The sequence below is a fragment of the Ctenocephalides felis genome, unplaced genomic scaffold (genome assembly GCF_003426905.1).
Source record: "Ctenocephalides felis isolate EL2017-DRISC unplaced genomic scaffold, ASM342690v1 CF-g0.4_SCAFFOLD_01886, whole genome shotgun sequence".
Classification (NCBI taxonomy): Eukaryota; Metazoa; Arthropoda; class Insecta; order Siphonaptera; family Pulicidae; genus Ctenocephalides; species Ctenocephalides felis.
In genome coordinates, this window is record NW_020538040.1 from 67338527 (window position 1) to 67626884 (window position 288358).

A 288358-nucleotide genomic window follows, 5' to 3' on the forward strand; every position below is an offset into this window, starting at 1 on the left:
CTAAAGCAATTATAAAGAAAACTAACATACGTGCAGATGATACTGTTATCATATTAAATGACACAAGACGGTACTTCTTATTGTTTAATTTCTAAGACATATATCTAAATATGTTAATAATAAGCTATTAAAACATAACGATAATACGTGTATATAAAAAACAAACTATATTTAACGTTATTTTTGTGGACTATAATTTACTTGCGGACAACTTCTTAATTTTGTAAGAAAAGCCAACAAATTTATTTGATGTCCAATAGACAATTATAAACATATGTCATAAAATAAAAACAAATGTAGACTATAGAACGATGTAATGTACTAACAAAAAATTTATGAACAATTTTAAATGTAATTGAATAATAATATTACAAATTTCAAGAAATATCTGGTTTTATTACTTTTTATTATTTTAGTTAAATGCAATTTTATTTATTTACGTATATTTAATAATACTCTAACTTATCTAACGGAACTAGAATAATTCCGAAACTCAACTATTTAAACTAAAAAACAATTCTGAAAATTATTGTACAGGGTAGGGCGGGGCACAAAAATCCAATTTGACTTACAATTAGAGCAATTATGTTATAAAATCCAAACTATTTATATCACAACAAATAACACATATCATACAAACAACTATCTGACTATGTTCAGTAAAGCTCCCAGCTAATTCATCATTGTGAAATTGTGTTTTTTTGCTGTTTTTTTTTAAATTAGACACCTGGTCCTTTCTACCCCATAGGCGGTGTAGAAAGGACCAGGTGTCTTTGAATTTTAAAGCGATTTTAATGAATAATAAATCGGAAATAATAATATAAATATAAATTTCATGTGTACATTTTTTACAGAGATTACACTGTATATTTTTGATCGGATATTTCGTAAGAAATATATTCATCATCAGACTTAGAATAAATATTTATTTAATTTAGCTCAGATAAAATTGCCTTTTTACCATAACATTTTTATTTACTATTTTTTATTGTTTTCACCTTTGCTAGGGTAAAAGGATACATTTGGTCCTTTTCAAATTAAGGAGTGGGTTTTTATAAAAATATATAAAAAACTGTTGAATCTAGCTTAAAATTAAAGTAGATCCTATAAACCAATTAAATAACGTATACTTATATATAATAAATTATATTAAGGTTTCGTGAACAAAACAACAGTGCTCACAACCAAAAAAATCTAACAACGAAATTACTCTCCTGATAGCAATGTCGTAAGAATCAAGGAGATGGCTGGTTACAAATAGGAGATAGTTAACTTTACTTGTTTTTGAGATATCTAAAGTGGACCTTTTTACCCGCATAACTTCAAGGCCCGCTCTACAATACTATTAAGAAAAAATATATACGTTCAATTAGCAATTTGAAGTTAACATATATTAACTAAAGCCTGTTTTACTCAATAAATTTTATTCTCTATAATTTGGCAATATTTAAAAAATAGCAAAAATTAACTAAAGCTTGTTTTACTCAATAAATTTTATTCTCTATAATTTGGCAATATTTAAAAAATAGCAATAGTGGTTCATGAATGAAAATATATGGTTTTGCTGTTTGATTACGGCACAGTTTTAGTCTTATTTAAAATAATAATAAATAATAAAAATTTATTTATGTTCACCTTCTGGTAAATTACATTTATTTTATATTACATATTTGTAAATACACATGTATGCAAATGATCTATTTTAGCATAATTTTAAATTATCGACAAGCTATTATGAGTTGTAGCAATAATCTTATTCATAATTATTTTCAGCAGGTATACTAGTCGCGATTACGTAAAATAATAATTTATATATGCACATGAATTAGTAAACATATTTATCATTTAATAAACATGTACCGGTAAATCTTTTATGATTTCGTCACCCTTAATGAACATTATTAAAAGCGCACTTGTTTCATATGTTTTACGTAAATATTTTGGATAACGAATGAATAATAATAATATCTATCGGTTATGTAAAATCGTGTTGTTTTGCGAATCGTGTTTACATAACGCGTATTTAATTACATGTTGAGAGATTAATTTAATATTTAAAACAACAATGGTATTAATCACAACAAAACAGAGTTTTGTGCAAATAATATTTTTAAAAGCAAATTAATTGCAACGATGCGAAAAGAAAAATAGATTTAAAATCATTCCCGAATTTCGCATATTCGTATTTTCGTATTTTCGCATTTTCGTATTTTTCTCGACGTCGTGTGTGTGACACCTGAACACACATGACGGTAAACGAACACAAACACGCCGTAATTGCTTTATGCGCTTCGTCGTGTGGGCTTGCTTTATTTACATCGCGTGTGCATCAACTGAATATATAAAACCAATAAATATTCAAATTCTAATGATCTTTTCATATATATATCAGCCCATTTTATCGTGTTTGGTATTTTTATTAAAATAGCGTCGGGCACAAATAAACAAAATGCAAAAATGCATATTGAAAAATATAAAACGATCGCGATTCTGTTACTGGTAGGTGCTGCATGTACGCATTCCTATGAAAGAGGGTAAAATGGGAATTTTTTATATGAAATCGTGATAGCGGAAATCAATAAGCTATTATGGCTTTGTAGTTTATAATTATTAAATATATTGAATGCGATGACGAATTTTTATTATGGAAACGGCAACCGAAATGCCGGCAAATTTTTCAGTTTATTAAAACAAAAATATGAATTCATATAATAGGATCAAACGGCTAATAACAGAAAGATGAATATCAAAAATATTTGGATATTAAAATAATCAGTGATATTTTATATATAAATGTATATAGGGAAGACTGAGTACGGTTGTGCTACTTTTTTGTTCAGCCATTATTTTGTTAGATTGCTAATTTGGTTAATGGTAATTAAACATTTGTCTACGTATAATTACTAGAATACTAAACCATACAAGAAAAGGGCGAGTGTCGCTACCGTCCACACCCAAGGACGGTTGTGACATGCAAAAAATTGGTTAAAAATCAAAAACATCAAAATAGTTTCTAACGACTTTTATTATCAGAAATATGTAATACAACACAACGTAATCATTTGAACAAAGCTTATGAATGTAATATAACAATATGTGACAAAACATAATTTTTTAAACAAAGTTGACAAGAAATCCTTGTGAAATCTTTATTTTCTTGTATTGAATTTTCCTTTCCGTTTCTCTCTCGTATTTTCTTATAATTAGTTAAGTTAGATTTTTCTCTCTATGTTGAATCTTCACCCGAAAAGGACAAGACCCACAACCACATGTCACAACCGTACCCAACGCACACTTTTGAAGCAAAACATCGTTATAACTAATTGCTGGTAATTAACTACTTATGTTCAACTCACAGCAAAAGAACAAACGATGTGATCGATCTGTATACAATTAATAGTTATTATTAAAAAAATCGAACAAAGAAACTTATTTGATTCTTTAAAAGCAATGCGGTCCACAGATCATGCTAATGTCGGTAGCTGACTCAATGCAATACTGGAAACCTGTTCGAACAAACATACTTCATTTTTCACCCTTTGGGCTCTATGTCCAAATCAGCATAGTTTAGCTTTTATGGCAACTGTCACTACTGTACCCTGGCACAAACGTACCCAGTTTCCCCTATATATACTACTATACATTATTATTTTTATTGCTATACATATATTTATATAGAATTGTTTTTAATATTATAATGCAAGATAAGTTTCTGCTTTTTTAATTTTATTGCCATTTATTTTTAGTTTTCTGTATTAGCTTTATTGAAAAATTTCTTCATACACAATATTTGATGTACGATTTTCCTCTGCTAAATCTACTATAAATTAAAAAGTAAATAATTTATCAATTTTAACGTAAATTTTGAGTATTGAACTCATATGTACTTAACTCATAATTATTTGTGATAATTACCAAAAGGAACGGAAAGTAGTAAAGATGTATCAATATATTTTGAATTAAAATAAGACAAATAAGATATACAAAAATAAAAAAAAAATCAAATTTTGAGTTAAGATATGGTGAAATACAAAAATAAAAAAAACGTTGTAACTTAAAATTAACTTTTTTTGCTAATTTTTACGCGGACTTTATAAAAATTACGGGTAACTAGATGAGATAAATTAAGTTTCGTCGGTCCAACTGTTCATTTTAATTTCTATAAAGTATTTAATAATTTGATGTGCATATGTCTAATGATCATTTTTGGTCCATGGCATCTTTTTTAAAAAAAATTCTTGAATTTCCAAAACTGCAGGACCTGCCGTCCAAAAATTTAATATATTCTTCATTCCGTCAAAACAAGTGAAATGTTTTTTGAATCATTCAAATCGGACGCTACGGTTTCCCAAAAACTGATTTTCCATTTATTTTACTTTTTGTCCTGTATCATTAAACCGATTGGATCTACCTTTGCTAACAACTTATCAGCTCTTCTCCCAAATCAAATGAAATGTTTTTTTTTAAATAAATGTTTTTTTCAATGTTAAAAATAATAGATCAGTACTATCTAAATCGTGGACAAAAATTGTATCCGCACATACATAAGCACACACACACACATACATCATTTTTGTTCAAAGGTATGCAAAAATATTCAATATCCACTGAAACCTAAAGATATGCAAAAATTTTCAGTTTCGATTTTTCGCGATTAGTACTATAAACTAGCTGTAAGTGGAATTCTGTCTTAAGGCAATTAAGGCATCGTGCCTTAAGGCAAATTGCTGGAACTTCCCGTACCAAAAATTATTATTTTTTTAAAAACGATTAACATTTTTGAAAAAAAAAATACTTTGAAAAAATAAGATTTTTGAGAAACTATAAATTGGACAAAAAATTACTTTTTGAAAAAAAAATTTTTTTAAAAAATTTTTTTTTAATTTTTTTTTTTTGAAAAAAAATTTTTTCTTTATTTTGACATATTGTGAAAGATCTGAACTTTTTTTTCAAAGCAATCGTACTGCTTTAACTGCATAGGGACAAAATATAAAGCGCGTAAGCGCCGCGTCGCTGTCTAACGCATAAGCATTGGTACGGAACCCATAGGAATGTCAACAATATGTATACTTATTGTTAAAATCTCTATAAAATATCGGATAATTTAATGTGCATATGTCTAATGATCATTTTTGACCGCCAAATGGCTCATTTTTTTACTTTTTCCTCCATATCTCCGAAACCGCTAGACCTACCTTCATGAAAATTTTATCGATTCTTCATCTTGTCAATACAAGTGAAATGTTTTTTGAATTATGCAAATCGGACGCTCCGTTCTCTTAAAAACTGAGTTACCGTTTTCGGCACTTTTTGCCCCGTATCTTCGGAACGGCTAGACCTGCCTTCGCCAAAAACTAATCAGCACGTCTCCTTATCAATACGAATCGAATGTTTTTTGAATTATTCAAATCGGTTGATCAGTGTTCCCGAAATCGTCGACGAAAATTTGTATCCGCACATACATACACACACGTACATACATACACACACACATACACACACACATACACACACATACACACACACACACACACACACACATACATCCATTTTTTCTAAGGTATGCCAAAATATTCAGAAACCTCTGAAACGTAAAGATATATAAAAATTTTCATTTTCAATTTTTTTGCGATTACTATAACTTGCCCTACGGGAAGTTAATTACCAAACGGGAAGTTAATAAAAACCAAAGTAAGTTTAAAAGTAAAATTTAAAAATTTGTTTTACCCATATTTAGTATTATATATTCAAAAAACACTAATAAGCAGCAATAAGTGATTATTGATAAAGGATTGAAGACCGAAAAAACTAGATAGAAATACTTGTATGAACCATCAATCATCGCACCTCTATAATGGATACAGTGATCAATTTTACAAATTACAATTTTGTGAACACAAAATTAATTCGAATTGAGACATTTTTTCAAGATAAATTTACTATCAAATATTCTAATTCCAACAAATTAAAACAACGTTCAAAATTCTATTCTGCTCTCTCAGTGATTCAATTCGATCCGCTTGGACGTTCGCAGAACAATTTTATTTCAATATTCTCATTTATTTTCCTTGACGAACGCCAATACAATGTCTGACAGCGTCGGATGATACAGAGAGCATTGCAGATTACGTATGTCCTCTGATTTATCATATTTTGCATTGAAACGAATCAAAACTTCAGAAACTGGGCCAAGCAAAATAAATAAATGAGTTAATTTTTTTCGTCGATTGCGCGCAGTTCGGAGTTCCGCCGCGAAGCCGTCGATTTGAGATTGTGCAAGTGCAATCATGGCCATTGAAAAATTGAGCAATCCAGAGTACATCAATAATGACACATTCAAATATTGTCTGATAATTATAAATAATGAACTAGTGTTTTACGTCATTAGGCCTTACAGCTAATTTTCAGAATTTTGCGGTTATACAGAAGTTATTAAATGAATTAAATCCTTATCAAAAACATTACTTATTATTTTCATTTTTTTAACTACTTAATTATAAAAATATCGATTAAGTTTATTACATCACTGCACAAGGCTAAAGATTTTTAATTTATTTCTATAGGTACATATTGGAGTGTCCTGTTTGTAATATCGAAATAGGCATATAAATGGGGTACACATATCGAATTAAGGTTTTTTCATTTTATTGACTCTCTGTCTGCTTTTTTGGGTTAATTTCGAAAACTGCTGGACCAATTTTGACTTGACTTTTACTGGGCTGATGTAATTAGGAGTAATATAAGCTACTTTTATTTCAAACCAAAATATCTTATCTTATCAACTTCCCGAAGGGTAAGTCACGGTAATCGCAAAAAAATCGAAAATGAAAATTTTTATATAACTTTACGTATCAGAGTTTTCTGAATGTTTTGGCGTACCTTGGAAAAATGGATATATGTGTGTGTTTTTTTTAGTTTTTGATACGGGAACTTCTAGCAACTTGCCTTAAGGCACGATGCCATGCACCACTAGTTTTATCTTATCTTAGCACATTTAGCGGTACCCAAGATTTCGTCCAAGTTAAATTTACGAAAAAAACTTAATTAATAAGTTTTTTTTGTTTTTGAATTTCATCTTATCTTAATTCAAAATACTTAATTAATGTTATATATTTTATATCTCAAATCTCATATCTCTTACATTATTTTACTTTAAGCTATTTCGTTGCATTTTTATTACTACATTTTACCTTTAAGTAATTATAAATTAATATTTATCTTTGATTTTTAAATTTACATGAAATTGATCAATTATTTATAGATTATTTTACAGTTGAAGTAACATTGATAGTTGTTTTTTTCTTGATGGATTTTTCTTTTTTATATGTACATTGGTTATCATTAGAAGAAAGTCAAATTTCTGTAAAAATTAAGGTCAAAAGTGGAGTTGCTTTAGCTCAAGAAAATCGTTGACTAAATATTGTATATAAAGAATTTTTTTAATAAAGCCAATATTAATTAATCAGTTAATTTTTTTTTTGTTTCTGCAGTTTATCATCTAAATTCAAAATATTTAAATAATATATTTCATATCTTCTATTATTTTAATTTAAACTACTTTTTACCTTTAAGTAATAATTTTAAATTAGGTACAAAATTTGAATAAGATATGTTTGTCTATGTACTATAAGTTTAAGTAAATAAGAATTGACGCATGAAAATTACAAATGAAAGAAATTTTATATTTATTTAATTTTATTACATAAATTCAATTTACGTATGTTCTAAGAAATAATTTTGCTATTGCATTAGACACGCTTCATAATAGGAAAAAATCTAAAAATAAGTTTTCACCAATTCCCAATAAAAATAAATAAAAAAAACTTACAAAATCAATAAAAGATAGTGAGATGATTATTTTAACATTTCTGTATGAATGTTTTGTAATGGGGCACATTTCATGAAAATTAAAATAATAATTAAAATGTTTATTAATTAATAAAAATAAAAAAACTTGATTGAAAGAAATTGGAGTAGAAAATTTTATATTGCAATTATTCATTGGCCACAAGCTCTTTTGGCCATAAGCTTGAAAAATGATGTTTGAAATTGCATCATATTACTGTTATTAGTAATGATTAGTGATAAGGTTAACATAATTATGTATGGGTCATTATACTCAGTAAAAGTGGAATAATGAGAGGTTAATAAAATTTTAAGCAACACTTTATATGGATCACAAACAAAAACTAATCAAACCAACAAACCTTTTTTTTTTTTTTTTTTTTATTTTTATTAAAATGGCCTCGTTTTATCCAAACATTTTAGCCAATATCCATTGAATACATATTATAAAATACAATACTATACATTACAAAATATTTCTTCTGTATGAATATATAAAAAACGAGAAAAATTATTAATAACATATCTTCATTAACTTGATTTCTATAAGTCACTACAATTTTATATTGCACTCATTCATGAAATCCAGCAACACTCTATATATTCCTATATTACTCTCACTAATAATGTGTCTTGCATTTATTGGAAATTGTACTTTTAGCTGTTGTAGTCTTTTATATAATTTCTTCCGTTCATTTTTATATAATTTGCAATTCCAAAATATGTGGTCCAATGTGTCTAATATGATACTACAAGCACAAAATGGGTCTTCTTTGATACCGATTCTGAATAGATGACTGTTATTCCTTGTGTGTGATAGCCTTAGTCTACAGATTGTTGTTATTTCTCTCCTATTCCATTTAATATTTTGAAACCATGTCCTTCTCGATACCTTCGGGTTACACGGTTGGTAAAGTCTTCCTTTCAAACGTGAGTCTTGATCGAATACCTTTTGCCATTGAGACATTCCATTTTTTGTAACAATTCCTTTAAGGTCTACTGCAGGAATTTTATTTACAATCGAGGGTGTGCTATGTGCATCTTTGGCCAGCCCATCCGCGATCTCATTTCCGATGATATTCGCATGTCCTCTTATCCATATTAATTCGATATTATGCTTCTGTTTAATTAAATCTTCTATCTTTCTAATACTGTCGAAAATTAGTGGATTGCCAAAATATTTAGGTATATTTAAAGCATGTAAAGCAGATTTACTATCTGACAAAATTATAACTTTTTTCAATTTATGTTTCCTGATTAGGTCTAATGCTCCATTAATGGCCATCACTTCCGCCGTGAATATTGTAGCCCAATCGGGCATTTTAATTTGAAGTTGTTTGTTTTGACTTGGGATCCAAACTGCGCATCCAACCCCATTATCTGTCTTTGAACCGTCGGTATATATTTGAATAAAATTTTTCCATCTTGAATGCATTAAGTTGTTCAGTTTCAGATTTATTAATTTCTTGTCTATCTTCTTTTCATTATCAAAATCATCTGATAAATGTATGTACTTTTTAGGTAACGTGCCTTTCCAAGACATAGTGAAGTATGTTAATCTGTTATTTACCATCATTTCTTCTTCTAGTGGTTTAAGTGTATGGAACCCAGCAATTAAAGGTGGTATTGGTTTTTTGTGCCAGAATCTATTTTCAAAATGCAGAACTGCAAGTGGCTCTAAACAGTTGTGTATCCATGCATGATCATAATTAAATTTTTTAATCAAAAACCTATTAGTTATAACCTGTCTTCTTATCTCTAAAGGAGCTTCTGCAGCTTCAGCCAACAACGAATTTGTAGGTGTCGACTTCAGTGCTCCCAAGCATATTCTTAACGCTGCATATTGTATTCTATTTAGTCTATCCATTATCCCTTTAGAACTTCCTCCATAAATTTGACATCCGTAATCGAAATGGGGTCTAATAACGGCTTTGTAAAACGAGAGACAGATATTGGGATGTGCACCCCAAGTGGTGCCAGTTACTCGTTTTAGGATATTAATTCCTTTTTCACATTTAGCCAACATTTCATTAACGTGTTTGTTAAAGGATAATTTTGTATCCAATATCATTCCTAAAATTTTGATGTTCTCCAATATTTTAATTTGAATCGAGTCTATATTTATACTGATGTAATTTCTTGGGAGCCTATGCCTAGTGAATAGAATGCATTTAGATTTTTGAGGTTCAAGTGTGAGTTTATTGTCCCGCATCCATTCTAAATCTTTTCTTAAAGAGCTGTTCATTTCATCACTACATTCCTGTAATGATCGCGAAGAAATATACATGACTAAATCATCTGCATATTGTAATTTTTTCACTTTTGTCCCTTCTGTCTCTATGAAATCCGACGTATAGATGTTAAATAATATTGGACTTAAAATCGAGCCTTGAGGGATACCATTAAAAGTTATTCTTGGACCTATGAGTCGATTCTGGTTTCTAACATAAATCTTTCTATCGGATAGAAGTGACATAATAGTGTTAGTAATTTTGTTTGGAATATTTATTTTTGTTAATTTATTTTTGAGTATTTGGTGATCTACATGATCATAGGCTTTTTCAACATCTGTCGTAACTAATAGAACATATTTGTTTTCTGTCAACGCGCCATATAGATCCACAAGGAGTTCGCTGAGTAAATCAATCGTGCCTTTTCCTCTCCTGAAACCGAATTGATATTTATTTAATATTGTATTCTTTTCTATATACCATTCTAATCTCTTTTTTAGAATACTTTCAAATATTTTTGAAAGGCAAGGTAGTAACATTATTGGTCTATAAGACTTATAATCACCAGGATCTTTTTGTGGCTTTAGTATGGGAACTAATACCGCTCTTTTCCACTCTTCTGGAATCCAGTTTGAAAGCAATATATAATTGAATATCTCAATTATTAGGTTTTTTAATGCTTTAGGGCTTCTGTTAATCATGATATATGTTATGTTGTCGAATCCCGGAGAGCTGTCTTTTTTCTCCTTTAGCGCCAGTTCAAGTTCCTCATATTTGATGCGTCCATTAATTTCTTCGTGTTCATTGTCATCAATCCAGTCTTCCGGCCGTTCTTGATTAAATAGGGCAGGTCCAGGAACAAAATCGGGAGTATGGGTCTTAAGAATTGCCTCGTAAAAGTCATCGTTCATTTGATGATGTTGGTTCTGTCTATTATTTTTATTATTCAATTTTTTGATAGTGTTCCAAATTTTGTTAATATTTGTATTCATATTGAACGAATTTATTAACTCACGCCATTTTTCTCTTTTCTTTGTTTTAAACAGTCGTTTAGTTTGTGCTATTACTTTTTGTAGACTCAGGTAATTTTCGTAGTTAAATTCATTTCTTAGTTTCTTAAAGGCTTCGTTTCTTCTTCTTGTTTGGATCTCACAGTCATTGTCCCACCATATGGCCGGTTTAAAGGTATCCGATACTTTATATTGTTTAATGTGTTTTGCTGCCGCCTTATTTATGGTATCTTGGATAAACTTATACTTTTCTTCGCAGTTCGAAGGAATTGTTGAGGTCTCCAGAATATCTTCAATCTCTGATCCATATTTTTCCCAATTTGCTTGTTTAGTGTTCCATTTTCTACCGGGATACCAACGCATCCTTGTATTAAATTTGAAATGCAACTTTATTATAATTGGTAAATGGTCAGAACCAACATTTTCAGGAATTACACTCCAATGAATCCTGTCATGAATAGATGTCGAGCAAAAGGATAGATCAATGGCGGAAGATTTTTTCTTAATAGTCTGTATAGTCGTATGAGTTCCATCATTCAAGACAACTAAGTTAAGACTATCTACAATATCGTACATTATAGCACCTCCACTGTCTATTATTTCGTTTCCCCATGCTATGTGTTTACTATTGAAATCTCCGGTGACGATTAGTCTAACTGGAATTTGTTCAATAAGATTTCGGATTAAATATAAATCCTTTGTGGCTTGAGGTGAGCAATATATGGATACCACGCAAAAGGGGGTAGTCGATTTAATTATAACAGCAGTCATTTGGATATCCCGGTTGTTCTGAGAATGTTTGAATTCCTCACAGATAATACTGTTTCTGATCAGTATGGCTGAGCCACCATAACCATCCTGTCTGTCACTTCGAAATATTTTATAATCTTTGAAGTTAAATTTTTGTCCTTGTTTCAGCCAAGTTTCTGTTAGAGCAGCAATATGAATTTTCTTATGGTACATCAGGCTTTCTATGCTTTCTTTGTTTGCTAGTAATGACCTACAATTTAGTTGAAGTATATTAAAATTGTCCATGTTTGTTTATTGGTTTTTAATTTGCAGATGCTATCTAAAGGGAGTCTTCTATATCTTCTACCTTCCGTTAGAATTATCCTCACATCCTTTGTTATTTACTTGACTTACATTACTTATGCCTTTATCTGTTTTATTAGCCTGGTTTAAATATTTACCAATGGTGTGGATATCGTATTTCAGATTATATATAATTTCCTCTAATTCTTTGCAATCTTTGTTTCTCTCAGATTCTATTTTTTCCCTTAACTTCATTGCCAGTTCTATGAAGTGATTTAGTTGTCTTTTATTTTCTTCAATCTTATTCGTTTTATTACTGTCCATGACATCGAATTCCTGGGTTTTCTTTTGAGATACTTGTTCTTTATTACTTCGGCCGATATGTCTCAAGTATTCTGATCGGCGTTTTTCTATAATATTTCTTGGTTTTTTAATTACCATTAATCTGTCTTTTTCGATATTTAATTCTTGTTCTTCTAATGTATTTAATATCTCATATTTATTATTATAGTTGTTCATAATTATATTACTCCTTAGTTTTGGGAATGATGAGTTATATTCCAGATTGTATGGGTTGCTTTTAACTGCATCCACATATCGATTCTTCTGAATCATCCTTTTTGCTTCTAAATATGATATATTGTGAAGAGCCATTATTTCTTTTATTTCCTTATTTAGTTTAAAGAATTTACATTCTTTGTTATTTGCCTGGTGCTTTTCTCGACATAAAGTACACTCAAACTCTGTGGCGATATGACATTGTTCGTGGGAATGTTCAGCTGCACAATTTTTACATCTTATTTTGCTCTTACAATTCATTTTTATATGTCCAAACCGCCAGCAATTATGACATTGTATCACTGATTGAATATATGGACTAACAGGACATCTAACAGAATACATTGATATAACTTCTGGCAAGTAGTTTCCTCTGAATACCAGTTTAACCGCTTGACTTTTTAGATTTTGCTTATCTACATTTCTTTTTTTAATACATTTGATGTCTACTACTTCAATATCTGATCTGATCACTTCCTTAATTTCCTGCTCATCCATGTCCGGATCAACATTGAAAATAATTCCGCTTCTATATAATTTGTGTTTCGGAATATACGTTCTTATTTTGAATTTTTCAAGAATTTTTTCTTTTATTAGTTTATTTGCATACGTGTAATTTTTAAATAATAATTTGATTTTATTTTTTCCAATTTTTGTTATATTTATGATATTTTTACTTATGTTTGGTTCTTGTTTGAATAACATTCTTCCCAATGCTAGATTGTGAAATCTTCCAATGTTATTGTCAATTGCTTCGGCAAATATTGTATATGGTCCTTCATCATTCGAATTATAAAAGTTATTTTCTTCATTATTTGCAATGGTTTCTTCTTCTATCATTTCGCTCCAACTTTTGTTATTTACACTCGCATCACAACTTGGGGTTTCTTTATTTTTATTATTATTTAACACTAACACTTCACCATCCTTTGTTTCGATTTTTACAATTTTTTTAATTAATTCTTCCGATATATTGAACTTCTTTTTATTCGAATTACGTTTGAATTTTTTATCTGATTTATATTTAATATCTTTATTCTTATCCAAATTTGTGATATTTATCTTAACTATATTTTTCGAACTGCTCGGATTATTAGCTGAATTTTGCACTTCATTACCTCCGTTATTAGGTTGCTCGTAATCACATTCGTAAAACTCTGACTTATCACTATTCATTTCATCATCAATATAAATTTCCTCATCGTTAATAATATTCATCGACCTGACTATTTGACTACCTGTCTCGATTTCCGAGCTGTTAATCCTCTTATCTATACCTGTCGAAACCGGTAATCCACCCGGTTCGAATGGTTTATAATCCATAGAACTGCCTTCAATATTTCTATTACTCAGGTATATAACACTAGTTTTATTTATCTTTAAACGATCCGCACTCCTCGGTGTCCTAGTCGGAACTGAACCAACAAACCTTATTTCGATTTTATTTTTTTAACTCAAATTATTTTATTGTTCATACACATTTCAGCTTTCTAACTAATTTCAGAGAATATAACTTATCTTAATTATTAGTTCATAATTTTCACTAAAATGTAATAATATAATATTTCATTGTAATTGAAAAAAAATTGGTGACAACAAAATATTTTTTATTAGCATATAATGCAATTTTAGGCTGTAATTACAGGAATATAGCCACTAAATATAATAAATTACTATTATCTTTAAACATTATTTGAACTCCCCAAAATCTCAAAGTATTTGTTTCGCCAGCTTCAACAATTCTTTTAAACAGCATGTTTTCGGAGACGAGTTTTTCAATTGGACCCCTTCTTTATTTTGGCACTTGCCCTTACAGGGTACTCAAGGCTTCTGAATTCACATACAAGTTAGTACGTCAACGACAAAAAAACAACAAAGAACAAAAAAACACAACAGACTGTCTGGTGTGCAATAATGCATTGAATATCATCAACGGAGGATTTCCGTGGCCCACAGCCGAAATTTATAATTCGTTTGCATTACGAATGAAAGCAAAAACCGGATGAGTTAACCGCGAGCCGACATTCAAATTCGTCAGCACTCATTTTGAAATTAAGTTTACGCTAATTTGTATGAAATTCAAACGATGGATGGGTAATGAAAAAATATATAACTTGTACGAAATTCGCAAAACACTCGCACGAGTGCATCGATGCAGCGATGCATCGACGCGAGTCAAGGTGGTTCGACCGGCACCTTGAGTGACGTCTACCGACCGCAGTTCGGAACAATTTCGAACAATTCCGTCGCAACAGCCGAAATTGTACAGAAGAAAAAACACGTTATTCACATCAAACAACTGCGCCCTGACAATTGCGATATTTAATAAATATTCAATTCCCGTGCACATAAGGACCGAACACGTTTTGTTCCCGAAAAACCTAAAGGACAGTATTAATATAGTGGTCCGTCTAATTTGCATTGCGAATATTTTCAAGATGCAAATATGTTGTGCACAATGCGGACATATTCAAATTTCGGTGAGAACGCATTCTGCAAGCACAAAAAGCATTAAATATGATCCAGCCAAAAATAATTTTGGATATGTATAATATATATATATATATATATATATATATATATATATATATATATATATATATATTAGGGTGGTGTTTAATATGGAAATTTCCGAATTTCTTTGCTCCCGAGGGCTCAAATACTTCCAAATTAATAAAAAAAAATCCTCCAAAAGTTTTAGTCTTTTGGATAGTGCGCAAATTCAATCAAAGTTTTGTATGGAAATAGCTTGGAAATTTTTTTAAAAATGTTATTCAGATATAAGTTAGGGAACAAATGAATGAGTTTTATTCAAAATTCGACGCTCTACATAACAAATTATAAAAAACCTGTTTTGCAGAGCGTCGAATTTTCATAATCGATGACACTTTTAATTCATTTGTTAAGTGATACCTGAAGAACATTTTCAAAATTTTCGAATTTTTTTCCATGCTATTTTCATACGAAGCTTTGATTGAATTGCGCACTATCTAAAAGTCAATATTAAAAGCTAAAACTTAGTAAATTAGTTATCAATTTCGAAGCATTTGAGCCCTTGGGAGCATAGAAATTCGAAAATGTCCATATATATATATATATATATACGTATATGGCCTGGCAAATGTTTAGTCATAAAAAATATTTCGAGAAAAATTATACTATAAAAATAACTAACTAATTGTTAGTGTAAAAGTATGTGGTACCATTTATTATTCTTATATGGTTTATAAAAGGGGCAGCTAACACAAATTATGTGGATGGTTGGTTTAGCCACTGCAAGGCATGTCACATATAAATGTTTATGCTTAATAGTGATAGTCATTATAAGTGCCAGCCAAATCTGAAATTCAAGATTTGATATATTATAACCGCGCTTTTCATTCATTCATTAATTTTTTAATCCAAATATTTATTTTTCAATTTAGCTCGGGTCGAATCGAATCGAGTGGGATTTCAAAAACTCTGTGGATTTTTTTTTATCTTTGCCATAAATATGATTGTTACCTTGTTCTTTCTAAAAACTGTTGTATATTGAAGTTCTAATATTTTTGCTCTTACTGTAAACCATTCCTGCCATGTGGTATGATGGTGAAAATATAGAGTTGTATTTTTCCATTCAGTATAAAAAAAATTAAAATAAAGAAAATTCACCCCAAAATTTATAAATAAGTGTTATTGGACAATCCTGGATAAAAATAAATTGTTTTTTAAGTAATATTTAAACTCAAAAAAATTAAGTAATCAACATTCATTGACTTACGCAAGATGAATAATTATTCGATTACTTAAATAATTTTTATGAAATAAGGGGTTGTGGTAAAAGAGTGAAAATTTAGAGTTGTACGTAATTTTCCATTACAAATTATAAAAAAATGAAAAAAATGGTCCAAAAACAAAGAAAATTCTTAAGAGTGGAGAACGCTTACCGCTTGAGGAAAGATAAATGTTGGCGTAATCTCAGACATACTGATCGCGATTTTTAAATTTCATAAAAATTGGTTTCGGAAAAATATTGCGATGAAATATTACATATTTCGTGCACGGAAATTTTATATATAGATGTGTGTTCACATAACATGATATTCAGTATTGAGTAGTGGCTCAGTAATTACTAAATCAATTTTGTTAATTATTAAATTAACTTGTTTCGCACAATCTATTTAATATTTCCTAAAAAAAAGTTCAAAATTTAATTTTCCACTGTTTCTAACAGAATAGATTTAAAAACATTTTATAGTGGCATAATTGAGATCAATAGTTGAGATAACTATTCCATCTTTTGAGTTGGACTATATTACACCAGGTTGCAAAAAAGTAACAAAATCAGTTTCCCAAATATATAGCAATCATACTCTATGACAAAACAATAATATTACATATATATATATATATATATATATATATATATATATACATATATGTGTGTGTGTGTACTGTTGCAAAATTAGAAACCATCATCAAAAGGATAACTAGTAATTATTTGAATAATCTATGTGAATAATTGCAATATAAACAGCAGATTTTAATTAGAATGTATGTTACATGTAATGCCTATTACAGACAATTACATTTTAGTACGACAATTATAAATTGCCATAGAACCTTGATATGAAATTGAAACATTTAACTGGTTATTGGCTAATAATTATAGAGCCTCATCTCTGAAATGTTTAAAAGTCCTGCTCTATAAAAACACAAAAATTTACAGCAGATAGGTACAAATACATCACAATCCAAAAATTATGCGATAATGTATGTATATTCATTTTGTCTAATAAGAAGAACCTCAGGTTTACTCATCTTAGATTTTCTGGGATATCATTTCTTAGTCCTGTTCTAGTATAAAAATAGAGAAATTTGTTTTACTTATTATTGTGTTTTATTATAAAAATAGAGTATTTTCGGAAACATATTTTTATTTTAACGAGAATAGCAAATATTTACTTAAAACAATCAGAAAATATTTATCGTAGAACGTAATAATGAGAAATGTGAAATAGATTGTGCGTCTCTTCAATGAGTGTTTTTTTCTTAATTCTGAGAAAATTTACTGTATACGTTTATAGCTCTTATCGTTGTTGAAACCTACGCGAGCATTTGATTCGCGAGTTCATTTTTACAAAGATAACACTGCACATAACCTTGATCTGGTATTTTGTCATTAATATTTCAGCACATTTAAAATAACAATTTATTTATTAATCTCTTGCATAATTGCTTCTTTCAACTTAATTTACTTTTTTATTTACAATTTTTGAATGTTCACACCTTTGCCAGGGTAAATTCAGTTGGTTCATTTTACTCCGCTCACGAGTATGAACTTTTATAGAGGCTTTATAAAAAAACTGTTAAATCTAACTTAAAACTAACAATACATCTTATCAAATAATAAAATAACGTATAATAGAGAATTATAATAAGGTCACGTAAACTAAAAAACAGTGCTCACAATAAAAAAAACTAACAACGAAAGAAAATACTTTTGATATGGATTTTCAAACATTGCCGTTTATCTTCCGATAGCAACGTCATAAAAATCGAGGTGTTGGCTGGTTACACATCTTTTCCTCTCTACTTTCAAATATTGTTGTTAAAACATTTTTAACTTTACAGGTTTTTGAGATATCGATGATGAACATTTTACCCACGGACCTTTATTCCCCGCTATACTTTATATATAACAATACTTTATTATTATTATTATTATTAATAATAATAATAATAATAATAATTACAATTATAGTTGTTCTATAGTTACATTTATGAATAAATTCGATGGCCTGAGATATGAATAAAACTCAAGAATTCTTGGCATGGCATTTATCTTCGCTGTGCTTTGCATACACGTTGAGTTGCAAGGCCACGACCTTATTTAAACTTTTCTGAGATTGTTTCCTTATTAATAATTATTTACTTCGCAGTACATCGCTATTGAAATCCAATAAGTCTCTGTGGCATTGTTCGTCATCGTAACAGAGTATCATGTGATCAGAGTATAGCAATTTACCATGTAACGAAAAATAAATTGGGAAATTATTATATTTTAAAATTATCTATTTATTAAATTAAAAATTAAAAACAAAAAATTAAGCTTTTGTTAATCAAGCAATTATTATGTTAAAAGAAACTTTCAATATATATTGCATAAGTATAAGTTACATACAAATGACGAAACATTTCACAAAAGAATGACTAGTGGTGGATAACAACGTGCCTTAAGGCAAATTGCTCCAACTTCCTGTTTTAATAGAAAACGTGAGGTAAATATTAGATCTGTTAAAAGAAACTTAGTTTTTTCCAGTATAAATATTTTTGTTTCAACTTGAAATTTTTGTTATCTTTTGAATTTTTGTGATTTTTAAATAAAGTAAAAAATTAACGGTAATAATTAAAATAATTTGTTTCGTTTTGAATTAAAATTTTTCTAGTTGATGATAAAACATAATTTTGAAAGTCTAACCAAATAATACAGCTTAATACAACTGCATAATAACCCTAATTTGATGGTTCAAAATTTTTTTTGTTATTCTTAAATTTCCACGCGTTTAATGCGCAAAACTCTAAGCTAGGAAAAGAGACAATATATATTTATAAATTTTTGAAAACTAATTCTAAACAGTGCTTGAATTGTTAAAATGTTTACTTCGGTATCTGTTTTACTTAAGAAAATAAAATCAACTTTATTTAAGGAACTATAAAAATACCTACATTCCTATAGCTATACCTAGAAGATGTAGTTACTGGTATTTAGTTATAGTACAAGATATAAGTAATTAGCTATTAATTAAATATTTAAATTTAATGATTAATAATTTAAATAAAGGTAATCTAAGTATTTACCAAAAATACAATCTGAATTTGCGCTCATAAAACTTGAAGGTTACAAGCAAAAACTCTATTTTCAAGCCATGGGCGACCAAAACATAGAACTACCCCCATTATACGCGTATGTTCAATTCTATAAACTTTATTAATTTTCATAGTTAATTTTATATTAACACTTTGGAGGGTTCTTTTTGACTTTTTGAATACAGCTCAGGTCTTTAAGGATGTTGAAAAGTTAAATGGCTTTATATTGTTCCTGGGATCATAGTAATTTGAAAAATATTTTGCAATGTATATTTAAAAACGACCTCTTTTACATTTTCTGTTGTACCTAAAAAAGGGCTAAACAAGCCTTTTATTAAAATCCGATAAATGATCTCAAAAGGATATTTAAACTATACAAATCAGCCTAGACTTTTTTAAAAACGGGACTAATACATACCTATAAATTACATTTAGGTGTGGTAATTTGTTTAGAAAGATTCGAAACAAAAAGATGACAAAAAAATCATTCTCTATTCTATGCAATCTCAATTTTTAACGTTAAAACCTAAAAATATTTAAATAAATAGTTTTCACTCCAATGAGTGATTCAACAATACAGCTCAGGTCTTTAAAGATGTTGAAAAGATAAATGGCTTGAATATTGTTTTTTGGGATCATAATGATTTTGAAAATATTTTGCTATGCTTATTTAAAAATAGAAGTGTTGCATTTCCATTTTTAACGTTAAAACCTAGAAATAATCAATATGTAAATAAATAGTTATAACTCCAATGAGTAATTCAGCAATATAACTTAGGTCTTTAAAGATGTTGAAAATATGAATGGCTTGAATATTGTTTTTTGGGATCATTATAATTTTGAACATATTTTACTAAGCATATTTAAAAACGGCCGTTTTTAGGTTTTTAACTTCCCGTAGGGTAAGTTATAGTAATCGCAAAAAAATCGAAAATGAAAATTTTTGCATTTCTCGACGTTTCAAAACCTTCTGAACATTTTGGCATACCTTAGAAAAAATGGATGTATGTGTGTGTGTGTGTGTGTGTGTGTGTATGTATGTATGTATGTATGTATGTATGTATGTATGTATGTATGTATGTGCGTGTGTGTATGTATGTGCGGATACAAATTTTCGTCGACGATTTCGGGAACACGGATCAACCGATTTGAATAATTCAAAAAACATTCGATTCGTATTGATAAGGAGACGTGCTGATTAGTTTTTGGCAAAGGCAGGTCTAGCCGTTCCGAAGATACGGGGCAAAAAGTGCCAAGAACGGTACCTCCTTTTTTAAGAGAACGGAGCGTCCGATTTGAATAATTCAAAAAACATTTTACTTGTATTGACAAGATGTAGAATTGATCAAATTTTCATGGTGGCAGGTCTAGCGGTTTCGGAGATCTAATAATAAAAGTAAAAAATAATGCCATTCGGCGGTTAAAAATTATCATTAGACATATGCACATCAAATTATCAGATATTTTATAGAGATTTTAACAATAAGTATATTTTTTTTTACATTTTTGGGGGTTCCGTACCAATGCTTATGCGTTAGACGGCGGCGCGGCACATGCGCGCTTTGACATTTCGTCTCTATGCAGTTCAAGCAGTGCGATTGCTTTGAAAAAAAAGTTCAGAATTTCCAAAATATGCCAAAATGAAGAAAACATTTTTTTCAAAAAAATTTTTTGTATCCAAAAAAAAAATTTTTTTTCAAAAAAAAATTTTTTTTTTCATATAATTTTTTTTTTCAAAAAAAAGTAATTTTTTGTCAAATTTGTAGTTTCTCAAATCTATTTTTTTTTAATTAAATTTTTTTCAAAAATGTTGATCGTTTTTAAAAAAATAATAATTTTTGGTACGGGAAGTTTCAGCAATTTGCCTTAAGGCACGATGCCCTAATTGCCTTAAGACAGAATTCCACTTACAGCTAGTTTCTGTCGTATATCTAAAAGGGCTAAACATGCCTTTATCAAAAACCGATAAATAAAAAAAATTGTATAGAGTATATTTAAACTATACAAATGAGACTAGAGTTTTTCTTCAAAAAGTGGCAGAATACTATATAAATACATACCTATAAATTGCATTTAGGTGAGCTAATTTGATTAGGAAGACTTGAAACATAAAGACATCAAAAAATCATTTCCAATTTTATGCAATCTCAATTTTTACCGATAAAACTTAAAAATAATCAATATTTAAATATATATAGTTGTCACTCCAATGAGTGATTCAGCAATATAGCTGAGGTCTTTAAAGATGTTGAAAAGATGAATGGCTTGAATATTGTTTTTTTGCGATCATAATGATCTTGAAAATATTTTGCTATGCTTATTTAAAAATAGAGGTGTCGTATCTCCAAAAAGGCTAAACATGCCATCATAGTTTTTCTCATCACAACATAGTCTTTTTGGATTTTGAAAACGTGGCAATGGATCTCTGATATTGAATCCATGCGTACTACGACATGCTTATTTGAACAGAAAGACTTGAAACCCAAAGTAACAAAAAAATGAATTTCCTATTTTATACGATTTTAATAACTTAGCCTATGAGAAGTTACAACGTGAAATTATTCAAAAAGTAATAATATTAGTTTTATTAGGAATTACAAATTTTATTATCAATATAAATTTTGCTGAATTATAAGTAAATTCTTTATCTGTTGTTCATAGATTAGTTAATTAAAAATGCATGTCAGATTACAGTTTTAACCTTGTACTATCTGTTTCGTGCACTAGAAGTGGGTCTTATCTAGTGGCAAAAGCACAATATGCTGAGCTAATGCAACACTCTGGCATTGTTATCGCTCGTCCCGCCGTTTTGACAAAATTTCAATAGAGAAAAATATCAATAGCACACTTCTAAGAATGATAATTTATTTCAAATGCGAACTTTTTCACTTCATTTCCGTTTTTTTCGCGTGGAGATGCAGTAATTTTTGAATGTTTGCGATGCATGTAACTGACCACTCGAGTGCGTTTCGGATTGCGCCGTCATGTGCTTTGCCGACACATATATAGTTCAATGGTATGCGTCAGCATATGTTTTCTGCATATGTATGTTAGTGTGTAAACACAGGACATATGCGAAATGCATGCATGTGAGATACGACGAGACACACATTAGTCGAACGGCTTCAAGAAAGAGTACGTATTTGAAAATTGGCAGAATGCTGAGTCGTATAGCATCGGATCGATGCACATCCCATTCGACTTTGAGTAAAATCATAAATACTTTATCGTTCTGTTTTTGATCTATTGTAATTGTGATAAATAATAAGATTTTTTCGTTTGTTAGAGGAATTCAAAATAAGTGTTTATGAAATGTTCTACGACAAGAAATAGATTTTTTTGTCATCTATTTTGTACTTCACTAAGCAACAAGTTAATCAAAATTACAATTTAAATAATTTTGTCTCTACATTGCGTTAACATAGGTGAGTCAATAATCTCATCTGTATACGGTAGCATGCGTTTGATTTTAGGCTCCAAGATGATTTTCAAAAATGAACTCTTATATATAAAATGTTTGGTTTTATGTTGAATTTTCTTACAAAATAATAAATGTTATGTTTTATATTTAAGATTCTTTTATCCTTATTTACGTTACTTTCCATGTCAGTCATATGTGTCTGACGCTGAGAAAACTTATATGTCAGACATAACCGATTTGGTAAAATGAAAAAAAAAGTTTTAATATAAAACCATCCTAGTCATTGTGTGACATGAAAATTAGCGTTTTTCTAAGCATTGTGTCACGTTTGTTTTCTTTGATACATTAAGTTTTCTAGTTACGTTTTTAACTAAATTATCTAATGAAATACCATGGCTCAAGTGAACTTTTTCTAATATTATCGTGGGATCAACGTGTTAACCCATGAATTTAAAATTATACTCATATACATCTCTGTCTTATAGAATAGGATAAAATTGAGAAGTAACGATGTATATACTTGCATAACTCCATATGAGTTAATTTCCTTAAACAATTTATTTGAGTACTTTAGAAATTAAAGTATTAAACTAGTCTACTTAATTAGCTGAAACGGAGAATTTAGTCGGAAGACACTAAATTTTAATGAAAAAAGAGTGTTAATATTTTTGTAGGTATGGTTTTTAACTTGAAGAAAATAAATAATTTTTGTAATGAGTTGGTGTTGTTGGCAAAATATAAATTGATTATTAAATAGAATATACATTGGATCCTGTATCAAAAATTTTTACATATCGACAGTAAAACTGAATTAGTGTATTTTGCTTAACAAAAATTTATTGATGACCGTCAAAAATGATGAGTACAAATATGGACAAAAATAGGAAAAATTGGTCAGACTTGAAGCAGTATTAGTAATGATTGATTGATTATTGTGTGATATTCTCAATTACATTAAATATTTATAACCTAAAAACTTCTACTAAAATTTGTCAGTCTCAAATAATAATATGTATCAGTAAAATATTTAAATTATTTTCATCAAATTGTTAAAAAATAAACTGCGAAAAAGAAAGTTTATATTCTAATCGGAAGCTAATGTGAACACATTCAGATAAATACACAATACATTATTTCCAAATAAAAAGCTAATAGGAACAAAATCAGACAATTACAAAAGCCGCCTCGAGGATCATCCAAACTCTCTTGCCAAAAAACTAAAAACTATTGAGACAAGAATAAAAAAAATCATATTACATTAAAATCATCAAAACGAACTGTTTCAAGTCTTTACAACACCACAAATGATATAAGATTAAAAAGAATGCAATTATTAGATCTAACACTTTTATCAATAGTAAGTTGTTCTACCATATTACCTATGATAGGTGTGTGTATGTATGTGTATATGTAGTCTGTGTAATGTACTTTGTTTATAATTGTATGTATATTTTTGAGTTTCTTTTTTATTAAGATATAATTTAGTATATTAATAAAAGGTGAACCACTGGGTTTACCTTTTAAAATACTATGTTATTTGTCAAACTAATTACTTAATGTCTTTCTATTTAGACAGATTGTAATTTATAAAAAAAATTAAAGAAAAATAAAAAAATATTATATTAAAATATGTCGATATTCAAAATCTCTGTAAGAAGATTTTGTATTTTTAAAGTCTTTTTTTCCACAGTTTTACTTGCTGCCCATTTCTCGACAGCTGTAAAAAATACTATGTAATAAAAAAATAATAATTTACTTAATTAAAAACATCGCTAAATTTTTAATGAATATGTTTATGTAATTTTTATGATTTATCAATAATATATGGAGGGGCTACTGTAATATAGGAGCTATTTTAAATGACACGACTGAATAAAACGTTCGATTCGGCAAAGTAGAGTTAATACGTTTTCGAAATTTTTAATATTCTCTACTACTGTGGTTTGTGTTCCCTATGTCAAAAATATACGAATTCGGTTTTTTTGCATACACCAACCCGTTTTGCTCCCTGTCTATACATGTATGTACAAAACTGCAAGTACACGAGGCGACCGCGGCCGTGCACTCGCGCCGCGCACATGCACAATATAATGACGTGTCTTGAGCGCATGGAGCTGATACTGTGTAAGTGACTGAATTTCGTCTGTATAAGTACATGTCTTTGGATGTATTTTGAATCCATATACGGTTTTTGTTCAAATGTATGCGTATGTGTATTAGTGCGCGAATCTCCCGACTGCAATTGCAAAAAGCAATGCCTGCAATAATGTCGAATATTCTCAAACGCCGAAAACATTTCTGTTTGAATATTCAATATTATCTTTTAGGCTTGGTAAAAAAAATATATGTTTTTCAATTATTTTTACTCTAATTTGTTGAATTAATTGTTGCACAATAAAATTAGAAAATTTCAATAACAACTTTATGTTAGAATATACCCAATAGTTAAAATAAATTCATTGTACTAGAATCAAATGTTAAGGACAAAGATTATAAAGAAATATTAGTTGATAATTTTTATTTAATTTTAATATTTTTAATTTATACGAGCAATTTTTGTTTTACATCCCTTATATACTAGTCGAAAGCTCTTAAAAATATTTTACAATATTATAATTCTATAATAACATTTCGGCAATTAGTACACATAAGCTAGAAACCGTCGTTTTATATTACACCGTAAAGTGAATAATTTTTTTCTATATACTCAAATGGTCATAGTTACATTTTTTTAGCAATATGAAAATTAAATAAGTTATTTAACAGAATATTGTAACTGGAAAATAGTTTAAAACCAAATGTGCTCTGATTCTCGAATCGTGTGAGATGAAAATGCATTCGTATAGTTGTGATTTTCTAAAGGAAAAGAAATGTTTGTGAATTGAGTTACTCGTATGATATGATTTTTGTAAGTTTCTGGCACATGTTATCAGTTTATTTAAGAGATAAAATCGCGAATGCATTTTCGCGTATTGGCTTATTCGCTGCCCTACTCTTCGTCGCTTTGCGCAACAGCAAATGCACGTACTGTAATTCCGTGGAAAGATAGACCGCATTCAGTATATTTCAAACTTGCAGTTATATTAGACCGTTTTTACTTATATGTTTGTAATTAGTCTTTTGTAGATAGGAAAATAAAAAAGACTGAAATCAAATTTTTTTAAAAAAGTCTCAAAGTTGTTGTGAAGTCATCTCGGAGTAATTAAAAAAAGTCTTAAGAAGATTAGATCGTCAGGCCATCAACCCCTAACGAAACCTATTTTTGTGATACTGGTGACAGTTGAATGATATATTGTTAAAACATTGTGCACGCTCGATTATCGCAGACAAAATTACATGGTGAAAGTGATGACAAAAGTGGCAAGTTTCATTTTAACGAACTTATATTTGTAGTATTAAGTTAGGTTATGTTATTGTATGCACGAGTGATTTAAAGAGATCCTGAAATTACTGAATTTGGAACGTAAGCGAACCTTATATATTACTGATGATCATTTTCGGTTAATAATGCTCGACTGCATAATTAAAACATTCGTTATAGCCGTATAAATGCAACCTTGAATGCATTCGTAAATAGGAAAACGTTATGTGCATGTGTGTCGGGCAACACAATGAAAATTCAAAGATTGTGCGCATTGATAGACTTTTAGAAAAAATATGATTTAGCATTTTATGAGTTATGACCTTTATAGCGTTTATTATGAAAGCGTTTGGTTCACGGACGCCATTTTGATTTTGATGTCAAGAAAAAATATATATGATGAACTATCAATACATGCGACCTACTTTCCTTCAACTTAATTATACGACAACGGATTTGATATTATCTCGGCACCATATTCAAATTATTTGAACGTTATTAAACTATTTCTTAATTATTTTTATTAATTTTTATTTACGGAGATCGCATAAAATACAAAGAGATACAAGCACACTATCTCTTTCTATTTCAAGATGGCGTGCTTGTCTAAAAAACGTTTCTAACCTAGTTCAATGTTTTTAAAGTTACATCAGATGTAAGAAAATTGATATGTTTATTGAATCGTCGAGATATATTGTTATGAGACAAAATGTAAACGTTTATTGTTAGTTTCTAGAAATAGTTTAACAACAAAACAGCATTTGAACTTGTCCGATATTCTTGTCTTATTTGTATGGGTTACTGGACATGTAGTGCATAGTGGTAGTTGTTGCATTCTATTTGTATCGCGCTATATATAAATATATATATTTATAATTTGAATGTGTACGCGCATATACAGAATTACTTTATAGGCATACATTTATGGAATATATATATATATATATATATATATATATATATATATATTTCAGTTGGCTATAGAGATAGGGTATTACATCGATGAAAAATTGTATGATTTTTTCTAAAATTTATTAGAAATTCATACGCTTTTACTAACATTCTAGCATTCATTCAGTGGAGTATAGTGTTAACTTTAATAATTAAATTAACATTAAGTAAATAATTTGTAACAATTTAAGAAAATGATATTAATAAACTGGAATAAAACCACTGATCACTTGATATTCTTATTTACATCGAGATTAGTTTATTATTATTATTATTATTATTATTCTTGAATTGCTACATATTATTATCATAGTTGACAGTTTATCCACTGAGTGATGACTAAGAGGTTAGCCAAAACGTATGGATTTTTAATACTTTTTAAAAAATTTCATGCACTTTTTCGTTGATGTACGCCAGATCTTTAAACTTGACTAATGATATATTAGCATCAAAATCATATATATATATATATATATATATATATATATATATATATATATATATGTATATACGAGTATATAATGCTGAAGGTCGTTCGATTGATTCCTGATGCATAATTTGCGGAAGCTGCAATATTAAATATTAATCTAAAAATACGATTTTAAGTTATTATTACAAGGCCATGTGTACATTCAATAGAAGAACATATACGATTAAAATTTCCATAAAAAACAATTGGATATTAATGCCTACCTTCAATAGTACACTCACACACACACACACACACACACACACATATATATATATATATATATATATATATATATGTGTGTGTGTATATGTATATGTATATTAGATGGTAGAGTCTTGCATTTGTAAATATTTTGTAAAGCTTCGAACAAAGAATCCAAAAAGTAATAAAAAACAAAAAAGTTTTTTTTAAAAAAACACCAACCTGTAGATAATTATTTCTGTTTTTTTTTACCCTTTTTTAAAACTTTCTAATTTTTCTAATATTTCTTAACACTTGATTTGAGAAATCAAACTTGCCTCGGATGAGTCACATCTCGTTTATTTAATCCCTAAAAATATTTTATTTTTTAAAAAAAGTAATCACTGACATTATGTGCTTGTTTCCAATTATTAATTATTCACAAGTTATGTGTTCTTAATATGTATAAGTGTTAATCTATGAATTTCAAAACCATTGAAGATGACGTAGAATTTTACGTCGAAACGTATGGAAAAATAAAGATGTTTTAAAAATCTTTATTTATTTTTTTTATGTTACTCCCTCCAAGATATTAATCATATATATACACATATATCTAATAATTAAAAAAAAAATTATCAATAAAGAAAAAAATTGTAATAGCAAACGTTTCGAGTCTTGATTGACTCATCTTCAGTGCATCCAAATAATTAAAAGAAAAACGCAAAAATGCGAACACTAATTAATACAACACATTGTGTATTGACACAAGCATTAGAACAAATCATTTGTTTGAATGCTAGTGTGTGTGTCTGTCATATGGCTTACTACATAATTTTATTATTGAACTTTATTTTCTAGTCTGAATTTGATAAATATGCTGAATGATTGCATAGACATAGTATCGAAACGTACATAATGAATAGTCAAGTATTTACTGCTTTTTATTTCGACTATATGGCTGCAAATGAACATACTGGATATATGTTCATAGTTTACGTTTTTCTAGATAACTAATATATACTAAAAGCCTTTTGAAAAAAAGTACTTTTTTGTAATTTTTATCGCGTTTCTGGGAAATGTGATGTCCCGTTCTTCAGAAACTATGAAAAAATGAAATCGAGCAAAATAAATAAATACTCACTAAAAATTAAATTATAAATGATAATACCCTGAGTTATCCGGGTGTATGGTTGGGTGTTCATTGACCAACTATTTTTTTTTTATTTATACCTTTTTCTGCATATAAATATATATGTGTGTATATTAGGTGGTGTGTAAACATGCAATCGAGTACTTACCGCCACAATTACAAATGCGATAGTATTAATGCAGAAGAATAGTGCATGAATTTTATAATTTCGCGTAAACATGGCCGGCTGTTTTATGAAGTAACGCGGCGCAGAGTATACTTTAGGCGCTGCGTTGCACGCGTGAATAATTTGATTTATGCCCTTGCCGACAATTATTATAATGTTCTTCATTTTTGCAATAATAACACATTCTTTGGTGAAGGGAAATTGTACATATTGTATATATATATATATGCGTGTGTAAGTTTACATATGTATACGCTAAGCAATCTAAGATTTTAAATTCATTTAGTACTTGATCTTGTTGTACCTATTAGATAGAGTTCTAGGTGACCACAACCAAAAATTATTCATTCCACTTTTTTGTACATTTTAATCACAATCTGTCACACTTAACGTATTCAGTAATTGTTTTGACTTTATTATATAAATTTTTGAATGAATGGCAACCCAGTAGTTGTCCGATCCAATTATGACTAATTAACTATACTCGAAGTATTTGTTGACATTTTTATTATATATATGCAATTATACCCACGAAAGGCGATTTTCACTTGAGGCTATATTTGAAATCTATAACCTCAAGTGGAAATTTGACATCGAAGTTGCATGATGTCGGGCTTTGGCTGTAGCGGGAATCAAACCAACGAACCCGGGACTAATAGTTGTTAACCCCACGTTCATACCGATATCGCTACCACTGGACCATTTTACAAAAATATACATAAATTTCAGTAACTAAAATGCACATAAATGTCAATAACCTGATACATTCCATAATATTGCTATTTTTTAATTTGCCATGAAAATTTTCATGATTTTTCTGAGAGGTGCGCAAATCTTTCAATGTGTCTTGGAATCTTTTGATTATTTAGTGGAGACTGACTATGGTTGTACCAGGGTACGATAGTGACAGTTGCCATATCAGCTAAACTATACTGATTTTGAGATAGGGTCCATAGGGAGAAAAATGAAGTATTTTTGTTCCAACAAGTTTCCATTATTGCATTAAGTCAGCGTTCTACATCAACATGATCTGTAGACAGCATTGCATTTTAAGAGTAAAAAGTTTTTTTGTCTCGGATTTTGATGATACTTGGCATAAGGGTTGATTTCATGTCCAAACTGCCCGTTGTAAAATATTAGAGGCCTATGAGAAGCGGTTTAATTATAAAAAATAATTAAAGTTTGCATTTTTGCAGCGCAGGTCAGTTTGGACATGAAATCTACCTTTATGCCATATTTTATCAAAATTTGAGACAAGCTACGCGCGGGTTCTCCTTGTAAGACAAAATACGAAAGAAAAAGGGGGAAAAAATCAATACAAAAAAACAAAAAGTTTCACGAAGAATTTTGTGAAAAAAATTATGATTTGTTATATGTTGTTATATTATATATGCATGTAAGCATTGTTTAAATGATTATGTTGTGTTGTTTTACATTGTTCTGACAATAAAAGTCGTTATAAACCATTTTGCTGTTTATAGCTATCATATTTTAACCTATGTTTAGGCCTGTCACAACCGTCCTTGCGGTATGGACAGTTGTGACACTCGCCCTTTTCTTGTTTGATTTGATTATATGACACTTCCATCGTATTTGAAAACAGTATATCAGTATTTCCTCGTAGACAAATGCTCAAATTACCATTTAATTTACTTTTATCTCAGTCGCACATATGTAATTTTTTGGGAAAGTTTCACAAAAATATTATTAAAGTTCTGTATTTGCATGAAACCATATCATAGCTAACTGGTGAATTAACAAAATTATTACTGATCAAGGAAAAGTAGCATAACCGTACCCAGTTTCTCATACTCCTATTCTCCAGAGATGAAGAATCTTGCCCAATGTATATCCAAATCTCATTATAAATATAGTTGATATGAAGTTGTTTTCTCTATTATATTTTTGACTTAAGTTTTTCGTGCACAACTTGAATGCATATGATTTTTTTTGATTAGACGATAATATTTACAAATTTGGTAAAAAATCAATGCCTTGAAAATAAAAAAAATTTAAATAGCTTTTTCAAAAAAAATTGAAAATATAAAAATTGAAATAAAAAAAATAGTCATTGAAAATAAAAAATGAAGAATTGAGATAAACCTGACCTTCAAATGCAGACTCTAGAAGAATAGATCATTTACTCGTAGTTTCATTACGTCTTAATGTATACAACATCCTGATAATCCTATGAATTATTTTGTCTACATCGGAACATCCTAGCTTACATTTACAAAACCGAGATAGGATAAACATGAGACTAACACATGTGCGCCAAATTGCGATTACTTGCCTTTGCATGTGATACATATTTCATTGGAACACCACTATTGTATACGAAGCTTGTAACTTGCGTATGTCAGCTCGGCCATAGATAGAAGTACATTTGTATTTGTACAAAGTCAGTTGCATAAACATAAATCGATTGATATATAATTATTAGATAATATATATATATATATATATATATATATATATATATATATATATATATAGCTAGCCTCACATAAATCATTGCAATAAAATGAGTAGATGACAACTGCATTATATTTGTGTAAGATTGGGTAACATTATCAAATATTTGTTTTTTGATTTGAATTTTCCACTATTTTTACACTTTCACACATAAATTTAAATAAAACTGGATTTAACTATCATATTGCCTTATTTCGAACAGAATTCTCGATTTTCTCGAATTTTCGATAAAAATGTAACAACTAGGGCATACTGGGTACGGTTGTGCTACTTTTTTTTGATCAGCAATAATTTTGTTAATTTATCAGTTGGCTAAGAGAAAAACAAATTGAATAGTTATTTTAACATTTTTCTATGTGGGAATACTGAAATACTGTCCTTAAATACCAAGAATTATTCATAAAATAAAATCATCCAAGAAAAGAGCAAGTGGTACAACCGTCCACACTCACAGGACGGTTGTGACATGCAGAGAAATTGGTTAAAAAATAGTAGTTAACACGAAAATAGTTTAATTGGCAGAAATATCTAGCACGACACAACATAATCAGTTAAACAAAGCTTATGAATATACTAGAACAATATATAACAGAACATAAATTTTTAAACAAAAAATCTTTTTGAAATCTTTTCAATTCACCCTTTCTCTTTCGTATTTTGCATTAAGTTATATTTTTCTTTATCTACACTACATATGCATGTCAAATAAAACGAAACTAATTACTGGTAAATAACTACTAATGTTCAACTTACAGCAAAATAACAAACAAATTGGTCTATCTGTATACAAGTAACAGTTATTATTAAAACAAACCGAACATGATATCTAAATTTTGGATCTTTAATAACAATACAGTCTGCAGATCATGTTGATATAGTTGCGCTGCAATGCAATAATGGAAACTTGTTCGAACAAACATACTTCATCTTCTCCCTTTCATTCCCTTCAAAGATACTCTTCTCATTTTCAACCTTATCTCATAATTTGGCTGTTATGACGATTGTCAGTACCGTACCCAGTCTCCCCTACTATTTTTGTTTTGAATTTCTAATATTGTTTAAATTTTATTTTAGCAATGCAGTAATTGTTAAAATCTTAAATCCCTCCAAATTGAAAAACATTAACCCTTTGCAATCATATTAAATGTTAAATAATTAATCGGCAATAGAGTGCTAAGGATTAACTCTTGTTTTGAATATTTTTTGTGTAAATCGATCATGCTCTTAAAATTTTGTTTCAAATTTCAATCATTTCAAAATTTCTCAAATTATTCGAAGGGTTTTGATTTGAAAATAAATTCTGTACATATATTATTATTATTTTTTTTATATTTATCTTTAAATTTTGTTGGTTTGGCCTGAATAAGAATAATTGAATGATAAAAATTCTCATGTTTAACAAATTACTTTACATATATTCTAAAAATATAAAAACCATTCCGAGGTATCAGTTTAGTATCAATTTTATTAGTTTGCTGAACAGATCGGCCGAGATATTCCTCTTTAGTAAACAGTTAAATATTTAATTTTTCATTTTCTCTCTGCAATTTCTTTCAGCAATTTCAAAAAAGTATGACAATTTTAGAAATTATTAGTTGGTGCAAAATAAATTGGAAACGTGAGTTGGAAACCTTTTTACAGTTTTTCAAATTGAGTAAAATTTGCTGCTTTAAGGCAGAATACTACTTTCACATTTATTATTAATAATGTATGTATACATAATTCATCATATCATGTTTAAAATTTGATTATTTCTCATGTTTGAATAATAATGTTTTCTAACAGCAGATAAATGTTTAACTACTGGCTAACGTCATTTACAGGATTTGCAACGTTTTAATTTTCGAAATTTATTCTACAATGCTTGTAAACGAAATTATTGCATACATTTTATCTATAAAATTCAATAAGTTTCATGTTGATACAGCTGCACTAGCCTGAATAATGCATTCTTAGTTGATTTGTTAAATGCAACACACAATCAGAGTATTTTTTAACGTTTTTAGTTTATGAAAAAAAATAATTACAAGGGAAAGTAGGGAAAGTTGGGTTACCATATCAAATATAGTAGACACTTACATATTGCCAACATATTTATATTTAAATAATTATTTAGCATTGCAATACCCTGAATGAAATTCCGACATTATAAATAAATTTCGAAAAAAAATACAGTGAACCGTATTAAATTTGTATTCAGAATAGGGTAAAATTTTTATTTAAATATAGTTTAATTTTGTTAGAAAAATTATTTACAGTCCCGTATCCTAATTTTGCAAGCTCTTCTTCTGAATAATCATATAAAGCAATTTCAAGAAATGATGTTGTTAAAAAAATTGTACTTGATCCTTTTTACTTTCAGACTGGGCCGTATATCCATGGTATTTTGTCTGTAATATTTATTAGCAGAGTTCGAAGAACTATTAATTTCATTTAACTTTTGTAAAATTGCTTTTTAAACTTAGTTTATTTTTTGTAACTAGTTATATTAATCGCAAAAAATCTAAAGAATCATTTTTATATATCTTCGCGTTTCAAAGGGTTCTGATCATTTTGGCATATCTTAGTGAAAATGGATATGTGTGTGTATGTATGTGCTGATATAATTTTCGTCGACGATTTCGGGAACACGGATCAATCGATTTTAATGATTCAAACCACATTCGGATTCTATTGATATGGAGACGTGCGATTAGTTTTTGGCAACGACAGGACTAGCCGTTTCGAAGATACGGGGCAAAAAGACCGTAAATGGTTTTTCAGTTTTAGAGAGAATGGAGAGTTCGATTTGAATGATTTAAGTTTTTTTTTAAATTTTAGTTCTCAGTATGGATAGTTTCAGCAATTTTTCTTAAGGTATGATGCACCATGCACCACTAGTTTATTATTTTTCATTGTTTACACCTTTGTCAGGGCATAGGTTTAGTTGGTCCTTTTTACCCCACTCACATGTAAGCTTTCATAGGGGCCAATGAGAGAAAATATTGTATTTTGGATTTTCAAACATTGCCGTTTACTTCGCGATAGCAATGTCATAAGAATCAAGGTGGTGGCTCGTTATACATCATTTTCTCTCTACTTTCAAATATTCTTGTTAAAAAATTCTTAATTTTACTTATTTTTGGGATATTGATGACCGTGGACCTTTTACCTGCTCATCTACATTATAATGACATTTTTCTAAAAATGTTTTCTTAGACTATATCAATATTGAAGCCCTAACGACTAACATAAAAAAATAATTTAATTAAATAGTTCTCGATTCGTCAATTTCTTTCATCTTACTTGAATTCATCTTCGACACGCAAGCCGTCTGTTATGATAGACAATCGCTATAAACTTGAAATACAAATGTGTTCTAATTGCTTCTGGTCAAGAATTCGAAAGCTTTACGGAATTGTTTTCATTCGTTCGTTCACTCCGAGTGAATTTTAGTGAAAGACATATCTAGACCACGTCTAGAAATCCTATTCGAAATCATAAATCAATTAAAACGTATGCATTCTAATAACTCACAGTAGAGCTTGATCGCGTCTTATGTCATTGGAAATGTCGAAGCGTCATTTCAGACTTATTTGTAATCGTGGTAAGAGACATATTATTGGAAATGTAGCAAATTTATATTTATATTTTGAAAACCATGATATTATCGCTGCCGTGTATGACTGAACCATAGAAATAACATTATTAGAATGAACAACATTGTATGTCAAATTGACAATGCACAGGAAGCGTTATTTTTAGATTTTTATTTTTTTAGTATGGAACTAACAAGTAATGTACCATTTTACAAACGTGTTTAAATGCTCCAACATCTAATGGCAATTGCATACTTTAGAGCATTTTTCAACAAATTTTGAAAATTTTAAATTCATAGTTTAGTAAATAGTTTTAATTCAAGAAAGATCTGCGCAATTTTGTCATTATTTTTACTAAGGCCTTAAAAATGTTATTTTGGGTTAGCCGTTTCAAAGTTTAAATAAAAAATTAACCACAATAACCGAAAAGTGGTTACAGTTTGATGAAAACTCTTGGATTTACAACCTCTTAGTTTTCAAACTGCATTATTTCATGATGGTTATTATCAATAGCCAAATTATATATATATATATATATATATATATATATATAATTTCATATATCATTATTTTTCAATAGTTTCTCTTTTCAGTTCGATGCATGTAACGCAACTTTTACAATTTTAGTCTATAATTTCTGCACAAATATATAATATTATTTAGTGTTCTCGTCCAAAATTCCAAATTATTTGCGACTTAGATAGGCGAATGACATATTTGCATTTAATCCATAAATTTTCTGGTGTTTTTCGTTTGAAAAAAAAGATTCAAAGGTATACTAAAGTAGTTGCGTTGGTTGTTTTCTACCTTCGGTCAATTATGTGCATATCTATAAAAAAAACAGGAATCAAAAACATTGTGTATGCCATTTGGTGTTATTTTTTGCTACTGTAAAATTAGGTTTCAAGAACTCTCAAAACAAAGTCAAATCAAATCGACTAAATTATCAAAACTTGGCGGGTTAATTTAAAACCACTTTGTTAACATTTTGCTTGACTTAATTACAATTAGAATAATCGCTTCCTCTATTGCAATTTTGATTAATTTTCAACACTCATAGGTATTATAATTAAAAATTAATGTATAAAGAAAATTTGAGATATAGAGAGCGGAACTAGAAGGTCCGCGGGTACAAAGGTCCCCAGCCAATATCTCAGAAATAAGTCAAGTTTGTATTTTTTAACGACACTTTTTGAAAGTAGAGGAAAAAATGTGTATACAGTATTTTCCTTCGTTGTTAGTTTTTTGATGATGAGCTCTCTTATTCAGTTTACGCGACCTTAATATAATTTTTACGTATACCACATTTAATTTAATTTAAGTTAGATTCAACAAATGTTTTGCGATAACCTCCAAAATGGCTTACTTGTAGATGGAGTAAAATGGCGCAGATGACAGATTTTAAAAAAATAGTAAAAAATATTTCTATAATTAGAAATCAAATGTGCCTTTTTCTGATCATAGTTTGATAATTGTATTTTTGATACGTGTTATGTGCAGTGATATATTTCATTTGGTTTAGACAAACATAATTACTTGAAATCAAATCACACCTTTGTATCCCGTTTCAAATTTGAAACCAAATATTATTTTATCATATAAAACATGATTCATCAATTCGAACCAGCTCACTTTTAACTTATTAAAAGACTGAGAGCCATAAATTTAATGTAGTAAATGCATAAACAAGTACCTAATAGCATTATATATTACAAATTCATGTCTAGTGATCAATTCTAAGAAGTGTTCGAGGTTATTTACAAAGTTTTTAAAGTGAAAGATGAGTTAGATACTTCTCAAATGATATTTATGAACTTTAAACTAAATATAATAACTATAATGTACTATAACTATAAATCTATGACATTTCAATTGATTGTATAGAGTCAGCAATAGCAAAGGTTTATTATATATAATATATATAAATCAGCATCGCTATTGATAAAGCAAAATTATTCAGACTGACATCAGTTTGTTTGCTCTCACGTATATAAAATAGAACTTTTTTTTTTAAATTAATATATTTACGCTTGTGAAAAAGCTAGTCACTATTCCAAATATGTAATATAACGATAATTATTTGAAAAATTATTTACGTATTATTATTTACTACGGACGGACCTTTAATAGTAATTTTAACGTAGCTAAAGGTACCTACTAGAAATGAATTACAAAATTATTTTAGATAAGCGATAATGGCCGAAAACGCCAAAATGAAGGGTAATAAAAAATATTAATGCTCAGTCCCATTCAGTCATGTTATCAATTCAAATTTATAATTCTAATTTACAGTTTTTCATTTATTGTAAAATACAATCTCTTAACATATAACGTGATTTATTAATATAGAAATATAAAAAAAAATATGATAGACATGGAGTGCGATAACAGAGACAAACTTAGGGAATTCTGAGACTTCAAGCGGAATTACGGAGATTACAGACAATACAGAACAAGGCGTTGAGACTAGTACTAGACAAATCGAAAGTCTCATGGACTTTATTACTATTCTACAAAATATATACACGAACAGACTGATGTACCGAGATTATACAATTACATGAAAAAGCTCACTGAGAATTTTTACCTCACATGTAGTGATCACGACTATACCAACCTGCGAACCAATTAGGGCCACTTGGGGCAACATCCGGGCCATTGGGCCAAGTCACAAAAGAAATAGTTTGTCTAATACAATACATACGATTATATATAAAACCAATTATATATATATATATATATATATATATATATATATATCCAATTTATGCAAGATACCTGGGGGTAAAAAACTATATGTAACACCCTTAAAGTGTAAACTACATCATATAATGAACACATATTTTTAAAGTATAAAAGTTTAAATATAAATTGATGTGATAAAATCAAGTAATCAAAAAATTCCATGTACATATACGTGTATAATTTTATAAATCAAAATTTGCATGGAAAATGTTAACCAGCTGATTGTTCGCTTAGTCGCGCATACGCCATAAACGTACATAATTCATGGGGACGACCATGGTGTATGTTTTGCTAACTTTTCAAATGGAATTGAATCACATGAACATATATCATTGCAAAAGTTAATCAGATTGATTGGAAATATGTACTATTCAATCACTATTTCTTATACTTAAAAATATATTAGATAAGCAAAATTTTCGTGCATTTTTACATGATATTATGCAAGTAAAAAAGTAGGTTTAGTATGAATACCTGATTTGCAAATACGAGGAGTGTTAAAATATGAAGTAAACATTGGATAAGCATTTGTTTATGTTAATTGGCACAAATGTTTCATAAATATAAATTTGCAGTTTCCCTCAATTGACACAGTAAACTTCTCCTCATGGAGTAAACTGTTAATTATTATTTTTTCTTCTATTTTAACTCCTTTTCTCTCTCTTTTCATGTAACAATAGCTTATAAGATTGTCTTGTATCTTGATTCCTTTTTTTTAATAAAATAAATAAAAAAATGTACAGAGTATTCAATAAAAAAAATTGATGATCGAATGTGAGTTGCCTGCGAAACTTAAAACGCTCACCTCATTTTTTGAAGTCACCTTCAAAAATAGTGTAGATAATTGATATTTCAATAACGCACCGAGCTGGTTCAGTTATACTTAAACTTTGATGCTTCTTGATTCAGATGCATCGAGGTTTTAATTTCTCTATTGCAATTTTTATGTTTAAAAAAATTGCTATATTTACCAAACAAGTAAAACAAATTTCAACGATATATTAGTGTAATTAAAATTATTTTATTATTTTAACAAACATTATCTCATTATATCGACAACTTTTTGGATAAACCGTCGACTTTGCATATTTTAAAAATATATGCTTCTTTAGACCATAGACAATTAATTATATGAAGCTTTTTGTTCGCAAAATTCGGAGCTTTTTGCTCCTCTTATTATTAGCGTAATGTAGATACAGGGCACAGCAGGCCTTAAAAGTCCACCATTTTATCTCAAAAACAAATTATATATAGAATTTTATATCAATGCTATTTTAAAGTAAAAGACAAAAATTGTGTAACCTGCTCTCACTTTAATTCTTACAACATCGATATCAGGAGATAACAGGCTATGTATCAATATTCATAATAAAAGTATTTTTTGTCGTTGAGAGTTTTTTGGTTTTTAGGTTTTTGGTTTTTCTCTATAATTTTTGAGTATATGTCATTTTATTGATTCATAAGATTTATTGTTATTTTTAAGTTAAATTCAACAGTTTTTATATAATCTTTATAAAAGCTTACATGCAATTTGTTAATATAAAAGTAAATTAAGTTAATAAAGCAACTTTGCAAGAGGAAAATTAAATTAATAGTTATTCCAACTCTGCTGATAAATATTTTTGATGATATACTAGATAGATGTAGGAATTATTTCGTAAAATTCTTTTAAAATTAAAATTAAGACATTGGATCTGTTTGGTCCCTAGCTGCCCCTTCTTACCCCTCCTATAAGTTAATAAAGAACAGATAATTTAAAAAAAAAAAATAGTGAAAAAAACGTTCATCAAATTGTGTTCTGGATGACTTCAGTTAATTACTTGAATAACAGTTTTACAATACCAGCCGGTACATTGTCATTTACTATCATCAAGAAGTTAAAACTTCTCATCTCTAAGTTTTATCCTTTCATTCATAGGTGTTTTATTATCGCACTCTTGACTATTATAGAAAAATTCCGGGGATGATATTCATTTTATTAACTTACATCGCTTAATTCTCGACAAAGAGTTTTTTTCATTAAAAAATTAAAAGAGGCAAAGGGAATACAAATAAAAAATCCGGCTCGATTGAAGAGATACGGCTCGGGCGTTATGTATAAAATCTATGTCAAAGCAAAACTCGCACGGCATTTTTTCGCGTAATGTTCGCTCCGGGCGAGTTTTAGTTGAGTTGCTTCGTATATTTAAATAAATCCAAGGACACTAACATTCGTAATCACATACTCCCGGTAATTGCGATTTTGCCAGGCCGTATAATGAGCGCTCGACGAGTGAACTTTAACCGACGAATAAAAATCTAACGACCAATTGCAACTGAATATAGACAAAGAGACAAATTAATATTCTAACTCTTGAATTAAAAAACATTAGAAGACAAACTTATATATTGATATTCTCGTACATTTTCGCATTCTCTCGCACTCGATACACTCGACATATAGGGTAGGCTGGGCACAAAGGTTCAATTTGAGTCTGAGCAATTATATTGTGAAAACAAAAACAATTATATCATTACAAAGAACACATATAAAACAAACAACTATTTTACTAAGTTCAGTAAAAATCCCAGCTATTTCTAGAAATGTTTTTTTTTGTTGTTTTTCAAAAATTTGTAACCCCCTATAGGCGGGGTAAATTGAGGCAAACAGGTCCATTTGTTAATTTTTACAAAACGTGAGTTTTTACAAAATAATAGCTACATTGCAAATATAAATGCAAAATATAAATTTTATGGGTGCATTTTTTCAGAGATAACACTATAATCGGGCATTTCTTCAGAAATATTCATCAGCAGATTTAGAATACCTATTTACTTATTTTTTTTTTCTTGTAAATTTGCTTATTTGAGCTTAATTTACTTTTTTATTTGTTATTTTGTGACAGTATAAATTACAAAATGTATAGATACAATTATACTAATTTCTGATATTAAAAGTAGAAAAATTAATACAAATCGTCGTTCGCTGAAAGTTACTACTAAAACTGTAGACTTGTGTTCTTTTGTTTCTTTATCTCAAGTCCATTTTTATTGAAAACTAGATGACTCGACAGATGTTGTCCTTTACTTATATTTACTATTTAAAAGTTCCGTTTTTTAAATAGCCTATACTGATATTTACCAATTAGTTAAAAATTATTATGTTTTTTTACACAACATTCTATACCGAAATGTATATACATTCACCCATATGGATCTTGTTCAACTGCTTTAAATAAAATGATGAGTATTTGCTTTTCTGAAAAACATTATGAAGCATTTTTATCTTATAATTAGTTCCTTTATCGATATCCGACGTTATTTTGAAAAAAAAAATTAAATTACACCACTGAGAGGAATTTCATCCCCCCGGGAAATGGCTAAGGAATCTAAATTATTTTCACTTTTGAACTTAAGAGTAAGATAAACCTAATTTCAAAATTTCATACGAATTGGAGCACAGTAAAACAATTCAGACCCAAAACGCTCCAATGACTTGAGTAAATATACCGTATCCGATGGCCAAAATATGAAAATATTAACGTTTGTATGTGAAAAAGAAAAGGGCTGTTTTTAGGGTTTTACCGGCAATTATTCGATTTTTCCTCACCGTAAGAACCTCCCTTGGACTTAATGAACATTTTAAACAAAGAATTGGCCAAATTGGTCCAGGCTTTGTTGAGTTATGCCCTTACCAATACATTTTGCAATTCATTTTTAACTTCCCGTAGGGCAAGTTATAGTAATCGCAAAAAAATCGAAAATGAAAATTTTTATATATCTTTACGTTTCAGAGGTTTCTGAACATTTTGGCATACCTTAGAAAAAATGGATGTATGTGTGTGTGTGTGTGTGTGTGTGTGTATGTGTGTGTGTATGTATGTATGTATGTATGTATGTGTGTGTATGTATGTGCGGATACAAATTTTCGTCGACGATTTCGGGAACACGGATCAACCGATTTGAATAATTCAAAAAACATTCGATTCGTATTGATAAGGAGACGTGCTGATTAGTTTTTGGCAAAGGCAGGTCAAGCCGTTCCGAAGATACGGGGCAAAAAGTTCCGAAAACGGTAACTCAGTTTTTAAGAGAACGGAGCGTCCGATTTCAATAATTCAAAAAACATTTTATTTGTATTGACAAGATGAAGAATCGATACAACTTTCATGAAGGTAGGTCCAGCGGTTTCGGAGATATAGAGGAAAAAGTAAAAAAATGAGCCATTTGGCGGTCAAAAATGATCATTAGACATATGCACATCAAATTATCAGACATTTTATAGAGATTTTAACAATAAGTATACATTTTGTTAACATTCCTATGGGTTCCGTACCAATGCTTATGCGTTAGACAGCGACGCGGCGCTTACGCGCTTTATATTTTGTCTCTATGTAGTTAAAGCAGTACGATTGCTTTGAAAAAAAAGTTCAGATCTTCCACAATATGTCAAAATAAAGAAAAAAAAAATTTTTTTCAAAAAAAAAAATTTTTTTTTTAAAAAATTTTTTTACAAAAATTTTTTTTTTCAAAAAAAACTAATTTTTTGTCCAATTTATAGTTTCTCAAAAATCTTATTTTTTCAAAGTAATTTTTTTTCAAAAATGTTAATCGTTTTAAAAAAAAAAAAATAATTTTTGGTACGGGAAGTTCCAGCAATTTGCCTTAAGGCACGATGCCCTAATTGCCTCAAGACAGAATTCCACTTACAGCTAGTTATATTATAGAATAGTAACTCGCAAATGTTGGCATGCGAAATATGTGTCCAAAAACAGAAGTTTCTTGTAAAAGTTTAGATTTGACCAGTTGTAGTTGTGCATATAAATGCATTTTATGTGTAAAACTAGAAAGTGTAAGAGGGAACACATGCAATGTCAAATTTCCTTTTTGAAAATATTTAATTTGTAAAAATTTCTCAAGTTTTAAAATATGGATATTGCTCGGACGTATTTTCATATTATAATAAGGAAAGTGTGACTCTTGGTAGAGACAGCACATAGTTAGATCGAGCTTATTTTTTACTTTTAATAAAATAGTGATAAATTATAGTATAGTAATAAATGTAGTAATAACAGTAATTGTAATAAAATCTTGCAATAAATACATAAATTATATCAACGAATCAGTTTTTATAGAGTCACAATTACAAAGGTTGAATTTTAACTCAACAGAGAGATTATACATAGACCAATACAAATGTTTATTTTTTATTATATTTTTTCCTACATATTCATTGCAGCACTTATTTTCCAATAGATCTATACAATTCATGAATAACAAATCCTAAAATTACTACTTCTGATATAATGATTTTTTTTAAAGCATACAATGTACATACAGAATTGAATTAACATACTTGGACGTCATTTACATTGAATAGTTTGTTTAATAGTTTGTTATTTATACTGTACATGCATACGCAGATGTTATATATAGCAAAAATATTGGCAGAATAAATTATCCGATCAAAAACCATCTTGAAAGCACGCTTGATTTTTATCTGTTCGACTTATATTATATTGTAGATTTGGAAAATATCCTTACTGAAAATAATTAAAGTCAAGAGAAGCATTTGGGTACTTAAGGAAACAAAAGCCCACAATATAGGATTTATATCTTTACATTATAAAATCAACTCTTCTCTTTATGATTTGTTTATTTAAATCATATATAGAGTCGAAGCTTTAAAAAAGATTTTCAACATCTTTAGACAATTTTTCAAGTATTAATGAGCTCCAAAACAATGAAATTAATATTTCAGAATTGCATATTCAAAATTAACTTTGCCTTTGAGGCAAATTGCTAGAACTTCCCGTACCGAGATAAAATTTTTGAAAATCTGAATTATTATTTTTGGATTTTTTTTCTTTGAACAAAACAATCGTTTCGCCAACACAAGCAAAATTTTTTTTGAATCATTCAAATTGGATTCTTATTTCGCGCCATCTGCCTCTGCCAAAAGCTAATCACCACTTCTCCCCATCGTTACGAATTGAATATTATTTGGATGATTCAAATCGGATGCTCCGTTCTCTCAAAAACTCGATTTTCATTTACTGAACTCTTTGTTCCGTATCTCCGAAACTGTTCGACCTGACGTTGCCAAAAACTAATCAACACATCTCCCTATCAATAGGAATCGATTGTTTTTGAACCATCCAAATCGGTTGATCGGTGTGCCCGAAAACTTGAACGAAAAATTGTATCCATACATATATACATACACACACATCTATTTTTCTAAGGTATGCCAAAATGTTCAGAAACCTTCGAAACGTGAAGATATGCAAAAATGTTCAATTTCGATTTTAGACGATTGGGAATTTAACTTGGGTTTTATCCTGATGCATCGGTAATAATCATTATTTTATATTATATATTGATTTTTGCAATTCATTATAAACAAAAACTTGTTTAATTTCGAATATTTTCAATTTTTACTATAGTATATGATAAACACTTTAGATTTAATATAATCATTCATACTATTATTGATGATTAAATATGAATTATAGTGTTATAATATTTTTAATACTTTATAAAACTATTCTTCAATATTGTTTTGAAAGTATTCTTGTTTTCTCTTCATATGTCAAGAATGACTTTACAAATCTAATTTCAAAATCGATCGTCTAGATATTATTACAACTATTTTTAGGAAAACTGGAGCATGTATCAATAACGTGGAAATGTAATGATCGACTCTGGTTAATAATTTATCTTTGTTTTGTTAAACAACCTGTCACGGACGTACCTAATTCAATGTTCATTTTGCATAACAAGACATTAGAAATTGAAATAAGATTCCGTTCGTAATTTATACGCATAACATACTAATTTTACAGCCAAGGTGAACGCGTTGCCTGTTTTACTGTTTGCGATTTGTTATTAGTAACCGTGATCATTTAGTTATCGATTTATCACTTGCATCATTAGAAGAATTTAACGAAAATAATAGGATAAAGCGGGGCTTAAAGATCCGCGGTTAAGGTCCACCAACAATATCTCAGAAACTAGTGAAGTTAAGATTTTTTTTAACAACAATACTTAAAAGTAGAAGAAAGAAGATGTATAAACAGCCATCACCTTGATTCTGACAACGTTGATATCAGGAAATAAATCAGGAAACGGCAATGTTTCAAAATCCATAACAAAAGTACTTACTTTTGTTGTAAGTTTATTTGATTGTAAGCACTGCTGTTTAGTTGACGAGACCTTAATATATTTTTTATGTATACGTTATTAAATTGTTTTATAAGATGTTCATTCAAGTTAGATTCAACATTTTTTCATATAACTTCTATAAAAGCTTACACGTAGGGCCAACAGGACCTTTATTCTGGCATAGGTGTAAACAATAAAAAATAGGAATAAAAAAGTAAATAAAGCTAAAAAAAAAAATTTTACAAGAGATAAATTAAATAAATAGTGATTCCATCTCCGCTGATAAATATTTCTGACACAATTCCTGATCAAAGTTATATACAGTGTCTCTGTCAAAAATGTACCTATAAATTTATATTTTCTTATTATTATTTTGTAAATACCCTTCCAAATTAAAAATAAGACATTGGAAGTGTTTGTCTTCTGGCTGTTCCTTCTTATACCACCTATGGGGTAAAAAAGACGATGTGACAAATTTTTGAAAAACAGTAAAAAACACATTTCTACAATGATAATTTAGCTGGGAGTTTTACTGAACATAGTCAGATAGTTGTTTGTTTGTTATGAGTTATTTCTTGTAATATAATTGGTTTGGTTTTCACAATATAGTTGCTCAAAGTCAAATTGAACCTTTATGCCTTGCCCTACCCCATAATATTGAATGAAAAACATATTAAAAATTCTAAAAAAAACAAGCAGGATATTAGACCTGTGCCCTGTGTGATAATTTTAATTTTATTTGTTACTACAGTAGATACATTAAACCTTGTTAACAGTTCATTGATACACGTTACTAAATTGTATTCATTACAAGATATATATTTATGTTTTTAATTTATAAAGCAGTGAATCCTTATTAGATTGTTTAGTACATTCTTTTCTGGTAAATAGTTGTTAAATAAACACATGTTTTATGCTATGAAACCATTCGAATCGCGCGCCATGATGAACATGATAATTATTGCATTAACGGGAACCCAGAAACTAATTAATCTATTAAATCTAGAATTTCTTACGATATATTTAATCAAAATGTAGTAAAAATAAATTTTATTCTTGTTAGAAAGCAGAGATCAATCTTAGAATTTTGTATATTATCTGCATATGCTTGTACGTATTTCAATAAGACTGCATGTCATATATAGATTTTATGTTTTTATATGTTAATTAACATCTATAAAAAGATACTGTTCATAATTATATTATTCAAAACAATAATTTGCAATATGCAAATTATATAAAAAATAGGTAAAAACAAAATATGAATTGATTAATACTCAGAATTTTATTTGAGTTTTTCCTTTAACCTTTGAATTCAAAAACAACGAGTTTTATTGTGTGGTGTCTTACACAATTTGCTGTTGATTAATTTTTGTATTATATAACGTCACAAATATTGCAGCAATTTTTGGAAATTTAATCCAATACATTTTTATCAATTAAAACTTACTTTTGTGATTCTACTTACAACGAGGCCTTACAACTTAATTTTGTTCATTCCTGATTGCGCGATTTTATGCCTCGATTTTATCTATAATAATTAAATATCAATGTTATTTGTTTAAACAAAATTCAATTTAAAAGCATGTAATGCAAATATTTCATAGTTAAGCTCGTAATGAGTTATTTACCAAATAAATTTTCCAAGCAAATAAAACGAATTAATAATATTGTTCAGTTTGATTTCAAATATTGCTTTAAGCTTGCAATGAAAACCGGCAGAGCTTTTACTAATTAAAGTAATAATTAAAAATATGCATTGTTTAACCACACCGCTGTCATATAAACAACTGAGTATTTAAATATAATACAAATTGTTCTTTTTATGTCATAAAAGTATTTTAAGCTCGTACATGATATGAAGTTTTCAACGGTGAATTATTTACCCACCCGATTGTCGTAGTTGTTTATTTTTGGATATAGAATTTCCGCCCGGTCATTGTGTTTTTGGGCGTATGTGGCCACCGCGATGTTATGGCATAACATTGTTATGGCAATTATTATTTTAAAAAAATATAATCAATGTAAAAATTTATGTTTTAAGTGCGTATATTACCAAAATAAATGTATACAACAAATATAGAGACAAATGTTTTTTCTATTTTTTATAAAAATAAATAGAGTAGAGCAGTACTTAAAAGTCTGCAGGTAAATAGGTCTATCGCCGATATTTCAAAAATAAGTAAAGTCAAGAGTTTTTTAACTTTAATATTTGAAAGTAGAGGGGAAAAGGTGTGCAACCAGCCATCACCTTGACTGTTGCATGTTGCTATCGGGAGATAAACGGCAATGTTTGAAAATCCATAAAAAAAATATTTTTTTTCGTTGTTAGCTTTTTTGGTTGTGAGCACTGTTGTTTAGTTTACGAGACTTTAAATTTTTTTTAAGTATTTGTTATTTAATTGTTTTATAATATGTATTATTAATTTAGATAAAGTTAGATTCAACAGTTTTTTATGTAACCTCCATAAAAGCTTACACGTGGGTGGGGTAAATTCGACCAACTAAACTTTTACACTGGTGTAAATAGTAAAAAATAGTAAATTAAGTTAAAAAAAGCAATTTTACAAGATATAAGTTAAATACATTTTTATCCCAACTCTGTTGATAATTTTTTCTGACGATATTCTAGAACAAGGTTATACACTGTGTTATCTGTGAAAAAAATGTACTTATGATATTTATATTTTGCATTGATTGAATAATGTAAGTATTATTTCTCGAAATAAATTAAAAATAAGTCATCGGGTTTGTTTGACTTCTAGCTGCTGCCCCGCATTGGGTAAAAAGGGACACATGCAAATTTTAGAAAATAGTAAAAAAAACTTATTTCTATAATTAGGATTTAACAGGGATTTTACTGAACATAGTTCGTTAGTAGTTTGTTTGACACGTATCATATGTTGAGATGTAGTTTATTTGGTTTAGAGACAGTATAATTACTAACTAGTTTATTGATTTGAATTCAACGTCAATGAAGAATTTCTTAGATACAAACCATTTTCACATGATTTTTTTCAAAAACAATATACATATATATATATATATATATATATATATATATAACTTAACTATATATAACTTAACTATTGCACAGATAAATTACAAACGACATAGAAAACATTAAATAATAAACAAGATCGGTTTTGATACTCTAACCGCAAATTGCGGCTTTTTTATAGTTTATATAAATAATTTACTATATAAATAAATATGCAAAAATTACAAGTAATATATGCGCACATAATATAAATATTATCAATTATATATGCAATTTTAAATTTTGCGTAATCTCTCTATAATAACAAAGCAGATTTTTGATTTTTTTGTATGTACAAAATAAGTGAATCATCGTTTTCAAAGTTTCTGTTGCTCATTTTGATAGTTTTATTTTAACCAAATATTTAAACACACTATAAAATGTGTCGTCCAAGATGCAAGTACAAAACATACTTATTATTATTTTGCTTATATTAGCAACAAATTGTCATTATTGGTCTTGTAATAAAAGTAATTTCCTAATTACAGTTAAAATATCTAGTATAATTAAAATTTATTATATTTTGCACTTCCTAAATTTTATATTCCTATAGTAATAAGAAACATTTACAAAAACCCAAGAACGCGAACTTTGAAAAAAGATACAGAACACATAATACTCGACCTAATTTTTCATTCGAGTTAAAGTTTCATTCGCATAAATGCTTGGGTTTGGAATATATCCTGAGCACATGTGTGCACGTGGCGTATAATTTCACACGTGAATAACATTTAATCAAGTTGAAAATATTTCATCAAATTCACCATTAGTTTGTGGTGAAGCCATTAAACGAAGGACGCAAATTTGCCTAAGCGTGTATCCAGTTTATACCGATATGATATCGTAATATTAACTAGTGTATATACAAATAAATTATTGCAACGTTATATGATTTTTAATGTACGTGATGATATTATTTTCTATAATCTAACTCAATTTGGGTAACGATTCTTTACCAGCTGATTAATTTGCAAAGTCAGTTGAAATTTGTAAATTTAAAAAATATATAGATGTCACGATTGTTAACTTTAGTACTAACAATAAGAGCAAGTTTTTTCAAATGTGACAATTTTTTTTTATTAATTTGAACGGCGATCAGAACTACGTGTTCTATATATGGTACAGCGGAATTTGAAAATCCGCGGGTAAAATGGTCCACCACCAATATCTTAAAAACAAGTAAAGTTAAGAATTTTTTAACTTTATTTGTTTTTAAGATATTGGTGGTCGTAATTTTGATTTTTTTATATTTGAAAGTGGAAGGAAAAAGATGTGTGTTTGCTTCAAGTAAAGAAACGCCGCTATCAGGATATAAACAGACATATTTGAAAATCTATAACAAAAGTATTTTCTTTCGTTGTTAATTTTTTTGATTGTGAGCACTGTTCACGTGATCTTAATATAATTTTTGAATATACGATATTTAATTATTTTATAAGATGTATTGTTAATATTAAATTAGAATCAATAGTTTTTTACATTATCTTTATAAAAGCTCTCAGTAAATAAAGAAGTAAATTATGTTAAGAAAAGCAATTTTAGAAGAGATACATTAAATAAATAGTTATTCCATAGTACTCATAAATATTTCTGACAATACCAAATCAAGGTTATATACAGTATCATCTCTGAAAAAACGTAACCGTGAAATTTATTATTTAGATCCTAATATAATTTTTAAATATACGATATTTAATTATTTTATAAGATAAACTGTTAATTTTCAGTTAGATTTAGCAGATGTTTTTATATAATTTAAGACGATGCATTTTTAATTAACTTTGTGTGGATAGGGTAAAAAGGACCATATAAACAATTATCCAGACAAAGGCATAAATAATAAAAAATAGCCAATAAAAAATTAAATTCAGTTAAAAAGGGCAATTTTATAAAAACTAAATTAAATTAATAGTTATTGCAACTCTTCTGGCAAATACTTCTGACGAAATATCAGATTAAGGTTATATACAGTGTTATCTTTCTGAAAAATGTGCCCATAAAATTTATATTTTGCATTGGTTGAATACTTTCGCTTTTAAAATTATAAATAATACATTAGATGTGTTTGTCCTTGGCTGTCCCATTTTACTCTACCTATAATTAGTTATATGCTATTAGGAGGTAACTGGGAATTTTATTAAACATAGTACGATAGTTATTTGTTTGATACGTGTTTTGTGTGGAGATGTAGGTTATTTGGTTTAGACAGTATAATTACACAAAGTCAAATTGGACCTTTGCGCCCCGTCCTACCTTACATTCAGACGTACATCTTAACCTAGATATATTTTTCTCAAAAGGGCAACCCTGTAGTCAACCACTCTTGTTTTTGGTATGTAACAAATTATTCACATATATTTTTTTATTTGCTTGGTTTTGGCAAAGAATTGATTAATAAGTGTAAATGTAAATTAATATATTTTAATGTGTTCACAGTTGCTTAATTATTAGTTTTTCTGCGAAATGTGAATATTATATGTAAAATTAATTAAAACATTTATTTCAATTCAGTATATTGAATATACTATATAATATTTTTTCATAAAATTCTCATAGCATTTGTCTTGTAATAATTTTATTTTTCTTAACATTTTTATATAACTATATATTTTTATATTGCTATTTTTATATAACATGTAAATTCGATGTTTTAGTATATGGCTTTGCTGCAATGAAAATATTTAAGTTTTTCAAATGAAATCTTAGTATTAATAATAATAAATGTGATATATATATATATATATATATATATATATATATATATATATATGTGCGTGTGTGTGTAATAAATGTGACAATTTACATTTATTTGTTTTTATTCATCAAATCCAACGTCAACTTGACTTTTATAAGAACAAACTTCATATTACCAACTTTCAATGAAACAGTTATTTCAACTATCAGTTTCTTAACGCTGCCAGCGTTGAATCGTTAAAAATAACTATAGTTGAAAAATAACCAGTTATTTAACTAGTTGACGAAACCCCGATAACCGTTTCGTTTCGTTGACGGTTGACCCACCTCTAGTATATTCTAATATTTGAAATTTAGTAATTTCTTATCTTCATTAATCCTTTTCAAAGCCACGACTGAAACTTTAATTATAGTAAATGAATCTATTCATCTATCAATAACATTTATTCCTCTAGTGTCTCCAAAAGTTTGTAGTTTCATCCCTTTCTGTCGTCCCCGATGAAACCCCACGCTAACATATCCGCGGCGATTTTGAGGTGCATTCTCTTTCGCGTAGATATGATACAAGGTATGCGACGTCCTCTTTCCGCGAAACAAAAAGGAAAAAGGCAACAGACACCACTCGCGGCGATCGGAAGGACACCGAGAAACCTGCGGTTTCCAAAATGGGATAGTTTTGGAAACCACAGAAAACCTTGTAAATATTTAATATGAAAGTTGCTCACTACAACCGAATTTATGTTGATTCGCAGTCACACGTAAAGGAAATTTAATGTTTGAGTTCTTGATACATTGAAGACAAACATCACATTGTAACCAAACTAATGTCTACTAAACTAACTCGCAATATTACAAATTGATATTCCTAATCATTAATTTATTTAAAGAAAAACTTTAATTAAATATTATATGTAAAATTTAGCCAACACATTCGATAGCTCAATGCATGATATAATTATATTTGGTTTTATGTATACTCTTTTTAAAATCATTATGTAAGTCATAATGAAAATTTTGTATTTTGAGCCGTATCAAACTAGTAAACTTACAATTACTCTTTTAACTAATCATTGTGTCAACACCAATATCCAATCATATGTTGCAGAGTTGATCCAGCTTTAATATATTAAAACATATTCTAGAAACAGTTTGATATATTTATAACTGAATACAAGATACCTAAAAGGTTTATGCAACTTTTTATTATACAATGCCGTGGTCAAATCCCTTGGATAATGGATTCTATTCAATATTAGTTTATTAGGTAGGATTTTAGTTTTTGATTACAAAGTAACATATTATCTTTTCTAATATATTCCTGGTAAGGCTAGCCATGATTTTCGGAAAAAAATTAGTCATCTTTTTTTTATCTCTTTTATTTAGCAATCAGAATTACATAAAGATTCCTATGAGCTAAATTGACAATATTTAAGAGCGATGTCTAAGAAGAACTCCAATGAGATCTTCTCAGTTTAACAATTAATATGATAATATTATATTAGACCTAATCTAAGACTGTAAGTCTAAAGGCCATTGTCGTTTCAATCTCCTTATGCCAAAAGGTTGAGTAATGTCAACTATAGATGGGTTCGAACGTGAGTCCAGTTTGCGCGTTTGTATTTTTCCTTGAATTCTTTGAACGTTAATTGCACCGTTTTCATGTTGAGGTCGCTGTGAATGGTTTCATTTGTCACGTACCACGGAGAATTAAGAATTGTACGTAAAATTTTTGACTGAGTTCCCTGCATTATAGCTATATTTGATTTGTAAGCACATCTCCAGAGCTCAATTCCGTAGGTCCAGATTGGTTTAATAATTGATTTTTATAGATCCAGAAAAAAGTTTTAAAAAATGCCATTTTGCGGTAAAAATTATCATTAGACATACTTAAGATTTTAATAATAAGTATAAATTTGTTAACATATCTAAGGGTTCCGTAACAAGAATAATAATGTTTAATCGATAGACTGCGACGTGGCGCATACGCGCTTCGATATCGCTTTGAAAACAATTAAAAATTTTCAAAAACTCCTTAAAAAAAATTCCAGCAATTAGACTTAAGACACAATGCCATGAACAACTAGTTTATTTCATTGATTGTTGTTTAAGGTTTAAATTTGAAAGATATTCCTTTGAATATTGTAACATCGTTCTCAATTTGTAGTGAAATTTTATGACGCTAAATGTTGCATCGATTTATTATCCCAATACGCTGATCGTAAGATAGCTCCACAAGCTGTGGCTTCGAGTCGCGCTATGAAAACTACTAAACAAAGTACGTCGCGGGGAAGTGTGCAGTGGGGCCTTGGTGAGAGTTCAGGGTAGTTTCGCTGCATAAAGGGACGACGGACGCGGACGCAACTTGTCGTTGTGTTGTGTGTGCACTTGTGCAGCAACATGCGGCAATACCTCTTCTCCTAGTGGTACGCGTGCACCGGTCTAGCACACGCGCGCTCGCGTCTTTCAAGAGAGAATGGCTAAATGCATCGGCATCGCACCAAAAAATTCCGCGATCAATATTTCTGTAGGTCTAGCTGGCAGCTCACTAGCAGCGGAACATCTCACAGGCGCCCCATCCGTCAAAAGAAAGGAAGGGATCGAACGATCCGAACACTACCATAGACCACTTGCTTGCTCTTCCCTAAAGACGCCCGACCGCGATATGACGAGATATGATGCGCGATCCTGCGATTAATTCTGAACCGATTGAGCCAAGTTGAAATTATTATTCAACACGTATCTAATTTTCAGTCAATGCGACGTTTTCTGAATCAAACAAGAAGAATATTCATTGGCACCCACCATCATTTTCTAATTTACTCATCTCAGAAAAAAACAGTTTTTTTTCGTGTCTTTTTTTACCAATTAATAGCAATGGTTAAACGAAATTGATGACTAAAACTAGAAAAAACATAGTGGCGGAGACTGGGTACGGTTGTGCCACATTTTTTTTGATCAGCAATAATTTTGTTAATTTACCAGTTAGTTAGAAGAAAAATAAAATCAAATGGTAATTTGAACATTTATCTTAGAGGAAATACTGAAACACTGTCCTTAAATAAGATGGAATAGTCATAAAATCACCTGATACAAGAAAAGGGAGAGTGTCAAAACCGTCCACACCTGAGGGACTGGTAATTAACTACTAATGTTCAACTTACAGTAATATATTAAACAAAGTGATCTATCTGTATATAAGTAACAGTTATGAACAAACAAACAGAAAAGTTACTTTTAGCTCTTAATTCTGTCTACTAATATCAATGTAAAGCGTTAACTCAATGCAATAATGAAAACTTGTTCAAACAAACATACTTCATCTTTTACCCTTTGCACTCTATATCAAAACCAACCACAGCCGTACCAATTCTCCCCAACTCATCAATACTTTACTCGTCTCAGGAAAAAATCTTTCGCAACTAATTAATTTGGCAATAGTTAAACGAAATTGATAATTGAAACTAGAAAACATAGTACCTACCTAACGCTCAAAAAAAAATTTATACTTCGTTTATCAGCAAATTAAGTATGTCTTGTGGCGAGCATAGCTCTTTGGTAGGGTTTTCTATTCATACGACAGGGATCTTCGGATCAAATCCTGTCAATGACTTAGAATTTATGAAAAAAAATTGTGTAGAAATCAAATAAAAATTGTACTTGTTAAATAGAATTTGAATAAAAATTAAGAAAATAGGAATAACAGAATTCGAATAGTTGAATTGAATTAGGAGTAAGAAGTGAAATATTGGAACTTAAGAGAAGAATTAAGAAAAAAAAGTGTAATGAAGCTGAAAATTAAATAGAATTAGGAATTTCAAAAAGAGCAAGAATTGAAAGAAATAAGGAGAAGAAAAATTAAGAAGATTATAGAATAGGATACATAAATAGATTGAAGATGATATAAATAAAATAGAATGTAAATAAATAAAAGTGTTGTAGGTGGTTAAATGCACAGAGTAAGCGAGACCAAATAAAAAATTTCCAAAATTTCCAAGTATAATATTTCTTAACATCAAACAAAAAGCTCTTTTCTAACATAGTTACTTTGACCTATGTAAAGCATCCATGAATTGCCAGCTGATTTACTGGTAGCACTCATGCGCTACGTATAGGTTGGCACGTCGCCAACTTTTGCCAAATAACTGCACTTAGTTAGAATTTATTATAATCACTATGAGCAACTTTCTCCAATTTTCGCACTCTATTGAGACAGACACCTGCAATTTTAACAATGGTTGAAGTGTTACCAAGTTTTTTTTAATATTTAAAAATTTTTATGCTTTATTCAATTTATTTTCATTTACAAAAGATAATATTTCATTTATTAAAAAGTGAAGAAAACTTGATACTAAAGAAACTTCATATTAAAGAAAACTTAATAAACCGATATATTGAAATATAAAACAAACGTGGTGTTTATTATTTCAACCAGTTTAATAAATAAATGTATTTAGTAAAATCATCTTTGTATGTACTGCTTGAACTTGTACCGAATTGGTTATTCCAACTCAGCTGATGAATATTTCTGACGAAATACCAGATCAAGTTGTTATCTCTGTAAAAAATATTCCCATGAAATTTATATTTTGCATAGGTTGAATAATGTAGTTATTACTTCGTAAAATCCCTATAAAATTAAAAATAAAACATTGGACATGTTTATCCCCCGGCCGTCCCATTTTATCCTGATTATGGGGTTAAAAAGACCAAGTAACAAATTTTTGAAAAACAGAAAAAGAAAACACATTTCTACAAGAATGAATAGTCGTGAGTTTTACTGAACATAGTCAGATAGTTGTTTGTTTGATATGTGTTATTTGTTGTGATATAATTATGATTTGGTTTTCAAAATATAATTACTCCAAGCCAAAATGGACCTTTATGCCCCGCTCTTTCCTACTTTAATAAAAAAAGTGTATTTTGCTAATCGTTATAATAGTTATGTTCAATTATTACTGCAGAAGTATAAATTAAACTTTTTTAAATTTTGTCATAGACTATCTCACACGGTATATAAAAGCTCCTGCTCAAATTTTGCGCTCGCTTTGACTGATTTTTAATTCTGTCTAATTAAATACTTAAAAAATTGCGAATATTGTGCTAGAATTTAACTTTAACTTTTACTTTTAACTTGATCTGTCCTACCGACGAGTGTACATACGACATAATTATATGCATGCTAATATTAGTACCTTATGATAGTATATTTATTGATTAAATGATTATTATATAGATTATAAGTTATTTGCTAGCTATAGTTTTCAATTATATTACATTTTAATGCATTATGACTTAAGGTAAAGTAAATATAAATATATCATATCGAATTCGTATCACAAATCGACATAACTGGTATCTTGGAATTTTTCACTGATATATTTTCTACGAGCATGGTTTCCATTTATTTGATTTCTCCTGATTACAAATAAAAGTTTGTTACAATTTTATTGCTAAACAAATTATTTTTACTAAAAGTAATATGACTATGATGTATTCCATGTTACAAATTTTCAAGCATATTAATATATAATATTATAATTTGATTGCATAGTCTGTTAAACATTTATATTAAAATAGAAGAGAAAATCTTGAATTGTATCTCTTTTAATGATAATCCCATACGCTCAAAATAAATATTGTTAATGGTACAAATAACGTGTAACTCGCGCTCGAGAATTAATTGATAAACTATAATTATTGTAATTTAATCAATTACACGATCAAATCGTGTAATGCATTTTAACACCTCCATACTGAACAAGCACTTCGTTATCACGCGCTATTGACAATTACATAAAATTCAGAATAGATATATAATTAATGTTTAAAATAATAATTCATCTATCCATTCATTATTATTCCAGGGAGAACCTTTTGAGCAAATATAAACGCTTATGCTTGTGGGGATAATTTAATTTTGTTCTATATTTATAAAGTAGAAACAGATTGAATGAATTTGCAATACGTTAAATGATTTGCACAACGAAATGCAAATTTGCATCACGTGAAAATTATCTTAAAAACAAAAAATACATTTGAATATGTGATGCTTGAAATTTTTGTCGACATAGAGATTACGGAATCGCGTCGCATTCGCATATATTGGTTTTAAATTGGACTTATGCACTTTGTACTACTATCAACTTGAAATTCAAGTAAGGCAATTGAATTGTAAAATTGACAAAAAATATTAGGCTTTTATAAAATGTTAATACGCACTTAAAGATTGTCCATTGAATGTGCTGAATAATTAATACTTAATAATTAGTCGAGCAAGTATGTAGACTAATTTCTGATTAAAATTTTCTAAACATTTGGCGGAAATAATGATTAATAAGTAATGGTAATCACTCGTAGAGCAATATTATCTTGATGCTGAAATTCTATTCACAAATCACATAACAGATATGATATTTTTTCTGCAAGTTGTTCATATGTTAACATTTCTACTTGGCGTATTTCATGTTATATATATATATATATATATATATATATATATATATATATATATATATATGAACATTTTTATCAAATTTTACTTTTTCGCTGAATATATATTGTTACATAAATATTGTTTTAACCTTAGTTCCATTTTAACATAAAATTAACGCACCATGTTGTATTGTTAATGAATATTATATCTAATCATTTATATACTTGAAAAATTTAGCATTTTTGCATTAAGAAAACTTCTAGCTAATTTAACATTGTAGTAAAGTGTTTTATTTGCTGTTTTTCAACAAATCATCACCTGGTCCTTTTTACCCCATAGGCGGGTGAAATGGGTCAAAATAATAGCTACAATATTCAAGCAATACAAAATATAAATTTTATGATTAGATTTTTTACAGAGATAACACTGTATACAACTTCGATCTAGTATTTTTCCAGAAATATTCATCAACAGCGTTGGAATAACTATTTATTGAATTTATCTCTTGCAAAATTTCTTTTTTTAACTTTTTTATTTACTATATTTCAATGTTTAAACTTTTGCCAGGGTAAATGTTCAGTTGGTTCATTTTACCCCATCTACGTGTAAGTTTTTATAGAGGTTATATAAAAAAATGTTGAATCTAAGTCAGAATTAGCAATACATCTTATAAAACAATTAAATAACGTATACTTAAAATATATATTAAGGTAGACAACACAAGTAAACTAAACAACAGTGCTCATAACCAAAAAAACGAAAATTCAATGGTTTCATATCTCCCGATAACTAAGTCGTTAAAATAAAAGTGATGGCTGATTATACATCTTTTCCCCTCTACTTTCAAATATTGTTATTAAAAAAAATTAACCTTGCTTGTTTTTGAGAAAGGTGGTGGACTTTTTTACCCGCAGGTCTTTAAGCCCCGCTCACCCTATTCATTAATTTTAAAACAAGTGGTTAACATACATTAATCTGATTTTGAAGGCTCAAATAAATATAAAAATATAGCATTAACCTTATTACATTTATATTTCAATTCTTAAAAGCATAATGCGCCTTGTCGCGTGCACTGCTGGGCGATATAATTCACAAATAATAGGACCTCTGTATCATCGATTTTATTGCTAATAACAACGGTTTACAGAAAGTGCACGATTTTGTGAATGTAATCACATGTATGAGACACATATAAAGCTTGCGCCCGCATACATCCATGGGGTGGTTCTACGTTGAAATATTCGCCGAGCACGTTTGTGTGCGGATTTGTTTGTTAGCGAAAACAATATCCGAGATATATTTCTGTACAAAGCAGAGTATGGGGAAAGATGAGGGCTGCAACGTTTCTGAAGTGTAGGGTCTAATCACTATTGAATATAGAATGTGGAGAAAGGGTTTCTTGATATTGGATATTGTTAGAATATGTCCACATTGTGTTGCCTGGATTTTTTCAGATGAGTTCAAGTAGTCGAAAGACGTTTTGAGAATATTTAAAAAAGTTTGTCACTTTATTTGCCAGATATTCTTCTGCATACTTCTTTTGTTATTATCTAGAATTCTTTGGTTACTAAGCAAAATAAGTGTAAAGAACGTTAGCAAAAACTGTTTTTATAAATTTATATTTATACATATAAAAGATTAGATTTCAATTTTGTATAATCGTTATAAGCAACACCATAATAATTCATTAATATTTTACTAGTAAGCATTATATAAATTATATTATTCTTGCTCCAATAGAACACAATATCAATGTTTCAAAGTTATTACCATTCGAAAGTGACAATATATAAAAATTTAGGGTAGAGCGGCGCTTAAACTTTCGCGGATAAAAAGGTCCACCACCATTATCTCAAAAACTCAGTCGCTCTCAAGAGATAAATGTACATGTATCAATATTTATAACAAAAGTTTTTATTCGTTGGAAGCTTTTTCGGTTTTGAGCTCTTTTATTTAGTTTGTGGTATCTACCCGAATATAATTGTATACGTTATATGGAGAGCATAGAAACGCATCTTTGGATCGAATCTGTCATTAACTAACTTAGAATTTATGAAAAAAAGGATGTGTAGTTAATTTGAAAATAAATAAAATGTGTATTTGTTAAGTAGAATTTGAATAAAAATTAAGAAAAATAAATATTAGAATAACAGAATTCGAATAACTGAATTGCATTAGGAATAAGAAGAAAAAATATTAGAACTTGCTGAAATTAAAAGAAGAATAAAGAAAAAATGGAATGAAGATAGTAGTTGAGTAAAATTAGAAATTTGAAAAGAGCAAAAATTGAAGAAAATGAGAATAAAAATTAGGAAGAACATCGAATAAGATATATAGATTGAATCTGATATATAAATTAGTATAAAATGTAAATAAATAAAAACATTGTAGGCTAAATGCTCAGAGTAAGCAAAGCCAAATAAATTTTAAAAAAATTATACGTTATTTAATTGTTATATTAGTATTATTATTTTTAAGTAATATTCAATAGTTTTTTATATAATCTCTACAAAAGCTAATAAGCGGGTGGGGTAAAAAACATTATCTAAACTTTTATCTATTTTAAAATTATCTAAATTAAAATGAAAATCTGAATCATTTTAAAATATTATATTTTTTTTAATTAAAACTAATTTTGAGGACGTTTTGCTCTGCATCTCCTGCACAAGTGGACTTGTCTTCACCAAAGACTAAGAAGCGCATGTCTATATCAAATAAGAATAGAGTGTTTTTTGAATCATAGGAATCGTAAAAAGCAAATTCCAATTTTCTGCAATTTTAGCTCCGCATCTTCAATACAGCTGGACCTATCTTTGCGAAAAAATAATCAGCACGTCTCATTATCAATAGGAATTGAATTATTCAAATCAGTTGAGCGGTGCTCCCGAAAACGTCGACGACGTATGCATACATACATACGTACCATACATACATACATCCATTGTTTCTAAGGTACGCTAAAATGTTCAGAAACCTCTGAAACGCAAAGAAAAATATTCATTTTAAATTCTTGGACGATTGCTATAACTTACCCTTCGAAAAACTAATATCAAAAGTTATTCTTGTTTAAATTCAATTGTAGTTTTTCCGAAAAAATGTCCGTTACAAAATATTTTGTTGGGTTACATTTAATCAGATGCAAATCTAAACTGAACTAAAAATGAATAATAATGTTAAGTGACAAATAACAGAATATTTAACTTCGCGTAGGGCAAGTTATAGTAATCGCAAAAAAATTGAAAATGAAAATTTTTATATATCTTTACGTTTCAAAACCTGCTGAACATTTTGGCATACCTTAGAAAAAGTGGATGTATGTGTATGTGTGTATGTGCCTGTGTGGGTGTGTGTGCGGATACAAATTTTCGTCGACGATTTCGGGAACACGGATAAAGCGATTTGAATAATTCAAAAAGCATTCGATTTGTATTGATAAGGAGACGTGCTGATTAGTTTCTGGCGAAGGCAGGTCTAACCGTTCCGAAGATATGGGGCAAAAAGTGCCAAAAACGTTAACGCAGTTTTTAAAAGAACGGAGAGTCCGATTTGAATAATTCGAATCCGAAGCATTTGACTTGTATTAACAAGATAAAGAACTGATCAAATTTTCATGAAGGCAGGTCTAGCGGTTTCGAAGATCTAGTAAAAAAAGGAAAAAAAATGCCATTTGGCGGACAAAAATGATCATTAGACATATGCACATCAAATTATCAGATATTTTATAGAGATTTTAACAATAAGTATAAATTATGTTTACATTTCTATGGGTTCCGTACCAATGTTTATCCGTTAGACGGCGACGCGGCGCTTACGCGCTTCGATATTTCGTCTCTATGCAATTAAAGCAGTACGATTGCTTTCAAAAGAAGTTTAGAATTTCCATAATATTTCAAAATAAATTTTTCTTCAGTCTTTTTTTTTCAAAAGAAAGGTAAATTTTTGTCAAAAATTTATTGTTTCTTAAAAATCTAATTTTTTCAGAGTAATTTTTTTTTCAAAAATGTTAATCTTTTTAAAAAAATATAATTTTTGGTACGGGAAGTTCCAGCAATTTTCCTTAAAACACGATGCCATGCGCCCCACTAGTTATAATCTCAATAGAAAAATTTCGGCAATAGTAAAAAATTGCAACACCGAATGTTTCTATTTAGAGTATTTTCTTTACCTCGGACGCCCTGTCTAAAGACGAAGAAACAACGTACTGTAGGAAACAGCGCAACGGAACGAAAACAAAGAGATGCACCTTCGGCCACCTGCTCGCTCCTACCCCTTCTTCGGGTGCGCTTGGCGGTGGCGGTCCGTCTCCTTATTCAATCTGGTAAAAGTATTTATGTACTTGCGCGCCGGAAAACGGTTTCAACGATATTCGAGAGATATTGCCAATCTCGCACAGTGTATTCTGTTCTTCGCTGTTTTGCTATGAAACGCACACGCGATGGGGCGGGGGAAGCTTCAGAGGTTGGACTAGCTGCCTTTATTATTAGTACAAAAACTATTAGTTTTGGAAGAATAACATGGAATTATTTTTGGATACAATAGAAAATGAATTAGTTTAAATATAGTATGTGGGCACAAATTTATTTTTAATAATATTCTTCTAATTACGGATATAGGTGAGAGAACATTTGTATAAAAAACTAGATTTTTGAGTGTTTTAATATTTTTGAAATGTTATCTTTTTTAAAAAAATTGAATTGCTTTATACATATTTTTTAAATTTTGAATTTTCTCCAGCCCAACCGCGCTACGTAAGCGATTTAAAGACAAACATTATAAATTTGGTACGGAACCCATAAAAAAGCAAAAATGTTTATACTTATTGTAAAAATCTCTATAAAATATCTGATAATATGATATACATATGTATAATGGTATTTTTCAACGTTCTTTTTCGAAATGATCCACGAAATCACCGGGCCTACCTTTCCAAAAATTTTATCAGATTTTTCAAAAACTAAGTTACAATTTTTGTCACTTTTTGCCGCCGTTTGCCAAAAGCTGATTAACACGTCTCTTCACCAATACGAATCGAACATTTTTTGAATCATTCAAATCGGTTGATCTTTAATCTCTAACCGAGCGCTCTCTAATTCGCCGTCGAAAATTGGTATCCGCATATACATACATACATATACACACACACACACTTACATCTATTTTTCCTACGGTATGCCAAAATGTTCAGAAAATTTTGAAACATAAAGATATGTAAAAAATATTTTTTTTTTTATTTTTGCGACTACTATAACTTCTCTACAAGAAGCTAAAAAAATAACTTTAAAGAAATATATGTAATTGTAACGTGATAAATGAATAAGTTTTAATGTTGTCTTTTGTAATAATAAAACTATTAAAATATGGCGAAATTCGAATAGTTGAGTAAGAAGAAAAATATTAGAACACGCGAAGATAATAGAAAAATTAAAAAATGAAAAGGATGGGAGTTGAATAAAATTTGAAGTTAGAAAGTTCTAATAAATATGAAGTTTTGAACTTTTTTCCAAAACAACCGTACTGCTTTACTGCTTTTTTACCGCTAAATGGCGTTTTTTTTCTTTTTTATTAGATCTCCGAAACCGCTAGACCTTTTGTCAGTTCTTCATCTTGTCAATACAAGTAAAGTGTTTTTTGAATGATTAAAATCGATCAAAAACTGACGTTTTTGCACTTTTCGAAACGGCTAGTCCTGCCTTTGCCAAAAACTAATCAGCACGTCTCCTTATCAATAGGAATATAATGTTTTTTGAATAATTGAAGTCGGTTACACCGTGTTGCCGAAATCGTCGACTAAAATTTGTATCCGCACACACACATACATACAGACACACACACACATACATCAATTTATTCTAAGGTATGCCAAAATGTTCACAAACCTTCGAAACGTAATATAATTTCTTTATAATTTTTTCGATTTTTTTGCGATTACTATAGCTTACCCTACGGGAAGTTAAAAAACTATCAAAATTAGTACCTATAATATATAACTATAACAAATGTAGCTGAATGTATTTTGTATAGCTTGCTATGAAAAATAAATCAAAACAAAAAAAAAATAGTACCTTGTCTTTAATATTGTATACATACATATTTGTTCATGCTTTCACTGTTTGGATGCTACTGAACACACTTTTATACACACTAAATTATTTAATATATTGATAGACAAATTTAAGAAATGTTCTAAAAATTCATTAGAAATCTGTATAATTAGTAATGATTTTCATAAATGTGTACCGTGTGCTCTGAATTTAAATTGTAACATAATCCCCGTAACATGATGACTAGATGATAATAATACCATATCATGGTAACACTAAAATGATTGGTACCCATTTTTTTCATTTCTCAATTACTACCCTCAACCTAGCTTGATCGTCAAAAAATTCTCCATTTACGACTTGCTGATAATGTGAAACATCGACGAAGTGACGACGTCGACTTATTAGAAATGTGTTGATTTATTCAAACACGAACGTATAATATAATTGATTCATATTCACTTGAGTGCGATTTTTATTGAGCAAGGCTGCATCGTCGCGTTGCATAACAGACCTCACAATTATTAGCTATATACGAGTACGTACGACGCGCTCTGTAGTGCACTCACTAACCTACCGTAACACATAACCGTCTGGTGAGGAATCGCGAACGCTATAAATAATATTATATTATATATCGTCAACCGAATAAGAGAAAGAAAGGCTCGACGGACGGGCGAAAAAGTTTTATGGCACATTATAGCTACTTACGGCTTACTAACTTAGACAATGATATTAACAAACATTACCGCCCATTGTGTCAAGTCAAAAGATCATACACACCTTTGATTGCTCAGTATGTAATGTGTGTTGATATATCGCGACATATTTTATGACTAAGTGCGATAATACGAAAGCGAGAAATGCTTTCAATCTCACTTGCCAAGATTTAACATTGTAGTGATTATGTATAACATAGAAGGTAGGAGTAAACGACTTTTGATAGTAACAATGACAAATTCATAATTAAATTCAGTTACATGCTAGTGGAATTCACTAATATTATCATTATCTAAATACAGTAGAACTTCGTTTATCCGGCTTTCAGTTATACGGATTCGCGATTATCCGGACTACTAACCGCGACAAATTTATATGTATGTACATACCTACAATTAGAATTTTAACATGATTAATGCTAATATTGTGGTGATTATGTATAACATAAAAGGTAGGAATAAACAATTTCTGATAGTAACAATGACAAATTCATAATTAAATTCAATTGCGTGCTAGTGAATTCACTAATATTATCATTATCAAAATACAGTAGAACTTCGTTTATCCGGCCCTCAGTTATACGGATTTGCGATTATCCGGACTACCAACCGCGACAAATTTATATGTATGTACATACCTACAATTAGAATTTTAACATGATTAATGCTAATATTGTGGTGATTATGTATAACATAAAAGGTAGGAGTAAACGATTTTTGATAGTAACAATGACAAATTCATAATTAAATTCAGTTATATGCTAGTGGAATTCACTAATATTATCATTATCTAAATACAGTAGAACCTTGTTTATCCGGCCCTCAGTTATACGGATTTGCGATAATCCGGACTACCAACCACGACCAATTTTTATGTACATATGTACGTACCTACAATTAGAATTTTAACATGATTAATGCTGCAGTTCAGTACATGTAATGTAATTTAAGAAATATATATGTACATGCATAAGAAAGTTTCAATTTCTCAATAAACATTATTTTCGTTAATATATATGTATGCATTTGCTATTTTTAATAAATACATAATAAAATACAACATCATTCTTCATTCATTCGATTATCCGGATTTTCGATTATCCGAATGCCTATCGACAACAATTAGTCCGCTTAATCGAGGCTTTACTGTATATATAAACATTTATTATCATTCGCACAAAACAATTATAATATAACATGCCAATTTAATGTATACCTACATTAAATATTATTAAAACTAGATAATTAAAAATTGATATCATTTGATAAATGAATTAAATTTGTATTTTCAAAGATTTTATTTTGTAGTTTCTTTATATATCTGTAGTTTCTTTATATATTTTATTCCAAAACCATGTTTTTAAATTGTTATTAACTATTTTTATCCAAATTGAAAATTTTGCAACATGGAAAATTGATAGAGAGTAGAGCGGGGCTTAAAGGATGCGGATTAGATGGTCCACCAACGATATCTCAAAAACAAATGATGTTAAGAATTTTTCAACAATATTTGAAAGAAGAGGGAAAAAGATGTATAAGCGGCTATAACGCTATGAACAGCCATGTTTAAAATTCTATAGCAAAAGTATTTTCTTTCGTTGTTAGTTTTTTCGGTTGTGAACACTGTTGTTTAGTTTACGAGGCCTTAATATAATTTTTAAATATACGTTAGTTAATTCTTTTATGAGATATATTGTTATTTTTAAGTTAGATTCAACAGTTTTTTTATATAAAAAATATTTTTCACATAACTCCTATAAAAGCTTACAGGTGGCTGGGGTAAGAAGAACCAACTGAACCTTTACCCTGGCAAAGGTCTAAACAATGAAAAATAGTAAATAAAAAAATTAAAGTAGATATATAGTAATTCCAACTCTGCTAATGAATATTTCTGACAAAATACCAGATCAAGGTTATAAACAGTGTTATATCTAAAAAAATATCAATGATCTCATAAAATTCATATTTTGCATTAGTTGAATACTATAGCTATTATTTCGTAAAATTCTTCTAAATTTAAAAATAAAACATTGGATCTGTTTGCCTTCTGGCTAACCCATTTTACCCCGCCCATGAGGTAAAGATGACACATTTTTGAAAAACAGCAAAAAACACATTTCTACAATGATAAATTAGCTCGGAGTTTTATTGAATATACTCAGATATTTGTTTGATTGATATGTGTTATTTGTTGTGATATAATTGGTTTGGTTTTCACAATATATTTGCTTACAGTCAAATTGGACCTTTGTGCCCCGCCCTTCCCTATTTCTATTTTTCTCCTAATTTCTGAAAATCCCGTTCACATAAAAATTTTATAAAACAAATGGTAATGTCAGGATGAGTAAAGTTAACCATTAAACTCTAAAATGTTATCTGCATATTTTGTAGCCACGATATCATTTTTAATAAATGACGAATATTTTTAATGGCAAAACCCAGAGAATAAGATAAAATTCACGTTTACAAATTCCCAGTCGTGCATATATTTGAAATTTCTGCATATATATTTGTGCATTTCAATATAAGTTTAATATAGAACGTTTAAAGGATCTAAAAAATTCATATTAAAAGATTAAATATGCATTTTATTAACACAAAGATAAAGAGAGAACTGCTCGAGTACAAAACCACAAAAATATTTATAGAAAAATGAACATAACACGATATGATATTACATGGAAAAAGTATGTTTTTGGCGTTTTCTATTGGTATTTTTGACAATCTTCTAAAGTTGGAAACATCACGATTTCTTTTACAAATATTTTGAAGTTTAGAAGTTTGAAGATTTTTAAATCTACAAAATGCTCGAGCGAGATGCATATAAACTAGTTTCATCAAATGATTTTTTTCATTGTTAAAATTAGTACAAACTTTTTCAAGAAAATATCGATGTAAATCAACATTTTCTCACATGTACTCATTCCAATATCTGGGTCAAAGTATTCAGAAAGACTTGAAACTTTAAGATAACAAATTTCTAGCAAAAAAATTTTTTGACTGCAAAGTATTTTATATAGCACAACTAGAATGAACTTAACAAATTCGATCCTTCAAACCTATATTTTAACAATGTTAGGTACGTATAAAATGTTTGTAATAATCTAATTTTAAATGTTATTGAGAACACCTTTCCACGTTCAGAATTAACCGAGTAACCAAAAAACTATAAATGAAATATAATTACATGTATATATACAATAAAATCGCGAATGTGTTTCCGTTGCGTGTTTTATTATATGCGGATTGATGCGATAATGAAACGCAATAATACGCGAATTGGTCATTGCAACATGTGTTTTAAATATCCACGTATATTTCAAATGACCACCAAGCACACAACATGTCTCTTCCATAATTTTACTACTAAAATAATATTTTTCAGCATATTCTTCGTACTATATTATTCCGTCCTTCCCAATAGAGGCAACGCTGGGTGTTGCTTCTATTTTCTAGTCATGTTTTCACATACGAGTACATATATTTTTAGCAGTCTGTGCTTATTGTTTGTAAAAAAACTGGCTGCAGAATAAATATAAAGATATAAAAAATTATTTGGACCATTTCAAAAAAGATACGAAATTAGGATGTGGCAAGTAATGTAAGAAAGCACAATTTACTAGAATTTTGGAGTTTGGCACCTAATATATTTGATTGCTATTAATGCGAGTTTTTTTTATCTTAACCCTATATTGACCTCTTACAAATGAATCTTGCAAAATAATATGGATCTGTTACCTGCTATCCAAATTTCTGCCATACAGTTTTGCCTTACATTAGTAAATTCAAAAAAAACTTCATAGACTGAAGTTCAGAATAGACTTGATTTTACGATACTTCTACAAGTAGAGAGAAGTACCTATAGAATGAAGAAGTTTATTCTCTTAATATTTTTTATGATAACACAGCAAAATAAATGAAAAAATCGTTTTACTAAAAGGAAGTCACCAAAATAAACTTTATTCCAATTATTATCCCATGGATACCTGTTTCATATTATTCGTTCAAAGTGCTACATTTTTACATATATGAAGACTTAATATTGAAACTTCAAAAATATCCCATGGATGCAAATTATTTTAAATTAGATACTACTTACATCATAACAATTTGCATACGAATGATTTTATCGAAGTGACATATAAAGACATATGTTTATTAAATAACATCGATACAAACTTACTTAATTAGTCGAGCAGCTGACATGCATATATTATATTTTTGAACGATTAAATATTTGCGTTATTCCTTTCAACAATCATAACATGTATGAATTCTAAATTAAAAAGTTGCTAATTGACTAAAGCCTTTCAAAATAAAATTTGTCTCTAACATCCATAACTGAAAGCGTATCTTTCAGTATCAAATTATGCTTTGTTTCTATTACATTTTTGTCGAAAATTTTATGCAAAACTTTTTATTCCTAAAAGTTATAATAATAGTATATTTAGTGGTAAGCTTATGTTAAACATATAGAAAAAAAAGATCACAGGTACTCCTCAATGATCTATTTATTTGATCAATACTCCGAAGTAGATTGAAAACCAATGTAATTTTTGAATTAGTAAACGGATAGACAACTGGTAAAGTTCATAAACAGTAGAATTTGGAAAAATTAAAATTTTACCGAACTTTGTCATTCATCGGTTTACTTCAACAAGCTATCCAGAACCTAGTGCAAACGACATTAAAACTGGCGGATAAAAATGTTTGGCTCTGGCGCATTGTTAAAACCAATTTTTTGCATACCATTGGGTAACTTTCTTCTGCATTAAAAATAATTTTTTTTAGTAAAAATGCAATATATGGTAAAAATGTTGACGGTCCTCCCGTGTGTATGAAACGATCCTAATTGACGATTGCTTGTGTGGAGCGACTAGGGCGGATGCTGAGCATGCCATGATAATAAGGCAAAAAAATTCTTTTCAACCAATTTTATAACATTATTGACAAAAAAGGATATATGGTGCGCTATATAATTATATACAACCAAATAAAATAAAATTGTAAAGATAACTTATAAAATGTATGACTAATGTACGTGTATACAAAATCAACAAATGAATAATAAAAAAAAGTGTATGAAACAAAACTATTGTTTGATATATCAACTATCAAATCATTGAATGATTATGCAAGTATGATATTGGACGTGAAACATATAATAAAAGCCCGTGTCGGGTTTTAAATTAATAGTTATTAATTTGCATCGCTCATAAACTTGAGAAACTGGTCAATCCAAACTAGTGGTCAAACTAGTAGTCAATCGCCATTAATCGAAAATGGTTCAAAATATCTTAACGCTATCTCTCGAAATTAGCTAGATAGGTTGTCGTAATATTTAATTTCACCATCGAATGTCTAAATATAACTCGGAATATTGAGAGGCGATGATCTCGGCAGTAAACCGGGTTTAATATGAAGCGAAATGACCGCGATGCTAAGGGACGAGTTGCCGGCTTAGCGCTGAGGGGCAACTACCGTCCGTTATTATTGCCTACTACCAGTTTTGAAAACTACTAATGCGCTTATCATAAAATGCCGGTTGATATGCACTCACGCTCGTATAATTATTTCGACAAATTACAAATTATTGACTCGAGGTGCGGGCATCGATATCGGTGCCCGCCTAGCGTTTACCAGGAGCGCTAGTGAAGACATGAAGGAAAAAACTGAACGGACCAGTATTGACTCTATGTCGCGTTATCTTATGATCACTTTTGATGATTCAGTTAATTATTGCTTCTGCGATCGCAGAACACGATTAGTAAGTTTGTAATAATAACTTAAGTAGTTCTTATAATATTAAAATAGTAGATATAATTTTTTAGAAAATTGTTCAATCAATTTATAAATCAAGAGCCCCACGTCAGAAATGGTTGATAATTACTTACGATAATAACGTACAATCTTTCGTTAAAGGCATACATATTATATTGATAAATGAAATTAAATATATTATGCATCAAATACACTCACATTGGTCTACGTCACTATTAAATAATTGAATTATCGAATAAAGCACAATTTTTATCAACTTTACGTTCCATTTGAAAGTCCATACCGATAAGATATTGAGATTTTTGTAAAACGTCAAAAACGTAAAGTAAGCGTTATTTTACCATTTAACCATTGAAATGTCCATTTCGATAAGATATTGAGATTTTTGTAAAATGTAGAAATCGTAAAATAATCGTTATTTTTAATGAAATTTGATCGACTATTGAAATTGCTTATATTATACTTTTCAGCGATACTGGGTGTCCTTGATGATGATTTTATCACTTGTTTTTTTCACATTTTTATTTGACTAATCTTAATCATTAGACCTTTTTTGGAAGTCAGTCCAAATTTCTTTTTAGTTCAAAATTGTGTATGGCAATATTGTCTTCTCTAACCATTTACAAAATATTTTCGTTGGTAATTTAAATGGGTATTCTGGTCTAGAGAAATAAATTGAATGGAATTTTTGAAAAGCCGTAAAAAGGGCGAACAATATTTTTACTATTTTTTTACAAGTTGTAGATTAATGTTTTGAGAAAATAAAAGGATAAAGATTGAAAATAGTCATAAAGTTTTAATTTTAGAAGGTGGGGTGATGAAGCTAACCATTCTCATGATAATAGGAAACATAATCTGAAAAATATTATTTATTATTAATCTGAAATAATGTCGTTGTCGTTTGAACAACCGGCAAGTCAAAAGAATATTTTTTTCACAAAATAACCACCGTCTGAAAAGAATTTTTTTTATATTTTTTTTATATTTTCAAATTTTTGAATTTGGGGATGAGCGTAGTTCATACTGAAGAAGAGTCTATAAAGAAGACCATGTAAAAATTTCAATAAAATCGGTTGCGTAGTAGTAAAGAAATCGTGGTTACAGTGAACAGAGGAAGATTATCGTGGTCAAACAGCAATATCTACAAAAATAATTTAAATTTTGAAAAATCCCGTCGTACACATATTCTTGAATACTTAGCAAAATAATAATTCAATAGTTTTTTTAAATTTTAGACCAGAACATCCCCTTAATTAAAATATTTTGTCTGTCTACTTCTTTACTTGCACTACCTTTCTACATTTAAAAAATAAAATTCCATTTGTAACAGTAAAATTATTTTATTTAGAGGTAGTCAAAACGATGCAATCTCTATATATGCATTAATTTTCCCTTCATCGACATCTTATCTTTAATAAACAAAAATTAATGGATTCATTATACCCAGACAGCTTGAACTCCATCTTGAAGCGTGTATACCGATATCTTTTTTTTTTCAATTTTCTAGACGAAGTTTTATGATAGGCGTAATCATGTCTTATTTAATTAAATCGTCTCCCACTCATTAATTTTATCATATGATGAACAATTATAACGGTATCGCATAAAGAGAAAAAATTAATTAACTCTTTAATAATAATTATTCTAACATAAACTAACTGTAAAAATCAGTAATTTCTAAATGAATTCTGTAATCCGATTATTATGCAAATCGTTATTAATAAGACGAATAAAATAGATTATTTTGCTTTATTAACTTTGCTAGAAATTTCAACTAGCAAATTTTGTATTTTGAATTATACTGAATCGGTTGGCACAAAAGTTTGATAGATGTTTATATATGTGTTTCTAAACTCAAATATTTAATTTTGAAAACGTTGCATGAATTGAAAAACTACTAAAACATAATTATGACTCGCGTGTTCTATGACCAAAAGTAAAATAAGAAAATGTTTGTTATAAAAATTCCTGGACCGACGTTTTAAAATCAAAAAGCGTTTAAAAGTTTTAAAGTTATTGAGTCGAGTTAATTGGACTTCAGTCAAAATTAGATGAGTTTATATTAGTGAATTAAGTTAAAATGCAATTATTGAAAATATAAAATATATTTTGAAGAGATAATATATATTACTCCAACTCTGATGATAAATATATTCGACGAGATACCAGATCAAGATTATGTACAGTTAATCTCTATAAAAATGTACACATGAAATTTATTTTTTGCATTTCTTGAATAATATAGCGTTTATATAGTAAAATCCCTGAAAATTAAAAATAAGACATTCGACATGATTACGCCTATGAGATAAAAAGAACCAGGTGGAAATTTTTTGAAAAACAGAAAAAAACGCATTTCTACAATGGTGAGCAGGAAGTTTTACTGAACATAATCAGATAGTTGTTTGATTGATATATGTTATTTGTTGTGATAGAATTGGTTTGATTGTGAGAATATAATTGCTCAAAGTCAAATTGGACCTTTGTGACCCGCTCTACCCTATAGGTTTTCTGTTTTGCTATATATTAATTTATTATATGACATTAGTTCATTGGATTGAGTTGACTTTTTATTCACATTGTATTATATAGTAATCTGGGTGATGCTGCGAGTGAATTTCAATAACATCTGTAATTTTATCTAGCATCTGGCTATAATTATTTGCTTGGTATTTCATAATAGATCATCTACTGCAAAAGTAATAAGTATATATATATATATATATATATATATATATATATATATATATTATAGTCTGAATGTAGATCAATCACTTGTAGTATTTTATATTAAACTGCTCACAATAATGTATTTTAGGCAAATATGGGAAGGCAATTTGGGCCTTATATAGAAACATAACCAATTCTAAATATAAAATTGTTTAAACGCAATATAAAATAAGATTAATAATTCAAAATAGGCAATAATAATAATGTAATCATTAATATGTTTATACCATCAAAATAAATATCTCATAATTAATAAACATACCTAAATATTATCATCTTCGCATTATAACTGATACAAATATCTGTTGAATGAAATTGCTGTTATATTCCCTGTACTTAAGAATGTTAATTACAGCAAACATTTTCTATATAATAGTTGTTTAGTTCAATTTGATAGGTTTCAGTTGAATACATTACAGAAACGAGAGGCATAAATGTCACGTTTTACTAAATTATGAATCAATTGTAGAGCTCTGTGTGTTTTGCTCTGACATTTTCCTTATTCGAAATAATAAAGATACCCGCACATTTGAAACAACTTATTCATATAACTAGGTAATAAATAATTCGAGATTTGACCTTTTTCCAGATGAAGACTTTGTTGTGTGTAATAGATTTAAAATCATGTTGCGGTGGAATTGGTACAACACAAACACACACACCTTTCATTTAAGCTGATTTATAATCGTCAACTCCATTTCACTTGTAATATATTACATTTTGACACACGTACACACACAGACATATATATATATATAATAGTTACTAATTAAATTAATTAATTCGGGAAAGAAAATCAGTGAAAGCAACAGCTTTATTGCATGCGTATACTGGAATTAACCAAGAATAACATTTCTAATTAAAATGGTTGATAAAATGGAAACAGACAATAGTTTAAAACTGATTATGAAACCACTAATTAATCTGAACTGTTATACATTTATAATGAAGCTATAAATAAATAAAATACTGAATGCGTTATATTCAATATTTAGATTACATATATCTTTGGCTGAAATAATTTCTACATATGATACATATTATATATAGTAGAACAGGGCTACCACCGATCTTTCAAAAACAGGAGATTTTAACAATAATATTTGCAAGTAGAGGGCGAAAGTTGTATAACCAGCGATCACCTTGATTCTTTTATCATGGCTAATAGGAGATATGCGGAAATGATTGAAAATTCATAACAGAAGTATTGTTGTTAGTTTTTTTGGTTGTGAGCACTGTTATTTAATTTACGAGACCTTATTCTTATTTTATTATATTTTATTTATTTATTTTATTTTTTTTATATCGAAAATAATTCAGATTTTAATTTTATTCCTGGATAAAGTTATAAAGCTCACTTACTTTTAACAAATAATTTTAACTTTGTAATTCAGTTTAAATAATTCTTAGAAATATTAGGCAATGTTACAGTATTTATAATAATCTATTTGAAAACGCCTAATATTCCTCGAACATTTCGTTACAGTACAGGAAGTTCCAACAATTTACCTTAAGACACGATGCTATACACCACTAGTTTGATAATAAATTTACAACCTCCCATTAATGATCTGAAAATGATATGATAGGCAATTCGTTGTAGCTGATATGAAATAATACATTACGAATAAATAAATCGTCGAATACAAAAAGGAAGCTTAAAATAGCCTCTCTCATTAATAAATTTGAATTTTCATCTTCAATTTTACGATAATTAGCAAAAGTTATGCAAACGAGCTCTATGACTGGCTGGCACAAATGATTATTTATAATAAGTTAAATATGAAAAAAAATAAACAAGATTTAAAAAAAATCGATTTATTTAAAAAAAAACTGATTTTTATTGTATTTTTAAATAGTATTTGTTTTTAAAGTAAAATTTCTTTAGGCGCGACTAGGGCGTAAATCCGTACAAATGCAACGGAAATAGCGTTACGGCCGAACTGTAAGTCATTCGTTCTCGATGAAATCATTTCAATACGGATCGATTCTGATTAGTCGTCGTGTATGTGAATAGAGATCTGTCATTGTATGCGTACCGGAATCAATGTTGTATGCGTACCGATATCAACGAGAAAATCGGCATAGATAAATAAACATTTTAAGGTTACATCGTAGTACAAATCTTAATTCAATGAAAAATTTCTGAATAAGAAGAATATTTTACCCTGTTCCTTGAAAATAATAAAACAAATTAAACAGTTGTGCCGTGTACTAAACGTAAGTTTATTGATTAGAAATTATTTCTATATTATTCGTGGGCTCGCCCGTAAGTAAGCGGTTAAGAGCGATGGGACTTGTTTCAGAGGTCCCGGGTTCGATACCCACTTTAAGCAGCCTGTTGTCAGGCAGCAGTGACAACGATTTTCACTTGGAAATATAGATAGCAGTTTCCAAGTGAAAATAGCCCTTGCCCGGCATTCTAATAACAAAAATCATCAAATATGGATGGATTAACCATTGGGTTACCATCTAAAAATACGAAGTAAGGAGAAGTTTCAGCCTAACAGCTCATAGGACGTAAGGCTCTGATTGCTGTTAAAAACAAATTAAAAAAAATATTATTCGTAGTTTCTATAAACTACTTCTTCACAATAAGCTGCAATGCTTCTTTGTATTTCTAACATGCTGGCAAATTATATTTTGTTAGCATTAGCTATGAAAAATAGTCATTCCGCCAAAAGTGATTATGTAACAAGAATAGCAGATAAGACTGTCATGAAATGTTTATTTGATCTCGTGTCAAAAGCTTGAACAGAAATGTATAAAAGTGCATTGGGATTTATTCATTTATAGCCGGCGCGCATGTTGTAACTAAACTGTTACGCATTCGTATCTATATACATAATGTTGCTAAAGCTAACATTGTAGTATTGTAAATTGAACAGTTGAACTGTTGAACAGTCGAACAGTGTCATGTAAGGCATTGCGTTTTACGAGCGCGATCTGGTTGAGCCCGTCGAGTAATCTCGTATACGCTATTTATTATACCTAATTGATCTCGCGATTAGCTTTGTCTCCCTGATGCAGACGCTCTCCTAATAAATCACACTGAAATCTGTTGGAATACGCGGCTCCGGTTGCAATCAAACGAAAGCCAAAACGAGATCCTATCACTCAAATCGTGGGCTTGGAATGTTCGAATAGAATGCGCCGAGCTTGATTGCTCCTATGCACCGATATTGTGCGAATAGCAGCGAACTTCGATCATTGTATGCCGTCATCTAAATTTAGATTATCAATTATAATGTGCATTAAATTAACTCATGCCCGTATGACGTTATGCCTAAAAAGGATTGTTGTTTATTAACATATTATACACTAGTGGTGTATAGCTTCGTGCCTTAAGGCTGGAACTGGCTGGAACTTTGCGTACCAAAAATTATTTTATTTTAAAAGAGATTAATTTTTTTTTTTAATTTTAAAGAAATTTGATTTTTGAGAATTTTGAAATTTTTGAAAAAAAAAGTGGAAAGAAATCAAAAATATTTTACAAGTGCTTTGTAATGTAAACTTTAAAGAAAATATTGCATTTTAAAAAATGTATCTTGTTTATACATTTCCTATTTTGATAATTATGAAATTTTTTGAGAAATTTGATAATTATTGAAATTACTTATATTTTTTTAAAACTTAAAATTTTAACATTTCTTGAAAGTTTGTTATACTAAGGTGACCATACGTCACAGTTTGGCCGGAACTTGTGTCCCAGGTTTTTCTAAAAGCTATTTGTTCCGGATTTAGATCTTTTGTCCAGGATTGTACCTATTTTTCGAATTAGATTTAAATTAAATTATTATTAAAATTTAAATTAAATTTTAATAGAATTTTATATAAGGCTCAAAAGCGCGAAAAACATATAGATCGATAAAATATATGTAGTATAATAAACAAACAAGTATTGCATATAACCCAATAATAAAGTTCTTACTAAAAGTCCGCAATTCCCATTAAAAAAATATTGATGCAAAATTTATTTTTTATTACATCCTTAAATTGCACTTGTTATTTCAAAAAAACCTCCCCCCCTTCACGGATTAACTTAATTAATAATTGCCGTCCCGATTTTGAATTATAAAAATATGGTCACTTTAGTCATACCTATTCATGTTGGTTGATCGATACCGTCGAAAATATCTGATTTTCGACTGCCAAATGATATTTTCAAAACTTTTTTTTTTGGATCTCCAAAACTTCTGGAAATGATTTCTAAAACATTCAAATCGGATGGTCTGATCTCTCAAAAATATGATTGCCATTTTTTGCACTTTTTTGCTCCGTATCTCCGAAACCGACCAACTTTTGCTAAAAACTAATAAGCATGTCTCCTTATCAATAGGAATGCTTTTTGAATTAATCAAATTGGTTGATCCCTACTCCTAAAAACGTTGATCAAAAATTGTATCCATACATAAGCACATATACGCACATACACACACGTCAATTTTTTCTGGCAACAAGACATGCCACAATGCTCAAAAACCTTTGAAACGTAAAGATATGCAAAAACCCTACGAAAAGTTATAAATGCAACTTTTGGAGAGAAAATTGCATATTAGAGTTGTTTCTTCAGAACATATTTCTAGAACTTGACGATACATTATCCAGTTATCAAGTACCTTTAAGGCTTCACTTATTCATCATTCACATAATCCCACATATGAAAATACAAGGCAAAAATGGTTAGGTGATATTAAAAAATCTAATTAGTTTTTTTTCAGTTAATTTTACATATATACTTTCAAGAAAATAAGTATTTTGATATATTTATTAAGTCTTTTGATTTGTATTATTTCAATAAAATTTTGCAATTTAAAATTGTTCCATAGAATTAGTAGCAATTTCGGAAAACATCTCTGAAAAACTCGAAAACCAAGTCCTTTCAAGAGAGATTAATATCGGCATTTTTGATTTTGTAATTGAAATTGTCGCACTAGTAGTAAACTTGAAAACATGTTGTACAGTTGAGACAAACTTTTTGTTATTTTTGATAAACTTTTTCCAAATAATTACTTAGTTGCTTGTGGCGAAAAAAGTGAAAATTCATAAAAAGTTTTTTAATTTTTTTCAAAAATTATGTCTTATTTATATGCTGATAAAGAACATTACAACTGGGATAGTAAACAATACAGTCCACGAAAATTATATAATCAATAAAATAAATTTGCACAAAAACAAATAATGGATTCATGCAAGAAATGCATGAAAAGGTACCGCAAAAATCTGGGTCGTCTATAAGTAGTAACTATATAAGTATATACCATGAATTTTAAAAATATATTTGCAAATTATAGTAGTTCATGAACGCATAGCAATAACCTACTATCATAATTCTCAATTTCTTGTTTCTCTTCTTATTTTCTCTCGTTATGAAAGCATAAACATGATTTACCTTCATCGCATACGTTGTATGTATCCAATTAATTTCAAATTGATTTTTCATACACCCAATATGAACATTTTTGCATAAGAATTAATTATTCTGTAAAAAGCGCGTGGAATGAGTATTCGCTATTTTTTGTTGGCGATAAAGGTAAAATAATTAATTATTTCTTACGCGTTTCGTTTCATTTACATACATACTTTCTCAGTTGAGAAATTATAGGTATATAGGGGAGAGTGGGTACGGTTGTATTACTTTTTTTTGATAAGCAATAATTTTGTTAATTTACCAGTTAGCTGGGAGAAAAGTAAATTAAGTTGTAATTTGAACTTTTGTCAACACATGTTACAGAGGTCCAAATCCGAGGGACGGTTGTGACAGGCATAAAAATAGGATAAAAACAATAGCAATATAGGATTCTATGTGATTATTATATATTCGTATTTTGACTTATTGTTAGTTAAGTTAGATTTGTTATATTCGTTTAATCTTCACCCGAAAAGGACAAGAAATACATGTCTACACTTTTGAGAACAAATTATCATTATAAATGAGCTAAATTATGTAGAAAAAACTAATTAACTACTAATACAGCAAAATAACAAACAAAGTGATCTATCTGTATACAATTAACAGTTATTATCAGAAGAACTCGAACATGAAAACTTACTTTTGACTCATTGAAAGCAATGCGGTCTAAAAATCATATTGATGTAGGGCACAACACTTTAGGGGACAGCATATAGGAATAATACAAAAGTTATTCAAAAAATCCAAAATAATATTCTAAAGATCATTTTGAACGCCCAAAAATATGTATCAGCCTGGCTGCTTTACCAGGATTCGAGCTTGCATTCTGTAAGACAAGAAATCACAAGATACTCCATCAAGTAGACATCGACTGGAGACCCATCCTAACGAGCTCGCCAAAGCGAAAACGAAGTCAATTTATATCTATTATTTTTTAAATTAGGGGAGAATAGAACTGAGCACTCTTCCAGGCATTCTACAATTCATTTGCAGACAGCTTCTTTTCTGTAATATTGCTCATAAAATTTACCTAATGTCTAATGAACAGGTGTAATTTATATACACAATAAAAAATATAAGGCACTGATTGAAAGCAATAATGGGAACTTGTTCGAACAATTATACTTCATCTTTCTTCCTTTTGGACCCTATGTCAAAATCAGTATTGTTTATCTGTTATGACGACCGTTACTACCGTACCCTGGCACAACCATACCCAGTCTCCTCTACTCTAAATGGCCATGATGTGGCAGTAGCAGTAGGCTGTTTATTTACATGTTTTGTTTTACACAGATTGTAGTGAGTTATTATTAATTATGAGAGCAGCGAGACAAAAACTGGTCAAATGATACGCTCAGCCACACTGCAGAACAAAACCGTTCCTCGGCGGCGGCGCACGGTAGGAGCAACGTGTTCTTGCGCCGATTGCTTGCTTTTTGTGGTATTCAAATTATTATTTATCTATGCGTTCTAAATAGAACGAAGTGAAAATATTTAAATAGAACCATCTCCAAACATGAGAAATCCCACTTTCTACACGCACTCGCGAGCGAGGTACTAAAAACATTCTTAATTCGAAAAATACGAATTCGCAATCATAAACACTATTGATATATAGACATACGATGATAAAAATAAATAAATACAGATAAAATATGCGCATTCTGGCATCTTATTAATATTAAATGAATATCATTTCAATTTTTACTCTCTGATATATTTACTTACGTTTTAATAACGAATCGTTATTAACGATTACATTGTATAATAAATTATTCATAACAAGAAGTATAAATTTTGAATATGCTAGAAAACACTACTGAATGTTGCATTTCAAATTTCAGTTTTTATTTGAAAGTACAATCCTTTTGTTTAATAATGACCAATATTTTTATACAAATGGCTGCCAAAAAATTCAAAATGGCTGCTAAACAAAAATGGCGGACCAACTTGTTCTGAAAATGCTACAAAAAATACTGGATATTTGAAAGTACAATCCTTCCGGTTAATAATGAAATTTATTTTTAAAAATTCTAAAAAAACTACTGAATATTTACTCAGTTCTTTTGGTTTGAAAGTATAATCATTCAGATTAATAATAGAAAATATTTTCATTTCAATGGCTGCCTAACAACTGTTAAATGGCTGACAAAAAAACATTAGATGTCGGACCTCATAGCAAAAATCTATTTCTTTAACTAGGGTTTTAAAAAATAAATATTCAATCTTTTCTCAACTTTCGGAACCATCTATAATCACTATAGAAAATAATAAGATTATCTTTGTGGCGGGAATAGCTCAGTCAGTTGCGTGCTCGACTCACACACCAGGGCTACTCTGTTCGTGTCCTGGCGCTGACAAATTGTCATTTGATTTGTTACATTGAAGTTGAGTAGAATTTGAATTGTTGGATTGAGATAGTGTAGAAGTAAAAGTTAAGAAAAAGGAGCAAGGTTAGAAGAAAACGAAGAATGAAAAATCAATTATAAAGAAAATTGGTTAATTGGATAATATATGAAGATAGTATATGATATAATAACAATAATACATGAAGATCGTTTATGATATAAGAATGATAGTATATGATAGGGTAAAAAATAGCATATGATATAATAATAAAGATAGTATAAAAAATGTAAAAGGAATGTTGTAGGTATGGCTAATGCTTTGAGTAAGCGAGGCCAACAAAAAAATTAGCTTGCTATTATAAGCATAGTATAAAATCGTAAACGTAGTATTAAATGAAAATATTGCTAAACCTATGCCGTTTCTATACCAAATAATCTTTTTAATTTTTTTCAAGTATAAAGTAATAAAATTAGAATAGATACCAAAGTACCCGCATATAAATTGTACTAATTACTCTTACATCTATATAATATATAATATAATCGTTAAATTAATTCCTTTTTGCGATTTAGCAACGATCAAATATTATTCATTTGTATGTATATACGTACGTTTAAGATGAGCGTTAACAGCTCACAGTTTTTGCAGTACGCAAAAATAATAAAAAATGACCATGACATATTTATATGCTAATTGGTTAAGAATTGCGAGATTTTGCACGACGTATTGCACCTGGTCTAGCAAATCATGCAAGTAATATATTTAAGCAAAAACATTTTTAATTTATTTTCACACTTCTGACACGAAGCTATATTTTATTATTTATATATGAGTTTGTTTTTAAGATACACAATAAACTCGGGTACATGGAATATTTAGGACAGAAGTAGTCATTTGACTATTAATTCTATGTAATAATTTGACAATGTATTGACTTTTTAGCACTTGTCTGGGCATTTCATTTACTTATTTACTTATTTAATAATCATAACAAATTTCGAGTACAGTGATATACAATTCTAAACAAATTGCTCACTAAATTTTTCAAATAATTTTTTCTAATTTTTTATATCTTTTTTAAAAAATAGTTAAAATTTTATTGATTGTGTATGCACATATATTTTTTGTACCTAATTTTAAAAAGGTGAATTCACCAATTTTTGTATTCGGCTTATAATTTGATTTGATAATATCATTATTAATTTGTATATGAAATTAAGCAAGATTAACTTGAAGTTTCTACTAAAGCTTTCCTTTACGAAACAAATCTTGAAATTTATAACTCAAAACATATAATAAATATTTACGAACGGTCTGGGGGATGATTAATAATTACATCATACACAGAGATTAATTATCAATTTCAGTATTTGTCGCTATAATAAACATGCATATATATCGGGGGTCGTGAGTTGGAACCCCCACTCCGGATAATCTGATATCATACAGTAGTGATATCATTTCTCACTTGAAAATATTAATCAAAAATATGTTTTCAATTGAAAATAGCCCAGTTCGGGTGCTGCGGTGTATAACGGCAATGAAAAATCTCTCACGCCATTCGTTCCTGAATCAAGTTGGAGTTTAACATAGCTCATGGACCTGTCCTAAGGCAGTACTTTCATTATTATATAGGCATATATAATATAAAATAATTTCAGGCTTCAAGTTATAATATAAATTGTATGCCATGAAAAGATTTTTTGATTAGTGTTTTATTTTTGTATAAACATGATTTTTACATCAAGAATAATCGACTAAACTAGAAATAGTAAATAAACGCACTGACATTTAAAAGAGACTATTAACTTCAAATAATTTTTTTTTATACTGGTATGAACATACAATTACTCAGCAATCCTTGATTTAAATTAAATTAAACTACTTTGACTAGATCTTATTCTGATGGTAGTTATGATTAATTTTACGATTTTAATTGCAATATTTGAAAGTAAAAATATATATCTCAATGCGTAATATCTATAAATAACGTATATATGATATAAAACTCATTACAATTTGTGTTTTGAGCAGTCCAACCTTGAATATTAGCATTCTCCCGTAATTACGTGAATAATTTTCCTTCATCGATAAACTCGGTGTAAATATTGTACTATATGCTCATAATAAGACAAAAACAGTTGTTTAATTGAAGGTTTTATTAAAGATGCATCTTATGACAATAGACAAAAAATACTCTTTCTGGGCAAAACAAGAAAACAATATTTTTGTTAAAACATGGACAAATTATGAAACATAATTACATTATAAGCCTAATAGGCTGCAAATTCGATAAATGCACAATGTGCTTTCATAGTATATTTTATTAACCGTTGATTTGCTATGATTATATGATAGCCACTATTGTTATTTTAGCATTTATAAATAAACTTTGATTTTATTTATTACAGCTGTTATTGCTTATGGTGTTGAAATAAACAATCAGCAATAAACCTAATATCGCACCTGAGATTTTATTCATTTTACCTTAGAAGTATTTAGAAAATTACAACTGACTATTTTACTATCAACTTATTATTATTTGTTTTGTATATGAATTATAGTTTGCGACAAAGGGCATCACATGATTTTCATAATGTGCAACTAATTTTGTAAAATTTTGCGGTATTTGATCCTAATTTTAATAATAGGAATGAGATTTAGCGTTAATAAATAGAAGATTTAGTCTACCATATCATAAGGAGTGTAATGATGGAGCATTAAGATTAATAACTTGTTTACCAGCATTATTTATTTATATATTCAAGTAACTTTATTAAATACAATTCAATTTATCTTCAATATAAATACTTACTTTTGTATGAACGTGGTTTTTATTTGAATATTGTAATTCTTACGAATACAAAATGATATTTCAATTATCTATACCTATTATAATTTTCCTTACAATTTTGTAAGAAAAGCACTAAATGCCTTCTATACTGATTTTACTGTTTTTTTAATTTCTAGAAATATTTGATATTTACCATCTTACTTGCAAACTACGACTATAATATTTTTCATCCCCAATGTAGTGATTTTTTGCTATTTTTCAAATACTTGTTATTTGGTCTCTTTTACCACATAGGCGAGGTAAAATGAGACGGCCAGGGGAGCGAACAGGTCCAATGTCTCATTTATAATTTTAAAGGAATTTTACGAAACAATAGCTACTTCATTCAACCAAAGCAAGATATATATTTCTTGGGTTCAATTTTTACAGAAATAACACTGCATATAACCTTGATCTGGTATTTTGTCAGAAATATTAATCAGCAAAGTTGGTATATCTATTTGTTTAATTTATTTCTTGTAAAACTGCTTTACTATTTCTTTTGTTTGCACCGTTGCCAGGGTTTTTAATTGGTTCCCACGTGTAAACTTTTATAGAGGTTACATGAAAAAATCTGAATCCATTGTGAAATTAACAATACAGCTTATAAAACAATTAAATAACATATACCTAAAAATTATATTACGGTCTCATGAACTAAACAACAGTGCTCACAACCAAAAAAACTAACACCGAAAAATATACTTTTGTTATCAAACATTGCTGTTTATTCCCGGATAGCAACGTCGTAAGAATCAAGGTGATGGCTGGTTATACATTTTTTCCCTCTAGTTTCAAATATTGTTAAAAAATTCTTAACCTTTGTGATATCGATGGTAAACCTTTTTACCCGCTTACGTGGTACTGCATGAAAAAAATCTCAATTGGAAATAAGTTTTGATTTGACGTTGTTACTGTTCTACCCAATATTTGGAAGTGCAGACGGATGTTGAATAATCAGCATATCGCAAAAATTTAAATGAATTCGGTTTTATCGATATATCGCTTTACATATCAATACTGCAGATACAGTACTTAGATAATGCATAATTTGAAATATGATATTAGCCCAGTCACGGACTCTTACCATTATTGCGGATCAAACGACAAACATACGAATGCCGGAAATATCGTACTATTTACGGTATTCAGTTAATGTAATCTGAGCGAAAATGCATATTTCTTCTATTTTGCCACAGCCTAAAAATAAAATTAATCATTGCTGACATGGAATTTAAAGAAGTTTATCATTTCTATCATATCTATTATATTGTAGGCTTCATTGTTCAGCCATCTTTATTTTTTGGTTCTGATCACTCATAACTTACGCATAATTTTTTTGATTTTGTTTAATTCATCGAAACTTTCCGAAGTTTTTGTAACCATAATAATGTCGCAATATTTCAGTATCCTTTTGGCTAAATTGTCACTAAAAATCACTTAAAAACAATTTCATCACATTAAAAGTGATTTATTATTTTAATATAAAACTTACCAGTCCGAAAGAAGTTGGAAAATTCTCACTGGCTTCGAGATTCTGGAAAAAAAATAAAACATATTATCAACTCTTAACATTACATATATGTATTTTAAGACATTATATAATTGCTCATTAATATTTTGTACTTCATGGCAGTAGTAGACGAAAAATAAAAAAATCATATCAGTAATTATTTAAAGTTAAGTATTTAATTAACTCACGTTTTAGTATACAAGGGCCATTATACTTAAAGTTCTGTAACTTGGCATTGTTTGTCAGTGTAATGTCAATAATGTTATAGTATGCAACATTAGAAGTTAAAATAAAAATTAATCAATATGTAATTACCGACAGCATGCATTTAAGAATTTTTGATTACCTACATTTATTAGTAGGTACTGTGTTTTATGGATACTTAACTAACAATTATTGAATATAGAATCATTTAATTATACGACTAATTTACTAAAAACTCAATATTAACTATGTCATACACTGAGACAGACATTTTCAAAAATATGATAAATGACAAAAAAATTAGTTAGTTAACTAAAACCTGATTAAATTTTTAAAAATAGGTGTTATTTAAAAAATGAGTACTTTTTGAATTTGAATTATATTGAAATAAAATAATTAATTTCTACCTGATGTTGTTTCTAAATCACAGCCGTTTGCAAACTATTTTATAAATTAAATTATCTTGACTAATTTCATGTAATTATAATGTTTAAATATTAAAAATATATGTCAGTAACCGATATTCTAAAAGAATACATAAATAGTAATAATATTTTGATTATTATTTTTGCATCTACGCAATTCAATAAAAATCAAAACTTACTATTAATTGTTAAAAACGGAAGTGATTTATTATTAACTCGTGAGCTATTCGTATGATTTTGTATGGATTCTTCCGATTAATACTGAATTAATTATAATATTTTCAATTAAATTTGATTAATAGTATAACTCATATTTTTGTCTAAGTCTTATATTCTTTAGACTTGTACCCAGAATAGGATAGAGCAAGACTCAAAGACTCGCGAGTCAAAAAGTCCACCATTATTATCTCAAAAATAAGCAAAGTATAGATTTTTTTAATTGCACTATTTTAAAGTTGATGGCAAAATATCTGTAACCAACTATCATCCTAATTATCCTATCAGGAGAAAAACGGAAATGAATCGATATTTATTCCAAATATTTTGTGGGTGGTTTTCATTTAGTTTTGAGTTCTTGTATTCAGTTGATTGCTTCAGTTATCTAATTGCTTTGTATGATGTATTGTTATTTTTAAGTTAGATTCAATAGGTTTTTTATGTAACTTCAATAACCTCTTACCTCGCTTAGGGCCTAAATGAGACAGATGACAAATTTTAGAAAAATAGTAATAAAACATATTTCTATAATTAGGAGTTAAGTAGGATTTTTACTGAACATAATTCGATAGTTGTTTGTTTGATACATGTTATATGTTACCATGTAGTTCATTTAGTATAGACAGTAAAATTACTGAAAGTCAAATTGAGCCTTTGTGCCCCTACCTACTCTACTATAATCTTTAGATTACAGATATAAGAGATATTTTATGTACTGTATTAGATCCAATGAATTTGGTATATGAGTACATTATTTGAAAAAAATTGAAGAAGATAAGGTATAACACGCAAAATTATCAAGATATTATTTAATAGTAATGAAGTAAGTGATGTGTTCAGCCAATACGCGTCAATGGTCTTGATTAAGATATTGTAATACCCCGCTTAACCCGGAGTATACGTTTCATCAATGTAGAGCGTAATGCGAAACAGCGCTAGACGAGGCTATGAAAATATTGGGGTTAGGGGAAAATGGCTAGATAATTGGTTAGGTATTAAATTTATAAAGTATGTTTTTTAAAAAAAAAAGTAAAACCAAACTTTAATTTCTTAAAGCCCAAATTGAAACTACATTATTACTTCTTGCAAAAATGAAAAAAATTGAAATAATAAAACGAATATTCTTGAAAAAAGTTCTAAATCAGTCATATTTAGTTAGCCTTCCGCGTTTCAGTGTTCTGCCTGTTTCTTCAGAAGCATCTAATAAGGTTTGCATTTTTCTTTTGCGTTGTTCTCTTAAAAGTTATTCATAAACGGATAGATCATCTCTAACACCACACCTTACTTTTGAACTCTTGTCAAAATTCGGATCTGAATTGATACATTAATCCAGTTATGATAGATAAACTCCTTTTTACAAACGCCATCAAAAGTTCTTTTTGCTCTTCCTCTGAATCACTGCTGTCGACATTTTTGTTTCTTCTAGTTCAGTTAATTCTTTGAGCTCAGCATTAGAAAGACTGCGCTGCTTCTTGAATTATTTCTTTCTCTTCCACATTTTTTCCTTCAAAACCTCGTTTGAAATAAAAGAGCGCTAAACGAAACAGCGCTAAGGGGGGTATTACTAAGCTTCTGGCCGTAATTTTTAGTTCAAAATAAGTTTTACAATCAATCATAGTATACAGCTGTGTAAACACCCTCTAGAAGATACAATTCAATGTTTCTTGTAATTGCGCCGGATTTCATGAAGAATTTTAATAAGCATTTAACGATAAAGATGAGTAGGTAAGTAAAGATTAAAAGGGAGTTAGCCGAATTAGCGTCGATGACGGGACTGCAATCAAAAGAACTCATAATACGAACTAATTATTTATGATTGCATTAGCATCCGGGTACAGTCCGTCCGTAGCGAAATCACATCTGACTGACATTGAACACACGACTGTAGAAAATTAATGTAAAATAATTCATTGAAACGAACCGACCAACACAAGTCCAAGTCAGTCGCACTAAGACCTGCACCTGCAGTACCACAAAACGCGTCCGAATACGAAAACGTTTCGGATGTGTGCGGCACACGTACGCACTCGGAATATGCATAGATAAAAAGTTTTTGCACGGACACATCAATATTCGCCGCCATTTTGCTTTTTGTTATTTTACTTAGCAGAACGCAACGTAATCATTTTCGCACAAAAAAACTGGTCTAACTAGTATTCTAGGAGAGGTACACAGGTCGTTCGTCGCACGCCATCTTAGCGCGACGGACGCGGGGCCGATGCGAAAAACACAATATTCTGTGTTTAAGCGGACTATCCGAACAAAACGACGGGAATCAGGACAAGTGAGCGGTGCTATTCGCTATTCGCTATTCGCTATTTGCTATTGCGTGGGTTTTAACGACGTATTAAATCATACATAATAGCATTACGATATGTATGATATTTTAGCACGATGCAAAAACGAGCGTTACATAAATCTAGGATACCAGCACACCTTGGGGCTCCGAGCGCTCGCGAATTTCGATATTGATTTCGTAAAGTTTGATTGTATTACGACGATTTCATAAGTGATATATTGGGAGCGAACAGATGCCCGCTCGGTTTAGAGTAAAACAGAATTATAGCTATAATACATTTATACAAGCTCCGTATAAACCATATTAGCCTCGATGACTTCAAAGTCCATATATCTAAATCATTTCATTTTATGAACGACGAAAGCTCATACACTCCTACATTCATTAGCCGATGTTCTACAAATTTCTACAATGGAATAAATTAATATTATATATATTATACAAGTGATTAATCCGATTCGCTACAAATATAACTGATACCGATTCGATCTTCGGATCGAGTTCTGGCACTTAAATAGAATTGTTAAGTTGAATTTGAAAAGAATTAGAAGTAAGAAGAAAAGCAAGATTAGAGTATGCAAGAATAAGTGTTCGATAAAATCAAGAATTGTAAAAAAAAAAATTCATGTAATAGTATATATTTAGAGATATGGTAGGATGGAGCACAAAGGTCCAATTTCACTTTGATCAATTAGAAAAAACTAATCCAATGTCACAACAAATAACACATATCAAACAAACAAACAACTTTTTTTGCTGTTTTTTAAAAAATTCTCGCCTGGTCTTTTTTATCGCATAGACAATGATTCAGATATTCTGATATTTTTGACAGTATCGATCCAGAATTTTCAAAATTTTCAAAATATAAATTCAAAAAAATCTTAAAGGTTTCAAAAAATTTCTACGTTTTCATAAATATATCTGTATTTTAAAAAAATGCAGTTCATTTAAATTTTTTCAGTATTCAAATTTTTCAAATGTTTTTTTTTTAAATTCAAATTCAAATTTTCATAAATGTTAAAAAAAACTTCAAATTTTCAAAAATGAAATAAAATCTAATTTTACTTTTCTGAGCTTTAAATTACGGTTTCAGCAATTTGTCTTGAGGCACCATGATATGCACCACTAGAGCTAACTAGCGCCATATGATTCTTTTTACACCATCCTTTTTACATGTGATAATATAAAAGCTTTTACATGTGATTATATAAAAAAACTGCTGAATCTAACTTAAAAATAATACTTACATCTTATAAAGTATTCAAATAATAGACTTAAAAATGATCTCAAGGTATCGTGAACTAAACAACTAAAGAAAATACTTTTGTTATGCATTCTCCAGCATTGCCATTTATCTCAAGGTGATGGCTAGTTATACATCTTTTTCTCTCTACTTTCAAACATTGTTGTTAAAAAAATCTTAAGTTTACTTATTTTTGAAATATCGGCGGTGAATCTTTTTACCTTTAAGTCCCGTTCTACTCTTTATAAAAAATTAAAATGTATTAATCCAAATTTAAATTATGAAATTAAACATTTCAAAGCCAACGTTTTTTAAGCCATTTTGCAGAACCATAACAAAACGATACTTTAGTTTACCATAATAAAAATAAATGAATCAAGAAATCAAACTTATATAGGCTGAAAGAAAAAATGGTCTTATTCTTAATACTTTTTACAAATTTTGTAAGTGTTCAACGCGAAAAAAACATTGCTATTCTGATTTTCAGTAAAACTTGAGCCACCAAGCACAAAATTAAGGATAAAGTGCATTAGCAAAATAATAAATTCTTCATTGCTCAATGATAAAAATTTCTTGTAGCTATGTCCGATTTCGATTTTATAATTTCAATTTGATATAGTTTCGATACATTCTTTATGGCCGTGCAAAGAAAGTGCAACATCAATTAAATGGTTAACACAATTGGCATTTCAAAGAACTCGAGTCGTAAAATCTAAATCCAATCAGAAGTTTGAAGATAATTAAAAACGAGATTTGAATGAGTTTTTTCAACAAAACCGTATTAAGACTTTTTTAACTAGCTGCTTATATTTCAACACATATTTTTAGAAAACCAATGAAATACAGGTCGAACTTGTTAAATGAGATATCTGGTCGAACCATGATAAAAACATAGAGTAAATGTAAATACATAGAAAATAGCATTTGTATTTAATCACTGCATTTAGTATTTTTTATTCGTTTAATAGTTAAATTACAGCCTTGCTGCTAAACGGTGCAGTCGGGCGTCCTTCGTTACTTCGAACAGATATTTTGAATACAAGTTTACCAATTACAGATTTTTATTATATAATAAAAATATTAGAAACAAAACAATTTTAAATATTTATATTTCTATAAAAGACATTTTTTGAACATGGTTAGCAACAAATAATTGAACTTTTAGGATTTGCATGCTTTTGAATTAAGTCTACGAATTAAATTTTCGATTTGTGACCCATTTAATTTGTGATCAATAGATGAACAAGAAGACGGATAGATAAATAATAAAGACAACAATAGCGCATTTTCTAAGCTAAATTTAACCCTTTCGCTACGAATGTCGTCTATAGACGACATCCACTCGACTACCGTCCATGGACGACTGTGTGTACGAATTATAAACTGCATGTACTGTGTCGGCCTTTACTTCAACATTTATCACTATAATTTAAACTATTAATAATTCTAATTTTTATTGTAATTTTTAGTTTATTAGAAGCAAAACTTTAAATTTTTCTACACATTTTTATTGATAATGAAAGGGTTGAATATAGCACTAAAAGGTTGAATATAGCACTTACTAGGAAATGTGTAACTTGGAAATAATTTTCCAATTCTTTTTTAAAAAATCTATTGAATCTAATGTAAGACTAACAATGCATATCATAAAAAATAACATAAAGTAGACCTTTTTATCCGTGGACCTTTAAGCCCGGCTCTACTCTACATTTGTATTATTTTTTATATATTTACATTCACTTTTTAATTCTTTAGTATCTATATATAATATAATCAAATGTCTGTCTAATAAAAAAAATAAAGAAAATGTCTTCAAAAAATAAAAACTTTGATAGAGGTGATCAACTCGTAATAATAATAGAAGCCGTAATAAAAATTTAAACTTTTTCATTAACTTTGCGAAATCTTTATCGAAAATTCTAAAAGGTTCACTGACAAAAATCTTACGAAATAGGGGTTTATGCTAAAACGGTAAAGATGTAGAGCTATACGGTTTTTATATAACCTTTATAAAAAAACAAAAATGACTGAAAAAATAATTTTTTGTAAAAATACATTGTGTAAACAATTTTACAATAACGGTTTTGATTAACGGATTAAATAATCGGATGTCCCTTTTAGAATCACATATGATTAATTTCCTAAAATGCACTATAAAGTATAATATTTTTTAAATGATGCATTTTGCTTTAGATTTATATGAATATAATAACTATTAAAATTTGTTTTTAAAGATTTATAATTTTTTTATTTTTTTATTTTTATCGGAACTTCTAAATAAGTGATAATAAATTATTAATTAATTAATTAATAAATATCGTAGGCACGCAATTTATAAAAGCTTAATGATATTGTAATAAATGCATGCAAACAGTTTATTATAAAAATAATCTTAAATATCGTAAGGCTTATATTTTCGTTAAATATGATTAATTTCATATTACATATGTAACATAGAAAGCCTTTCACACGCCAAAGCAATACGATAACATACGATAGAGATATGTCATACATATGTATGCATCTATTCATAAATATGCGTATATGATAAATATGTTTATACTCAAGAAAATATATGTGGGTATACATAATACATCAAGTGCATACTTCCACATGCGTGTAGTAGAGTTACATGTGCCTATTTACATACAGTAAACATCAAGTTTACTGAAAACCGGCTTGCAAGACAATCTGAACTAGTAATTCATAAAGAATAAATGGAATAAAATAATAAAAAGTGCGCATGGCTCGGCGAGCTGAATTACTCACATCGCGGCCGTGACTAGATAGACATTAGGAAATCGCATTGAGGCCAATGCAGCAGATACGAATCCAAACTAAATATGTGCAATGCTGGCAAACGCACTCCGTACAAGTGCAAAATTATTAACATTTCCAGATTTAGTATAGGGTAGAGCGGGGCTTAAAGGTCCGTCGGTAAAAAGGTCTTCCAGCGATATCTTAAGAACCAGCAAAGTTAAGAATTTTTCAACAAAAATATTTGAAAGTATTGGGAACAAGATGTATAATCAGCCATCCCCTTCATTCTTAAGACGTTGCTGTCGCGTGAAAAACGGCAGTGTTTGAAAATACAAAACAAAATAGTTTTTTTTGTTTTTAATTGTTTTGGTCGGAGCACTGTTGCTTAGTTCACCATACCTTAAAATAATTTTTAAGTTTACATTATTTAATTGTGTTATAAGATGCATTGTTGATTTTAAATTAGACACAACAGTTTTTTTTTTGTATAACTTCTCTGAAAGCTTACTTCTGGGTGGGTGCAAACTCAACCTTTACCCTGGCAAAGGTGTAATAAATAAAGAAGTAAATTAAGTTGAAAAAGCAATTTTACAAGTGATAAATTGAATAAATATTTATTCCAACTCAGATGATGAATATTTCTGACAAATTGCCAGATCAAGGTTATTTACAGTGTTATCTCTTTAAAAAATGCACCCATCAAATTTATATTTGGCATTGGTTGAATAAGGGAGTTATTTTTTTTTTTGTAAAATCATTTTAAAATTACAATAAAACACTGGACCTGGACCTATTTGCTTTTAACATAGTCAGACAGTTGTTTGTTTGATATATGTTTGATTTGTTATGATATAATTGGTTTGGTTTCCACAGTATGATTGCTCAGAGTCATATGGTCCTTTGCGTCCCGCCCTACCCTACTGTATTGTCTTGCTCTATCTGTTATACTGAAAAGTATACAATTTATTTAATTTTTTATGTTTTTAAAGTAATCTCATGTCAATTTTCAAATCTCTATCTCAATAATTAATTTCTAAAAATGTTTTTGACTATATCCCACTTTAAGATAAGTGGGAAAGTAGTCAAAAAATATATATATCTTCATATCCGACCTTTGGAAATAATTTTATTTCCTTAAATTTTTTTATACTCATGTTTTGTCTGCAATCCGAATTTCGTCCGCCTTATAAGCTATTAGTCCCGTATTTTTATATGATAACACAATGCTTAATCCAGTGGTTTCCAATCTTTTAGCACAGCCTCCCCCCATTTTTTAAGAAGAAAAAATCTCCTTTAAATTCAACTTTTTCAGACGATACTATTTTGGACAGCTGTACGCCCTCTTGGAACAATTTAGCGCCCCCCTGAGGAGACTCGCACCACAGGTTATTAAGATGACTAAAATCAGGGATATGGTCACGTACCTTTTTTTTGAGACCCCAATTAATCCCCTGCTACAATTAAAATTTTTTGACTGTTCAATTTTGATATATTTTTCTGTATTCTTAACATTCATTAACTTATAAAAATGGATAAAAAAATATGTTTACCATTTTTACGTTTTTTTAAAAATCATATAAAATTCATGTCTCTAGACTAAAATACTCTCTAATACATAGCGATTTCAATTTCATTTAACAAGATGTACCTACATATATATTTAAGTACATTTAATTTTGTGGGTGGAACTTATTCGGAATTGCAATACACTCAGACTCTTCATTATAATCACTTTAAACTAAATGTCCAATGATATAACTGCTTGCAATGCTGTCATTTTTTCAATTCAAAAATCAGAAATAGAACTTTTAAGAACGTTATGATATTAAATTTTTATACCTAATTTAACTATATAATATATATATATATATATATATATAATATATATATACATATACAATGTTTTATAAAGTTATACATTAAATAAATAACACAATTATAAATTTTTAACAATTATAAATTAATGATCCATGATCCTTTTTATGCAGAGATAGGAACTGGTAATGTCATTTTAAATTTTATGACACGGCACGATTTCATACGTTATAATTGCTTCACTTATTTTTGCATTTGGATTAATTTTATATTGCCATAAATATAACTATTTCTATATATTAATTTAATCGACTGCTTTATTTTAGCCTTTTATATCAGTTTTAAAAATAATGTGATTCTGTTTTTTTAGAAAGTGCTAGAGACTTCAATTACTTATTGAGTGATTTCCGAATTAAAATAATTGTTTATTCTTTATGTATCCGTATTAGTTTGTTCATTATTTTGTGAATTCACTTTTTTTTTATTTCTGCAGAGTGTTTTTTTTTTGAATATCTCCTAGTTGTTGATCAGAATTAGTACGCAAAAGTTCTATCCGATTTATTTCACGTACTAGATGTTATCAAGTTTTTCACGCACGATCACATTTCATTTGAAACGCTCAATCACTTTATCAAATATGTATTTTAATTATTGTTCGTTTTCTAATTTCTTTAAAGTGTTATACTTTCTAAACAAATAAGGTCACGAGTGTAAGAACTAAAATAATTACATGAATGCAGTTGGTTAAGGAATTATTAAAAATATGATTACTTTGAATTACTGGAATATTAAATATACTATTAGCTTATATTATGGATGTAGATAGGCTATCAATACACAAAAGGAATATATTTATTATAAATAATAATATTAAAAAAAACATGAACTATAGAATGAACAATAAAAATATAAATAGGGCAAGGAAGGGCACAAAAGTCCAATTTGACTTTGAGCAATTATATTATGAAGATCACAAAAAATAATACACATCAAAATAATAAATAAACATATTAAAATATAGATACTGTTATAATTTCTCGAAAAGGCAAGTTTAAAATTTATTACATAAAATTTATTTACTCAATTACTTGTTTAATCAAAACTTATCTAATGCAATGTTTACTAGAATTTTCGCAATTAATTTACGTTAATCAGTTGATCAGTTAGTTTTAAATTTTCATTGCAAGTGGACTGGAATAATAAATTCGAAAAATAGTTAAAAATTAGTGGCTTCGTGCATAAAAGATTTTTTTATAGTAACGTAATTTAGAGAAACACAATAGGATTTAAAGATTAATTAGTGCTAAATTTGAGAGTGAAGTAATACATATTTGTTATATGCACAACATTTGCTCACAAGTGAGTATCTATACATAATAATAACCGTTTTTTTTCTTTATTGCGAATTATCAGAATTACTATAGAATAAGTTGTTCTATAAGTCTGTGTACTTATTCACATCACGTATAAGAATATTTTTTAAGGAGAAGGCCTTTTGTAATAATAGTAATCTAGGGATAATTGGATAAATAAATTATGATTATATATATATATATATATATATATATATACAGGGTGTCACAGACCTTGACATCAAGTCTAATCGGGGTGATAGTATTGACCTTAATGGTCCTGAAAAAATTAGAAAAAGAAATTATCTCGTTGTTTGGAAATTATGAGCTTTTAAGTGCAAGCAATTGAAGTTGCTCCAATCTAGAGCTTTGGTAAAATTATGACCATTTTTCAGTTATTGTGGTTAACTTTAATTATTTTTTCTTATTTAAACTTTTGAATCGTAACCGTGAGTAACATTTATAGAACCACAGTAAAAAGTACCACAATTGCCTGAAGTTTTCGAGAATTAAGACCTTTTGTTCAACTATGAATTTAAAATTTTTAAAGTCGATCCACCATCATAACCATTATATTTACGCATGCATATTTAAAAGTTAGTTTATATACAAGTTTACAATTGCTATATAGATAATAAATATGCTACTATTATATTCGCTGAAATTATTTCAAGGTGTCATAGTTAGAAAGGCGCTACGCCACTTAACGCGGCTGCGACGTTTGAGTTGGACTATGAGCGAATTGTCTAAAACCGTAAACTAAATAAAAATGCACAAATATTTTTTTCATTATAAAAAAAAATTGAAGTAGTTTTACTATAAGTTTACGCTAAGTAATTTTACTCAAGTATATATAGTATAGTTTTGCTATAAGTGAGTCACTTCGGTTTAATACTAATTTGTTAATTTCAATTTTTAATAGAAAGTTTTGATAGATAGAAAGTTTGAGAACAAAGAAGTTCGAAAGTGTGTAATGAGAGATGTGGTATTAGGCGTTCGGTCCGATTTTCCGTTTCGTCGAACTGCAGAGTTGTAATTCGCGAAGGGCTCGGCAGGGCTCCGTTGTTGAAGTGCGCACATTTCGTGGCCTTATGGTAAAAATAATATTTGAAAAGAGTGCAGTCAAGCCGTGTCAGTTGCATTCGCGGCCCCCGGGTGGGGGTAAAGACAGCGAGAGCGAGCGAGACAACGGCAAGTATAGTGCGCGGACATTCGCGCGAATTCTTGATAGATAAAAATATATATGAGGAACAACTTTGGTCGGATCAGTCCATTTTAAGCAGCAACCTTGTTCGTTGCATATTTTCAATATAGGTAGCGGCAAACATTAATGACATTAAGTAATTAGTCGTAGCGACGCGCATACGGGTGTATTGTGTGGTCTGGTAACCGCGCGTATATTTAACGCCGTTAACCGTGAATCGGTTTTCGAATCTAGAGACAGACAGACAAATTCGTAATAAGCGTTCGCGTAAACCGAGTTCCAAATGCAGTAAGTTCAGTAGCTCGAACAAGTTGTTATTATTGTGTTGCATGTCATTGTCTGATTGCGCTCTTGGAACACTTTATAGGTTGTGCACGATCGCGATCACGAGTGCATTAGATCGATGCTAGAGCGAGGCGACAGCAGCATGGCTTCGCTCCGTCGCTGAAGGTTAAGACCGACGACTACAGCAGAACGGCTAACAGCTACACGGGCATCCAAGTATCCGACTATCCAAGTATCCGAGTATCCGAGTATCCGAGTATTCGAGTGGCAGCGGAGTAGCGGAGTAGCGGAATTGTGTTCCGAGCGGAGTAGCGGAGTAGCGGAGGCATTAGCTAAATCGACGCCCAAATGCAACGAATGGAAACTGGAAAAGGCGACGTGTGCGAAAGAGAGACATTATCATAACAGCGACGAGTGCATCGCAAGTGGACGTACGTCCCGGAGACGCCGTTCGTAACAGAGTAAGACGGACCGAGGCGACGCACGACGCGCGAATGCAACGAAAACTGCATAAGAGTAGTAACTAGTCGTACGAAAGCGACCGCGTTATAGACATCACGCTCGCACACAATCAGCGAGGCGACTCACTGACTGACTTACACAAACGCATCGAAAGAACGCAACGCGTATGATTCGAACGCGCGACACGCTCACATCACGGGCACCAAATGTATATACGTAAACTTGTTGCGTCACTAAATGTGACGTCGAAAAAACGCTCGCGAGTCAAGTCGCTACCGGCGAGTGAGACACAAGATAATACATGCGAAATAGCGCCTCTAGACAGGACCGAGTCGCCGAAGAAGGAAAATAAAAATGGCGGATTGCTCATACGCGAGATGTGTTCAAGAACGTCGCAACATCAAACGTGAATTGCAAAAATGGACAAAAAACATGGTGTACATCGTAGGTGAGTGAAAGTTTCAAAATTTTCCAAACGTTAAGTAGCTTAGGCGCCGTCTGCGCGCCGTCCGGCGGTCGACCGGCATCGCGGTAATGCGATGTGCAATGTGCGATGTGCGATGTGCGAGTGTCATGTGCGAGTGCGGCAGTGTGAGTGCGCGCCGGCGGATTCGGGAGCCGATCGGGGGATGCAACCTGTTGCATGGATATCGTTTCCGGGTTACACAGTGTTAGACCGCGCCAGTGCCTTCACAACGGAAACGCAGTGTCGCACGGTGCACTAGCCGGGAAGGTTGTTTGTCTTGTGCACGCGGCTCTCGGCTATCGGCTCTCGGCTCACGGCTCGCGCATCCGCCGTCGCCGTCGACACGGCCGAACACGCCGCCGAACCAACACCGGACAACCGCCACCGCCACCGCCGATCCACCGCCGATCTACTGCCGAACTGCCGCAGATCGGTCGCTTTACATCCGATTCATGTGTTCAGTGTTATGTGTGATCCCTGTGAGTGATATCACCAAATGACGGCACATTGCAATAACCGCACCGCATATCGTACGGACGTAAACGTCAAAATTAACGCGGCGACATGCGACGGTAAGGTTTATTTTCGAGCATGTCGAAAATTTTGATTCAATATTTGTTTACGAACTGTGGTGCATGACTATAATAACGCGTTATTCTAAATACTGAACATGTGCAACAAGATAGTAAAGCGCCTAAATTTGAATTTCATTTTCAACTTATTTGTATGTTTATATAAAAATATTTTTTCAAGTTATATTTTTAAATCTACTCTTACTTTTAATACTTTACATTAAAATTATCTTTCATTAAATACAATTATCGCACCTATACTAATTTTTATTGAAGTGCGCGATACTTCCATATAACTTAAATATCTAGTGATCAGCAAATTCTCAAGTTGACCATCTTAATCTAAATCAAATCGAAAACAGTTCGTTTGGTTAGTTTGTTTTTTCTTTTATAAAAATAATATAAATAAAATTTTGAAAAACAAGAAATATTCGATGATTTTAATATTATAAAGATATATTCGACATTTAAAAATAGTCTAACTCATCATAAGTTTTTATATTACTTCTGACACCTATACAAACGTCAGTCTGTTGCTAAATCATAATTTCAAAATTTGCGACTTCCTCTTGTCACTAAAATTACGTATATGTTTATAAATATAAAGCATTGTGCAGTTTATAACCTTGAATCATCGTTTCAAATATGAATACTAAAATGCAATGAAAACATAGTAAATAATTGCTATTACATAAACTCCCTTTTTGTGGTTGCGTCGAATATCATTACGCATTAAAGTTTTTTATTTTTTATTGAAGCTTGTATACTCCAAATAAAAAAGACCTTATAATATGGAAAATTATAATTAGTTAATATTTAATCAAGATATTAAAATTATCTACTTATTAATCCTTGTAATATCTTTGGTTTGAAATTGACTATAAACGTCAAAAGAGTTATGTTTTATAGTATATTTCTGTACACAAAAGTAAGTCAGAGATTTTATATAAAAACATTAAATCAAATGTGTATCAACATTTTGATGATTAAAAAAATTAGTTGTTTAAAAAAATACGAAGATGAACATCTTTTATACCTTATTGCATTTTATCACTTGCTTGAATCTTATTATTTCAAATTTAAGTATACATTAAGTAACGTACAAAATGAAATGCTGAAGTTTTGTCACTGTAACTTGGAATGACTTTATATGCCATATACGGTGGAGACGCCACGTAGGTTTCATGTTCAAATCTCAGTGTTCAAATACTATCGAATATATTTCAAATAGCCGGCAAAATCTATGGATATAACAAATGAACTAATAATTATTGTTATAGAATAGTTTAATGAGTATCTATTGAAGTTACGGTTTTCTTAAGAATCGAGCGGTAATGCTAAATTTTTGTAAAATTTTCTTGAAATCAAATTTATGAGCGCTAACTACATACAGATCAAACCCTTTTATTATTTATTCCATTTTTATTAATTTATATTATTCAAAATATGATTCAGAATTATGTAATGCTTATGTGATATTTTTCAATAATATTACTTTGTGCTGCATGATTGTTTGTTAAGTGAAAAATTCCATTTTAACAAGTCAAAAAATACACAAAAATGTATTAATGGTTATATGTTAATTATTTCTGCATACGACTAATGAAAGCAGTTTAAATATGCATCATAAATAGTAATGTGAAATTAATATATTTAATTTTTTCACATCAATTATTTTAAAAACACTCAACACTTTAAAAAAAAATTTAATATAATCAAGTTCACCGATTTTTTCCTTTCACCGAAGTTTCATTTTCGATAAGTGTACTGTAAAGTGTGCAATTTCTGAACTACAATATATTGCCAAGAAAACAATAATCTATTTACTACCATCGTAATTAATTTTTTATCGATATTTGTAAATACTTGTTTTCCGATTCGATTCAAGTTTTTTCCACCTAGGCGTGTAATATATAATTTTGATAAGTATCTCGCCACGTAAATAGCTTTTTCAGTGACTGGTTACGCGAAAACTAGCTGGCACACCGCCACTCATCCGTGCATCGGATCCCATTCAGTCGCTTCTTTAAATGTATTTGCTATCCATGATGCTCATAGCACAAATACATTTTCATATTACGAGACCGATGAATGCATTCTATGTGTACTGTAGGTCGTGTGTGCATGTGCATCGTACTTGACAAGTGTATGCGTTTTAGCCAGGCCACAACTGGACAAGTGGAAATAGAAATATCAGAATATGCACTGTGCAAAGGAGCGGGGGAATGAAAGATACTAAACGCGATTAACTTCTCGAACAATTAAGAAATATTTATGCAAATTAAAATCTGATGGAATTGACAAATATTTGACAATTTTTTTAGACTAATTTTATATTTTGAAAAAAAAAATTAAATATTCAGTTTGCAGACATAAATAAAATTTGGTTGATAGAGTAGAGCGGGGTTAAAAGGTACGCGGGTAAAAAGATCCATCAGCGATGTATCAAAAACAAGTAAAGTTAAGATTTTTTTAACAACAATATTTGAAATTAGAGGAAAAAAGATGTCTAACCAGCCATTACCTTGATTCTTACGACGTTGCTATCAAAAGAAAAACGGCAAAATTTTAAAATTTACAACAATTTCTTAGTTTCTTTGGTTGTGATCACTGTTGTTTATTTTACGAGACCTTAATGTAATTTTCAGATATGCGGTATTTGATCGTTTTTTTAAGATGTATTGTAAATTTTGTGTTAAATTCTACAGTTTTTTTTATATTACCTCTATAAAAGCTTACACGTCTGTGTAGTAAAAAGGACCAACTGAATCTTTACTCTGGCAAAGGCGTAATCAATAAAAAAATAGTAAAGAAAAATGTAAATTCGGTTTAAAAAAAAAGCAATTTTACTAAAAATCAATTGAATTAATAGTTATTACAACAACAGCTTATGAATATTCCTGACAAAATGCTAAATCAAAATTATATACAGTGTTACCTCTGTAAAACATATATCCATAAAATTTATATTTTGCACTGGTTGAATAATGTAGCTAGAATTTTGTAAAATACCTTTAAAATTAAAAGTAAGACATTAAACCAGATGACAAATTTTTGAAAAACGGCAAAAAAATAAACATTTCTACAATGATGAATTAGCTAGTAGTTTTACTAAACATAGCCAGATAGTTGTTTGTTTGATATATTTTATTTGTTGTGATATAGTTGTTTGGTTTTCACAATATGAAATTGATCATAATCAAATTGGACATTTGAACCCTGCTTTACCCTACCATAAAAATTGTAAAAACAAAGTTTCCAACGAAACAAAATTTACAAGAATTTTTAGCTAGAATTTTGTAAAATCCCTTTAAAATTATAAGTAAGATATTAGACCAGGTGACAAATTTTTGAAAAATAGCAAAAAACAGATTTTTACAATGATGAATTATCTAGTAGTTTTACTAAACATAGTCAGATAGTTGTTTATTTGATATGTTTTATTTGTGATATAGTTGGTTTGGTTTTCACAATATAAAATTGCTCCAAATCAAATTACCTTTGTGCCCTGCTCTACCATACCACAAAAAATGTAATAACAGAGTTTTTGAACAAAACAAAATTTACAAGAATTTTTTCTTATACATGTATGTTAAATTGTTATAATTAATAAGTTAAGTTACTTTAGAAGAAAATTTAAATTCGAACGCAATACGAATGCAATACTCCGTAAAGCTTCGCGGATAAACGTATAGTTTGCGTCGCCGGTGGGAGAGGTGCGCTGCTGCGCGAATTCAATGCGAATTGAATGCGAATTGAGTGCGAGCCCAGTCCGGCCCTGTCATTGCACATGTGTTGTGTGCGAAGTGCATACAGCGTGTACAGCGTATAGAGCGTGTAGAGCGCGACTTACACATGCGAACGCGGGCAACACTGCAAGTACGATGCGTGAGCGAATATATTGAAACATTTAGTACTCTGCTACAAAGTGAATAGGGAATAAGAGAGTCCGTCCGTGCAACAGCGATCGTCCGAGCGGGCATGCCTTAGCACGCGGAAAAATTTCATCGGAACATCATACGGACTACGGAGACAACCGTGGACAATTTTGTGAACTTTGTGCATTATTATAGTTTTATTTAGTGAAAATAATCAATGTCGTTCGCGGTGTGTGCGACAAGTGTTGTTTTAATCGGTGATAGCCACTCATCATTATTGGATACAGATGTCGATGAGATATTGTGGTAGGTCATACATTTATACTCTTGCCAAAATTTCGTGGTGCGCGCGCCGGAGCTACAACGTGTGTAAACGATAGTGAATGTCATGTGTGAGTGTTTTGGTGAACTTGATATTCGGCTCCGAATCATATGTGACCGTTGCCAAAAGAGAATGTGTGCTGTAGGTCGGGTGCGATTGTGATTGTGACGGTGTGGAGCAATGTTGATCTGTACCAGGGTGCAATGAACGATATATCACAATAGTGAATTATTTTATTTCCGCAATTATTTTAAACATAAAATTTCGTATAAAAATTTTAACGTGTGCTCCATATCATGTGTCAAACTACGACTTGAACTAGTGACGACTTAAAAAAAAAATTGCTGGAACTTTCCGTACCGTAATTTACAATTTTAGATTGTTCTTAAATTTTGACAAAATTAGATTTTTTGAAAATTTTGAAATTTTTTAATTTCTTCAAAGCGATCGCGTTGCGTAGCAGTTTTAGAGACGAAACATCAAAGTGCTTAAGCGCCGCGTTGCAGTATAAACGGTTGAACATTACAAACCTTAGTAGGAACCCATAGAAAAATAAACAAAATTTGTACTTATTATTGTGCATATTGTGTAAATCTTTATAAAATGTCTTTTAATTTATTGTGCATCTAGTGATTATTTTTGACCGCCGAGTGGCATTTTTAAGGGTGTATTTTAGTGTAGAAATTTCAAAAAATAGTTTTCTTTTTTTTCATATTTTTAAAGTGTAACTATTTAATTTTATTTATTTTATTTATTTATTTTTAAGTGTAATATATGTACAAGAAGATTTTTAAAAATTTGAATTGTTTTCGGAGATACAGCTGTTTGACCATGATATTCCTCTTCTGCTTCCTCTCTTTCGCGAAACTTTAAACGCGTTTTTCTCAAAACTGACTTTTCAATACGATGTCCACGATTTCTCGAGTTCTACTAAACCGATTTAATTGAAATTATCAGAATAATTTCTTTATAGACTTCTTTCTGGCATATACTAGCCTCATCTCAAAATTTTAATTTTTACTATTTTAAAAAAAAATTGAGAAACTCAAAAAAGGGGTAAAAAATTGATCATTTTCTCAGTCACCATTTTGTCAAAAATTAATTTTTTAACTTAATCCTAGTATATACTATATTGTCATGATTCTGGATGAATAACATTTTTTTTAATTCGGATTACTAGAAGGGTTGCAATCGTGGTCATAATCACGTGTCAACTTTTTAAGACCTTCCAAACCAGTGCTAATTTTTAAAATTAATTTAGTTTTATTAAATTTTTAGTTTTTAGTTTAATAATTTAGTTTTATTCAATTTTAAATTTTATATTTATTGAATTAGTTTTCACAAAATGAAGGAAACGGAAGAGAATTATCTTGGTCAAACAGCTGTATCTCCGACAACAATTTAAATTTTTAAAAATCCTCTCGAACACATATTTTTAAATAGTTAAACTTTGAAAATATGAAAAAAAAGAAAACTATTTTCTTTTATTTCTACACTAAAAAAACCCCAACGCCATAACAAATATTAACTTTTTTGTTTTAATTTTTTCTGTACTTTTGTTACGTTAATAAAGAAATTATGAAAAAGATGATAGTATAGAAATTGATTGCATTTTTTACGATGATTTAAAAATGACCTAAAAGTCATGCCTCTATACTAGATTACTCCCTTAACTTTGTTTCATTGAATCTCCGACACCTCTGACCCTACTTTCCCAAAAATTAGTTCTTCATTCCGTCAATACAAGTAGAATGTTTTTTGAATCATTCAAATCGGTTCATCCGTGTGCCCCAAATCGTGGACGAAAAATGGTATCCGCACATACACACAAATATACAAAGATTTTTCCTAATGCCAAAATATTCAGAAACTTCTGAAACGTAAAGATATATGAAAAATTTCATTTTCGAAGTAAAAAATCATTTAGATAGATCGTTTAATGCTATTTCTGGTGTGCTTTGCTTATTTTGTTGTTTATTGTGGTCGTGATGATAGCCATCAAAGTGCTCACTTATAGTTTTCTTGCATTGAGTTATAACCTGAAAGCAAGGCAATAACATTTACGCATTGCTTTCAGCATGTCTTAATTCTGAATGCAATAAATGTAAAGAGGCACTTATGTGTAAGATATATGGTGTATGTGTATACATATATGCGTAAGTACTATAAGGTGCATTCGGAATTCATACATTTCTATTATAAATATAAAAGCTTCCGAATTTACACAAAAAAATATTATCAGTGACTAATTAACACAAACGAGTGAAACGTGATAAAGTTAATGAAATGCGAATGCAATTTTTCATTTAAAAAATAACTTTTATGAATCCACACACATTTATCACAAGGAAACAAAACAACTGCATTAATCACTGCCAATATTAAATATTTTTATATTGAGTTATCTCAATTATTGTTGAAAACAATTGTTTTTATAATTAACGCTGTTGAGTATAATCTATGCACGTTTTATAAATAAAACAAATATTCTGATACTCGTATGCGTTTAATTTTAATTATCAACAATATTTTAGAAGTCGTACATATTGGCGTGAGAGAAATAAAAAAAATCAATAAATAATAGAAATTTACGATTTCGAAAATTTTTGCAGCTAGAAATGAATGAAATTAAAATTAAATGGCTGGCAATGTACTTTATATTAGTTTTGATTGATTTAAAATATTTGAAGTGATAACTTTAACTCAATTATTGAAATTAAAAATATTTAATTAGTGACTCAGTGTTGTACTACAATTTTATTTGGGGGTTTACAAACGAGAACAGTATTTAGTAATTAATAAATCATAAATTAGCGAAATCAGAATACTATATTCTATGAGATATTTGGTTTAATTCACTCACTCACGTTTATAAACACACATATAAAATGTTAATAATTTTTGAAAAATTCACTATAATTATTGAGAAATCTTTAAATTCATTTTTGATTTGAATTATGTCCCAGTTACTTCTTGAAGATCCATTTCTTAACAGAGTTGCGGTACAACTACGATATAATATTACTTTCTAACATTTTTGCTATTATTTGATTTAATGGAAACAAAATTTAAAAACATACATTTTTTATTTTATATTTTTGATCAAATACTGGCAAAATGTAATCATCAAATCAAATCATAAAATTGGATTTAATAATTCTACTTATAAATCATGAAGGTGTTGCAACTTACCCCGTGTTTGCGGTGAGGTGTGACATCTACCGGGTTAGGTACTAAGCAAACAAATGACAATGACAATACTTCTTTATATATTTTTACAAAAAATGACTTGTTTCTAAGTAATTCTTTCTATAAATCAACTATAATTAATACAAATAAAATATATAATGTCTTCTGTAATATAAAGTTTTATCATAATTCAACGTAAACTACAATTATTATCATAATACAAATATAAGACATAGTGTCTAATGTAACACAATTTACATGTGCCCAAATCTTACAAACTATAAATTCCACCTTTTTTCATTTGAATCTGTATATTATTCTTGTATGTTACAACTAGCCCCAAGGTTTGTTTCAGCCAAGTATGATGTTTTTACATTATTCAAGATATTACACATTGTTAAATATTAATAAATTTAAGCAAATTAAAATATATAAAATTTAAAATTACTCGATAATAATAACGTAAACCGAAATTTTATGATAGATCAACTTCTTATCACCTGTGAAAAATGACGGACCTGCACAGTTTTGTATACTGAGTCGGCCTGCGAAACAATAGTTATGACAATATTATGCAGGACGGTTTACATATCCAATCAAATTCAAAAATATTTTGATAATTTATGTCCCTAGCTTTCATAGCTAAAAGAAATATAAATAATATGTAAATGATATTAAACAGATTTCATATGGTTTTTCATTCTTTTGTGCTACGGTACGGTTGTAATCACACTTTTTCATGCCATGTCTTATACAGTTTTCAATTCAACTGATTGTGAGTATAATTTTTTTTTTAAGAAAATACGAATAACGTCAATTGGACGGTTTCCGTAGAGATAAATGTACCTATGCGAAATGCCGTAAACCTAAGGCTAATAATTTTTTTTATAAAAATCCTAAGTATTAATTTAGCTATTTTGTATTAATATAGCAGCAATCAAAATTCTATGAGTTTCAATGATAAGCTTTTTATGAAATATAACATGATTTTATTAATAAGCACAATATAATAATATAATCATGTTACTCGTATATTTCATAAAAAAGTTTATCATTTACTTATTATCGATTCAACTGATTAATGTAAATTCAAAATTTTTACGTGAACGACCGATTTTTATCTAAAAATGTTTTCTTTCGAACCCTTTGGCTGCGACCCCAATTTTAAATATTGTCGTCTTTCACATATGTGAAGTTTCGAACCCAGATGCATTCGCGTATGCGAAACGTCTGCGTGCATCGCAAGTAGTGTCAGCAAAGAGTCTATAAATAAACGACGATGCATAAAAATTCATAAACGTTTTCACATCTGCTCAAATAATACGATCTAATTACGACGAAGACGAACGTGCAACACTTTCAAATTGCACAGAAAATAATTTAATATTAATAACTAAAAAATATTGCTATTGTGATATTCAATAAAGTTCGTACAATTTATTTCTTTGTGTTTCAAGGAAGTATTCTGCTCCATAATTTTTAAAGTAGTAGAATAGAGCGAGGATTAGAGGTCCGCCGGTAAAAAGTTTCCTCACTGATATCTCAAAAAAAAAAAACAAGTGAAGTTAAGAATTTTTTTAACAACAATATTTGGTAGTAGAGGGAAAAGATGTATAACCAGCAATGTTTGAAAATCCACAGCAAAAGTATTTTCTTTTGTTGTTAGTGTTTTTGGTTGTGAGCACTACTGTTTAGTTTGCGAGCTTTGAATATAATTTTTAAGTATACGTCAATTAATTGTTCTACAAGATGCATTGTTATTTTTAAATTAGATTCAGCAGTTTTTTTATTTAACCTATATGAAAGCTTGCACTTGGGTGGGGTAAAAGGGTCCAACTTAATTTTTATTCTGGAAAAGGTGTAAACAATGAAAAGTAGTGAATAGATTAGTGAATTAAGTAGAAAAAACAATTTTACAAGAGATAAATTAAATAAATATTTATTCCAACTCTGCTGATAAATATTTATGACAAAATAGCAGATCAAAGTTATCTACAGTTTTATCTCTGTAAAAATGCACCCACGAAATTTATATTTTGCATTGATTGAATAATCTAGCTATCATTTTGTAATAAGATATTGCACCCGTTCGTCCCCTGGTCGTCGCAATTTACCCCGCCTATGGTGTGAAAAGGACAAATTCTAGAGAAACAGCAAAAAAAGCATTTTTACAAAGGTGAATCAACTGGGAGTTTTACTGAACATAGTCAAATAATCGATTGTCTGATATGTGTTATTTGTTGTGATTTAATTGGTTTGGATTTCACAACATAATTGCTCAAAGTCAATTTGGACTTTTGTGCAACGCCCTGTCCTATAATTTATCTCCAAATCAATTCACAGCCCATTTCGAAAATATTTAAAATTTAAAATATCCTTCTCATCATTATTTAGATCGGTATTATGATAGGTAATGAGTAAGACCAAATTTTCATAAATTAATTTACATTATGTTACAAAACATAAGATGTATTAATTATATATCAATAAAAGTAAAACACTAGTTCTTATCTATTATAGTATCCTACACTAATGATAATATTTCCTGAATACCGAAGTAAGTGATAATAAATAAAAAATATTATAATCATTTACATATTAACTATCTATAAGATGCTAATATCATAATTGAATAATCTGCTACGCCATTCCCACGATTATTGATGAACTTTTCAAATGAACTTTACAATGTGTACTTAAATATCACCAGAAAATGTTAACAAACATATGAATCTCAATATATAACTTTTTATTATTGTTTTATAAAATATAAAATTGCTATTAATATAATGTTAGTATTGGAATATTTTGAAAAAATGAAAAAAATAAATATTTTTCAAAAAATTGAATGATTTCCATCGATATTGATGCTCTACGTAACCTGAGAATCAAGTTGTAAAAGCTATATAAGGCATTTAAAATCAAAGGTAAATTTAATTTTTTGTGGCAGGCGTAGGGTAGAGCGGGCACAAAGGTCTAATTTGGTTTGAGCAATTATATAGAGAAAACCAAAACAATTATATCACAAAAAATAACACTTCAAGCAATCTAACTATGTTCAGTAAAAGTCCCAGCTAATTCATCACTGTAGAAATGTAACAATTTTTTTTTGCTGGTTTAAAAAAAATTGTAATCTATTTTTTTACCCCTTAGATAGGGTGAATCGGGACGGCAAGGGGGCAAACTAGTTTAAATGTCTTAATTTATTTTAAAGAGATTTTACAAAATAATAGCTACATTATTCATCCAACGCAAAATATAAATTTCATGGGTGCATTTTTACAGAGATGACACTGTAAATAACCTTGATCTGGTATTTTATCAGAAATATTTATCAGCATAGTTGGAATAACTATTTATTCAATTTATCTCTTGTATTTAGCTTTATTTAACTTAATTTACTTTTTCATTTGTTATTTTTTATTTTTACACTTTTGACAGAGTGAAGGGTGATACTTTGTACATTTGACCAGCCCAAGAATCTGATATTAATATCCTTTTCGACATATGACTTGAAAACATTAATAAAATTTATTCACTGCAGTACAATCTCCACGATCCTCACAATTGCAAATTTGAACATAGTTTTTATATGGAAATAAATTATATCTTTTCTTCCGTATCATTGCTGATATTAGTACAAAATTATAATGCTTCAGGAATCACTTAACATTTATATGATCGTAAGTTTTATAAGTAATGTCAAAATAAAAATTTACAGGTGTTACGGAGGACTTTATTATGGAATATTTAGCGAAAAATATAAAATTAATTGAAAAATCAAATAAATTTTCATATTATTTACACGTGAAATTATAAAAATAATAAAAAAAATTATATCTGAATCGGGAATTGAACCCCGGAGCAAAAATCAGAATTCCACGACGATAGCCACTCGGCCAATCTGCTATTAAGGAAAAGCATTGCAAGCTATGCATGCCGCGCGCTGCTACAATGCAGACTTTAATTTTTATAATTAAACCGCTTTTCATAGGCCTCTAATATTTTACCACGGTCAGTTTGGGCGTCAAATCTACCATTGTGCCAAGTTTCATCAAAATCCGAAACGAGCAACGCGCGGGTTCTCCTTAATCAAATAATCATTTTTGAACATGTGTTAAATTCGCAAACAATCTTGTATGCAAAAACAATTCATTTTGATCCAATATTAAATGGTTAATTGATGGTTGTGTAAGAACTATTGTTAAATATCATAACAAACAACATATACATTTATTATCATTTTAGCACAAACAACCATAAATATTGTTTAATAAATATTCATGAGTCACAGGACAATTATCACGTGAATACCAAAAACCGCGCCCGTACACAATGCATGCGTACTCGTTAATGTGTATAATGCAAAAGGAAAACAAACAGCCCAACAGCTGGCGAACGTTTTCGAGCACATCCTTGAGGTAGGTTTGGGATTTCTGCCAACGCATCTGAAGCTGAACCGACGAAAAATACGGTTGAATGTAGGTCTTGGAAAAGGAATAGGGAGCTTCAAGTATTTCTTTAAACAGTATTTTGAAAAATTTACAAACGCCTTAAAAGGAAACGTCGAAACAGGAATTTTTCAATATTGTCGTAGCATTATTTTTATTCTTATTTTATTTGAAATTTATTAATCTACTTCTTTAAACTTAATTTTTCAGTAGCGAAAACGACTAATCTATTAGTATCTTTTAGAATTCTAATTATATACATTTTATGATCAAAAATTCTCACGATTTTTATTAGAGTTCTGTAGTAAAAAAAAATATCAACTAGTGGTGCATGCCATTGCGCCTAAGGCAGATTGTTAGAACTTTCGTACCAAAAAGTAATCTTTTTTAAAAAAAAGCTTTATAATTTTTTGAAAACATTGAAAAAAAAATAGATTATTGAAAGTTTTAAAATTTTGGAAAAAGTTAGTTTTTTTTGAAAAAAAATTATTTTTTATATTTAGATTTTTTTAAAAAAATTTTGAACTTCTTTTCAATGCAATCACGTTGCGTAGCTGTTTCGAGTCAAAATATCGAAGCGTCCAAGCGCCGCGTCAAAAAGATAAACGTCAAATAGAAATGTAATTTGTACATATTAACACTTTCCACTCGCGAATTCTGAGATTTATATGAAATTTGCCGCTGTAGCGGCGACATCCGAGTCGTAAGGGTTAAAATCTCTATAAAATGTCTGATAATTTGATGTGCATATGTCTAATGATCATTTTTGGCATCTAATTTACTTGTTTATTAGATTTCCGAGAATTATCTTTCCAAGTAAAATGTTATTGAAATCGGACTTCTCAAAAAACTGATTTACCAATTTTGGCACTTTTTGCTCCGTATTTTACCGCTCCGAAACGGCTGTACCTGCCATTGTCAAAATTTAATGAGCACGTCTCCACGTCAATACGAATCGAATATTTTTTTAAAATATTGAAATCGGTCGACGACTATTTTTCTAACAGTGTGCCAAAATGTTCAGAAATTTTTGAAATATTTTTTTTATAAAAATAATTTTAATCTAATTTGTTCTAAATTTTAAACTAATTGCTTCTTTCAAATAAACTGTAGTGAAATATATTGAGAGTGATCTTGTATATGGGTTTAATTTTTTTGTAGAGAAAATTAATTTTTGCAACAATTAACGAATTTCAATAATATTTTATCCCTATTAAATTATTGTACATATCATATCATATATGTTTATGTAAATTCAATGACCGTTATGATGACCAGAATTGCTGCATTAGCGATTAATGTGGTAAAAGTTCAAATCCATTTTGGCTTGTGAAATCACTAGTGGTGAAAAACAGCGCTTGTGAACGAAAAAGTGCTTGTTTATTAGAATATTATTATTATATATGACCCGGTCTATATAATACAATGAATAATCAATTATTAGTAAAGATTAACGTCCGTACTTAATTTTATACGGCTTGTTCTTTGTGACATTATTAAAATGCATATATTGCATTAAAGAAATAATATGAATTTGACAGTATGCATTTATTGAAATTTTTAAAATTATTTGAAGAAATAAATTGTAAGTACAAACTGAAGTTTTGGATTCATTTTTCGCTTCTATACAATCGTACATAATAACACTACTAGTACACTTACATAGTACTTATCGCTGATTATTGCAAAATATTATCCATTCAGTAATATTTTCCAAATAAAATAAAATTAGTTTTGAAAAATCGTGAAATATTAAAGATTCTATAAATATTGGGTAGGGCGGAGCATAAAGGTCTAATTTGATTTTAGATAATTATACTGTCCAAATAAAGTGAACTACATCATAACTCATAACACGTATCAAACAAACTATCGTACTATGTTCAGCAAAATTCCTAATTGTAGAAATGTGCTTTTTACTTTTTTTATTTTTCTAAAATTTGTCATCTGTCCCTTTTTACCCCATAGGCAAACGAAATATTATTTATAATATTTAACCCATACAAAATCTATTATAGACACGATTTAACAAAGATAACATTGTATGAAACCTTGATCTGGCATTTTGTCAGAAATATTTATCAGCAGGGTTGGAATAAATATTATTAATTTAATTTACTAAAATTGTAAATTCAGATGAAGAAAAACAAATATACACGTAATATTTGTTTTTATTCAACTGAATTTACATTTTTTATTAACTATTTACACCTTTGCCAGGGTAAAGGTTCAGTTGGTTACCCCACTCGCATATAAGTTATTATAGATATAAAAACATCTGTTGGATCTAACCTAAAGTAACAATATATATTATAAATCAAGTAAATAATGTACATATTACTTGAAAATTATATTAAGGTCTCGAAAACTAAACAACAGTGCTCACAACCAAAATATCTAAAAACGAAAGAAAATAATTTTGTTATAGATTTTTAATCATTGCTATTTATTTTCTAATGGCGACGTTGCTTGATTTCAGGTAGTGGCTGATTACACATTTTTTCCCTCTACTTTCAAATATCGTCGTTAAAAAATTTTTAACTTTTCTTGTTTTTTAGATATTAGTGATAGAACTTTTTGCCCGCGGATCTTTAATAATTAATATTATGCTCAACCCTACCTTAATTTTATTTTTGTATCCATAAATCCATCTCTGTCCAAATCGCATGGTCGCAAGATATCAGTTCAATATCATCAGCATATGTGCACTCGCCGAGCAAACGATATAAAGCATATATGCATATTATTGCATACAAGTATAATATATCCAACACAAAGCGTTCGCCTTTGTGTTTACATGCGAAAATAAAAGTAAAAGAGTAAAAAAGTGCAAATAATTTCGTACGGTTCCATTTGTGCGACCATGGCCTGTCCCAACATTTGCTCTTCGTGTGCACACACTAAACGCGAAAACATGCTACAGACGGACGTGCGTGAGAGACGACGATCGCGAAGGGAGAGTGTCAATGCCTCTTGCGAAATGCGAAATACGAAATGCGAAATGCAAAATGCAAAATAAGCTCGATGCTTTTTTGAATAATGCATTTACGGGCAACAACAGGCCCGTGAACCAATATTTAAGTCATATATTTTAGGTTTATACACCTCTCCACCGAAATAAAGGTTTATACACCTCTCCACCGTTTCTCACGGTATTCGTTTTACACGTTTTCGATCTTACACGGTTTTAAAAAATATTTTTGTAAGGAAATTTATTAATTATGCATTAACACAAAATTATAAATACTGAACTATATTTTGCTTATATTTACAAATATATTTTCTCTGTTTTAATGTCGAAAATACAACACTACTATATTATGTATTTTACAAATACGAATTTTTGTTTTACACAGTATTCGTTTTACACATTTTCGATGTTACACGGTTTTAAAAGATATTTTTGTAACAAAATTTATTAATTTTGCATTTACACAAAATTATATATTCTGTTAACGAAATTTATTCATTTTGCATTTACATGAAATTATAAACACTAAGCTATATTTTGCTTATATTTACAATAATATTTTCACTGTTTTAATGTCAAAAAAACAGCAATACATAATGTATGTTACAAATACGAATTCTTAGTACATAGTCTATGTCTCTGATGGAAACAATAGATAAGACGGGAACTGCCCGTTTTATGATCAGAACTAAATTTTATGTATGTATAAGCTAGTCTGTTTAGCAATACTTAAACAAAGAACATCATGGTTTTTAAGCTTTGTTTTTAATTAATGTTCATATATTGACGTAATTTTATTCAATGTGAGCAAATAACAGAATTATTTATTATCTATTATTATTATATACATTTATTTACTATATTTATTATCTATTTTTATGGAATGTAGAATTTGTAATAAATATTCATAACTTAATAATTAAACTATTTTTTTTTTAATTTTATAGTTCGATAATGATAAAAAAAGACTTTATAAAAATAACTATGTAAATGTATAATTTTACCGTAATCATGAAAGAATGATAGGTGTTGCTAATTTTTATTCTATGAATGAAGCTACAATGAAAATAATAAACAAATTTAGACTCGATATTCTTAAATGTGTTTTATATTAATTGTTTGTTACACATCACATTAAAAACTGACAAAAAAGGCTTCTTTATAGTGGTTTTCGTTTAGCACGGTTTCTTCGTATAATAGTGAATTTTTCGATTTGTTATGGACCTGTCTTCCATGTAAAACGGAGGATAGGTGTATTACCAAAATGTCGCTGAAATAATATCATATTTAGTACGATTAACGAGAAAACAATATTCATTCATCATGTTCATGTTGTTACATTCAATATTATTAGTCGCAATTACCTACTTGGGTCATATGTAATACAAGAATGCATTTTTTACTTTGACAACCAAGCAATATACGTTTAAATCTGAGCAAATTTTATTACATATTTTATATCAATAAATATAAAAATAATAAGTAAATATAAAATAAATAAAATTAAATAAATTTCATAATTATATAGAAAAGGATAAAGATAATTATTTATATAATATTAAAAAACTTAAAGGAATCGATTATGTAAATTTTTTTTCAAAAAAAAAAGAAAAACAATATATAAAAACAAATACATATTTGAAATTGAGAAGCAAAAATTAATTACTTGTTATATAGATATATGAATCCATATAATAAAGTATTATTGAAATTTCTTACCGAATTTTGACAAATAAAATCTTATCGCTTAATATTGTTTTCGCATGTTTAAACAAACTAAGTTTGTTAATAAAATCTAAATTACCGTCATAAATTGTTTATTTTAAAAATCTGTGTATTTGTAATAGATTCAAAATACAAAAAAATATAAAACCTAAATAAAAAAAAATGAAAACAAATTAAAAAAATATAAATTTATATAATTATTAACAAAAATTTTATATATTTGCAACATTACACTCTCATTTTTATATCGATCTAATAATGAAATTAAATCAACTTATATTGGCTGAAGTCAGTATATCAATATTTGCGAATATCGAATTTACCCAAGCCCCTCCTAGTTGCCATTCTTGTCAGTGGAGGCCATCTTGCACGCAAAAAAATCACGTTGCATTAAAATCAAGGCCGACGCTGGATATCCTATTTGGTGAATCCTTCGGGACCGTCGGCGGCGGCCGGGGAGGAGTGTGTGCGAATCGCGAAGTGCATCGTATATATCGCGTTCGTTGGCCGAAATCGTGTACGATGACGCGGACGCAAAAATGAACTCGACTAGGGATGGGCCAAGTCCGAAATTAAATGATGATTGTTCGGAAATTATACATCAGACACAATAAGCCGCCAAATCGATTAAATTTCATCCAATTATTTCTAAATACAAACTCATACTTTCTAAAATATACCTGTAAATTAGCTGAATGTACTGTGTGTATAGCTTGCTAAGTACAATAAAACAAAAAAAAACTCGTATTAGTATGATTCTACTATTTCTATCAAAGAAGAAAGCTAGAGATCAAGAAATATTGAATAATTCCCCAAAGGAGGATGTTTTCGCCGAAAAATCCGATTTGATAATAATTTTATATTTTTTAACGATTCAGGTAATTCTGAATCGAATGAGACCAAATTAGGAAAAAATATGGATGTATGTGTGTGTATGAGCCGATTTTCCAATTTTTCGTCTACGTTTTCAAACAATTTCAATCCATTAGATTTATTTCAATACGGTCTCGCGTAATTTGTAATTAGCAGAAAAGTGTAAAGATTATTTACCACGTTCTAACCTACAATTTTTAATCGATTTTAAACTGTTCGAAAGATGTTAGTTTGATTGATGATTACTTTTTGGTAAAGATCGCCCATTTATTCTTAATGAGCTGTTGAAAATATTCAATGGAAATTGCAATGTTTAGTTTTTAGTTAAATTGAAATCTTTAATGTCGAATTAAACAATTCAAAATTTCATTCATATAGCTAAATTCCAATTTTGTTTAATTAAGTAAATTTTTACACATGTCGGTAAGCTCATGCAACTTGCCTTAAGGCGATATGCCACTTGCGTCTAGTATATTACTATTAGTCTTGTGATTGTAAAGAATTAAAATGAAAAGTCTTCTATATTTTTCATTTTTTTCGTTCTCTTTACTTTAAATTAAAAAAATTAAATTTTATGTGCAGATATATACCTAGTAGACACGCCGCTGGGTGTTGCTACTATCTTCTTGTTTATTATAAGATAATTATTGTTAGCAATCTCTGCTTAATATTAATGTCTATGTAAAACAGATTGCAGAATAAATTAAATTAAAAAAAAAATATGTGCAGAACGATTTCAAATCAAACAATGTAGAATGTGCTATCAAACCAATCGTTAAGTTACTTCATTCTTAAGTAATGACATCGGAATACTAAACTATCATTTGAACGAATTACAACATAATTAACTTCTATTCTTGTAGGGTAAGTTATAGTAAAATTTTCTTATATCTTAGCGTTTCAAAGGTTTCTGAACATTTTGGCATACCTTAGAGAAAATTCGTGTATGTGTGTGTGTTCGGATACAAGTTTCTTAGACAATTTGGTACACATGGATCAACCGATTTGAATAATTTAAAAAAAGCATTCGATTCGTGTTGATGGGGAGATGTGCTGATTAGTTATTGGAAAAGGCAGGTCCAGCCGTTTCGAAAATAAGGGGCAAAAGTGCCCGAAGTGATAAATTTTTTGGGACAGGGGGGAGCATAGCGGTTTCGGAAATCCAATAAAAAAAATAAAAAAACTGCCATTTGGCGATCAAAAGTGATTATTAGACATATGCACATCAAATTATCAGATATTTTATAGAGCTTTAAATCATAAGAGTAAATTTTGTTAACATTTCTATGTGTTCTGTGCCAGATAAATTTTGATTTATTTTCATCTTACGCGCTTCGATATTTAGTCTCTATGCTGATAGAGATCATTTTAAAAAAAAGTTCAAAATTTCCAAAATATAAAAAAATCTAATTTTTCAAAAAAGTCAATTTTTTTCAAGAGTATCAAAATTTTAAATTTAATTTTTTCAAAGTTTTCAAAAAATTTAAAAGCGTTTTGCAAAAAATTTAATTTTTGGAATGAAAAGTTCCAGCAATTTTTCCTTAGCGCACGATGCGATGCACCACTAGTTACTGCTTTCATTGCAATAAAATCGTAGGTTGTTACTTAAACGCATTCATCGGTATTCATTTACCCAATATGTCTAGAAAAATGTCCATCCCTAGTACCGTCGTCTGTCGTCAACGAACGAGCCAACTGCACAAACACGCAAACACAAAACACACAAACATACCGAACCGAGAACGACTCGTCGAACAGGCAAAACGAAAAATGCGCACGACGGCAATAACACTGACCAGCTCAACGGGCGTCCGAGTGCGCTCGTTGCACATTTATTACATGACATGTGATGGTGTGTTGCCGAAATGTGTTTTTTAAGCGATTAAACGATGCATGCGTCCGCTGCTGCCCACAGGCCGAGGTCGATGGGGCTGCCGCGGAATCGACGACAAACAGAGTTGCACTTGAAAATTAAACTCGTTACCGGATTATATAATTTGTTGATAGTTGCACTTCCATATCATTCCACAAATTTTATTATTTACCTTGTAAATCTACTTTTTCGATATAGAGTTTGTCATCATGATCTGTTTTTTCCAATATTAACATTTCTTTAAGGGGCACAACTAGTGTAACCGCCTAAAAAATGTGATTTTTGGGAATTTATATTAAAAAAAACTATTTGATCCATCATTTCAAAATTTCACGAATATATTTATACATGTTTTAAGAATACATAGTAAATTTGTAAAATGAACTACGATAAAGAAAAAAATAAAAAATTGACAAAATGGCGGCGTTTTTTTTTAAAAAAGTCGAATTTTACCCAAAATTTTTGTCGTTTTTGGACTGCCAAAATTCGATTTTTGATCCAATCAAAAAATCGATAGTTCATTTTACGAACAACTATATATAGAACATGTAAAAAATTTCGATAGTGATCGGTTCGGATGTTTTTGAGTAATCGCTGCAACAAATTCGGAAAATGCTGTTTGGAGAAAAACGCGTTTAAATAATAAAATAATCGGTATACTATATACTATATATATACTCTTTAAATGGCGTGACTCAAAAACTATTTAAGATATCGACATAAAATTTTAGTATGTTATTTTTAAAGGTATAACCTATCGAAATATGAAAAAATTGAAAAATCGATTTTTTGAAAATTTCACACTAGTTGTGCCCCTTAAGACGTGCTATTTGAAAAATGAATTCAACAGATTAAATTCTGGTTAGGTTACAGGATTTTATACAAATTAAATTTTGCGTCTAAAACAATTCTCTGGAAGTTTTAGCTGTTAATATTGTCTTTTACATAGAGCGCAATTCAACCAAAGTTTTGTATGGAAATAGCATAAAAAAAAATCAAAAATTTTGCAGAGCGTCGAATTTTCAATAAAAAATGACACGAATTTTCACTTTTATTTCATTTGTCTCTAATTATAAGTAATACATAAAAAACAAATTAACTTTCAAAAATTTTTCCATGCTATTTCCATACGAAGTTTGATTGAATTGCGCACTATCTAAAAGTTGATGTTTAGAGCTAAAACTTTCAGAGAATTGTTTTTTATCAATTTGGAACCATTTGAGCCCTTAGGAGCAAGAACATTCGAAAATGTCCATATTAAAAACCAACCTAATATATGTATATATATATGCATGTATTTATATGTGTATGTGTCTTTAATACAATTACACCTAGTTCAAATTACACACAAAAATTATAGGTGTTGCAAGTTTCGTCATGTAAGCATTATCCAGCTATTATTAAAAAATGTAGCAAGTATTTTTATTTATATTACGAATGGTAATACGTTTTATTTCATAGCCAAAGCCCCGATGAGTAGTGTATAGAAATGTAGAGTCAGCGTAATTTTAGATATATATACACTAAAAAATAATAGTAATGGATCTTAAATTTTGTATGTAACCTAATATATTTTTAAAAATAGTTGAAGAAAACCAAAAATATAAATATATAATCATCAATTTTGAATCATTTGCAAATTTGTAATTATGTATATAGTTATATTAGACTATTTTCAAAAACACTTCATATAAAACAATACTAATATTTAAACACAATAATTTTATATACATATTAGGTTAAAACCGTTTCTGAATACTTCGATGTTACTGAAAATTCAATCGAGATATAAATCATTTTACAAAAAATGTCGAGATTGTTACAAGGCTATGAAAATAAATATCATTTAAACTAATAAATAATATATTCTAATTAGCAATACAAGAGTCATATAAATATAACCAAAATCAATTTGTGATAAGGTATGGTCTTGAAATAAATTATTACAATCGACTTACAAAATGCTCATGATTTAAAACAGAGGAAGAACATAAAGAAGCATTCAACTTTAGAAATTCATTATAAATGCAGTACTCAATATATTTATAATAATACCGAAGAAGTGATGATAAATATAATCTTACATGAAAGATAACATATTAACAGAATGCGAAAACCAAGAATTGCTATAATTAAAAATACATTATGGCGAAGAAAAGTGACGAACAAACTGTAAAATCTAAAAACATTATTTATGCATTTCTTTCACGTACAGTTATGATTTTAAATTAAAGACAGGCTTGGAATTTGATGAACGTATATTATATTCAAGTTGATATATCTCTCAAATTCATAACCAGGAGGAACAATAAATTCATGATTAATAATAAATTAGTCGCAAGACGATGAACTATTTCCAACCAATTTTAAAGTGTAAAACGAAATAAATCCATGGTTTTGTATTATGCTCAATTAAATTTTTCTTTTTGTCTCCAATTCTTCATTAGCTTAATAAGAGCTCATTATTATAAAAAATACTAATTTACCTATAAGTGCAACTAAAAATATTACTATAATGCAAGAATGCTGCGATGCGAATAGTTTTTTGTCTGAAATCTGAAATCTGAAATCTGAATATCTGTTATATCGATTTGATATTTAAAAAGTAAAGTTTGAATATTAGATATATTCGACTCTAGATATGAATAAGTTATTATATCGGCTAATTAATAAAATTTGTTAGAATTCTCAAATTGGTAGTAATAGGAACTACGATTTGTTCTCATTTTTTTTGAAGTGTACGTTTAATTCATTCAACGCCTTAATTTTTTATATATCTGATTCATACATTAATTTAATTAAAATGATGAATAATTTTAATTAAAATTTTAAATAAGGAAAATTCTTATTTAAAAACTACTTTAACTTATCTGTAAGTCATTTGACGATTGCATTCGAGTAAGCAGAAACAAGCAGATTTGAACGTACTTTTACTGGAAGTTCTGATTTAAAAACACATTATATTATTTGTCTATCTATATAAAATAAATACTGTATATTTTTACTGTATATTATAAAATATTCAACGTCGAAAAAATAGTATGCACAAGTGTCATGAAACTAAAATTGCTGGCCTTGCATTAGTTACTCGTCTCGAACAAAAAGTCCCCTCAAAGTTCGAAACTGTGCGATTTTGCAATATCTATTGCAATTATAGTTAAATTAGAAAAAAATTTAACATCAACTATCTAGTGTTAAATATATTTTTAAATATGCTCCTTAAACATTTATTTTGTATTTGCATACTACAAATACTTAAGTTTTTCCTAGATGCATATTTGATCAAAGCAGATATATTTTAATTAAATGTTTACCTATTTTTGCAGCGCATTTATTTGTGGGTAATGACTATGCTACATTTCATTTATAACAAAAATGTCAACATATAAATAGTATGTAAATTATAGTATTATAAACAAAAATAATAGTATTATAAATTTAAATGAAGCATTGATGATTATTTGCAATTGTTAGCATTACTGTATTTGCTTAGTAATGCAAATGGAGGGCTGTAAAGTTCAATAAGTACGTTATAATTTAGAGGTGAGTTTTTTAGTTTTCATAATGAATGCAAAATATATTTATTAATTTAATAAATAGTTAATTGGTAACTGAACTGATCACTTTTGTGCCTTACAAAACCACTATTAAAAGATTTTTCTCGTCAATTTTCTCTCTATTTTTAATTGCAAATTAAGTTTAAGTTAAGTCGGAAGTTTTGTTGTTTTCTAAGTTGGAAATAGTAATACTTATTAGATATGAACCAAATATTTAAAATTATTGTCTATTTAACAAGCAAATATATTTGTTATGACTAGGGGGAAGTCCCGTAACGCCGTACGGCACCTAAAGTCTGACACTCTATTTAACACGTAATGTCCGGTGCTAGGTGCCACTTTGTAAAATCATATTTTATGTTATCAAAGTTTGATTGACAGTATTAATTATTGTTTAGCAAAGATTGCATTTTTGTAAATTTAGTTTGATTTCAAACTTTGTTATCTGACATAAGTCATAATTTAATAAACATTTCGTGAAATATTTTTTAATTTCTTTATAAATAACCTTAGGTGTCCGGCACTCGGAGACTTCCCCCTATTTGTTTATTTATGACGCGCGGCCTATTTTCGAAACTTTAATTAATTTTTGAAATTAAACCACTTTTCATAGGCCTATGATATTTTAAGATGTCCAGTTTGACTATCAATTTTATCACCATACGAAGTTTCATCAAATTCCCAGACGAGTAAACCTGAGGCTCTCCTTGTTAGTTTTATTTATCTTAGCATTATTTATTGATAGGAATATTTTCCATCAGTGTTATTATCGCAAAATCATCATCTTAAATTACACTTTATATTATTTCATGAATGTACCTTTGTGTTTAAATTAACCCAAAAATCTTATGAATTTCATGGATGACTTATTTTTATCGAGACCAAACATAACTGCTGTTCATATAAGCGCAAAAGTAACATTTGGTTCAAAGCATAAAATTATGGTATTGTATATTCAATGCAGCAATATATCATTCTTTTCCTTCTCAATACTACCTTGTGGATACTATCAATTGTTCTATAAAAGTTTTTACATTTGCATGCTTGTTATTTTTAATATAATCATATTCCAACCTACCGCGTATACGATAAACTGTCGACGGAAATATTTTTTCTTGATAATAAACGGGCGGTTGTTTGATGAATTTCTTTTAGTATATAATTTCCTATCGCGAACTTAATGTCTCTATCTAAAAATTGTATAACAAATTATGCATATAGACAATTGCTATGTACGTGGAAGAAAGATTTATTCGAACTTGATAATGACGTTAACATTTACCGTTAAAATTGTTGCATTAATATTTAGTGTTTCCCTTACTGTACTAAATTTTCATTAGTAGTAACATTAAAGTTAAAAAGTTGCTAAATCATCAAGTAGCTTTTAAATTTATTCATCAATATAATAACATGTTATTATTGAGTTGAAATATTACCATAATATAAATGTAATGGTTTCATAGACAACTTAAAAGTTAATTACTTAATGAGACAGTAATATTTTTGTATATTTATATTTTAATAAAATTTCTCAATATTAACTAAATATTAATTATATAAAAAAATATTTTTTAAAAATACTGTTCTTATTGCTTTTTTATAATCGTTTGATCTTTCAAGATGTACTAAGCATTTAGCATTCTTTGCTAAAATGTTGTTGCATAATATCAGAACAATAAATTTATGCTAATAGAATATATTATTTCTGTTGATGAGAAATCGGTAATATTTAATTGAATATTATATTTATATAATTATATAATATAAAATTAAATGGATAATTAAAAAGGTTCTTGCCACAGTGTTGTGCAAATTATCATTTGAGTAATATTTTTTTTAGTTAGACTTGTACAAAAAATCACTAAATGTCTGTTTGTTACAACAAAATGAATAATTTTTAATATTAAATAATATATATCATTAATACATACATTATTTAAGCAATGTGCTAGTACTTGATTACTTAAATGTTGATCCATTGTTCATGGAAGTAATAATCTTTATTTTTACGCGGAACTGCATATATATTTATTCGCCGGAAATGCAGTGTTCTTCGTAACTGACTAATATTATCGAATTAATATAAATAACCACTATCTATTCTGTTAACTAATTACTTTCTTTAATTATTTAAAGTTTGTCTTAATTATCATTTATCTCTCTCTATCTCTCTCTTTATATATATATATATATATATATATATATATATATATATATATATATACACCTAAGTCTGTTTTTACACGGAGATTGGTTCCAGAAGAAGCCGTGTAAAAAAAAAACGTGTAAAAAAGACATTGATCTTATACAAAAATGGGAGATTTGTCCTACTCTGTAAAACCTATTAAAATTAGTGAAAAACAAGAATTCATGTTTATTTTAATAATAATTCCCCTAAATTAGTGCTATTCACATTTGCTTTGACCAGCAAAAATTGTTTGTACGCGCTAAAGGGGAATTCACTTAAATCTTTATGCCAGTGTTCGCAAACTATCGATACTATCGATGGTTTCAGACTTTTTTCTTTCATAAATACTTTTTTGTGATATGAACATACATCGCAAAAATTAAATTTGACAAAAAAATTTAAGTACTTAAAATTTCAAATCGTGCTAAATGGAATAAAATCGTGTAAAAAAATTAAAAATATTCAATTTTCAAACCGTGTTATATCAAAACCATGTACAAAAAGACCGTGTAAAAACAGGCTTAGAGGTGTATGTATATAAATAGATAGGAGAGCTAGGGGCTTGTTGCGACAGCTTCGTTTAAATTAATATATCTTGAGAACCACTAATTATATCTCTACGAATCGAAGGTGAATACATGCTATAACTATTTCTCTACCGAATCCAGTAAAAATTAATCATTTATTAGGAAAATTAATAAATTAATCAATCATTTACTAGGAAAAGTGCAGTGTTAAGTTGAAATTGATTTTAAAAAAAATTAAGATAAATAAATTTTAAACTGTTATGATAAGATGATGAACCAAAATTTTATGATAGATCAATTTTATATTACCTGTCTAAAGTGACGGACCTGCACACTTGAGCAATTATATTGTGAAAACCAAACCAATTATATCGCAACAAGAAACACATATCAAACAAGCAACTATTTGACTATGTTCAGTAAAACGCCCAGCTAATAATAATTGTAAAAACATGTTTTTTGCCGTTTTTCAAAAAATTGTCACCTGGTTCTTTTTACTTCATAATCGGGGTAAAATGGAGCGGCCAGTTGCAAATAGCTCCAATGTATTATTTTGAATTTTGAAGGGATTTTACGAAATAGTAGACTACATTATTCAACCAATGCAAAATATAAATTATATGGATGCATTTTTTGCAAAGGTAATACTGTATATAACTTTGATCTGGTATTTAGTCATAAATACTCATCAGCAGAGTTGGAATAACTACTTATTTAATTTATCTTTTGTAAAATTATTTTTTTAAATTAATTTACTTATTCATTTACTATTTTTTATTGTATACACCTATGCCAGGATGAAGGTTTAGTTGGACCTTTTTACCCCACCCACGTGTAAGCTTTTATAGAGTTATACTAAAAAAATCTATTGAATCTAACTTAAAATTATCAATAAATCTCATAAAACAAAGAAATAACGTATACTTAAAAATTATAGTAAGGTCTTGTAAACTAAACAAGAGTGCTCACAACCAAACAAACTAACAACGAAAGAAAGTACTTTTGTTATGGATTTTCAAACATTGCCGTTCATCTTCCGATAGCGACTCTGTAAGAATCAAGGTAATGGCTGGTTATACATCTTTTTCCCTCTACTTTCAAATAAGTATATGTACATATATATATATGGATTTCAAAATTAAGCTTCTTCCGATTTACTCCATCTTCCGAATACGATTACTTTCAGTGAATTACACTGAATACACTCGTCGGTGTTGGCGTGTATGTCGTTGCGGTTCAAAGTGATGATTTTGCCATTTTAGTACGTTAATAAATCAACTTTATTTACAATCAAACTAACGTAACTTTCGTATGCGCTGTGTTAGTGGGGAAATGTGTGAACATGGAACAAGTTTACATTGGAATCGCGAACACTTTACAGGCGTCGATGTTTAATCCACTACGAAGAGCAAGGTGCAGAGAATTATTTATCACATACACATTATTAATATTATTATTGGTTCTGATCAAAGGCAGGTCTAAGGTTTATGAGCACCAATAATTTCACTTGTTTGTCATTCCGGTTTTTAATCTAAATAGCCAATGGTCAAAAATGTATACGCATGACGAGTATACACGTCAACAGACAAAATTCTGCCACTACTCCATGACGAATATACTTGCCAAACACACTAAATTTGATAATAATATTTCACTTAACATATTCAAATTTTGATGCAAAATTATTGTTAAACCAGTTTTACCATCGCAACGTGTATGATGGCATTCCAGATAGATTTTAAGATAAATAAATTTAAATATTACAGTTTGCGTCACATTAACTATCCTTGAAATTTACTTAAAGAATTACATGAGATATTTAGCAGAGACTTTTTCTCAAGAGTTTCTATAATTATGATTTTAGGTATTCGTTGTACGTATTTTTTCAAGAATCAGACTCTAGAAAAACTTTGGGAGTAAATACATGATAAATGATATCTTAGTAGATCTGACAAGAATATATAAGGTCAACTGTATTGATAATTAGTTCAACGTCGTAAAATCCATATTTGAACTGAATTCTAGCAAATGAAATAGATTTGGAAGAATAAAGTTACGTCCACTTTTTAGATGACATAATAAAGCAGCGAATTTGATATATTGAGCCAAGTTTATATAATAAAACTCAACCAGTTTTTTATAGAGTAAAAATAAATTTATTCAAACTAACTATGCTCTATTATAATCGACAATTATTTTGCCATTTTAGAGTCATGATGTCATCGGTGAAGAACTTTGGTTCTGTAGTTTCTGATTGAAAAACGGAATCAAGTGAATGCATCAAAATTTTTCAAACAAGATTTCGGAATCTTTGACAGGTCATCAAAAAGTGTATGTCGTGATGAAAGACAATATCTTTCATTCATTTTCTTTTAATTTTCTGGCTTATCTCTCTAGTTATTTGTAATAGAGGTGAGAATTAATCGTTTGACCAACTGGAAGTAGCTCAAGAATGATGATTACCTTCCAGTCCCACCACAAACACAGCATCACCTTTCTCACTTTTTCCAAAAACAGCAAACCCGATTTCAAAAAGCCTTCGATGCAACTCGATGTATTCATTGTTAAACTTTTTTTGCGGGTATAATGAAACTTTTTATGATGTTCAAAGTTTATGAACATTCTTAAATATTATGGGCAAATGAAGATGTTTAATTACAAAAATTTGTTTGGAATAATAGGTTGCGTCAAAATTTTAAACTTATATCATGAAAATTTTAAAAGTAACAAAATCCCAATTCGCCGGGCTCAGGATGGAAAAGGGGGACTCTGCAACAAATGCATGAATCTTCTTTTCACAGGTGGATCTTTTGGTCTGTTTTTAGCAAATATTTCTTACATTCATAGAGTAGAAGTTCTAATGTTTTTCTTAAAATACTATGTCATTTTGTCTATTGTATAAATATGTAATTTAATTCGAATAATTCATTAAAATTTCACCAAGCACTTGATTATTGCAATAAAATTAATTGAAATCACTAGTTTTGGCATAAGTTAATAGATTTTAATTGATATAATTACAAATACCAATAAATAGGTTCATAAAAAACATGAGATATACAACCTCAACCCTTTCAAGGCGCAAAACACCTCTGAACTAATTACTGCTACAAGACTGTGACAATGACGCTCAACATCTGACAGGATTGTTATTATGGCTTTCTTGATGTGGTACAGTTCCGGAAACGTTAATAATACTAGCCAATTTTCAAATAAGGTCGCCGTATCATTTTGTCCATATATACCATTTTGTCTGTATTTCCCCTAAATATACTACTGTTGTTATGTAGTAATATCCAGCACTGTAATGAAACAACAAAATAATTGAATTTTATTTAACAAAACCATATATAATATATCCCCTGAATACCATATTTGGTCGAACTAGGTAACAGCGGTCTTGCTCTAATTGAATTATGCTCAGAGTCGGTTACGTAAATGTTCGCAAAGTTGAATAGTTGCATAGGAATTTGATATTTCATCCACGTGCGTCCCAGCACCGGTACAGAAAGCGTCGCAATATTCGCAAACCATTTCGGTAGTAAAGTCGACGGATTTCGTAATAGAACGACTTAAATGCGATGTCAAGCTTATAGAAAGCTAATTCACCAAAACCACATATGGGCATCAGAAATGCATTGAGAACGAACGATTACTACATTTTTCATTGATATACAACTTCAGTGATTATCTATATGATATTCATAATAAACAAACAATGACGAACGATCGGCGACAAAACAATGCTGCAAAGTTAGTCTGTTAGTTACAGTGAAATTTTATGTGTTTTCCAGTTGGGTAATTCATTTTAAAACAGTCCTGTTTTCTGTTTTTTTTAATTTATAGTTTTTTTTTAAATAATACCTATCTATGTTGAATATGTAATTGCCCTTATTTTGGAGAGCTATAAATTTATTCTCTTGAAAATATATTAACCCCTTTCACTCGCGAATTGTAGAATTAATACGTATTTTGCTGCCAGAGCGACGGCATCCAAGTGGAAAGGGTTAATGGTTAAGCTTTTTCTTTTCTTTCATATTTTTAAAGTTTAACTATTTAAAAAAATCTATACGAAAGGATTTTTAAAAATTTAAATGATTTTTGGAGATACAGTAGCTAGACCATGATAATCCTCTTCTGTTTCCTTCCCTATGCAAAACTTCAAACGCGTTATTCTCAAAACCGTCTTCTTCAAAACTACGTCCACGATTTCTCAAGTTCTACTTGACCGATTTGCTTGAAATTTTCAGAGAATCTTCTTTACAGACTTTTCTCTCTTATATACTAGACCAATTCCTAAGTTTCAATGTTTACTATTTTTAAAAATTCTAGAAACTCAAAATAGTGTTTTTTTTCAGTCGCTATTTTGTCGAAAAAAATGTTTTGACTTGTCCGTAATATATACCATAGCGACAACATTCTAGATTAGTAATCTTTATTTTTTTTATTTCAAATTACTAAGTGGTTGCAATCGTGCAACTGCTAACTCCTAAAATTGTTATTTTTTTTTACTTTTTTCTGTACTCTTGAAACATTGATAAATATATTATAAAAAAAATAATGAAAAAAATTATTGCCTTTTTTACGAAGATTTAAAAATGGCCTGAAAAAATTCATGTCTCTACACTAGAATACCCCCTTAAGAATTTATTCAAGTACTTAAATGTAGTAAAAAATAAAATTAACCGCAAATATTAACACTTGTATATTTTTGTTGTTGTTATCTTGAATATTTTCGTAATATTATAAAATATAAATTTATTGAAAGTATATTGAGATTTAAATTTGGTAACCAAAAATGTTGTGAAATACAACAATGCACGAAGAGAAACAATTATTAATCTATATAAATAGGATCTATATAAATAAATATGATTTGTCCAAAGCTTTTGATAAAGTAAAATTATAATCACATTTTTTTTAGTCATTTTTCTATTAAATTTTAGTTATAATACACATAACACATATTACAACTTAAAGTATTCATAATTCAAGATTAAGGGAAAATCTCGGAAATTAGACTAATGTTATGACAAAACTATGTTACGTAGCGTTTTGCCTATAAAATGTTTCTAAAAACTGTCAAAATGCTATGTAATTGCTGTGCAGTCAAGCGTTTTACACATGAAGTTTTTCACTCACAAAGATGCACTTGTAAGATTTTTTTACGTTTTTGCGTTTTCTAGGTTAGGTTTTCTATCTAAAACGCCTGACTACGTGTTAATAAGATTGATATAGTTTATGGCAGAATCGGCTCGTAAGTTGCAATGCAATTACTTTGCCAAATTATTTTGCATTTCAACAAGGTGCAATTCTGTCTATATTTTTGTGTTAAATTTGTATTACTAAATTCGATAGAAAGGTATATAGAAAATATCAATAAAATAACCGGTTTTCTCTTTTTCCACGAAACCCCAAAAGGCTTGATCTTTTTCATTTTTACAGAAATCAAAACTTAACGAGTCCTATTAGCTGTGACTTCTTAAATGACGCGGCTTTATAGATGTCAACCCAAACGATGGTCCTGTCTCTATGTGATTAATTTATTATTACAATTTTGGTAATACTGATGATTTTATTGATGCAGTAACGCCGGGTAGTGCTATTTTTATTTGGAAACATATTGCTATCTATTTATATGTGAAAGTTAAACCGTTATCTAGAGAGAAAGATAAGCTAGACAATTAACAAATAACACAAATATGGGTATTATGAATACAAAACTTTTCAAACATAGAGATTTTAATTTCGGATTCTAGTATTAAAATACTTCAAACTGGTCGCATTTGTGATCACCATAAAACATTGAAACCAACAAATAAAAAATAATGATTTATTGCAATTTTATCTTTACCGTCCGAAATGCATTACAATACTCGGCATATGTGCATGACAGATAATTGCACATTTTTACAAAGTATCATTTAACAGTATCTTAGAAACGGAAACGTTAATCAGCAAACCGTTACAGCGCTCTGCAACCGGATATTTATCAAACCCATATGAACAAGCAATTATTGCGACTATTTTTATCTCAGAAAATTGTAAAATTTAATCAAAAAGTGTACCTAATAACCAGTTCAAACGGAATAAAAACAGACAGGTTAGCGACGAATCAACAGAATATGAATACGAATAAATATATAATTTCATTTTAACATCGCTAATTATAGGAGCATTCGTAGAATTATATCAAACATGATATTCCCTGGTTGGGGATAAATTCATTTCAAACAATTTTTTACATAACACGAGATTAATATGAAAAAGGACATACTATAATTGATGCTAAAAAGCTACCTTATTAAAATTAACATGTACCGACTGTGCTAATTAAATAAACGAACAGAAAATCATTTCGAATTAAATTGTTTGAAATTCACCATTAAATTAATTTATAATGGGAATGCAAAATATATAAACGTGAATTAAAATAATTACATATCTAAAAAGATGATAGATATGGGTGTTGACATTATATAGGGTAGAGCGGGGCACAAAGGTTCAATTTGACTTGCAGTAATTATAGTGTCTCAACGTAATGAACTATATAACATGTATAAAATAAATAACTGTCGAAACATGTTACATGTTTTTCTATTATTTTTCTAAAATTTGTCATCCGCGCCCATTTGCCTTATTTTAAAGGGATTTTACGAAATAATAGCTACATTACTTAACCTGTGATAACAATGTGATATACGAATTCTATGGGAACATTTTTTGCAATGAATTTATTGTGTATAAACTTGAATTTGTATTACGAAAGAAGTATTCATCAGCAGATGTCCAACAACTATTAATTTAATTTATCTTTTACAAAATTGTTTTTTTTTAACTTAATTTACTTTTTTTCTTCAATATTTCTTATTGTTTACACTTTTGCAAATGTAAAGAAATAGTTGGTCCTTTTTACTTCACTCGCATGTAAGGTGATATTAAAAACTATGGAATTTAACTTAAAAATTATATACAGGTATCATAAACTTAATACAAGAGCTCAAAACCAAAAAAGATACCAGAGACAAATAATACTTTTTGTATGAATATTGTCCAAAGAATTAAGGTGATGGCTGGTTACACATCTTTTGCCTTCTACTTTAAAACGATATCATTAAAAAATTATATATGTACTTTGCTTGTTTTTTAGATAATGTAGACCATTTTACACGCAGACCTTTAGAAAGGGCTTTTCTACTTACGTAATGTTTAATTAAGGCGTTTAGAATATTTCATCACTAAGTGCCTATAAGCTCTTTAGCACTATCGTTTAAATTTTTGAGAAGATCCTGCAATTATACTTAGCAAACTGTTAAGCTGAAATAATTTCAAAACATAATGATTGAAAAGCATTGCATAATATTTAATATTACAAAATCTGCAATTTACTCCGTAGGAAGTTGCCAATTTAGCGGTCGACTATTGTCAATCATTGCATTGAAACACGATAAATAACTCATTCGCATTGTGTGTTGAATTATAATATTTTTCCCACAGAGCAGTCAACAACGAGAAGTTAATAAATTTCAAATTGTCCGAGGCAAGCACAAATTTCGCAACACGTAAATCAGTGTCCGAATGCACGTAAAGTGCCAATACAGAGAAAAAAATCAAAAACAAACAACGTTGGTGGGTGTCGGGTTTCAGATGGACAGCGTAATATTTCGATCGGGGACACTTTATCATACATCGCACATTTAGTTAGTTGTCTATTCGGAATTCGACTGAGTTTGTGAGTGAGAAACGAAACCCAATACGGACGTTCTAAATAACATTGGCCGCGCGAAATTGGATACTCCGCGCTTGTGTTGAAGGGCAAGGAAGACACCCGAGAACCGGGATGGTCTTCTTCGAAAATATGCCGAGGAATACTAAATCGGCCATTTTGACTTTCAAAGTATTCGGAACTCGGCACATTTTAAATAATGGCGGACTAACAAGAGAGAAGAAACAAATATTTTATTATAGGAATTTCTTGGAAATTAAAGCATTATATTGTAATATTTTTACGCTCACTATAGTGAGAACGTGTAATACAGATACAATTCTTTTCTCTACTTTATTTTACTTTTCTTTCCATAATTACGTTCTCATCTTGAGCCCCTTATCCAAATGTTTTATTTTTCGCCCATCTTAAATAAACAAAGGTATCTCTCTCTATCTTAACTAAACAAAGGTATATCTATCTATCTTGTTGTCGAAATGACTTTTTTTTATTCAATTGCACGATATAAATTGGCAAATTGCGGTGGCCAGATTTATAAACTAGTCCGCGGTTCAGAATATCCTTTATGCAAGCATAAAAAATACCGAGTTGTATGATTTTCTGTCAAAACAACATTTTTAACAACTATGCTCTAATTCAACTAAATTGAACACTAAAATATGAAACAAAAACATAAAAAGTGAGCCACTTGCGCTAATTTTTTAAAAAATGTAACAAATTGATGTGAGATGTGCGTGAACTTTATAGTACATGCCATACATCTTTACAAATTTTTGGTTTTCGATAATTTAACAATTGTATATTTAACTAGTCATGTATTGCATCGTGCCTTAAAGTATATTGCTGGAACTTCCCGTAACGTAATAAAAAATTCGAGGAGTATTAAATGTTTTCAAATAGATTATTATATTATAGACTATAATATTTATAAGAATTATATAAACTGAATTGCAAAGTTAAAATTATTTATTTGAAGTATATAATTGAGCTTTAGAACTTTAGCTAAAAAAAATATTTGGAAGAATTATTTTCAATTTTCAAAAAAAAATCTGCCTGCCTTTGCCAAAAACTAATCAGCACATATCCATATCAATAGGAATCGAATGGTTTTTGAACCATTCAAATCGGTTGATCCGTGCGCCCGAAAACGTAGACGAAAAATTGTATCCAAACATACATACATGCACACACATCCATTGTTTCGGAGGTATGCCAAAATATTGAGAAACCTTCAAAACATTAAAAAATGTAAAAATTTTCAATTTCGATTTTTGGACAATTACAATAACTTACTCTAGATCATTTTGCAACTCAATAATGATGTTTTTAATTAAATATTAATTGTTTATTAAAAAATGGTAGTTTGGTCCAAAATAATTTCAGCGACGTTTAATTTAAGCACCTTGTTACAGAAATTGGATTCAAAATTACATTTAAAAAGAATTAGTGTTAATCATATAAGAATTGGCGACCAGAGATATTACTATTAATTTTATATTAGTTTTATCCATTTCCTGAAAAATAATAATTTAGAACTATATAGGTCTACATACGAGCCAGTTTTTATAAAGTTATAAAATCTTATTTTTATATAAGTTGACATGTAAGGATATAGTTTTAGCTTGACTTCTAAGGATTTTTCTAGGTTGTCATACTACGTATTCTGAATAAATATGAAACGTTTTATGGCAAACATATTTTTATCAAATTGTTTCTAAATATGTTTTATATATTTGCATTTCCAATTTCGGTTTTATTTTATGGCAACTTTAATTTTATTTTCTGACGAACAAATTGTTAAGCTATCGCAATTATCGTCAGTCATATTTTCATTATGAAATTCGTCTGAAAATGACACTATAGATTTTCTGCAACGTAATTAAATGAATAAATGAAGAAACGTTATATAAGATTTTTTGTATGCTTTCAACGGAAACGTTTATAAAAATTTTATATGCAAGCGAGCTACTCACTATGAAGTGTAAAATAAATTAAATATGACGATTTGAGATCTTGTTCCAATCTTTATTTGCAAGTTGGTACTATTAGAATCGATGTTATAGGTGAATTTTCATCATAGGAAAAAATTAACCAGAGATGTAGAGTTATTAGATATTTATCAAAATCACGTTACTTGAGAATGGTATTATTATATACACTAGTCATAATAAATGTACTAAAATAGATGTAATATGAGATAATGCAAATAATCCAAGAAAATTATTTTAATGCTACTAAGACGCTATATACTATTTTTGAGTATGGTTGTGTCACTTATTTTTGATCAGCCATAATTTTATTAATAAAACAGTGAGCTGAAACAAAAGCAATGGTATTTTGAACATTTGTATACTACATACATACTGAAATAATGTCCTTAAATGCGATGAATTAGTCATAAAATCGAGTCTTACAAGAAAAAAGCGAGTTTCACAACTGTCCACCTATTTTTTTTTGACTGTTCAATAGATATGCGATCTACGATACAGATGTGAGGCGCTGACTGAATGCAATAATGAAAACTTGTTCGAACAAACATACTTCATCTTTCTTCCTCTGGACCCTATCTTTAAATAAGCATAGTTAAGCTGTTATTGCGACTGTCACTACCTTATCTTGGCACAACCGTACCCAGTCTTTCGTACATTATCTCAATGAATATATACACATACATAGCAAATGACTTGGCCTGAAGAATAATGTAAATATTCATTCTTAATGACTAAATGTAGTTCGAGCTATATAACAACTAAAACCATTTATTTCTTAATATTTATATGCTATTTTTAGTAGTTTTCGATATCAACGACTTACACTCCTAATTGATAAATTTTTTTTTTAAAAGATCATAATATCAACTTTTGGATAGCGCGCAAATCAATCAAAGCTTCGTATGGAAATTAGCATGAAAAAAAATTTGAAAATTAAAAAAAAAACTTTTAAAAAAAATAACTTAGCGACAAATGAATTAAAAGTGACAATTCGTGTCATCTTTTGAAAATTCGACGCTCTGCAAAACAGGTTTTTTATCATTTGTTTTGAAGAGCGTCGAATTTTGAATATAACTCATTCATTTGTTCGCTAACTTATATCTAAAAAAATATTTTTAATTTTTCTGAAAATTTTCCCATGCTATTTCTATACAAAACTTTGATTGAATTGCGCACTATCTAAAAGACAATATTAAGAGCTAAAACTTATAGAGGATTTTTTTTATAAACTTGGAAGCATTTGAGCCCCTGGGAGCAAGGATATTCGAAAATGTCCATATTAAGGACCACCTTAATATATATATATATATATATATATATATATATATATATATATGATATTCAGTTTTCAGGGCAATACATCAATTAAAAAATTTGTATGACTTTAAAACATTTTTATTTATTCCATACGTTTCGACACATTGTTTTGTGTCATCTTCAGTGGACTCTAGATTGAAAGAACAGATAGAAATTATTAAATAAAATTGCCTTGTACCTTAGCCCTCAACATGTGGTTCGCACATTGACGTACATTCAGTAGTCACCCGTACATCGGAGCACAGAAATATACGGCGTGATGTACTTCACAAATTCATAAAAATCTCAGTCAAAAATTTATATATTGTTCAACTTAAAATGACAAGGATTGGTTTTTTAGTGCACTGTGAACATTTATAATATGAAATAATTAGGATTGTGCATTGTGAACATTTATAATATGAAATAATTAGGATTGTGCATTGTGAACATTTATAATATGAAATAATTAGGATTAATTCAATTACATGTAAGTTCATACCATACCACTTCTTATATATTAGTTTTATTTAATAATTTCTATCTGTTCTTTCAATCTAGAGTCCACTGAAGATGACACAAAACAATGTGTCGAAACGTATGGAATAAATAAAAATGTTTTAAAGTCATACAAATTTTTTAATTGATGTATTGCCCTGAAAACTGAATATCACATATTTCAACATCAAAATTATATAAAAAATTTAATATATATATATATATATATATATATATATATATATTCCTTACAACATTGTGTTTATATGTGCATGTTTTATAAGTAGAGTAAAAACAAACACGAGGTGATATTGATCGTATTTCAGAATTAAAGATATAGAATGTACATTACAGGATTATGCGAATAGTACTAATATCATAATACGATAAATACAATCTGTGACCTTGTTTGATAATCTAAATTTACAATGCATATTGGAGCAAAACTTGAAATTGAGATCACGTCATTTACAACGATGTATTAAATAACATTAACGATCTAGCATGGCACGTCAATTGCACCAAACAAAGTGCTATTTTAACCTCAAACTTGATGTATATGCAAACGCAGACTCCACCAAAGGAATAAGATAAGTGCCGTAATAAAATATATCTAATAAAAGTAGGACAAATTCTATAATTACAGACGCCGTGAAATAACGTTGTTGATATCGATATCGAACATGAAGGCGATTACCAATAGTACAAATAGGAGACTGGATTGTAGTTAGAAATATTTTGGTTGCAAAGGATTCATTCAATTCTTTTCGTACGATTTTTTATATAAATTATTTGGTTATATTAATATAGTTTGTATCTATACCAGATACAAAACATAAAACTATTTTCCTCAACATTATTAAATTATGTATTTGGAATAAAATTGCTGGGGCTGGGGATAAATGTAAATAAACGACTTAATCAATAAAAAATAAATTAATTTATGAGTGATTAAAAGTATTCCGAGTAGAAATATTACACATAATTGAAAACGAACAAGCTCGGAGTATTTTCTAAAATCAAATTTTTAAAAATCAATAATTTTTATAATTGAACCAGTTTCCATAAGACTTTAATGGTTCAGTATGTTCATTAAGACCAAGTACTCTATTGTCATACCAAGTAAATCTAATCTAGTCTAATTTTAATTTGAACAAACGGCAAAAAACTCATTTTCTCAAACTTTGATGAATTTTTAAATTAAACTACTTGTCGTAAGGCCGTAATATTTCAGTAAGTTCTATAAGACCATGATATATATCGCTAAAAAACTTTCATAAAAATCGGCTTAAATTTTTTTTCAACAGTTAATTACAAAACGGCTCGGTAGATTTTCACTTAAAACTAATGAGTATCATGCCCAACTAATATCTTTTGAACAGTATTTGATTTTTCAAAATCGATTTGGTAGTACCTATGAGCTGACGAAAAAAATGTTGACGAAACGTTTAACACTTTTTTCCAAATGACAAAGAAACGGCTTGGCAGATCGACGCACAAACTGACAAACGATAGTCCTCATCGAGATACATCGAATGGCTTTTAACTTTTTGAAATCGGTCCAGCCGTTTTTGAGAAAACGTCGATTTACGGCAAATAATCTGTTCACACACACAGACACACACACATATTTTTTTCAATTTGGTCTCATTCGATTCAGAATGGCTTGAAATGTCGAGAAAACATAAAATTAGTGAATCGGATTTTTATATGAAAACAAACTTCTCCTTCGGGAAGTTAATAATAATATGTAATAATAATGGGCACCCCAACTCCATTCATGAAAAATTAGTGTGAGACATTTCTCATTGTCATTTCACATCGCAGTGCCCGAAATGGGCTATTTTTTATTGGAAACATATTTTTGATCTATGTATTCAAGTAAAAATGGACATCGCTCCTGCACGATATCAGAGCGGGGTCATGTAGTTGAAGCAGTATTGAAACTAACTTTCGAAAAAAAACTAGCAAATATCAATAAGTTTTTAAATTTTATTTTGATAAAGCACCCAAGTCACTTATCACTTTTTGGATATACATCACTAATTGTAAAATGGAGAGCTTTTCCCACAAATATTTATTACTATCAATTTTACAAATATACTGTATACGCTTTCTTTAATATTTTTACTTCAATTTGGTTTCGCTGATTAGACGGGTTTAATTAAAAACCAAAATCCAACACATCAATGATAAATTTATTAAACATCAATATTTTAGTTACATGTTGTTTGATTTTATACAAAGTTTACACATACTTAGTTTTCATTGGAGCTAATTTGCCCATTACATTAACAACAAATATTAAGAAAATTCGAAAAGAAACGGAAATAAGAAAACCAAAAGAGCGATTGTAATACATAAAATATCAATCAATCAAACATTTCGTCTATTCGAATTACGACCGTTTAATTTTTTCATTTTTACGATCTATAATTCAAGATGCAATCAGCATCTGGCAGTGACATGTGATTCGACTCATAGTTTATATGCACTAAGTCGGTGCACCGAGCATTATAATGTTTCGATAATTTACTATTATCCTCGATCATTAAAATATCAGCGGAGCCGTCAAAGTTTAATTTATATGCACTTTCAAATTAATTATAGCTACTGCGAATGCCAAGGTCTTTATGTTCTGGTTGCCCCGAGTGCGGCCTAGGAGTGCATGTGAAGAAAACGAATTTACATATGTCAGATAGATATTGCCAGAATTAATTAAGCAAATATTAACTCGAAATATCTATTTAGATAATTTTGCATTATGCACAATCGTTTCAGAACACTAAAGTCCACTCTAAATGACGGTGACTAGATATATTTTGAATAGTTTTTTCAAGAGTGACTTAATGCAATCGAGTTTAAATAAACACACATAAACTATAGACATTTAATTCAATATAACCTTCATGCATGTTTTCCTATTATTTTACACATAAACACAGCACTTGTGCTAAATTTAGAATTATTCTTACTGTATTAGCAATAACAATACATGTATAATTATATATCTATAATATATATATATATATATATATATATATATATATATATATATATATATATATATGAAATTCTTATTGCATATTGTTCGTCGTAATAATCCTCCGAAACGGTTGGACCGGTTTTGTTATAATTTTATAATCACGTTCAGTATGACTGAGATGTGACCAATATTTATTTTTTATACCCCTAAGTGGTAAGGGTTGCCCACACTTAAGTTCTTTTGGAGCAATGTCTTTTATTTTATTATTTTATAATTTGTAATTTAAAAACACATACAGCCCTAAATTTTTACCTTTCCACTCGAAGCATCGACATATGATAGATGATGCAGGTTTGCTGTGGGCAATTATATTTATCAAAACGCAATATCTACTAATGCAAATCATATTAATAATTTTCAGAACTAGATTGAAGATTGTCCCAAATGCACCAATTTGCAATCGGATAGAGCAATAGGTTTTATTTATTGTAAATATTTGTAGACATAAATTGTACCATATTCATTTTTAACTTCCCGTAAGGTAAGTTATAGTCAGTTATAGTATTCGCAAAAAAAAATCGAAAATGAAATTTTGTATTATTCTTTAAATTTCAAGGCCTTCTGAATATTTTGGCATACCTTAGAAAATTTGATGTATGTGTGTGCAAAGGTAGGTCGATACAAAAAACATTTGATTTGTATTGACAACGAAACATTTGATTTGTATTGACAACGAAAAATTGACTTTTGGGAAAGAAGTTCAAACGGCAATAAAAAAATGCCATTTAGTAGTAAAAAATTGCCAATAGACATATGATCCTTAAATTATAAGATATTTTACAGAGAATTTAATAATAAGTACAAGTATTTTTAATAATAAGTACAAATATAAACACATTTCCTACCAATCATACCAATGTTTACCGCTGAAAACAACTACGCAGCGCGATTGCTTTAAAAAAAGTTCAAAATTTTCAAAAAATTTCATATTTTTCAAAATTCTCAAAAATCTAAATACCAAGTTTTTCTGTATTACGATGATGAGACTTTTACCTTTACTGTAATAACATTTTTCTAATTTAATATACTAAGATTAGTAATAGTATATTAGGTATGGCAAGATTGTATGAGTATAATAGATGTAGAGCGTAATAAATAATACTAAAATTAGGGTAGTTCCACAAAAAACGTAGCATTATTCCTTATTCGCATAAATTTGTATTACTCAATGTCTACTTCTGAACGATACTGGTATTAGATAAAGATGTTATAATAAATGATCAAAATGAAAAGAGGTCGATATTAGCATGACGCACATTATACCAACATAAAATGAAAGTGCAGCACTTGAACAGATCGTAGAATGCAACAAATTGGGCTTTCAGTTATATAATATTATAATCTTATCTGGTCTAGCCTTGAATTAAATAGCATACGGCGTATGAATCATTCATACATTCAATATATGATATGCGATATAAGTGGCCAAAGGCGGCTCTCCAAAATAGGCGCTGGTCTAATAACATTTTCGTTGACTTTATTCTGATTTTGTATCGATGACTTTCAACTGGGATATAATTAGACATTTAACTAAATAGACGGAAACAAATTATGCGCACGAAACTTTATTGCTGTTGTTTTGAGATCCGTTTGTTCATATATCATGTCCCCATAAATAACCTAGATGTTATTGTACTCGGGATATGTTTCTGACAGCTTGATTTTTAGAATACAAGTTAATGTTGCTAAATTAAAATAGTATTTATAACTTGGCCATCGTGGAAAACAAATATTTTTAATGACGTTTTTACATATAAAATATTCATTTAGCATTTTTCAAATTTGCTATATAAGTTGCTTTTTAATCGCTTGTTTTATAGAGTGAAGAACATTTAGCACAATTTACACAGATTTAGTGCAATAAAAGTTTTCTGAAATGTATATTGGAATAACCTACAAAACTTGACAACTTATTAAATTATGCAATTTCACAAAATAATTAGCAATACATTATTTGAAAACGCTCCATTATTAGAAAATGCATTTTTCCATGAAATTAATATTTACTATAACGGTTGTGCCACTTTTTTTTGATCAGCTATTATTTTGTTAATTTATTGCTTTGAACTTTTGTCTACGTGTAAATACTATCCTTAAATATGATGGAGTAATCACAAAAGCCCATTGGACGGTTGTAATAGACATAAACATAGGTAAAAAATAATAGGTATAAACACAAAAATGGTTTATAACGACTTTTATTGTCGATATTTAACAATCATATATAACATAACACAACCTAAGTATTTTAACAAAGCTTATGAATAAAATATAACAAAACATAATTTTTTAAACAAAGTTAAAAAGTTTTCTTTGTAAATTTTTTTTTGTCATATTGAATTTTTCTTTTCCTTTAGTATACTGTCTTAGTTAAGTTAGATTTTTTTATCTGTTTGATCTTCACCCGAAAAGGACAAGACCCACAACCACATGTCACAACCGTACCCAACACAAACTTGAAATCAAATCATCGTTATGACTGAGAAATATGTAAAAAAAGAAATTATGAAAAAATGGCTTTGTCAGAAACTAATTGTTTCTTCACTCAGTAGTTTTCTTCCTTTTATATAAAATAATAATAATCCCAATCTGGACATACGGAATTGAGCTATGGGCGTGCGCAAGCAATTCAAATATAAAAATAATACAAAGAGCGCAATCGAAAATTTTAAGATGCATTGTGAACGCACCCTGTTATATTACAAATGACACTCGACATAAAGACTTAAAAATAAGAACTTTTAGTGAAATGATAAAAGAAAGGAGCAAAGGATACTATGAAAAATTACCAGGTCGCCCAAACAAATATGCAATTTTAAATTATTTAATTAAGCGAGGAATCTCCTACTAAAAAAATATAATGAAAAATAAAAATAAAAAGGAGTTTTCAAAAAAAAAAACGGTATGTTTTAGCACTTTTTGCTTTGTATCTTCCAAACCTGGGTGGACCTGTATTTGCCAAAAACAACCCAGTGCGTCTCGCCCTCAACGTGAATCGAATGTATTTTAAATCAATCTAATCAGATGACTCGTTCTTGCAAAAATTGAATATTTATGTACTATTTGTACTGTCTAAAATAAATCATTAAATCTCCCTATCAATAGGAATATAATGTTTCATGAATCATTTAAATCGGTTCATCCGTGCTCCCGAAACCGTGGACGAAAAAGTGTATCAATACAATGTGTACATACGCACACATACAATCATAATTCCAAATTTTCTATGGTATGCCAAAATGTTCAGATACTACACGTGAAGATATGTAAAAATTTTCATTTTCGATTTTTGGACGATTACAATAACTTATTCCTCGAAAAGTTTAGAAGTGAATATAACTTTTTTTTATTCAAAAATGTTTCAATAATTGTTTTATATATAATCCACTAACAAAGTTTATTACGTGAAAACGCTACGAAGCAAATAAGCGAATTGCATTACTGCGCAGCAGAAATAGTGTGTAGAGCGCGCGCCCCTTCTTCATTTTGATCGCCACGACATTACATCGTGTCTGTATGGTCGCGTTAGCTATAGCTAGTCTCTACGAAACGAATTATGTGTGTGACGGGAGCGCGCCAGGGCGAAGATCGATTTTTAATTCCGTAAAAGTGTAAATTAAAAACAACTACCATCGCAGAAAAACTCACACTGCACACTCGTAGTTCAATTCGCTGCAGCCCCTAACCGGGTCCCTTGGGGGTCGCGCCGTCCGCCATCCGCCTCGTGGACGGTCAGCGCGACGCGACTAGACGCGACTAGACGCGACAGTGCACAGTGCACAGTGCACTGTACATTGGCGCGATACGCTAATGCACAACGAAATGCGTCCTCGCGTTCTTACCGAGTCGCGTGAAAAATTTAAATAAAGATTGCATTATGCGAGCGACGATGTGTATGCACTATAAAATTAGATGAGTGCTGCATATATGCATACGATTCTAATATAATATTATTGGACATTTTGATAATATATATATATATATATATATATATATATATATATATACACCTATCCTTCGTTTTACGCGGAATATAGGTACGTTTAGGAACTAAAACATACATTAAATGAAAAATAAGCATAGGAACATTAAATATCAAACATATTTAATGAATTATAAGAAAACATGTATGTCAATAATAAAACAAATATAAAAAAACTATGTTCAATTAAAACTGTGTTGATTGCATTTTCTTTATAGATAAAATACTGTACAGGGTGTGCCAGACTTTGACATCAAGTCCAAACGGTGTGATACAATTGACCTTAAGTGTTCTAAAAAAATTAGAAAAAAATTATCTCACGTTATTTGAAAATTATGAGCTTTTAAGTGCAACTTACAGCTTTGGTGAAATTATGACCATTGGTTATTGTGCTTAATTTTTATTTATTTTGCTCTTTTAAACTCTGGAACCCTCAAACATATCACAATTGCTTCCAGTTTTCAAGAATTAAGTCTTTTTGTTGAATTGTGAATTCAAAATTTCCAAAATTGATTAACTTTGAGAACAAAAATTTTAAAGAATGCTGGCAAGGTACATCAATAGTTGGAGCATTAAATCAGAATTTTATGCTTGATAGTTTCATAATAAAGAAAAATTTTCTAAAAGAACTCAAAAATAATATATTTTTGCTAGTGAATTTTGCTCATAAATGATAGAGCTTAAATTAATTAAGCATATTATTTCCGAAAATGTATGAATTTGTTGCAATAATTATATATATATATATATATATATATATATATATATATTTTATTTGGGTGACTTACTTGAGGAGCAACTTCATTTTTCGACTTGTATCTGCCCAGATTCTCTTATCCAAAACCGACGAGATAGGTAAACACAGGAACCTACGAAAGTCGAAACAATGTTAGTGACAGGTCGAATAAAATCTTTGAGAATACGAAAATACAGAATGTGTATGATTATTCCTTTTTATTAAATTTTTGTGTGATATCTTCGTGCAATCTTCAGTATGCGCTATAAATTTGCAATTACCTTTGTATTACTTTACTATTTGCTTGTATATTTATGAGCAATGAATTCACTTAGTTATATTCATATATAGTCTTTCTCAGTCCCAATTTGATTTTCATAATATGTGTAAAAATTATACCATATCTGGTAAAGTCGTGCACAATTTAATTTCAGTACGACTTTTAATTCATATAACAGGTTGTCAAATATCTCCCTTTCGCCTTTTTGTATTATAAACCAAGAGCAAAAAAGCGGAAGGGAGATATTTGACAACCTAATATAACAAAACTTGAAGTTTTGAGTATATTTATGATTTTTATCTTTTGAACGGTCTAGTTGAGTAATCAATTTTCCGGTAAAATAGACCGTCGCCATAACAACGCCATGTTACGCCATTTTCTTCATATAAAATGGGACTAAAAACACAAAATGCTATTTGTATTTGCTATGCATTCAGGCGTTTCAGATATTAAAACTAACCCAGAAAACGCGCAAACGTCGAAAAAGAATGTTATCATAACTGAATCTTTATAATGTGAAATTGTTACAAATACATTAAGTTAGATTTTATGTGTAAAACGCCTGATAGCAAAGCAAATACTTAGCATTTTGACAGTTTTCTGCAAAATTTTATATGAAGAAAATGGTGTAACATAGGCGTTACCATAACAACGTTATAATTCTTTTCTTATAAATGGTGTCAACAATGGCATTACAAAAATCATACATCGCAAAATGTAAAGTATTTAAAATTTAAATAATTTACGAATATATAATAAAATTAAACCATAAGAATGCATGTTGTTATGCTGATAGATAATATCTTATGCATACATGGGTTAATCTAATTAAGTATAATTGCATGTTATCATTATCAAACTCAATAGTTTTTTTCAAAACTTGTTTGTACAAATTCTTTTTCGCATTATCGTCGACAAGATGTATAATATTTGCAGTTGAAATTAATGATCGATCTCTGTGAATTATTTATAACACTGAACAAGTTTGCAAGATCAAAGTGCAGTCCTTGAACAATCATAGATTGTGGTCATAGTATTAGTGATCACATGAAATTCTCGTCACAAAATAACGCCTAGTACATTCCGCGGTCAAATATTCAAGTGGCCATTAAACATGTTTTGTAAGAATAATGCAATTCATGCAAAACCAACAACTCACAGAATTGGATTTCGTGCCCACGCTGCAATCCTGGTTCTACGATGAGAATGAATCATTTTGGTCTAGCTGGAAAATTTTAAGTATTCTATTCATGTACGAAAGTACGCAGTATCAGTATATCGGTAGTTAGATACTGAAAACCAAGATTATTACATTTGGAATCAGAGAACTAGTTTTGAACAAGACTCTATTTCATAATATGTGCAAGAACGTACAAAACGTAGAAAGAAATATAAAAAGTAGTATTTTACTAGAATTATTATTATTATTTTTTCAATATTGTTTAAACAGAAATCAAAACTTAGAAGTCCTATAATCTGTTATATTGATTTGACTTATTACTACTTTGGTTCTACAGATGGAAACCCAATTATTACAATTTCTGTAATAGGGTGAATATTTATTGCTGCATCAATGCCCGATGAAGGCTATTTTTACATGAAAACATTTTGCTATCTATATTTCCAAATGAAAACCGATGTCACTATTGCTTGATATCAGGCTGCTCGAACCCAAGTCATTAATTCAGATCCCAATGCTTTAGTCGCTTAGCTAAGAGCAAGTCTAATATTAAAATTTGTCTCAGTTACAGTTTAAACCCCCGAAATATTATTTTTTTGCATCAATTTTAAATTAACTACTTGTTCTAATCGACTATGCAAATAAACATTCTTGTTAAAAATTTGCAATAGTGATATCAGCATTTTCCAGCGAATAAATTATTCACTTTTCTTGTTAATACACTATTAACTTTATAAATGACAACTTAAACATCATTCTCTTAATTATAAGGTATTTCATGTACTTGTAATTGATTTTGATAGATTAAGTTCAGAACTTCCACTTAACATTTAAAAAAATTGTACACGCAATTAAAAACACCAAACTTTTTGCATTTTTTTAAAATCTATATTCATTTGTTGCGTCTTTGTTAGACGAATTACCTTGTGTATAAGATCACAGTAAATATTTTACAAATAGTTTATAATAGTTAAAATTTAAAATTTAAAATTTATTATACAGGGTGTTGCAAAACTGATAGTCAAGCAGTAACGGGGTGATAGTGTTGACCTTAACTATTGTGAAAAAGATTTGAAAAAAAAAATATCTCACGTTGTTTGGAATATATGTGCTTTTATGTCCAACCAAGAGCTTTGGTGAAATTGTGACTATTATATTGGTTATTGTGGTTAATTTTTATTAATTTTATTCATTTAAGCTTTTGAACCATAACCGTATTTCTAAGACCACAGTAAAAAATAATAACACAAATGCTCTAAGGTTTCGAGAATTAAGACTTTTTGTTGAACTACATATTTAAGGGTACTAAAATCGTTTGACTTTGAGAGACCTTCCTATAAAAAATGTCTGTTCTAAACTAAACTAAAGCAAATTTAATCAAAATGATCGTTTGCCGTTTATTATATTTATTCTCATTTTCATTTTAAATGCTTTCTTCTGAAGATTTATTGTACCTAATTTCCTTTTTTCTTAGTGGCTTAATTATGCTTTTTTCTGCTTAAAATTCTAGATTTTTTAATGTTTCTATGTTTTAAATGAACTGTACATATATTAGGTTTAAACCTATTTTAAATTCTCTGATACAATGTTTGAGATCTTGAATAAAGGTTGGCGCATTTAATATGGTGAAATACTTGATAATTTTATTATTGAAATATTTGAGTAAAAAAATATAAACCTAGAAATAACACAATAACGGCTAACGCATTTTGCCTATTCTTAATATAATATTCAATTACAGCAATAAAGTTCTAATTTAAATATAATAATATAATAAAAAAAATATGCAATAAAAATATTGGCCAGTACTCATGCGAATGAATACTATAAATAAATATAATTTCTCAAAATTGTCTATTGTTATACAGGATCAGCATATTCAGGATAATCACAAAAAAAGCATAAATCCTTAAAATATCAGGGCCAATATACCAATCATTAGGGCAATATATATTGTTACAATGCTGCATAACATTGATCGAATTAAAATATTTTTCAATTAAATTGAGATATTGCTCGTTTTCATATATCTGAAATGAGGTGCAGGATAACATTTTAGACAATACTGTTTTATAGATATAAATGATTAATGGAATGAATAGATATAAATTTTCGTAAATTTTCAAGTGACTTAAAAATTCTAGTAAATAAAATGCATTCAATTTGCTCTGAACTACTGAATTTTGGAGCATTTGTGACATTTGCTAATTTAATTTATGGAAAAATATCACATGATTTTTTTCAGAGCATATTTCACTAATTGAATTGACCAATATTCACTAATTGGCAAATGGTGCATATAGTCACGCCTTGAGCAATTAGTGAATAAGCACAAATTTATTATTTGTGAGTGTTAAACGTATTTTTTGTGAATATTTATTTCTCATAATTTAATTATATGAAGTGTACTCCTTTGAATTTTCTTCGTACATAAAACAGTTTCTTTGGTAAATATTACTGATTGTGAGAAAAAAATTGTTTTGTTTTTTTGAGAATACATGTAATAATAATTTAGTCTGAAACAACTAAAAAAAAGAATATCATTTAATTCACAATCAATTATACTATCATTATTTTTATGGTTATGATATATTTGAAGTCATTCATACATTATGGTAAAGGCATCACTAAAATGATGACTCTATAATTTCATCAATTAATTCAAAGATTTTTCATCTTAACTCTGTCAATAGCTTTTTACTTATCGGATTGATAATAATATAAATTCTCTTCTATTGGCTATCAATCCGTTGAGAATGTTTCTCGCAAATGTTATTTCTCACGCACTTAATTCTGAATGTTACAAATTTAGCAAGTATATGCTAATGTTTTTCCATATGAACTAGAGAGACATAAGCTCTAGAATAGTTTACATATGATTTTTAGAAACATTGAAATTATAAATCTATGTGAAATAATTATAAATTTTAATGATTATGTGTTGATCGTAAGATCATATAGCACACCTGGGTAAATCTAGCATAATCATGAAAAAAAACAAGCATTATGGTATTGCTTCAATGGAAATGATTTGTTTATTTCAATAATTGTTTCTATGGAATATTTTTTTAGTTATAGCAAAAAAACATATTTATTAGGAACTTTATATTATTCTGGTGTGATTAAGAACGTTTTAACTATATTCATCAGTATCCAAATATATTTTGGATAAAAGTGGTATAAAAGTTATTAAATAAAATGTTATATTAATTCAGTAATATATAGCAAGTAATATACATAATAATCAGATTTTTTATTAAATTACATACTTGATACATAAATTGTTTAATGAATTGAATTTACAATTAAAAATATTACTGAAATATATTCGTGAAGTTGAATTGTTTTTTGCTTTGATATTTTAGTTTTTATTAAAATGCAAAAAAAAAATCAAAATTCAAAGATTGATTCATAAAATTTAAATATTAAATAGAAATCTATAATTCACTGAAAACCAATGGTTGTTATAGCAACGCTATATTACACTCCTTTCTTCATATAAATTGGTAGTAAAAACTGTCTATGGATGCTGTGCGATCAGAGTTTTACACATAAAATCTAACTTCACGTATGTGTTATTGTGACACATCATAAAGATGCAGTTGTGATAACATTCTTTTTTGGCGTTTGTGCGTTTCTTAGACTAGATTTTATATCTAAAGCGTTTTATTACTGCACAGCAAATGCTCAATATTTTGAGAGCTTTTAATAGCAATTTATATGAAAAAAATGAGCTTAACATAGCGTTGCCATAACAAGGTTATGTCTATCATAGCAGTCTATCATATCAGAAATTTGGCCCCTTAGGGCCAAATATCACAAATAGTGTGCTTTTTTAGAATATCAATAAAAACTGGGTCAAAGAATATATTGGCATATGATCCATATTATATTCATCAAATAGTTTTTTTCTTCTTTTTAATTATTTTATTTTCGTATCATTTACAATTACATATAAAATTTAATTCTCTATGATTCATTTATCTTGCAATATTTTTTATTACAACTAAAACGACTTTTTATACCACTTTTTCCTATATTATCCTGAATATTTTTTCCAATCAGTTATGCATTTACTGAACCAGGATCTCATATTGGATTAAAATATTATTAGACTAGTATGACGCGTCCTGATTATAAAATATAATTTGCACAATCACATGATTCACATAAGTGTTGCAAGTTATATTTTCACTATTTATCTAGTAATATTTATTTTAATGTTGATGTATTCTTGTAAATATTGTTAGAGGTTATCTATTAACAATCATATAGAGTAATATCAGAAATTTACATTATAAATTTAATGTGTGTGTTTGATTAATCAGCGATTATAGCGCGTGTTCATATAAATAATTAAATGCTCATATCGAAACTAGAAGATTTTTAACAGAAATTGACAAAGGATTTAAATGAATGATTTTTTCAGAATACAATTAATATGTCACATCTTTAATAATTTTTTCATATCATTTCGTTGCTTATATTGCCTGGTTTCTTTATCTTATAAAATCGTTTCAATTAGTTTCTGGTATTTGTGTCCTTTGTAATTAGGCAGAGCGGGGCAAATGAGTAATTATACTGTCTAAACCTTGGACAGTATAATTACTCAAAATCAAATTGGACCTGTGTGACCGCCCTATTCTACTATTTTTATTTTATTAAATTTTCTGCATTCTTCATATTTCTACACTTATAACGCAAAACTTTAGTAATGTTGCTTCAATTTGCAATCATTACAAAATTGCGCAAAATTTGCCTTTTAATTGTAATCTGAGATTGATTTGCATCTGTGTATATATTTAATAAAGAAGAGTACATGGCTTCTCATTCTTGAGAATCTCTCATTCTGAGATTTCGTCAATTGCTGTTTGTTAAGCTTTTTATTCTGACTTATGACGCACATACTTTATTTGAGTATATGATTTAAACATGTAACCAATATTGTCTAATATTGCACAAGCTCTTCAAATTTTATAATACTTTATCATCAAAGGCTTTACAAATGAGATTTCTATGATATTGTTACGGTAAGGTCTTAAATCTTATAATACTTATTAAACAGCACTATCTTCTCTCAAACTACGTGGCTTTTTAGAAGGCAGTCTGATGGTTGTCTTGACTAGAAGATGACCCGATGATTGTTCTTTCTTATACCAATAATGTAATTAATTGAAACAAAGTTCGAGTTATTTTTTCTTGTAGGGCTATTTTTTCTTGTAGAGCTATTTTCACTTGTAGAGCTTTTTTCTCTTGTATTAGCAACCACTAATGTTCTTGGTTCAATACTACCTACCTTGGCCAGCCTGAATCAAGCAATAGTGATATCGGATCTTTTCTTGAGATTATAGTATTATAGAGAGATCAAATGAAAATAGTCTCGAGACATGCTGTAATAGAAATATATCGAATACTACCTAATGAGTATTGTCGCCACCTAATTGCTTTCTAAAAACTCTAATTATAAGTTAAAAAGTTACATCACCGCAGCTAATAATACAACACATACTTCTGATATCGATTGGAATATCAAAAAATCACTTGGAAATCTTTTTTAATTCCCCGAAAGAAAGGTTTGTTTTCTCATAAATAATTGGATTTGCCATTTTTGTGTTTTCTAAGTCATTCTAAATCGAATGGGACCAAATTGTAAAAAGGTATGTGTGAGTCGATATTTGACTTTTCGACGACGTTTTCCCAAAAACTACTACTAATTTAAAAGCTATTCGTTGTAACTCGATTTTAAAATTTTTAAAACTGTTTGTAAGATATTGACTGAGAATCGCGTTGATTAGTTAGTAGTACATATTAATATATTATTAGGCCTACGATAAGCGGTTGAATTATAAAAATTCACTAACGTTCAAATCTGTGCTGAAGCATATGATCGTTCTTTGATGTTTTGCATATAGCTACTGATTACAGTTGACGTGATTCAAATGTGAAATAAATTATTAGAGCACGAAATGGATGAAATGACATTAACAAATTTTATTGGGTGCCATTATGTGATTACAATTACAGATATTATAAGTATGTTCGAAACACATCAATTGAAAATCGTATCGATTATTTTTTAGTGAAAGCGAAAATATTATTTTCGAAAAAAAATAATTTGAATATTTTATCTAAATAGCTAAATCTTAATTTTTATTGATTAAGTTGATTATGTATACGTATCATGTAATTAATGTTATTATTTAAAGAAGCCTTAAGGAAAAACGCTACATATCAAGGTGTCCAAAACTCGGATTTGTATCTAGGACTTTGTAATCACAAATTTATCTAATATGACTTTCATATTTAATTTTAAAATTGCAATATGTATTTATTATCATTTGAACCTTTTTTTAACTTACCATAGGGTAAGTTTATAGCAATAGTCCAATGAAAATGAACAGTTTTGTATATTTTCACGTTTCAGAGGTTTCTGAATATTTTGGCATACCTTAGAAAAAATTGATGATGTGTGTGTATGTGTGTGTGTACGGATACAAATGTTTGCCAACGGTTTTAGTAACACGGATTAACTGATTTGAATAATTAAAAAAACAATCGATTCGTATTGATAAGGAAACGTGCTGATTACTTTTTAGACCAGACAGGTCAAGCCAAAGTTTCGAAAATACGGGGCAAGTAGTGCCAAAAATGGTAATTGCATCGAATTTTAATAATTCAAAACACATTTTACTTGTATTGACAAAATGAAGAAGGCAGATGTAGCGGTTTCGGAAATCGAGTAAAAAAGGTAATAAAAATGTCATTTGGCGGTCAAAAATGATCACTAGTCATATGCACATGAAACTATTAGATATTTTATAGAGATTTTAATAATAGGTATAAATTTTGTTCTATGGGTTCCGTAACATTGTTTATCCGTTTGACTGCGACGCGGCGCTTACGCGCTTTAATATTCTGTTTCTACGCAGCTAAAGCAGCGCGATTGCTTTGACAATAAGTTCAAAATTTCCAAAGCATTTTGAAATACAAAAAATTTTTTTTTTCATATAAGTCAATTTTTATACAAATTTCAAAATTCTCAAAAATCAATTTTTTTCAAAGTTTATAAAAAATTGGAATTTTTTTTTTTAAATATTTTTTGATACCGGAAGTTCCCACAATTTGTCTTAAGGCACGATGCCATACCACCACTAGTTTTCTCTTACATCGTATCTTTCATTAGCAAAATATTTTCATAACTAAGCAAGTATAAACATTATCATTCTATTCTGTTGTGATATGTCATTGAAATCCGGCAATCGTTTTTTACACAATCAGCATTTTCATTAAAGTTGTTTGTGTTTTTTTTTTTCTAAATGCGGGCGTGAATAAATAACCTTTTAAAACTGGTCTAATAAACTCATTATTATTCATAAATATCCAATAAAGCGGCAAACAAATTAAATATCTATCATGGCCACGGGATCTCCGACTCTACGCTCCATGGAGTGCCAACCGCAGAGCCTGGCGAATCGGCTAACATTCTATTCTATCAAATTCATTTGCGAACAATTCAATTATAAACAACCGTAAATAGACTGATAGAGAGGTATACATTTTGAATTGGGCTCAACATGCGATTGTTTTATTAGTATATTAATCAATGATAATTATAATTGACTTCTGTACAGTACATTTATATAAACGTAGAATGCAAACAATGTTCAAATGCGGTTCAGCCTATTACGCTAAATAATTATTTTTGAAGCCAAAATATTGTTGATTTATTAATCGATGAGTTAACAACCATAAATATCATTTGTATTAATAGATTTAAATTAGCAAATTATGCTACTAATTTATAAAATGATCATTCATTCCTGATTTTTTGAGAATCAATATTTGTCCCGGATTTTCCATAATTTTTCTAAAAATTTCTTATTTCAACTTCACATAGATCAAATTCAAAAAATAATCATCCAAACATCGAAAATAAAAATGTTTGCATATCTTTACGTTTTAAAGGTTTCCGAACATTTTGATATACTTCGAAGAAAAAATCGAATACAATATGTATGAATACAATTTTTCGTCCACGTTTTCGCGAATACGGATTAACCAATTTGAATGATTCAAAGTGCGTTCGATTTATATCGATAAGGACTCGTGCTAATTAGTTTTTGAAAGTGACAATTGAGTTTTTAAAAGAACGGGGCATCCGATTTAAATGATTAAAAAAAACATTTCACTTGTAATGTTGTAATAACATGATGAAAAATGTTTAAAAAATGACATTTGGCGGTCGAAAATCAAATATTTTCAACAGTGGACCAACCGACATAAATGAGCATCAACAAAAAAAAAAATTAAAAAATTTCTAATATAAGTTTTCAAAAATTATTAGTATTTTCAAAATGTTTCAATTTTTTAAAAAAAATCTCATAATTTGAAAAAAAAGCAATATCGTCCAACTTTTTCAATATTCAAAATTCAAATTATCCAAGTTTTTTAAATGTTTCAAAATGTGCAAACAAAATGAAAATCCTCAAAAAAGACTTAATTTTTTGAAAATTTTGAATTATAATACGGGAAATGCCAGCAATTTGCCCTAAGGCACGAGCTTAATATTTAATTCGAATATAATTTAAATAAAATCATCAACAAAATTTGAACCAGAAAAATTGTTTATAGGCACACTGAAAACGATATTATTTATGAATGTTTAACGCTTAAATTTAACGGCAAAGGCAATTTAACGTGAGCTAGCATATATATATATATATATATATATATATATATATATTTTTTTTTTTTTTTTTTGAATAGTCTTGAATTTGATGTTGATATATATGTTTAATTTGAGTTTAATATTCGGGCGTAACATCAATAAAAATAGTATGTGAGTTTTTTTAAAAGTTTATTTATTTAAAATCCATACGTTTCGGCTAGCATCTTAGCCATCATTCAGTGGTAATCAAATTAAAATTTTTGTATCCTAATATAGTATATGAAACCATTATTAATCCATGGTATGAGTATGTGCACATTGATAAGATATATATTTTTTAACACAAACATCACAATTGGTAAAACACACTAATAACCATGATAACTTAACAAGATGTCGAGACTATTTATTTACTCTTCGGGGTTTAGGATAGGAATCCTATCCTATGAAAGTATATTGTGAAAAGAAATCAATTATATATAGCTCGAAGGACGAAAAAATTAAAGACATATTATTGATACGTGCGACTCACTAACTTAGTATTAGACAAATAATTAACAAATATTACCGCCCATTGTGTTAAGTCAAAAGATCATATGTACACATATCTAATTGGTTAGTGTGTGCGCTGATATGTCGCGGCATATATTATGACAAATAATAAGTGTGATAATACGAAAGCGAGAAATGCTTTCAATCTCACTTGCCAAGATTAAACATTGCGGCGAATATGTAGAAAATTAAAGGCAGGAGTAAATGAGTTTCGATAGTGACAATCACTAATTCATAATTAAATTCGATAACGAGCTAGTGAATTCACTGCTATATATCAATTAATTACAATATTATCATTACCTAAATATATACATTTTTTTCTTATTATTTGCACAATAGAATATATCATAATATACTGGAAACGGAAACAATAAATATAAATAAAAGTTTGATTATTAAAAAATATTTTTATTGTGATAAATGAATTAAATTTGTATGATTCATACAGTAATGCAACTTTTCTTGAATCTATGGTTAGGTATATTTTAAGACTTTATTTCTAATATAATTTAGTAACATTTTATATATTTGTAATTCCTCTCTACATTTTGTATCAAAACCATATTTTTAGATTATTATCATGCCTGCAAATAAATATTTTTTTAAATACAGCAACACACACCAGAGTTTCAACGAAAACAGTAAATACTAATAGTAATTTAAAGAAAACAGAAAAATACTAAAGTTAATAATGAAAAAGATAAGGTCCTACATAATTTTTTGCAGTGCCTAAAATCAAAAAAATAAGAAAACTCGATTTCTATTTTCTGCACTCTTTGCTCAGTAACTCCAAAACGGCTGGACCTACTTTTGCGAAAAACTAATCAGCACATCTCCCTATCAATGGGAATCGAATGTTTTTTGAGGCATTCAAATCGGCTGATCCGTGCGCCCGAAGAAAAGTGGAAGAAAAATTGTATACATACATATACATACACACACATCCATTTTTTCCAAGGTATGCCAAAATGTTCAGAAACCTTCAAAACATTGAAATTTGTAAAAAAAATTGATTTTGGTTTTTGGACGATTAAAATAACTTACCCTACGGGAAGTTAATAATCTATATTGGCCTTATGATAAAATCAATCTGGATTGCACTTTATGCAGCAAAAGACTATTAATTAACTTCGAGTATATCACAAATCATAATTAAAATGATCACGACATAAGCAGAAACGAACCAATATTTCAGCTCTTAAATTAAACTCTTGGTTAATTTCCGTACCATAAAGTAAGTAATTCGATATTCATCAGAAATTTCGATATTACATTTTGTCACATGATGCAAAAACCTATGAATAGTTTTATTCTACAACATAACAAATTCGTAATATTGCATGTCTGTTTTGAAGTGCATGTTCTTCAAAAATTATATATCCGCATATTTGATATTTTAATTTCCGTTTTCAGTAATAACTTATAAAGTTACAAGAACTTTGCATTAAAATCCATTTATAATGGAAGTTATTAGTAAAATATCCAGGTTAATTTGAATTATGTGCTAATGCTCCATACAATACTTGCTGGTAGCTGGTGTATGAGAAACTTAGGGTATAAATTTCTGTGAAATCGGTTTATTATATTTATTATTGACGTCTCGAAGAAGATAATAATTAATACGATCTTTAATTGGTGTCTATAGTATTTTTTATTCAGCACGTTTCATTTAATTCTACTTCGTGCCTTGAAAATATATTTTATTTAAGCGTAGATATCAACGCTAATCAGTAGTTGCATACGGTATACACTTGGCGCTGTTGTACGATTCGTGTAGACTCGTATTTGCTTCGGGTTGTATTTTCTTCAACGATTCGGCTTTGAATTTTTATTACCATGGCAACGTTTTTTCTAGTATTTAAATCTTTTACGTGAATGTTTCACCATTGTTAATTCGAACAGTGATTGAGAAGGTTCCAAAAATCTTTTTATATAGCATTATTTTATTGTAGTTTTTTGTTTTTTTAATTCTGTTTTATATATAATAAATATAATTTTGTTTTATAATTAATATAATATAATTATTATTACCTATAATAATAGTGTTTTTTAGTATGTTCTGAGTTGAAATATTTTTTGTTGGTAAGCTACTACATATTACTTTATATTTATTTATTTTTTCATTTTATAATTATTATTTTGGTTTTTTAATTTGATTACTTTTAACATTAATTATTCATTAATTAGTATTTTTATTTAGTATTTTTATTTTAATTATTATATGGAATTTGTTACTATTTCTTCTTATTGTTTTAACTTCCCGAAGGAGAAGTTTATGTTCTCGAGATAAAATTCGATTTGCTAATTTAATGATTTCTCGACTATTTGATTTAATATATATTTCAAAGATATCGATGAAAATTGTTTTGAATGAAAGCGAAATTTTTATTTCCGTTATAACTGTTGAATATTTCATCTAAATAGCTAAATCTCAATTCTTATTGCTTGTATTTATAAGGAGGTTCATGCAACTTGCCTTAAGGGAAAATACTACTTCCGACTAGTTTATTTTACATAAAATTAACATAACACTTATTGAATAACGCTGCATAAACTAATTTTCATTATCAACAATATATTTGATAACTACATTCAAAATCTATATAAGATTATAAACTTGATTATATGTGGCTATAAATATGTTTTTGGTATTACGTAATATATATTTAACAAATTTATTGCATAATTTATACCCATTTATGTATGCTTTATTATTTCATTAACGTCATTAACAAGAACAATATTAACAATCAAACAAACAAATTTCTCTCACTCATTTCCAATATTTCATCGATTTTAAAATGACTCAACAGAAGAAAATTGACATTCGATCTTATGTAAAATCAATTAACAAAAAATGCTGAAAATATGAGTAGACCCAGGTCGGCAATAGAAATAATATTCTAATAAATGATAAAATAAGAGTCTACGAAAATATTGAATGAAATGACAAATTCATAAGCATCCAAGTCAATAACATCAAAATCTTTGAAAATATTTATGTTTTTACCATTATCCTCGAGTCTTTAGCATTATCTAACAATAAGAGGAAGATATTATCAAACTTTATGCCTTTGAAATTCGTCAACTTTCCTTCTTTGAAACTTCTTCACTTTTCACTGTAAGTTCTTGGAAACGTGCCCATCGCTGAAAATAAAGTTCTTGTGAATAAATAAAACGAGAAGTAATTGCTTGTATTTAAATGAAAATAAATTGACATTGTTAGTGTACTTGCAAAAATCGTATTAATTTTAAGTTTTTATTATTTTACTCGAGTTTTTATCTATCACGTATTTACTATAAATAAAAATATTATAATCCTTATTAAATGTGAGAATTTTTGATGAAACTTGCATATTTTAGTACATTTTTTGGAAGTAGGGACTTTTAAAGTCAATCAATTTTAAAAAGTTCAAATATATAGTTTAACAAATAGTTTTAATTCTTGAAAATTTGATGCAACAGTGACATTTTTTTTAACTGTGGTGGGTAAAAATAACTGAAAACTAATCACAGTTTGGCCAAAGCTCTAGACTGTACTTAAAAGCTCATAATTTTCAAGCTGCATGAAATAATTTTTTTTCTTCTATTTTGTCATTATGCTATTTAGGTTAATAATAAATATATTAAATTAGGAACAATTATATAAAAAATAATAAACAATATGCGAGCAAATTGTTCTGTACAGTCTGGAAAAATTAATTTTAAAGTCATTCATGTAGATTGCGGAAGGCTGATCGTTGAATCTTTTAGCGAAATGATAAATCAAGATTTTTGTTTGTTCTTAATTTTAATAGCATTTCACCGGTAGGTCATTTACCAACATATCTTTATTGATTATTACTGCAGACGTAGTACTTGCTTGCTTGCCATGCTTCTTTATTTCTACATTCATATTATATTTCATTCAATTGAAAGTTCTACATTGACTTGATAATATTATACGTTAGAATTTTTACATTTGTTATAATATTAGTTTAATATCTACAGGATTTATAAACGGCTTTTATACAAAGTACCAGAATTAAATCTCAGTACCTCTTTCACGACAGTCGAACATATGGGCATTCGTCCACGGGCACCGGAAAAATCTGATTTATATAGGGAAACACGGACTAATATTTATGTAGGGGAAATACGTACAAAATGGCATATTTGGGCATAATGACACAGTGGCCCTATTTGAAAAAATTTTCTAGTTTTAGTAACGTTTCCGCGACTGTTTAAAGTTAAGAAAACAACATTCACAATCATGTCAGATGTTGAGCGTCATTGTCAGTCTTGTAGAAGTAATTAGTTCAATAGCGTATCTCATATTCACAAGTTAATTTTGAGGTTGGTTTTATCATATTTAATTTTGAACTTACTTTTGGATATTTGTAAATATGTCTATAATAATTATTGAACTTATGAGCTAGTGATTTCAATCAATTTCATTGCAATTATCAGGTGTTTGATAGAATATTTATTACTTATTGATTTTTGATCAATTTAGGACAAAATGACATAGGCTCTAACTACTTCTAAAAACTGACCAAAAGATCCACCGGTAAAAAGAAGAGACTTGCATTTGCTGCAAAAAAATATTTTTCCGTTTTGAGCCCGGCGAAGTTTGGTTACGATGTATGATTTGTTCCTTTGAGCTCATGCCTCATGTGCTGATGTCCCAAAGAGGACAAAACGATTTATTTATAAATTGACTTCTTAAAAAATAGTATCTCAGTATGTCCTTATCTTATGTCATATTGTCCGTAATATATGGACAATTTTCTTTAATTTTAGTTACAATTTTCTTTAACAAAGATCTTATCATAGTCCAAACGACTATGTTACTGGTAGTTAATTTATCTAAGATGAGTAAAACCGATTGAGACTGAACTAAGTGAATCGCATTGATCTCATCATAAATCCATTATACATTCAAATAATTTCTCTATGTCGTATTCGAAACAAGTTTCATAAATTCCAGCCCTGAACAAAATACCGTTTTGTTATGGGCAACAAACAGCCTAATAGGATTAGAGCGCGTGTCACGAGAGAGGCCGAGTCGTTGATAACTCGAGCACCGTTCAGTTCATATTTATGGGCTTTATTCATCCAGTTGTTAATAGCCAATTTGTATTATTTTATTCGATGCTGCGGAAATTCATTGACTGCCACGATGAATTATTAACGTTTTGCGTAAATTGTTAAACGGTATATCTAACTGCCGGAATCATATCTGGGTAATTGATAATTACTATATCATTCAAATGTAGATGAATTGCTTTAGAATGAAGAGAACTTTAGACTTGTTTACGGTTGCGGATCCAAAGTTTAAATAAACTAAATTAATCAGTTTTACCAAAGCTAGGTTGCACTTAAAAGCTCATTTCAACTACATGTATAATTGTTTTTCTATTTTTTTCATGTTAGTTAGACGTCCATTAATCACGTGATCGATTGTTTAAGGAACCCCTCCCCCTTGGTGATACGTAATGATATTCAAAATTAGATGTTATCTATATGATAAATAACTAATATTTTTTCTACAAATTATATATTTTTCCATTACCAACATACATTGTAAACCAATATAAATTGATTGCATAATACCAATGGCCATATTATTTACCATATCCAATATTGTTAACTAAACAGGAAGTTTCTCTATTTATAAATTTGTTGCCATATCTACTCACTGTCAGCAGTAACATAAAACCCGTTGTTGTAATTATTTAACTAATCTGAATATTTGGTGGATATGAGTAATAAATTGCTTTAAAATTCTAAATAGATTGCATGCAATTTTAATTTACATGATTTTATTAATAAAAAATATAATAGACCCGGTTAAAGGTATTTATACTATACTCTTGCGTCCGTTTTAATGCAAAATTTTTAAAAACGAATCCTAATTAAATTCAAAAATTATACACGTAAGTTAATTATTTGCTTTCCAAAATGTATAAAGCTTAATAGTAATATTTACTTACGTTCTCCATTAACTGAATAAAATTTCAATCATGATACTAATTTACAAAAGCAAATTATACCTTTCTTAACTTTAGATGAAAAATCTTTTAGGTATTCATTCTATTATAAATTTACAAGCTATTACATAAATTTAAAACACAAAATTAAAATAGGAAACTAACAAAATAAATTACCAGCAAAACTAGGCTCTACCACACAGATAGTATTAAAAACTGAAATATAAGAATTAATCAATAGCTTTCGTTTTTAATGATTTTTTGATTTGTATTTAATTATCTTCATATGATTGCAATTATACACAATAGTTAGAAGGTATTATCTACTATACATGATTTTTTTATCTTTACTATGTTGAAAAAAAAATAGTTATAACTTTCTAAATGCTAAAAATTATTTTTATTATTAAAAACAGATATATAAAATAAATAAATAATATGCATATAATATATATAAAATCCAGTGCGTGTGGGTGCGTTAAAAAATTAGTCGATAATAATGAAACAGAAAAGAAAGCTGAAAGTCATTCTAAATCATAAATAAGTGGGATGAGAAATATGCTCTATGAAATGAAAAAGAAATATGTAGGTTTAGATTTATTACTAGCAAAATAAATTATTTGAGATGATATTTTTTATCCTAATCCATAAATTTGCCATTCCAGTAAATAAGTGGTTAAGTCTAATTTTGGCAAAAATGATTTAATTTGCGGTATTAATTATTTACCTAAATAGTTATTAAATTGAAAAACTAATGGTTAGGAACAAAAGTTAATAAAGCACTTTATATAAACTTTAAACCATTCATTTTAAATACACGATATTACACGAGTATTGAAACTTTGAAATCAAATTTTTCAAAATAGTGAAAATTTACTTAACCACTTATTCCAGTCGTCAATAATTTTCTGCTCCTTTCTTCTTTTACTCGATGATTTTTTTTCAATTTATTTTTTAATATTAATTGTTTAATTAAACATGACTCTTGTTGTTTTATAGTATATGTATTCTACAATCATATTTAATACGTTAACCTCATTTTCGTGACCTCTTTATATAATAAAAAATGAAAATTTTGATTTATAATATAATCAATGTTATGAACTTCTTTACCATGCCCATTTTGATGTATCTCAAAAATTTGGCGATACATCTAACGCAGAATGTGTTATATTCAAAAATGGAAATTAAGATAATTATACAAAAATATATTAATTCTCTTAATTAAAAATATAAGAATTCTTATGAAAATAAATTTCTATGAATAGAAATAAATAAACCTGTAATAGATAACATACTTTTTCCATCAATACAAATTGCGCGGTCGAACACCGTCACGAATAAATGAGCTTGTAGACGTTGTTGAGCAGTATTTAAAAATTATGTAGTCGTAGAGGCAGTTTCAATTATTAGCGGTCTTAATTAATTGATTTTTTTGTAATTTAATCGAAAGCTTTTTTATAGTTTTTCCAATTGCAATAGTCAATCTAGCAGAATCAAATTGCATGTGCACATTTCATTTGAGAATAAGTGAAACCTGATAGATAGAAACCGTATAAGAAAAATCTTATGTTTGATGGAAATTACAGCAAATAGTCTATTGAACAATAGTTTCATTGATATATAAAACCTCAAACGTTTACAAAAATTGTAGGAGTGAATGAATAATAATAATAATAAAATAATGAATAATTGTAAAATGAGTAAAATACTTGATAGTTTTATAATAAAAAAAATCGAATAAAAAATAAAAACCTAAAAATAACACGATTTCTATTACCGCATTTTACTCATAATCAGTTCAAATGTTTGTTGTACGACCAAACATTTGAACTGAATGTGAGCGAAATACGTTAGCAGCTGTAATATTACTCTTATGTTGTTATTTTTACACCATTTTTTTTTTCATTATAAATCTATCAAGTATTTTACTATTTTACATTCCTGTTTAAATGCACAAACTTTTGATGGAACTTGCCAACACACTTTAGTACGATTTTTTAAATGAGGGCTTTTCAAACTCGACCAATTTTGAATATTTTAACAAATAGTCATAACTCTAGAAAAATTTGGGTAATTGCCAATATTTTTGACTGTGGTTTAAATAAACAATTGGTTTAAATAAACAATAAAAAATAATTCACAATAATAAGAAAATTGTCACAGTTTTACCAATGCTCTTAAGGTTGCACTTAAAGGTCATAATTTTCAAACAATATGGAATAAATTTTGATCTACTTTTTCCTTGATGGTTGACCATCAATAATATCACTTTGTTTCGGCTTTATGTTAAGTTCTGGGATACTCTATCTATATATTATATATGAAGACCACTAATATAAAAATAATTTAGGAAAATATTTAATTTGATTATTTTTCATATATAAATTAAATACGTAAGCAGATCTCATAATAATTTCTCACGCTTATGTCGGCATATTTTGTGGTACATTTATTTTTTGTGGCCACATTATTTAAATGTGAAAAGAAGGAATTCTTCATTTCTATGTATGTTCACTACATTTTGGTGATATAGCATATTTTTTATACAGAAAGCAACTTTTTCAAAGAAAGCATTCAACGCAGAAAATAATTAGAGGTACATTGAAAAGAAATCATGGATACTAAATTAAAAATAATCTAGGCATCATTTTTTCCGAAACCAGATTTAGAACATTATGAATAACAAGAAGTAAATAGTAAATACGTAAACGAGCAACTTAATGTAACCTCATTTAAAAAACCTACATGTAAAAAAATAAAAATATTAGATTGTTAAAGTAGTTATAGTTAATTGTCAACATTTGGAACTTTGCAAGATTATATCACATAAGAAAGTATCATATTAATGTCGCACTATATAGAATATCAAGGCTATTTATATTTCGACACAAAAAAGTACTTTCTTGGCGTAGACGTTAACAATAAAATTTACATCATATAAATTTGATATATCAGAGATCATTTTTCATAACCTATCTAAATATGAAAGCGGACGTTCGTACAGGTATTGAAGGAAACAGCTGTCAATTTCAATAATCTACTATAGTAGGTACCTACGTACATTCAAACGCCCACAAAGTTTCTAACAGAACGATGAAGACGCAAAGCAGCGGCTACAAAAAGCTGTATTTAAAATCATAAGTTACATTAATGCATTTCTCTTCGATAGAACTTCTATTATTCACTAAACCATTATTTACTATCGCCAGCACTGCACGGTTTCTTATTTGATATAATGTGACAGCTGGTAACCCTTGTAAGATAAAAAAAACATGATATTGCCTGTTTTTTTCTTGAATTTCAATTAATAGGTATCAGTTGCTCAAAAAAGTGATAAAAATTAGAATTGAATTCAGAATAATAAAAATTGAAGATGATATATTTAATGTATCATTCTGTTGATTAACAAAAGATCACTTATATATTATTTTTATCACTTGTCGTTGAAAAGTAGTAGCATTTTACCTTAAGAAAAGTTGCATGAACATTTTAGTGTGTGTACATAATGCAATCAATCGGTAGAATTGAAATTGGTTCATTGAGTTTCATCAAATTTCTTCTAAATTTTTGATCGGCGGTTCAGCCATTTCTGAGAAAACGTCGACCATAAATACACACACACGTACTTTTTCTAGTGTTGTAAATGACTTAAACCGACGAGAAAACTTCAGAAAGTTAAAAAATATCAACAGTTGGAGTTCAAAACTGTACCAGTTTCCAACAAAGTAATTGTGTGCAATGTTAACGTTTTTATAGATATTAACTAAAAATTTAAAAACTACAAGAATTCGATTAGCAAAGTAGTAATGTCTATAATACCCTATTTCGCTATATCACATCACACCAAAAATTTGAATTCTTACTTTTATTGTATAATATTCCATAGAATTTATGCTTTTTTCGTTGTTAATAATGCAAAACGAGATCAATAATAAAACCTTATTTGGTACAAGTATTCAACTCTGAAATTCAATTTTTATTGAATTTTAGAAAACAAATTTAACATGTCTATGCTAGTAATGAATATTAAAAAAATATATCTTTACATGTTATGATGTAAACTATATGATTTTCCATAAAATGTATTTGATTTATACAAACCAGAATTCTCATTTCACGTCGTTGGAGATACATACTTCATTTTTTTAATCTTACCATTTGTTTAACTTCAAATATCTATAATATGATATGACAAAAGTGAATAAAAAAGACCAAATAAAACCATTATTGATAACTAGATATTGTGCATATTTTTACCACTTAATATTTGTATGAAGATTTTTTACCTGATTGTAAATGTAATTGAATAATCTATCAAGATTCGTATGAAATTTTACACCTTGCATATCATTACTGCATTATCCAACTTGATTTCAACTATGATTACAGTAAGGCAATAGTAATCTCTATATAATTGCCCACAAACTTTTCTTCCATAAAATGTGGATCGACCGTGAAGAAAGTTTGTGATATTTTCCAACAACTTTTCTTAAATAAAATGTCGATAGGCCATGTGGCAACTTCGTAGCATTTCTTATATATTAGTCCACCAGCATTTTTCTTTAAAATAACGAGCAATCATGAAAAAAGCTTATGGCAAATTTATTATATGTATGAAAAAATATATTATACATTCACCCAGCTTTCATAAAATGTCGACAGCAGAGAAGTAAGTCCATGGCAGTTCTTATATAATATATTCCAAATAACTTTTCTTCTTAACCCTTTCGCTACGAGTGTCGTCTATGGACGACATCCACTCGACGGATGTTGTCAGACCTTGCATCGAGATTTATCAGTTTGATTTAAAATATTGAAAATTCAATTTTTATTGTAATTTTTAGTTCATTAGAAGCGTATTTTTAACACATTATTATCGATAATACTGAAAACTTTTATAATATATTGTTGTGCCTGGTCCGTTCAGTAGTGCTATTGAGCGGCACGCTGTTCCGTACAGCAGAGACACCCTTGCGAAAAACTAGCGAAAGGGTTAAACTATCGACTGCCCGTGAAAAAAAAGTTCATAGCTATTATTGTATATTTGGCCGACAACTTTTCTTGCGTAGAACGTCGACCGGCCGTCCGTCTGATAAATGCAACATGCTCAGTTAAATGATTCATCGCCTCAGTTTTATGGTTCGGTGTCAGAATACGATGCTCATACCTCATATAGCGACGTAATGGTTATGTAGTGTAGATACCTTAGATAACAACATGCAGAGGCATGTATGTAGGACGTGTATTCAAGCGGCGCGATTCCTCGACTCTAAACTTTATTTAATCTTTCCGCCGTGTTCGAGCTCTTTGAGCAAACAATAACATCTGCTTTGATTCGCTATTTCGAACTATTATTTTGTGATTCAGAAATTAATAAAAACAGTCGTAAAATTCAAAGAAGACTTTTTCATAGAACGTTCACATAAAGAATATCTAATATGCTTATAAAACACTCTTCAATTAGGACCATAATTGCAATCCACAATTGACATTCTGCCAATAGCTGAAAATATAATTCTGTTATTGTTATACATAATTTAGTTCTTTTCCGGATAGAGTAAAATCAAATGTGCAATCTTAGATCTTACTAAAAGAAATGTAGATCAGCCAATATCAGTTGTTTATAAGGCTGATATTGTACACATTGTTTCAAGTTTATATCACTATGGTCTGCATATATAAATTAATGAACTAATACAGTCTGAATAAGATAAATATTTAATTATTTCCAATTTGAGGAATGTTAGATACTTTTTTCGAGCTGAGTTACAAACTTAATTGAATACGAGTATTTCATAAAAATGATTCGAGAAAGAATATATTTTTTTATTTATTTGCCCCGATTACTTAGAGCATGTGACTAAGTACAACATTTCTTTTCATATTCTATACATATAGTATACTATCTTTTTTATATACATATATATACTACTTTAACCAATTTTCTTCTTCTTTACAACTGATTTCTTCATTCTTCTTTTTCTTCTAAATCTTCTTCGCATAGTCTAATCTTCTTTTCTTCTTACATCTAATTCTTCTCAATATCAACTGATTTATTCTTTCTTCTTTTCTTTCTAAATCTTCTTTGCATAGTCTAATCTTCTTTTCTTCTTCTAATTCTTCTCAATTTCAACTGATTTCTTCATTCTTCCTTTTCTTTTAAATCCTCTTCGCTTTTCTTCTTATTTCTAATTCTTTTCAGTTTCAACTTATCAGTTCAAAATCTATTTAATTTAAACTCAATAATTTAAATTATTGAAATGCTTTAACACAAATAATTTAAAATTTTTGAGATAACAGCTTGTTGTGTCTCTAGCATTTCAATATTCGTTTTTACTAACTCAGAGTTACCTAATTTACATTCGCATTTTGTTGATCAGGATATCAACATTTTAATAATCAGTGATTATTGATTACATAGTGCCTTATCTTCAATGTTATTTAATATTGTATTTCAAAATAATACTACAGAATGATGTAATGCATAACACTTTGATTGACGACAAAACTATCAAAGACGTTTGTAAGAACTTAATATATATGCAAAACATTATAATGTTGGATAATGCATACGAAATGGAATAAAAATATTTTTTGACTAGATATTATATTTTTTATATTTTCACAAAATGCTCTCTTACTTGTAAGATGCATTATGTTGTTCGATTCGAATAAACCGTAACCCAACACTTCAAGTTATCTTGTGTGGTTGGTATCAAATTATACCCTTATCAGCTATCAGCGGCCTTCCACAATATGATGCATATATATAAATACCTGGTATATATAGGGGAAATATGGACAAAATGGTCTATATGGATGAAATGACACAGTGGCCTTATTTAAAAATTGGCTAGTGTTAATAACATTTTTTGAACTTTACAACATAAAATAGCTATAATAATAATTTTTTCGTATTTTGAGGGTCATTGTCAGTTTTGTCAAAGTAATCAGTTCAAACGTGTATCGCGCCATCATTTTGATGTTGGTGTTGTCATGTTTTTGGATACCTAGTTATTGATATTTGTAATTAATACAATTAAAATCAATTAACTTACGCTTGTACTAGTGATTTTGATCAATTTTTTGCAATAATAAGGTGTTTGATGAAATTTGGATAATATATTGATTTTTGTTCAATTTCGGACAAAATGACATGCGATGGCTTTTAACTTACCTATACTTCTAGATATTATAGCTAGAAACAGATCAAAAGATCCATTGGTAAAAGGTAACAGACTTGCATTTGTTGCAAAACCCAATTTTTTCATTCTGAGCCCGGCGAATATTGGTTACGATACTCCATGTGCTAAAGTCCCAAAGAGGACAAAACAATTTATTTGTGCCATCTCAAAAATTAGCTTTTCAATATGTCCTTAACTAGGTTGCATTTTTCCATAATAAATATGTTATTCTAGTTCCTATTGAGTTAATAACTATCTTGCTAGTAGTCACTGAACCAAAGATGAGTAAAACCGATTGAGAGCTCTAAAAATAATTATGCAACATAAGAGTAAAATTACGTGCAAAAAATAGTATAATAAACTTCTTTGTCGGGAACAAATAAATTATTTTCCAAACAACATAATAGCAAAATGTATTTTCCCATATGTTAAATGAATTAATTAAATAATGAGAAAGGAAATGGAAATGCATAAAATTCTTGCCATATTTGCATGTCCGTAAGCAATAGATTATTTGGCCTACCTGTGAAGCTAAGAAAGCTATAAAGTGCTGCCAGTGGCAGATAATTTCCAAAGCAGAATTCATTTATTTGCCTAGCATCCGCTTTCGATAGTTTTATATGAATGCATTTAAGGTAATTCGCGCGACTAAACACGTTTCGACATGCCATAGTAGCACGGCGGTGCATACGCATGACAACGACTGAATAATACGTATTGCAGGCATGACTGATTGTAAACATAACCAACCAGCCAGTAGCTCCAAGGTATATTCCTACAAGAGCGATACTATAATGCAATTCAACTTGATGAGACAAAATGCTAATTCCATTTCGCTAATCGAAATTGCCGATGGATGCGTTGAATCATTGCAGACTTCGCGACTACGAAATCTGCAGGTGCAAGAACACATTAATTTTATTGCGTTCAAAGAGACCTAGTGCCCATTTATAAATTTAAGGACATTAGTTCATTCAACATGCAAGAGACATTGGGAATTGTCATTGTCAAAAAGTAAAGTGAGGAGTGAAATTGAAACGGATTTGTGATCAAAGGCATGGCTATTTGCCAAATAACCGTTTTATAAGTAGTTTTCGGAATTGTTTAAATTTAGAATAAATAGACAGAATGATGATGTCAAAAAGTTTAAACATCAAGATATTCTTGGGCAAGGGTACGTTCTCAAGATGCTCAATACAGGTGGTTTTATTGCTTTGCTTTCATAGGTACGCTTTTTCATTGCAATGCAAATTTAGTTCTTCAGAGTAACAAAACCACTTGATACACAAATCTTATGTTACATAAATGATCTGTAAGATTATCCACTTGCTTTAATTCATGGTTCAGGTTATCGAGGTTTCTTTAATTTTGCAAAAGCAAAATTAATTTAAGTGCATTAATTTTAATATTGCTACTGCTTTTCATTCAGCGAGTAGTAAGACGAAATTAAAACTTGTCTCAAAATTCGAATATAAATATATATAAATATAATTCATGACATAATTGTCTTCAATATATCATTTTAATGACGAATGGATAAATTTGAGAAAATTTTGAATATTTGAACATTTTTTAAGTGAGGGGATGAGAAATCCAAGTATAACTTCAGTGTGTATGTTGAGTTAGTTAAAATTTCTCACCTTATAATAGTAAAATTTGTAGTTATAGATGAATCACCATGAATCTTGGCACGTTATAAAGATCTCATAAATTAACTTATCATGATTGACGTAGATCTTAGACGTAATTCGTATTCATGAATTCTTTCTTTTATCATGCCGTGTAATGATTGATGAATTCCTGAATTTTATTCGAAAAGTTATGAATAATATTACAAACTCAAACACTGTTGTATATATATATATATATATATATATATATATATATATATATATATATATGTTTATATAGAATATATTATATCCGGCCAAATAACGACATGGTTAATTGTAAATAATAAAGAATCATAAATTACAATCGCTATTTAAATATTATTAAATAAAAGATAAAGAAAGATTTTATTATAATATTAATAGGGTAGGGCGGGGCTAGTTGAGCAAATTTTTACTTAAACGGATGTAGCACCTCAATGAAAAGTCTCAATAAATTGCTATATGACTTAATGGATTTGTTGTTTATGGCTTAACAAAAGTGTTAATACTATTTTTTGGTAATAAGTAAACTTTAAAAGCTACAGCTGTTTAAATGCAAAAAGTCAAGTATGCTCAATGTACCCCATAGGTGAGGCAAGTTGAGCACTAAGAAAGTATAATAAAATCATAGGTTCAATGTCGATTAGTAATGAAATAAAATAAGTTTTTAATAACCAGTTCTATATTTATAGTCTTTATTGACAGAGAAAACAAAACTTATAGTAATTTGCTTTGAATAATTAACGGAAAGTAGAATCAACAGAACAATATCGTAGCTTAGGAATTATTTTACCATTATATTCAGTATTTTTGTTTAAAATCATTATTTCTTTATATTACTACTCATAGACTTAGCTAAAATCTTAAAAATAATAATCAATTTCTGGAAGTTAATGGTAATTGTCTTAGTGACAGAACAAGTTTAGCAACTATGCTCAACTAACCCCAACTCGGAATTTCGAAATAAAAGTGAGTTTATAAAAAAACCGTGAGAATTATAGCCAGAATCTCTGTGCATATTAAAAGTACTATAATTATATGGAAGAATAAAATTTACCTGGTTAAAAATAAATAACATTTGACTAAACTAGACGAAAACTCGTGATGAATGACTTTTTTACTTTTTGGTCTCAAAATAAACAAAACGCCCGTGAGCCTCACTCATTTGTCCAGCGGCCACTAGCGATCGCGGGATGTTTATTTCTCCCAAACCTCTATCTTTCCGCCATATAATGCCTAAACGGACGGTGAATAGTTTTAGAGATATTTCGATTGCTCAACTTGCCCCTATGCTCAACTAGCCCCGCTCTACCCTATGTATTAATAACCACTTTGGTACGGCGCCTATTGACCGCGACTCATCGCTCACAGCCGGCATGCAACCTCCGTACACTGAGCGTTCATATTACAGTCGTCTACTAAACGTGACGCCCGGCTGTGTGAGGCATTCTGCCGTCAAGTATACTTGTCGCTTACACCAAAATGGTTAATTTTTAGTTAAGTACATTTTAATCAATTATGGTAATAAATAAAAATGATTATGTATAAAGTATACTGGAATAGTATGTTTTTTTTTTAAATTAGAAGATTATGGTTTTTGTCATATTTATAAAAATTGAAAACTATATATGTATATTTGCATTATTTAAAAACGGTAAAAATAAAAATTGGCTGAAGTGGTATAAAATATAACATTTTTCATTCTTTTGAATTTTGTGAGTGTAGAATGAGTTTATTAAATACAATAAGCTAAATGTAATAAAGTGATAAAATATTATTAAATTTGTCAATAAATAATATTAATTAAAATTGAAAAAAAACTTCTAATAGTAAAGTAAAAATTTAAGCCGGTACGCCGACATCGCCGTCGAACTGTCATAAGTACGGGCACCGTAGGCGTGTCCCTAAAACAGCACCGTCGTGCGGTGCCTATTCGAAAAGACACGCCATTGAATAGATAGTCATCTTGTTCCGAATATTTTTCTAGTTCTCAAGGTGAACGTTCTCTTAAATTTCATGCTCGATTCAGAAGAATGGCGTCGCTTCGCCTTGCATACAATAGAAATTCAAACGGCATAACCCAAATAGCAGTTATCTTGCATTGTTAACAAGCTTTACAAAGCCCAGGGAGTGATATTATATATCACATTTCTTGTTGAAACTTTTGAAATTGGTTAAGTATCGCAGTTCCTGTAACATCGTGGTAACGTTGCAGCTCGCACGAAATATGCAAAATAGTTATCGGAAACACATTAGTGCTAGATGGGAAAGACACGACCGACAATCTTAAAAACAAGTAAAGTCAAGAATTGTTTAACAACAATATTTGAAAGTAGAAGGTAAAAGATGTATATCCAGCCATCACTATTATTCTTTCGACGTTGCTATCAGAAGATAAACGGCAATGTTTGAAAATCCATAACAAAAGTATTTTCTTTTGTTGTTTTTTTTTGTCGTGAGCACTGTTGTGTAGTTTACGAGACATTAATATATTTTTTTAAGTTAAAAAAAGCAATCTTACAAGTGATAAATTAAATGAATAATTATCCCAACTCTGCTGATAAATATTTCTGACGAAATACCAGATCAAGGTTATATGCAGTATTATCTCGGCAAAAATGTACTAATTTTTCTGACATGATAATACAAATTAAATTATTGAAAATTATTATAGCAAATAATGAAGGGATAACTTTGCCTTATTACCTTTAAAAAAAGGGTTACAATAAAATTAATCGTTTTATAATATATTTTATGCAGTATTATTCAAAAATCTAAATCTAAAAAGATAATGAATGTTATAGGAATATCAATACTTACACAAAATCCTATATAATCTACAAATGTGAACCAAAAAGTTAATGTTGTAAATAAATAAAATAATACACTAAACAGTTGAAACGTATATAATTTAAATTTCGTTGATGTAAAATAATTCTATGATTCAAATAAATCAAGTATTTACTCATTTGTATTGTCTGTATATACCGATAATATAACATTTTAAATATATATATTACTAAAATTTTTCATATTTGTTTAGAATATTTATATATTTATTTTATTAATTTACAATATTATAAAATGATAATGTTGTAGGAAGTGATATTCATAAGATAGTATATGGCGCAAAAGTAGAGAGTCATTAAAGTAAAACAATGCGTTTACGTATACACATGTGGGATCATGAATATGCACATGAAGTGCACAAGTATGTATGCGCGCATAATGATTCTATTAATTTCTTAGAGTATGGCAATATAATAATGCTTAAGTCTTAATTGAATTCTAATTACACGTCATTAATCAAAATAATTAAAACAAACATTATTATATCTATTATAATAATTGAAGTAATGGATGGTGTTTCAATGTCTTTGAGAAGAAAATTATGCATTAAGGCATTGTGTGTATAGCTTACCACTCTCTCATATCACATTTAGCGGTCAAACATGTCATTGCCGCATATATATTTAAATGAATATAGTTCTGTTTTTGTTTAGTGAGTTATATATAAACACTAATTTTTTATCATTTATATTATAATTTTTAACTAATCGCAAAAAAATCGAAAATGATTTTTTTTGCATATCTCAACGTTTCAAAGCCCTCTGAACATTATAACATACCTTACAAAAAAGGATGCATGTATGTATGTGTGTGTATGTGCGGATACATTTTCTCCGGCGTTTTCGAGAGCAGGAATTAACCGATTTGAATGATTCATAAAACATTCGACCTCTATTGATGGGAAGACGTGCTGATTAGTGTTTAGCAAAGGTGGGTCCAGCCGTTTCGGAGTTACGGATCAAAAAGTGCAAAAAATAGCAGACAAATACATATGCAAATCAAGTTAAAAATTATCAGATTGTTATGATTTATATGGTTAATGATATGCATAACACCAAGAAAATTTAAATTTTCTATTTTTTTTTGGTTTTGGAGTTTTTCATAAAATTCAAAAAATTTCTAAATTTTCAATAAAAACAAATTTTCTCAATATTTTTAAACATTTAAAAAAAACATTTTTTAATTCCTAAAAAGTTTCTAAGAATCAATAAACTATACAAGATAGTGTAGAATATATAAAGGCCGTTATTGTATAGAATCTAAAAATATTGAAAATTAAATGTTGTAGGTGGCTAAATTCTCTTAGTAAGCGAGGACAATAAATATAAAAACTGAAAAATTTTTTTTTTTTAATTAAAAAAATGAATTATAAAATTTAATGTATTTATAATAATCTATTTAAAAAAATACAAAAACAATTGATAACACAGGTCGATGAAAAAACTGTGTTCTGCAACAAAACTTAATAGATTTTTTTTTATTTTTCATAATAATTTCACAATCAGTCAGGCAGAAGTGCCTGGTATAATTTAAGTGAATAGTCCATAGTCAATAGTCAAAGTAAAAAAGACCAGAAAAAGACAGAAATGATAAGATTTTAATTATCATGCAAAACAATTACTAATTTTTTGTTTTTCAATTTTTTGTCATTTGACCCTCAATTTTGACTGTAGATTCGTCTTTAGTGGTAAAAACAACATTTGAAAACATTTACTTTGTTGTGCCCCCCTGTTTTCATTGATCATTTTTTATTGATTATTGATTATAATTATTTCTCTAATGTTTAATTACGGTACGAGAACTCCTAGCAACACGCCTAATGGCATAATTCTATGCAAAACCAGTTCGAAGTGAATACATTACCTTATTTGTGAGTATTAAATTCCATGCGACCAATTACCTTAAAGTCATGATAAGTATTAGTACGGCAATTGAAACTCATCCCACATAAGAATAATCATCACCGAATTGACACTAACAAATGTATCATTAGAAATATGTATTCATTGAGCATGGTCCAATGACTTTTTATGGTCTCTTCACTTTTGAAGTTTCCATTGTTCAGTGAACGAACGCATGTGTGCGTTGAAAAGTCTCGTCCCTGCCGTTGTGTTAGTCGTGGGCCGAAGTAGGTGCTCTTTGCTAACTCAGTCTACAACCTAACAGCGGGTAGCGGGTGCCTTTGTACACATGAGTATTGGCTGAGCGCTACGCATCTAATCAATATAAATTGTTGCATTTTTTACAAGGGGTGACCGATAGAATCGAGGGTGAGCCAGTAGCTAGGAGTGGTTTTCCAACCGCGTCCGAGACCGCAGGGGCGGCGCCATGGGCGGCGCTTGATGGGGTTGTTGATGTCAAGGGAGACTTAGCCGACCGCAAGTATCGGTCCGCGAATAAAGTAAACCGCTTTCCAACGCCCGACGCCCGGCGTCCGATGCCACTGCCGGAGTTTATTGCAATTTATTATCGTCGCCCGCTGTCCGAACACTTTTGTTTATTTGTTGTGTTCCGCGATATTAGAAGAAGTATTCATTACACGACAAGGGGTGCGCGCACGAGTCACACGACCGGTTGACTTTAGGCGGCCCTTGCTCGGACAGATGTGGGTCAGCCGAGGGGCAATTGTGTTGCATTGGGAAATCTTTACGCGGAAAATAACAAGCGCGCTGCGAGCGATACGTAAATGAGGGCAATTTATGAATGAATTGCAATATCTTATAAGGAGAATCTCACGTTTACTCAATCGGGATTTGGATGAAACCTCGTATGCGGCATAAATATAAAAATTAATTAAAAAGCGTAAACAGAGGCCTGCGGCTTCATAATCTTGTATAAGATAGACTGTCGGATTTTTTTTATTATGTTGCATGAGCTTTGGGTCACAATTTTTAAATTTGAATTTGTCTCTTAATTATGTGCGCTTATAAAATTCTATTAACATTAAGTGATCATACGTCCGGGACGGTTCCAAATTTCCATCTTGTGCCCCGGGTTTTTTAAAAGAAATATTTGCGCCGGGTTCATATCTTTTGTCTGGGATTGTCCCTGGTTTTCAAAAATCAATAAGTAAGTTGACAAAAATTATGAAAACAAACGAGCAAGTGCTGATTGAATGCAATATCTTATAAGGAGAATCTCACGTTTACTCAATTTGGATTTGGATAAAACTTCGTTTGCGGCATAAATATAAAAATTAATTAAAAAGCATAAACAGAGGCCTGCGGCTTCATAATCTTGCATAATATAGACTGTCGGAAAATTTTTAATTATGTTGAATGAGCTTTGGGTCACAAACTTATAATTTGAATTTGTCTCTTATTTATGTGCTGTTATAAAATTCTATTAACATAAGGTAACCATACGTCCTGGTTTAGTCGGGACAGTCCCAGATTTCCACCTTGTGTCCCGTTTTTCTAAAAGTGATATTTGTCCCGGATTTAGATCTTTTGTCTGGGATTGTCCCTGGTTTCCAAAAATTAATAGGTAAATGAACGAAAATTATGAAAACAAACAAACAAGTGCTATTTTTTTTCAAATTAATTATGATGAAAATTTAATAGAATTTTATACAAGGCTCAAAAGCGAAAAAACATATAGATCAAAAAATATAAGATATAATATAATATCATAGATAAAAAAGTATTACATATAATCGAATAATAAACCTGAATAAACAGTAAGATATATTGCTGTATTCTATATGAAACGAAGTTTAATTTATGGTTCTATTGAATTATCAATACATTAGATGCATAACTGATTATAATATATATTAATTTATTTATTGTATATTTGATATATTTAAACGAAAAAGTCTAGAAACGTATATTCTGTTTCGATTACCATGATTATTATATTTTATATTAATCATATTTCATAATATATATTAAAAAAAATTATTATACTTTATAATTTTGAAAAAATCACAATAATCATTTTTTCACCTAAACATGAATCTAAAACTTATGGATTTTATTTGGGGATTTATGGATTTGTACTCGGCTTATTTAAAAATTATACAAATTTTTAAAACAGTGTTCTCTTTATATTGAAATCATTACCCTATATTTAGAATCTTTACTCTATTGAGATAAAAAAAATGGTAGAAAACAGTAATCGATTGCCTACGTCGCGGTTAAAAAATGAAGCTAAACAAAAATTGTAAAAAGATGTCTTATATCTATTTTAGCATATACATATATAATTAAAGGAAAATAATTATATTTTTTTTTCCATTTTTCTCTTGAATTAGATACTTTCGTATGGTGGAAAATAATATTATTGGTGACTATTCAGTTGCATAAACATATATACTCGTAGTTAGAGGAAAATAATTATGATTTTTTTCTATTTTTTTCTGGAATTAGATACTTTCGTATGGTGGAAAATAATATTATTGGTGACTATTCAGTTGCATATACATTAGAAAAAATCTTATAATTAGAAAAAAACAATAATGTTTTTTTATATTCATAAGATTCTCTTGGTTTTGATACTTTCGTATGGTGGGAAATATTATTGTTATGCTTAGATAATATTCATATTTTTTAAATAAAATTTCCAAAATAATTAGGAATTAAAAAATATTAATTATTATGATTTCTACTTACAATTAATTACATTAATTTCAACGATCGACAATAATATATTAACATTACTCCACTTTGGACTCTAAAAGCGAATAACTAATTTTGATATCAATATTAGTATTCTAATACAAATGGAGCATCCCTAAACCACGTGAGCAAACTGCATTGACTACAAATCCAAGTTGCTCGACTCGTTTCCATCTCAATCAGTAGCGTAAATACAACACGGCTATTACTTCGCGTTTAATGTTTTGCCGATAAATAAATAGCCAAGGAATAAATCAATACGAATAATTCTGAATACGAGAGTGCGGTCATAGATGGATATAAATGGCAAAGGAAATGATTTATACGACGGACGCAGTATCGAGCGTCCCGCCAATTGTCCGCATTGTTTATCGTTTGTCGTTTTACCTAGAGTCGTAATCGAAAGCTTCAAGTGTCCTGTCTGTATGCAAGAACTTGAACATTAAATTTGCATTCCGTCAGCAATTTCGGCTATTTGAGTAAATATTGTATTTTATTCAATTGGGGTTGTGAATGAAAACAGATAATAGAACAGTATATTAAAATAGGTTTGAAAATTATGAGCTTTTGAATGCAACCTAGAGCTTTGGTGAAAATGTGACTATTTTCGGTTATTGTGTTTATTCTTTTTTTTTAATTTTGGGTATTGAAGCTTTGGATCTGGAATCGTAAATATTTCCAGGACTTTTTAGAACTTTTTTGATCTATTTTTTTTATTATGAAACTATAAAGTATTTTACGACTTCACAATCCTGATTAAATGCACCAAATTTTGCAATGAAAGTTATCGACACACTTTAGTTTTTTTTTTTCAAGAAAGACTTCTCAAAGTCGACCAATTTTGCGAATTTCAAATTCATAGTTCAACAAAAAAAAATTGAAATTTTGGGTAATTGTATCATTATTTTTGTAGAAGTAAAGTAAAGTAGTGGAAAATCGCAAAAAGAATTTCAATATAATAAATCATTCCTTTTATAGGAAAATTGTAAACAAACTATGTTGTAACTATAATCAGAGATGTACAAGAAGCATTAGAAACTATCCACAAGGAAAAATAATCTTAAAAAATATATGTTTAGACTTAAGAAATGCAAAGCAAACCACTAAACAAACCAACTGATATATACGAGTTCAAAACTAAGTGTATTAATTAAATAATTTCATATTTACGAAGCGTTTACGTTAAATATTATTAACATGTTGTAAGGAGGTTTTCTACTCTAGATCCATGAACTTTATGCGATTTTTGAAAAGCCGTAACAAAAAGGCAAACAATATTCTTACTATATTTTTTTCCAAGTTATTAATTAATGATTTGATAATATAAAAGAGTAAAGATTAAAAATAGTCAAAAAAGTAAAGTTTTAGTTCAAGAAGGTAATGAAGAGGGGGTTTTAAAAAATTGGCACTTGACCACACCCGTGATTTTAGCCCTCCAAATAGTCTGAAGAAATATATATATATATATATATATATATATATATATATATATAATATTAATCTAGAATAATGTTGCAATCGTATGAACTACGGATAAGTTAACTTTTTTTCACAAAATAGCGAATGTCTACATATAATTTTGTTTGATATTCTCGAATTTTTTAAACATAGTAAAATTCGTAAATTGGATTCAGCATTGTTCATGCTGAAGAGAGGTCTATATAGAAGACTCTGTAAAAATGTCTAGTAAACCGGTTCAGTAACAGTTGAGAAATCGTGGGCATCGTACCGAAAAAGACAGTTTCTAAAAAAACGCATGTAAAGTTTTGCGGAGCAAAGAATCACTGGTGAATTATAGTGGTAATCGTGAAAAATAGAGGAAAAAAAATTTCAAACACATTCTTGACTAATTAAACTTTGAAAATATTAAATTAATCAATTTTTTAAAAAACCTAGGGTTGAATACCGCCTTCAAACAAATTCATCAGGCGTATTTATATAAGGTGACCATACGTCTCAGTTTGGCCGGGACAGTCCCGGATTTCCACCTTGTATCCCGGGTTTATCTGAAAGCATTATTTGTCCCAGATTTAGGTCTTTTGTTCCGGATTGTCCTGGATTTTTGAAAAGCAAAGGTCTAAATTGAATCTTCGCTCTTAATTAAAAATAAAATTACTATATAACTATAATAACTAGCATGCTTAAATGAAAAAAGCGGGTTAAAATAGTCCCTCACATTCATAATTTTGACTTTTATTATCAATTTTACAAAAATTAACAGAAAAAATATGAAAATGAACTTTTTGACTGCCTGGAAAAAGTGCTAATTGTTTTCAAATAGTCATGAAGAAAATTAAACCAAATTTTATAAGTTTGAAAGCTGGCAAACATAGATCCAAAAACATAAGAGAAAATAGAACATATATTTAAATAATAAAGTTCTTAGTCAGTTTTTCTGATATAAAAAAACTCATTTAAAAAAGATGGATTTTCATTGCATTCTTAAATAGTATTTGTTATTTTAAAATCACATTAATTAAAAAAAATAGAGAATTACTGTCCCGGTTTTGACTTGAAAAAATATGGTCACCTTAATTTATAGGATACTGTACAAGACCAATTTTATAATGAGATATTTTAATCTAGAGCTTAATTAACTCGATAATAAGTCTTGACATATTTCGCATATACTTTTCTACATTATAATAAAATGTCTTCATTCCAACGTTAATATTCCATAACGTCGAGTTCGATCGTGCACCGTCCGCAATTACTTAGCTGGACCCCGGCTAGCGATTTAGAGAAGCGCGATGTAAACCCTTCGTGAGGTAGAATGCCGAAGATATAATATATAATAGCAGCACCAATATGCTGATGCACTTTAAACCGCTCGCACTTACCATTTATTTCGTGATTATTGCCTTATAATTGGTGCGGCGAGCGGACGCGATGAACTAGCCGCACTCTTGCGAACGGAATATTGGAATGTGAAGTGCATATGGACGGAGAACTAGTCACCTTTGCAAATCGAAACACATTTTGTAGTAATGAATTACTTCTTATGAGAAATGATGTTCTAAGTTTTTTTGTGTCGGGCATAGCTCACTCAGTAGCATGACGGGCTTACATGACAAGGATCTTCGGATCGAATCCTGTCATTAACATAGGGTTTAAAAAATATAGTTAATTTTAAATTAAATTTCATTCATTGAGAATTTTAATAAATAATTAGAAGTAAAAAGAGACGCATGATTAGAATTCGAGAGCAGATTTAGAAAAAAACGAAGAATGAAGAAATCAGTTGTGAAGAGTAAAAAAATTTGATAGAATATGATACAAATAAAATAGTGTCTACATATATATACAAGATAGTTTACAATATATAAAGATAATATAGAATATATATTCGAATAGTATAAAATGTAAAAGTTGATACTCTAAGTAAGCGAGGTCAATAAAACTAACTAAAAAAAGTTTCTTTTAATGCTTATTACATAAATAATCATGTCCTTAAACTTGATCATTTGTGCAATATTATCATTTTCGAAATTCACTTTTTTTATTTAAGTCTACAATAAAAACTTGACGATTGTAGAGTCTATAATTGCTTGTAGCGAATTTAAATTCATCAATGTAAAAGATGATAAAAGAGCAAGGGGTATTTTAATACATTACGACATTTTGTATAATATAACTGTTTAGTAAGTTTTAAAAAATGATAGGCAAAGCGGGGCTCGAAGGTCCCTTTTGACTTTTAGTAATTATACTGTCTAAACCAAATAAACTACATTACAATATATCGCACATATCAAACAAACAACTATTGAACTATGCTCAGTAAAATTTCCAGTTAATTCTTAATTATAAAAATGTGTTTTTACTATTTTTCTAAAGTTTGTCATCTGTCCTTTTTTACTCCATAGGTTGGGTAAAAAGTGATGGAGCACAAGCTGATACAATGTCTTATTTATAATTTGAAAAGAATTTTACAAACTAATAGCAAAATTATTTGACTAATGCGAAATAAAATATTTTACAAATATTACACCGTAAATGACCTTGATCTGGTATTTTGTCAAAAATATACATCGGCAGAGTTCGAATAACTAATAATATAATTTATTTTTTGTAAAATTGCGTTTTTTAACTCATTTTAAATTTTTTTTAAGATTTAAATCTTTGTCAGTGATAGTGATTTAGTTGATAGAGGTTATAAAAAAACAATTACTAAATCTAATGTAAACATAACAATACATGTTATAAATCAATTAAAGAAAAATGTATACCTAAAATTAAGTTCAGGTATCATGAAATAAATAAAAGAGCTCAAATCTGAACAAACTACCAACGAAAAAAAAACGTTTTGTTATGAATGTTGATTGATAGGCCGTTTATCAGTTGATAACGACGTCGAAAGAATTAAGGTGATGGCGGTTATACAGCTTTAGCCTTCTACTTTAAAATAGTATTGTTCAAAAATTCTATACCTCACTTGTGTTTGCATCCTATCTCATAATCAACCTAATAACAATTAACTAAATAATTAATATAAGATGATTATAAAAAACCATTAATCCGTTTCGTCAAAAGTGATTTCTATTTAGTAAATTAAAATTCATTCAAGTAATCATTTCCAACATTTTCAACTTTATTCGATTTAATTTATTAGATAAATTGAGTTAAGAATTTTAAATTTCTCATTTAAAATATTCAGTGCACACAAATATATATATATATATATATATATATATATTTATATATATATATATATATAATTTGTAATACATGTACTTGGCCCCGATAAACTTCCGACTAAAATAACAATGGTATAGGTCGAGCAATCTAAAGTGATAACCTCGTAAATGAAGTTTAATATTTGCACGCACATTTTGCATAGCATTCACTGTCGTATGAATAAAATACAATTTTTGATATTTTTCTCTATATACATTGATTTGAATTCGAGAGATTTTAAACGCAATATTTTGTTTGCAAATATGATATACCTGTTAAGCTGCTCGCGCCAATCATTGTTTCAACCAGTAAAATGTAATATGTGCGTATGTCTATTTAAAAGATTTTTTTAGTTGAAAGCAATAGAATATTATGGTTAATATTACTATGATTGAATCATTATTTTATTCTTTTTACTAATTTGCCAATAAAATCGATTTGGCAATTTGATGTATTTTTGGTCTTCCTTTAATATTTTCTAGGCAGCATTGATTCCAGAAACTTACAAGCCTTATGTAATATGCGCGTTGATTTGTTGTATAATTTAATACAAAATTAATTATATTAGTATGTACATAATTCGCATAAATTAACTATTCGCTTTTAAGAATCAAAACTTAAATATTTTATAGTAAAAACAAGATTAATTTCAGTAAAAGGATACATATTTTTATGTTATTGCAATAAACTAAAAATCGCCAAATAAATAGAGTAATATCGACAAATTAATAAAATAAAAACATAATGATGATATTAAATAATCGCCGTTATATTTTGTTAAAACTTATAATTTTATAGAAAAGAAATGTGCAACGTAGACAGTCCTCTTTTTTATTTTAATAATAAAATTTGTTCAATATTCAACTATTGATACATTGATTGATCTTACTGCTCTATATTATGTATGGGTGTTTGTATGTGTTTGTAAAAATAACATAGTTTAACATTATTATGTTACATTACTATATAATTAACTGTATATAGCCGATTGGCGTATAATAAATAAATAAATAAATAAATAAATATATTAGGGTGGTCCTTAAAATGGTCATTTTCGAATTTCCTTGCTTCCAGGGGCTCAAATGGTTCCAAATTGATAAAAAACAATTCTCTGAAAGTTTTAGCTCTTAATATTAACGTTTAGATAGAGCACAATTCAATTCAATCAAACTTCGTATGGAAAGAGCATGGCAAAATTTTTGAAAATTAAAAAAAAATGTTTTATGTATAACTTAGCGACAAATTAATGCTAAATTACATTTAAAAAACATTTTTAAAATTTTTGAAAATTTTTTCATGCTATTTTCATACAAAACTTTGATTGAATTGCGCTCTATCTAAACGTTAATATTAAGAGCTAAAACTTTCAGAGAATTGTTTTTTATCTATTTGGAACCATTTGAGCCCCTGGGAGCAAGGAAATTCGAAAATGACTATTTTAAGACCACCCTAATATATATATATATATATATATATATATATATATATATATATTTAATATACATTTAAAATTTTTATCGTAGATAGATAATTAAATTATTGATCTAAAAAAAAATGTTTCGATAAAATATCATTTACGTCATATGTAACACTTGAATGCGCGAGTGATTTTCGCAACTTTTAAAATGCAATCAGTAATGAATTGAGTTCAGCAAATACAGAATTAAAATAAATATTTATATAACTAATTAGGGATTTAACGTTGTCTAATAAATCTATGTTTGCGGTATTGGAATATGTGAACAAATGTGCACTAGAATGCAATAAAATTAAAAATGAGTATACACAATATTTCGTAAATACTTGACGTAAATTTCAAAAAAACTTATGATAGTCTGAGCGTTTTGCACATTACGCAATCTGTCATCTAAGAGTATGAAATAATTTATTTACGTCAACAGATTACTTTGAAATATGAATTCATTCATAAAACTACGTTTTTGTGTATTTTGATGTAGAAGTATGAGGACACCTATTTGTACACGGTTATTTCATAATTTTATCTGTTTTGCATAGCTTATTAGTCTATACTTGTAAAATTTAATTATATTCAGTCAAATGTGTTTTGAGTGTCGTGTTTTATAGTGTCACAAAAATAAAATTGTTTAAATAAAGGTTAAAAATAAATTATCCATTATGGGCATGTTAGCTGTTCACAGAAAGATGCTAAGTAAGCATAACCATATCACATTTAAATAACATGAATTGTAAAGTTTTAATGTCATTGTTGCCGCAAATTATAATTTTCTTTAAATCGAGAAGTATTAGGGTACGGTAGTGACAGTCCTCATAACTGATAAATAATACTGATTTTGAGATAGGGTCCAAAGGGAGAAAGGTGAAGTATGTTTGTTCGAACAAGTTTCCATTATTGCATTAAGTCAGCGCCTTACATTAACACGACCTGTAGAATAAATTGGTTTTAAAGAGTCAAAAGTAAGTTTTTTGTTCGATTTCTTTTAATAATCAATGTATGCAGATAGATTCACATTGTTATTTTGCTGTTAGTTGAATATTAGTAGTTATTTACCAGCAATTAGTTTTGTTCTATGTGATATGTATATGTTGTGACATGTATTTCTTCTCCTTTTCGGGCGAATATTCAACAGATAAAGAAAAATCTAACTGCACTAAGACAAAATGCAAAAAAGAAAGGTGAAGGAAAATTCAATACAAAAGACAGATTTCACAAAGATTTCTTGTTTAAACAATTATATTTTGTTATATATTGTTAGATTATACTCAAAATTTTTGCTTGAATAATTGTGTGGTGTATTACATATTTCTGACAATAGAAGTTTAAATAGATTAGAAATATACATTATTTTGGTGTATATAGCTTCTGTTTTTAACCTATTTTTATGCCTGTAGCGAATGTCCTGGGGATGTGGACGGTTGTGCCAGTCGCCCTTTTCTTGTGTGATTCGATTTTATAACTTTTTTGAATTTAAGGACAGTACATTCGCGTAGACAAATGTTCGAATTACCATTTAATTTGCTTTACTTTCAGTTATCTGGTAAATTAACAAAATTATTGCTGATAATTTATCAGCAGTGATAAAAAAAGTGGCACAACCGTACGCAGTCTCCCCTATAATTTAAATAAAATTCAAGATGTTAGCTACTAGTTCTTGATATTCGATTCAATTTTGCCCCACAACAGCTATGGAGTTACTTAACAAATTGGTGATAAATAGTTATAGCGTAATCTAAATTATGTTCGAATATCATGATGATCAGTTGCGCCCAACATAATCGCGATGGGCCAATGATGATAAAAATTGCCCTCTTTATAGTTTTAAGATTTATCGACAAGCAAATCAAATAATGTATAATTGGATCTAAGTACCTTATGCTCTACCCAAAAATATAAAATAAAATCATTTTAGATAAATAGAGTGCGGTAACCATAGCTACTTTGTACATATAATTATTATATCATAATACTAAAGAAACACTACCTAAATATCAAGTTTCTAAATTCTTGTACAAGCAGTGCGCGATAACGAGTCTTAATTATTTCAGTCAACTAATAATTAATATACAATATCTTCAGGAAATATAACTAGCTTACATATTCCTTGTTGTACTATATATATTGAGAATTAATTTTCAATACCATCAAGTTTTTGAACTACCAAACAATGAAACAATTCCATGAATAGTATCATTACTCAAGAATGAACAATGTTGAAAGAGAGCATGATAAAATCTGTTTTACGTCTTACCTAGTGTAAGTGTTCTCTTTAGATTTAGCATTTAGTTTGTGTTAAGTACAAATTATTTTACGAAGAGTATTTTATAATCTAATAACATATAATGGAAAATTATTAGTTATCTGGATCGATTGGATATGGTTCATATTGAATATACTACAGCAGCTTATTCGTCAATCATCAGACTCGGTCAACATTATCTCAAAAACTAGTACATAATTTTTTTAACCATGGTATTTTTATGTGTAACAACTTAGAGCAGAAAGTAGTAGGGCTTGAAAAAAAAAACAAGATCCTAAAAATAGAGAATGCTGAGCTAAGAGAAAGACTTGGTCTAAATTCAAGAAACTCATAAACACCAACCTCTAAAGAGCTATATTTAATATAAAAAGATACATCAGAAAAATATATGGCCAGGTCTTGATTGCCAAACTCTGATAAGATCAGGAGATAAAGGGCCATATATTGATATACATATTCATACAAAATTCATAAGAAACATATTTTTACCGTTTATAATTTGTTTAGTTTTGAGCTTTTTTATTAAATTTACGATACCTCAATATAATTTGCAAGTATGCGTTATTTAATTGTTTTATAAGATATTGTTATTTTTATGTCAGATTCAACAGTTTATTTCAACCTACAGAATAGCTAACATGAGGGTGGGGTAAAAAGAACCATCCATAGATAAAGTATCAATAATAAACCTTCACACTGGCAAAGAATTAGAAAAGTAAATAAAGTTAAAAATAAATTTTACAAGATATGCATTAAATTATTAGTTATTCCAAAGCTGCTTATGAATATGAGATTAAGGTTATTTTCATTGTAATTGGTGTGATATTTGTAAAAATGCGTTCATCAAATTTGTGTTTCGCATTGGTTGAATAATGTAGCTATTATTTCATAAACTTTGTAAAATTGAAAATAAGACATTGGATCTGTTTGCTTTTCTGTTTGGCTGTCTCTTTTTTACCTTAAAAAAAAACATATTTCTGTCTTTAGGAATTAACTGGTAGTTTAACTGAGTTCAATAATTGCTTGTTTGATACGTGTTATGAGTTGTACATTAAACAGAATAGTTACTGAAAGTCAATTTGGACTTTTGTGCCCCGCCCTCCTTTAGCCCTATTTTAAATTATTATATTTTTTTATTTTTTTAACCCATATAAAATACACGATTTTTGATGCGGTCTCCAAGCGTGAAATATGATTTTCGATGCGAACTGATTAAATTCTCGTTTGATGAATATACTAATAGTAAGAATATTCAAAAATTTGTATTCAATGAGGTGCTACAAATCGCTTCGTGCTTAAGCTGATACAGTACGTACAGTAAAACCCCGCTTAACGCGGGGGATACACGTTCCATCAAAGTAGAGCGTAATTTTCTTTACATGCAAATATTGGGGTTAGGGAAAGATGGCTAGGTAATTGGTTAGGTATTAAATTTAAAAAGTATGTTTTTTTTTTAATAAAAATAAATTCAAACATTTACTTCTTAAAGCCCAAATTACTACCACATAATTCTTTCTTGCAAAATTAAAAACAGAATATAAATAACAAATAAATATTTAAAAAAAAAACTAATTTTTGAGTCAGTCATATTTAGTTAACCTTTCGCATTTACAGTGTTTTGCCTTTTTGTGGTAGAAGCGTCTAATGCTGTTTGCCTTTTTCTTTTGCTTCTTTCTGTTAAAAGTTCTTCATAAACGGATAGAGCATCTCCAACACCACGCCTTACTTTTGAGCTTCTGTTAAAATTCGGATCATTTTCAATGAATTGATCCATATTTTATTTATGGTAGACAAACTCCTTTTCAAACGTCATCGAAAGTTCTTCGCTTTTTCTCTGAATCACTACTGTCAACATTTTTGGTTTCTTCTTGTTAAGTTAATTCCTTGAGCTCATCATTAGAAAGACTGCACTGCTTCTTGAATTATTTCTTGGGCGTCTTCCACATCTACCCCTTCGAAACCTGGGTTCAAATAAAAGAGCGCTAAACAAAACAGAGTTAAGCGGGGTATTACTGTATAATTCAATGTTTTGTTTTCAATGCATTTCTGATATTTCAATTGATATAAATCTACCAGATGATGCCTGATTCAATAGCTGCGAATTTAGTATAAATTCATGTAGACTTTCTTCTTCGATAGTTTCAAGATGGTTTAACTTGATGTCAAATTGATTGAATTGTTAGGACTTTTTGCTCAAGTCCCTCACATTACTAGCACCAGAATTGAAGTTTTGTTTCAACAGTCCTCTGCGCACGTGGCGGAATTTAAGTGAAGTCGCGCATCGTTGTCACTTAGTATGCATTAAAATTAATATTAGTCAGTTGTCGTCCTCACGTGAATACTAAATAAGCATTCGTGATCATCTATTTGGTCTCTAAATATCACTTGCAATTAAATGATTAACACATTTCAATTTCTCGACGGGACATTAACGCGCGTACACACATAAAACATGCTCCGATTTGAGCTCATGTGACATATAAATCAACAGCGTTATGGTAATGGGAATCTGTTTTGTATACGTTTGCCTTGCGAATGTATAGAAGCACAAACTAACACCAATTACATATTATTTTGTTTCATTATTTGCATGTCGACATAAAGAAAATTTGTTTCCTTCCGTGGTGCTGTCATAGAACATGCTCTGAACGGTAAAATGCTCGCGCTCATTTACAAATGCATTCGCAGAGTTAATCAAGCATTCTTTTCATAAAACGGTTTACTTCCAACGAACGTTTAGATACCGCAATTTTGTCATTATTATCTTGATATAACTTAATGTGGAAAGTAATTTTTACGTCAGTGCTTATGATTTGTTTTGTATTATAACGAGAGCATCAAATTTTCAACTCATGTTTGAACATACAAACTCAACGAATTATATTTTATTAAGGTGACCATTCGTCCTGATTTGGCCGGGACAGTTCCGAAAGTTTACCTTATATTCCGCGTTTTCCTAAATGCAATATTTCCCTGATTTTTAACTGAATTTTTGCAATTAATTGATAATAAATTTGCAACTATCCATCAAATATCTGAAAATAATATAAACCACAAATATGCTTATATCAAACAATACGATATGAACGAGAAAATTTCCGAATGCAGAATTCGAAAGTGTTAAAATAGCATCTCATAATAATTCATATCGAATTTTCATTTTCAATTTTACGAAAATTAGCAAAAATTACGATCATGAACTTTTCTACTGCCTGGCGCAAGTGTTAAATATTCTATTATGAGTTAAATATGAAGAAAAGTGAACAGAATTTTAAACAAACCTTAAAAAAGCTAAAAAACATATAGAATAGATACACAAATATAACATTCAATCGAATAATAAAATTCTATTAAAAGTCAGTAATTCTGATTTGAAACAAGATTTATTTAAAAAAATAGGTCTTATTTTTTTTTTCAAATATAGTATATTTGTCATTTTAAAACATATTTAAGTCAAGACTAGCCCCCCCATTCCGGATTACCATAATTTAACTACAAGTTGCCGTTCTGGTTTCGACCTGATAATATTATATACAAGATAAATTTGCAAAGTCTTAACAAAGTGAAAAAAGTAACTTTCATTGTGTTTTTTGTGAATTTAAAGTTTAAGTAATAATTGAACTCGTTCTTTGGATGACATAATTATGCAGAAGTGTTTGGATGAAAAGATAAAATATGAGAGTCTAGACTACTTTATTATGAATAACGAATAAAATGTAGTTGATTTGCGGGATACATAATGTTGCAGTGTGAATGTTAGCACTTCCAATAGCGCGCGGCCCTGAACGAAGCATGAGAAAAATATGAATACGATTGAAATCAGTTTGTAGCCTTTATAAAATTTGCTTTTAATTTAGTACATTTTTATCATTCGTACAATTTTCTGGAAACTATGATATCTTGTATCGCTCGAGCATGCGCTTCAAATATCTTCCATGCGGTTTTCGTTTCAATATACGAAGAGAAGGAAAATAGGATACACGATATCGGTGCTTGGCGTTTGGATAAGAAAGTAAAAAGAATTTGAACGAGCCGTCTGAAAATGTTTTTCGTGTTTGCATCGACTGTGAACTCCTTGGCATCGTATGCTTCGTTCATTCTTTGAACATTTATGTCATGTCACGGAGTACAACGGAGTATATCTCTCCAGCAGATAGCACAGTCCGCAGCGGTATATACGCATACAATTGCACAGTGCCGTTCATTAGTATTAGAGATGCACTTTTAAATCCAAGGCCACATTTTATATAAGTAAATGCAATTCTCTCGGCTGACTCGAGCTTAGAACGTTCGTTCGGATCGCTGGTTCGGACCTTTCAATCATTTCGCAACGGCTTACAGAACAAGGAACACCCCGCGTATGACTCCTTACGCCTCGCGACAATTCGATGCGAGGCGAAAAACGAACCGAATCCGGTCAAATTGAGCGTCTTTCGAGTCGGTAGAGTTGGTCGAGAAATTAGAAAAATATTTTGTTTCACTAGCAGCTATATTGAATTATCTTGCCGGCGATGGATTGAATTAGTAGAGGACGTGTAGTGAAGTGATAGAAGTGCGTTGTGATACGATCGCTATGAAAAAAGTTCTACTTTTGTGTGTTCGCTTTGGCGAGTCGTGTGTGATGTGCCATAGTTGAGTGAATTTGGCGAGCGCTCTAACACTGCCGCCCGCCGCTATATATACACGAAAGAATTTTATGTTCTGACATATGACTTAATTACTTTAAAGAAAAGCATGCAGTGAGTTCTGATTTTAAATCTCTATTTTAGCAATTGATACATAAATTTCGAAACAAATTTATCAAACTTTTTTTGGAAACTTTAAAGAATCTGTAGTTATATAATACCGTGGTACCCCGCCTTACGAGCTTCATTTGTCCCGTAACCACACTTGCATGTAAAGTTGCTCGTATCTCGAAGAATTTTTTCATATATAAATACATTGAAATGCCATTAATTCGTTCCTGTTCATTGTTCAATTTTGTTTATAAAAGAAATAAAACCTTATTGCCAAAATCAAAAACATATTCATGAATCATATTATGCAAAAACATAACAAATTACTAAATAAAAAATAATTAATTTATTATTATACCAATTTTTGCGTTCAAAATAACTGTCCAATAAGTATTGTTTTTTACTATATAAATTATATATAATTATAAATTTAATTTATTAACTTATATAGAGCAAAAATTGGTTAAGTATGATTCGTCAAACAACTCTCCACCAGTTGCATCTTTTTCGAGGTGATTTTTATATGCCAACATTTTAACTAGATCCCGCATTGCACAAGAATAATGGCACAATTTGTATTAATGAATTGAATTTTTCAATTTTAAATTACCTAAAATATTTGTATGCTAGTTAAATGCGACTTCACATACAAAAATCCTTGTTCAATTGACATAGGATGAACTTGTTACGTACCCCTATAAAGTTTACGTTACGCCTCTAACTCGCACGTATTACGAATTTTGCTCGTATGACGAAGCAAACTAGCCTTTCACATGCTGCACTTTATTTATTACTACTTAATCTTATGAATTAATATTATGTATATAATGAAGAATGAATATTTATTATGCAAGCAATTAGGTGCTTTTTATAACTATTAATAAAAAATAATTAAATTACCAAAATTCTAAAATATTCTAAACATAATATTATCTGAATACTATGTTTTCTACATGCTTGTCTATTCCGCAGTGTGACATTAATAACCCTTATTAAAAAATCAATAATTTGCATGCAGAATTATTATCGTGACATTTCGTGTGTTTAATGAATCCTATTGGGAACTAGTATCTTATCGTTTCGTCCATTACTGAACATAAAAATCTTAAACAAATTCTGCCCCTTGGATTAATATAACTTAACATATCAAAACAATTAATAAAATTAATAAAACTAATGAATTATATTGTGATTATTCTACTATATTATTACATTTTACATATTACACTTAATATGGAATCAAGTGATTGCGTAAAATGAAAACCATTTAATAATATAAATTTGAAAAATGTGTTGTAAAGCATTAATCGAAGAATTTTGAATTTCGCTCGTTGGAAAAATGGAGTTCGTATTAAATTTGTTTTGAATAGTCCATGCTATGCACGTTGCATTTTTTTGTATTAAATACAAAAGTGATTTGGTTCTGCTGTTTTCATTTTGAAGACAAAATTGCACATAGAGTGAAAAGTTGAAGTACAAAAATAAATCAGATCAAAACACAGAGTTTACAATTTCATAAAGCATTGTTAAAATAAATTAAAAAATAAATAAAATAGAGAATCAAACTTTAATGCAAAATCTTCGTTAGGATATAGATACTGGAAATAAATGCATAGATATTTGTATACCTGTCTAATCTAATAAATTTAGATGAAAATTGCAGTTGAAATGTGTTATTATAATAAAATATTCTAACAACTTTACGAATTAAAAAACGATACGTTCTGATAAATCTTTACTTTGCCTGAAGATAATCCACTTACTTACAATTTAACAGCTTTAAAATATGGATTTTATGCATTTAGGGCGTGGTATCATTATCGTCCGTCGAATAGTTTGATAAGAGCGTGGATAATTTGCAATGCACATACACATGTCGGTCATATTGCAGTATCAGTTCTCATCATATCAAACAGCACGTTTGTCTAAGAGTTTTCATTGCACTGTTTCCTACTCGCCGGTTAAAAAAAATCGAATAACCATGATAACTTTTTTGAAAACCTACGTTTAAATTCTCGATCTCGTTAATTATATGTTAAATTATTCAAAAATAACATAAAATCTATGCTTAGTGATAATTATTATGTGAAAAAATTTAAGTATTTAATAAATACATTTCAATTAAGGAAAACTTCTTTTCGCTCAGATCAAATCAGTTCATATTGTTGATACCGATCTACCGATTTTTTAAGCATTATTATCATGGAAAATCAATTTTAACAATTGAACAAAAATAATTAGAATAAAATCTATTATTCTTTACAATATTTATTTATGAAATCATGCCTGAGAAAAGCTTGCGATTGAAGGCGCTATAATTAAAAAACATTAATTTATAGTGAGTTTTGTATTAACGTGACGTTTGATTTGGCGCTTTGCAGGACTCGAGAGAGTAGCTGAAGAATTGATGGGTCGCAGGAAATGGAAGCTATATCAAGAAGTTATCACCCTGCAGAGACCGCCCTTACCTATAGCGCAGACAACGAGTGCGGGCAGCACGACGAGTTCGTGCGTCGCCGCGACGACGACCACGACAACAGCGGCCGCGGCCGGCTCGACTGTCACCAAGACCACAAATGCGACGAGTTGGCCGAACCGCGACGGAACGCCGACGGGACACACGGAGGGCGAAGCTGTCGAAAGCGCGGCTGCGGCCGCAGTCGTCGACGGCGATTCGACGCCCGATCCACAAGACACGAGCGAAACGGCCGCCGCCAACGGAGCAGCCGCAACAACTACCACATCTGTTGAATCGCTGTCCAGCACCGAGAACAATGTGGACGAATGTACTGAATCGCCTACGGACGAGGAACCAAAAACAACCCGTGACGGAACGGATGGAACGCCACCCGCCGCTTCCATGACGCCGATCAAATCCGAGCTCTCCACTCCCACAGCACCCGCCGCGCCAGCCACACCGGCACCACAAGCGGCCGACTGGACGCCTCAAGATAAATGCTACTTCTGCGTTGAAGGTCAATTGCTCAGGGTTGGGCCGGATGGCAGCTTAGTGGCCACCAAGTCAAACAATGACATGGACACCAACAACTATCTTCAAGCGGTACGTATCATAATGTAACTAAATTTTTTTAATAATTTTTGAAATTGAGTTCTGAACATATTTTCAATAATCAGTTGGCCATTTTTATAGTTAACGCGTTTTCAGATTTTTTATAATCTTCATGAACGTGAAATCAAATACTCATTGAATTTAGTTTTTTTTGCTATATATTTAAATAATTATCATGTGGTAAGCGTTCCCTGAAATTCAAACTTTAAAATTTTTTAAATACTCAGGAAATAAAACAGAAGTAAGTGTTGGATATTACAATGCAAATTCAATTATAATAATGGAAACCAGTTTCCACTATGACGCTTATCAATTCAAAACTGTCTATAATTCAGTTTTTGTGTTCACTTCAAAACATCAAGCGGAAAAACACGTTAAAAATAAAATTGCTTCTGAGCATGTCTTGTAAATCCGCACAACGAAGGTCATATCAGTCGGAGAGCGCAACTATAAACTTGTAACAGTTTCAAATATCACTACCATATTCGACGTTATAGGAAAATTCTATTAATTTATAATGAAAATGTCAGATAAAAAATGATATACGAATTATTAATATAAGATGCTAATTTAATTGTACTGATTTAATAAGCAGAAAAATTTTGTTAGTTTTTTTTTTCAATCAACTTATTATTATTAAACAAATTATTATTATACTTGACAGTAAGAGTTTTAGTTTGAACATGGTATACAAATAATTGATATTTATTGTTGCTTCTTGCCCATAGAGTCCCGCTGGCAGCGACAGCGACAGCAGTGACAGCACGTCTGAAATGGAAATGGCTCCACGGCTCGGCCTGCAGGAGGCGCTGCTTGCGCATGGTAACGTTGTCGTCGAACTGTTGCGACGTCAACACAAGCAACAACAACAGCAACAAAACCATCACCAGCAGCAAATGCAACAAGCGCCTCAATTGGGCTCGTTAGATAATGTAACGTCGCTCGCAGCTGCCGGCATTTCACCGTTTTACCCGCCTGGACTCCAGTTTCAAGCAGCGCAGTGGTACCAGTTACTTGCTGCGCAACAACGATATATCCTTCCTCTTGCCGAACAACAGACCAAACAACAGCAACAAGAATCGGGGACGACGCAGCAACAACAGCCCCCGAGCAGCGCAAGCAGTCCGGCGGCAGGCGCAACCGGATCATCGACGCCCGGAGTGGAACAACCGCTGGATCTCAGCGCGAAGAGCGGTAGCGGTTCCAGTACGCCTACGCCACAACCTATGCGATTGCCAAATTTTGATCCAAAGCATATATACAAGTAGGTTCTCCTATTATTTTTTACATTTTATGAATATTATGGCACGATATATTAATGCAGCAATTTGCATCAATTGCTAATTGCCAATAATAAGTTAGTAATTTTGTCACAAGCTACATTTTTTGGTACTGCTACAAATTAAAAAACCTCAATAGTCAGATACATCATGTATCTTACGTTAATTGTATAAGGGTTTCACTTTCAAGTTCTACTTTAATTTCAATACTTTGGTACTCTAGAGTCAAATTCTTCTTAACGCTAATCTTTTAAAAGTAAATAGATGAATGTAACATTTAATGAAGATGAGTATATGTGATACTGTCAATGCTGTGACACATTTAATGTCTTCATTTAAATTCTTTCGTAACATGTCATATTATATTTTTATATGCAAAATATTACTAGCTCTCTGATTTTATTAATTAACAATCATCAACTACATTTTATGGGCACAAATTATCACACGGACCTCATTGAACTTAAATAACATATCGAGATGCTGGGAATTATTTAAATATTCTAATTATATTTGTATGTGCATAATATAATTTTCCACAGTTTGATGATGATGTAAATTGCAATACGAAATTCTGCACTTAATGAACAAAATGATCTAATGCCTAATTATATTTCGCGCCATTCATATGCAGAAGGTATAGCGTTCAATGCTGGTTCATTATATCATATAGCGTTATTTCAAATTTTATCATGCTAATCACGGAAGTAATTATATTTAATAACCGTCTAAAATATATTGCATTGTTCAAAACTGCAGCACAGTATGATACTACCGAATATTTTCTTAAGCAAAATACAATTCAAAGCCGAGCATCGTGAAAATTCTGCTCAATCGTATATGTAGGTTGAGGCCAGATGACTTGCAACAAATCCACTTCATAAATCAATTAAAATTCACGGCTTTAACATCTCGTTTCACATATTACCGGTCTACACTACCAGGAAAGATCAATGACCAATAGCTTTTTTAAGTTAACTTATCTATTAATTTACTCATAAATCGTTATTTCTGTCAGTGATAAGACATTCTTCATATGTATGTATTCACTACACTTTTCATTTTAATTTAATATTTCTGCACATCTATGAAAACCGTGAATTGATTAATAGTTATTTTACTCATGCAATTAGAAATAATACATTAAAATATTTGACTAAAAAAACTGCAATTGAAATATCTCTCTATGCTAAATTAAATAATGTACAGTATACTTTTTTGGAAATTATCTAATGGTATGCGTAAGGGACGCGGACTTACTGATAATGAAACATAACTCAATCACAATTCAAATTAAAATGTTATTATACCATATCATATTACAAAATAATATTTTTTATAATCGGAAAAGTGGCTCTTTCTTAGGATTGTTGCCACTTAAATTGTTATAGTCATAGCCATGCGACCCGAAAAGAAAAATGGAACGCAGTTTGCGCATTATAATAAAAATCAAATATAAAATAAACGCTCTCGCTGCACTCGTGCATTATAAAATCTCCGGATAAATCACGTCGAACATTTTCCATTAACAAATAAAAAAAAATATCAGACCGACTTTATGCGGGAATATAATGCACTTACGCGGTCTTTACATAGACATTTTTTATTTAAATTCCATTTGATATCAGTGTTATTTCTTAAAGCTTTGTATACAGTACAATAGCATAAAGAATGAAAAATTACGATACAATTTTCGTATTGTTAGCGTTGCAATATTTTCTGAATGAACAGTGCGCTTGTTAATTTTAATGATGCGTTTTTTGTTACAAAATTACGTTGTATTAAAACATTTAATTTTTTAAACGCATTAAATGCAGTACTTTTAGAACAGTAATGCTTTTATGCACGTGCATTTACGTATTATCAATTCCGTCCTTGAGTTTCAAATCGTTGGGCCGTGAAGTTGAATGACATGATATTTTACCACATGGTTAATTATTAGCAGTTTATTTTAGATAATTTATTAACGAATAATAAAAATTGAATGCAAGATAACGTAGAGATAAACCGAGAGCCGTAATATATAATCTTAATACTATAGGGTAGAGTGGAGCTTAATAATACCTTAGGACCACGGGTAAAAAGGTCCATCACCATGATCTCAAAATTTTTTACCACATGGAATCATATAATAAAACCAGTTATAATAACAGATGGCCAATCTATGTATTTCATAAAAGCATTTAGTAATAATTTTGTAAGTTTTTTAGATAGTTATTAGAAACAACCCAATGGCCTAATACGTTTTCATTCGTCAAATTAATAGTTTTGCCTTGTATTGCACTAGAATCTTGAACTATATTTTCAGTAAAAATTAAAATATATGCCAAATAGAATTATCGAAAATGACACAATCAGTTTATCTTAATGGTCATAATAATTTCCACAGCAATATAACATAAATTAACGATATTATTTTCAACTAGAAGATAAACAATGTGAAATCAGCCCATCATCTTAATTCTTATGACGTCGCAACCAGAAGATAAATGGCTATGTATAAATATTCAAAACAAAAAAAAATTGTTTCGTTGGTAGTTTTTTTTTTGTTATTGAGCTCTTTGTTATTTTTAAGTTATCTCAATAGTTTTTTTCTATATAACTTCTATGAAAGCGTACATTGGGGTGGGGTCACTAAACAAAAGACTAACTAAACTTTTACACTGACAAAGGTATAAAATAAGAATATGGTAAATAAAAAAAATTGGTTAAGTTGAAAAAGCAATTTTACATAAGATAAATTAAATCGGTAGATCTTCCATTTCTGCTGAGGAATACTTTTCACGAAAATCAGATCGAGATTATATTCGGTGTAATCTTTGTAAAAATGTGCTAACGTAAGTGTCGCATAAGGATGAGGATAAATAATTTACCTATTATTTCGTAAAATCCCTTTAAAATTTAAATTAAGACATTATATCTGTTTGCCCGGTGGCTGTCGCTTTTTACCTTTTAAATTTTAGAAAAACAGTTAAAAAACATATTTCAGATACAGTATAATTACAGAAATTTAAATTGGACCTTTTTTCTCCGCCCTTCACTATATACACACATATATATATATATATATATATATATATATATTCATAATTAAATGGAATTATTATCCAACGTATAGGTAAATCTTGCCAAACAAAATGTGAAATAAAATGTGTGAAAGCATAATACTTTATGAAATTAACAACATTAATAGAAACCATTAGCTAGATTTAATTTTATTATGAACAAATAATTAGAATATGAAAATAAATAATATATATTTGATTATTATTTGTATTTGTTCTTTAAATTCGATTTTCTCTCGAATTAATTAAAATTTTGTATACTCAATTTGTATAAAAAGTCGAAGACATAATTATAGTTACTATCTCAGTAATTGGGTACAATAGTACAATTTACTTTATCTAAAATATTTGACTGCTTACTTAAAATTATTTAACTTCCAGTTCATTGCTTTCCACGTCATTTAAATTATTCTATTACGGCTATCAGTGCACATTTCATTTTATAACATGAGTTTATAACAAGATCCAATCAACAAGCGTGCCCATAACATGGAAACAAAAAAGAGCCTAATAATAAAAATTTCACCCAAGATTTCTCGAGCGAGTTATCGTAATTAAAATAATTGCCGTATTAATTTTCTTCAATTGCGTCCGTTGCATTGCGAAAGCGCGAAGTGCTCGTCCGCGATGATTTACGCGCGTCTTATAAACATCCCGCGGGCAAACGGCGAACTGCTATATTACCGTAAACCGCGATGCGATAGCGCAATCCCTGATAAAAATCATAGAACTGGCGGCTTTTATTCTTATTCTGCACAAACTGAATAAATCAAGTCATAATTACACAATCAGCAAGATGATCGTAGCGCTAGATAGGGACCTATCTTGGATACGATGAGGCAACTTGTACCTGTATCAGAACTAACGTTCTCTGATACTTCGTACCTCAATTTAGAAGCAAAGGCTTCTGTTGATAGTCCTCGAAGGCGTCCAAATCGCGGCCCGCGGATCGACTGAATTCCATAAGATGCGGTCCCTCGTTAATATTTTTCAAATTTTAAATTTTTAGTTTCTAGTATCCGAATTCGAATTTGTCAATCCTGTCATTTGCAAATAGAGAACTTAATTAGTAGGTGATATAAGCATTTGCTTAATCTACAAAAGTTAACATTTTAGTAAGGTGATTAGATTGGTCGGGACGATTTTCGCCTTGCGACTCGGTTTTTTCTAAAAGCAATAGTTGACTCGGTTTTAGGTGTGTTGTACCGGATTGCCCCGGATTTTTTAAAATGTTTTGATTGCCAAATTTTTTTTAAAAATATTTTAACTAGAAAATTTGAACCGAAAAAATGTGCATAGAAATTTTATCTCAAATCTCACAATTCTACTACCTTCTTGAAATACGTAACAAAAGTATTTTCTTTACATTGTCAGTTTTTGTGCTGGCGTGAGCTCTGTTTCTTAGATTACAAGACCTTAATAATTTTTAACTAATACGTTATTTTAATTTTTTTTAAGATTTATTGTTATTGTTTAGTTAGATTCAACAGTTTTTTTTTATATAACCTCTCTAAGAGCTTACACCTGGAAAGGGTAAAAAGGACCTGAATCTTTACCCTGGCAAGGTGTAAAAATAAACAATAGCAAGTGAAAAAGTAAATTATTTGAAAAAAGCAATGTTACAAGAGATAAATTAAATTTAGTTAATCCAACTCTGTTGATGAATATTTCTGACAAAATAACAGATCAAGGTTATTTACAGTGACATCTCTGTAAAGAATGAACTCAGGAAATTATATTTTGCATTGTTGTAATTTATAAGTAATGTATTTGTTATTTCATAAAATTCTTTAAAATTAAGTAATACATTAGACTTATTTGCTTTTGGCCGTCCCAATTTAACCCGCCTATGGGGTAAAAAGGATCAGGTGAAAAAATTTTGAAAAAACAGCAGAAAAACACATTTCAAGAACGATGAATTAGCTGGCAGTTTTACTGAACATAGTCGCTGGGAGTTTTACCGAACATAGTTGTTTGTTTTATATGTGTTATTTGTTGCGATATAATAGGTTTGGTTTTCACAATATAATTGCTCAAAATGAAATTGGATCTTTGTGCCCTATTCTATAGCAAATCAGTCAAAATAAAATTTTAAGTTTAGTTGAACAACAATTGTAAAATAGTTGACAAATTACAAACACATATACATTTATTATAAAAATTGTTACGCCCAACGGGGCCTTTTTCAGTGCGGGGCACGATGCGGGTGCACCTGTCACACCTGCCCCCGGCCTGCATTTATATTTGAGCGTATAAATAAATAAATGTTCATTTATAAACGAGCAAACGAAATTGTATATGAAGGTAGATTATTTAATACACATATTTATACACATATCGTATATCTTGATAAAGACATAATCTGCATTCTTTTGTTTTAGATTTATTCGTAAAAAATAATAAAATATTTTAAATTTAACATAATATATTATATTCGACGTCCTTGAATAAAACATTATCATCAATAAATACTAACGGTGACGGTAACTATCATGAAAAAGCTTAGAAAAAGCTCATGCCATTTGGAAGTTATGAGCTTTATATGAGAATAATTTAAATAAGTTAGTTAATTTGTGACCATTTTTTCGTTATCTAATCATTAAAACTATGAAACTATAACCCTAAATAACAATTGACTGACTCAATTACCGCTTATTTTCCAAAATTAAAGCTATTTTTTAAACTATAAAATTAAAATTTTCAAAATTGATCGACTAAAAAGCTGTTCTCTAAAAAAATAACTGAGGTGCTTTGGCAATTTCAACTCAAAGTTCGCGTATTATAAAATACAGTCAATTTGATAAAATCTTATTTAACAAACCCTTAGGCCGTTTCACAAACATGAGTATTATTTTTTATGGATATAAAAATGATTCATTTGCTACCAATGAATGAGTATGAGTAATACATATTGAAGCAGACAGCACCAAGTTCCTTATAATATAACAAACATTTTTAAAACTTATAATATAAAACTGCTAATAAGTTAGCAATCTTTCTTCTGCAATATACGATATCAATTGACAGTTTAAAGCAGTTTATAATTAACTATTTTTTTCGAATTTAATAACAAACAATGTCTGCTCCAATATCTGAATCATTAGCAATTTTTATTTCTTTTTATGGTTTTTAATTTAATGAAATGAGATATTTTAAATTTGAGTTTTCGAAACAACAATTATGAATCAGATCTCTGATTAATTACCTTTTGTAAAGCAAATACTAGTAGATATATATTAAAGCAATTATATTCTCATTTTTATCACTTATGTGATTCGAAAATTATCTCTATTCGTAGAATTTAATTTATTTTTGTTTCACCGTGCAAATATATTTTTAAAGATAAGTGTTGCATTATCGGCTTTTACACCTGAAGCAAAAATAATTAAAAATGTGATTTTATTTACTCGAGCAGTAAATTTTCGCAGATAATATTTTTTATTATCCATTACGGATTAATATCATATCTGTTATTTGTATCGGTGAATTTATTATATTTATTTAGTGCGTAATACAAAATACAATGTTTATCTGAAAGATATGAACACATATGAAACGGTGTGACTGACATATAAGCTTCTTTAAATATAATACTCATATTGTTATCGATGTTACTCTTAGACAATGTACATGTTGATTTTAGTAGCTTATATTCCAAACTTTAAAATGAAAACTTAATATAGTAAAAATTGCTCCCGTATGATAAATGAAAATTTTTAAAAGCTTTGCAATTTTTTATATGTACTCTAACGGTTAAACATTATAAAACTTGATATGGAACCCATAGAATGCAAGCAAAAATACTAATCATTAAAAAATCTTTTATGACCGAATTGAAATTAATAAAATAAAAAATTAAATAAAAATACAAGCTACGTCAAATCGTACTTAGAGCAAAATTTGTATTATCTTTTCATGTTGACATTCAAGTTTACTATATTAATGAAATAAGTATATTTATACAAATATTTATTTCATAAATCGAAATTAATGTTCTGTCCTTTTTACTTACACTAAGTATATTGGTTAATGAGGCTCAACTCATTCAGAATGTGTCCAATTAACTCGAGAGTGTACATCAAGTGGTTAAATATTTAGAATTTAAAATTAAAGAAACAGATATCTTATCTATATTAATTATTAAAGAGTTATCATGCAGAATCCGTATTTATAGATATAAACTTATCGCTTGGCTGACCACAGTTGCTCATTTTTGCAATTATCGTAATATATCGTACGAAAGCATTTGGAAGTTGTAAAAATAATTTTGATAATGCGATTTGGTCATGTAAGCAAAGGATAAATATAAATTTGTATTAGAGTTAATAGATTTAAAATTTTGTGTGCGTCGAGAAAACATTTTATTCATATTTATTATATAAATAAATTCTTGAAGGCAAAATCGTATTTTTCTAAAGGTTTTAACAAATATTTTTATATATTTTATAGTTTGAATCAGTTTTATGACAATTTATGCATCCATATAAAACTTTCTAATTTTTTTGGTAAATCATAGATTAACTCTATGTGGAGTAAGTCATTATATTTTGGTATGCCTCATAATAATCAAAAAAATTAATTAAAAAAAAAATTTTAGTAATCGTAAGGCGAGCCTTGTACGCAATTCTAAGTAATGGGTCAAAAGTAGACTAAATATAGAGCCCTTCGGATACTACTACTACTAATTACCCACAGCTAATTAACAGATTTTATACAGATATTTTAATATCATGCATACTAAAATTTCATTTAATTTGGATTTCATACTCATATAGAACATGAATATGGGTAAAATACTTGAAGTTGCAAAGATACACTTCAGAGATAATAAGAGACATTCTGAGTTAACTTTTCACTTTCCTTTCCACTTTTGATTGTTTTTGTACATGATTTGTACTTGAAATATAAGGTACAATAACTATTATTTGACATTACTATTATTATTATGTGATCGACTTTTTAAGGATTTTGGGGGGGGGGGGTCTGCAAGAAAATATTGTAAATTTTTTTAATTTTTTTTTGAAAATATTTGGATTTTATTTTAAATTCAGGAAAAAATAAATAGTCGTTTATCTTACAATAACCCTCCTTGTCCCACGTAATATTTCGTGATTTTTTATCAAACCACCCTTCCCTTAACAACCTCACGTGATTAATGGACGCCCCCTTTGACCTCAAGGAGCTTTGCAGAAATTTAAAAATATGACACTATTTCATTACTAAATTTGAGTGGGTGACTGGGTACAAATGTGCCAGGGTACGGTAGTGATGCTTGCCATAACAGCTAAACTATAGTGACTCTGAATTAGAGTCCAAAAAGAGAAAGATGAAATATGTTTTATGAGAAAGAAAATATTATTTGTCTTTTTTGGGACTTTTCAAAAAATCACATAAATTTTATGCCTCCAGACCAGATTACCCCCTTAACTTTGCATATCTGGCCTAAAAACACCTTTTCGCATTGCGTAAAGAAAATCAGTAAATATCGAAAGATTGGTTTTGCCGGAGAGCGGGATATATAATATATTAAACAGTCGACTAATTGTTGGCTGTGAATGTGCAATGGCATTCAATAAGTCAATAATGGCGAGTGAGCCGTTCGTACTATTCGTACCGCTGGCGATATATATCTATCGCGACATTTGACCGGTGCTCGTTCAACGCAGTACTAATGAGTCGAACTCCTAATGAACACGCGCTAATGACACCGCAATACAAAGAGTCAACTTCAAATAATCACTGCTTTGGTCGCATAATTAAACAATGAATGCATTATCTTATATTACCTTTTGCAACGGCGACCGTTTGAAATCCGTTCAACCTCGACCGACGTTCGAATCAAAAACGACCGGATTGATTACTCGATTATGTAACGCTATAGTAAGGATAAGAGGACTAGTCGAAAAGGATAATAGGTATATTATACATTAATTCATACATTTATAATTGAGTTCACTCGTGGGTAAGTGGCTAGAGCGACTGGACCTTAATCAGAGGTCCCGTGTTCGAACCCGCTTCGAGAAACCTGATGTCAATCAGTTGTGGCATCGGGTTTCGCTTGGAAATATAGATAGCAATATGTTTCCAAGTGAAATAAGTACTTAGCCGGCATTGCTGCATCCATAAAATATTCGCCTTATTACACAAATCGTAATAATACAAATTTATCTCACAGAGATGATATTAGAGTAGTATTAGGTCAAATTAGCCCAACAGCTTTTCTCATCTGAAAGCTGTAAGTTTTGATTGCTGTTCAAAAAAAACTAAAAAAAACATTTATGATGATATTGTATGGTAAGGGTTTTCAATCTATTATGTAGATAATACAGATTTTATAAAAATTGTGAATTCTTGATCTCTACTGATACTATATATTTGAGAGCTTAAGGTCCGTCCGCATGAGAATGCATGTTGAATGAGTTGTATAATTAAGATATACGTGTCTTCATATTGTTTATGCATTGCATAAATTTCCACATATTGCTAATTATAAGAGTATAGGTAATTATTAAATTCCCTTTTCGTGAAAGGTCTTTCCATTAATTACGTGGTCGATTTTTAAGGATTTTTGGACCCTCCTGTCCCTTGGTGATTTTTAAAAAATTGTCGCCTCTCTTGTATATTTATTACGTACGCAGAAAATATCGTAAAACTCTTGAAAACTTATTGAAAAGTGTGATTTTTTAAAAATTCAGTTAAAAAACAAATACACGTGATATCTTACTCCTTGTTATATTTCGTGATTTTTTTGTCAAAGCCCACCCGTTCTTTCAATACTTATGTAATAAATATAACTGTGTAAAATCAAAAATCAGTATCAGTAACGAAACTGTAATACTTTTTTTTATTATTATTATTTTAAACTTGTGAAAATTCACTGAATGTCCTTTAGTCGTTTTATTCTGGAAATGTTTCATAGGAAAGCTGAAAGCTCCTTCACATACAATTGGCAGGAAATTTGATGTTTTTAAAAATTAAAGGACTAACTAGTAGTGCATGGCATCGTGTCTTAAGGCAAATTGCGGAAACTTCCCGTACCGAATATTAAAATAAAAAAAATGAAATAAGTTTTTTTGAAAACTTAGAAAAAATTAGATGTTTAGAGAGTTTTGAAATTTTTGAAAAAATGTTTTTTTAAATATTTGGATTTTATTTATATTTCAAAATGTTCCAAGAAAATTTTGAAAAAAAAGTAATCGTGCTGCGTAGCTGTTTTACACACAGTGTGTCACACACACACACACACACAAATATATATATATATATATATATATATATATATATATATATATTAAGGTTTTGAAACGGAAAGATATACAAAAATTTTTATTTTTAATTTTTTCGCTATTACTATAAGTTACATACGGAAAGTTAAAAATAAAATAAATTTTGAAAGTTTTTTTATAGTTTCTAACTTCCGCAGAAGCAATAAGATAAGCTAAAAAGAAAAACAATTGAAGTATATAAATTTTAATTTTCAAATGGTTGTGCGACATAGTCAATAAGCCTTTCTTTGAAAAAATTACATAGGAACGTTCTACTAATACAAATGTAGAACAAATACAATCGCCTCCGCTATTATAATCTCGTTACTCAGATTGCAATTCCAATGCATTTTGCGTAATATTCAAATTCGACGGTAGCAAAAATGATTGTTTGCTGTGTCTCGATATAAGGAGATATGTAGAGCAATAAAGAATCATTACGGAATTTATTATAATAGTATCCGTACAAGAATTTCAGAAGCAATTGCAAAGTTTCGTGTTCGCAATTAGGCCACGTACAGCAAACGCATAAAATTCTCGGCGGAATACAATGCGCGCACACAAACAAATTGCAAAGCGCATACACATGTGCATACACATTCTTTCTCGTTTCTTGGTACAAAAAGCTTTTCGTTGTAGATACACGCGAGAATACGCCAAATCTAACCTTGGGCTGAGCGCAATCTCTTCGGCTCACAGCGTTTCGCAACCGCACACATTATTACACTGACAGAAAACTATATATGGTTTAGTTCTACAACAAGCGAGTGCATATAATGCGAGTAACGAAGTACTCCTACTATCATTGAGTGTTGCGAAATCACAACATTTAACCAGTCGGTTCACGATCTTAAAATTCTAAGATATTAATTGAACACTCGACGCCAACACTTCTGCTCCGAGCGCGTTCGACGCCGCCGCTCGCCCGACCGACCGAAGACCGTTCTCGTGCAATTTTGTATTTTCCGCGCGCCATTAGATGCGCTCGCTGCTGCGATCTGCGATCTGCGATGCCCTGATTTCCCCTCTCGGAATGGGCCACGGGAGACCCATTTTTCTTGATTACATTCATATATCAACCAAAAGACGAGCAAATACATTAAGATGTCTGAAAAATGCAAACGGCTTTAAAATGAATATTCCGCTCATCTTCAAGCTGCATTCCGATGACATATTTTCAAATACGAGTAAAACTTTCGACCTAAATTTTACGTGATTTATCATCATTGCCTATTTATTGAAGAGAACCCATTATATAGGATTAAAATGTAATTTATACACCAACATCCCGTTTTACACGGTAGGTTCTCATTTCCGATCTTACACGGTTTTTGAAAACAAATTTAACGTGAAATATTTATTTTCACGAAATTATAAACTTTTATCTTTTAGACATGCTTAATTATATAATAGCTGTCTAAGAACACGTTTGAGCAGACTACTGCGTCGCGGCAATTTTTGAATAAGGTGTCTATGTCATACATGTCATTTCGTCCGTATTACACCTACTTCAAGTTGTATTCCTTGGTCTCCATGCAGCAAGATAAAAATGGTGCGATTTGACCTAACTCTGAGGTTCTCATAGCACGGTTCTTATACTGCACTATATAAGTTTCCATAGAACGCAATGCGAATTAGCCTGAAATGTTAAATACGAGTTTTTCATAGCACGGTCTCCATACTGCACGGTACGCACTTGCTGCGTTAACCGAGGGTTGACTGTATTTTACTGTCGAAATGCAACACTACAAAATATATGTTACAGTTACGAATTCTTAGTAGTGTGAGTCTACGATGGAAATAGATAAGTTGGGAACTCCCCTTTTTATGATCAAAGCTAATTTTTTTGTATGTATAAGCTAATATGCTGAAAATACTAATTTATTTTATTTTTATTAATAGGGCGTATTTTTTTCTTTAAAAATGCAATATTTAAAATATATATTTTTATATTAGTTTTATTATTGAAATAAATTAATATTCTTATAATTTACTAAATTGGTTTGATATAAAATATATTAATATTTATTTTTTGTTCAATGGGTTTATTATCCACAATATTAAAAATTGATAAAAATTGCTCTTCATAGTGATTTTCATTCAGCACGGTTTTTCCATATGAGAGTGAATTTTTCGAACCGTATGAATAGATGAAACCATTTTCGACATGTATTGGGATCGCTAAAATATTCTTTTTAATCCTTATTAATGATTTAAAAAAACTAGCAATAATGTCGAACATATACCATTATATAATAACAAATATTTTCTTTCAATATTTCTCAATATGAGGCATAGTTAATAACTAAGGTATAGTTATTCTGCGTTTCGCACCGTATTAGACGCCTTCATCTGGTGATACACACAGGCCACTCCCGAATAATTTTTTTTATAATAAACAATATCGAACGCACGAGCGCAGATTTTGCAATTTGCTAAACAATCACTAAACTTACCGCAAGTTTTGTGGGCGATGACTCGCACAGTATAAATATGCTGCAAGGTATATATAGGTAAAAATATTGTGTCCATACTGGGATAAAAGAAAATATCTTTCGTAAATGTCATTAATGAAATCCTCAAATTTATTGTCATAATTATATATTAATTGTTATGATTTGATCGAAAAACTTTGATCGGTTTTAACAGCATTTTTATATTGCTATGATGGGCACCTGGAAGTTTTCGTGAATTGATGCAGTTTTGATTTAAACCTTTGAAGTAATATCTGTGCTTATACAGTAAAAGGTTTGACACTTCTGGTAATATATCGTATGTTCATACTATTGAATGAACCTTGAAGTTTATATACGACCGTCTCATTGTCCAATCAAGTTGTCAATTTGTCATTATATTCTTAACCATGCACAGCATAATTGAATGTTTGCATATATTTGGTAAAAATGCAATTCAGTGTGTAAGAGTTGTGAGTTTTTATTTTGTAAAGAGATAATCTACCAACAAAATCGAATTTTACACTAAACCTACCGACAATTCATGTATGTCTAGCACTTTTGTCAAATTAGCTTACAATAAAAAAAGTCATATATTTTATTATGTCATTCAGATAATGATATTGATTGTTTGATGTACAAAAAGTAAATAAATTTTTATGAAGTTTTATTTAAATTTATTTTTATATAATTTCTAAAAGAAATTCTAAAAAAAAAACAAATTAATTTAAATATTTATACAGAATACCATATGCGTACATAATTTATTCGGCTTTTTCACATTATTTACCAATTATTTTAGTCCGCAATGTACATTTGACGCAAACTGACAAAAAAAGCTTTTCTATAGTGATTTTTGTTTAGTACGTTTTTTTCATATAAGAGTGAATTTTCTCAGTTACGGTTTTTATAGAACCTAGCTTTCGTGCTAAAGGGGAAAATAGGTGTACATATTTATTAGCAAATATATTAGTTGTTTCGTAACTTTCACAAAATTTTATTTAATAAGCTTTTCGTCCGCACAAAGCCAATCTTGTGGACAGTGTTGATACAAACTTGATTTTCTGAAGATTTTGAATACGCATCGCCAAATTAAATAATTTACTAAAATGAAAAATATTGCCTGAAAATGGTTTTACTCTATACACAATTTACGTATTTATCCGGCTATGTCCAAAATGTCGAAATATACCTAAAGTTGTCACCTACAATTTTTTGACTTCATGCTACATTTTTTAGCCTGTCACATTTTCACCAAACAATGTACTAATACAAAATCTAATAGTTTTTGGTACACTTTTGTTATTTTCTCCTATTTCTATTGAGTAATGTTTGAAACTTGGTGCAAGCATTATTTCAGTTTACTTTTATACACCGTGAGAATAGTGAAATTTGATTTATACAAATTCCTTCAAAATCTGTGAATGATTTTATCAGTTTTAGAACAACGAACTATCCGATTGAAGAACTGATGAATCTCTCCTCTTTTTATTTCCCAAATAGAGAAACACATTTATTATATATTTACTATAGTCTTTACACATCATCCAGAACTTTATTCTAAATTTGTCTGGCTCATTTGGTATATTTTGTATAAATCTGCACCTACATCTCAACGACAACAACTACCCAAATAACATTATTTTTCACCGGTCAAATTGACCGATCGAATTTTAACGTTTAGAAATACCTAAGGTATACACGAAGTTTGAATCGGTCAATTTGACCGCCGTTGGTAGGTTTAGTGTTAAAGACACATTCAACATAATGAAAATCCAGAAGAAATACTGCCAGCTTCTACCTATATTACAAATTGTAGTATTATAAAATTTATATTTGAAGCACGATCAAAAAATTAGAGATACAAGTTGGAATATTTTTAAAAAAAACTGTACAGCATTACATAATACGTCTAAAAGATCATGTAGAGTTGTAAGAGTGATCAAATCCCATCGTGCCAAGTAGTAGTCACCTGGTCACCTGTGTCCAGCGGTTCAACATGTTTCACCTGGATGTAGAAGAGTCGACTGCGACCATTTGATTATCATCGGTGTGGATTACGCTCGGAAACATTGTGTAGTGAGTGCGAAGGCACACCTTACTTCTTGTTAAGTTGATCTATAGCGACAATCGCACCCGAGGGCGTCTTCTCGTCTCTCCTAGTGAGATAAAACCGCTTGTTTCTTGCTGCGCAGGCCGACGGATTCGTACTCGTTTGACCCACAAAACGGCTAAACAATTTGAAAGTGCTAACCTGCTTGTGATTTTGTTCGACAAATTCCAAGACGAGAAATTATTACCTTAGAGACCGCGTTTCTTATTGCGAAGCCATATAGCACCGAACTTTTTAAACTCGACTTGCATTAGAAAAGTTAGAGCTGCGGCCGGTAACCGAAACGGACTTTCGTGCCAATCATTAAAAATTTAAGTAATATAAAGAGCGGGCGAAGCTGAATACTCGATAACCAAGACAAATATTTTTCTAGTCAACCCGTATTAGATGAATAGATTATTCAAGAAAATAAATTTATAAAAAATGACTAACGTATATAATAGCTCAAAACGCAAAAATTCGCTTAAGGTGCGTTATGATTATGTTCAAAATTATAATATAATGATTATCATACACAAGAAATAATAATATATTGAAAAGTATTGCACTCCCATAGACTACACTGTAAGTAAAAATATTATTTATAACAAAATTCGCATGTTTCATTTATAAAATTTAAACGATCAAATTGTTCACTTTAATTTCTGAAGCGGTTATGAGCGACGGAACCTGAATCAGAGGTCCCGGGTTCGATACCCACTTCGAGCAGCCTGTTGTCAGGCAGCACTGACAATGATTTTCACTTGGAAATATAGATAACAATATGTTTCCAAGTGAAAATAGCCCTCACCCGGCATTGTTGCTCCAATAAAAAGTCAGCCCTATTAGATTAAGTCTAATAACAAAATCATCAAATATGGATGGATTAACCATTGGGTTATCATCTAAAAAAAATACGAAGTAAGGACAAGTTTCAGCCCAACAGCTCATAGGACATAAGGTACTAATTGCTTTTAAAAAAATATATAAACAAAAATCTGAATAAATGGCGAAGCAGCGCTTAAAGGTCTGTGGGTGAAAATGCTCCACCGCTATTATCTCGAAAACAAGTAAAGTATATAATTTTTAACGATACTATTTTAAAGCAGAAGACAAAAGATATGTAAACCAGCCATCATCTCAATTCTTACGACGTCGTTATAAGGAGATAAACGACCAAGTATCAATAATCATAACGAAAGTATTTTGTTGCTTCGTTAGTTTTTTAGGTTTTAACCTTAAGTTTTTTAATTGTTTAATAAGATGGCTTGCTATTTTTAAGTTACTTACAACAGTTTTTTTTAATATAATTTCTATAAAAACTTAAATATGGGTGGGGTAAAAAATACTGGAAAAAATGTAATAAAAAAAAAACTATAAAAAATATTAAATCAAAAGAATTTACAAGAGAATAATTAAATTAATAGTTACTCCACTTCTGTGGATGAATATTTCTGACGAAATACCATATCAAGGTTATATACAGTGTTATCTCTAAAATGTACCCATTTTAGAGATGATAACTGAATAATTTATATTTTGCATTGGTTGAATAATGTACCTATTATTTCTCAAAATCCCTTTAAAATTGAGAATTAGACATTGAACCTGTTTGGCCGTCCTATTTTATCCTGCATATAAGGTAAAAAGGACCAGGTGACAAATTTTTGAAAAACTGCGAAAAAACACATTTATACAATGAGGGTTTCATAGATAGTTGTTTGTTTGATATGTGCTATTTGTTATGATAAAATTGGTTTGGTTTTCACAATATAATTGCTCAAAGTCAAATTGGACTTTTGTGCCCCGCCCTACTCTATAGCAAATCGTTAATATCACATAAAATTCAAATTTTTTATTATTGGTCTATTTTCTAGTATCTACTAGAAATTAAAAGTCAAGTATATAATCTCGTGATGTCACAATAACCATATCACTTTCCTTATTGCTTATTGAGAATTGTAATACCAATAAATCTGTGTGTCTTTAAACCTATTAAACATGAACTACTGATTGCTAAATCATGTGAGTAGGAGGATTTGAAATAAATTTCAAATCTTTTCATCCTACACATCCACTTACGAGGATACTCATATCCACTACGAGGATGACGCATTTTACGTAATTATACAAGTAATTGTGCATATTGGACGAGTTTCTAACTTTGATAAACTTGCAAAATTAGCGATCACCAACTTAAGTACAATACACTATACATGAATACACAGTCCATTATACTAATTTGATGCATTATCCTATTTTATAAGAGCAACTAATAAATATCCAGAATATTTTCACAAAGTTTTAGTATACTTTATTTTATGTAAATCAGGTAAACTATTGATTATTTAATAACTCAACTTTTAATTCCTTAAAACCTTTAGTAAATTATAAAAAATAATGATTTTAGAATAACGAATTAAATTTAGAATTACGAACTGAATAAACACAACTCCACTTTAAATCTAAAAATATCTAATTCAAAGAACACATTGAAATCCTATTAGCAACTTATATTAAAACATATTAGGATTTATTTTCGGATGTTGCATTCAGAGCAGAATTTTTGTGATTTTGTAATTTTTGTCAAAGACAAAATTTTAAACTATCATTATATAAAAAAATATGTTTATAAATGTTTTTCATAGAAGTATTACTATCGTTTAATGTACTCACTCTATCGACTGTCCTAAATATATTCTTGCACTAATGGGCGTGTTGATCACCTTGAAATCAATACCAAAATATAAGAAACTGATCTGTTCATTTTGGTCGAGAATATGCACTATTTAAGTCACTATCAATAACACATTTCACTAAAAAATAAATGAATAATTTAAATAAAAATATTCATAATAACTAATGAATTACAACATTTTGTAAGTGTGAATGAAGTATATGTGCTATACTATTGTATATATACATTGTGGTCTATAAAATAATTATTGACCATATTTAAATATAATTTTGAAAAATATACTAAATATAGATAATTAGACCGTTGGGTTTGCTGGAAAAATAAATGCTAAATATTTCTGTACAATACGAGATTTTACAAAATTCTATTTAAGAATTCATTTAAGAATTCCAAAAATTTCCACATTTTATAATAACATTTGAACATTTTTTATAAATTTTGTAAGTATTTCGATTGTTTTTAATCTTTCAAAATTTTTATACAAATTCAAAATATTTTATACATTTTTGAGAATGTTAAAATGGAATAAAAAATGTCATCAAATTAAAAAAGATCATTCATACTTCAGTAAATTGTCCAAATCAAGTTATCAATTTTTTGTTTAAATTTATGAAATGAGGCATTTGTATTATAAGATGTTTTATCTTATTACTGGGAACTTTTTAAAGGTTAATAACACCATTCAAATCTCGATCATTTTTAATGGTATTGATATTCGTGACATATTGGGTTTCTATATTTGATTATTAATTTATAGCGATAGAAATACTCTAATAATGATCTAATTTTTAGTAATATTATTATAATTGTAATAATATATAGTGCTGTAAAAAGAAAAAAATCGACTTGTGGATAAAAAAATGGTTTTTTGGCAATAAAGAATAGCTTTTTTGGCCATTGATGCTTTAATAAAAACAACCTTAACTATAAATCTAAAAACATACAGTTATGTCCAAAATACTAATTTGAAATCTGTAAAAATACAATTATAACTATGAACGACAGACATTTGGTTGGCTTATAGTAATAATAAAACTAACAAAACAATTACTAAATATCTCTATCATGGTCCGCCTTCATGAAATTCAGATTGTGAAATGAAAATAAAATATATATATAGCTATTATTTATAAATCCGTTATTTATAAAGTTCGAACAATTTGTTACAAAGCACAAGGCAATAAACTAAAAATATCACAAAGTAATAGTGAAAGCACGCAGATATGCGAAAATGTTCAAGCTTGAAAAATTGGTACTCTTGTCGAATAAAACTATTTATAGATCTATTAGTAATGATTTCAAAAGTATTTTCCTAAGTTTATTTGAAGGTTTAAATTTGAAACTCAAATAGAGGATTCGAAGTTAGAATTAATAAAATAGGTTTATTTAGCATCTTAAGAGCCTATCAAAAAAGTTGTTAGATGTAATTAATCACTGGAAATTTAAAAAAAACCTAATGATCTATTCTGAGTCTACTATTAGTAAGATCCATAGAAGAAGTTATAGTAATCGCAAACAAATTAAAAAAATAATAACTATATATCTTTACGTTTCAAAGGTTTCTGAACATTTTGGCATACCTTAGAAAAAAATCATGTGTGTGTATGTGTTTTGTTTCGATACAATTTTTCGTCCACTATTCTGGGCCTACGAATCAACCTACTTAAATGATTAAAAAAGCATTGGATTCCTATTGATGGGGAGACGTGCGGATTAGTTTTTGGCTTAAGCAGGTTTAGCCATTTTCAAGGGGACAAAAACGCATAAAATAGCCATTCAGTTTTTGAAAGAATGGTGTGTCCAATTTGAATGATTCAAAAAATATTTTGCTTGTATTAACGAAACTAAGAACTGATTAAATTTTTGAAAAGGCACTTTTAACGGTTAATATAAATAAGGTAGAAAGATTTGCCATTTGACTGTCAAAAATGATCATTAGACATAATATGCACTCTAAATTATCAGATATTTTACAGAAATTGTAATAATAAGTACGAATTTTGTTTACACTTCTATGGGTTTCGGACCAATGTTTATCCGTTAAACTGCAAAGCGGCGCTTAGGCGCTTCGATGTATTGTTTCTAAATCAGCTACGCAGCGTGATTGTTTTGAACAAAAGTTCAAAAATTTCAAAAAAAATCAGAATATAAAAAAATCAGTTTTTCAAAAGTTAAGATTTTTTCAAGAATTTCAAAAAACTAAATTTTTCAAAGTTTTCCAAAAATTTTAAAGCTTTAAAAAAATATTTTCCGGTACGAGACGTTCCAGCAATTTGTCTTAGATTTGGAGTTCTTAGATTTATTTGTTTGTACTCTACAATAATTGATTGAACGCCATTAAGGTCGATGAGTTGATGGATCAATCAAATAAAAAGAAAAGTGTTCTATTTAATTTTTGCGTGGAAATGATATGATGGAATGGATGTGAAATTGGCCAGCGATCGTTTTCGCGTCGCAAACAAACAATTAACAAATATATGCGTTTAGTTGCATGTCGCTCGAGCGATGCATAAATATTGCACACACATATCGACCTTATTAATACAAGAATTCGTCTGGAGTTTTTTTTTATCGTACGTTGAACCCGAGATAAGTTCGACGTGCGTGCGAGGAGATCGAGTTCGTCGTATTAGTCGTTTGTCTTTATTTATTTTAAGTATTCGCGATAATTTGACAATAGATGCATTTATCAAACTGCACATTAGTCAAATATAAATGCCTCATGAATTTACACATCGCACTGTTTGCACGAGATTATGATGTCTTGCGGAAAAAAAAACATACATTTTATTTTATTTGCGAAACGTAATCAAATTGCGAAACCTTATCTCTTCTCTTTAATATATTTTGTCACACGGAAATGAAATAATTGTTGATTTGTTTGCCCACAAAAGTTATTGCCCTCGCCTGAACAAATATATTTTTATGTCACATGATTTCGTTGCTCGTGAAATGACATCAGTGCGCAGAAGAAGATATACAAATTATTTGAATTTAATTTATATGGTATGATTATCTTATATGGTAAATGACCTTTTAAAACAGTGACAAGAATACATTGTCTTTGTTTAAGAATTAAAAAATTAATTATTATAATTATCTACAATCTTTTTATCAATTTGGAAATATTTTTATTTAGATTTCTTTTTATCTTGTTTTATTTCATCTAACTTTCCATTTATAGCACTTTGGCACTTGCCTTACTTTTGACTTCCCGAAGGAGAATTTTATGTTTCCACCAGAAAATCCAACTTGGTATGTGTATGTGTATATGTGAGCCAACATTAAATCTTTTGTATACGTTTATCAAAAACGCTGAACCGCTTCAAAAATTCAAAAATCACAATTTGGGATTTGTGCTGATTTGGTAAAGATTGGACAGAACGTTTCTGTTGCAAGTTATTTTTATGATTTTTATAAAACTTTTCGTGATGATAGAGTTCATTGACTTAAAACATCCTAGAACTTTAAAGACCACGAAGAAGTAGTTTCATTATAAGAATCCGTTGGAGTTTGATTGTTCCAAATATTGATTTTTAGATATACTTTTTACTGTTCGTATTTTTTATTGCTCCGTACCCCTTTCATCCCACCTAAACATGTAACCGTCATTTTCTTTACATTTTTTCAATTTAATAATATAATATAGTATATAAAACTCACATTTTCTTGTTTAACTTAAAATCTTATTTTTTATAAATTATTATCTTCGGATACAAGATGAAATATTATTCGTTTCATATCTATAAATGCAAGGTCCGGATAAAATCCAGAAAAATAATTGGTTAACAATTGGCGTTAATTGGTTATTGGCGTTTTATATAAAAATATAAAATAAATATTTGTTTAATAAAAAGTGGCATTTATTTATTAGTTTTTTAAAAGTTGGCATTTGATAATCCAATGAAAAAAAATATATTTTTACCAAAATTTTTGTGAGAATTGTAAGATATTTCAAAGTTTTTCATTATGGTTTATTGTAAGCAATCTCTTCCATTTAAAAAAATCTTTCATAAATTCTACTCTGACCTAGGACAAACAATGCATATTCATAAAACGATCGCTTTGAAAGAAATTGCAATCAATAATTATAACTCATAGCGAAACAAAAAAGATTACATGAATATAATAAATTATACCAATAATACCAGTACGTAACTGAAATGAAATTGTGGAAGATAATTATTGCATTTAAATTAATAGTAATTAGTTTCTAGTTAAATACTTATTTATTATCTTTATATATATATATATATATATATATATAATCATTCACTGATTATAAATTATATATTTAACATGGCGTAACTGAAAAGTCTGATATCTATATTCAGAGCATTAAGTTATTTATATGTATTCACTTATAGAGTACTTGTATAAATATTGTGACTATGAACTGAATTAATCGAAATAATTATTGTAATCAATTGGTGATCTAAATTTGAAATATATGAATACCAAAATTTACAATAATTAAGAATATTGTAGATATTAGTAGTGCATAATTATTTTTTACACAATCATTTTAGCACTACTATAATGATACTTCCTCTGCAAAGACGATTCTCTTGATAATGAAACTAAAATCTGTTCTTGTTTTTTGGTATCATTCTTTTTTATTAATACCCCTTAGGATTTTTTTAGAATTTCTAGAAAATTTGGATTTTTTTTTTTACAACTTGAAAAGCAGCTGTTTTAGCTACAAAGTATTGAAGCGCGTCACCGTGGCGTATATTATAAATCTTGGTACGGAATTCATCGAAATATTTGTACTTATTATTACAATTTCAATAAAATAGCTGATAATTGAATGCGCATATATCTAAATTTTAATGATCATTTTGACCACCAAATGACTTTTTTAACTTTATTTTCTGGATCTACGAGGCCGCTGGACCTGTTTTTACATACATTTGGTCAATTATCCATTTGCTCTATAGAGTAAGATGCTTTTTGGATCATTCAAATCAAGCGCTCCGTTCTCTCAAAAACTAAATTGCCATTTTTTCGCTGGACCCGCTAAATGAGCACGTCCTCCCATTAAAAGAAATTGAATGTTTTTTGGAATCATTCAAATCGGTTAATTCATGCTCTCGAAATCGTCGAAAAATTGTATCCACACACACATAATCCAGTTTTTTCTAAGGTTTGCTAGAATATTCTTTGAAACGTAAAGATATGCAAACATTTTCATTTTCATTATTTTGCTATTACTATAACTTATCCCACGGTAAGTTTATAAATCAAAAACGAACCTTATTTCTAGGAGAACTATGTATGACTGAATTAATTAAATCATACCAAAAACATGTGTCCTGTTTAACTTTGCAATCAATAAAAATGGTGCAATTGTCGTTTAATTCCAAATTAGTTTTAAATTAGTTTCATGGTGATTGCGCATTATATAGTTAGATAATTCCCAATCTAAATATTATACCGTCGATTTCAATGAATTTTGATATTCGCTCTGTGCTATCTGTTTGTTTAGTTTTTATATATCTCTGAAAATGCATTCGGTAAACAAAAACACATTTATTTTCATTTGACGTTTAATTCGTTACTGCTTTGTGAAAAGAATTTATCTTCCTCTGCGTCGCTTTAATCCTATTTTGCTAATTTAATTCATTGCACGGCTTTGAGAAAATATAGCATTAATAAAGTTATAATTTTATTTTTAACGGTTCTAATTTTTAACTATTTTAATGTCTCAGTATTCATACTGAGTTTTTTTTTTATATTGAAATTTAAAATATTTGATAAAAAAATTAAATATTTATTATAAAGGCGATGATATTTTATCAATATTTATATATGAATACAAATTATTTTAAGATTTTTTTTTCTTATATCAGACATTCCTACATTTCTTCATACTTTCCACTTCATAGACTTCTTCTTATATATACTATTTATTATTATATACTATATTATCCAATTTCCTTTACAACCGACTTCTTCATTCTTCTTTTTCTTCTAACCTTGCTTCTTCATTCTAACTTTTAATTCTATTCTATATCAAATCAACAATTCATATTCTATTTAATTTCAATCCAACAAATTAAACGACAAATCTATGTCAGTGTCAGGGACTCGAACCAAGTATCCCTGGCGTGTGAGTCGAGCATGCTACTAAAAATAAGTGAGCTATTCCAGCCACATTTTAAAAAATTAAAACAAATTGCCTGGAAAAACATTCAGTAATTTTGGTGACTAATGTGTAGAAATATTTGATGAGACATATCTAAATATGAAGACTCATATGTATTCACAACAGTTAACAATTATTGCTCAAGGTATGTTCCGTTATAATTGTTAATGGATGTAAAATTTAATTTTTAAAAATATGTAAACGTAAAAATTTTGTAAAATATGTGGTTGTAAAATTTAAAGTTATAATATTTCATATTCCTTAAACGTAGAGAATATTTATAAATATTTTTTGAGAAAGAGGAAGTTTTGGGTCAAAAAATCAGAAACATATATATAACTTATATATGCCATCGTATGAGCTCGTATTAATTACGTGTTTGGAATGACTTCATGGCGAATGGCTTGAAAAAAAAATTATTATAAGAATTAAAAGATAATCATGTCATCACAATAAATTTTATCACGCAGTAAATATTTTTATTAAACTTGTGGCGGTGACGCTTACATAGCAAACATTTTTTAATTGCATTGGATTATTTTATAGATTTTTAAGTTTTTATTATTTTGAACGGGTTTTTCACGTATGGATGTGCCATCTATACAAACAATAAATAATTCAATATTTATATATTACCTTGCTTTTTATTATATAGTTCATGAATATTGTAATAGTTTTTATTAAACTAGTTATTATATATATATATATATATATATATATATATATATATATATATAAAGTGTCAATTTATATTGAGATATGTATTAGCAGATTCAAATTATCAGACGTAATTAAACAATCGCTAGCAAATCGCATTTTGAATAACTTTTCTTCGAAATGTTACAGAGCCAGGGTTAAAATATATATAAGTTTATAATGTATTATATTAATATTCTGTCAACATGGTTTTGAATTATTTAGAATTATTGTAATTTTATTGCGTTGCTGAAGGCATTTGATTAAATTCCAAAACCATAACTGATATCAAATCACAGTCCGAGCATTTGATATATCAAATTTCTCTGGGACGTTGGGCATTGATATAAGTTTTAATTTGGATGATAACTTCTGGCATATAACGATATTTTTATTTTTGCACTTCCTGTAGGGTAAGTTATAGTGATCGCAAAAAATCGAAAATAAAAATTTCTATTTATCTTTACCTTTCAAATAGTAATTTTTTTCAAAAATTCTCAAAAATTTGATTTTTTCAAAGTTTTGAAAAAATTTTAAAGTTTTTTATAAAAAAATAGTTTTTGGTACGGAAAGTTCCAAATTTTCAATATGCTGTGTAAAAAAACTTAATGTTTTATATTTAATTTGCATATCGATATAATTAAAATAGTTGCTCATGAAGAATACAAATAATAAGTGATGATTTTGTGGACCTTTCTCTACTTCATGAAATTTAAATTTGTCCAACTTCTATGTAACTATGTAAATGAACTTTTAGAGTTACATACTTGAAATTTTAAACAAGAGAACCACTTAAAGATTTTTTTTTTGACAAGTAAATGTAACAATCTCTGACAGATTAAGTGATAAGCGCAAAAATATGACTTGTTTCTTAATATCATAAAAAAATATTACAAAATGTGATATAAAGAGTATTTGATTCATACACATAGTTTAATATGTTTAAAGTTTAGTGTGGTGTGGGAAGATCAATTTAACTACGTGCAAGGTTCACGCAATTAACGAATACCATCAATGTGATTTCAATCGTAAAATATGTTTAAATATGAGGTTTTGATCTCTGGTAACGTTACTACTTAGAATTTTAAAAATATAGAAATGAAATATTGCAATAAATAATTTTTATTCAATATGGTTTTGATCTTTTGAATATTTTTATTGAAGTCTTGTGGAGAAAAACGCCAACGGATGTTTAATGAAAAACTAAAAATAATATGTTTTCATGTTGTTAAAAATACAGTTAATATTGTACGTAAAAATGTATATAAAATACCTAATTTTTGTTTCTAATCGTTATTAAAAGTTGAGCAATTTTTTTTTAAAATGTGCAGGGTACATCGTTAGCAAGTGTTATAACAAATTTTGCCTTCCACAAATGTATTTTCGAAAACGACTTTACCGATTTCAATGTTTTAAAAAATGGTTTTCATGATGATCGATAATTCACTTTGTAATTAAAAACTGAAAAGAAGTAACTCACCCACATTTTTTTAACTAATCTTAACTGAATTCGAAAATTGGAAACGTTTCAAAAATTTCGAAAAATTCGAAGACACGTATCTTCTGCGAAACCTTAATAATTATTTAATTTTCAATTAAAATTGATTGGCTGGTTGTTTGTAATTAATTAATACAAAAAATAAGCGTCAAAAAATATTAATTATGTGGTAAGAGGTGTGCTCAAAAAGTACTAAAATTTTTTGAATTTCTCGGGTCTGGATTGTCAAAATTTGTATTTATTAGCCTTAATTATTTGCCCCTAAAGTATGATAAAAATTTCAAATGTGAACCTTAGCGACTACGATAGAATTTCATCATACTTTAGGAGCATGTATACCGACACAACAAGAAAAAACCTCTACAGACCCGAAAAATTTGAAAATCTCTAGTACTTTCTGAACATATCTAGTAACTTAGCAACATTGTTACCCTTAATTAAGATTATGTGATATTCGCCCGGGGTATATCAACGTATAGGTAAACTTAATACTGAATTCTATGCTGAATAAATTTTCGTATTTTTATTCCAATGGGACAACAGATAATTATGCATCTTGAAAGCATGACCTTCGCATTTAATAGGCACAATATAGTTAGTTTCCGCCGAATTCTAAACTGGAAGCGATCTTCCGCCGCGATAATTAAATTGCCGCTATCAAATTTCAGTGTTATTAAGCCCAGCGATTGTAAACATATTCATCACAAAACAGAAACTATCAAAGTACACAATGTTAAGTACAAATGTTACTAAAAACTATCAAAATGGTATGTGTTTGCTGTGCAGTCAGGAGTTTTACATATAAAATATAATTTTCCTCGTATATTTATTATACCACATAACAAGGATGCACTAATGTTAAGACGTTTTTTTTTAAGTTTATGCATTTTCTAGGTTAGGTTTGTTATAGAAAACGCATCATAGCCTCGCCATAGCATTGGTCTATTTTACGGTAGAATCAGCCCATTTATATATTTTTATCATTTCTCTTCTGAAAAATGAACTTCGTAGCGAATGGATATAGGCAAAAACTTAGAAACCGAATTTTTTGTCGAAATTGGCGGAATCCGCTACTGACCTGAACATAACCTGTCTATATTTACTTGTATTTTATTAAACAACAAATAATGTTCATTCATAATTTAACACTTTGGGGACGGCTGTCCGGCTATTTTATAAACAATGACTCAGTTTGCATCGAAAAGTTGAATAAATTACATATAGCAGTGATAAACAGTATTGTATTTTGAAAATGATTTTAAATTATTTTAGTAGTATTTTTAGCCTTTTTCTTTGCTATATGGTCTTTTTTTTTAATATTTAAAACGACCGAGCGCTTTTAAATATGGCAAAACGACTAGTAAATTTTGCGAATTAAGCAGTAGTGAAGATGAATTTCAAAAAGACATTCATACAGACAAATTTTACGAAATTACTATTCGCACCGATGATAGTGATGAATGTGATGATGATATTATCCAACCAACAAAAAGAAGAAGTTCGACAAAATAAATGAAGAGCGGGAAGACATTAGCGAATGTGCGGATTCTCCTTCAATAATCAAATTTGACATACATCAACAAACACCCCGACTACAAATGCCAAGCAATATAAGACATCCAATAGATTATTTTACTTTATATTTTATGAATGAATTATTAGACAATATAATAGAAAAACCATTATGGCAGCAAAAAAATGACCAAATATACTGACTAATCAGTGATATATTCTAAATTCTAAAAGAAAAAGGGATTGTATTGTCTGTTCTGACAGAAAAGCACTAGGAGTAAGGCGGCGAACAATATTTTATTGTAGAACATGGCAAAATCAACCAGCTATGCATTTTGAAAATTGTTTTGAACGTCACCATTCTTTATAAAATAATCAAAAATAAATTAATATTAAAAATGTATGTCCTTCAATAACTCATCATTTTTATCAAACAAATTGCATAACATACACAATGGAATCAAGTTTACAGCAGGTAAAGTAGATTGTTTTGAAATCGGTTCCGTCCCGAAAGTGTTAAACGATCAATAGAAATTGTTCTTCGATTATAGGAAAAAACTAGAACTGTCTCTGCCAAAAATGAGCAAGTTTCCCTATCGATGGGAATCGAATGCTTTTTGAATCATTCAAATCTGTTAATCGGTGCGCCCGAAATCGTGGACGAAAAATAGTGTCCATACATACATACACACACATCAATTTATTTTAACGTATACTATTATGTTTAGAAACCTCTGAAACGTAAAGATATGCAATTATATGCATATACGTTACAGTATTAGATGATTACGGTTCATACTAAAATTTAACTAGTTTAATTGACACCTTTCACCCAAATAACCTTGCAAGAAAGCTGCTAGAATCAATCCAATTCAGAAGACTGAAAAAGAACTACCCCAACAACTTGTTTTAGGTTTAATAATAAGTACTAATTTCTATTTTTCTTTTTGTTTTGTACAATCTATATATCATATTGTGAAGAACGGCATAACTGGATGCAGATCTTAGCTTTTTCTTTCTTTGTTCAATTCTAAGCCATGCAATTGATTTTATATCTCCTGTAGAGAGATGATCAAATAAAATTATTAAAAAAAAAGAAAAAAAGTTTAATTGAAATGGTCAAAAACTGGTATTGATAGTTGAAAAATGCCTTCAAAGTGCATACCGTACCTATAAATATATTAATTTAAATTCACACTAAATTTTTGGTGAGTCACTATCTACAAAAATAAACGCTTAAAATCGTGTCGATTCTAATCCTAAGAAACCAGTACGTTATCGAAAACTACATTGTGTCACGCCATATTTTTTAAAATAACGACAGAGACAGAAGCATGCCTTCCATTTTCGACTCGTGTTTATCTCGTCGCCGGCCCGGCCCAAAATGTCGAATCGCGATCCCTCACGCGGGCCACGTCGCCCGACGCCCGACGCCCGTGACTCAGAGCGTCAGAGCTCAGCTCTAATCACTGCGCACATAGAAAAAAAGTTTCGTGGGACGAGCGGAGCGGAGCAACTAAACACACCGAGTCGTCATCGGAATGATTATCATAACACGGCCTTCCGACGATCGTTTCGGCGAAACGTGGACGCCATTGCGTGACCGAGCCACGCCATTGGACGTTCCAAACTATTCTTTTATGGATTTTTTTCGTCAGTTCTTTATGTGGTTTTCGACTTTCGGTTTTTAGGCAATCGTCGTAACCGTGCGTGGCACGGGCAAGCGATGCAGTCAGCTGATTCACGACTGACAGCAGTGATCTAATTCTGGTTTGCCAGTGACTACTGATGGGACTGAAACACTGTTGAGCTTATTTGTCTTACAAAAAATCTTATATTTGACACGTCACTATTTTTCTTTATATAGTCGGTATACCTCCGTTAATACGGCACTCTGGAAACGCGGTCCCCATACTACGCGGAGCTTAAAATGCGACATCTATCCGATAACACGAACTTCCTGTTATACGGTTTTCGTTCAACAGCCCGAAAGTTATTTGCGCAACCTATGAATAACTCTAGAAACTAGCTATTAAAAGTGCATTAATGTAAGGTATGTTATCAACTATTTTATCTTTTAGACTCTAAGCACTCTAAAATTTAGAGTGTGTTTTGTGTTTATATACACATGCCAGATTATGGGGCTGATTCTGCCGTAAAATAGACCTAGGATATGGCAAGGCTATTTTACGTTCCAGTTTTTATACAAAATCGTACCAAATACAGTCTTGCAGTCAGTTACAACTCAGCACAGTATATATAAATGTCTCAGGTTGGCAACTAAATAAGTGTGAATTCTTGTTTGAGAATTAATCAAAAGCATTATTTTCATGGAACTTAATAACTGTATTCTGCAATGCATTGACCATTTTGATCAATGACTTTTTGCTGTCTTGCAAGCAGCAGCATTATTCCACTTTCATGAAACTTTTGATTTTTATTAGCAAAAAACTGAAACTGGTACAATTTGACACCATCAGAAAGTAATCAGAAGGTGCAAGGTCAAATGGTGGATGTTGCGAAACATTCAACCAAGCCACAATAATTTTTGTCGGGAGGTCAAAGATTTGTGATGTCAATAATAGAATGATCACAGATGCAATTTGTCAATTCAGACGCTTTTTTTCAACTGCCTTGTTTAATTTCGCTTGTTGTTCAATGTAGATATCAGAATTGATCGTTTGATTAGTAGCCAATTCCTTTGTAACCAACTTAAACTAAACAAAAACCGTTTTTCATCACCCTTAACTAAAAAAAATCACCAGAATGAAACTTTTTATGAGCTGTTGGGCTGAAACTTTTCCTTGTCTAGTATTTTAGATGGAAATCCAATGGTTAATCCATTCATATTTGAATTGATCTCATAGGGCTGACTTTTTATTGGTGCAGCAACACCGGCAAGGGCTATTTTTACTTGGAAAAGTATTGCTATCTATATTTCCCAAAATCGTTGTCACTGCTGCTTGACAACAGGCTGCTCGAAGTGGGTTTCTCTGAAAGAATGAAACTTGGGAAACCAATTTTGACACTGCCGTTTTTTAAGGCTTCGTCACAATAAACAAGTCATAACTTTTGTAAACTTAAAATCTCCAATTTTACCTTCGCAGACATGAAAAATCAAAATTTGACAAAAAATTCAATTTGACTTTACATCTTTCAACAAATTATTTGGACTACGTCAGCAAACCTAAAAATTTTATTGATCTATCTATGAGTGAGGGCCGCATTTACTTAGTTGACAACCTAATATATTATATATATATATATATATATATATATATATTTATATATATATATATATATATTCCTTTGAACTATTTTTATTCCATTAAGACCATTATAATATCATTTCAATCCGAGTACCTTTTTCAGTTTCCAGTACAGCTCTGCTTACGGAAACTTTATGAACTGATTGTGAGTTACGCAGGCTATATTTCTCAGAGAAACTCCATTTGAAAATTTGTGTAGCGGCAAAATTCTTAAAATGTGCATCGACCTCATTTGGCGAAGATTTAAATAAATAGCAATCTGCTAAAAGAAAATTAGAATACTTAGGGAGCGCCCATTATTATCGTGTGGCAAGAGGTTTGACAAAAAATAAGAAAATATAACATGGGGTAGGGGAATGTCTAGTAAGATATCACGTGTATTTGTAAGAAAAAAACTTTTCCAAAAATTTTACGATTTTATAGGTACTAAAAATGCACATGATGTTGGGGAGGGGATTAATTTTAAATATCACCACGTGTTACCAAGGAGAATGGAGGGGTCCAATTTTTTTTAGAAATCAATCCCCTGATTAATGGCGGCTCATATGTAAATAATGTACCTCGATTTATAAAAGTAGATGTATCATTATTCTATTTGTTTGACGTATTTCTTTGATAGCTGATGAATTGACTAAGACATCAAGAACAAAATTCATCTGTATAGTTTTTACTAAATATATACAAAAGTCATATTGGATTGATAGAACGGTCGTTATTTTGATATTCCATTTAGACCGAACTGAAATTGACCCAGTAACCCCAACGGCCTGTGTCGCATTCATTGCACAGCTAGAACGAAGCCAATATCTGTATATGTTCGATTTTTCTATCGTCTGAACAATAGCATCTTTAATTTACATCAATACCCTTCTGTTTTTCTCCCTCCTGATAATAAAAATTTCTTGATATATAGCAGTTTTGAATTGGAAGAATTTCAGTTCGAGTTTTAATTTATATCTAAGCACTTAAGTTTAACTTTCATGGAAAATATAGTAAAAATTTATAAATTTTAATAGATTCTGTGAAGTTTTACGTAAAAAGTTGAAAAAAAAGTTTATCACTACTTATTACCTATTACCTACATATTTTATAGTTCACGAAAGATGTGAAAAATGTACGTATGTATCTTTTGAAAAAATATATCTAATCAACATATTATAAAATATCCAGAATTCACATTAATTCATCTAATGAAATGAATGGCAAAGAGAAGCGATTCATCATTTTTAAGGAAATTATTTCATGCAATGTTTTGATTTCGCGTGAATAACTTAAATTGTAAGAATTTTTTTATGATAATTTTTTTTATAATTTATAACTTATTTTTTAGAACGTTCACGAGTTAAAAAAAATAACTAGCTGTAAGTGGAATTCTGTCTTAAGGCAATTAGGGCATCGTGCCTTAAGGCAAATTGCTGGAACTTCCCGTACCAAAAATTATTAATTTTTTAAAAACGATTAACATTTTTGAAAAAAATTTTTTTTTTTTTAAATTTTATTTTTTTTTTGAAAAAAAAATGCTTTCTTTATTTTGACATATTTTGGAAGATCTGAACTTGTTTTTCTAAGCAATCGTACTGCTTTAACTGCATAGAGACATAAAGCGCGTAAGCGCGGCGTCGCTGTCTAACGGGTAAACATTGGTACGGAACCCATAGGAAAATAAAATTTATACTTATTGTTAAAATCTCTATAAAATATCTGAAAATTTGATGTGCATATGTCTAATGATCATTTTTGACCGCCAAATGGCATTTTTTTCTACTTTTTTCATTAGATCTCCGAAACCGCTAGACCTGCCTTTATGAAAATTTGATCAATTCTTTATCTTGTCAATACAAGTAAAATGTTTTTTGAATTATTAAAATCGGACGCTCCGTTCTCTTAAAAACTGAGTTACCGTTTTCGGCACTTTTTGCCCCGTATCTCCGGAACGGCTAGACCTGCCTTCGCCAAAAACTAATCAGCACGTCTTCTTATCAATACGAATCGAATGTTTTTTGAATTATTCAAATCGGTTGATCCGTGTTCCCGAAATCGTCGACGAAAATTTGTATCCGCACATACATACACACACATACATACATACATACACACACACACACACATACACACACACACACTCACACACACATACATCCATTTTTTCTAAGGTATACCAAAATGTTCAGAAACCTCTGAAACGTAAAGATATATAAAAATTTTCATTTTCGATTTTTTTGCGATTACTATAACTTGCCCTACGGGAAGTTAATTAAACTGAAAACCTAATTCACACAAAATAGGGTTTACTTCATGATAAAAATAAAATAAATTGCGAATTGTTTGCTTATCTAAAATTCAGTAGTATTTATTATTCTGCGCTGGTATAAAAAAACTTGTTTACTAAAACAAATTGGATTTTACACAAAAATAAAAGTTTATCAAATAAATGCAGTTTGACAAGCACAGGTGAGCGAATTCAGTACTGGGCGCTTATTGCTCAATGCGTTTGCTGAATGTGTTTGCTCATGTCATTTTTCAAATCAAATATACTGAGCAATTTTTATGCATTATCTGATAAAAAGTGCATGCAGTTGAAAATGCAAAAAACGTATATTGCAATATTACATTTTCATTACTTGCTCTTTTTATCGCAAATAACGCATTTTTCTTTGGGAACTTTTCAGATCTATCATAAATATATATTAGCAGAAGTGCTTTGCATTTATAAAACTTCCTTGGTATGATATAATTTATTTGAACTCACCGTAATTCACGTTGCATCCTCGACCTCAACTCAATACATTGTTGAATCGGAGGTTGTCGGAAACTTTTATACACATTTGGAACAAGACACCAACACACACTGGGTTAATTTTTGTTCAAAATAATAACTATAATAACTAACAATTCATCAAACATTGTAAGTACTAACAATTCACATGCTTTACGTCAAATGTCAAAAAAATACCTGCAACCTATGGCGCTGCAGAGTCATTTGCCCTCTAGATCATATTATAGTAAAGGGGTCACCACTGGTTTTATTTTGTTGCCAATACAAGCATAAGTACTTATGAAATCGATACTTTTCGGCGGTATTGATACATAAGAGGATAATTCATAAGGGTTCCGTATTTTTGTTAAATAAAATATATTTCTAATTAAAAAATTAACAAATATTTACAAATTACTATTTTACATATAAGAGTAACATTTTATAATTGCTTATTTAATTCAAAAGCATATGCAATTAATTAAGTCTATGCAGTTTTACGTAAAATAGTTACGTTTTATAATCGCTGAACAAAATAATGACAATTATTTAAAATACTTGAATAATAATAATTTTATTATAATAAGTCCTTTTTTTTCATATAATAATGATGCTGATAAATAATAACCAAAAAAAATATTATCTGTGATTACTACAAAAATGTTAAGATAACAAATCTATTTCATATACATTATTAAATATAAATACACTTTTATATATCAATATTGTCGCTTCAAATTTGTAGTATTTCTTACAGTATACCAGTATCGATACTTTAGTAACAATACTTTCTTAGCATCGATAATTTGGGCCGATACTTTCTTTACCGCCCGTTATCGATACTTTGCCTTGATATTTTTAACCCAGTCGCCACAAGCTACCGATCAATAGGTATCGCTTCAATGAGAAGACTAAATTGTTACAACAAATTTTACTAATTATATTACTATTCAAATATTGCTATATTAAATCTGCATGTTACATATTAAATCTGGAGGATACTAATTAAGTTTTTAGGACGTAATAGATGCAACAATATATCTTAAATAAACTAGTGGTGCATGGCATCGTGCCTTAAGGCAAGCTGTTAGAACTTCCCGTGATGAAATATTCGAGAAATATTAAATGCTTTCAAATAGATTATTATAAATACTGTAACATTCATTATTCGTATTCTATAGAAAAAATATAAGAGCTTTTAAATTGGACGACGACGTTGGCATATGTTTACATGAAAAGTAAATAAATAAAACAAAGTTAGAATGCAGAAACTTATCTCTAAGAATTATATAAAATGAATTGCAAAGTTAAAATTATTTATATCAAGTATATAAGTGAGCTTTAGAATTTTAACTAGAATTAAAATTAAAATGTGAATCATTTTTGGTATTTTAAAAAAATGGTAATTGAAAGTTTGAAACTTAAAAAAAATGCTTTCATCAATAACTAATGTTTTTTTACAAGCAAAATGTTTTTTGCATCATTCGAATCGGATGCTTTGTTCTTTCAAAAAATGCTGTTTTTTACACTTTTAACTCTTTATCTCTGAAACGGTTGGGACTGTCTTTGCCAAAATCTAATCATCAGGTCTTCTCATCATTACAAATTGAATGTTTTTTGAATCATTTAAATCGGATGCTCGGTTCTCCAAAAAATTAATTTCCATTTTCTGAACTCTTTGGTTCGTATTTCGAAAACGGCTAGGCACACAACAATTTTTTTTGAAACGTAAAGATATGCAAAAAATGTCAATTTCGTTTTTTGGACGATTACAATAACTTACCGTACGGGAAGTTAATAAGGTTTTAACATTTTTTCAAACTATTTTGATACTAACGTTTCAGTTTATTGTTGTACAACTGATTCGGATATATGGCTTAGAACAAAATAGTGTAAGGTATAAATAAGAACGATAAGCGAAATGCAAATGCGGGCCAGTCGTCACGCACGCGAGTCAAAACTGAAAACACAAATACATCGACGCACGACGCACTAGGCATCTCGTAAGGCGGCAATACAAGCTCGTATAATAAGGCGAGCAACCGCCAAGGCGCGTATGTTTTAAACAACGGCACGTCCATGCGTGTGCTTTCTTGTGTTCTTGTGCGTACATACATAACAAGAGTAAATTTCACCCTCAGATATCGGCATTGGCTCCACCTAGCGCCCGGACCCGCCCGCGCATGGCACCGCCCACCTTGTCCCTTTGGGGAGCTTCCGCGACCCCCTCGAAAGCTCAAGGCGTCGCGACGCAGTCATTAGCCGGCGCGAAATCTGAGAATTCGTTGACCCCTTTTTTTGTGTTATATTTCAGGCGATCAATAACTCTCTCCTCTCTCTAGTAGTTCGCGCGCCATCCCTCCACCTTCGGGCGGCTGGCAAGGGATGTCTATGTTTGATTTCCGGAGAATAAAACTAGTACAAGCGCAAGACAATGCATCTCGCCCGATGCGATTTACACCGCACACATACTTTCACGCACATAAGAAACACGCACACCAGTGACACGATCGAATAAAGACTTGCACTACGAATTATAAATAATCAGTACAAAGCATGACTGCTAAAAGTCAGCAGGTTGGTTTTTAAAACTTTTGCGGGCCGTTGTTTAGTTTCAATTTCTCGTAAAAAAGTTTTGTTTTGTGGAATTCGTATTCTTAACTCATTTCCTTTAAAACGATATCCAACTATGAACTACATTAGTTCTGGTAAATAATTGTAAACTAATGAGCAAAGTGTAAATAAAATATTGAATTACATGTCTGAATGATTCTCCAATTTTTAATTTTGTATTTAAAAATTTCATTAATACATTATATTTTTCCTGCAGGGCCAAACCTCGGGTGTCAACTGTGGCAGGCCGACGCACTTACACCGAAGATGAACTACAGGCTGCTTTACGTGATATTCAATCAGGTAAATTAGGCACTCGACGAGCTGCCGTTATTTATGGTATACCGAGATCCACCTTGCGTAACAAAGTTTATAAATTGGCAATGGAACGCGAGCGGGAATCACATTTGCTACCATCTGGACTCATCAATCTAGCCGCTGCTGATAAGTTGGAAGATGAAGAAGATGATGAAGACAAAGAATTATCTGGAGCAGAAGAGGAACGTGAAGTTATCAAAGAATTGCAACGCCCTTTGTTATCAATGGATGACATACTGAGGTTTTCTCAATTAGACAGTTCACCCGCTTTTACCAATGAGGGCTTACGTTCCCTTTTGCAAAAAGGTGCAACGGGTAATAAATACTATGAACCTGATGTCTGGGGCGGCATGGACAGGCGTGCGATAGCTCCATATCTGCAGAGTTTGATTGCCGCGGGAGTTTTGCCGGGACCGAGGGTTGCCGAAACGGCTGCGACAGACGAACGTAAAACGAAAGACGCCGAATTGAATAATGGAAAATCCGTCAGTGATGAGGAACTAGCGAAACGGTTGCAACGCAATTGCGGTGTTATAGTTCGCTCAGATCTGACGCAAGCTACGAATGAAAGAAATGCAGACGCCGATGATTCTGCAGCAAATGTGATACTGAAGATTCCGTCCTTCAAACCAGTAGGGGGCAGTACGCCCAATTCAACGCCAACATCCAATAACTCGCAAAGAAATGGCGGTGATGCATTCCAACAATTGTTCAGCATAGCTTCGGCTGGCTTGGATAATTCGGCCCATTCATCCAATACGACTGATTCAACTTCACCACAAGTAGTATGTTTACGTGACGTAATTGCGAAAAGCATTAGTGAAAAATTCCAACAATGCCCACCAAATCATGAAACCGCTCCATCAGACAAATTACCTGCTACATCACTGGCTGTCGATGGTATTGAAAACCTTAATTCCTTATCACTTAAGCGTGAAAGAATTACTCCACCAGTTCAACAAGGTCAAGGCATATCAGTAATCAAGAATTTAGGTGGTCATAACTTTTCTGTTAACGCTAATCAACAAGCCAGTAATAGTACGGGCGGAACAGGCGGTAAGGGCACACGACCAAAGCGCGGCAAATACAGAAATTACGATAGGGATAGTCTAGTGGAAGCAGTGAAAGCAGTACAGAGAGGTGAAATGTCGGTGCATAGGGCCGGTAGTTATTATGGTGTACCACATTCAACATTAGAATATAAAGTTAAAGAGAGACACTTAATGCGTCCTAGAAAGCGTGAACCAAAGCCTCAGCCCACAGACGATAAAAATTCTAAAGTAGACGCGATGTCAGCTAACAATGCGTTGCGTTTAGATAAAAACAAAACCATTCCAAAACCAACGGGCAAAGTATTTCCATCGCCAGCCGCAAATGGTTTGAAAATTTCACCCTTAATTGATCCAGCGGGCCTTGTTCAACTAGGATATCCCCAAAGCTTTCCCTTTTGGCCGCATCCCACACAATTCCATGGCGTGCCAATGGATTTTGCCCGGCCGCCAGGTGCAGGTTTTCCGCAAGCAAATTCCGAGTACTTTGCAGCTCAAATGATGCGTCAGCAAGCAGCCGGGTGCAGTGCGGGCAAGGGGGCTTCAAGTAAAATCCAAAGGGAGATAGCTGAATCGCTGTATGATGGCACAGGCGCAAATGGCAGTTTTCTGGACGGCATCATTCGGTCGAGCCTTGAGATGGGTTTACCGAATCACCGCGTCAAGAGTGAGCCGGCGACGGGCACCGCGTTGCTGGATCAGCTGGTGCGCAACAGCCGCCCGACGCACGAGCGTCCGTCGAGTCCTCTGGGATTCGCCAGTGACGCGAAACGAGCGTCACTTTCGTTCCCCGAACGGCCGCCGACGCGGTCAGGTCCCAAAGACTTCAAGGTGATGGACTTCATGTCCGAGAGAGCTACATCCTTCAAACAAGAACCACCCGAACGCACCGAGCAGAATGGATCAGCGGAAGATACGTAGAAATGGCCCATGGGACGCGTGTGACTGAACGTAAATATAAACAGTGAGTGCGCGATCCGATGACTTTATTAAATAAAATATTTATTTTTATTTTGAACTTTGATATACACATTATTAGATAGGTGCATAAGTGCATAAAAGGCTCTAAGTAAATGTTGTACCTTTGGAATTTGGATACATTTAGGTTTTGTTGATTTTCTAGTAGTATCGTGAAAAATACATATTTGAGGAAAAAATATTTTTAAGATTTTTAGTGTTCGCTCGAAAAATATATTCAATCAATCCCATAAATATAAAATATATGTTTGGCGTATATCAAAATTTAATCGTTTACTACATGTTGTTCGAAATATCTAAAATCAATGTCACATCATATAAAATTATTATATTAAAATTATATTATATAAAAATTAAATATATATCTGTGTGTCTTGAACGTCACGTATACCTCAAAAATTAAATTAGTGTAATGAAATAAGAAAATTATAGTTCATATATAGCCTATGACAAATTTTAAAAATTATTATTACTAAAACATACCGTCGATGAGTACCGCAATGTTATTTTCATTAGATCTTCAAATCTCATTTTAAAGTATACGATATTTCGATTATCGGTATATTTGCAAGATGAGAAATTTCTGTGTGAACGGTTTAGGTCTGATGCATTTCAAAATTGTCAAAAATAAGGTTTATGAAAATATTATTACTGTATCACTATTATAAATGTTTGAAATGATAATGATTAAATACGCACCAAATGGCTATTTTCAAACACAAAAATATACGACTGTATATGCTTAAAGTATTTAAGTACATTTCATTTCACTGAAAATAAATTATATATAAAAAATGGAACAATTGGACAAAACTGGAAATTCAACAAAATTATCTCTAAGATAATTAGAAGAATATCGAAATACGGATGTACGTCGTTAGCCCTATTATTAGTATATTGTATTTTATTCAGATATTGAATCCACCTTAATAATATTAGTAACCAAATTGACCAAATAGCATTTTGACCAATTTACCATGAACCTTCGACACATATCAATTAACACTCCATCAGCACGAATCCAGATACCGCCTCGGCACAATTGTATTATACGAACATTCCACGCGGCGACGTACATCTATATTTAGTTCCTCAAAAATTATGCTATCTGTGATTTAGTGATCCAAAATTTTGAATGTATATTTTCTCTAAATAAAATATGTCTTACAATTAGACAATTTCGCGTTAAGATACGATTAGAATAAATGTAACTATACATTTTTAAATCACAAAACAGTACTCGTATATTTGTGTAAGATTTTCTATTTATAAAATAAAATATTTTTCTTTCCTTAATTTAAAACTAACAACAAAGAAGTGCAATTAGACCGATATAAATGGTAAAAAAATATTTGTTATAAACATAGGTATTTACAACCACATACATATTACATATATATTTAAAACTATATATTAATTGATATATATAGCAGTAAAAAATATATTTTTGGTATGATTTCAATGGAGTTACTGCATTATGAATGACTCAAGTACAAATTACAATGGATACGATGCGATCGCGATCATAGATCATTCGGTCGAGTCAGTAGCTCTGTTGTAAATGGTGTACCAAGGAAGGGGCATGTTTCAATTGTTAAATGGAGAGATATAAGATTGATATTTAAAACAATTGTACTGGTAGAAAATACAATAGACAACAATTTTTTAATGAAATTTTAAACTATTAATTATGTAACAATAGCCACTACAACAAATAATGAAAACCAATCACGATAGTTTTTATACTTTACAATCCACTGTATTGTAATATACGATGTAAACTTTAAATTTATTAACGTTTTCATTATTTATTGTATCTCTGAATGTCATATATACATTATATATATACATATATATATATAAATATATATATATATATATATATATATATATTTCTATATGCAAAAGCATTATTTATGTTGTATAAATGTATATTTTACACATAATGTTTTGAAAATTGCTTTGATTTCAAATTGTTAACTCTATTAAATTCTAAAGATATCTTGAATAATAGGCACAAAGAAGACTAAAAATTACCATACCACATACATCAATTAAATTGCAAGAACTATTTCAAGGTTCCACTTGTGTATTGATCATCTGATCATATGATATGCATCCTATGGGATGTTAAATGTGATTCAAAAGACGACAATATCTATTTTCACTTTGCACTTTGTGACTATTATTCAAGATCTTGGATGACGAATTTACCAAAATCAAATATAATGCCACATACTATATAATGAAATGAAATAAAATATTATTATAACTATTAATTGATTAAATTAAAGTAAATTAAATGTATACATACGTAGATGAAACTCATACATATTTATGTTGGACCAAATAAGAGATATGCTATGTTTTAAGTTTTGAATAAATATAAATAATTATAATAAGTTTTATTGAAGGCTCTATAGACATATCCATAGTTCCATTTTATAGACAAGTTTCTATACATCAGCAAACTTGTTCAGAATAGCCGCGATGCGAAAATTGCTATAAAATTATCTGCGTTGACCAAATATATCATATTTTTATTTATATAGAATTAAAAAGCATACGATGATAGCTCTTTCTTACAAATTAGAAACATTCATTGGTTAACCTCATAATTTCCTACATTTCTGAAAAAAACTTACTCAAATATCCTCAATCCTCGAAACAAAATTTTAGCGTTTTTGGAAATCACATATTTGATCCCTTACTCTTCAAATTAAATTGAATTTATTAGAAGTAAAGATTACAAACTATTCAAAAATCAACCTGAAATTAATATAGTTTATTCCACATATGCATAACTTGATAAATGAGGTGTTGTGATTTCAAAAATTTTTTTTTTGAATTATTGGTTAAATATTTGATGAAATAACATACATTCCAGTGATTCAATAATATTTTTTATTCTTTGTGAGTTGATGAAATGATAAAACTACAATTTTGCATTTTTTACATTCCAAATTTCAATAATTTTAAGAGTGATTACGTCTTGTATTGTAACGTCAAGGAAATAGCTTTTATAAAATTTTCCCAGTTATCTTACTAAACCAAATGTTATTTTTAGTATTTTTTACTTTTGCATATTATAGCATCTTTGAGTATAACACGTTACAAATATTGTAAATGCTTTTATTTTCACTGTTGTTTCAATCAAACGCATGTTCTAGCATAAGTATAAAAGGATCTTATGTAGGCAATAATTGTTCAATGTATGTTTTCACGCTATTTTATTCGAATATTTTTGCAAAAAGGTTTTAATTAAGGTCATTATATATCAGATAACATAATCCCGATGAGATACTTCTTCAACTTTTCGCTCCAAAGCATTGGCTGTTGTATTACTTTGTCATAGTAGTTAATGTAAATCTATTTTGTATCTAAATTATTTTAAATTCTATATTTGCACACAAAATATTTTTCTACGAATGTTTTTGTAGATAAATATTTTGCGAAGGTTAGCATCTGCTGGCAATACTTTATTGGTGAGTTATAAAGGATTTTTACAGTAAAAATATTCTGTAGCACGAAAATAGTCGTAAGAAATTAATTTTTGAATTAAATATTACATGATAGCAAAGTTATAAAATTCTAAATTTTTATGATATGAGATCATGAAAATAAAGTATCGCTGGTGCAAGCAACCCAAACGGGACGACATTCGCAGATGCGTACATTTCAGCAAAACATCTCGATTTGAAGAGATGTGACTAAAAATTGTTTATGCTTCGGACATTGGCTTTAATTGCTCAAAACTTTACCTAACAAGCAAATGAACAATTTAGATTTAGCACCACAAAGACTTTTTTCGGTGCAACTTGCTGATCAGGTGATAGCAAGTCAGTTACTGGATGCATCCAGTTGTTCAATAGATTTAGTTTGAATATTAATACTTTCCTTGAACTGAAGAGATTATAATACTTTTATAATTTAATAAACCATGAACCAAATCAACGCATTTTCGTGTGCCGTCCCGAATTTAATAAAATTGAATATGGCATGTCTACGAAATAGCTAAGTATCTGCAAGTAATTGTAATGCAAATGCAGTGGTCTCAAATTGGCGTTACGAATTCATTTCACGTATGCACTCTTATCTGTTGTCAATTAATTAGAAAAAATTGATTAATTAATTCCAATAACATAAATTTATATCTCTGTCATGACAGTTGTTTAAAATATGTTTATAACATTGAATGCATCTTATTTTTTTCACAAAAGCTGTTTCGAGGCAATGATTCCAATTGAGATGACTGTTACTGTACATATCTAGCGTATTATTTGACATCATTCCAAAAAAAGATTATGTATATATATATATATATATATATATATATATTATAATCTTTCATTAATATATTATAAAGTATAAATGAAACCGAACACGTTTCGGATATTTTATATACAATGCTAATTATTATATCGCATATAATGTTCATACATATAAATGTGTGCACATAGTGTTGATTTAGTTATTTATGTTATATATAGATATATTATATATATTAGGTACATAATGTTATAAGTTTTTATATATATTTTTAAAAATAGCCAGTTTGTTATTAAGTTTGTTTCTTGAATTTGAAGTGCAGCGTTTTACTTAACTTGCGTAAGTCGCTATCATCGGTATATATATATATATATATATATATATATATATATATATATATATTTATATATGAGTGTAATGTAATCTACTTAGTAAATTCCTTTCTGTGAGATGACATTATTTAATATTATTAATGTTATAACGATGTTAGAATACAAATTAAGCCAAGTGAGGTGTTGAACTATTTTAGAATATATTTCTAGTAGGTGGTTGCGTTTGTGTAGAATAATCATCAGCTTTATCAAAATAGTATTTTCAAATGTATTTTAAAAATATCATTTATAAATATTATTTAGTAGTCATATTTTATGATATGTACTATGTAAATATAATATTAATAATTATATAATGCATAACATTAGATATATATTTCCAATGTCTAAAATACAACTTTGAAATGATATTTGTGAGTTGCATATAACGATGTCTAGCTTTCTGTTTATGATGTTTTATAGAATTATTGCAATTTTGGGTGACATGACTGTTCACATGAAATTTATATTTGGATGGCTGTTAACAGCCCTTAACTTAACTTAATGCATATTCTCTCTAAATATTTTTTATTTAATAATATTCTACTACTTTATATTATATAAAAGGAGAAGATTTTTATTGTTACCAAATACGTTGGCTTTTCCAATAAGGGACAAAAATCATATTCAAATTATTCAGCCAACATGCAGTTAAAATAAAAGCGATAATACCATAAACATATAGTCATATCTTTTCAGATAATCATGATACTGTATTTTCCAAAAATAACTTGTATCTAAGGACGTTAATTAATTGAATGAACCACCTTATTTGGCAGTGCATTTTTTTAATTTGAAGTTCTTTTATTTTTTTTATTATTTGTTTGAAAAAAAATTATCAATCATCACTTCGATTAGAATGGAAAATTAATTTAGTCTTAAGAACAAACTGCCCAAGCAATTACGAACGGGCGGTGTGTGATCAATAAATAAATATACTTACAGTAAGTTTCACATAAATAATACGAGTATTTGAATAAAAAAAATGCCGCTTTTACTATTGTGCATCTGATCAAAATTAAAAAATGTCTTACAGTGCAAACAGAAATAAATTCTATATTTTGAATTAAAACATCAGCGATTGTTTTTTGCGGCCTATGATAATTTTACAATGATCAGACATAAAAAGAATAATGTTATTGTAAATTTCATTTCCTCTTTTATTTAATATTGTTTAATCCGAATACAAGACAAACAAGTCATCCTTGTCGGTCCAATGCACTCCTGAAGCCAAAACCTTCTCTTTAAACCACTGCCCAAAATGAACATAACCATCCCCAGGCATTAATATCATTTTCACATAAACTTGCAATATTATTTTATTAGTAAACACCCAGTAATTAAAGTATACTATAGTTCATTTAATATTAAGTTTTTTACAATTTTGTGTAGTTCTTATATATTTATATAAAAATACATATATAAGAGAAAAAAACTCAAGTACAATTATCATTAATTAGTATGAATTGTTTAAAAATAATTATTTTTAATATATATTATTATATTAACTATTTTTAGTGAAATATATGTAACGTATTTTTTAAACATTTGTTTCTATTTTTCATTCCTATTTATTTTTAACGCTTCGACCGCAACATAAATTCATCATATCACATTCAATTATGTAATCCCAAGTGATCTTCCATATTTTAGGTATGATTTCAGTTCAATCCTGACATCCTGCGTTATATCCGATTTTTATTTAATCCTCCTGTGCTGTAAATGGTAATGGTACCACTGAGATACACTATTAGTAACATTGGTAATAAATTATACAAAATGTCAAACAATGACCACAAAACATTTCATTATAACGACTTGATTTAGAATGCCTTCTTAGTCTTCTAAGTTGCCCTCATACAATAGTACTTTGATAATTAAATTAAACTTTAGCCATAATTGGCAAACTGGTTGGTGATTGTGCAAAGCATATTCATACTGCAAATCCAAACTTTGTATATTTGCTAAATTATATGCAAACATGGATCATTTACCTTTATTTTACACAAAACACTCACTTGTCTCACTAATTTACTAATATTTTGGATCTCAAAGACGTGAAAAGTTTTGTTAGTGCGTTTTCATAAATCTAATGACATTGTATTTTAATTTATGATATTAGTAGCATGTCATTAACGCATAGTAAATGACATGGTTAAAAGCATACAGTAAATGTATTTCTTAATTGACCATATTTGATCATATAGAGAATTAACCTGGCTCTCAAGCAACAGGAAGATATATGCAATTTGCTTAATCAAGCAATCTTACTGAATTACTTATACATATTTTCGCAAATTTAAGAATTTTTCATAACATTTGACTATTTGAATTAATTCCCTCCTGAGTATAATGTTTTTTGTTAAATTTTGCTATAAGATATTCCGCATAGTATTAATATTCCTATAATAATTTACCTCCACCATTTTGGTATATGTAATTTTGGCAGCTATTATTTTTATTATAATGCTTGTATAATATTCAATATGTGTTATTTTGGTTTATTTAGTACAATTTTTTGATAAATAAAGTCTAAAACAATCAACGTCCTTGGAATCCATGTTATTGATTTGAATAATTCTAGTTTTATTTTCCTTTAGCATAATTACGCACATAATAATAGTTGAAATCAGTCAAATATACAAAGCCCATAAAAATAATAAGTCTCTATTATGCATTTAGAGAAAAATTAATCAATTATTGGCGTCGTCATTCAAAGTCTATAATAAGCACAAATAAATCATATACTAAAATTTTAAACAAACTTTTCAATCAATTTTTTCTAATAATAATTTACTATTTTGGTACAAATTTATTGCTTTGGCTACTTGGTGGTTAGAGAAAATTTTAATCGAAGTTTAGAGAGAATATAAATATATAAAATGTAAATCTTGATTAATACAAATTGTTATAGATGTAATTCAAAATTGTGACATTTTAAAATTGAAAAGGCTAGTCTAACGCAGTACGCTTTATTCGCAATCCATAATTGTCCTGTAACTAAGAAATATATTTAAAAAAAACACTGCCCCTTGGCTTAGATAATAAAAGGAAACATTTTGTATCTATGTTAGGACAGAATATTGTTGATGGACAACAGGTTGTGATAGCATTCCTTGGCAGTATCAAAACCAAACAGAAAATTCAATTATAAAATAATAGAAACGCTTACAGACATGGAAATCCCAAAATTTGCTCTTTTTATCATGACTACTAATTAAAATGGATCAATGTGATTGTCCGAGTTGATAACACTCAGTGCATTCAGGAAAAAAGTTTCAATATTAAATACATATTACATACAAAATTGGATATGCTGAATATACTCAATTGTACAAAAGCAGTAACATAATATTAACATTTGTTCATTGAATGCAAAGAGTCAACAAGAGATATCTGTCATATGCCTATTAATATCAAATATTCATGTAAAACGCAAAAATAGTCCAATTAACAATTCTTATACGATTTGACAGGGACCAATGTACCGAGACATTTATATTTAAATATCATATCTCATTTTCTGTTTAACAATCATCCTATGACTGAGAATAGAAGTTGAGGTTCAAGCATGCTGGTTATTGCTGAAGATTTGTAATCCATTTATGTCACACATATTATATACTTGAATATAACTGCAATAATATATGCAAAACTAAAATTCATACATACATACATAATAAATATTCTTAAGAATATCATTTTAAATGTGCAGCATACTCGTATATTGCTCATAATTGAATCTATTTGAAGATCAAATTTGTTGATCGAATTGATGGGCAGATGACAAGACATTTGCCTAAATTAGTTGAAATATTTGCTAATTATATTTACACATTTAGTTTTTCCAATAACACTTTCTTGTCGAAAATTTGGTGTCAAATTGTCATAATATATATTAAGATAATATAATATTTATCTTTGGAAACCCCAAAGTCAAGTTTCATTGTCAAATGCCATGTATTCAATTCAATCACCACTTTTCAAATAAATGTTAAATATAGGGTTCATATTATTTTAAAATACATACAATTTTTTATGATGTTATTTACTTTAATGTACTAGCAAAAATCATGTCATTTTTAGGTTTTTATTTTTTTACTAGAGCTTTTACAATAATAAAATTTTCCAATACTCTATCATCTGATGAAACTTGCCAATACACTTCAATGAGTTTTTCTAAAGCGGAGCCTTTCTTTTTTTTTTAATTTTAAATTCTTAGTTCAACAAAATCTTAAATTCTTGAAAACTTTGGACAATTCTGGTCTTGTTTTTGACTGTGGTCTTATAATTAGAAATGTTATTCGCGGTAATGGTTTCAAAGTTTAAATGAACAAAATTAGTAAAAATTAACCACAATAACCAAGAAATTGTCATAATTTCACCAAAGCTCTGAGTTGCCCTTAAAAGCTCATAATTTCCAGATAACGTAGGATAATTTCTTTATCTAATTTATAATAAGTTTCTTTCACGCAACCTATGAATGACTCCAAAAATCAGAGATTGCTGCAAAAGTTTTTAATATAGATTTTATTATCAACTATATTATCTCGTATAATATATTTATATAAACAAGCTATGGCAGCTGGGTTTGGCAGTGTCAAAGCTCTTTCACAGAACCTTAGTCTTTCTAAAAAATCTGCTTGAAAAATGTTTTGTTGACAAATAGTTTTTAAATTTAGCTTTTATTTCATTTTTATAATATCCTTAAATAAACTCTTCAATTCAATAAAAATAATTTATATTCTTGGCATCATATTCCTAAATGTTTTCTATTTTTTATCATATATATGCATAAACCCTTCAATTAAATGAAAACTATTTATGATTTATCCTTTCTTTTGTTTTCGTTGGTATTTGTATAGCACGGTACAAATGCTGTGATTTGTACTAATTCTGAGTTTCCTATAGCACGGTTTCTATATCACATACCGCGTTATCGGAAGAGTGACTTTATACTAGGGTGGTTTTTAATATGGACATTTTCGATTTTTTTTGCTTCTAGGGGCTCAAATGTTTTAAATTGACAAAAAAATTCTGAAAGTTTTAGGTTTTAATATTAATTTTAAGATAGTCCGCACTACGACCAAAGTTTCTTATGGACATAACATGGGTAAAATTCCATTTGTTTCTTTTAGAATTTCATAACATAGCAATAATTGAATCAAAATTTTGAGAATAACTTTGTATTAGCTTATTTTGATCATAAATAAAAATTTTACAACCAACCAAAATTTGATTTTATAAAATAAGTATTTACTCAGAAAAAACAACCAAGAAAGTTTGGTTGAAGTGTCGACTATTTTAAAGGTAATATTGAGAGCTAATACTTCTAGAGAACTTTTTTATCCCCTTTTTAAGAGCTAAAACATTTAGAGAATTTTATTTGAGCTCCTGGGAGCAAAGAAATTCGAAAACATCCATGATAAGGACCACCCTACTGTATACATGTGTCGATTCTGTTGAACTTTCTATCAAATTTTTCCTGGTGCTGTTGCCGTTTCCAATGTCTTCCATATAATCATAAAAAATTTCTTATTTTTAATTATCATTCAATAATTGTACTTTAGAAGTATCATTCACTTCAAGCTATAATTTATTGACAATAGCTATTATGTACACATATTTGCTAGGAAAAGCTATTTAATCTGGTTGATTTATTTAAAGTACTAAATTTTTTTTCAGTATAGAATCAGTTATGGATTTGACATATTTCACTGATAACCAAAAATTACTAATACTCAGATGATTTATCACCTAAAATCTGTGAATTGAAATACGAAATTTGTATGCAAATTATAAACGGTATATTCAATCATTTATTATTTCTTTTTTATGTTTACCTTCGTTTTTTGCAATAATTTTATTAAAATAATAATGAAGCAATTAGCCAATTGTACTATTAATATTTATGCAAATCATAAACTCTATGATGGATATTATCTATGTATGTATGTATGAACTATGATATGTTTATTTAAATTTAAATGTATAAAGAGAAGTATTTCAAAAGGTTTCAATATAAAGTAAAATTTACTAATAGTAAATTTGTAATTATCAATTTTCTGTGGCCCTCTCTCTTTATATTAATGAATGTATACTACGGTTTAGGAAATAAAAGTTATATCTAAAATGTTCGTTGATTAAAATTGATGAGCTGTTCAAAAGCGATATTTAAAATAGTTTTTTAAGAAATGAAAAATTTGTTTCATTATGCAAATGTGAATGATGAATGCGATCAAACTTTTAACTATACGCGTATCTTCTATGTACTAATTATTTTTGTTTGCCATTTTCAAATCTTTACGGGATAATGTTGTCACGTGATTTTCATGATCTTATTCACCATAATCATATAGTTTATAAAACAAATTATATGTATATCATTCCATTTCTGACAATATGTATAAAATATGTTATAAAAGAAATAAAAAATATTTCAAAAAAATTTATAGTTACGTAAAAACCATGGTGACTATATTTGCCTTTTTAGTGTGAATTGTATTGAAAATATTAATATATTAAATTAATTTACAATAAGTATATAATTGGATACAAGCTTCATTGGAAAAAAGTGATGATAGATGATACTTTGTGTGCGAGCATTTTGTCACATCGTTTTCAAAAAGCTTGAAAGTTTCATGCAATAGAAACGGGACTCAAAAAGTCATCCCGCTTCTGAATGTCATGTTTCACGAAAAGTAATAAATGTTTTAACTATTAATATAAAAGAGTGTAAATTAATTAAAATACATTTTAATGTTATTCGTTGCGCGCAAAGCATTTTTGAAAGTAGTACACATAATTTTTATCAAATTTCTATCTTGCTCAACGAACAACATTAAAAAATCATTTTAATAGCTGTAATATAAATTTGCATTAAATTTTGCATTTTGTGGGAGTTGTTATTTTCCGATAGAAAATATATTGATAAAAAAAACTGTAAAAACACATTAATTAATAAATCATACATGAAAAATGCAAACAATACTGTACTATATTTATATCGTAACTTTGGAGTATCCAGTATTTATTATACTGTAATAAAATATTGAAAAGTCTTTTTATTATTTTATATATTTGTTATTAATATCACAGTGTCTAATTTTGATCTACCACCAAAAGTACGTTACAGCAAATGGTTACAATAAACTTCACTTTTTTTGCTTTCCTGATTTCTTATTAGCAGCATCTTGCTCAGCGGCTTTTTTAAATAGATCAGTAAAAAACTGTTTTTCTACAGCCATTTTAAGTGGTAAAATATATTTTTTAAGTTGTTCTTGACGGATTGCTTCTAGTTGTGCTACATCTAATACTTCTTCCTCAGGTTCTTTAGGAGCGTCTTCTTCAAGGTTATGTGCAAAAAATTTAAAGTTTATGGTTATTACATCGCATGTTAATGCCATAATCTAGTTTATGAATTTATGAAGGATATCATTATTTCATAAAAAATATGTTTTCTCAACGATTCTTGTCATTCTGATTCGTATAAGTCCAAAGTTGACAAAACTGTGTGCGATTTTTAGCATTTTCTCGAATACATAATTTGAAAGCCGTTGATAAGCGGTAATAATTTTGCCCAACGATCGGTCAAGCCATTTATAGTCATTATAAATAGCAGATAAATTCAAAATTTTTCATTCACGTATTCGTAAAAAATTTACGACCTGTATTGAAAATTCACAAACTATTCGAAAGATATCATTTGGAAATCGTGCTGATTAATTTTTGGCGAAGATTGGTCGGATCGTTTCTTCATAATTGTTTGTTAAAAATATTTTGTGAAAAAAATGATTTTAATAAAACTTTTTATGGTGATAGAGTTCCTGGTCTTAATGAACGTACTAAAATAGTAGAAGCCTGTGACAAGTGGTTCTATTATAAAGATTTATTAAAGTTTAGTTTAATTGGCCGCGCTTTCAAATACTCCTTATATGTATTATGTGCGTATTTGTTTAGTAAGCGCTAGGCAAAATCTTACTTACACCTAGTTTTAACCCTTTCCACTCAGATGATGCGACAAAGAATGTATTATTTTTTAAATTTGCAAGTGCGAATTGACTAAACTATACGACTGATTACTATATTAAATTTTTTCATACCTTTCACGCTCTTTTTCTTATCTTTCTTGGGTTGCTCTTTGCCCTTTTTAGATTTTGCTTTTGGAGCTGGTGTAGGGTTCTCCAGATTACTAGGAAGATAATCCTTAGGAAATTCTATTCTATATGGCAAATCTTGCTCCTCGACAACGTGCGGCTCAAGTAATGATAATTGCAGTGTCCGATAGATGAACGTGTTACCAAATCTAAAAAAATAAGGTCATTTACTATTTCATAACTAATACTTACACATATGGCAATAAGTAATATATATGTATATATGTTCTCCAGAAAACATCATTAAATATTACTAATTATATCAATCACAAGATTTTATAAATGCATTTTCATAAATTTATATCAATATAACAAAATTAGTAAATGTTAATCAATGTTTCAACCACAAATATAAATTTGCTCAAACTTACTTGATTGATATAGCTCTACTATAGTTTAAAATATTGCAATATTATCTAAAACTATATTGAGCAATATATAAAATAGAACTCACGAAGTATAAATATAATCTAGGACAAAAAAGATTTCTTCCATGTCGTTCTTTGTTAAATCAATAGAAGTCCCTTCTTCTTCGATCTCAGAATTTTCGTCTGAATCTGTTAACTCTGATGAATTCAATCTATGCTCATCTTCATTGAGTAGTTCACCCTCGTTAACTGAAACGATAAAAGTTCAAATAAAGCGATTAAATAATGAAAATTTGTATGTCTAGGAAAAGATACAGAAATTAAATTAAATGCTTGTAGCACAGATTATTTACATACGAGAGTTTTTCTGTCATTTCATTGTTTGGTTTTAAATAAATGCACTGAATAACCATAAAATTTTTAGCTCAATCGTTATATAATTAAATACATTGATCAGCAATAATTTTGTTAATTTGCGAGAAAAGAGAATTAAATGGCAATTTGAACATTTGTCTACGAGGAAATACTAAAATACGGTTCTTCAATACGATGGATTAGTAATAAAATTAAATTACACAAGAAAATGGCAAGTGTCACAACCGTCCACCCCCAGGGCAGTTGTGACAGATCTAAAAATGGGTTAAAAACAATAGCTATAAACACCAAAATCGTTTATAACAAATTTTATTGTCGTTAATAACAATAATGAATAAAAGCTAATTGATAAAATATAACAAAACATATTTTTTTAAACAAAGTAAACAAGTATTCTTGAAAATAAAATCTTTTTTTTTTCATATTAGATTTCCCTTTTTTTAACTTCCCGTAGGCATAGGGCAAGATATGGTAATCGCAAAAAAATCGAAATTGAATTTTTGTATATATTTTTACGTTTCCGAGGTTTATGAACATTTTGGCATACCTTAGAAAAAATGGATGTATGTGTTTGTGTGTGTATGTGTGTGCGTTTGTGTGTGCGGATACAAATTTTTGTCGACGATTTCGGGAGCACAACCGATTTCTATTAATAAAGAGACGTGCTGATTAGTTTTTGGCATAGGCAGGTTTAGCCGTTTCCAAAATACGGGACAAAAAGTGCAAAAAACGGTAACTCAAAAAATGCCATTTTGAGGAAAAAATTGTCATTAGACATATGCACATCATATTATCAGATATTTTATGGAGATTTTAATAATGTATATCAATTTTTTTTACATTTCTATGCGTTTCGTAACATCGTTTGTCCGTTAGACGGCGACGCGGCGCTTACGCGCTATGATATTGCGTCTCTATGTATCTAAGGCAGTGCGATTGCTTTAAAAAAAAGTTCAAAATTTCCAAAATATTTCAAACTAGAAAGAAAAAACCTTTTTCCTAAAGTTTTTTTTTCCAAAAAAGTAATTATTTTTCAAAAATTTTAAATTTTTCAAAAATCTAATTTTTTCAAAGTTTAAAACTAATCTTTTTTTAAATATAATTTTTGATACGGAAAGTTCCAGCAATTTGCCTTATGGCGCGATGCCATACACCACTATTTAAAAGAATTCGAACATAAAAACTTATGACTCTTTAAAGACAATGCGGTCTACCGATCATGTTAATGTAAGGCATTGGCTGAAAGCAATAATGGAAACTTGTTCAAACAGACATACTTTATCTTTCTCCCTTTGTACCCTTTCTCAAAATCAGTATAGTTTAGCGGTTATGACGACTCTCACTACCGTATCCTGGCACAACCGTACCTAGTGTCCCCTAATAACATATATATTGTGAATGTGATAATTTTGTCATCAATTGTTTATGCTGCTCTAAATTAATTTCAAATAAGAATATGTGTTTTTCGTATGCAAAAAAACAAACTACAGTGGTACACCCCAATTTTCGAGTGACATGACAACGATTCGACAAAAGAGCAAATCCGTTGGGTTAGTAAGAGTTTTCTCGAAAAATTTTAAAGACAAAATGCAAATTAATATCGAAATATTAATAATTATATTATAATTAATATTATATTATAATATTATTTATATATAAATCTATCATTATTATAGCTCACCATTTACGTTGAACAAAAGTTTTCTCTGGTAAGATTCGATTCTAAGTTTAAGATGCGTCATCATGCCGCACAGGTCGAGCTGGCGAATTCGCAGGTCGCGCAGAAACATCACCAGGAATTGAATTATCACGGAGAGACTGGCTGGACCCAGTTCGGGGCAATCCTGAGCGTACATCAGGCATTCGGTAATAATGTCGAAGAACCAAAACTGCATATAACTGAAATAATAAATCATTATTTTTATCGAATTGCAAGTTTGGTCACACTGTAAAAACTATTATTCAGTTTTGCTATTTAGCAGATGTTGATTACCGAGATGGAATGTTTAAATGTTTCCAAAAGAAATTGAAATTAAAACTAGGGGTGTATGGCATCGTGCCTTAAGGCAAATTGCTGCAACTTTCCGTACCGTAACGAAATGATCGAGGAATATTCAATGTTTTCAAATAGATTATTATAAATACTGTAATATTTATAAAAATTGTATAAACAGAATTACAAAGTTAAACTTATTTATTTAAAGTACATAAGTGAGCTTTAGCCAGAATTAAGGGCTCGCCCGTGGGTAAGCGGTTAAGAGCGACGGGACTTGTTTCAGAGGTTCCGGGTTTGATACCCACTTTGAGCAGCCTGTTGTCAGGCAGCAGTGATAACGATTTTCACTTGGAAATATAGATAGCAATATGTTTCCAAGTGAAAATAGCCCTCACCCGGCATTACAGCCCATACTCGCCCTATTACAGAAATTGTAATAATAATTTATCATACAGAGATGTGACAACTGTTTGGGTTGCCATCTGTCAAACAGACTAGTATTAAGTCAAAATCAGCAAAACAGCTTATACGACTATTAGGTTCTGATTGCTGTTCAAAAATAATTATAAAAAAAGCCAGAATTAAAATTAAAATCTGAATTATTTTCCATATACAAAAATAATTTTTTTTAAAAAAAATCCCAAAGCAATTGCTTTGCCAACACAAGCAAAAAGTTTTTTTGAATTATTCAAATCGGACGCTCCGTTCTCTCAAAAACTGAAATACTATTTTTGGCACTCTTGCCCCGTATCTCCGGAACGGCTGAACCGTTACCAAAAACTAATCAGCACGTCTCCTTATTAATAGGAATCGAATGTTTTTTAAATGATTCAAATTGGTTGATCCGTGTTCTCGAAATCGTTGACAAAAAATTGTATTCGCACATACATACACCAACACACGCACACACACACACATACATCAATTTTTTCTAAGTTATGCCAAAATATTCAGAAATCTTTGAAACGTAAAGATATATAAAAATTTTCATTTTCCATTTTTTGCGATTACTATAACTTACCTTACGGGAAGTTACAAAAACAATTAGGGTTGTTTGATCTATGTTATTTACCTAGTAGGACATTCGGAACATTTGAACAATTCCGATAAGATTTGAAGGCTCTGCAAGCGGCCTTCAACATCCACTCGAGGAAATTCGATAACCAATTGACGACCAGTAAGCCCACTACTCACGTAACTCTGCGTATCATTATTATCGACATCCGAAATGTTGCATTTTACTAAATTTTCGAACTCAGGAAAATTTACACTATGAGCATATTCAAGGGTGCCACATTCTGAATTGGCTGGAATAACCATATCATGTTCTGGGTATTCATAAGACGGAGGATCATTAACGAAGTCCAACATATTCGATTTAAAACTGGACGTATCTTCCAGATTTAAAACTAACTCTTGTATATCTACCCCGGTGTAGCGTTGTTGTGTCATCTTGATTGGTAAGTATTAAAATGAAGAAAACTGAAAAGTTATGCTTTATTTTCAATATAGAAATGTACTAAAAAGTTGGTAGTTTGAAAACAAAACAAGCGTCCATATTTTGACAATACCGAAATGCATGAATTTTAAAATATGAAAGAGGTTTTGCTCTTAAGCTGTCGTACAAATAACATCCGTACAATAAATAAATAGTATGCCCTAAAAAGTAAATAAAATATGACAATTACCTAATTAATTTAGAATGAAACAATTATAGAAGAAATTTCTGGAGATGTATACTTAAAACTATCAAATATGGAAAGATTAATACAATAAATATATACATTAAAATAGTTTACTAGTATCCGTAAACTGAAATATTTAACATATAATTAATATAATGATGTAAGTCATTTCACAATGAAAATAGCTCATCAAATGACACCTACCTTCAAGCTTTTATATCAATAGCAAAATTTTGATTATTTATACTGCTTTTAATAATGAAATATTTTAAATATTGTTAATATACATAATAGTTTTAATTTAAATCAATTTTTTTTTAATTGTTTTATGAAATAGTTGATGATCATCAAAGTAGCACATACACAAACAAAAACAAAACAATGCATTTTTTTAGTCACTCTTTTCATAATTAAATTTTCCACAGATACGAATTTACTTAAATTTATTGTATAGTCCTATATGATTTATAAATTTAACTACGATAAGAAATTTGAGAATATTTTAAATGTTTAAAAGTTAATGATATCATAAACTCGCGTGTGAATATAAATATTTAGATAAATACAAATATCACAAATAATATCAACATGGACTATAGGTGTGATAATGACAGATCCACCTGCAATTTCTGGCACAACCGAAACGAAGTTTGCACTGGATGCGCAAGGTTAAATGTACGTAATTGTTAAGTATAGTTATTTTAGAAATGAAAAATTTTTGATGATAAAGTTTATATTTTTATCTTTTACCTTTATCTGTTCATCCATCACCGGTAGTGTTGAAAAAAAATTACATAATCCAGAATTTCCTTGTATTTGTTTCCAATACAGGTGTGCCTTTTTAATTGAACTATGGCATAGTATGTCTACTATATTTAATTGCCTGCGGAGATTTTAACATTTACTTCAATAAAACGCTCAATATTTTAAAAGATTTATTGAAATTTTAATTGTGAGCTGGTGCATCATCTTAATTGTCTTTTAGAACTCACATTTTGTTGTTAATTTTGTTAACTTTTCCGTTATAAATTTCACACATTCTGATCATGGTATTACTCTAGCCAATAAACCTAAACTTAAAACATTCGGCAATAAAAATCGATAATCTACAATTTTTGAATAAGTAATCAGTATATTTAGTAGGTCAGCAAGATCCACAATCATTACAATTATTTATGCATTACTTTACTACGAAATCGTCATTGTTTGTAGTTCTAACATAGGAATGAAAATATACATAATAGTAACATAAATTTAAATTATATTATATTTTGCATTAAGAACCCCTAAAGTTCAACATAAAATGACAATGTGTTACTTAATGGAATGTCTTCGGGCAAACCTTATAAAATACACAATTGATGCTAATTAGGAAATATGTATTTCTAATAAATATATTCAACAGATGTTGCGCGAGGCTAGATCACGTCGTGTGGCTACTCCTCCGCCAAAAAATTTTAATACAAGTTCTTCCTGTTTCGGAAGCCATTTTTCCGGGTCTGCAACGACTGTTAATAATCCTGCAAATAATTCTTCTTTGGTAAGTGATTCATAGCAGAAATAGAAGTAAATCTCCAAAAATCCATAAAAAAGTTAATATAGGTTATATTTAAATTTAAAACTAGTGGGGTGGGTGGCATCGTGCCTTAAGGCAAATTGCTTGAACTTTCCGTACCGTAACGAAATGTTCGAGGATTACTGAATGTTTTCAAACAGATTATTATAAATATTATAAATATTATATAAACTGAATTGCAGAGTTGAAATTATTTGTAAGGTATATTAGAACTATAGTCAGAATTAAAAATAAATATTTTCGATATACAAAAAACTAAAAAAAAAAAAAAAAAATGGGACAATTTTTTTTTCCAAAATCGATTATTTTGTTAATACAAGCAGAAAATTCTTTGAATCATTTAAATCGGACGCTTAGTTCTCTCAAAAACTGCCATTTTTTACATATTTAGCTCCGTATCTTCAAAATGGCTGGACCTGCCTTTGCCAAAAACTAATCAGCTCTTTTCCCTATCAATAGGAATCGGATGTTTTTTGAACCATTCAAATCGGTTGATCCGTGCGCCCTAAAACGTGACTGGAAATTTGTATCCACACATACATACACACACACACACATCCATTTTTTCTGAGGTATGCCAAAACGTTCAGAAACTTTCAAAACGTCGAGAAATGTAAAAAATTTCAATTCCGATTTTCGGCCCATTACAATAACTTACCCTACGGGAAGTTAACAAATCATTATCAAAATAGAAATATTTCTGTGTAGCATCATGATTGCAACATGAATATTGAAGAAATGTTGAAACAAAATTCTGACGCTTGACAACAATCTTTGTTATTAAATTCGTTTCAATGAATTTGGCAGAACACTCCACCAATATTATTATATTACTGGCAATAATATTCTTTATATATTGTATGATTGACTCTAAATTCCTTTATTCCTGATAACTTTTATTCGTTGTGATGTCTACACACAATTCTACTAATTAATAACCAAAGAAACATTGACTCCATTAGAATAAAATAATAACAAAATTTAAAAAATTAATACACATTATTTCAGGCAACTACATCCCAATGTCAATCACTGAAACGTAGTTATTCCGAAGCTTTTAGGGAGCAGCCTCAACTGCGCGTACAACCAATGGAGAATAAACGTATAAATTGTAGAAGTTTATGAATTTTTGCTTTATTTGCATACTTATTAACAAAACATTTTCTTATAGGGGATGTCTTCCAAAGCCGCGGAGCTGTCTATCGGAGTCAACACGTATGAGAAATGGACAACTCAGTATAAATCCTAATTCAATGTGAAATATTATAAAGTGTGTCGTACTATGTAAGAATTGTTTACATGCATATAATTATTAACTATAATAAATTAATATTAATTCATAACCAGGAAATAGTCAATCTTAATTTCAATATCTTGAAATATTTAATTATATAATTAATTATAAAAAAAATCAATTGATTGTTAGTCAGCATTCGTTTAAATTGTTTTAACAATCTTTTCCGAATAAATGTGTTTTTTTTTTAAATCCTAACGTTTAAAGTCTAGTAATTGAAATAGCTGCCTGTGATGATAACATGAAATAAAGATATACAGAAAAAAATTCAATTGAAATATAACTGGATTACTGTCAAATTAATTCATAGATTTTCACACAAAACAGTAAAAATACCAAACTTACGATTTCAAGTAATTAAAATTGATGAAGTATATCGTTAATATAATATGAAACAAACCAAATGAACAGGTAAAATAAATAAAGCTTCACTTTTAAGGACGATTAATTTGATTTATTCTCATTATTCCGAAGAATATGGTACTAAATTGTAAGAAGAAATTAATTAACTTTCAAATCGGTAAATCCCTTGAAATTGGATATAGAATATTGATTTTTATTCTGGAGTTGTGGAAATTGAACATTATTGAGAAAATCGATTCTGCATTCATTCGTCGAGATATAACAACAACGCTTTGATATGGCTCATCATTGCATTTTGCAACGTGCAAATCTGCAATAATCCGGGCATTGAATAATTCAACATCAAGGCCATTTGCATTGTCGACGGGTCTTGTAAATGTTTCTTCATACAATATTTCGTTTCAACAAGTCAAAAATAAAGAGGAAAAAGAGACCAACTCGTTGAAAGAAGAAAACAAAGGTATTTAAATTCATGGACATTGTCTGATGTCGGAGTGATCTTTATTTTCGGGAAGGACACATCGTGTGCAGTTCGGGCAGACCGCTCTAAAGCGTGGCTCTGTGCAATGACTCCATCGTATTCGCACACCGAAGTGCATTGTCAAGGCCGCGAACCGAACTTCTCATTTCGAGTTTCGGCCATGAGACGAAACGCCCAATGTACAGAATAAGCAACGATCGTCGAAACATAAATATGTAAATAAATCATGAGCGTATTTTACTTTTTTTCTGAAAAAAATCATGAAAATTATATATTTGTTATTCGAACAATATGTACCCTTATGCAAAAAATAAATAATACAGTGAAAAGTTCCATCAGCGAGATGAAAATAACTAAAAAAAATATTATTATTTATTTATTAAGTAACTAATTATTTATATGTTCTAACTATTACGTACAATTTACAGATTGACTGCAAGTTTCAGATCAGATTACATCATAATTTATAAGTTGAAAGGGAATTGAGAATTAAAAAATAATAATAATATTAATAACATATATATGACAGTAACAATAATAAAAAATAATTATAATAACTCCTGTAAAAAAATCCGCCTAAAACGGAAAAATTTATAGGGTGGATTACGACAGATCTCGGGGCCATTTTTTCATATTCATTCGGCTGACTAAACTAATTGTATTTCTGGTTTTATATACACATACAATTTATTTTGAAAACTTAGTTTCCGCTTCTTATATCCACCGCAGCTGCAAGTATCCTTAGATCTTCGAATCATTTGGTTGGTAATAAACTCTGAATTACAAGAATGTTGCTCTGGTTAGCACGACCCCACAGCACTATCCCGATAAGTCGATATTGGAATTATCATCACTTTGAATAAGAAAATCTTATTTTTACAAGAGAGTTTGGACAATCTCCCTATGCACCATTATGTCAATTCTTTCAGTTTTAATTCTAGTTGTAATCTCTTCATGTCACTCTAAGTTAGCACTGTAATTGATTTTACTTACTCTCATCAGCGTTCATTACATTTTTTTCTTTTGTCATAGTTAGCTTCATATACAAGTAAGTTATTCGTAATTCATTCATCATGCATTGCAATACAATTTGTAAACAGTCATGGTATAAGTAAAATGAATTAGCAAAACGAATCTAAAAGCTGAATTACATGAAAAAGATCATGCTTTCAATTTGGTGAGACATTAAAGGCATTATATATATATATAATTATACATGCATACATACATACATACAAATATATATATATATATATATATATATATATATATATACACCTAAGTCTGTTTTTATACGGTCTTTTTGTACACGGTTTTGATATAACACGGTTTGAAAATTGAATATTTTTAATTTTTTTACACGATTTTATTCCATTTAGCACGATTTGAAATTTTATGTACTTAAATTTTTTTATCAAATTTAATTTTTGCGATGTATGTTCATATCACAAAAAAGTACTTATGAAAGAAAAAAGTCTGAAACCATCGATAGTATCGATAGTTTGCGAACACTAGCTTAAAGATTTAAGTGAATTCCCCTTTAGCGCTTACAAACAATTTTTACTGGTCAAAGCAAATGTGAATAGCACTAATTTAGGGGAATTATTATTAAAATAAACATGAATTCTTGTTCTTGAAAATTCTTGTTTTTCACTAATTTTAATAGGTTTTAGAGATTAGGAACAAATCACCCATTTTTGTATAAGATCAATGTCTTTTTTTACACGGCTTCTTCTGGAACCAATCTCCATGTAAAAACAGACTTAGGTATATATATATATATATATATATATATGTATAGTATATATATATGATTCTGGATTTGATGTATATAAATATCGTGTGAACGGGATCATAAGTTCAAACTCCTTGCTAGGCAACATGACATTGTGCAGTAGCGATGTCCATTTTCACTTGAAAATATAGTTTCAAAAATATGTTTCCAATTAAAAATACCCCATTTCAGCCACTGCGGTGTGAAATGCCAATGGAAAATTTCTCACAACGTTCTTCCCTGAATGTGTATTTTGAACATTTGAAAACGACAGGCTGTTGCATATAATTTTCCAATAGAAGTACATTTTTGTATATTGAACTGAATTATATTTTATAATTGTAATTATACAATTTAATTGAAGTAGATTGGCAAATGTTTGAGCATGTTTCATGGCTTTTTGTTAGTTCCTACTATATTAAATATACTACATGTATTGACACTTAAATCAGTGAATATGCTTCAATTGCGCTACCTGTGATCCAATATTTCAAAAATATTATGCCATGAACATTAGATTGAACTTCACTTTCATAATGATAAAAATAATTAACAGTGTGTCACATTGTAACTTCTAAAGCCCTAGCACTAACTAATCAATATACTTTCAGGTAAGATACTCTATAATAAATGTTAGTGTAGTAGCCAAATATTGTTCTTAAATAAACTTTATTTGATAAATGGTACATATGACACAATCGATAATTGACACATTTATACAATGGGTATTTTAATGGTATTACTACATTATTCTGCATGGATGCGCAGTACTCATGCAGTTATAGGAATGGCCAGACCATGGAAATCTTATGTCACAAAGTCATTTTGTAAAATAATAGGACACACATATTTAATGAAACAAATTAAAATGTTCTCTTAAAAATAAATGTAAAGTGACATAAAGCTTGCATGATCAGATTATAACACTATAATTCCTATGGATGTATTTGTGACCTAATAATTTCAAATATGAAATTTAAATAAATAATTTGAAAATTACATTACATAGACAATCACATGAATAATTGTGAAATATTTAACTACTAGTAATAATTTTAAAATAATTATCTGACATTTGCTCATATCTTTCACCAATATTTAAATGCATTGAAATATAAATAATATATCTTACATCCGAATTACAATTGTTTTAAGAGACATTTATATAAAAGCATTTTATAAAATAATATAAACTGTTTTAATATAAGGTCTGTTCCTTTAAATACTGCTATAATTGATAACAATTTGACAACACGTTTATAAAAAATTCAATATTAGAACAATGATTTGTCCGATAAACATGTATTTCTATACATGTTTGCTTCATAAATACATGTACATATATAAAAACGTAGTTGATAAATATATAGAATGAAGGTGTAACAAATATATAATTATACATCTACTATTTATCAATGCTAAGTACCCTGTTTTTTTTTTTTTGAGAATATTAATAATAGTCAAGAAACAGACCTTATAATTGATTTTATATAATAATTTTAAATATAATTCAAATAAAAAATAAACATATGTGTGAATACTATATATATATATATATATATATATATATATATATATATATATACACACATATTTATACATACATATACATATATATATATATAAACATATGTATATGCACAAATATTTTGCACTTATCTGAGAAAAGTTTATGTTTTAATAATTAACTTTAATTATAATTGTATTTCCAATTACTTATGCATAATAATCAATATGTGTGGCTAAAATGTCGTTACATGTAAAACTTTATTTTCTCATGACAAGTGCAATAAATCAACAATTTTGTGTTCATTTCACAATAAAAATACATAAAACATAACCTAAATTTATTATAATTAGACAATATAAAAATTTCATAAAAGCATAATTATAAATTGATTATTGTACAATTGGAGATTAAAAATACTTACAAATCAAAAGTCTTATAATAATACTTATTTTACTATTCCAATAGTAATTTTGATCCAAATAAAAAACTTGATAAGTATTTTAATAATTTACAAACTGTTAAGCATATACAACAAAACCTCATAATGTTGATATTTAAATCTATATCTAAATATAAAAATTGTCAATAATCATAATTTTTCCATAAAAATAAGAATAGCTACATATTGAAATCGATGTATAATATAGTCAGTCAATGTTGAATCATAAGTTAAAACATTACTTTTATTAATATTATAAATAGTAATGCAAACACTTTATGTGTATTGTAAGTCTTATCTAAAAATAATTTATTACTCTGAGGAGGTTTTAGTGTATATATATTCAGATTTGTATGAACAATATAAAAAAAATCATATCAATAATTAAAAAGTCCTTTACATACTAACACTTACAAATCTGTATCGTACCAAGCGGCGACCTGATTGTTGTCAATGGGGGGAGATGGCATTGTTTCTAGATGATCAAAATTCAGATCAGTCCCATCTACATCACCAACATCCATGTCCATTGCATATGGAGAATTAGGATTTTGATGAGCGGAACCTATGTCCAAACCTTGCATTGAATCTATTGGTATCTGGTCATACCCTAAGAAAAATTCAAAACAATTAGGGATACCCAATATTAGAAACTAACACTATAGAAGATGTTTTGAAAAGTTCTAAGACAAATACAAGATATTTATATGATTTGTAAATATATTATTTTCAGTATTGTGAAATATTTCAAGAACAATTTAGACTAATAGAATATAAGCAATTTATAAAGTCAAAAAAAGCATGGATCTATTAATAATATAATGAAGAACAACTTTGTTCTTACAATCCACTATCTCTTATCTACGTAAGTATGATTCTGATTCTGATGATTTTGTGCAATAATACAAATCCTTGTAAACAGGTCGTATAAACCATTTTATAATGATTACTACTATGTATTGATGTCTGCCATTTAATTTGAATCAGTTAGGAAAACAGCCATAAAAGAACAGAAACATTGCACATTGCTGTAAAATTTATATTGAAAATTCAATAAATAATACTTTATAAAATGTATCTTCAACAGGTTGATTTAAACTGTATCTATGCATGAGGGAAAGATATAGCTAACAGCATACTTTTCTGTATTAGCTAACAACTCCAAAATAAAAGTGCAATGGCAAATAAAATTAAAGAGATTGCAAACATCGTTTGTTAAAGTGTTAAAAAATGAAAATATCAAACTAAAATATTCCTTAATAATATTAAGATCATCAAACTTTCAATCAATTTATGATAAATCATCTTACCAAATAAGATAGATAATACAACTGAATAATAAAAGCAAATGTCCAAAATATGGGTAATTATAATACATGTACTATAAAACTTTCATAATACATTTCTTTACAACAAAGTAGTGCCTAATTATTTACCTGTTTGTTGAAAGTTTTGGCCCCCATGCGAGCTATGCACGCTGGGTGGCCCACCGCCTTGTTGATACAGCCCTGCATCATAACCCTGATCTGATCCTAACATTTCCTGTGAAATTTTGGGTAGAACAAAAAAAAACTCAAAAACATAAACAAACTACAGAAAATATATTTTCAAGTAGAACCATGCACACTACTAATCATAGTCTTACTATTACATATAAAAACAACAATTGAATAATTTTACTAATAAAAGAACTATTAAGTAAAAAAAAAAAAAACAAGTCGTTCTTTGAATAGAATAAAACTCAAAACTATTTCTATATATTATAATATTAACAGATCGTTGGAGTATTTATTTTATAGATGTTGGCAAATTAGTTTTGATTTCAATTTGAAGATTATCAACATTTGGCACATAACGCAAGGGTATTAAGTATGTGTCGTCAAATCACCCTTTTCATGGTTATTATTAAAATGAGCCCTAAATTATGTAAAAAGAAAACAATATCTATTTTATAAATTTCCAAATAAAAATCTGAAGTTCCGGAATTGATAAAATGATTGTCTAGAAAGAGGCATGTAAATTTATAAAAGTATGTGGAATAAAATATAGATTATTTGAGGACTATATAACAATGCTGATTATTTGATGTGCTTATTTTTTCTGCATAACTCTAAAACAGCCTGCCTTTACAAAAAAAAAAAAAAGTTTTCTTTTTATCCATTATTGAGTGGTTTTCTCAAAAAGTAGAAGATTAACATTCTACAATCACACAATAATATATATTATTTGTAAGTATGTCAATATGATCAAACAACGTTGAAATGCAAAGATAAATTCATTTTCAATTTTAATAGCATATCCTAAGAAAAGTTAAAAATAAGATTTTATTATAAAATAAAAAAATACTAAAGAGAAAAAAAATTACTCATTATACAACACATACCTGCATAATATTCCTTCAGTGAACTTTGCAAAAAAAAAATTATTTTTTGGAAACTAATTACTAGATTTCTATATCTTATAATCTTAACAATTTTAATATAACTGGATAACTTACTTGTAAATCAGATCCAAGTCCCAAATCACCATTGGCCCACAGATTGTTATCCTCGCGGAATAATGAGTTAGTCAGCTCAATGGACAAACGTTTCTTATAATCTTGCGGTTTATCTTCTGACATACGGAAGAGAACGGCAGCAGCATATGTAGCAACACCCTCATTGCGAGAATGGAGTAACTCAGTAAGAGGTGCAGTAGCACCTTCCTGCTCTATCATTTCAGCACCTTCTTTATCAGCTGCTAACTCACAAAGAACACCAGCTGCTACACGCTAATTGTAGGAAGCAGAGAGTTAATTTCAGAGCAATTTTGTTTCACATGAAAAACTATCCATCTGTTTCCAAGCTTGTATAATTTCTACTGCTATTATCTGAGTTTTCTTATTTTCTGATTGTATATTTAAAATACTCACAGAATTATTATATGATGCATAAAACATATATTTACTTATTTTATAAATTATTAATAGATTAGCATAAAAAAAAAAAATATTTTTTCTTGATAATTTAGAAATTATATTAGTTGAGTATGTTTATTATACTCAAGTAAAAATGGTTATTTAGGTAAGTAAGACCAAAGGAAAATAAAAAATACAGTTGCAAAGAAAAAACAAGCTCCAACCTGAATATTTTCAATCTCATTGAATAGGAGTTGTACAAATATTGGTACAACAAGTTGTTGTCGTATGATGGCTCTATTGTTCGATTCTCTAGCCAAAATATGAAGAGCTCCCACAGTGCCTTCAACAATTTCTTCCATCCTAACTCCATCAGCATATGCTCCACTTTGCTGTGATCCGGCTACAGCTGTACGCTACATATACAATAAAATAAATATATTATATATGAATATAATAAATGAATATCAGGATGCAGTCCTGAAAAATGTAGCTATAAATAAACATTGTAAATAAAAGTAAAGTCTATGTCATATCTATAATCAAATATTATTGCACAAAAAATCATTCAAAATTAATTGCATAGTTTTGAAGCATACAAATATTAACAAAATTATTATTGAACCAGTTCACAAGATCAGCAAAATCAATTACTGTATTGAATGAATATTTAATTCAAATATATTATACTTCAACGTCTCAATGTATATCATAATTAGTTCAAATACTTCATTTAGTTCATTTAAATATACAGTAGAACCTCGACTATCCGGACCTCGGTTATACGGATTCGCGATTATCCGGACATAATCGCGACGGAACTTGCATATTCTGATGTGCATATATACATTAATACATTCTCTGTTTTGACGTGCATATATACATTTTTAAAGGGTGGTGTTATCCCTTAAAAATGAAATAAATATTATAGAATCATTAAAAAAGGCGAAACCGGCCGTAAGTTAGCTGATAAGTATGGTGTAGGTACATCCACTTTAAGCGATATTAAAAAAAATGCCGATTCAATTTTGTCATACATTTGCAAGTTAGATAGTGAAAAGGGAAGTGAAAATCGGAAAATGATGAAGAGACCGAAAAAAAATTACTCATTATACAACACATACCTGCATAATATTCCTTCAGTGAACTTTGCAAAAAAAAAAATTATTTTTTGGAAACTAATTACTAGATTTCTATATCTTATAATCTTAACTCTTAGAAGAAGCTTTATATTGTTGGTTCTTACAAAAACGATCAACTAGACAGCCGATATTTGTGAAAAGGAATTACAGTTAAATGAAAAATTAGGCGACGATGAATCGTTTGTGGCAAGTAGTGAATTGATTTTTGTTGATATCTATGTATGGTATGTATTTGTTATTTTTGATAAACAAAACATTATTCTTCATAATCTGGATTATCCGGATTTTCGATTAACCGGATGCCTATCGACAACAATTAGTCTGAATAATCGAGGTTCTACTGTACTTTTAATCACAACTATTCGACAGCTGAATCAAATTTACTTAAGGCATCTTTGAAGGAATTGCAAAGGTGCACAATAAAGTGGGCACATCTATGCTACTGCCAAAAACATCTCTTACTGAATTCAGATAAAATTATCTATCTTATAACACCATTTTTATATTTATACAATATTAATGTACTTATTTTACCCTTTGAGTATCCTGGAAAGCTCTCATCAACAGACGAACCAAATGGTGAATGGCGCCATTTTCTCGTAGAGGAGCATGATTGGCGGGACACAGAGCAAGATTTCGTATTAGTCCAATTACAGCTTTTACCAATGGCCAACGGGATGGAGGATGCAAAAGTTTTACAATCACCTGGAAGGCGGGAATCTATTATAAGGAAAGAAAAATTAGTAAGATCTGATTTAACCAGATCTAAAACTTCTTTATTAGTTATCTCTCTTGTGGCTACGGATTTACCTGAACACCGTAGTTTAGCCTCACCGAATTTTGAGCCATTTCGGATTCAACATGGCGTGATGTAAGATGCCTTAAAGCACAAACTGCTGGTTCTGTTATTTCTTCTCGATCACCAGCATTAACAATAGTTCTTACCAAAGCATCAACACCACCAACTTGGCATACTGTTACTTTATTACGTTGATTATTACATGTTAAGTTTGATAATATACCAGCAGCACATGTTACAACATTTACATCAGTAGATGCAAGAACTTGAACCAAACTGTGCAGAAGACCTTCTAATCCATCTACTTTAGTTCCAGCATCTGATAAATTTCTTAAAGTCCACAGGCAGTTCTGAACTAGACGCTGAGATGTATTGCCTAAATGCATAGCTAAAGCTTGCATGCCACCTGCTTCCACAATAGCTGGTTTGTTGCTTGAACAAACTGACAGAACTTTCAAAACTCTGGATGTGGTCCACAGCAACTTCTCATAGTCATATGAACGCATTATGCGTACCAACTCTACAGGTCCTTGAGAAGCAAGGATGATTAATTTACTCTCTTGATTACCATAAGCCAAAATTTGAAGACAATCTGTGACTATAGCAAGAAACTTGACATTATTGCGCTGCAATAGATTAACCATTTTCTGCAGGCCACCTGCTAGGCGGACTGCCATTTTGGAACCATCTTGGTGAAGAAGAAGATTATGTAAAGTTGTGATGGCATAGAAAAGAACACTTTCCACTTGAGAACTAAGCAGTTTCACTAAAGCAGGTATTCCACCACTCTTGAAAATAGCCAACAAACCTTGTCTGTGGTGTGATAAATTATGCAAAGTCCCAACAGCTCCTTTAGTTGTTTCTAAATCATTTGAATTTGAAATGGCACGAACTAAAGCTGCAACCATTTGAGGACTGTTCATTATAGCATGACGAGAAGCTTCTTTTTTAGATAATTGATGAACCATCATAGCAGCCTGTGAGACAACCACTTGATCCTCGTCATTTAATAATTTTATGAGTTCTGGAATAGCACGTGTAGCCAAATCTGCATCATCTTGATAATTGATGAGATTTACCACTGCATGCTTTAACATTTGAGAAGGTTCAGCAAGTCTTTGCACTGCAGTAGCTTGTGCTGGGTCAAACTGTGTTGAAGGAATCTCAATTCCTTCTTCAAGTGTTTCTGGGAACATGGCAGCACGTACCCGTTGAGAGCGAGTCTGACTCAGTTGTTGATTCATGTCTAATTAGATGATAATAATAAAATCACTTGTAACAAGCATAAAAAATGTAAGATCATACATTGAAGTGTTAAAAACTAAATTAATTAAGTAGTAAATAATATACAATAATAGAATTTTTCAATAAATAAGTTGACCAGACAATTTTTTGCATTAGAATTATTATGCACTGTAATTTTTATATAATTCCTAAATCGGTCACTACTTCTAGACCTATCAGTATTGAGATATGAAATGATTGATATCATTTTAAAGCAATATATTTTATTTTATGCAATTAATATTGTGAAACTTTTATTAATATTTAAATTATTGTTACAAAAAACATGTAAACATTTTTTATTTTGATTGTTACAACCACGGTACTAAACTTTCAATATAGATCAAATGTATGTAATGAAGAAATACAAATAACAAAATTACCTTCTACTTGATCTTGTGTAAACCCTTGTGGAAAACCTTGATCTAAATCGAACATCAGTTGATGATCGCCATCCATCTCGTCTTCCTCTTTCCCGCATAATGAAGGAACTTGAGTTGCAGCCCCAGAGTGAATACCAGAATCACCCATATAAGAATTCTGCTGCCAGAGCAGTGTTTGCTCTTTAGAAGATGAAATCGGCAAGTCCGATGCACTATAGTTGTTATGTGACACTGAAAATTGGATATGGAAAATTAAATCAAAGAACTTTAATTATTTTATTCTAGCACTTTGAATTAATACTGCTATCATTCTAATACTATATTTTCAAAATTAAACTAACATATTTCATTCATTATTCTTTATATCAAAAATACATCAAAACACGAGTCTATTTTCAAACACTTTTAAATAAATTTTACTTACTTGTGCGATTTTGGGCCGGTTGATAAGCCATCGCGATATGTGTTCTTCCTGTAAGCAAACTTATTTATAAAATTCACGAAATTAATTTTAATTAATAATTAATTTATAGTTGCACATATTTTTCAATCACTATACACTTTTGCAGACGCAAACACTTTTATGAATTCTCAGAATAAAGTGAATTTTATGACTCAGAATTACACCAATTTCTTAAAGACATAAAGTATTAGATACCCAATTGAAGTATCAGTTGTTTAATAATAAGGCAACTAAATTAAATATTAAACATATGTAAAGTAAATAAAATTGAAAATTTTAATGTAGGCCAAAAAATGTTTCAGGAATCTTTCTGAGATAATAATTGTTTAATGATTAGTGACAGCCATTTTCAAATACCGTTTCCACCACACCCTGTTAAGGTTTATAGTTAATTTGTTATATTTCACTCAGAAAATGATTCAGAATTGTTATAAAGCACTACATATTATAGTTATTGACAGAATTCTAAAACTGTGATCAAACTAGTATGGAATAAGTAAATACAATATACAACATGGCGTCAAGTCAACAAAATACACAGAAAAATATTTATTAGAAACGGGAATCAGAATCAACACTTTTTGTATCTCTAAACGTTAAACTTGTTTCTGGGCCGTAAAATTCACTAAAACAACATACATATTGTGCAAAATAAACATGTAACATCAAATTTAAATTTTAATCAATGCGTACCCAATTGAACTACTCGACATACAAATACAAGAAGCTTCAAACCATAGAGCGCTGTGAGTCGATTCAGAGGCACGACGTTTCGTATAAAACAAGGGTCAAAGGAATATGACAACAAAACTGTATGCTTATTTATCTATGCTGTATACAGTGCTGAAAGCGGTAAATTATGAAATTCATAGATAAGGATGAAACTGATGTACTCCTTTATAAAAAAAAACTAGTAGGGCCTTAAGGCAAATTGCTGGAACTTTCCGAACCGTAATTAAACATACGAGAAATGAAAATTCTCAATAATTGTTTTGAATAATTTCAAAACTTTCAAAATTTTCAAATAATTTTGATTATTTATTATAAAAACATACTGTAAACTTATAAGTGCTTTTTAAATTGGGCGACGAGCGTATTCTACAAACAACTTTGTGTATGTTTATAAGAATTTTTTTTAAATTTGATTTTTTTGATAATTTAGTTTTTTTTTTCAAAATTTTGAAATTTTTTGGAATTTTTTAAAAAAAATAATGATTGATTTTTTTAAAAATTTTGAAATAATATCACATTTTTGTAAGAAATCCATTTTTTTTAAATTTTGATATTTTTGAAATTTTTCAAAATCTAGTTTTTATTTTGAAAATGATGAAAAATTTGGAAAATTTGAATTTTTTGTATCTTTGAATTTTTTTGAAGGTTTTTAATTTTTTTTTGAACTGTCGAAAATGTCGAGCCCATTTATTTGAACCTAATACGTAAATTTTAAAATTAAAAATCTTGGTACCGAACGCAAAGAATTGACACAAAATGTGTACACTTTATTAAAATCTCTATATAATATCTAATAATTTCATGTGTATATGTCCAATGAACATTTTTGACCGCCAAATGGCATTTTTTTAACTTATTTTTATTGACAGTCCACAACCGCTGGACCTGCCTTTCTAAAAATTTGAACTCTTCTTCGTGTAGTCAAGAAAAATAAAATATTTTTTGAATAAATCAAATCGGACGCTTCGCTCTCTCAAGAACTGAATTACTATTTTTAGTTCTTTTTGCTCCGTATCTTCTAAACGGCTTGACCTGCTTATGCCAAAAACTAATCAGCACGTCTCCTTATCAATACAAATCGAATGCTTCTTAAACTATTTAAATTGGTTGATCCGTGTTCCCGAAATCGTCGACAAATCCGCACACACGCACGCACATACATACACATACACATACATCCATTTTTTCCTAAGATATGCCAAAATGTTCGAAAGGTTTTAAAACGTGAAGATATATAAAAGGATTCATTTTCGATTTTTTTGCGATTACTCTGTCTTACCCTATGGGAAGCTAAAATTATGATTTTTTATTTATAATTAACTTCCCGTAGGGTAAGTTAAAGTTATAGCAATCGTCCAAAAATCTAAAATGAAAATGTTTGCATATCTTTACGTTTCAGGTTTCTGAACGTTTTGGAATACCATAGAAAAAATGGATGTGCACATGTGCATTTATGTGTGGATACAATTTTTTGTCCAAGTTTTCGGAGCCACGAATCAATCAATTTGAATAATTCAAAAGGATTTCGATTCTTATTGATAGGGAGATGTGCTGATTAGTTTTTGGCAAAGACAGTTTAAGCCGTTTGTAGATACAGAGAAAGAAGTTCAGAAACTGGAAACTCGGTTTTTGCAAGAATCAGGCATCCAATTAGAATGTTTCAAAAAATATTCGGTTCGTATTGACGGCTGATTAGTTATTATTATTAAAGCAGTTCCAGCTTTTGCAAAAACCGTAACTTTGGAGCAAAAAGTGGTAACACTAGCAGTTATTAAGAGAACAGATCATATAATTCAAAAAACATATTGCTTGTGTTGACAGTGTGAAAAAATTAATAGTTTTTGTAGCAAGCAATTTCTATTTAATTCATTAACTTCCCGTGGAGTAAGTTATTGTAATGGGCCGAAAATCGGAATTGAAAATTTTTACACTTCTCGACGTTTTGAAGGTTTCTGAACATTTTGGCATACCTCAGAAAAAATGGATGTGTGTGTGTGTGTATGTATGTATGGATACAAATTTCCAGTCACGTTTTCGGGGGCACGGATCAACCGATTTGAATGGTTCAAAAAACATTCGATTCCTATCGATAGGGAAAACAGCTGATTAGTTTTTGGCAAAAGCAGGTCCAGCCGTTTCGGGGATACGGAGCAAAGAGTGCAGAAAATAGAAATCGACTTTTTGAGAGAACGGAGTATCCGATTTGAATGATCTAAAAAACATTCAATTAGTAATGATTGGGAGAAGTGTTTATTAGTTTTTGGCAAAGGCAGGCCCAGCCATTTCAAAGATACGGAGCTAAATATGTAAAAAATGGCAGTTTTTGAGAGAACTAAGCGTCCGATTTGATTGATTCAAAGAACTTTCTGCTTGTCTTAACAAAATAATTGATTTTGGAAAAAAATGTTTTGTTTCATTTTTTTTTTAATTTTTTGTATATCGAAAATAATTCAGATTTTATTTTTAATTCTGACTATAGTTCTAATATACTTTAAACAAATAATTTCAACTTTGCAATTCAGTTTATATAATTCTTATGAATATTAGACAGTGTTACAATATTTATAATAATCTATTTAAAAACATTCAGTATTCCTCGAACATTTCGTTACGGTACGGGAAGTTCCAGCAATTTGCCTTAAGGCACGATGCCACCCACCCCACTAGTTTTTTTTTAAATTACGTCGGTACATGTATTTATACTGCAAAATTAAACTAATCGTGCAAGCAAGTGTTTAACTCTCATTTTTTTAAAATTTGGACATCTAAATAATATTACACAATAATGAGATATAGGATATTTATATAAATATACATTTTTACAATATAGTATTACAAAAATACAAATGGGCCTTCTTCGAAAAATATCGTCGGAAGAATTCGAGTCTGTTACAGCGGCAGCCAATGGTCCTAAATCAGATTTTCTCCTCTTCGATGGTCCAGGAACTTCAGGAATATTATCTTTTTTTACACTCGTCTTCCCATTGAAAGGTTTCAAATACATTGTCTAACTCTCTCATATAGTCCTCATCGTATAAAGGTGCGTTAACAACTAGTTTTATCATGTAGCATCGATAAAATTTAATTGAATTATCTTAATTGAATAATCTTACGATTCTAGAAAATGTTATTCAAACATTTTAGTAACAAAAATCCCACCTGTGTTAAAAATTTCCACAAAAAGAGGTATTATACCATGTCGATGGCTATTGGTTTATATGTATTTATAATACAAAAAGGCGGAAGGGAGAAATTTGACAACCTAATATAATACCTACGCGGTGGCGATATCGGTTAGAGCGTGGGCTAGCACCAACTAGTCCCAGGTTCGCTGGAACGATTCTCGCTACCGCCACGTCTGACATCAGGCAACTTTGATGTCAAATTTCCACTTGAGGTCATAGATCTCAAATATAGCCTCAAGTGAAAATCGCCTCTCGTGGGTATAGTTGCACATATAATGAAAATGTCAGCAAATACTTCGAGTATAGATAATTAGTCCTTATACCTAGTAGACACGCCGCTGGGTGTTGCTACTATCTACTGGTTTATATCGTAAAATAATCATTGTTAGCAATCTCTGCGCAATGTTAATGCTCATGTAAAACAGATTGCAGAATAAATTAAATAAAAAAAATACAATGTCGAGTATCACTCGGTAATACAGCTAGTGGAACAAAATCAGTGTTGAGTGGCACTCGACCTTGGAATGGAAAGGGTTAAGCGTCTGCACCTATAGAAGAAATATAAAAATAAAAATATAGCAAAATAAAAAACTTCAAAATAGAAAGAAGAACAAAATCAGTGTTGAGTGGCACTCGACCTTGGAATGGAAAGGGTTAAGCGTCTGCCCTATAGAAGAAATATAAAAATAAAAATATAGCAAAATAAAAAACTTTAAAATAGAAAGAAGCGCAAACGTTCTTTTTTATTTTAAATGTAAATGGATATATATGTTCTATCTTCTATAGGTGCATTGAAAAAATACAATTGATTATTAATCATTTTTCAGAGAAAAATCAGAGAAAATACTTAAATTTGTTTTCCAAGTGCATTAGCATGGGTTACCAAAATTAATAGCCTATAGAATATAATTTTGTTCTGTATAGAATATAGTTGATTGCCATTCAAATTCAATACATTTATAAAAAAAGTGCATTAACCCTTTTGCAGGACCCTTTCCGACCAGGACACCTCGAACTTTTTTCATCCTTCTCTCGACAATACGACAATACCGCGGTAAATGCATGTTTATATTATTTAGACAATGCTCCAAAATAAAATTCAAATAGAAGCAAATATTGTTTTTTAAGTGTCTTAAGAGTAAAAGCTTATCAAAATAACTTATCGAGATTAATATAAAAACGTGAATTTGATTAGTTTTCTTAATTTTACTTAGATTTTACAAATATATATAATATCGAGCCATTCGATCTCATGCTTATTTATATATAATTACAAGCAATATCTTCAAAACTATTTTAATAAGAAAACTATTTTTCCAAAATATTAATGTTGTTGAAATCTTCATAATATCAGATACGATTTCCGCTCTAGAATTACATAAATTCAAATATATTAAAAATACAAAATAATGTAAACTAATTGACACATGTCAAATTTTCCAAAGCTATGAATATCGTTTAAAACAAGTTCTGAAATCGAATTGAGCTATTAAGTTTGAGGATTAAGTTAGTTACAATAGTTTGAGGATTGAGGATTAAGTTATTTACAATAAATTTATAGAAAAAAATAATCAGCAAATAGCATACGTTATAGTAATTTACTTTGAAATTTTGTCGATTAATATTTACATAACGTTAACAATATAGTTATTTAATATACAGATAAAATTCCGAATCGTTTGAAAAGAATTTGGAATTGAGACAAGACCCGTTTCTGCTAATAATCGAGATGTCCAAATCTTCTAATACGTAAGTAATTTAAATTTCAAGTAGCAATTAATGGAGTATTCGTGAAATCAGCGAGAAATGTGTATTGAAAATTTTATTACCTATTCATACTATAAATATACAAAAGTTTATAATTTATATTATAAAATTTCAAATTTATGTTATATAAAATATATATTTTCCTACACCATTCAAACATTGGTATAATTTGTATAATTTGCAAAACTAGACTTATCTAATAAATTATTATTTTTATTTTAGATTTTCCACAGTTAAAAGATCAAAGGATTGTAAAGAAAGTTACAATGATCACTCCAGCGAGGTTGATACAGAAAGCTTATTCTGCCAGGAATCTTCTTTGAGAGCAATACCAGAAGTAAGTAAAAACATGAACATATTCAATGAATAATATTTATTAATCATTATAAATGTTTCTAAAAACCGTAGAACATATTTTGAAAGTAATTTCCTAATTGCTACGAATTTTTATATTTGTAACAGAGTAGGTACTATTAATATTGAGCGGCTAACTGATATGTACTCAAAATATTTAGTGCATGGCCAAATTAGTTTTCTTGTATAATAACTAAGTATATGATTTATATATATATATATATATATATATATATATATATACTAGCTGTACCCGTTCACGCTTTGCCGTGATTTAGTTTAAATTAAAAAGTTGAACAACGATGTGTATTTGTTACATTTAATTTAACGTTACTACTATCTGTTCAACAATTTACCTATTCAACAATTTGTATACGATTTTACCTATAAACAATTAAGTTAATCAATCTACCATTTTACCGACTTACCAATTTACCTGTCAACCTATTTACCTATCAACCCCTTTCACATGTCTAGTAATTTACCTGTCAACCTGTTTATCCGTCTTGTTATTTGTCTTTCTACCAGTTGTCCTGTCTACCATTTTACATATCCTTCAATTTACCTGACCACCAGCTATCCAACAAATTACCTTTTAACCAATTTCAACCAATTCACCTGTCTATCAATTTACCTCTCTACCAATTTATCTATCGACCTGTTTATCAATACACCATTTTATTGTCAACCAATTTACCTGCTTTCTAATTTACCTGTCATCCCGTTCTAAATGTCTACCAATTAATCTGTTCAATAATTTACCTGTTGAACAATTAACCTGTTTAACAATTTGTCTACTAATTTACCCATCAACCTGTTTATCAACCGGTCTACAAATTTATCTCACATCCCGTTCTACATATCTACCAATTAAGCTGTCAACATGTTTATTTATCTACATATTCGTCTATCTACCAGTTCTTCTCTCTACCATTTTACGTATCCTTCAATTTACCTGTCCACCAGTTTACCTTTATAAATTCTCTAATTCCCTTTATTTATTTACGCATTATAAAAAATTATACGTATTAGTAAGAGAACGTAAAGGCTGTTTTTAGTATTTTCCGGCAATTATTCGATTTTTTTGCCGTAAGAACCATCCTTGGACTTCAACGAACATTTTATATATAAGATATATATATATATATATATATATATATATATGTGTGTGTATATATATGACTACAAATAATGTTGTTGACATCCAGCGATGGTGCCAACAATATGTAGGTTCTTTCTGCTGCTAACAAGGGTGTTACCAATCTGTGGAGGCTGATCAGTATAAACAGACGAAGACGTTGATGTATTTATTTATTTCATGTTTTCTTGTACACTTTACACATAACGTTAACAATTAAGAAACTAATCTGATTGAGAACTGAGTATGATTAAGTATTGAACTGAACGACGAATAGACTCATACTGGTCTGAACTTAAACTGATCTGGACTCGTACTAGTCTTAACTCATACTTTATAGAAAACTAAATTACGACTGAACTCATATTGATCTGAACTTAAACTTCTCTGGACCCATACTGTTATTGTGTCATTCGCAAGCTTAAATACTAGCTCCGCAGGGTGTGTCCTGTATTCCTAAATAAGAATATTTTACGAGCTTGTTTACTCTGATGAATAATTTACTATGATTTACTATGATATAATCAATTATCCAAAAACAGGATTTACAGTATAGCAGTTTTCTTATTACTACAATAATTATTTTAATAACTCAAACTGCAAATATGTCGGGTGTTTAATTAAAATTATGTCTATTGCATAGAGACGTAGCACTGTAAATTTTATGGACGATCAAGAGACTAAAATTAGTAGAAACTTGCATCCAATGTCAAATCTTTCCAATACATTTGTGGATAAAGATAGTGAATGTCAAGAAATGCCACTTTGTCCAGAAAAAACACTTTCGGATATTGGATTTACTACTAATGATCCCATCAGCTGGGAAAAAGTAAAATTGCCCCCTAGAACAAGCCTCTTTGACCGAATAATGCATAAAGTACACAATTTTATGTAAGTATTCACAATTTAATTTGTCAATTATGTTCTAATAATAAATTAATTTAGAATCAAGTCATTATTTCTATTTATAATTGAAAGTTATAAAGAAATATTAATCAATTCTCGTATAATCAAATATTATTTAACTACATAGCTAATGCAAAAATCACTTCTCGGTAAAGATGTTTACACATACCTTTTACAGTGATTTTTATTGCAGTAAGTGCAATACATAAATAAATTACTTTACAATAGAATAACACAGCGAAGGCAAATACATTGTCCTTAATTATGTATTTATTGAGTGGTTTGTAAATTTAGAAAAAAAGCTTGTGAAATTTTCAAAGTTGATGAAATTCAAGGATTCGTTTTAATTTAATTAGTTTTTAGCGACAATGAAATGTTTCTTTCTAATTAGTAGATAAGTGCAAAATTTTTGACCGATATTGAAATTTTAAAAACTGTCCCAAAGATCAGTTGGGAATCGATTAGATTTTGATAAAGATCGGCGTAGTTAATTATCGATTTTTTTTGACGATTTGATTGAAACTTTGCATAGTGATAGTGTGAACGAACATCCTAAAATGTTATAGGCTTACAAAAAGTTGTTTGAATATAAAAATTCATTAAAATTTAGAATAATGGGACACAACTTTTAATAATGGGCCAGCGCTATCACGTGGTACCGTGCTTCCTGATACGTGTAATTTTTAATAAATAATTACACATATTGGGAAATTTATGTTACTTGCTTTAAGATGTAGTGCCACTTATACTTAGTATTTAATTATTTTATATTAATTAACGTCACTTACTCAAAACCTTAACTTGAATGATTATATCTTAACTTGTTATTTTTATGATTTTTTTTTTGCAGTAACACAGACTTTGTTGTAACAATAAGAGAGGAAGAATTTCATTGCCATCTTTTTATATTATCTTGTTATACAACATTTTTTGATGACACGCCTGACAACTCTATTATATTACCAGAAGTGGGTACTTTAAAATTAGTAATATAAATTATATTATTGCAAATTAAATCAAACATATTTGCAGGACAAAGTTTCGATAGTTGCATTCCAAGTAATATATGACTGGATCATTTTCCGCGATGAAGACGTCAGTGAAATATTAAGTAGAAGCAATATATTAGTAGTATTTACTGCAGCACAATATTTAAAAATTAAAGGTGAGAAACTCATTTGTATAAAATGAGTAGAGTAGTATTATTACTTAAGTTTGATCGATTTAAATAATAGATAAAGTTATATTTTTATAATATACCATATTATCAATGTATGTTGAAAACAGAAAATATTCATACATTCACCTACATAGATAAAAAAACATAAATGTTCTCCTATATCAAATCTGTCAGAGTTAACGTTTGACGATATAGAAAAATATATAAACTTAAAAAAAAAATTATATCGCTACTGATTAATTAAATGTAAAAGTAAATAAAAATTATGATCCAAATGATTAGGTTATAGGAAAAAGATTAATTTTGTTGACAATCCCTCTTGTAAATTCATTCTGTGAAAGCATAACTGATTAACAATACTCATATTATATAAATATATTAACTTGCATTGTATGTGTGTCAAAATTCAGCATATTTTAACAATATCACACCAGGAAAAAACACAAAACATAATATTAAACAACATTGTTTCAAAAAAAAAAAGAAAACAATGAAATAGAGTATATAAGTTGAACCAAAAATTTATGTATTGGTTGTTCGGAAAGTAACTTTATTTTTATAGACATTTTGGCACGTAATTTTTGTACAATAAACAAATACTTTAATAAATTATGTATTGGCTGTTTTGATAGAACATTTGTAGTGGCCAGAACAAATAATGTTCCCATGATGGCAGGTCTGGAAAATGTGATAAATATTCTCCAGTGGCATTGGGTTCCATTCAAGTTACAAAAGCTTTCGGCGATTGACCAAACTTATGTAGGGTCTTGCGTCGTCTTGATGCAGTACTATACCTTGCTTGTGTATTAATTCTGACCTTTTCTATTGAAGTACATCGTTTAGTTTATCTAGCTGATGACATAAGGCATCTAAACGAACCGTTATGTTATTCTGGAAAAGTTGGAAAATAAACAACTCCTTTATAATGTTACCAAACATACTGCATCACCTTTTTTCTGGAAAATTTCAGCGTTGCACCTGTTTTGAGCAGGTTCTTCTTTTTTGTTTCATGAGGGCAATTGCGTGTATTGTATTCTTAGATACTATTTGACATTCCTAGTGACAATTTGCTTCAAAACCTAATAATTTTAGAGGCGAATCGCGATCGCCAGTGTGACGACACAGGTCTTTTTCTATGAGAACCATACATTGAGCTTCAAGAAAAATTCCAGACCTTTCAAGTGGTCATGAACTGTTAAATTTGATACTATTAACTCAATGGGATTTCATGTATTGTTATTCGCCGGCTTGCATCAAATAATGCCTTTCTCGCGTCTTCATCAGCTTCAACTGTACTTCTTGGACGTAGTGCATCTTTGACATGCAAATAACAGGAGTGAAATTTAGCAAACCAGTTTTGGCTTTGTCGTACTGTCCATACGTCATTTCCATACACTATGGTCAATTTCATTTTGACTTAAACAGTATTTTAACTTTTTCTATAGCAAAAGAGTCGAAATATTTCGAAAATGCTGCTTTGTTCTTTCTGTATTCAAAGTGACACCATCCAAAAACTACTGCATTGATTAGAATTTTTTACACATAAGTTTTTTACACATAAGTCTTGAAATATAAGCTTTCAAATCATATAACAATTGTAAGGTTTAAATGATGTTAGATTCAAAACAATATAGTTAAATTCTCTGTGGTAAAAAACAAAGTGACTTTCCGAACAACCTTATAGTTGCTACACGGCTAATTACATTGTCTTTTACTTCAACTATTTGACTTCAAATTACCATTTCAAGAATATATACGTATATATATATATATATATATATATATATATATTTAAATAGTATTAAATAAAATTGTTAAATAGTACAAATAAATAAATTATAGTTATACATAATTTAAATATACATTTAAATAGAGATATAGTATTTTATTTAGATAAAAGTAAATAAAAATATTATTCGAATTCTCCTATCTTTATAGAGCTTGAAGAACAATGCTGGGCGTATATAGACAGTCAAATAGTATTTCACGAATGTACTGCATTTCGACTTTATTTGGAAGCTCGTGCTCATAAAATAGCACCTGTGATGCAATTAATGATACAACGAATTATGAAATTCTTCCTCATGCTGGTTTCTTCTAAAGATTATTTGGATTTAAATGTGGATGAACTTTGCATAATTCTGAAGTCTAACTACATTGCCGTCAATTCGTAAGCGATTTCACTGTAAATTCATATCTCGATAAATGATTACCTAACTGATGTTATAATTTAATCATTGCTTGACTATTTGCGTTTATTTATATGCCGACTTGTTTTTTGATGATATTTATGTTGTAATACTGCAATATCAGACAAACTAAATGAAATCAATTATCACATCGATGGGCCGACTCTGCTCTAAACTCTCTGTTTCGTGGCAGTTTTCGTACAAAATTGTACCAAATACTGTCAAAATGCCATGTATTTGCTGTAAAACACCTAAAATTAAGGTGATTATATTTTTTAAAGGTAATTTTTAGTTATGGTAATCCGGGAGAGTACGGGGGGGGGGGGTAGGTGTGCAAGAAAACTTAAAAATTTTGCAATATCAAATTCTATTTAAGAATGCAATAATCAATTTGTTTTAAATGATTCATTTTTTTAAATCATATTACTGACTTTTAGTAAGAATTTCATTGTTCGATTACACGTTATATTATATCGTATTATTATATGTATTTTTTTGCTTTAAAAGTTATTATAATTTTTATTATTTTTCGTCGAAATTAATAATGTAAGAGCCTTCAGAATTTTTCATATGAGCGTTTTGTACATAACATTTTCAGTAATTTTGTGTAATTTGTAATTCTATTATCAAACTAGAACGAAACTTCAATTCAAGACTATACTTTTTGAAAACCCAGGACAATCAGTGACAAAAGATCAAAATCCGTGATACAATAATGCTTTTAAAAAAACGCGGGACACAAGGTGGAAATCCGGGATTGTCCCGATGAAACCGGGACGTATGGTCATCTTACTAAAATGCAACTTCACTCATATGCTACTAAACCATATCACGAAGATCCTGTTATAACAACATCGTTTTTTTTGACATTTTCGTGTTTTTTTGGTTAAGTTGTCTATCTGAAACGCCTGACTGCACACCAACCACGTGGCTTTTGACAGTATTTAGTACGATTTTGTATGAAAAGTGCTAAATAATGAAGTCTTGCCATAACATTGGTTTATTTTACGGCAGAATCGGCCTCTGAGTGCCATTGACATTGTACTGCTACTTCGAAATACTCGTATAATTAAATTGGATAAAAGCGGTATTGAGTATTACATTCATATTTTGCTAGTCAACTATCTACATAACTACACCATCTCAGCACAAAGATCGCTGCTTTCATAAATATGGAGTATCATTGAAGTATTTATTTTGCTCATTTTTCTTGACATTCGCATTATCTTTCTTTACTAAACTAAATTATATTTATGATGTTTTCAAATTTTCCAGCGAAATGGAAATATTATTTTCAAGTGTCCGCTGGCTGATGCATGATTGGGACGTTCGCAAGGAGTACTTGGAACGCGTCATGCAGTGCGTAAGATTCGGTCTCATAGAACCTCGAGCACTAGTGGACATCAAACGAAATCCAAGAAACCCAGAGTTGATGGAAATAATGAAGGATCCAAAAGTCAACACGATGAGAGAAGATGGACTGTCGTGAGGATCTCTACTGATATATTTTACAATTAGCAATATTATTATTTGCTATATTATTGGAAGGGTCAAATATTTCAATCACCAAAATATTTTATAGACAACACAACTCTTAGAGGCAGGAAAAATATATTCTTATATTCTAAGTTCTCAGAAAACTTTTCTGAGTTTAGTGGTTTAGACTCCAAGTTTGATACTAGCCTCGAATAGCCTGATATCAAGCAGTAATGACATCGGTCACTTGCAAATATAGATAGCAATGTGTTCAAGTAAAACTTACTTTTATTATCCATATTTAGAATAGCAACTCAGAAAACTTTTCTGAGTTTAGTGGTTAGACTTCCAAGTTTGATACTAGCCTCGAATAGCCTGATATCAAGCAGTAATGACATCGTTTTCACTTGCAAATATAGATAGCAATGTGTTCAAGTAAAACTACCTTTATTATCCATATTTAGAATAGCAACTAGTATTTTTGCACAGCCCAAAATTCATATTCTCATTATCATGAATTATATATAGACAAAATATATGTATTATATATATATATATATATATATGAAAATATATAGATCAATATATAGATATATTGAAAAAATCCAGGACTCATCCTTTATATATATATGTATATATATATATATATATATATATATTATATTGAAGTAAAAGAATTTGGTGTGATATATATTTTGATGAGTTATTTTGATTCGGGCAGTAACACCAAGTACAAAACTAAAGCAGTTGTAAAAAAGCTTATTTAACCATTACGCTTCGGTCTTCGTCGAGACCGTCATTCAGTGGAACAACTAAAAGATTTTATAACAATTGTAGAAAGAAAATGATATAAAATTATAGAACTTACAGATAAAATTTACACAGAATTAGTTACACAAAAATACACTACAATATTACACAGTATTAACCGAGCTATTAATAATTTTCCAGCGAAATGGAAATATTATTTTCAAGTGTCCGCTGGCTGATGCATGATTGGGACGTTCGCAAGGAGTACTTGGAACGCGTCATGCAGTGCGTAAGATTCGGTCTCATAGAACCTCGAGCACTAGTGGACATCAAACGAAATCCAAGAAACCCAGAGTTGATGGAAATAATGAAGGATCCAAAAGTCAACACGATGAGAGAAGATGGACTGTCGTGAGGATCTCTACTGATATATTTTACAATTAGCAATATTATTATTTTGCTATATTATTGGAAGGGTCAAATATTTCAATCACACAAAATATTTTATAGACAACACAACTCTTAGAGGCAGGAAAAATATTATTCTTATATTCTAAGTTCTCAGAAAACTTTTCTGAGTTTAGTGGTTAGACTTCCAAGTTTGATACTAGCCTCGAATAGCCTGATATCAAGCAGTAATGACATCGGTTTTCACTTGCAAATATAGATAGCAATGTGTTCAAGTAAAACTACCTTTTATTATCCATATTTAGAATAGCAACTAGTATTTTTGCACAGCCCAAAATTCATATTCTCATTATCATGAATTATATATAGACAAATATATATGTATATATATATATATATATATATATATATATATTGAAAATATATAGATCAATATATAGATATATTGAAAAAATCCAGGACTCATCCTTTATATATATATGTATATATATATATATATATATATATATATATATATATGAAGTATATGAATTTGGTGTTGATATATATTTTGATGAGTTATTTTGATTCGGGCAGTAACACCAAGTACAAAAACTAAAGCAGTTGTAAAAAAGCTTTATTTAACCATTACGCTTCGGTCTTCGTCGAGACCGTCATTCAGTGGAACAACTAAAAGATTTTATAACAATTATAGAAAGAAAATGATATAAAATTATAGAACTTACAGATAAATATTTACACAGAATTAGTTACACAAAAATACACTACACTATTACACAGTTATAACCGAGCTATTAATAATTGGAACATTTAAAATTATATGATTTTCGACAATTATTTTTGTTACATTCTAGTACGTACAGAGTTATTGACATCTAAATTCTGAATAAATTGTGTTTACAAAATTTTGTGAAAGTGTAAAAAAGGCTGGTAAACATATGTTTTTGGTAAAGTAATAAAATACACGCTTCATTCAGATTTGATGGTTTAATTATTTTCAGGTACAGCATTATACATTTCTGGCATAAGCGCGATCGGCCACAATTTGATTACTGGATCGACGTACTCGGTTTGGTGGAACCAGAGCCACGGAATTGGATTCATCAAAGAATGGCAAGTGAAATTATTCACCTACAAATTTTAGACTTCAGATCTTTGCCATCTGCTCCAGTCACATTTTCACCAAACAATGCAATAATGCAAAATCTAATAGTTTTCTATATATTTTTGCTGTTTTCTCCTAAATCTATTGGGTATTGTTTGAAACTTGGGGCAAGCATTTTTTCGGTTTATTTTTATACACCGTGAAAGTGATGAAATTTTAATTATTCAAATTGCTTAAAAATCTGTGAATGAATTCATCAGTTTTAGAATAACAACTATCCAATTGAAAAATTTAACAATCTCTTCTCTTGTCATTTTCCAAATAGGTAAACCCGTTTATTATTAACTTCACACACCATCCAGAATTTTATTCGATGTTTATCTGGTTAAAAAATAATTATAATCAAAGAGTGAAGAAAAAACTGTTAGTATATTCTAAGAATTGTCATCTAGTTAGACAATAGTATTTTGCCGTTTAAAAAAGTCTTTGGTAGGTTTAGTGTTAAATATCACGAAAACAAAACAGCGCTGAAAACTTGATACTTAGAAATCGATCATGAAAACGTAGAATAAAATTCATATTTTTTCAATTAGTTTAATTTTTTTTTAGAGACGGCACGTGACTTATTATAACTTCTTGGTTTACTTGGAACAAGTTCGTGATACAGGATCGCTAGAGGTGGAATGTGATAATGAAATTGAAGATTGTGACATAGAATTTCATACATTCCCAAATGATTTCGGTAGTTTAACAACTGTGCCTACAATAGAACATATACTTCATACACGAAAAATGGTAAGAGATATCATATGAATTTTATCAATGTCGAATAAAATAGTATCTAAAAAGAATTTACATTCATAGTATGTACTTTAATATTCAAAACTCAAATTGATAACGGTGCATCCCGTGCCTTAAGGCAAATTGCTGAAACAGAAAATTAAAATTTTTAAAAGAGCATTAAAACAGCATAAACCAAAAGGTAAATGCATAACAATAGTATTTGATGAAAATGTAGAGGGTAAGGTAAAGAAATGTAGAATTAATTTATAAAATTCTTAGGTCGGTCGTATGAGGTGTTAAACTTGTAACACGAATATATCATTCTGCATTAATATTTTAGAGGTAAAAAGTTTTTATAACATAAATTACCTCTCGTCTTTTTAGTATTTAATTACATCTTATTTTCTTAGTATCTACGTCGAAAATTACTGTTATGTTTATAATTGTTTTGGTATTAATCTTTTACTCTTTTTGAGACAGATCGATTCAAGTGCGCAAGTTTATGGAGAAAATGAAGTAAAGCTGTACTTACCCAAAAAATCTGTATCTGTCGACCGCGCGATAGATGCGTCAACGCAAAAAACATCTAGAACTTACTGTGTCAAAGCATTGCAGACTTCTGAACCATCGGAAGGAGAACCAGTTGTGAAGGAAAAAGAGCAGGTCCGCTTATATACCGATCTAATCACTTTACAAAACACTATACTAAACCAAAGCTCCAATTTTAGCTTAGTAACAGCAATATAAACTAGTTGTGTTTGGCATTGTGCCTTAAGGTAAATTGCTGGAACTTCCCGTACTGTAATTAAACATTCGAGAAATAAAAATAAGTAATCAATAAATATTGATCAATGATTAATAACAATTGTTAACTTCCCATAGGGTAAGTTATAGTAATCGCAAAAAAATCGAAAATGAAAATTTTTATATATCTTTACGTTTCAGACGTTTCTGAAAATTTTGGCATACCTTAGAAAAAATGGATGTATGTGTGTGTGTGTGTGTGTGTGTGTGTGTGCGTAGTATGTGTGTGTGTGCGGATACAAATTTTTGTCGACGATTTCGGGAACACGAATGAAGCAATTTGAATAATTTAGAAAACATTCGATCCGTATTGATAAAGAGACGTGCTGATTAGTTTTTGGCGGAGGTGGGTCTAGCCGTTCCGAAGATATGGGGCAAAAAGTGCTAAAAACGGTACCTCAGTTTTTAATAGAACGGAGCGTCCGATTTTAATAATTCAAAAAATATTTTACTTGTATTAACGAGATGAAGATTTGATCACATTTTTATAAGGGCAGGTTTAGCGATTTTCGGAGATTTGGCGGTCAAAAATGATCATTAGACATATGCACATCAAATTTTCAGATATTTTATAAAAATTTTAACAATAAGTAAAAATTTTGTTTTCATTCCTATGAGTTCCGTACCAATGTTTACCCGTTAGACAGCGATGCGGCGCTTACGCGCTTCATATTTTGTCTCTATGCATTTAAAGCAGTACGATTGCTTTGAAAAAAAGTTCAGATCTTCCAAAATATGTCAAAATATAAAAAACATAATTTTTTTTTTAATTTTTTTTTTTTTAATTTTTTTTTTTTTTAATTTTTTTTTTCAAAAAAAAGTAATTTTTTGTCCAATTTATAGTTTCTAAAAAATCTTATTTTTTCGAAGTAAAATTTTTTCAAAAATGTATCGTTTTTAAAAGATAATAATTTTTGGTACGGGAAGTTCCAGCGATTTGCCTTAAGGCACGATGCCCTAATTGCCTTAAGACAGAATTCCACTTACAGCTAGTTTGAAACATGTTCAAATAGATAATTATAACCACTATATATTTTATCGTTTATAAAATATACTGTGATGACGATCTTATGGCTCAAACCACTTGAGAAAGTTTACATTAGCAAGAGGTGCCGAATGAATCCATTCGAGGATATTTTTCTCACGATGAGAATAACGCATTTGAAATATATGGATTTTCTAAATTGAATTATAAATTTAAAATTCATATTTAAAGTATAATACTTCATATATTATAGAAAATTAAAAAAAAATCTGAAAATTTTGAAATTTTTTCGAACCGTATAAGTAAACTTTAAAAATTAACAATCTTGGTACGGGATCCAACAAAGTTGTACCAAAATTAATACTCATTTTAAAAAACCTTTTCAAATACCTGATAATTCGATGTGATTCGAATGATCATTTTTGACCGCCAAATTTTTTTTTTCTACTTTTTCCTCTGTATCTTCGAAACCGCCAGACCTGCCTTTTTAAAAATTTCATCAACTTCATTTCATCAATACAAGTAAAATGTTTTTTAAGTCATTCAAACTCCGTTCTTTCAAAAACTGAATTACTGTTTTTGGCACTTTTTGTCCCGTATCTTCGAAACGGCTGGACATGTCTTCACCAAAAACTAATATTCTCATCAATAGAAATCGTATGTTTTCCGAATCATTCAAATCGGTTGATTTGTGCGCCCAAAATCGTGGACGTTTATTTGTAATTCTACTGTTGAAATTATTTCAACAGTAGAATTACAAATAAGATACTATAATTTAAAACAAAAATTACTCAAATTGTTGCCCGCCAGGACTCTTCTCCGGTCCGGCGCATGTTGTATGTACAGTTTTCTATTATAAAACTTAACCGTCTATGGGTGCCTGTGTAACTTTCAGGTCACATGTTAAATATTTCGATATTTTGCCAATAAATTATTATTTTTTTCGTAAAGTGTCGCATTAATTTTAATTTCTTAACATTGTCATCAAACGCGTAGCGTGCCTTGGCGGGCCCCCGTATCAAAATTGGTTTGGAGCCCTCCTAAAGAATTCTCACGAAAAATGCATAAAATTATAACATTTAATTTTTTTTTTCAAATATACATCAAATATGTTTCTAAATTGTTCACAAATAATTAAAATTAAACAGTGACTCTCTTTGCTTTTTTTCAGAAAACTAATTTATTAAGTCATTTTTAGCTGAAGTCTTTAGTTTTTTATATTTTTGCCTCTATGGACAATAGAGACTGATCTGATAGATGTTGTTGTTTATCGATGTTTTGAGGTAATTTTTCATTAGTTTTCTTTTTGAAAAGCTTCTTTTAGCAGTTGGAGTTTTAAACGAAAGAGTCCAGAATAAAATGCATGCTATTATCACATCCGGAAAACTGGATACAGGACCATTGAATTTTATTAACAATAATTCAACGAGTTTTTCAATTGAATGAACTTTTTTGATTTCTTATTTTGAACATGTTTTTAGAGCCATCAATGGTCATAGAGATTACCTGAGATGTGATATGAAGAAGATATAAATTTATCTGTTTTTATTATTTTGAACATACTAAAAAAGTTTTAAAATCTTTGCTTTGTTTTTGAAATTGATATGTCCAAACACCAATAGTAACGTTAATTTTAAAATACGATTCAGGATCTAAAATTCTCTCATCTTTTGATAACTCATCAAAAAATGTTTTGTTAACTTTCGCCTTTTGCATTTAAAAATAGTTGTAATATTTCATTCTTTTGCTAAATCCTTAGTCTTTCTTAGCAAAATTATGCATTAATTTTTATGTCTCATATCACACGGACTATTCAAAAGGTTACTTAATAATATACTAGATTGTAGTAAGTTATACTGACATCCTGCAGAGTTTTTGAAACGGGATTAATGATTTGAAATAGTGAAGAAAACAATGTGACAGACACTAAAAAATCATAAAAATTAAATTTAGTTTTTACAAGGTTCTTACGATTAATAAATAATTTTTGTTTGCCGCTAAGTAGTTTCTCAAAGGTCATCTGATGGGGATACCTTTTTAAGTGCAATTAAATATTCTTCAGGAGAATCGTGGCTTTCTTGTGTTTCGTGAACATTGATCAACATTGTATACTATTGCCAAAAAATGTAGGTTTCTTCTAAATTATTGAAAAAATCGACACTTTACGAATATGTATCGCTTACGTTCCACATTCAGTCAAATCAAATCTATATTATTTAATCATATTCAAAATTTCGATTTTAAGTAAATCAGCCTTGTTATCATATACTGCTGCAAATTCCCAAAAAGACTCACAGATACGTAAATAACCCTTGCTATCTTTCAATTGATAGAATTTTTGACTAATCACTGGCAGTTGTCAAATAAATGATTTGTATTTTTTAACGACTTTATTTCTGTACTATATGTTGTACCATAACTGTATATTATTTATTGAGGGTTTCCACTTATTAATCCCGCAGACTTTGATAAAATGTTCGTTGTTTCAACAAAAAAAACATTTTTTGAATTTGTCGTTTGTGAAATAAATAAAAAGTTGGATATTCTTTCTCAATTTATGTTTACGGAGGCTCCGTATTTTTGCACATACGGCAGTAGCTACGCCCCTGATTCTCATTACGACCAATATCAATATTTATGACCTTTGCTAGACTCTATTCAACCTGAAATAACATTTTCTTTTACATTAACTCTTGTTTGCATGGCAATGAAAATTTCAATCATAATATTTAGTCACCAAAAAAAGTACTAAAAACCCTTGTGCTGTAAATTCAGCGACTATTGCGTACAACAAAATGCAATTTTTAAAAAATAGCAAACGTCACTGTTTATTACCAGGACTAGAACTTGTCATTTCGCTGTTTGTTGTGACTGGAAAAAAGGAGCGAGTTCTTAGTTTGTTATAAGGAAGTAAACGGAGATATAAAATACAGTAAAAGTGAAAATGAGTGAGAAAAGGGTTTGTTTTCATATTTTTGTTGTTTTATGTACAATTTATATTAAAACACTGTAAAAAAAGTTCTCAAAATTATGTGATGGAAGTTTACATCACTATGCAGTGATGCACTTGTAATGTTTAGCAAAGATTTTTTGGTTAATGTTTTTTTCGTGTTGTTTTTTGAAGAAACATATTATTATTTGTATAAGTTCTTTGGTATATTATTCTAAATGTCAGTAATCAAAATTCCTAGCACAAGATCATACTGGTCGCCAAAGTTCGAACAATAAATATATGGGAGAAGTAGATCTCATGGATAGCTTTTTGGGCAGAAATCATATAACAAAGAGGTCTAAAAAGTGGTATTTGCATATTTTTTATCTATTTGATCGAGCCATTATAAACTCTTGGAATGTTTATAAAAAATTCAGTAAATGTGGTATCAATTTGTGCTTTTTATTTAAGCACAAATAATGATTGTTTTGGAAATTATTATAAAGAGTAAAGAAGATTGAGTAAACAATATTTTTTTATTCATTTAGTTCTGAGCTAAATATGTGGAAATGCATGATGATGTAAATTTCCATGATATTGTTTTTTACATAATACATACTTCTATTTAATTTACATTAGAGTTTTTTTTAAATAATTTTCTTTCAATCTAGAGCATTAATTAATCATCCTGATTTATTTTATTAAAATATAAAAAATCATGCAAAGAAGGGCTAAACATTATAATTCGCTATGTCTTGAAAGTCACATAATTCATGAACACCAAAAAAAACGTTCAAACAGATTTTTTTTTGTTTTTTTTTATTTGCATGTATGCACAGACTTATACTTACTTATTTTTCAATTGGTTATAGGTTAATAGAATGAACACTATTATATAGCGCTAGCCTGATTATTAGATATTGTTTTTCATAGAGCACTGAAACAAGTACGAACCACGGAGATCATATTCGCAATGTTTGCTGTCATAGGACAATCTCTGATGTTAGAAATACAAGCTGGTTACCATCACGAAGCAACATAACTTTGTCGACGAAAACATCAAAGGTTTTTTCCAGAGCACCTAATAGAAAGCAGTCAGAGTTTCAAGTTTTGTCTATGTTTTCCGACTCTACTGAAAAATATCCTCCGATTTCTAGGTCAGTCCGAAGGAGAAGTTTATGTTTTACTTTTTAAATCAGTCTTAAGAGAAAGTCGCAAGACATCACTTTTTAAATCGAATAAATTTCAAAACAAAAAATAAACAAAAGGCTATAAAAAGATTTAATTTTCTTTATATTGCATATTGTTAAAATCTTTATAAGAAATTCGATCATTTGTTGTAAATATGCCAAATAATGGCAATCAATGGGCCAATGACCAACCAATGGAGTTTGCGTCAATAACCTTAATACAATTGAATTGAGGTGTTCAGAATACAAAACACATGTCCACCTTTTAAAAAGTATCTTTAAAGGACTGGATGAACCTCAAAAGTACAGATACAAACAAATAATTATGTCTAAAACAGAAAATGAATATTTCTTATTTAAACGTGTTTAAGGAAACCCGTAAGCTACCCCTATTTATCATCATTCAGCAAAAACTATATGGCAGAAGGATCACTTTTCACATTTGATCGAGAGACCATTTTAGTGTTTGGTGGAGTTGATCCTCAAATGCAATATGGTAAGCAACGCAATACGGGAAAGGACGTATATCAATATTCGTCGGAAAGAAACACCTGGTTGTTTGTAGGAGAAATGCCACAGCCGAGACATCATCATAACGCTGTATTTTTTAGAGGTCGAGTGTACTTAGCTGGTATGTTTACGTAGCAATCATTATGATAATCGGCTAAATGCAATTACACTTATCCACTTCCAAATTGATTTATAGGTGGATCCAATCCAGCGAATGATAATGATGATATATCAGCAGTAACTAATGCAGTTTGGAGTTTTGATCCAGTTACTAGAGCATGGTTTACAGAAAAATCCATGCTAGAACCACGAAAAAATTTTGGACTAGTTGCCACACATATGAAAATCTATGCTGTAGGTGGAATGGATGGAAACGGAAGGTTTTAGCTATTTTTTATTAAAATATGTGTAAATAAATTAGAGTGGCGCATGGCATCCTGCCTTAAGGCAAATTGCTGGAACTTTCCGTACCGTAATTAAACATTTAAAAAATAAAAATAATCAATAATCAATAATTGTTTTGAATAATTTGAAATACATTATTTATTACAAATACATACTTTAAACTTATAAGTGCTTTTTAAATTAGGCGATGAGCGTATGATACAAACAATCTTTGTGTATGTTTATAAGAAAGTTATTCATTTTTAAATTTGATTATTTTTGATGATTAAGAATTTTTTTCAAAATTTTTAATTTTTTATTAGAAGCTTGAAATTTTTTGGAAAAGTGTTTTTTTAACTTTTTGAGAACTTGGAAATTTTTGAAAATTTTCGATTTTTTTTAAATTTCGAAATATGTATTCTCAAACTTTTGTAAGAAATCTGTTTTTTTTAATTTTTTATATTTTTTAAAGTTTTTCAAAATTAGTTTTTTTTTTGAAAATGATGAAAAATTTCGATAATTTGATATTTTTCATTTGAAAATTTTCAAAATTACGAAATTTTTTGTAAAAACATTCTTTGCACGTTACTACTCAAGCTAAAAGTTTTTTTAATTAATTTAATCGGATGATCCGTTCTCTCAAAAACTGCATAACCGTTTTTACATCCTTTGCGCTCCATACCTTCGAAACGGCGAATTTGCCTAATGATTTTTTAATCATACAAATCGGTTATTCCATACTGTCGAAAATGTCGAAGACAAAAAATTGACACAAAATGTGTACACATTATTAAAATCTTAGCTTGGCGGCATTTTCACATTTTTCAATAGTTTTCACAAAATTGGAAAAGTGCTCCAGTACATAAACAGTCTAAACGCACTTGGGTAAATATTTGCACAAAAGTGGCGCTTAGACTGTGCTTAGCTTGGGTGATTTTTTGAATTTTTAATCCAAATTTACAAAAAAAAATGTAAAAAAAATTAGAAACAAATGTTTTTTCCAAAAGCAATTATTTTGTTGAAACAAGCAGAAAGTTCTTTGAATCATTTAAATCGGACGCTTAGTTCTCTCAAAAACTGCCATTTTTTTAACATTTAGCTCCGTATCTCGAAAACCGCTGGGCCTACCTTTGCCAAAAACTAATTACGAACTGAATATTTCTTGGATCATACAAATCGGATGATCCGTTCTCTCAAAAACTCGATTTCTATTTTCTGCACTCTTTGCTCCATATCTCCGTAACGGCTGGACCAGCCTTTGCCAAAAACTAATCAGCACATCTCCCTATTAATAGGAATCGAATGTTTTTTAAACCATTCAAATCGGTTGACCCGTGCGCCCGAAAACGTGGACGAAAAAATGCGGACATACAAAACACACCCACACACATCCATTTTTTCTGAGGTATGCCAAAGTGTTCAGAAATCTTCAAAACATCTAGAAATGCAAAAATTTTCATTTTCGATGTTCGGCCCATTACTATAACTACCCTTCGGGAAGTTAATATTGAATAATAAGATATACAGTGTTTAAACCTCAACGATATAATCCTGCTATCGATATAAAGTTTTATTTCAATTTAATAAGGTCAATATAATTTAAAATCTGAAGATCATAAAAAAAAAATTTTCAAAAATTCTCAAAAAGTCAATTTTTTTCAAAAATTCTCAAAAATCTATTTTTTCCAAAGTTAAAAAAAAAAAAACTATGGTACGAAAAGTTTCAGCAATTTGGCCTTAAGGCACGATGCCATGCACCACTAGTTTCTATAATATTGTTATTAATTATGCCATTTTTTAGTTCTCAAGTTTTCGATTGTTTTCTCGCCTAAATTGTTTTATATCGATGTTTTCTATTTCGTCCTCCTCCCTCAGTGCTTTTATATTTTCTCCGATGGCGTTTTTAAAAAAGCACTTATTTTCCAATAAAAACACATTCAGTCAAGATTTTTGCCGACTTCATGTTTGTTTTCTCAATATTCAACTAAAACGTTCTTTGCAGATTGCTATCGTCCGTGGAGCAGTATGATCCGATGCTCGATATTTGGACTGAAGTAGCATCGTTGAGTATGCCGAGAATGGGTATGGCTTGCACGAAGTTTAGGGATTATGTGTGGTGCGTTGGTGGCATGATAGAAATGGGTCCGCGCAAAGGCTCTGTATGCGGTATTGTTGAAATCTACAATCCACACAGAAATGAGTAAGCTCTGTAGCACTTTCTATTGCTATTTTAATTTCA

General features: G+C 29.4%; 2 protein-coding genes across 7 annotated transcripts; one reads left to right on the plus strand and one right to left on the minus strand.

Annotated features, from left to right (window-relative positions):
- Positions 1–96471: 96471 nt before the first annotated feature.
- On the plus strand, positions 96472–231760 carry LOC113378152 (mushroom body large-type Kenyon cell-specific protein 1-like). Of its 3 annotated transcripts, XM_026618675.1 has the most exons (5): positions 96472–96522; positions 96602–97429; positions 191340–192019; positions 192757–193292; positions 229590–231760. In XM_026618675.1, exons 2-5 carry the CDS (start codon positions 97336–97338, stop codon positions 231658–231660), a joined length of 3381 nt encoding a protein of 1126 aa, XP_026474460.1. In that variant the 5' UTR covers positions 96472–96522; positions 96602–97335; the 3' UTR covers positions 231661–231760. The 3 variants fall into 3 exon arrangements, with proteins under 3 accessions (XP_026474460.1, XP_026474461.1, XP_026474462.1); XM_026618676.1 differs by lacking the exons at positions 96472–96522; positions 96602–97429 and adding an exon at positions 97456–98019; XM_026618677.1 differs by lacking the exons at positions 96472–96522; positions 96602–97429 and adding an exon at positions 188879–188961.
- A 24831-nt stretch (positions 231761–256591) lies between these two features.
- On the minus strand, positions 256592–264096 carry LOC113377492 (armadillo segment polarity protein). Of its 4 annotated transcripts, none has more exons than XM_026617836.1 (9): positions 264035–264096; positions 263303–263350; positions 262879–263109; positions 261223–262457; positions 260947–261132; positions 259495–259686; positions 258872–259144; positions 257811–257916; positions 256592–256984 (listed from the first exon to the last, which is right to left on the minus strand). In XM_026617836.1, the coding sequence occupies exons 2-9, from the start codon at positions 263331–263333 to the stop codon at positions 256785–256787; spliced, it is 2454 nt and encodes an 817-aa protein (XP_026473621.1). In that variant the 5' UTR covers positions 263334–263350; positions 264035–264096; the 3' UTR covers positions 256592–256784. The 4 variants fall into 4 exon arrangements, with proteins under 4 accessions (XP_026473621.1, XP_026473623.1, XP_026473622.1 ...); XM_026617838.1 differs by lacking the exon at positions 264035–264096 and adding an exon at positions 263981–263999; XM_026617837.1 differs by lacking the exon at positions 264035–264096 and adding an exon at positions 263699–263767.
- Between the last annotated feature and the right edge of the window lie 24262 nt (positions 264097–288358).

What these genes read in the sequence shown, in the direction of transcription:
- LOC113378152 (XM_026618675.1), top strand. Translation starts at nt 97,336, where the DNA reads ATGGCGGATTGCTCATACGCGAGATGTGTTCAAGAACGTCGCAACATC. An exon ending in AAACATGGTGTACATCGTAG is followed by an intron (nt 97,430 to 191,339) that starts GTGAGTGAAAGT and finishes GGCGCTTTGCAG; the next exon opens with GACTCGAGAGAGTAGCTGAA. An exon ending in GATCCAAAGCATATATACAA is followed by an intron (nt 193,293 to 229,589) that starts GTAGGTTCTCCT and finishes TTTTTCCTGCAG; the next exon opens with GGCCAAACCTCGGGTGTCAA.
- LOC113377492 (XM_026617836.1), bottom strand. Translation starts at nt 263,333, where the DNA reads ATGGCTTATCAACCGGCCCAAAATCGCACAA. An exon ending in ACCGGCCCAAAATCGCACAA is followed by an intron (nt 263,110 to 263,302) that starts GTAAGTAAAATT and finishes TCCAATTTTCAG; the next exon opens with TGTCACATAACAACTATAGT. An exon ending in CTTTCCAGGATACTCAAAGG is followed by an intron (nt 259,687 to 260,946) that starts GTAAAATAAGTA and finishes TTGTATATGTAG; the next exon opens with CGTACAGCTGTAGCCGGATC.